The sequence below is a fragment of the Stegostoma tigrinum genome, chromosome 12 (genome assembly GCF_030684315.1).
Source record: "Stegostoma tigrinum isolate sSteTig4 chromosome 12, sSteTig4.hap1, whole genome shotgun sequence".
Classification (NCBI taxonomy): Eukaryota; Metazoa; Chordata; class Chondrichthyes; order Orectolobiformes; family Stegostomatidae; genus Stegostoma; species Stegostoma tigrinum.
The window spans coordinates 77,888,535-78,176,892 of NC_081365.1; the positions used below are offsets into that span (position 1 = coordinate 77,888,535).

The following is a 288,358-nucleotide window of genomic DNA, read 5'->3' on the forward strand; positions in this document are numbered from 1 at the left end:
CTATTGTATCGCTGAAATGGAAAATATTATCCCATAAACTTGGAGAGAGCATGTCTGTAACCAATGATCCACGCAGCTACTAACAAACTCCAATACTTCACCTGGAACCCCGATAACTGCCAGGACCGGATAGTACAGGGCAAAGACCAGACCTTTCGGTATCTCGTGCATTTCTGTCAGAAACTGAGCCCTTCCTTCAATTCACTGATCATGTGCAACATTTAAAGGTGATTTCAAGCTCTCAGGAGAGAATAAGATGCTGTGATCTTTACAATTTAGCAAATTCATTGCAATTAACAGAGGACTCAGCTGCTGCTTTCTGCTGTTTACTTTCTTTGTGGAATTGAATATTTATTACGGGATCTGACATTGAAGAATGGTCTCAGTTTTGTCGCTTTCCAAAAAGTAAGAAGTATGTGGAGACTCGGGGCAGAGCGATTGAAGGCACATAAATAGACAGGGAAAACAGAATGTTCCCGGTTACCTTGCCTCATTAAAGGATAGTAATATTAGCCTGGATTTACATGTTCTGACAGAAATTGGGGTGCTCACGGTTCAGGAATGTGAATTTCCCCCATTAATTGGAAGCAGCAACAATTCCGACATCTGCATTGGGGCATCAGAGAGGAGCTGACTGCCCGGTGAAGCCCGTTTCTCTGGTGTCTGTAACAACTGTGGGTGGGTCACACCTCAACTCAAAGGCAGTTGCACATTAATAAAACGGTTGAAGCGTCTTTTTTTCATGGCATCAATGGGACAAACTGATTAAAATTGAAACATATTTACGTGCTTTAGCCCATGATATCACAATGGCCTGAGCGTAATCCTGTGTCAACAGAGGCAATGAGTATCAGACACAGGGACTGTTGAGTGGAGTTTGTAGGAAATGTCCCAGATCTTCATGTGGCATTTACTGCAGACTTTTTTTTCAAAATGGGAACATCTTAAGTGTTCTAAATATAATTGTGTATTCACCGTCTTGGAAAGTTTGAACTACATACCCTTGGTCTGCCCAGCTCCTACCCACTTCCAAGTTGAGGAGAGATGCATCTTTTATTTTAACATCTTCCCCATGACCTCGATCCCCTGAAGCAGACTATTGCTGTCTCTGGGTCATTTGTATGAAGAACTCCCTGGACCATTTTGTACAATTCATCCTCCTTGTTCCCCATTCAATGTATTTCTGTCAGAATCAACTGGCTGAGCTAGACACAAGTCTGTGCGCACATCATTTTGTTTACCTTATTGGATGTTTTGTAAAAATAAGGACAAAATAGAATATTCTTCAATCTAGTTTACAGCAGCCTTTTCATATACACTGCCAAGATTTTAACCATTTATTTCAATTTTAAACTGCCTTATTCCAATTTGCAGTTAAAATTGAACTCACGTTCACGATTTTGGAGACAATGGCCTCATCGTATTATTGCTAGACTATTAACCCAGAGACCTCGATAACATTCTGGGGACCTAGGTTCAAATCCCCCCACAGCAGATGGTGGAATTTGAATTCAATAAATTTCTGGAATTAAGAATCTAGTGAAGACCATGAATCCGTTGTCAATTGTTGGAAAACCCCATCAGGTTCACTAATGCTCTTTAGGGAAGGAACCTGCCATCCTTAAGTGACCTGGCGGACATGGGACTCCAGACCCACAGCAATTTGGTTAACTCTGAACTGCCCTCAGGGTAATTAGAGATGGGCAATAAATGCTGCCTGGTCAGCAATGCCCTCTTCCCATTAACGAATGAAATGAAACAGAAATTCCTAACAGTGCATGCACTTTTGAAGAGGTCTTCTGCTTCAGATCAGCAACGTAAGCTACATTGGCAGTCAGTTGTAAATGTGGAAGTGAGTGTTAATTCTGTGTGTGCTGATGAGGGGTCTCTTTATGGTGTGACTGTATATGCTGTATAGGGCTATAGTGGCCCTCAAAGGAGATGACGCTCCTTTTTTGCTCTTAAAAGTGGTCATAATGGATCATTGGTCATGTGCAATATGATGCCTAATTTCTCTGAAACTGTAACCAATTCTGCTTGTATTTATTGTGTGTGAGTCCAGCTCGGGATGATTGTAGACCACATATAGATGTCCTCATGATCATGCTGGGTTCAAATGTGGCGCTTTAGTTTGGTTATATTTGAGGCAGACTGATTTAATCAGCATGGATGATTCCATTAATGCACAATTGCATTCATTGTAAACGTGCAGCATTCAGGATTTGGTGTCCCTGTGCCCTGTTTAGTGTGTCTGACTTCAGTTGTAACTCGTCGAATTTGGCAAAAATCCACTCAGCATGCATTAATCCAGAGTTGATTTCTTACGTTCACTATGGGTTTCAAAATTTCCAGAAAACACCCATTCAGTTTAATGTTTCAATCCAATATGAAGCACAATGCAGTATGACATATCCAGTGGCTCCAGAACCAGGTGTCATTCAAGGTGACAATATTCAGAATAATTCATTTCTGTTCGACCGTACTTCTTTAAGTCGCTGTGAAGTTGCCCAGGTCAGCCTGGCTATAACTATGGTGGAAATTTCATAAGCTTCACGTTCAGTTTTAACAGCTGCTGTTCAACTTACCATAGTTACACTGAGTGTTGACTGGCTAAGGTTATCATGGGTACATTCAGTGCTTACAAGTGCAAAGAAATGCAGCTACGTTCAGCGTACAGAGTCTCACTTTCACCCATCTACACTTTGACTTAATAGTGTACTATTATTTCAATGGGAGGTTTTGACCAGGTCATCTCGTTCCCACACTATAGTTTCTCACTTCCCATTACACAGCACAGACTTTCCCCTGATAAACCCCTTGACGTTTACTACCCACACCTTCAGGACTGACAATGATCTCTGCCTTCGACAGAACATGTGAGGGTAGGTCAACTGCACACAACCTTACCCACCCAACAGTTCAGGGGAAGCAGTAATCTCTGAACTGGTTGGATATGACCATAGGAATGACTATTGCCAGTCTCCAAACTGGAACCCCTACAATGTTAATGGATCAAATACCGTTGAGTTTATCATAGGAAGAGGGAACACATTTAAGCAATTAGTTTAATTTTGACTTCAGAGCAGAAGATTTGAAGTTTTAGTTTCGAAGACCCAAGAGTTCAATTCAGATGTGTAATATTTCTCTCAGCATGAGATTTGAGTCTTTGCAGTTCAGTTCAGGGAAAGCAATCGCCTCTGTAGAATTAGTTTCTAGCTTGCTGAGCATTCAAGCCAGGAGAGTTTGGAAGTGAAATCTTTAAGTTAGAACTGAGGATGTTGGGGCAATCAGTATTGTGTGAGTCTTGTGCCATCATATATGTAATGTAATCCTAAAATTTTCTCCAGAGTCCAAGAAAAATAAACTGGACAGCTTCATTTAAGTGTGAAAAACTGACGAAATAATGACATTTCTCTGGAATTGAGTCTCTGTGATGGACAATGTCAGGAAACAAGTTAAACCTTTGCTATGATGTTTGTGTTAAGATCTTTCAAACAGCTGAGATAAAGCTTTGCTTGTCTTTTCTGTGTTTCTGAAATAGACTTACATTCTGTTGTTGTAAAAGAAGCGAGAAATGAAACAAAAGAGCTTGACTTTCAGTCATTAGTAATGATGAAAAAAATTTATCGTTAATTGAAACCACCAATCTACAGATATTGTCACAATGAATTGCTCTGATTTTGCAAAGCTTGAATTAGAAAATTTTGGAGAATTTGAAACAATCTTGAATAGAACAGATTTTATCAGGTGTGTCTAGGAAGGAGTCCTGATTCAATATGTAGATAGGCCGACCAGAGGGCAGGCCATGTTGGATTTGGTATTTGGCAATATACCCGGCCAGGTGTTAGATCTCTTGGTGGGAGAATATTTCAGTGATAGTGATCATGATTCCCTGGCCTTTACTATAGTCATGGAGAGGGAGAGGAGCAGACGGCATGAGAAATTATTTAATTAGGGGAGGGGGAATTACAATGACATTAGGCAAGAACTACAGAGCACCAGTTGGGATCAGATGTTCTCAGGGAAATGCACGACCAAAATGTGGAGGTTGTTTCGGAAGCAGTTGCTGCAAGTACCATATTGCTTTGCCCCACTGAGGCGAGGAAGGGATGGTCAGGTGAAGGAATTTTAGATGACAAGTACTGTGGAACACTCAGTCAAGAGGAAGAAGGAAGCTTACTGAAGGTTGAGGAAGCAAGATTCAGACAGGGCTGTAGAGGGTTACAAGGTAGCCAGGAAGGAACTGAGGAATGAACTTAGGAGAGCAAGAAGGGGGTATGAGAAAACCTTGGTGGGTAGGATTATAGGATTAAGGTAAACCCCAAGATGTTCTATACTTAAGTGAGGAACAAGAGCATGGCCAGTGTGGAGGTAGTGCCAATCAGGGATAGTGGAGGGAACTTGTGTGTGGAGTCAGAGAGGTCCTTAATGAATACTTTGCTTCAGTATTCACCAGTGAGAGGGACCTTGAATATGGAATTCACTGCTGGCAGTGATAGTGGAGTCAGATACTTTTGAGACTTTTTAGCGACTCTTGGACAGGCACGAGGAGAATTGCAAAATATAGGGTATGCAGGGTAGATAGATCTCTGTAGGATAATAGGCTGGCACAACATTGTGGGCCAGAGGGCCCGTACTGTGCTGTGCTGTTCTATGTTCTAGCTTCAATCTGCTTTTAACACCCACACCAATCTGGGTCCACCAGCCAAGACAGCAACTGACTCCAGCAGCTAAGGTCCCACTTTGAAACCAGATTCTGGAAAGATTCTTGCATCAGTCTGAGAAGTAAATGAGTTCCCTATCTACATTACCGCATCCTGTCTAAATTCTAAGGTTCTAAGGGTGACAAGGGTCAAGAATGGACTTTGAGTAGGGGACTTCAATGTTCATCACCAAGAGTAGATCAGTAGCACCACTGCTAATCAAGCTGTCCAAGTCTAAAATGTCATAGGTCCTCGACCAGGTCTGCAGGTGGTGAGGGAACTGATAAGCAGTAAACATCAATTAGACTCTATCCTCACTTGTCTACCTGAGTAAATGAGTAAAGAGGGAGTCGGAGACTCTATTTAAGGGTCCGGGAACTACGGATCGGGGATACGGAATAGAGTCAAGGACTCTAACATTGTGAAGTGAGAGACAAAAATAGACAGGTCGGGGACGTGAGTATTGAAGACTTTAAATGAGTGGGAGACTCAAATCTGGTCAAATTCGCATTGTTTAAAGTGATTTCTAAATTAGCCTGTGAAAGATGACACTAGGGAGTATTGCGATATATTATAACGAGGCTGTCAAGGTCTTTGGAGTAGTGAAGCCTTTTGTGGAAGTCGTTAACTTACTGTTCGTTGACAGATTGTTGATTCATAAAAGTTTTCAGTCGACATTATAATGGAAACTTGTTTAAGATGAGTAATAATAAAGATAAGATGGAAGATCCAACTTCCTCACTGGTGAAACTATGTGAAAAGTATCCGGATAATCCGCATAAACTTTCTGGCGCCTTAATAACAAATTAGGGAATGAAATTTGGACAATAGGGGGATCTTGGGATGTAGATAAATGCATAAAAGTGAAAGAAGCAAGTTGAAAATGCAATTTGGTGACAAAAGGAAAAACTTTAATATCCACATGGAGAAAAACTGCTGAGAAGATAACAAATCTAAACTGGCGAGTCAGGATACGAATGCACGTCGAAGAACTTTTAGAGTATGCGATCATGAGGGAAACTTTAAATCGTGGGAAGTGTTGAAACAGCAGCATGAGGATTATGCTTTAACTAAAGCAGAACAGGAAAGATTGAGAAAGTAAATGCAAAATAAAGAATTAGGAGTGAAATGCCAGGCTGAATTACTGGACAGAAACAGAAAGGAAGTACCTCCTGACAGAGCTGGCTGGGCGATGTTGTTCCAAATTAATGACATAAACGGGTAAGACGAGGAGGACTGGAGAAGGAAGTAGGCAACTTAAAATAAAATGTTACATGCAATGCAGATTATGTGAAACAGTAGAACATGCAGATCCCCAACGAAAAAATTCTACTGTTAACCACGATCATGAGAGCATCGCATTGATATCTGTAAGAAATTCTGTTTGAAGTTCAATTTGTTAATTTGGTCTTCTCTGCCCAATTTATGTTTCTGCAGAAAGATCTAAAATATAAAGTAACATTTGGCCCAACTACAAATAAGGATGTGATTTAAAATTTTCTGGCAAACCTTACTCTAGAGACATTTACAAATTAACAAATATTGCAGAAATTCTGCCATTACTGAGTTGTAAATCTGATGAATTAGTTTAACCTCCCTGTTAGCAATGCAGAGATTTAGCTGGGTTAGAAGTGCCTCATAATACAGCGTCAAGGGGCTATTTCCAAGCAGAAGCTATTTTATAATAATACAGTCACTTGCCTTTCGTTGCCCACAGTTGGAATACTGGAGCAATACAGTCCACATTAAACATCAGAAATGCATTTATACTGTTGTCTGGCACACCACATTTTAGGTACAAGCCATAAGATAAAGAATAAAACCCACGGCTTGCACAGACTCTACCTTCTGTCGTACTAGGTCTAAAACTAAACAGAGAAACAGGAAACAGAATATGGAACAGACTGCTAGTGGACAAAAGGAAGGAAGGCAGGATTCTTTTAAAACTCACAGGGGAGGTCTGGGGAAAAAATGTCCTCGGGTACACTCATCCAGAACTATAGTTCCCGGACCTTTAAATAGAGTCTCCGACTCCCTCTTTACTCATTTAAAATTTCCCTCATCTTTCCAAGACTGATGCTTTTTCAGGCTGGACTTCGACTATTGGCAGCGAAGGGGTGGGGTCAACTGCTACTTTGAATGAGAGGAAAACCAGATGGAAGAAAAATACTGACGTCTGGCCGGCCGATTCCTCTGCACTCAATAGTGGAGGATTCAAGGCTCTTACACCGCTGTCCACAATCCGTCCGTACCGAATCCGAGTCATGGCACCATATGAAAATCTCGACGCCCGGTGGGGCCTCTCACTTCCGCAATTGGTCAATGACACTCGCAGTCGGTCTGGCTGTCTAAGACTTAACTCTTTATTTCTCAATAGCCACTGGTAACTATGTTAAAAACCTTCTCCAGGCATTCCTCCTACCTAAACAATTGGCTATCATCAAATGTGCTGCCCATGTTTCTGATGATTCTATGGTTTCTCAGGGTAACACTCGGGTTGATGAGGCTGCCGCAGTTCAAACTTTTATTGCGCCCTCTGTTAGCAAGCAGGCAATAAATTGCTTGCATTCCTCGAACATGACAGGCACGCCAGATATTGTCACTGTTCAGCGTTTACAGAGGGATGCTCCTGGCCTGAAAAACGATTATGGACGACTCATGGGTGTTCACGCTCTGCGTCAAAAGGCCTCTGGATCACTCCAGTTGGCCAAGTGTGTATACCTGATGCTTTGTTACCAATGCTTATTGACTGGTCAAGGGGTACAGTGCGTAACTGGAAAACACTCTTGTCAGGTGGTCTATTTGAGTGCAGTCTTTATGTTGTTTTTATTGAATTGTCACTTGTACATTGCTATCGGTATTGTCTTTGTTTTTGCTGATATATTTAGTAAATGGATTGAGGCCTTTCTAGCCACTGGTAACAAAGCCATGACAGTGATAAAATTAAAAAAAAACAACATTGTAAAAGTTTCTGAAAATTGGACAAAAAGAACTGAGAAGTTAGTGACTATAAGGCCAAAAGAGGATACCTTTGATAATAGCATATGCGAGGAGATGGAAGGGTTAATTAAGAACTACAGATCAGTGCGAACTTTGCGTCAGTCTTCACAGTGGAAGACATGAGTAGTATGCCAACAATTAGGGAGAGTCAGGGGGCAGAGTTGAGTATGGTAGGCATTACAAAAGAGACAGTGCTAGAAAGGCTAAAAGGTCTAAAAATTGATAAATCTCCTGGCCCCGATGGGCTACATCCTAGAGTTCTGAGGGAGGTGGCTGAGGAAATAGCGGAGGCTTTGGTTGTGATCTTTCAAAAGTCACTAGAGTCAGGGAAAGTCCCAGATGATTGGAAAATTGCTGTTGTAACCCCCTTGTTTAAGAAAAGATCAAGGCAAAAGATAGAAAATTATAGGCCGATTAGCCTAACCTCAGTAGTTGGTAAAATTCTAGAAAGCATTGTCAAAGATGAGATTTCTAAAGCCCTTGAAGTGCAGGGTCAGATTAAAACAAGTCAGCATGGATTTAGTAAGGGGAGGTCATGCCTAACAAACCTGTTAGAATTCTTTGAAGAGGTAACAAGTATGTTAGACCAGGCAAACCCGGTAGATGTTATCTATCTAGACTTCCAAAAGGCCTTTGATATGGTGCCACACGGGAGGCTGCTGAGCAAGGTGAGGGCCCATGATGTTTGAGGTGAGCTACTGGCTTGGATTGAGGATTGGCTGTCTGACAGAGGGCAGAGAGTTGGCATAAAAGGCTCTTTTTCGGAATGGCAACCGGTGACGAGTGGTATACTGCAGGGTTCAGTGTTGGGGCCGCAGCTGTTCACCTTATATATTAATGATCTGGATGAAGGGACTGTGGGCATTCTTGCGAAGTTTGCTGATGATACAAAGATAGGTGGACAGGCAGGTAGTACTGAGGAGGTGGGGAAGCTGCAGAAAGATTTAGTCAGTTTAGGAGAGTGGTCCAGGAAATGGCTGATGAAATTCAATGTGAGTAAATATGAGGTTTTGCACTTTGGAAAAAAGAATACAGGCATGGACTATTTTCTAAATGGTGAGAAAATTCACAAAGCAGAAGTACAAAGGGATCTGGGAGTGTTGGTCCAGGATTCCCTAAAGGTTAACTTGCAGGTAGAGTCCGTAATTAAGAAAGCGAATGTAATGTTGTCGTTTATCTCAAGAGGATTGGAATATAAAAGCAGTGATGTGCATCTGAGGCTTCATAAAGCTCTAATTAGGCCCCATTTAGAATACTGTGTCCAGTTTTGGGCCCCACACCTCAGGAAGGACATACTAGCCCTGGAGCGTGTCCAGTGGAGATTCACACGGATGACCCCTGGAATAGTAGGTTTAACGTATGATGAACGGCTAAGGATCCTGGGATTGTACTCATTAGAGTTTAGAAGGTTGAGGGGAGATCTAATAGAAACTTACAAGATAATGTATGGCTTAGAAGGGGTGGACGCTAGGAAGTTGTTTCCATTAGGCGAGGAGATTAGGACCCGTGGGCACAGCCTTAAGATTAGAGAGGGTAAATTTAAAACTGAAATGAGACGACATTTCTTCAGCCAGAGAGTGGTGGGCTTGTGGAATTCATTGCCGCAGAGTGCAGTGGAGGCTGGGACGTTGGATGCCTTCAAGGCAGAGATTGACAAATTCTTGATCTCAGAAGGAATCAAGGGCTATGCGGAGAGTGCAGGGAAGTGGAGTTGAAATGCCCATCAGCGATGATTTAAATGGCAGAGTGGACTTGATGGGCCGAATAGCCTTACTTCCACTCGTATGTCTTATGGTCTTATCAACAGATAAATCGGGAAAAAGAAGTAAAAAACGGGAATAGGGGATGGAAACATTAAAACTATTTAGCAAAGAAAGAGACAAGTTGAGAAAAGCATACCAAGCACCAGTTGTGACCAGGAAGGGTGCCAAAGAACAGGTTAATCAGACTACAGAAGTAGAAAAACCAGAAGAAAAGTCTTCCCTATACCCAAGTTTGGAGGGGCCGGATAGACCCCCTCCCTATGCAGACAGTGACAATGCGAGGCAATGCCCTGTAATAAGGGGAACGGTGAGCTAGAGTGAGAACTAGAATGGGAAAGGGGTGAAAAAGAGATGAATACTTTAAAGGAAAAAAGAGAGGCAGATAAAAAGATAAGGCAGGAAGAAATGGAAGCCATACAGCATGAACAGCAAGAATTAAGACAAGAAATTAATACCTTGCAAAGATTAAGGGAACAAAAAGAGTATGAGGAGTTTCTGGAAAGTAAGAGGAAGGCACGGCAGGGAAGGAGTGGAAGTGATATAAAGGCAAAAGACAAGAAACAGGCAAAAGGAGGGACCCGAGCAGGAAAAGCGAGTAAAGGACGGGATGAATTGGAGATAAAGTCAGAATCTGAATCTGAATCTGATGAGGAAACACGATGTGGCAGTTGTAGTAAAGGGAAGAAGCTCCCACAAGGGAGGGTGCTGCCATTACTTATTAAAGGGAAGAAATAGCCACAATATGCTCCTTGGGGAGCCCAGGATCTGGAAGGGTTGAGAAATGCGCTCCCCAGTTTACGTGAAGGAGCAGGGAAGTGGATCAGAGCTTTTGAAGATGAGACCACAGGACGATTGTTGGCTATGGGAGATTGAAAGGCATTGCTGGCAAGGATAGCGGGGCTCCCGAAGTTAAAAGAAATGATGGACCGAGCCGGTTTGAAAGATGTGATGGACAACCCGATGGTGGATGGCGTCGGGTTTGATCAAGTGAGACAGAGGGTATGGCAGGCCCTCAGAGACTGATATCCACCTAAATCGGACCCTCGAGCACTAAAAGGGGTCAAAATGGGAGACAATGAAAACCCAGCAGACTATTTACAGAAACAGCCGAGAACATGGAAGCAGGAGACGGAAGTAGACATACAGGGTAACAAGTTGCTGACTGCAATATTTCGAAACACTGTTGTTGATGCAATGCCCTCTCAAGTCAGGTCTAAATTGGTGGAAGTGGTGGGACTGACAACGGGCCGCCAAGCGGTCAGAGGCCACGTAGCTCATGCAGTTGAAAAGTACCGAAAAGACAAAGGAGAGACTGTCTGAGCAGCAGGAAGTGGCGCAGAGAAAACTGGCACAAATGCAGCTCAAAGAGTTCAAAAAGAAAGAAAAAGAAAATGGCAAAAAGGTACTGTCCGTGAGAACCGACTCAATGGTCAATGCAGACATGAGCCGAACGCCAGCACAAGGTGGGGGTGCCCTCACATTGCTGGGCAAGGACTGGAAAATCCCTTGCCAACAATAGAAGTCTCAGGAAGTTTTCCCACAGACACAGTACCCAGGGCAGGTGAAAATTAAACAGCAACCCAGACAGAACTGGGGTACCCAAGGACAGGGCCACATGGGGCATTGAGGGGCTTGGTTTGCCAAGGTTGGAATTATTGTATGTATTGCACTAATCATCGTCGCTTTTGTTTTTTGTTGTGCCTCACCTTTTATTAAGTCTCTTCTAGTGCGCATTACGACACGGCAACTCTTGGTTCTTCAGCCAACCCCCAGACACGTCCCCTCCTTGTTGTACCACTCTACTACCATGATCCAGCATCGGATACAGTGCAGGAGGCGTGCTCGAAAGAAGACGCCAAAGTCGCTTCTGTGGGATGCGCGGGCCGGAGACTGTGAGGGTCCGTGGGTCTTTTCCCCTGTTCTGGCTTTTGGGGGTCAGGTTTTTGGCCCAGGGGACTCCAGGATCAAGGGAAGAACCCTTTAAGCATCGGACCTCGAAATTTACTTGGCCCGTGTTGGGGTCGGCAAGATTTTCATTGGCCCACAGGAGGTCTGCACTTATTGATTTCTCCCTCTGAGTGAGACCAAAAGATCTCAAAGAGGGGAATGGTGTAAAGTAAAAAATATAGGGGCAAACGAAGGGTTAAATCTTACAGTGATCATTGGGATGATGCACCGAACTATGGAACGTTGCATGAATCAATGAAATGCTGTACCTGAATAGGATGAGGTGCCTGACCAGATCAAGGGAGTGTAGAACAATGGTAGTATAACTGGGCTAGCTATTAACGGCAGCTAAATTAGGTTGGTTAGATTAGATTCCCTACAGTGTGGAAGCAGGCCATTCGGCCCAACAAGTCCACAATGCCCCTTGAAGCATCCCACCCAGACCTATTCATCTATAATCCACACACCCCTGAACACTACGGGCAATTTAGCATGGCCAATCCACCTAGCCTGCACGCCTTTGTACTGTGGGAGGAAACCCACGCAGACACAGGGAGAATGTGCACAGACGCACAGACAGTCACCACAGGGTGGAATTGAACCCGGGTCCCTGGAGCTGTGAGGCTGCAGTACTAACCACTGAGCCACCGTGCTGCCCTTGATTAAACTATGTAACTTAGAAACAAGGACTATCATGATGTAATGGGGTCAACCCGAGGCGAAGGACCATTGTGGCAGATGTAGTAATAAATAATGTCTATCTTATAGACTAAGTTTGGAGTAGAAGAGACCATTGTGGCAGATGTGGTAATAAATAATCATTATCTTAGATTGAAGAAGAAGCAGCCACAGTGTCAGAGACAGAAAGATAACATAAACTAACAGCATTGACTTACTGCCTAAGTGTAGAAAGGTAACCCCTACTGACACCATTGGGCATGCTGGCAATTTGAGAAAGAGCATGATAACTGAAAATGTATAAAGGCCAACAAACCCCGAGGATCAGGGGCGATTGGGAAACCACTTTGTGATTGTCACAGCTTTTGTTTGCAAATTAAAGTTTAACTTCCTGAAGAATTCTCCGTGTCTACTGGTAGCTTCTCCACTACAGTATCACGTCCTGCATCTTCCGTTGACGCCGAAACATTGGTCACAGTGTCTTGCACTGTGTTGCCTCATCAATATGATTTTGGCACCCAGTGAACACAATTCCCATGACTGACTTTTGCAGTGATATAATGTACCTCAATTTTACATATTGCACAAGGATTTAAAAGCTTGTGCCCACTGTTTGAGACATAGAGAAGACAAAACATAAAGTACGATTCATTTCAAATTATCATTTTTTAAACTCAACATATTTTAACAAATACATGGAGCGGATATTTCATCCCCTTCTTTAACTCGTCTCTGATTTTGCTCTGCGTCCCAGCATAAATAAACGGATTGATGCAGGAACTCAGTAACTGAAGCATATATCCGCTTTGTTGCAGAACAAATGTGGAATTACCAAAATCAGAGCCGGTGGAATAAGTAACACTCGCAATTCGAACATAGAGAATATTTACAAAAACTAGCAGATATGAAAGAATGAAACTACCTGAGATGGCAAAGAGTAAAACAATGGATTTTTTCCGTTTCTCAACCTCTGGATCATTCTGATTCACCACATTGCTCTGGTTCCGGAGTCGACTGCGGACCCTATTTGCTGCTAGAATGTGTCTGACGGTCAGAGCATTGAGCAGTAAAATCAGGATAAATGGGAGACAAGGAGTCAAAATGGAGCGAATCCAGTCATAGGCGGTCCATGCAGGTGATGTATAATATATATCTTTTATGCTGCAGAGCCAAGGTATATTATTCACTGTGTACATAGGTTCAAATGCAAAATACATGAAGATATTTTTTACGCAACACAGTGCACACACAATTAATATAACACGCACTGCCACCTTCTCAGTGCAATATTTTATTTTCAGCTCCTGGCAAACAATGGCCATAAATCGATCAAAGGTGAAAGCAACTGTTAACCAGGCAGAGCTGTCAATGGCTGCAAAATTGAAGGAAACACGAAAACTGCATATTGGTGGGATAGATAGGAGACTGGACGGAAACTAAATCCCAACAATCCGGTTAAATATGACAGCTGTAACCATGACCAGAAGATCTGTCACTGCCATTGACACGAGGTAGGAAGTGATATATTTAGAGAGACCACATCTCCTTCGACACAGAATCACAATCACTGCCAGGTTAGCTGTGATGGAGAGAGAGAGAGAGAGAGATCAGAGGGAAAATATAAACTTTACTGTTTCTAGACTGTACAAAAAACACCCATTTCACAGGATTCTTTTGAAAAGTGTTTTTAATTTTGAAGTCACTTGAATACAGGAGATAAACTGGAGATATAGATTAGAAATGCTGGATATGGTACCAGAGGATTTGGACAATTAAAACACAGGCCCATGCTAAGGCTCTGAAGAAAATGGGTTCAAACCACTCATAATAGCTTAAAAATAATGTCACAATCAGTAATGTGATTATTTGGAGGTGGAGAATGGATTAAAACACATCAAAAATAAAATGGGCTCACACAACCACACAAACTAGGAATAGGACTAGATAATTCAGGCCAACAATCTTGATCTGTCATGTTTTACTTGATTGTCTTTTTAATTCTACACACCCATTTACTCCAATAAGCTTTGATTCCTCTCGTACACAAATATCTATTTGTATGTGCCTCAAAACACTCATTGACTTTGCTTTGAGGCAGAGCCCAAAGCATCACAACCCTCTGACATAAAATAAATCCACATCTCTTTCCTAAAAGGGAAACTTATAATTTTGGAACAGAACCACTTAGGTCTTTATCACGCACAAGAAAAAGCATCAACTCAACATTCAAGTTGTCAAGTAAGTTCAAGATTTTCTACACTTTACTCAAATCATTCCTCATGCTTCTCATTTCAGGTATCAATCTAATAAATTTCCTGAGATCTCATGTTGGTGCATTTACATGTTTCCTTAAATAATAGCACCAAAACCACATGCTGCTCTGAAGATAGGTAGGTGCAATGCCCTGTATAACTAAAACACAATATCCTTACATACACAATATCAAAAACAGATTTTCTGTGGAGGGAAAGCAGAATTAACGTTTTGAGCCCAGCTAGCCGTCTTCAAAACTGATTGCAGCTGGGTAAAGTGGCACGTACGCAGAACGCAGATAGCGAGTGGGGTGGGGAGGTATTGTCCACAGATATGATGAGGTGGAGCTCAGACAGAGAGAAAACAGTTTGGCAGAAAAGGGGATGGATGTTCAATTCCTCTCATAACAAACAATTAAATTCCATTAACTTTTGTAATTACTTGTACCTGCATATTAACTTCTTGTAACACATGCCCCAGAATATCTTGATTCTTCGGCACATCAGAATCCTACTGGTCTCTGTTTAGGTGTCTGTCTGCTTGTTCTTTCTTACTGCCATATTAAGCAACTTCAAACTATACCACATTATATTCCATCTTTCAGATTTGTGCGCACTCGTTCAACATTTCTGCATTGTTCTGCAATTTCCTTCAGTCCTCTCCAAATCATACTTTCCTCACCATCTCACTATAATCTGCAGAATTAGTCCCCCTCCCCATCTCGCCAATCTAAGTCATATGGAATAAATTGTAAGTTAAGGACCCAGCACACATTCCTGCAGGGCTCTACCCGTTACATTCTGGAAGTTAGAAACACTAAGCCCTTCAAGGATACCATGTTTTCAAACACCTAACCAATCTGGTGATTGTGAAACTGGTAAAATCTACAGTTAGGCCTTTGGGCGTAGGCTTTCAAGGTGGAATATGAGGTGCTGACACCTGCCCCAACACCTCTCCCCTCACCTCCATTAAGGCACAAAACATAGAACTTGTACATAGAACACAGAACAATACAGCACCGAGCAGGCAATTTGTCCCATGATGTGGAGCCGATCTATTATCCGACTAAGATCAAAACAAACCGTTTTGTAGAGCATCTATGGACTGTGTGTGGCAAATGACAAAACCATCCAGTTGCCAACCATTTTAACTCCCCCTCCCACTCCCAGGGTGACATGTCCATCCTGGGCCTCCTCCAGTGTCACAATGACACCACCCACAAACTGGAGGAGCAGTTCCTCATATTCTGTCTTGGTAGCCTACAGCCCCATGACCTAACCATGGATTTTACCCATTTCAAAACCTCCCCACTGGGGTCCTCATCCCATGATCAGCCCTCGCTCTCATTACTGCACCCTTCACCCGACACAATCTGTCCATCTTCAACCTTCCACCTATTCAATCTCCCACCTCAATGACTAATTCCCACCACTGCCTACCTGCACTCACCTATCACCATCCCAGCTACCTCCCCTAGCCCCATCCCTCCTCTCTCTATCTATTTCACAGATCTCATCCCCCTCCCCATTTCTGAAGAAGGATCCTGACCCAAAATATCAACTTTCCTGTTCGTCTGTCCAGCTCCACACAGTCTAGGACAGTTGGCTTGAAGTAGTGAGCATCAGAGAGAGTATCAACAAAAACACTGTGTTGGCTGAGTTAGGGATAATATCAATCCTCCACTGTAGGGAAACTTTACACGGCCTGAAATGTGCCAACATCTAAGTGCTTGTTAAAATGGTTCAGCAAATTCAATTAGGAATTATTTAATGTTTTGATTTTCTTAATTTATTAGATTGCAGTCAAAAACAAGGACATGATAGAATTTACACTGTGACAATGCTGAGAATCACCTACGGCTTTGATGGCAATAACAAAGTGGAACTTCGTTGATGCTGTAATAACTGTATAAAAGTTCACACACAAACCCTAATATAACACAACAGAACCCCAGTTACACAGAGATAACAGTGTGTGAATTCATATACAGGAAAACGGAAAATCAAACAATGGAACTATATTGCAATAATACTTATTTGATCAGTTACCCACAGTAGTAACCAATGCAACAAAAGGAACTGCACATATATCGTGATGTGTGTGGAAATTCACTCGCAGGGACATTGCAAACAACACAAAACCACTACGAGAAGTTTATGTAATTAAGTTATTGATGTCGAGCCTGTCGCAGGAAGTCTGTTAACATTTAAATGCGATAAATGTTTGTAAGTAAGATGACAATACTGTCCTGGAAAAAGACTTGAACTCATATTGTTAAAGGCAAGATGTTATAGCAGTAATACCTCAAACCATGTAACTGCGTGGAAGGGACCATATTACTAAAAGACAATGTGAATGAGTTAAAATGGGGAAAAACATACACCGGTTAAACGACACCTATTGTATCGCTGAAATGGAAAATATTATCCCATAAACTTGGAGAGAGCATGTCTGTAACCAATGATCCACGCAGCTACTAACAAACTCCAATACTTCACCTGGAACCCCGATAACTGCCAGGACCGGATAGTACAGGGCAAAGACCAGACCTTTCGGTATCTCGTGCATTTCTGTCAGAAACTGAGCCCTTCCTTCAATTCACTGATCATGTGCAACATTTGAAGGTGATTTCAGGCTCTCGGGAGAGAATAAGATGCTGTGATCTTTACAATTTAGCAAATTCATTGCAATTAACAGAGGACTCAGCGGCTGTTTTCTGCTGTTTACTTTCTTTGTGAAATTGAATATTTATTATGGGATCTGACATTGAAGTGACATATATTCAGAGACGATAGAATGGTCTCAGTTTTGTCGCTTTCCAAAAAGTAAGAAGTACGTGGAGACTCGGGCCAGAGCGATTGAAGGCACACAAATAGACAGGGAAAACGGAATGTTCCCGGTTACCTTGCCTCATTAAAGGATAGTAATATTAACCTGGATTTACATGTCCAGACAGAAGTATGGGTGTTCATGGTTAAGGAATGTGAATTTCTCCCGTTAATTGGCAGCAGCAACAATTCCAACGCCTGCATTAGGGCATCAGAGAGGAGTTGACTCCCCGCTGAAGCCCATTTCTCTCGTGTCTGTAGCAACTGTGGGCAGGTCACATCTCAAAGTTACACGTTAATAAAATGGTTGAAGGGTCTTTTTTTCATGGCATCAGTGGAACAAAATGATATAAATTGAAACATATTTACGTACTTTAGCGCGTGATATCACACGGGCCTGAGCTTTATCCTGTATCAACAGAGGCAATGAGTATCATACACAAGGACTCTTGGGTGGAGTTTCTCAGAAAAGTCCCAGATCTTCATGTGGCATTCACTGCAGATTTTTTTTCAAAACGGGAACATTTTCAATGTTCTAAATATAATTGTGTATTCACGGTCTTGGAAAGTTTGAACTACATACCCTTCGTCTGCCCAGCTCCTCCCCACTTCCAAGTTGAGGAGAGATGCATCTTTTATTTTAACATCTTCCCCATGACCTCGATCCCCTGAAGCAGACTATTGCTGTCTCTGGGTCATTTGTATGAAGAACTCTCTGGACCATTTTCTACAATTCATCCTCCTCATTCCCAGTTCAATGTATTTCTGTCGCAATCAACTGGCTGAGCTGCACCTCCTAGACACAAGCCTGTGAACATATATTGTAGTGAACCCGTCATCTTGTTTACCTTATTGGATGTTTTACAAAAATAATTTCAAAACAGAATATTCTTCAATCTAGTTTATAGCAGCCTTTTCATATACACTGCCAAGATTTTAACCATTTATTTCAATTTTAAACTGCCTTATTCCAATTTGCAGTTAAAATTGAACTCCGTTCACGATTTTGGAGACAATGGCCTCACCGTATTATTGCTGGACTATTAACCCAGAGACCTCGATAACATTCTGAATTAAGAATCTAGTGATGACCATGAATCCGTTGTCAATTGTGGGAAACCCCCATCAGGTTCACTAATGCTCTTTAGGGAAGGAACCTGCCATCCTTAAGTGATCTGGCGGACATGGGACTCCAGACCCACAGCAATTTGGTTAACTCTGAACTGCCCTCTGGGCAATTAGAGATGGGCAATAAATGCTGTCTAGTCAGCAATGCCCTCTTCCCATTAATGAATGAAATGAAACAGAAATTCCTAACAGTGCATGCACTTTTGAAGAGGTCTTCTGCTTCAGATCAGCAACGTAAGTTATGTTGGCAGGCAGTTGTAAATGTGGAAGTGAGTGTTAATTCTGTGTGTGTTGACCTGAGGGGTCTCTTTATCGTGTAACTGTATAGGATAGATAGGGCTATAGTGGCCCTCAGAGGAAATGACAGTCCCTTTTTTGCTCTTAAACGTGGTCATAATGGATCATTGGTCATGCGCAATATGATGCCTAATTTCTCTGAAACTGTAACCAATTCTGCTTGTATTTCTTGTGTGTGGGTCCAGCTAGAGATGGTTGCAGACCACGTATGACGTATTCAGTATCTCCAGAACCAGATGTCATTCAAGGTGACAATATTCAGAATAATTCATTTCTGTTCGACCGTACTTCTTTAAGTCGCTGTGAAGTTGCCCAGGTCAGCCTGGCTGTAACTATGGTGGAAATTTCATAAGCTTCACATTCAGTTTTAACAGCTGCTGTTCAACTTACCATAGTTACACTGCGTGTGAACTGGCTTAATTTATCATGGGTACATTCAGTGCTTACAAGTGCAGAAAAATGCAGCTATGTTCAGCGTACAGAGTCTCACTTTCACCCACCTACATTTTGACTGAATAGTGTCCTAATATTTCAATGGGAGGGCTTGACCAGGTCACCTCACTCCCACACTGCAGTTTCTCACTCCCCTCAACGCAGCACAGACTTTCCTTTGATAAACACCTTCTACCCACACCTTCAGGACTGACAATGATCTCTGCCTTGGACTGACCATGTGAGGGTAGCCCTGGAAGGGATGGTAAGAGGAAGGAATTTTGGATGACAAGACATGGGGAACACACAGTCAAGAGGAAGAAGGAAGCTTACTTAAGGTTGAGGAGGCAAGGATCAGACAGGGCTATAGAGGCTTACGAGGTAGCCAGGAAGGAACTGAGGAATGAACTTAGGAGAGTGAGAAGGGGGTATGAGAAAACCTTGGTGGGTAGGATTATAGGATTAAGGTAAACCCCAAGATGTTCTATACTTATGTGAGGAACAAGAGCATGGCCAGTGTGAGGGTAGTGCCAATCAGGGATAGTGGAGAGAACTTGTGTGTGGAGTCAGAGAGGTCCTTAATGAATACTTTGCTTCAGTATTCATCAGTGAGAGGGACTTGAATATGGAATTCACTGCTGGCAGTGATAGTGGAGTCAGATACTTTTGAGACTTTTTAGCGACTCTTGAACAGGCACGAGGAGGATTGCAAAATATAGGGTATGCAGGGTAGATTGATCTCAGTAGGATAATAGGTTGGCACAACATTGTGGGCCAGAGGGCCCGTACTGTGCTGTGCTGTTCTATGTTCTAGCTTCAATCTGCTTTTAACACCCACACCAATCTGGGTCAACCAGCCAAGACAGCAACTGACTCCAGCAGCTAAGGTCCCACGTTGAAACCAGATTCTGGAAAGATTCTTGCATCAGTCTGAGAAGTAAATGAGTTCCCTATCCACGTTACCGCATCCTGTCTAAATTCTAAGGTTCTAAGGGTGACAAGGGTCAAGAATGGACTTTGAGTAGGAGACTTCAATGTTCATCACCAAGAGTAGATCAGTAGCACCACTGCTAATCAAGCTGTCCAAGTCTAAAATGTCATAGGTCCTAGACCAGGTCTGCAGGTGGTGAGGGAACTAATAAGCAGGAAACATCAATTAGACTCCATCCTCACTTGTCTACCTGTCTCACTGCATCTGTCCATGACATTACTGATAAGAATGTTTACTGCAAATTCCTGTCTTCACTTTGAAGAGGCACTCCATTCTATTGTTCGACACTACCGCTATGCTAAACGGATTGATTTCAAGCAGACCAACAGCTCAAACCTGTGCATTCGTGATGTGCTGCACTGAGTTGTCAGGTACAGCAGAATTGTATTTAACCACAATCCACACTCTCATGGTAATCTAAATCCGCAATATACCACTATCGTTAAGTCATAAGTTCAAACCTGATGTAAATTATGAATCCAAGATGGCATGCCAATGTATGTCAGTTACATGTAAAATGAGATGTCAACTGAGTAAAGCTGCAACACAAGGCTACCTGCATGCCAAGCAATGTAAGCAGCATGCAATAGACAGGGCTAAGCAATCCCACAACCAAAAGAGAAGGACTAACTTCTATGGAACTGTTACATCCAGGAATGATGGTGGTGGACAATTAAACAACTAAGAAAAAGAACAGGTTCCAGAAATATTCCCATCTTCAGTGACGGTGGAGCCCAGCTCTTCATTGCAAATGACAATTTATAACCATCTTCAGCCATAATTGCGGATGGATGATCCAACTGAGCTTTCTGTGATGCCCCCAGCATCACAGATGCCAGTATTCAGCCACTTCAATTCACTCTGTGATTTCAGAAAATTGCAGAAGGCACTGTGTCATGCAAATCTATGGGCACTGACAACATTCCAATGATAGGACTGAAAGCATGTGCTCCAGAGCTAGCAGAGCCCCAGCCAACCTGCTTCAGTACAACTGCAACCTGGGCAACAGAGCACAAATAAACAGAAACTTGTTCAGGCATAACCTGTTCACAAAAAGCAGAACAAATCCAACATGCAATGTGCAATACACAATAGAATATACTTTTTATTGTGACGTCCGCTCCATTGTGGGAGTGCAGTGAAATAGTTTTGCAATTGCGGCCTTCTTATGGTGACACCTAGCTACAAAGAAACCTCTGTACAATTCTTCGATACAGCAGAGGAACAAATGTAGTTACAGAGTTGAAAATAAGTTAAAAATAGGAAAATAATAAGGGCTTAACATTACAGAGTTCTAAGATAAGTTCTAACGTAAGGATTGTGCCCTCACACCGGCCAATGACCCTCTCTGGGGCTGATTCCCATGTGCTCCTGTGGTCCACCTTCCCCACGCTGCTCCAGGCTCGCAGCCCATGTGCTTCTCCAGGACTCACTGCTCGTGGTGTTCAGTGGCTCGTGGGATGTGCCTGCAGGTTCCAGAGCACAAGCCCATACGGCGCGTCCTGTTTTCGCTGTGGAACTCGAAATGTGCTCTCTACTATCTGCTGCGGACTCACCCCACTCGCTCCGCAACACCATTCTAACTGCATTGTGAAAGCACCATTATCACATGAACTGCAGAGTAAAAGAAAGTCAAACATCACCTTCTCCACAGACAAAAGCGCTTTGGAAATGATCGCTGGTATCACATCGGGCATCTTCCGTAGACGCCCAAACTTTGGTCACAGTGTAGTGCGCTGTGTTGCCTAATCAATAGGCTTTTGGCACCCACTGAACACAATTCCCATGACTGACTTTTGCAGTGATATAATTTTCCTCAAGTTCACAAATTGTGTAATGATTTAAAATCTTGTGCCCACTGTTTGTGACACAGGGAAGAAAGAAGAAAAAACATAAATTCCAGTTCATTCCAAACGATCACTTTTTAAAGTTTAAATATTTTAACAAATTGACCAAGTGGATACTTCATCCCCTTCTTTAACTCATCTCTGATTTTGCTCTGCGTCCCGGCATAAATAAACGGATTGATGCAGGAACTCAGTAACTGAAGCATATATCCGCTTTGTTGCAGAACAAATGTGGAATTACCAAAATCAGAGCCCGTGGAATAAGTAACACTCGCAATTCGAACATAGAGAATATTTACAAAAAATAGCAGATATGAAAGAATGAAACTACCTGAGATGGCAAAGAGTAAAACAATGGATTTTTTCCGTTTCTCAACCTCTGGATCATTCTGATTCACCACATTGCTCTGGTTCCGGAGTCGACTGCGGACCCTATTTGCTGCTAGAATGTGTCTGACGGTCAGAGCATTGAGCAGTAAAATCAGGATAAATGGGAGACAAGGAGTCAAAATGGAGCGAATCCAGTCATAGGCGGTCCATGCAGGTGATGTATAATATGTATCTTTTATGCTGCAGAGCCAAGGTATATTATTCACTGTGTACATAGGTTCAAATGCAAAATACATGAAGACATTTTTTACGCAACACAGTGCACACACAATTAATACAACAAGTACTGCCACCTTCTCAGTGCAATATTTTATTTTCAGCTCCTGGCAAACAATGGCCATAAATCGATCAAAGGTGAAAGCAACTGTTAACCAGGCAGAACTGTCAATAGCTGCTATATTTAAGGCAGCACGAAAACTGCACGCTGGTGTGATAGACAGGAAACTGGATGGAAAATAAATCCCAACAATCCGATTTAAAATGACAGCTGTAACCATGACCAGAAGATCTGTCACTGCCATTGACGCTAGGTAGGAAGTGATACATTTAGAGAGACCACATCTCCTTCGACACAGGATGATAATCACTGCTGAGTTAGCTGCAATAGAAAGGGAGAGAGAATGAGGGAGAATAGAAACTTTTCTGGCTCTGGAAATGACTACACATTTTCTGAAGACGGATCTAGGCCCAAAATGTCAGCCTTCCTGCTCCTCTAATGTTGCTTGGCCTGCCTTGTTCATCCAGCTCTACACCTTGTTATCTCAGATTCTCCAGCATCTGCAGTTCCTACAATCTCTGACACATTTAATAGGTTTGTCTTTGAAATATACAGTTCTCAGAAGTGCTTTGAATTTTGAAATTATCCTAATGTTGGAGCCAAATTATCATTAAGTTGGCGATACTAGATATCGTGGTACAGGCATTGGACAAGTAGATCCTAGGATCAAACTAATGTCTGAATAATATGGATTTAAATCCTTCATGGCAGCTTAGAAATATGAAAGATAAATGCCAATTAATGTGATCCACTGGAGGACAAGAAGAGATTAAAACACATTCAAAATGAAATGAGCTGATATAACCATATGAACTAAGAACAGAATTAGGCCATTCAGACCATCAGTGTGGCTCTGTTATGGTTGATTTACTTATGCCTTTAATTCCACTGTCCCAGTTACTCCAATAAGCTTTGATTCCTCTGTCATATCTATTCATGTCAGCTTTAAAATAACCATTGACCTTGCTCTGAGGCAGAGATCCAAAGCAGTACAAATCTCTGAAAGGGGATAAAAGAATTCTCCTAACATTATGACAGAGACCCTTGACTCTGGAACAATTAAACATTCATGTTGTCAAGAAATTTCAGGATCTTCTATACTTCATGCAGGTCAATCCTTGCTCTTCTAAACAAGCCCAGTCTGACAGACCTCCGTTCTTAAGATGATCTATTCATTTCAGGTATCCACCTAATAAACCTCCTGAGATACACTTCTAATTGATTTGCATCCTTCTGTAAATAAGGAGACCAAAGTACATTTGGATCAAAGATAGGTTGGTACGATGGCCTCTATAACTAAAGCATTATGTGCTCACATATATGATATCAGAAACAGAAATTTCTGAAGAGACTCAGCAGGTCTGTTAATTTCTGTTGAAAGAAAGCTTTCATTTCATTGATGTTTCGAGTCCAATAATCCTTCTTCAAAACTGATAGTGGCTTGATAAAGTGGTTTAAATGCTGAAGACATGGTGGAGTGGTGCTAGGGGAGTGAGCAGATATGAGTTGGAGACTGCAGAAAGAGAAAGCAGCAGTCAGGCAGAAAAAGGGATGGATATTCGATGTGTTCAGTTCCTCTCAAAATAAAATATTGTATTCCATTAACCTTCTTAATCACTTGTACCTGCATACTAACATTTTGTAACTCATGTTCCATAATATATAGATTCCTCACAATTCTAGTTGTTCTCTGTTTAGGTAACTCTCTACTTTTTCATTCTTACTGCTAAATTGAACAATTTCAAATTTTCCCACATTAAACTCCAAAACCTGTCTATATTGGTCTGCAATCTCCTTATATCCTCTCTAAATCATACTTGCCTCACCATTTTACGCTAATCTGCAGATTTAGCTGTTATGCTTTTGCTCCCAGAGCTACCCTTCCCCCCATTTAAGTCATGTGATATGTATTATAAGTTCAGGCTCCAGCGAAAATAAACCTGCAGGATGGTGGCTCAGTGGTTAACAGTGATGCCTCAGTGCCAGGAACCTGGGTTCAATTCCAGCCTTGGGTGTTTGCCTGTGTGAAATTTGCTTATTCTCCCTGTGTCTGCCTATGTTTCCTCCCACAGTCCAAAGATGTGCAAGTTAGGTGGATCAGCTAAGCTAAATTGCCCATAGTATCCAGGGATGTGTAGGCTAGATGGATTAGCCATGAGAAATACAGAGTTAGAAGGATAGGGTTGGGGGGAGGTTGAATCTGGGTGGGATGCTCTTCAGAGAGTTGCTGTGTACTTACTGGGCCAAACGGCCTGTTACTGCACTGTAGGGATTCTATGACTTGTTACATCCTGTAAGTCAGAGAAGAAAAAAATGCTTTATGGATACTATGTTTTCTACCAGGTAACCAATCTTCGTTTATGTTAGTACGTTACTCCCATATTATGTGTTTCTATTTCAAGCAATAACTTTTCATTTGGCCCCTTGTCACATGCATAAGATATGCAAAACCTTATAACATCAGCAAAATAATATGGAACATATTGAAGCAGGTAAGAAGGACCCAACAATAACAGTGGAAATTAACAATTATGTTTGACTGACGATTCACACTAACTAATTTTCAATGAATTATTGTGAAATTATTGACCGCTGGATCAATTTGTACAAAATACCACCAACCAGAGGGAGGTGAATAGACAAGTATCTTGTGGGGAGCATGAGGTAGTAAATCTGATCTCTTCATATAATACTCCATTGAAGTGTTCGATGTGGATTTACACATGACAACTAACAAATTATGAGGTCACTTTCAGAGAGATAGCCTTTACAATGCAACAAACCCTCCCTGCATTGTTCAGATAAATGATCAATTTTGTTCTATAATTGATTTTTGAAGTAGGAACCTTATACATTTAGATACAAGAGATGTCACAGGTTATGGGCCTCCCCTCAGTGTGGAGACATTAGTGAAAATGAGAACAATTTTGAAACATTGCTGGGTTCTGGGAGCCAGAGGAAACCTCACATTCAACAATCTTCAATGTAGAATCAGCAGCCACAGTCAATACAGAGAGGTGACCCCACCTGTAATAGTAAGCATTAGAGAGACTGTGAACAACAACACTGTGTTCATTGAGTTAAGGACAATATCAATCCTCCACTGCAGGGAAACATTACCATTGATTGTACATCTTCCAACATTTAGGTGCTTATTAATATCCTTTAAAGTCCCAATGAAATGGTTCTGTAAATTCAGTCAGGAATTATTTAATGTTTTAATTCCTTTAATTTATTGGATTGCTGTCAAAGTAAAGAACACAACAGAACTTCACTTACTCTGTGACAGCACTGAGAACTCACCTGCAGGTATAGTGGCAATGATGGAATGGTATTTCATTTACATTGTTATGAGGGTGGCAATGGCAGAACTCAAATTCAACAAAAGAAAACCTGGAATTAAGAGTCTAATGATGAGCAATCCAATTTCCAGAAAAACCCATCTGGTTCACTAATTTCATTTAGGGAAGGAAACTGCCATCCCTACCTGGTATGGCCTTCACGTGACTCCAGACTCAGAGCAATGTGGTTGGCTCTTAACTGCCCTCTGGGCAATTGGGAATCACCAATAAATGCTGGCCTAGCAAGAGAAGGCCTTACCCCCTGAAGAAATTTTTAAAAAATATGAGAATTTATCCGCAAATCCTGGCAATAATACCGTCGAACCATAATTAAGTAATAATTGTTTGATAATTTACCCATGGTAGTAACCTATGCCACAATGGGAACTGTACATGTATCATAGAGATAGTAGGAACTGCAGATGCTGGTGAATCTGAGATACCAAGGTGTAGAGCTGGATGTACACATCAGGCCAAGCAGCTTCAGAGGAACAGGAAGGCTGATATTTCAAGCCTAAACCCTTCTTCAGAAATGGGAGAAGGGAAGGCGGGGTTCTGAAGTAAATAGAGAGAGGGGGGAGGTGGTTAGAAGATGGAGAGAGGAGAAGATCGGTGGAGAGGAGACAGACAGGTCAAAGAGGCAGGGATCTGGTGTGGGAATTTACTCACGGGAACGTTGCCAAGATCACAATACTACAACGAGAAGTTGTGTAATTAAATTAATGAAGGGGGACATGTCATAGGAAGTCTGTTAACGATTGAATGCGATACATTTTAAAAGTAATAGGACAATCTGTGATGGAAAAACAGTGAACTCACATTGATAAAGGTAAGATGTTATAGCAGTAATACAGCAAACTAGGTCAGTAGGTGGGAAGGGCCATATTGCTAAAAGACAAATTGATGAAGTTAAAATGGGAAAATAAGAAAAAAAATAAAACAGTTAAACGAAATCTATTGTATCGCTGAAAGGTGAAATAATATATATAAACTTGGAGAAAGGATATTACCTGGAACTCCAATAACTGCCAGGGCTGGATAGTAGAGGGCAAAGACCATACCTTCCGGTATCTCGTGCATTTCTGTTAGAAGCTCTGAGCCCTTTCTTCAATTCGCTGATAATGTGCAACATTTAAAGGTGATTTCAGGCTCTTGGGAGATAATTAGATGCTGTGATCTTTACAATTTAGTACATTCACCGCAATAAACAGAAGGTGCAGCTGCTGCCTGCTGCTGTTTTTTTTGTGAAATCGGATGTTTATTGTGGGATCTCACACTGAAGCGAGATATATCCAGAGACAAAAGAATAGTCTTAGTTATGTCTCTTTGTAATAAGTATTTGGAGGCTTGGGGGAAGAGAGATTGCGGGCACACAAATAGGCAGAGACAACAGAATGTTCCCGGTTACCTTGCCTCATTAAAGGATAGTAACATTGGCCTGGATTTACATGTCCGGACAGAAGTAGGGGTGTTCGCAGTTAAGGAATGTGAATTTCCCCCATTAACTGGCAGCAGCAACAATTTCAACGCCTGCAAAGGCAGCTACTTGGTAATAAATTGTTTTGTAGTGATTGGAACTGTGGCTACGAGATCCTTGATGGGGTTTCTTAACCTGGGCTAATGAGGAAACAATGGGTGACCTATGTAAACTGGAGATTTAGAATCTCCTCAGTTCTGGGGACTCACTCCAGGCTGCCTGACCACGGGCAGTGTACAAATAAACACTGGCCCTGTGATGTTATTTCATGTTTGAAGTTTTTTTTACTAAAAATGACACCATGGAACAAATTAATATACATTCAAACATACTTATATACTTTTGCACATGAAATCACACGGGCCTGAGATCTAATCTGTGCCAATGGGCAATGAGTATCAGACGTAGGGACTCTGGGGCATGGATTTGGTGGGAAAATTCCCAGATCGCCACATGACAGTCTCTGTAAAAGTTTTTTTTTGGAATTGGGAACATTTTAGGTGGTCTTAACATAAACCTGCATTCACCATTTTGGAAAGTTTGAATTATATTTTCTTCTTAAGGCCCAGTTCCTACCGCTTCCAAGTTGAGGAGAAATGTATGTTTTCTCTTAATAACTTCCTGCTGACCTTGATCCCCTGAAGCAGACTAGGGCTTTCTCAGGGTCATTTGTATCAAGAACTCTCTGGATGATTTTCTTCAATTCATCATCCTCATCCTCGGTTGAATGTATTCATGTTACAAAAAAAAACTGGCTAACTGACTATATCTCCTGAACACAAGTCTGCGAATGTGGATTATGGTGAACCCATTATATTACTTACTTTAGAAGATGTATTTCAATGTGTGAGATGTTGTATTATGATTCTTTTTACTAACTCTTTACTAACTTTACTAACTATATCATGTTTCTGTTCACTCATTTATAAAACTGTGTTTTTGTAGTACATTTTATAAACTAAACTAAACATTCCTTCTGACTCATTATTGTTTCTTTACACCTTTCAACTCTAATCGGCCCATAATACAAGCAGCGGTTAGACCTGCTTCTATATTAAAAGCTATCCCTGAATAACTGTTAATACCGGAACCTACTCACAACAATGCCATGCCCACCATGGTGTCGCCTGAATCCACTTGAAACTATAGAAAGATTATGGAAAGAAACTAAAGAAAGAAACTTCCTATCAAATCAGCGCTTCCATGAAACTGCATGAATGAATGTGTAAGAACTGTCAAAACTGTACACACAGTGGATTTATGCTGAACTAAACTAGATTACACTGAAGTCACACACACTAAACAGGGCAAGCAATTATAAATGAAATTTCATAACCCGGATGCCAGAGATCAGTTTAATATTTACTTTTATTTAGTATACATATAATTTCTCACATATTTAGATCATTAGGTCTAGTACTTTTACTAACATTACTAACTTAAAGACAAGAGGACTGATATGTCTTAATTATGCAAGCTCAGACCAGACAGACATTTTAATCCCATCAGGAGTAACAGCCAGCGTTTAGCAAGTGCTTTAACCATCTCCTGCTCCCCCAGGACAGATGTCACACAAACTTTGCGTACAATAGATACAGCAATGTAACACCAGAGTGCTAAAATTTTAATGAATGTGAGAACTGTGTATAAAAGAGTTTGCTGTAAAACTGTACTTTGGATTCCATCAACACTTTGAGCTGTGCGACTGTGGATGCTTTGTGAAGGGGCTACTTTCACCACTCACCGATCTGGATCATTATTGAAACACGATCCCAAAAATATAAGAACAAAAATGGAATATTCTTCGATCTCGTTTGCATCGTTCTTTCAAAATACATTGTCAAGTTTTTAAACATTGGCATTTTTATTCCAAATTACATTAAAATTGAAATCACATTCATGTCCAGAGAGAAATCCAGAAAAGACCATTACTTACACCAACCATGACATTATTAGTGCAGTCCTAATGGTGCATGTGGCTCTTGAGCTGGCCTTATGCCTCATATTAGCAATGAATGTCATACTGGCAGTCAGTTGGAAAGGCGGAAGTGGATGTTGATTCTACGTGCGCTGATCTGAGGCGTTTCTGTACAAGGTACAATTGATCGCGACTATAATGGCTCTCAAAGGAAATGGAGCCAGGTTTTCGCTCTTAAACGTTATGATGATGGATCGTTGGTCATGTGTAAAATGGTGCCAAATTTCTCTGAAACAATAACCAATTCTATTTGTATTCATTGTTTGCGGGTCCGGTTAGGTGCAGGTACATACCATGTGCAGAGTCCATCATGATGATGCTGGGTACAAATGTGGTCCTTTCAGTTTGTTTACATTTGAGACAGATTGGTCCAATCTACCTGAATGAGTTCACAATTAATGCACAATTAAAACATGCAACTTCAGCTTTTGGTGTCCCCGTGCTCTGTTTAGTGTGTGTGACTTCAGTGTAAACTCAGCATGAATCCACTGAGTGTGTACAGGTCCAAAGCAGAGCAGTTGTGCTCACTATGGATTTCAAAACGCATCCTAGCCAGGAGAGTTTGGAATTGGAATTTTCAGGTTTGAACTGAGGAAGTTGGAAGAATCAGTACTGTGTGAAGTTTATACCACCAGACGTGTACAGGAATCCTAAATCCAATATTGTCCATTCCAACACAGTACAGTACATTCAGCATAACCAGATCCAGATCCCATTCAATGTGGCAATATTCAGAATGATTCATTTCAGTGTGAACAGATTTGTTTAAGTGGGTGTGAATTTGCCCAGGTCAGCCTGGGCATAGCTATGTTGGAAAGATCACAAACTTCACATTTGGTTTTGATAAGTGCTGTTCAACTCACCATAGTTACACTGAGTGTGAACTAGCTTGGTTTACCATGGCTGCATTCAGTGATGACAAGTGTAGCTACGTTCAGTGCACAGAACCACACTTTCACACGCAACACCTACATTCTGATTTAGTAGTGTCCTATCGAGCATGGATTTAAATGGGTACAGGTTGTTCCAAGAGAGCTTGACCGGGTCATCCCATTCCCACGCTACAGATTCAAAGCTTTAGTTTAGAAGATCCAAGAGTTCAGTTCAGAAGAGTAATAATTATCCCAGAAAGAGAACCAACTCTTTCCAGTTCAATTCAGGGGAAGCAGTTACCTCAGTAGAAGTGGGTTCTAGTTTGTTGAGCATCCAATCCAGGAGAGTTTAGAACTGGAATTTTCAAATTTGAACTGAGGAAGTTGGAAGAATCAGTACTGTGTGAAGTTTATACCAACAGATGTGTACAGGAATCCTAAAATTGTCTCCAGATTCCAAGAAAAATAAACTGGAAAGCTTCATTTAAATACAGACTTAAAAGCTGATAAAACAATGACATTTCTCTGGAATGGAGTCTCTGTGATGGACACTGTTAGGAAACAGGTTGAACCTTTATTTTGATGATTGTGTTAAGACTTTTCTATTAGCTGAGATTCAGCATTGTTCATGTCTTCTTTGTGCTCTGAAATAAACATATATCTTGCTGTTACAAAAATCAGCTAGAAATGAAAAAACCTTATTTTTCAGAGATAAATAGCGATGAACAAAATCTCTTGTTAATTCAAATGACTCGTCAATAGGCATTATCACATGATGAGTGTATTTTGATAATGCATTTTGATAAGTTCAACTATACATTCTTAGAACCTTTGAATCAATCTATTTTTAACATTCATACCAATCTAGTTTCACTAGCCAAGATGGCAAAAGACTCTGACAGCTAAATCTCTTCTTTGCAACCTGCTTCTGGAAAGATTCTTATATTTGTTTGAGAAGTAATCTAGTTCCCTGTTTACATTGCTGCATCATCTCTAACTTCAAGAAAATGCCATAACTTCTGTATTCAGCAATCTGAACTACGATGGCTAGAAGTATTTCCTATTCACCTTATTTTATAAACATACCTTGAAGACAGCATAATAGTTGGGGAATCCAATCTTGCATATTTAGTTAAGACTATTATCACTATTGGGGTTTACTGAGTGTTTGCAGGCTTATAGCAATGGTAGGATTTTAAACTGCTTAGTGGGGGGGAGGAGTTTATTTGCACGGAAAATGAGAGCAAAGTTAAAGGAGAAGTCGGCATTGCAAGTTAGTAATGAGTCTGATTGTTACCTGATATAAAAGGAAGGAACAGAATGTGTGAACATCATATTGCATACAAGAGTAGGGAAATGTAATAATAGAACAAACGTAAAGGTTTTTTATCTGAATGTGTGAAGATTTGGAACAATATTAATGAGTCAACAGTACAAATACACGAAAATGCATTTGATTTGGTCGTGATTACTGAGCCATGAATGGAGACCAAGTTTGGAAATTGAATATGCAAGGATATCCTTCAGTGTTTCTAAAGGATAGGTCTGTGGGGAAAGGAGGTGATGTAGCTTTGTTAACAAAGGAAGGGATCATTGCTGTCAATGAGAAATGATATCAGCACTGATCAAGACATAAAATCAATCTGCACAGAAATAAGAAAAGACAAGAGAAAGAAGTTGCAAGGAGGAGCAACCGATAGGTCCCCAGAAAGTAGTCCTGCTGTGTGGCACTGCATAAATGGGGAAATGCTGGAAGCTTGTCAGAAGTTACCACCGTGACCAAAAGTGATTTCAATATGCACAAAGACTGGATTAATCAAACTTGTGAGCGTAGCCTTGAGGAAAAGTTCATTCAATGTATTAGAGGTTGTTTCTTGGAAAAATATATTGGAAAATCAATCAGGGTGGAGGCCATTCTGGATTTGGCATTGTGTAACGATGTGGGATTAATTAATGATCTCATTGGTAAAGATCCTCTTGGGTAGAGTGCCAGAATTTCTAATTCGGCTGGAGGGTGAGAAACCGAAGTTCCATGCTAGTATTCTGGAGTTCAAGTAAATTACATAGGCATGAGGATCTCTGGTTGTAGTGAACTGGGTGGAATGACTAAAAAAGGTAGGAAAATTGATAACGTTTGAGGAGATACTCAATTTCTTCCAACTAAAATATGTTCCAGAAAGGAAGAAAGATTGTATGGGGTGGGGGGGCTGCGAGCGGCTGTGGCTAAGCGTGCAAGTTAAAAGATAACATAAAGTCAAAAACTAAGACATACCATATTGCAAAGGTGAGTAGCAAGCTCAAAGATTGGGAAACTTAAATGTCAAGGAAGCTTTACTAAATAAAAATCATTAAAGTGCAAAGACTAATTATGAAAGAAAACTAACGTGAAATATAAATTTTGAGAGTAAAAATTAATTATTTTGTCAGTACATAAACTGGAAGAGAGTAGTTAATTTAAATGTTGGTCTCTTGGAGAATGAGACTAGGGAGTAAATAATGGTGAATGCAGAAATGGCAGGATAACTAAATCAATATTATGCTTTGGTTTTCATGGTAGTAAATGCCATCCCAATGGTAACAGGTAATTGTATAGGATGGGCTGAAGGGCTAAACTTGTTAATGATATTTAACAGCTGTATTACCTTGAATGAGTCCTGCAGAAACTGGCACAATCAACGTGTTTTTCTGTAGTTGTTGTTTCTGTGCCAGGCTGTTTGTTACACTGTACAATAGACAGAGTTTTGTTCCAATTCACTGTACATCAGCTCTGACCAGGATTGTGAATGGTTCCAGGAACAACCTCAACCTCCAGACCAGTTGTCGATCAAGGGGTTCCCCCATGGGCAGAAGGATGTGATGCTTATTGTTCTTTTTCTCTCTTTTTCATTCTTTTTATTCATTTAATAAATGTTCCTTTCTTTTCACATCTTTTATAATTACTCAATAAATGTTGGCATTTCTGCAAATTACTGTTGTCGAGTCTTCTCTTAACTACATTTAACCAAATCTGAAAGATTGGATGCACTCTTTGGACCAAAACAGTAATGTGGAAGTTATTGTGAAAAGGGAGGATAGTAGAACACTCATCATCACTAAGGAAAAAACACAGTGTTACTATTGAGACGGAACATAAACAAGTCCCCAAGGCCTGATGGCCTATATCTCAGCATCTTAAATGAAGTAGCAGCAGAGATAATGGATCTTTTGTGCTCCTGAGATGCTGCTTGGCCTGCTGTGTTCATCCAGCCTCACATTTTATTATCTTGGAATTCTCCAGCATCTGCAGTTCCCATTATCAGAGATAATGGATCCATTGGTTATCATATTCCAAAATTCCATGGGTGGAGGAAAGGTTGCAGCCAATTCACAAAAATGCTAATACAACACCCTTATTGAGAAAGGGAGGGAGGCAGAAAAGACCAGTTAGTTTAATATATGTAATTGGGAAATTGTTAAGATCCATTTAAGTAATTAAATTTAGAAACCCAAACAACAATCCATCAGTGTCAGATGATTTTACGAATGGTAAATCATAGTTGACCAATTTGTTAGATTCCTTTGAAGATGTAAGAAGTAATACAGATTGTGGGGATTTTGTAGATGTTGTATACCTGGTCTTCCAGAAGACATTTGATAAGGTGATGCATAAAAGCCAAAGATACAAAGTAAGATCATATAGAGTTAGGGTAATTTATTAGCTTGAAGGAAAATTGGATAACCAACAGAGATCGGGGCGCAGAATAAATGGGTCTTTTTCTGGTTGGCAAGATATAACTAGAGGGATGCCACAGTGTTCAGACTTTGAATGGAGTTGCAAGGAAGACTGGAGGGATTATATTATAAGGTGATTGGACAGGGGAAAAGAGGGTTGTGGGGTAGAGGGTCAACAATCAGCTGCCCTTTTCAAATCAAAAGAAATTACATAGCTGGAAAGGATAAGTAGCACTTCAGTCAGAATCTAGCATGGAAATTAGCATGTAGAATGTCAGTGCATTGGGAGTATAGAACATTGCTGGGATGGATCTGATTCAGAATGTACTGAGGGTGACAAAGACACACAATGGTCTCTGTGTGGGGTCCTTCAGTGTACATCACCACAAATAGATCTCTATAATCATTACTAATCAATTTGGCTAAGTCTTAAAGGACATAGCTGCTAGACTGAGTCTGCCGTCATGGTAAGGGAACTACTAAGAGGGAAAAATCAATTAGACTCCATCCTCACCTGTCCATGTGTCACCGATGCATCTGCCCATGACATTCTTGGTAAGAATAACTACTGCATAGTCATTGTGAAGATAAATCCGTGTCTTCCATTTAGACACACGCTCCATTCTGTTGTCTGCCATTACCACTATGTTAAACAGATTAATTTCAAGCAGATATAGTAACTCAAAACTACGCATTCACGACCTGCTTTACTGAGCTGTCAGCTACAGAACTGTATTTAACCACAATCCATACCCTTATTGAACTAGTTGATCTTCACTGTATCATTACCGCCAAGCCATTAGATCAACACTTATTTAATTAAGAATCCAAGATGGCATGATAAGGTATTCCAGGAATACCTAAAAATGAAATGCCAACTGCGTAAAACTACAATACATAACTACCTCCATGCAAGCACTGTAAGCAGAATGAAAGACTGGGCTAAGCAATCCCACAACCAAACAGCAGGTCCAAGTTCTGTAGACCTGTCACATCCAAGCATGATGGTGGCAGACAATTAAACAACTATCACAAAGGGAGTGTTCCACAAATATTCCCATGTTCAATGATGGGAGACCTCAGTACATCAGTGCAAATGAGCAGGCCAAAGTATTTACAAACATCTTTAGTCAGAATTGCTGAGTGGATGATCCATCTCAGCCTTCTGTGATGCCCCCAACTTCACAGATGCCAGTCTTCAGCCACTGTACATGACATCAAGAAATTGCAGAAGTGCAGAAGGCACTGTGTATTGCAAATGTGGCCCCTGATGATGTTAATACTGAAAGCATGTGCTCCAGAACAATATGTGCCCTAACCAAGCTATTTCAGCACAGCACTAATCCTGGCATCTAAGCAGAAATAAGAGAAACTTGGTCTGGCATGTCCTGTATGGCCCCTTAATACCCAATGGATATGATCTTGACACCATAGATGCAACCATCAAGAAGGCACAACAACGCCTCTTCTTCCTCAAGCAGCTTAGGAAAGTCACCATGTCCATAAGGACTCTCACCAACTTTTACAGATGCATCATGTAAAGCATTCTATCCAGGTGCATAACAGCTCGGTATGATAACTGCTATGTCCAGGACTGCAGGAAACTACAGAAATTTACGAGCACAGCCCAGACCATCACAGAAGGCAACCTGCCATCCATTGACTCCATTTACACTTATTGTTGCCGCAAAAGGCTGCCAACATGATCAATGACCTCTCCCACCCAGACAATGGTCTCTTCCAACCTCTACAGTCAGGCAGATGATGCAGAAGTTGAACACACACACAGGCCAACAGGTTCAAGAACAACTTCTACCCGCTGCTAGTAGACTGCTGATTAGACTTCTCCAACTTCAAATAATGTCGATCTTGCTAATGTTGATCTTGCTTTGTGCACCTCCTGTGCAGCTATAACCTTGTATGTCCTGCTCTGTCAAAGCACTGTATGATCTGCATGTCCCTGTTTGCAATGATCCATCTGTACTGCCCACAAAATAAAGCCTTTCACTGAACTCAGGTACATGTGACTACAATAAATCAAATTGAGACTCACTGAAAACAGAAGGATGAGAGGTGACATGATAGAGGTTTACAAAATAATCTGAGGTATAGATAGAGACTGTTTCTTAGGGTGGAGGTAGCTTTTCGAGGGGGCATAGTTTTAAAGTGAAAGGAGGTAGACATCAGGGAGATGTCAGAGGTAGGTTCTTGACTCAGAGAGTGGTAGGGCCATAGAATGCATTGCCGGAGAGGGTAGTGGAGTTGGCCTCATTTGGGGCATTTAAGCAGCTATTAGATAGGCACATGGATGATAATTTAAAGTAGCAGTGGAGGTTAGATAGAACTTAGGTTTAGGGTAAAGGTTTGGCACAACATCATGAGCCGAAGGGCGTGTACTGTGCTGTACCATTCTTTGTTCTATGGCTGACTTTTGCAGAGATACAATGTTTCTTAAGTTCACAAATTGTATAAGGATTTAAAAGCTTGTGCCCATTCTTTTCTCCATTTTACAAACAAAGAGGACAAAAAATAAAGAACAGTTTGTGTTAGATTATCCTTTTATAATCCTAATTCTAAATATTTTAACAAATAGACTGAGTGAAAACTTCATCCTTTTCCTTAACTCCTCTCTGATTTTACTCTGCGTCCCGGCATAAATAAAGGATTGATGCAGGAACTCAGTAACTGAAGCATATATCCGCTTTGTTGCAGAACAAAAGTGGAATTACCAAAATCAGAGCACGTGGAATAAGTAACACCTGCCATTTGAACATAACGATTTTCAGAAAAACTAGCAGATATGAAAGAATGAAACTACCTGAGATGGCAAAGAGTAAAACAATAGATTTTTTCCGTTTCTCAACCTCTGGATCACTCTGATTCACCACATTGCTCTGGTTCCAGAGTCGACTGCGGGCCCTATTTGCTGCTAGAATGTGTCTGACGGTCAGAGCATTGAGCAGTAAAATCAGGAAAAATGGGAGACAAGGAGTCAAAACGGAGCGAATCCAGTCATAGGCGGTCCATGCAGGTGATGTATAGCATATATCCTTTGTGCTGCAAAGCCAAGGTATATCGTTCATTATGTACATATGCTCAAATGCGAAATATACGGAGATATTTTTACGCAACACAGTGCACACATAATTAATTTAATTAGAACTGCCACGTTTTCAGTGCAATATTTTATTTTTAGCTCATGGCAAGCAATTGCCATAAATCGATCAAAGGTGAAAGCAACTGTTAACTAGGCAGAACTGTCAATGGCTGCAAAATTGAAGGCAACATAAAAACTACATAATGGTGTGATAGCTAGGAAACTAGTGAGTTTTGAGAAGATTTGTAGCTCAGGTTGAGGTTCTGGATGTGAGTTTGCTCGCTGAGCTGGAAGGTTCATTTTTAGACGTTTTGTCACCATTCTAGGTAACATCATCAGTGAGCCTCCGGTGAAGCGCTGGTGTGATGTCCCACTTTCTATTTATCTGTTTAGGTTTCCTTCGGTTGGTGACATCATTTCCTGTGTTGGTGATGTCATTTCCTGTTCTTTTTCTCAGGGGATGGTAGATAGGCTCCAAATCAATGTGTTTGTTGATGGAGTTCCCGTTGGAATGCCATGCTTCTAGGAATTCTCGTGCATGTCTCTGTTTGGCTTGTCCTAGGATAGATGTGTTGTCCCAATCAAAGTGGTGTCCTTCCTCATCTGTATGTAAGGATACTAGTGATAGTGGATCATGTCTTTTTGTGGCTAGAAAGCTAGCCACCAGGATACATGAACATCAACTAGCCACAAAAAGACATGAACCACTATCACTAGTATCCTTTCATACAGATGAGGAAGGACACCACTTTGATTGGGACAACACATCCATCCTAGGACAAGCCAAACAGAGACATGCACGAGAATTCCTAGAAGCATGGCATTCCAACCGGAATTCCATCAACAAACACATTGACTTGGAGCCTATCTACCATCCTCTGAGAAAAAGAACAGGAAATGACATCAACAATGCAGGAAATGACGTCACCAACCTAAGGAAACCTAAACAGATAAATAGAAAGCGGGACATAACACCAGTGCTTCACTGGAGACTCACTAATGATGTTACCTAGAATGGTGACAAAACATCTGAAAACGAACCTTCCAGCTCAGCGAGCAAACTCACATCCAGAGCTAGGAAACTGCTTGGAAAATAAATCTCAACAATCCAGTTTAATATTACAGCTGTAACAATGACCAGAAGATCTATCACTGACATTGACATGAAGTAGGAAGTGATACGTTTGGAGTGACTGCGTCTCCTTCGAGACAGGATTACAATCACTGCCATGTTAGCTGTAAATGAGAATAGTACAGTGACTTTGACCTCCCTACACTGTTGTTGCAGTTTGTCAAAGTAGGCTAAAGATACTATAGGATGTTTCCTTCTATCTGAAGTACTCAACATAATCTATATCATTTAATTTCTTTTTGGTCTGATAATGTTCAGTAAACAACCTCAGAGTCACTCAATGACAAAAAATGTCTCCAGTGACAAGATGTTAACTCTTTTCCTTTTTTGTCTACTCTACAGTTTCATTGTTTATGGGGCATCCTTCAAATGCTTTTGTTCAAGTCACACACTTTGATTAGTTTATCTTCATGACCCGAAGCATAGTCTGAAAGTGTACTTCTGAGCTGTTATAAATTCCTCCTTCATCAAGTTAAGGGCTTCTCTCATCTTATGTCAAGTATCAGTTCAAAAATGCTAAATCCTTTTATTAGGACAGTGTGTTTTCAGGACCCTGCAGACTCCTGGACCAGTATACACACTAATTCATTTCCTTGCACATACGAGGGAAAAGAATTCACAGTATCAGCCAAAACTGAAATGGTTCTTGGACACTTGTAACTTTTGTTAGTATGTCTAATTCCGTTGGTCCGTTTCTCTCTCTTCATGAGTTGATGCTCTCTGATGTGCCTCTCGGCCGGCTGGAGAATGCAGTCAGGTCAAGCCTGGCCAGAGCCAAGTTCTTATGCATTACTGACTACCTTCTCAAATTTTCCAAGGGCTTGGCCAATCATGGGCATCGAGTTAATTGATTTGATCACCTTGAAATACTGTTAATGGCTCTCGAGGCTTGCTGACAGGGGACGCTGTGACATGCCTGTTTTGGGGCCTGGAAGGCTAGTCTTTTGGCCGAAAATATATACCTGGTCATTTGAACTTGACTTATTGTTGTCACATATACCAAGAAACAATGAAAAGTGTTTGTTTTGTGTGCTATACAGGCAGATGGTATCATACAAAGTGCATCAGGGTACAGAATATGGTATTACAACTGCAGAGAAGGTGCAGAAAGAGAGAGATCAATGTTAACATTTGAAAGGTCCATTCAAAAGTCTGATAGCAACAAGGAAAAGCTGTTACCGAGACACTATGTCCCGTGCGTATAGTGTTGCTTGTTTGTCAAGAAGTGTTGAACTGCCCTTTCAAACTCGCTCATGAGTACTGGCACCTCTCTGGTTTTCAGTTGTCCAGGCTTGAATTTTGCAAGGACCTGTCTCCAGGTAGATTTGTCTCTGTGTGTCTGCATGACTTGGCCAAGGTATTCCCAGCATATCTTGCTTTATTTTTGCCATTTCCTGTGCCCTGTTTATTTCATTTGCTGTGTTAGTATTTCTGGTTTTCCTTTCTCTACAGTGACTTTTATTTTACTCTGGCAGTCACAGGCTGCTACAACAAAGGTGGGTTCTAAAATGATCCTGTGACTAGTGAACTGCATTGAAATAATTGATGAAGCATAACTTGTTAACAAAATTGCCTTGTTAGAATGAATTTGAGTAGTTTTATGACAGAACAATTAAATAAATTGTGTTGTATTGGAATGACATTATCAACGTAAACTTGTGCCATTTTGAATTAAAAATGCACCAGCAGCTTTTCAATGATTAACCAATAACACTATCAAAGGATTGGTTGTGTTCAGCCAAACCTAAGAAAAAAAGTTACAACCAGTCATAGAGTCATAAAGATACACAGCACGGAAACAGACCCTTTGGTCCAACTTGTCCATGCCAACTGGATATCCTATCTAAATCTAGTCCCATTTGGCCCATTTCCCCAAAACCCTTCCTATTCATTATATCCAGATGCCTTTTAAATGTTGTAATCATACCAGCCTCCACCCACTTCCTCTGGCTGCTCATTCCATACACACACCACCCTCTGCGTGAAAACGTTTCCCCTCGGGTCCCCTTTATATATTTTCCCTCTCACCTTAAACCTGTGCCCTATAGTTTTGGACTTCCCCACCCCACGGAAAAGACCTTGCTAACTTGCCCTACCCACGCCCATCTTGATTTTATAAACCTCTATAAGGACAGCCCTCAGCCTCTGACACTCTAGGGAAAACAGCCCAATAAACTCTTGAGTGAACTGTTTGATTAGCTGTAAAGAGTCAGTTGGCTTAGTGTGGCTGAAGTCACTCTTGATTTGGCAAATTCACTTATAGCCAATCTAATGTCCAAAGCTCTAAAGAGGGACCGATAAGGGCAATCTGCCCTTGTCTAAGATAAAATGCAAAATTGTGCAAAATATCAGCATGAATACATTTTAGCAGAGGTCATTTCAGCTCCTTTGACATATTTATTGAAGACGGGCAAGAAATGTGGAAGGACAAAAGAATTTCAGAGTGCCTTTGACAAATTGCAAGTTATGCTGGCAACTGAACCAATTTTAGCAGCACTGAACTGTAAGAAGCCATTTAAACTGGTTTTTGAATGCAGTGACATTGGTGTAAGTGCTGTTTCGCTACAAGAAAATGAGATGGGGATCTAGTGACCAGCTGATTTGTCTTTCACAAAACTTTCATAATTGTCAACACTTAATTGTGGGAAAGAATCTTATTTGAAATTTACTTATACCATAACTCTGAAGAGTGTGTTGTTTATGTAGACCACAACTGTTCAGGTTTTTTGAGAGATTTTGCAATCAGACAAATTTGCTCAGGATATGATGGTTATGAAAATCAATGCATGTTTAATGAGTGTACAATACATGGATGATATGCCATAGAAATAGTGTGAAAATGGAATGGTCTCTTAAAAATATTATTCATTTATCTCTTTGGTGGTGCGGATGTAGTGAAAGATTTATGATTATTATTAATTTTGGAATTTGGTTATTTTTGCAGATGGATGGAGATATATTTCTGATTAATTCTGTGATTTCCTCTTCAAAAAAAGGTTTGGAGTCATTTGGACTGTGTCCAAATAGATCAGTTACAAGAATGCATATAATTGCTGTAGAGTGCTTGGGACATTGATGGGTAACATGCTGATAATGTTGAGGTTTTGACAAGAAGAGTAAACATACATTGGCAATTCAACTTTGACATCAGAACAGAAGGTTCAAAGTTTTAATTTACAAGAACTCAGAGTTTAGTTCAGATGAGAACAATTTTTTTTTCCCTCAGCAGGAGAATCAAGCTTTTCTGGGAACCAGTCACCTTGGCTGCAGTAGATTCCAATCTGTAGAGTATCAAAGCCAGGACAGTTTAGGTAGAAGTCTTTAAGTCATTAAACCTGAGAATGTTTAGGTGATCAGAATTACGAGGATTTTGCAAGGGAACTTGGAAAGGAATTGTCTCTAGAGTCCAGGGAAAAGAAACAACTGGAAAGCACCAGTAAAGTAATAATAAGCTGAGATTGACGGCGATATTTCTCTGCAATAGTCTCTGTAATGGATAGTGATGGATCCAGATTGAAAAAATGTTTTGATGTTTGTGTTAAGGTCTTTCTAACTGTATTCTTGTATATGAATGATATTCTCATATATGATGATTTGGAGTTGGGGACCACGTGTAGGGTGTCAAAATTTGCAGATGTCACTAAGATGAGTAGCAGAGCAAAGTGTGCAGAGGGCTGTGAAACTTTGCCCACTCACTCAACATATCTATGTTTCTCTGCAAAGGTCTGGCAGATGGAATACAATGTAAATAAATGTGAACTCATGCATTTTGGTAGGAGTAATAGTAAAAGGGGTTATCACTTGAATGGTAAAAGGTTGCAGCATGCTGCCTTACAGAGGGACCTGGGTGTCCTTGACCATGAATCACAGAAGGTTGGTCTGCAGGTACAATAAGCAATTAGGAAGGCAAATGGAATTTTGTCCTTCATTGCTAAAGGGATTGAGTTTAAAAGCAGAGAGGTTATGATGCAGCTGTAGAAGATATTGGTGAGGCCACACCTGGAGTACTGTGTGCAGTTTTGGTCTCCTTACTTGAGAAAGGATGCACTGGCATTGAAGGATGTTCACTAGGTTGATTCCCAAGTTGAGGGGGTTGGTTTATGAGGAGAGACTGAGTAGATTGGGATTATATTCATTGGATTTCAGAAGATTGAGGGGGTTCTTGTAGAAACATATAAAATTATGAAGGGAATAGATAAGATAGAAGTAGAGAGGATGTTCCCACTGGCAGGTGAAGCCAGGACAAGAGGATGTAGCCTCAAGGTTAGAGGGAGCAGATTTAGGACTGAATTGAGAAGGAACTTCTTCACCCACAGGGTTGTTAATCTCTGGAAATCCTTGACATGCTGGTCGTTTTAGTAAATCCACATGATTTTTTGGAATAACTGTCTTAAACTCACTATTCAAAATATCTTTCAACCTTTTAAGAAGGCAAGTCACCCCTTCATAGAACTAAAGATAAAATCCCTCCAGTTTTCCTCCATTGTAGAATCTAAATCCCAAATATTATTACTGTTGTTGTCATTATTGTTATTATTAATGAAGGATCACTGTTGAGTAGTAATCCCATAGAATTCCAATCTTCAGCTATGTAACATAGTGGTCTGACTCTATTATTAACATTATTGACACTTTCATTTACCTTTACCTGTTTAGACAATGTTTATTGCTTGTGAAACTTTGACAAGACCAAATATATCTTCAGCAATCCCCACAACTCTATTCAATGCTCAAATGTGACCTTGAACATCCAACTGTCCAGCATTTAAATTCTCCACTCTATTCTCAGTCTGATCTCTCTTCCCTCAGCTCTCATACTGTTAATGAGGCCGGAGTGAAGTTTGAAGAAGTGTGCTGCAGCTTTCAGAGCTGTGCTTAACACCTATGTGAGCTTATCACTGCTTTCAATAACTTCATATCATAACCATCCCTTTCAGTTTCAGACGGTTGGTGCTTGTAATGGATCCTCTGCTCAATGAATCTACATTGCCTTGCATTCATCACAGTCCTTTCCCTTTTGACCTTTTTCTGCTTCCTTTTCCCAGCATTGACACTTACTGTCACCCAACCATAAACTTTGACGTCCTTTTATTCTAATCATAACGCTGCCCTTCAGTGATTCCACATCCAACACAACACAGTTATTTTTCACAATGTCCAGCAATATACACAGCCTATCAGTCACTGAAACAGACCATGTTCACATGCATCAAAACTTGGAGAACTTCCAAGCTTGGCTTTAAAGTGGCAAATATCTTTCACATCACACAAGTGCCAGGCAATGATCATTCCAAATTGCAGACCTGATAAAAAAAAATTTCCAATAACCTTTTTTGGCATGGAATTCTGATCTGAATAAACTCGTAAAGTAGTCCTTTAGAGGAAGCAGCTCATTCAAAACTATATATAATGTATTAAACCAGAGCCAGTGAATGTATAACTGATTGAATAGTAAGGGCAGTGCATTGCCAGATGCAGAACAAGAGGATTACTTCAAATACTATTAATAACCGTGACAAGGACATTATATGCAGTAGTACATAATCCACAATTAATTAAATAAAAATAAAATATTGTGAATGCTGTAAATTTGAAAGAAACACAGGAATACCAGAGGGACTCGGCAAGTCTGGCCCCATATGTGGACAGTGAGACAGAATTGACCTGAAGAATCTGAAGAAGAGTCATACTGGACTCAACAGATTAATTCTATTTCTCTTTCCACAGATGATGCCAAACCTGCTGAGTTTCTCAAATGTTTTATGTGTTTGTTCCACGTATTTAATTGCTTGGTAATGACTGATCAGGACAGCCAACAGCAATGAGGAACAGGTAGTAAATGCTTTGGAAATCATAAATTAACCATGTCATCTGAAGCTCGTGTGGAATAATCCAGAACATGGTTTGACTTTCTGTGTGATTCAAGCACTGCTGTTTATTCAGCAGACTCCTTTCGATTAACCGGTGATACAATAAACATTTCCAATTCATACCTGAATGAAAGTCTCAAGTGAGAGAATTAAATTGCACTTTCACACACACAAACACCAGCCATTGAACAAATCAGATGATATAATCTTTCTATTCCATCACTTCATGTTGCAAAATATCTTGAAGAAAATGTTGCAATCAAATCCAGCAAACTGATCCAAAGACAGGAACATCAGTGCAAATGATTTTGTGGAAAGTGGAATCACACAGTCTTACTTACAGCATTGATGTAACTGAAGGGCACTATGATATCTACTGTCAGAATATGACACCTTGTAATTACAGATTTTCAATCCACTTGGTGAGGTAAATTTGGCACCATGTGCAAACAATGATCAAGATGAATGGAAACAGGTTACGTAATGATCAAATAATGGAACAAGGTGACTGATATTGCAATTATATTTTGTTTTATTCTATCATGCAATGTGGGTGTCGCTATTACTCACCCCTGGTTGCCCTTAAATTTTGTGGCTTGCTAGAAAATTTCAGAGGGCACTTAGGATTTAACTACATTGCTGTGGGCCAGGAGTTACATATAGGTCATACTAGCGAAGGATGGTCTGTTGTAATGTGAAGCAAATATTCTATTTTGAAGATTTCTTTGTGATCCTCCAACTTTGTAGATTCTTCAACTCTGGAGTGGCAGTATGTTTAGATGGCGGATGTTTGAACATTAACAAGAGTAGTACTGGGAATTGGTCTGAGAGAACACAATGGTCATATTGGGGGAGGGGCCAGAGATTTTTGAACTGTTTTGAACTGGGGCTATCTGAGAAAAGGATTTTGGCTGATGATGCTGCTGTTTGAAAGTTTGAACCTTCATTTTTTAACCTCCCATTATCAGCTATGGGAAGTTCTTCAGAATCAACTGCAAAAGGTTGCATTGTTTAATATCGGAAAATTAATCTAGAGACAATCCTGTGTACCCGTGCAACAGTATATCTTGCAAGCTGCTTAAGTTAACGGGATAGTTTTGTTATTTATCTATTTTTAATTTTATCCCTGTTTGCTTATGTGTGAATGGGGCTGAAAACAAAGGTTATTGCTTTTAAACCCTTGACGTACATTAGATTACTGTGTTGTCTAGCTTTGCTCTACGTAAGTTAATATATTATTAGTAAATGGTAATATCTTTTGTTGAAGCTATAAACATAATGTCTAGTATCACTTATTCACAAAGTCTGGGACTGGTAATTCAAATGTCTGGTTAGGAAACATTTGGCTTCACTTTGTTGGGTCTTTGTAAGTTTTAATTTTACTACATTGTGAATATAGAGGTAAGGAGGCTGATTTTCCTTTTGCTGCCTGCCTCTGTGTTGTGGTACAACAAAAGTGATGTTCACTACTAACAGAATGCTGCTGTCAAGGCAAGAAACATTCTGCCTGCCTCACATCTGACCAATGTTGGTTATGAATTTCACTGTTGGTGTGATGACACCCACTCAAAGATTGGTTGATCATAAGGAATAGATCATCATGGACAAGGTACTAACCATACCCGAACACCCTTGCTTGAAAAACTCTAAACAGTATCCACCATTAGATGTGAGGCTGTAATTATTTGAGGAAGTAAAGAGTAGATATATACTCTGTGTCTGTTTGAACTGAACAAAACAGGTGATAGCCATTTCCTGGATCTATCCTCAGTTAAGTTACTTGGCCAATCATAGTCAACTTGACTGGCTTACATGTAAACAAAGCCTCGTAGTTAATTGTCAGTCATCATTCAACTGGTGCATTCTCCATAATCAAGAATCAACTTGCTAACTAATCAGCATGCATTTCTTGTACAGTGTAAAAAATGTTGTTACTCTTTATACTGGTATTTCTTTTGAATTGTCCTGATGAAATCAAGATGAAGGGCTTTGACAAAATGTAAATTTTCTTTTTCAACAATATTCAAGGATATTAAATCAGTGGCAGCAATTCAGAGAACGTTTCCTAGACTAATACCTGGAATGGGTGAATATCTCATAAGGACAGGTGGACGCGCTAGACATATAATCCAGGCTATGTTGCCCATATGTTTCATTGAACCTATGTGTAGATTGAAATCACCAAGGATTACTACTGCATCTTTCTGAAAAGCCGTCGTTATTTCTTCCAGTATACCCCACATGGTTACCATTAGGGACCAATAAACTACTACCACAAGTATCCCCTTCCCTTTACTATTTCACATTCCTTTCCCAAATCACAGTTTAATTCAGTCTCCAGAACCAGCTGCAAGATCCTCTCCAAGCAACTCCCCCATTCTGACTTGGAACTATTCCACCACTCCTTCAGTGTCATTAGGACAAAATCCTGAAAATCCTTCCCTAAGGGCATTATGGGTCTACCTATAGCATATGGTCTGCAGCGGTTCAGGTAGGCAGCTCAACACTCTTCTCAAAGCTGGGTGACAAAAGCTGGTTGAGCCGGCAACATCCAAGAGAGAATTAGAAAAATATGAGAATGCAGTGATACCAGTTTTGAGGCTAGAATGAGTGAGGGGAGCAGAGAAGTTGAGACAGCCTTTCTCACATTGGCATTCTCAGTGAAAAGATTAAGAGAGGGCATTAGGCCACAGGGAGGGTTTCAGGAAGAAGGAAATTGAAGGAATTTGGAGCCCAATGAAAGAGTCTGCTGACCAGGGTGAAGATCCCAGGTCAAAGAAGTGAGTGCAGAGGTAAAGGCAATGGAAGAGCTGAATGCCATACCTAATAAGAAATAAATGAAGGTAGTGGAGTACACATAGAAAGCTGAATCCTATTGCTATCAATGAGTTGTTGGAGGTTGTAATCCCTAACACCCGTTTTGTGAAAGGGTTCGGTGAAGTGGATGGAATGGAACTGGAGCAAGACAGCTTTGAGGTAGAAAAGTAAAATACTGTGGACACTACGAATCTGAAATAAAGACAGAAAATGCTGGAAGTATTCAGAAGCCCAGGCAATAACTGTAAAGAGAAAAGCAGAGTTAACATTTTGAGTCAGCGATCTTTAACAAGCACTAGCAAAAGTTGGTAATATAACCGTTTTGAGTAAGTCCGTGGTGAAGGGTGAGGAAAAGCTGTCAGGTTTGCTGATAGAGTAGAAGAGAGAGAGATTAAATGGCAAGTGGATGGTATTGGGGCAAAGAGGGTGGAAATTATAACTAAAGGAATAAAAGATGTCCCTGGAGGAGGTGTGAATGGCAGAATTGCCAGTAGGTACCAATATGTTTTATTCCATAAGCTTACAGCAAATCTGTCCCTTTGCGAGTTCTGATGGCCGATGACCTGGGGTGCTCAGTGAATTGCTATGTCTGTACTTGGTGTTGTTCCCAATGGTTTGGCTCAGGTGGACTAGGAATACTAAAGGAAAATGAAATGACAAGTAAGAATAATCCTTGATTCTGGCATAATGCACTAGTGTGGACTATGTTTGGTTTCTGAGTTGTTAAGGAATATAAAGTGTGTATAAACCAATTGTTATCTCCTGTGCTACCACTTCCAAAAATACACCAGCAGTCTGCAGCATCCAGAGATAACAATAGCTAATCCTCAAAAGGTTATCATTGCCTTTGATTGAGTCACTGTATATAACCAGCTAAGCAGTAGAAAGCTGCTCCTGAGGGACTGACTACACTGTCTAAAACTGTGACCAAGGCAGTTCTCAGGGCACATCCTTTTACAATGGAACATTACAGGGCCGCCATGGTGCTGGGGGGAGTCGGAGATGCTCTGGGCTATAGGAACTCCAAGTGGGAGAACTGCCCTTCAGGTGTGGTGATTCTCGATGAACTGAAGGGTCTGGGTGGATTGGAAAGCCTTACCTTAACAGAGGACAACTGGCCAGTCAGTGATGATACGGTTATGCACATTGTAACAGCAGAAGCACTCATATCCGGTAAGAATTTAAGCAAGTGTTTTACATTTTATTACAGTTTACATTATTTCACAGGAGCACTGCAGTGTTAGAAATGCAGCCCTGAAGGAGTGCTGAACTGTTGGAAGTGCTGCACTTTTGGAAGTGCAGTGTTTGGTAGAAGTGATGCCTGCATGGATAGATGTAAAAGATGTTATATTCCTGTACAGAGAGCATAAGAATTCTGTGTCATGCGCAGCATTTTGACCAATATTTATCAGACAGCCAGCATCACTAAACCAGGGGATCTGGCTGTTATTGGTTTGCAGTTAGTGGGAGCCAGTTGTGTGCAAATTAGCTGCTGCTGTGTTACGTACATTATTACACTTGCAAGTTGCTTCATTACCTGCAAAGAGCTTGGTAGTTTGTGATATTGCTATATAAATGCAGTTTCTGTTTGCTGGCAACCCACTGTTGATAAAATGACAGAATGCCAGCTGAACCAGCCTGATCAGACAGCAGCCAGGAAACTGTGGTTGATTCAAGTCCCTGGAGGTCCCTAACCACATTCCTCCTACAGCAGCCCCCAAACCCCAGCAGCTTTCCTCTTTGCACGCTAAAACTACTTCGCAAAACAACACATAGGAGCAGTACAGTAACAAGAAGGTCACATAAAGATTTTTTTTTGTGAACACCCGTGTGAGATTTGTAGTGTTATGACCCACAGGGTAGCGCACTTTAAATTGAGCCCGGCTACTCCCACAGTTGTATCAAATGTTAGTTTTATTTATCTGACTTTCAGACTAAGATTGATATAAAGCATGGACCAGGTTTCTGAACTAAACAAGAATTTTTTATTTATTATAAGTAATTAGATTATAGTTATGGGTAAACAGATAGAAACCATTGACATGTAACATTATTAACTCAAACTATAACCCACATAAAATCCCCCTATCTCTCTCTCTCATGCATGCCCACACGCATGCGCACACACACGCACACAGAAACATACATACAAAAACACACACACTCAACCTCACTCACTCTCACACACAAACACACACACACACACACACACACACACACAGAAATGCACACACAATCACTCAAACGCACACACACTCAAACACACACACACATTGAAACACACACACATTCAAACGCACACATACTCAAATTCATTGCCATGTAGTGCAGTGGAGGCCAGGACATTGGATGCCTTCAAGGCAGAAGTCGATAAATTCTTGATTCCACAAATAATCAAGGGCTACGCGGAGAGTGCAGGGAAGTGGAGTTGAAATGCCCATCAGCCATGATTTAAATGGCGGAGTGGACTTGATGGGCCGAATGGCCTTACTTCCACTCCTATGTCTTATGGTCTTAAGACACACACACACACACACGCACTCAAACACACGCACACACTCAAGGTAGAAAGAACTGGAAAGTCAGTTAAAGTCCGTTTAGTGATCTTTGCTTCCCTATTCCAAGTTGAGATGGCCTTTCTTCAGCCAACCAGGCTCTTGATATTCACTTGTCTTTTTCTGGAAGCTTCCTTTTTGTTTAAGAAGTACAGAGCAACTGATTCAGTTGGGAAATATCTGTGATTTATCAATTCAGCAGGCACAGCTCACAGCAACTGCTGTAGGCAAGGTCACTGGTTTTCCTCAAGTTTAAACTGTATCTTTCTTTTACTGCAGAGAGCAAGCACCTTCCACTGGGGGAAAGCAACAGCCCACACCCTGTGTTGTTCTCTCTCCCTGTGTCTGTAACTTGTTTTCAGTTTAAATCTGTTCAGTTCGCTGAGAACCAATCAACTTCACTTGTAAACAACACCTCTGCTTCTGATCATCTGCACATTGCAGAAACCCATACCCAAAAATAACACAGTTCACAATAGGTATCAAATTCATTGTTATGGAATTATGCAACCATCCTGGTAAATCTTTTATTTTAAAGCTGTTCTTTTGCCTTGCAATCTACATTTTTTAATGCACAAAAATAAAAAGACATGATTCTCATTTTAGGATCTGGCATTTATGTAAGCAATGCAAAGTGAAATACTAATTTGTATTTGGAATGTTTCTGAGCCTGCAGTGGTGGGTGTCATATATATCAATGCTTATCTGTAGCCAGTCGTACTATTGCAAGACAGAATGGACAATTTTGTGTCGGAGGATTGCTTGGGGCACAGGACCATTTTAGCTAAATTCCTGTTCACTTAGCTTCTACCAAAGAGGTTGGGCTTCAGAGTAGCCCCTGAATGGTATGCTCTTTAGCGGATGATAGGAACTCCTCATACTGCCGTGGTCTGTTATCCCCATTGTAGAGGAATATTGTGCAGAATGCGGCCGTTGACCATTAGTTGACTTGTTCTCTCTGGACTGTATTGCAGAAGAACCCCAGACTTCACAGGGAAGAAAAACTATTTCTGGGGACTCTCCGACTCAGCACCAGTTCTTGTGACTACTTGCTTTTGGTTGTATGGGTGTTCAGCAGAGGCACATTTAGTTTCATCAATGTACCATGGACTGGGATAAAGGGGAAGATGCTGGTCACTAAGGCACCTACTTCTGGCTCATTGTATGGGGTCAAATGTTGAAGGGAAGATAAAGGGTGCTGGCAGAGTAAGAAGACACCAGGGCAGCCACCAGGAAAGTGAGCAGAGATTTGCTCAATGCACTGATAGGGATCGGGGGTTAAGTATGAAGAGAATGGAAACCCAAAGGCTCATGGGGACTACTGGCTGACTGGCTTGAGAGCTGATAACAATGCGAGTACACGTGTGTGAGCTGGACCTCATGGCAAAGGAACAAGCTCCAGAGTTCTACCTTGTTCCTCCTGGCTATTTACGAGGGACTTCATCAATTGGATACCTTCACCAAACAGGGCATGTTTGATGCAGGCATGGTCTGTGCGTTGAACATTATGATTAACAGTCTTTATTTCAGCCTGAAAGAATCACAATGAAAAGTAGGGACTGCTGTTGCTTTGACTGTAAAGAACAAGGCTTTGGAACTTGCAGGTCTCGTGTGAGATGTGCAACAGAACGACAGTATACAGTTCCTGTAGCATATTTCACAGCAGATAGACAGTATCTGCAGAATCCTCTCAGGAGATGCAAAAGGTATGTCCTCACTTCTCTCAGTTTACAAGCAGTACTTACAGAATACACACAATTTGGACGATTACATCTACATTATACAGTCAATACCTGTAGCATTCTCAGTCAATATACATACATTATTGGCAGAATATTCCCAACTTTTTCACCGCAGTTCCTCCAGTTCGTGAAAACTTCCATAGTATTCCCACAACATCTGCAGGATACTCCCACAGTATCCGCGTGCACATACAAAGTATTTGCAGTATAATCCCACAGTATATACATACAGTGCACAGTGTACGTGCAAATTAACCTGCAAAATATGATCACAGTACGCAATCACACAGAACCTACAAACAACACCACAGTACACCTGCAGAAAATGTCCGCAGTAAATGCATCATCTTCAGGGTACTCCCACAGTAAAACACACAGCTTCAAATCTGTCTTCACACTGTAGGCAAACAGTAATTTCACCCCAACAATAGACAGCTTTCACAGTATCCATGCAGCGTTAGATGGAAAATCCTGTTCTTTCTCCATTTCTTTTGCAGGTTAATTCAGATGGACTAACATTGTCATGAAATCTTTGAATTTAGGAGCATGGTTGAGGTGCAAAAGTAAGACCAAGGCTGATCTTTGATCTCCACTCTAATTTCCTGTCTTTTCAATGTGTCCCTTACTTTCCTTACAGCCCAAAACGTATATCATCCTCAGCCTTGAATATACATAATATCTTGACCTCTCTTATAATTAAAAGATTCCTTCATGTTATCTTCATGTCTTATGAGTGGCTATTCATACTGAATGACTATTTAAACAAAAGTGAATTGGAGGAAAATATTGATGACCAAATTGATTAGAAAATGTTCCTGAGTTTTGCATATTTCTGAAAGTGTTTTACACAAATCACCATGTTATTTTTTGTTTGGATCATCACTGGATAGTTCTTACTGTAAGAGCCAGGAATAGTTGGCATTCCAATGGAATGTGAGATATTGTGTGTATTTGTGTTCACTCATTGACCTCCATCTGAATCCTCTTCTAGAGATCACTGACATTATTCAGATATGGTTCTGCCTACCCAGAATAGCATCTAGCAGATTAGAGCTCAATGGTGATGAGTGTTAAAACTACTGAAACACAATGCAACTGCCTTGGTGTATCTCTCATTCAGCGTGAGGCTGATCGACTGTCCGTTTTTACTGTCTTTAATCGTAGAAGTTGGCTGTCTGTGACGCAGCCAGTTCAGGAGATATGAGGAATGCAGGAATAAGTGGCCCAAGTTATCCTGGAAGAAGTGGTTATTTTTTAGCAGTACTGGAGCCTTAGTTATGGCTTACATTGTAGCCTTATCAAAATCAATAAGTCCTTTATTCACACACGCACACACATACACACTGCATATATGAAACAGTCAACAATTATCAACATGTAACTTTGTCACGCTGTTTGCTCGAAAACAAAACCCAAAGTTCATTTCTCTTTATTCTTCTCACTACTAATTTATATTTCAAATTGAAACTTTGAGTCCTGTGCATTGTTTTGAAATGTGTCAGCGTGTTTTTAACTCATCTATCTGCTATTTGATTTGTTTATTCACTCGTGGGATCTGGGCATCCAGCAAGTATTGCCCATCCCTAGTTACCCTGGAGGATGGGGTGGTGAGCTGCCTTTCTGCATCATTGTAGTCTATGTACTGTATGTCCATTTTTATCCCTGATCTCCTTTCTAGTGGTTGATACAACTGGGTGCAAAAGGCTAGTGTAAGTGATGAAAATAGACAATCTACATTATCAGTAAGACTGTTTGGCATTCAGAATACATTGTCTGACAGTGTGGCAAAGGCAGGTTTAGTCAAAGCATTCAAGAGGGAATTGGATTATTATCCAAAAGCAAAGCATGTGCAAGGTCTCAGGGAGAACATGATGGAATGCCACCAGATAAAGTGGACTTTTGATGACACAGTGGACTGAATGGCTTCCTTCAGCACTGCAACAGTTTTGTGACTGTGTGAAATAAATGTAAGTTGCTCGCATTGATGTGGCACCCCATAATGTGGCAGGATGCCCTAAGAAGCTTCACAGAGCGATTACCAGATAGATGTTGACATTGAAACAGCGGAAGCAGTATCAGGACAGGTGACCGAATACCTACTCAAAGAAGAGATAGCAAGAAATGCCAATGCAGGAGTCAGAGTCGCAGTGTGGAGCTGGAGGAACACAACAGGCCACGCAACATCAGAGGAGCAGAAAAGTTGACGTTTCAGGTTTACGTCCTTCATCAGGACTGGAGAGGGGGAAGGGAGCTGGGAAATAAATAGAAGGAGGGTGGTGCAGGGGGAAGGTAGGTGGGAGGGTCGGTGATAGATGGATGCAGGTAGGGGCAGTGGGGATCAATCAGTGGGGTGATTAGGGACGGTAGGTGGGAGGGAAGATGGACAGGTTGTGTCAGGTCAAGGAGGTGTTGATGAGAAAGAGGGTTGGACAAGAGATGAGGCTGGGTTTGAGGAGATTTTAAAACTGGTGAATTCTGTGTTAAGGCCAGTGGGCTGTGGGCTCCTACGGCAGAATATGGAGTGCTGCTCCTCCAGTTTGCGGGTGACACAATTGTAATGCTGGAGGAGGCCCAGAATGGACACGTCACCCAGAGAGTGGGAGGGGGAGTTTAAAAAGGTTAAGATTAAAAATCTGAAACATCAACTTCTCTGCTTCTCTGATGCTGCCTGACCTGCCATGCTCCTCCAATTCCAAATTGTTTTGACCTGGTCAAAGAAACAGATTCTAAGAAGCAAATTGAGGGAGAATCATAGAGTCACAGAGATATACAGCACAGAAACAGACCCTTTGGTCCAACTTATCCAGGCCGAACCAATATCTTAAATTAATCTAGTTTTATTTGCACGAGCCTCTGCATGAAAATGTTGCCCCTTCATTCCCTTTTAATTATCTTCCCTCTCACCTTAAACCTGTGTCCTTTAGTTTTTGACTCCCCTAATCTGGGGAAAGACCTCGACTATTCACCCTATCCATGATTTTATAAACTTTCATACAGTTACCCTTCAGCCTCTGACACTCCAGGGCAAATAGCCCTAGCCTATTCATCTCTTCCTATAGATCAAACCCTCTAACCCTGGCAACGACCTTTGTAGATCTTCTCTGGACGCTTTCAAGTTTAGCAACATCGTTCTTATAACAGGGAGACCAGAATTGCATTCAGTATTCCAAAAGTGGCCTAACGAACGTACTATACAGCCGCAACATGACCTCCCAACTCCTACATTCAAAGAACTGACCAATAAAAGCAAGCATGACAAATTACTTTCTCACTGTCCTATCTACCTTGACTCCACTTTCAAGAAATTATGAACCTGCGCTTCAAGGCCTCTTTGTTCAGCAACACCCTAGTGGACTTTACCATTAAGTGTGTTAGTCCTGCCTTGATTTGCCTATCCAAAATGCAGCACCTCATATTTATCTAGACATTTATCTAGTCCCTCGAGAATCTTTATTGTGAAATGTTGAGAGTGAGATGGACAGGTGGACAGGTGTATGGAGAGAGTTTCAGAGGTTAAGCGCTAAACAGCTGAAAATACAGTCTCCAGTAGTGGGGAATGGCCAGAGGAATGCAGAGATCTGTATTGTGAAGCTCAAAGATGGATAGCAAGGGCACGGAAGGATCCAAACATGCTTTTTAAAAAGACTATTCAGAAACTACCTTTCTGTTCTTGAACTTCTAGATTTCTGGTCCCTTGAGGACCTTTATCGTGAGATGGTGAAGGTCTACGTTGAGATTGTTGAGAAAATCAATAAACGACGACCAGACCCAGCAACCATCGAAGGCTGCACCCAACTCAAACCTGATAACTATGTGCTGGGATGGCACACACCTTTCAATGTGAAAGGTATGTGGAACTCGCTGCAGGTGTCACCTGCTGTTCTCTTAGCAAACAGGAGCATCTCAGCATTGGATCACAATACTGAAGTTCTTCCCTCACTGCTTCTGTTTTTTATGAAGGGTCAGGATTTGGTGCAGCCACTAAGGCCATGTGCATTGGGATGAGGTACTGGCAGCCTGACAAACTGGACAATCTTGTGCAAGTGAGCATCGAATCAGGACGAATGACGCACAACCACCCTACAGGTAACTTAAGCACACAATAATGTACAAAACTGAAGGCCAATTGACTTTTTGAACTTTTTCTACCACTCACTAAGATTAAAACTGATCTTTTACATGAAACCCTCCCACTCATCCTGTCTTCATATTCCTTTAGTTCCTCAGCATCAGTCAATTTCTCCCTTGAATATACTCAATAATTGAAAACCCCAACCTCTGAGATGCAGATATTTAAAGAATCACTTCCCATCGAGAGAAGACATTTTTCCTCAATCTTCTTCTTGCCCCTTGCATTTCTGTAATTCTAACACTCTGCTGTCTGACTTCAATTACTCCAAGTAGAGCTACTCTCTCAGCATTCTACATTTCCATCTTCTGTCCCCAGGTATTTGAAACTGTTCACTTTCGTCAAGTCTTCAACCATAATCTTTACACTGTCACTCTGATCCCCAAATTGACAGTCCATGATCTGTGTATCTGATCCATTGATTTTCTTACTAGTCTCTGCAGAGGTTTTCTCCAATTCTCCAGACACTCAATCATATTCTTGTCATCCCCTCTACGTGGTTCAACGTCATCCACACTTGTCATTGATTGCAGCACTTCTCATCTCACTTCCTCAGTTAGAATATCCAAATGATCAAGGTGGAATAGGACCTCAGTGCCAGTCTTTGGTGTAATCCAATTCTGTATTTGAATCTTACAGTGGTACTCTTCCCCATGACCTATAATAATCTTATGTACCACTCTAAGGAGATTTTCACAAATTCTAGTGCATCTCCAGACTTCTTTCCTAGGCACCCAGTCATAAGCCTTCTCTAGATCAATGACTACAATCTTGATCTTCCCAATATTTCTCCATCACTTGACTCAGAGCTTAACTTGTGTGAGTCATCTCAGTTTACCTTCAGGTCTGATTAAGAGAGGATCGGTCAAAAGTGTATGATCAATAAGCTTCACGTGATCAAGAAAGAGAGATCAAACTCGTAGTGAGTCAGTGTATATTCCTGGGAATTTGACGCAGAAGGGAAGAAATACATATTTGCTTGCTTTTTGGTTCATGGTTTGTAAGGTCTTTTTTACAGGATATATTGAGGCCCAGGATTGAGGGCCCAGTAGAAGAGCAAGAGTGACACCATAGGAAAACCGTAAGTTCAATAGTTGGTAATAGCTGCTAATTTGACAAATCTATTATTGGTTACTTTCAGATGAAATGTAAATAGGAGAAATATTTTACAGATTGTAATGGAAAATTAGAAAATGAAAAGACAAAGGAGGAGGTAGGAGTACGGATTAGTAATGGGGTTGATTGTTACCAGAAAATAAAAGGATGGGACAAAATGTCATATTGTACCAAGGAACCATTATAACGTGGGAAAATTCAATAATAGAACAAACTTAAAGACTTTGTGTCTTAATGCATGAATAGTTAGATGGACTTAATGGCATAATTCATGGTAAATGAATATGGTCAATATGAAGTTTGCGGATGATACAAAATTAGGAGACAGCATTGATAGCGAAGAAGGTTATCAAATATTAGAGGGATTTTGATCAGATAGGAATTGAACTGAGGATTGGCAAATGCAATTCAATACAGATAAGCGTGAGGTGTTGCACTTTGGAAAGTCAAACCAAGGTAAGACTTGTACAGTAAATGGTAAGGTCCTGAGGAATGTTGTGAAACATATGGACCTAGGAATACAGGTACATAGTTCATTGAAAGCAGCGTTACAGATGACAAGGTGGTGAAGAAGGCATTGAGCACATTAAGCAGATGTTCACCTGCACATCTGCCAATGTGGTATACTGTATCCATTGTACCGGTGTGGCTTCCTCTACATTGGGGAAACCAAGTGGAGGCTTGGGGACTGCTTTGCAGAACACCTCTGCTCGGTTCGCAATAAACAACTGCACCTCCCAGTCACGAACCATTTTAACTCCCCCTCCCATTCCTCAGACGACATGAAACATTATGGGCCTCCTGCAATGCCACAATGATGCCACCCAAAGGTTGCAGGAACAGCAACTCATATTCTGCTTGGGAACCCTGCAGCCCAATGGTATCAATGTGGACTTCACAAGCTTCAAAATCTCCCCTTTCCCCCACTGCATCCTAAAACCAGCCCCGTTCTTCCCCTTCCCCCACTGCATCATAAAACCAGCCCAACTCGTCCCCTCCCCCCACTGTATCCCAAAACCAGCCCAGCCTGTCTCTGCCTCCCTAACTTGTTCTTCCTCTCACCCATCACTTCCTCCCACCTCAAGCCACACCTCCATTTCCTTCCTACTAACCTCATCCCACCTCCTTGACCTGTCCATCTTCCCTGGACTGACCTATCCCCTCCCTCCCTCCCTACCTCCCCACCTATACTCTCCTCTCCACCTATCTTCTTTTCTCTCCATCTTCGGTCCGCCTCCCCCACTCTCCCTATTTATTCCAGAACCCTCTCCCCATCCCCCTCTCTGATGAAGGGTCTAGGCCCGAAACATCAGCTTTTGTGCTCCTGAGATGCTGCTTGGCCTGCTGTGTTCATCCAGCTTCACACTTTGTTATCTTGAGCATACTGGCCTTCAGTCAAGGCATTGAGTATAGGGATTGGGATGTTATGTTACAGTTGTATAAGTCATTGGTGAGGCCGCACTTGGGATATTGTGAACAGTTTGGTCATCCTGTTATAGGAAGGACATAGTTAAACTGGACAGTGTGCAAAGAAGATTTACAAGGATGTTGCCAGGACTAGTAGGCCTGAATTATAGGGAGAGGTTGGCCAGATTAGGACTTTATTCCTTGGAATGTAGGAGAATAAGGGATGACCTTACTGAAGTGTATAAAATCAGGAGGGGATGGGGAATTGAAACTAGAGCGCATAGGTTTAAGGTGAGAGGGCAAAGATTTTAGAAGGACCTGAGGGCAACTTCCCACGGAGAATATGAAATGGGCTGCCAGAAAAAGTGGTTGAGGCAGGTACAATAGCAACATTTAAAAAATATTTGGATAGGTACATGGATGGAAAGGGTTTAGAGGGATATGGATCAAATGCAGGCAGTTGAAACTAGCTAAGTGGGCACCGTAGTCAGCATGGACCAGTTTGGGCCGAAGGGCCTGCATCCATGCTGAATTACTCTATGATTGTATTTTGTAGTCATTACAGTACAAGGAGATCAAAACTGGGAATTTAGTATTTCTCTTTTCAGAGACGCAGGAGGGAAGGAATAGATGGTAGGGTATCACTATGAATAAGAGATGAAATGAGAACAGTCGTGAGAGATGATCCAGGCTTGGATGATTTAGAGTCTATTTGTACAGAGGTTAAAAAACTGTGAGTGAAACAAGACATTGTTTGGAGTTATATATAGACCCCCAACAGTAACCACTGTGTAAGCAAGGCAAGTAACAAATAATAGGAACATCTAAAAATAGTAGAGCAATATGGGTAACTTTAATCTTCATGTTGATTTAGATTAATCTAATTGGAAAGGGTAGCTACTACAAATTCATAGAGTGCATTAAGGATAGTTTCTGAAAGCAGTATGTCATGGAGCTGACCAGAGAACAGGTAATCCTGGATCTGGTAATGGATAATGAAGCAGATTTAATAAATCACCTCAGAGCAAAAGATCCTCTAGGAAGTAGTGATCATAATGTGTTAGAATTTAACATTCAGTTTGAGAGTGAGAGATTTGGGTTGAAAACAATCATGTTTAATTGAAATGAAGGAAATTACAATGAAACAAGGACAAAGTTACCTAAAGTGAACTGGGTAAGGAGATTAGTAGGAATGCATCTGTTAAATCTCCTGTTTTATTTCTGCACACAACTGAAGGTTATTCATGGAGCTACCGAGGTAAATCTCTGAGGTAAAATTTTTGAACTTTTCAAACTTCTTACTACTTTATTTTTATAATTTGACCTATGACCTATATGGTGGACTATTTATTTATTTTCTAGCTTGTAAGAATTTGATCTTAAGTACCAGTGCCTAGGTACCTTTGTGCCTAAAATTGTGCTGTAATGAGGTGACTGTAAACTTTTCATTTGAGCGCATGTGACAATAAAGCTAATTCAATTCAATTTGCCAAGTTCTGTAAATCTTTTCCAAAGTCTGATGCTAAGAATTGGGTATAACACTCCAGCAAAGGCCTATATCATGGTTTTTCTCCTTTACAAGCATTCATTCACTTTGGTTTGCTCCATTATTACTGAACCAGCTTTCTCTCTCTCTCTCTCTCTACTCGCAATAGGTTTCCTCGGATCGCTGTGCACAGCTCTGTTTGCATCCTATGCTGTGCAATGCAAGCCCATAGTGGAGTGGGGAAGGGAGATGTTAAAGGTGGTTGCTGTGGCCGAGGCTTACTGCAGGAAAACCATTCGTCACATGTCAGGTGAGAACTTTATGGCGGGGAGGAAGATTAACAAAAACTCCTGACTTGAAGACTGGATTCGGTGATGTCTACATTGTTCTTTGTTCCTTAATTTGAAGCAAGATCCCAGGATGCTTCACAGGTGGATAATTAAAGATTGACTCCAAGCCGAAGAAGGGTCACTGGACCTGAAACGTTAACTCTGCCAGACCTGAAGAGTTTCTCTAACAATTTCTGTTTTTTTTTAATATAATGACAATTTTAAATTTGACGCATGGGCAAACTAGGAACATGTGCCTGAATTAGGGGAGATTTCCAATAGTCACAGAATCATACTTCCTACTTAATTTCCGGGACACTATCAACCCTGTCCCTGGATATATCCTGTCCCAACGGCAGAACAGACCCAACAGAAGCACGGTGGTATACAGTCAGGAGGAAGTTGACCTGTAAGTCCTCAGCATTGAGCTACTACTAGCTGCAAGTCAATACTATAAATACAAAATAATTCAGTTTTCAACCGAAATGGAAAATGATAGTATCATCAAACTAATGGAGTTGGAACTGCCTCATGTTGATGGCAGAGGAGCCTGTTCATATGGATTGTTGTGATCATTTAAAATCAGGCATACTTGCATTTGTCCTGATAAGAAGTTTCAACAATATGTCTCTCTTTTCAGCAATAATCATAAAAAATTATAGTGTGGACAATGATTGTCCAACTGTCTTGTGTTTGCAAAGTGCAAAACACATTAGATTTAATTGCATGAATGGACCCTAATTGGAAGCAAGGAACAGTTTGTTTTCACAATTCCCCATAAAAGGGGCAGGTTCTGACAGTTACCCCAAATGGAAAGACTGAAAACTGACAATTCAGTTACCAGTAAGTACTTTTGCAGCATCAATACAGTATAGAGGTGGAGGAACACAGCAGGTCAGTTAGCATCAGAGGAGCAGGAAAGTCGATGTTTCAGGTCAGAACCCTTCAACAGGACCTGCTCCTCTGATGCTGCCTGACCTGCCGTGTTCTCCCAGCTCACCCCTCTGACTCCAGCAATTCCTGCTGTCTGAGTACGTTCACAGATGTGTACTAGATAAATGGGAGAGATTTCAAAACCCAACTCTCAATACGAGACCTGGATAGCTGCACAGCCTCAGTATAGAAGGTCTGACAAAGATTTACAGCTTTGACATGGTGAAGCTTAAGATCAATCCCTGGCTTCAGTGGAGGAGAAATTGAGAAAAGAAAATTTTGTCAGATGACCGACACTGTTGCTAGAGGTTTTCACCCATCAGGACAAATACAAGAATGCCAAACTTCAAACGATTGCCTTTTCCATGGGAACTCCATGGTCAATCAGAGTTAATCTGCAAACCAATCAAACTAATTTCTCCCGTCATATGGATTGTTGTGATCATTTAAAATCAGGCATACTTGCATTTGTCCTGATAAGAAGTTTCAACAACATGACTCTCTTTTCAGCAATAATCATAAAAAATTATAGTGTGGACAATGACTGTCCAACTGTCATGTGTTTGCAAAGTGCAAAACACATTAGATTTAATTGCATGAATGGACAATATTTGCTAAATTGTTGAGAGTGCGCTACGAATTATGCAATTTTAGGTTATCACTTGGGCTTCGAGTTCAGTGCACATGAGTGAACCGGAAGGTACACGGGTTAATACACAAAGCTTTTGTTTTTAGCAGACAGGAAGGACATGTGTAAACATTACATCTGTTTCAACAAAATAGCTGACAGACTCTCCGTAGTTTATTTCACAGGGCAATTGCTTGGTCAATCAGAGTCAACCTGCCTCGTTTAAATTTAAACAAAACTTGGAAGTTAACTATTAGTCATCATTTTCCCATTTCACTTTCCATGACAACACACTTGTCCATCAGAGTTCACTTACCAAACAATGAGCATTCCCTTCTCAAATGGTATAAAACGTCGTTGCCTTTAATCTTGGTATTCTTGCTAAAAGTCCTGATGAGCACAAGAAAAGTTATTTTTAAAAATGTGTTCTCTTTCCAGCAGCACCTATTTTCATTAAAAGTTCAAAAGCCATCCTGAAATTATAAGAATTGACTCAATAATTGCACTTTTTGCCTTAGAATACCAACAAAATTGGTTTTATTTTGAAACCAAATGGCAGACATATTTGGAAGAAAGAGGAATTTCACAGGAAGGGCAGAACACACCAACTTTCCCAAAGAACTATGATGCAGAGAAAAGAGATCAGGTTGGTGTGCGGTGGTTTATAATTCTGAATTAAAACTCTGCCTGCCATTCTGAAACTTTATGGGGCTGATTTTGACAGAGGGAAGGCTTACCAACCAGTTTTTCAAAATGCTTCCCATCATTTTGCTTTCTGAGATTACACACTTTGAGTACTGAGGACCACTGTGGATGCCCGCTGAAGTAGACTGACCCTGCATTGTCGTGGACCAGAATAGAGTAGGTTTTACTACAATGCAACAATATGAGAATGCAGCAAAAACAAAGTTGCTGGAAAAGCTCAGCAGGTCTGGCAGCATCTGTGGAGGAGAAAAGAGAGTTAACATTTTGGGTCCGGTGACCCTTCCTCAGAACTGATAGTGGCTGGGAAAACATCAGCTTATATGCAGAAAATAGGGAGGTGGGTGGGTTAGGGAGTAAACGATAAAATAGAGCCAACGAGAGAGAAAGACAGTTGGATAGACAAAGAAGTTGCTAACGATCAGGCTGGGAGGGTGAATAGTTGTTCACGGGGACCGTTAGTGACTAACAACAGGGAGTGTGTACTGGCAGGCTGTGGTAACAAGGCCCGGTGTACAGGGTGAGGGGTGGGACATGGGAGAGTTTAGGCCTTAAAATTATCAAACTCAATATTGAGTCCGGAGGGCTGTAGGGTCCCCAAGCGGAAAATGAGGTGTTGTTCCTCCAGCTTACGCTGGGCTTTACTGGAACACGGTAGCAAGCTGGAGACAGAGATGTTGGCGAGGGAGCAGGGTGGTGCATTGAAGTGGCAGGAAACAGGTAGTTCAGGGTCTTTTTTGCAAGCAGAACATAGATGTTGTGCGAAACAGTCGCTAAGCCTACGCTTCATTTCCGCAATGTAGAGGAGACCACATTGTGAGCAGTGAATGCAGTAGACTAGATTCATGGAAGTGCAGGTGAAGTATTGCTTCACCTGGAAGGTATGTTTGGGCCTTTGGATACTGGGGAGGGAGAAGGTAAATGCGCAGGTGTTGCATCTTCACTGGTTACAGGGGAAGGTGCTGTAGGGCTGTGGGGAGGTGTTGGGGGTGAAGCAAGTGTGGACCAGGGTGTCCCAGAGGGAACAGTTCCTGCAGCAGATGGACAAGGGAGGGGAGGGGAATATGTGTGTGGTGGTGGCATCTCGCTGGAGGTGGTGGAAATGGCATCTGATGATCTTCTGGATGTGAATGCTGGTGGGATGGTAGGTGAGGGTAAGGGGAACCCTTTCACTCTTACGGGAGGGAAGGGAAGGGGTGAGGGCAGAAGTGTGGGAGATTGGAACCAATTGAGGGCCCTGTTGACAATGGAGCTGGGGAATCCTCAGTTGAGGAAGAATGTGGACATTTCAGAAACTTCCTTGTCGAAGTTGGTCTCATCTGAACATGCAACAGAGACGGAGAAACTGAGAGAATGGGATGGTGTCTTTACAGGAAGTGGGGTGTGAGGATGTATAGTCCAGGTAGCTGTGGGAGTCAGTGGGCTTATAATGGATATTAGTGGCTAGTCTATCCCCAGAAATGGAAACAGAAACATCGAGGAAGGGAAGCGAGCAGTCAGAAATAGACCAGGTGAAAGTGATGACAGGTTGGAAATTGGAGGCAAAGTTGAAGTTTTCCAATTCCAGAAGAGACAGGGAAGCAGCACTGATGATATCATTGATGTATCGGAGAAAGAATTTTTGGTGGGGGCCAGAATAGGACTGGAACAAGGAATGTTCCATGTACCCCATGAAGAGACAGGCATAACTAGGACCCATGTGGGTACCCATGGCAACCCCTCTTATGGGAAAAAAAACGAGAGGAGTTGAAAGAGACGTTGTTGAGGGTGAGGACAAGCTCAGCCAAGCGGAGGACGGTGGTGGTGGGTGGGGATGGTTTAGCTCTTTGCTCCAGGAGGAAGCAGAGAGCCCCAAGACCCTCCTGGTGGGGAATGGATGTGTAAAGGGATTGCACATCCATGGTAAAGAGGTGGTGGCTGGAGCCGGTTAACTGGAAGCTTTGAAACTGGCGTAAGGCATCAGATGAATCATGGATGTATGTGAGTAGGGATTGGACCGGGGAGAGAAGACTGAGTCAAGGTAGGAAGAGATGAGTTCTGTGAGGCGTGAACAGGCTGAAACAAGGGGTCTACCTGGACAGTCCTGTCTGTGGATTTTTGGCAGGAGGTAGAAATGAGCTGTGTGGGGTTGGGGGATTATTACTTGGAAGTGGATGGAGGGAGATCACTGGATGAAATGAAATTTGTAACCATAGTGGATACAACGGCCTGATGTGCCATGGTGGGGTCATGGTCCAGGGGAAGGTAGGAGGAGATATCTGAGAGCTGGCGTTCAGCCTCTGCAAGGTAGAGGTCAGTACGCCAGACAATAATAGCACCACCTTTATTGGCGGGTTTAATGACAAAGTCAGGGTTAGATCTGAGTGCATGGAGTGCTGTCAGTTCGGTGGGATTTGTTGAGAGGGGCAGTAAAATTGAGGCAACTGATGTCACATTGACAGTTCTAGATGAAAAGATCGAGTGCAGGTAAAAGGCCGGACGGAGGGATCCAGGTGGAGGGACAGTGTTGGAGTTGGGCAAAGGGGCCTGTAGGGTGGGGAGAGGACTCTTGTCCAAAGAAATGGGCACAGAAGTGAAGACAGCAGAAGAACTGTTCAGCGTCATGCCGTGCCCGAAATTTGTTAAGGTGGGGTCGCAGAGGGATATAGCTGAGGCCTTTGCTGAGTACAGGGCATTCAGCATCGGAGAGCAGAAGGTTAGGAGGGATGGTGAATACCCAACAGGAGGTGTGGGGTTGGGCAAGGGGATAAAGTCAGAGGAAGAGGAGGAGAGGTAGTTTCCAGAGGGCCATGTGTATTTTTGAGTTGGTGCATTTTGTGGGCCCTGATGCATGAAATGCTTCTTCCTGGAACAAAGACCTGAATCATCCCCACCCACCACTACCCTCCTCCACTTGGCTAAGCTTGACCTCACCCTGAACAACGTCTCTTTCAATTCCTCTCATTTTCTTCAGGTAAGAGGCGTTGCCATGGGTACCCGCATGGACCCTGGTTATGCCTGTGCCTTCGTGGGGTATGTGGAACATTCCTTGTTCCAGTCCTATTCCAGCCCCCACCCTCAACTCTTTCTCCGATACATCGATGATATCATTGGTGCTGCTTCCCTGTCTCGTCGGGAATTGGAAAATTTCATCAATTTCACCTCTGATTTCCACCCTGCCCTCACCTTCTCTCATTATACTGCCATTTCACATATCTGTACATGTAGGAATCTAGCATGTATGACACTGGCAAGACCAAGATGATTTGATTTCATTTCTGTACAGTGAAAGGGTAGATTTGGTACCAATGATCTGAACTGAGTTGCTTCTTGAGCAGTGGCATAGGGGAATGGTTGGTACTATTTCTGAGTTTTGGAACCATCTAGGTTGAATGGTTTTGTGTCTGTGCACTGGGATTGTTGAGGATGCATCATTAGGTCAAGCTAGTTTGGTATCTGTGTTCTAGTAAGGATACAGTTGCTTGTCCTGTTAATGGTGCTGTGCATGGGGTCAGTTTGGAGTAGTAAGTGTGCCTTATAACAACAGAATAAAAAGAACGGTAGAGATCCCATGTATAAGTAATGCTGACACGTCAGATCCCAAAACAAATCTGTCTTCTTTAATCATGTGTTTAAGCTGGTTATCATGGTCATTAGTCAATTTAACTAAACAAGGCTGCAGATGTTCTTTAACAACTGAATTGCACATTCGTTACACAAGAAGTATAAACCTATATATAAAAAGTAGCAGTTAGAAAAATCCTAACACAAAAAGCATAACAAGGTTTCAATTTCTTATGAAACATTATCCTTTTACTCTGATCTCAACTCTTCAAGTTCTTACTGAATTGACCCCTCCCAGTTTCTTGGTCTTGGTCTATGGAGACAATTTTATAACTTGTTCTTAAGTCCTCTACCTTTCACAACTCTAATGCCTTTAAACTTTTTCAGTTCTAATAACTCGCTGATTTCTATCTGAACTGTCCTGTCTCCACCATCGATAACGTTTTGGCCACAGTGAGCGGCTCCCTTGAGCCAAAAGCTCAATTCTCTGATTGGGAGAAACTGCTGTCCCTTCTAAACTTCTGAACTGAACTCCCAAACTGAACAAATGGCATTTCATGTGTCATAAATTCAGCACCGTAAATATTTTATCCTTTAACATTGTAGGGGTTCTGCTAGCCTGAAGGAAAAATCTTTTGGAGATTAATGCAACCAGGTTACTGTTCCAAAAAATACATGTTTGAGGAAAAATACTTTCACAAAAGAGCCCTCCTCCATCTAACTATGTATAAAAATCCAAATCCCAAAAGATAATATGATGCACCTTTCATCGTATTTTATACTGACAATATCACAGAAAGAATGTGGGCATCATTGGCTGTGGCAACATTTATTGCCCATCCCTGGTTGCCATTGAGAAGGTTGTAGAGAGCTGCCTTCGTGAAGTGCTACAGTCCGTGTGCTGTAGGTTAACTCACAATGCCATTAGGGAGGAAATTCCAGGATTTTAACCGAGCGTCAGTGAAGGAACAGTGATAGATTTCCAAGTCAGAATGATGAGTGGCTTGGAAGGGAACCTGAAGGTGGTGGTGTTCCCATGTATCTGCTGCCCTTACCCTTCTGGATGGTCATGGTCATAGGTTTGGAAGGTGCTGACTAAGGAGCCTTGGTGAATTTCTAATTATAGAAACAGAATGTGCTGAAAAAATATAGCAGGTCTGACAGGATCTTTGAAGTGAGAAACAGTTAAGATTTCAAGATGCCAAAAATACACTTCTTTGGACCTGATTTGGGGCTGGGGGAATTGATAAATGAAGGCTTTTGTGCTATTGACAAAAGGGGAGATAGGGAACAACTAGAACACTTTGGTTACAGTGCATAGAGCAAAAGACAAGGGGGATGCTAGTGATGATAGAAGGGAACTATAGATGTAAAGTAGATGTTAGTGGAAGGGGCTAGCAGCTGAAAATCAATTCGTTTTATTGATAGCAATCAAGATGCTGTTGTGGTATAACTAAATTAATTAATCAAGGTCATTAATTAATGAATTTATCAAAGTAATTAATCGATGAAGGTCATGTTCTGAAGTTCTGGAAGTCAATATTATGTCATAGAAGCTGTAAAGTGCCTCAGTGGAAAATGTAGTCTTATACCTCAAGGGATAATGGGAACTGCAGATGCTGGAGAATCCAAGATAACAAAGTGTGGAGCTGGATGAACACAGCAGGCCAAGCAGCATCTCAGGAGCACAAAAGCTGATGTTTCGGGCCTAGACCCTTCATCAGAGAGGATGAAAGGTCTAGGCCCAAAACATCAGCTTTTGTGCTCCTGAGATGCTGCTTGGCCTGCTGTGTTCATCCAGCTTCACACTTTGTTATCTTGTACCTCAAGCTTGTGTTGTGTTTCATTGGGATGTTGGAGCAGGAATGTTAGTGTGAGAGCAAGGTGGATATTGAAATGATAAAACACCTGGGAGGTCAGGAACACTCCTATAGACAGAGGGGAGATGTTCCACAGAGTAGTTATCCAGACTGCCTTTGTCTCTACGATGTAAAGGAGACTGTATTATGAGCAGTGAATACAGTGGTCTAGATTGAAGGATATACAAGTGAAACATTTGCTTCAGTGTGTTTGAGCCCATAGACAGCGAAGATGGAGGAGCTGATCAGTGATAATGGGAACTGCAGATGCTGGAGAATCCAAGATAACAAAGTGTGAAGCTGGATGAACACAGCAGGCCAAGCAGCATCTCAGGAGCACAAAAGCTGATGTTTCAGGCCTAGACCCTTCATCAGAGAGCCCTCTCTGATGAAGGGTCTAGGCCCAAAAACGTCAGCTTTTGTGCTCCTGAGAAGCTGCTTGGCCTGCTGTGTTCATCCAGCTTCACACTTTGTTATCTTAGATGGAGGAGGTGAATGGATTACAGGTGGCACGGTGGCTCAGTGGTTAGTACTGCTGCTTCGTAGCACCAGGGACCTGGTTTTGATTCCACTCTCAGGGTGACTGTCTGTGTGGAGTTTGCACGTTCTCCCCATGTCTGCATGGGTTTCCTCCGGGTGCTCCGGTTTCCTCCCACAATCCAATAATGTGCAGGCTAGGTGGATCGCCCATGCTAAATTGCCCGTAGTGTTTAGGGATGTATAGATTAGCTGGATTATAGGCAGATGGGTCTGGGTGGGATGCTATGAGTGTCGGTGTGGACTTGTTGGGCTGAAGAGCTTGTTTCCACACTATAGGAATACTGTGACATATTACACCTTCAGTGTTTGCCTGGGAGAGTGCCACAGGGAGTGAGGAAGTGATCAGAGGGATTGAGGAGTGTCCCTGAGGGAATGATCCCTGAGGGAATGAGGAGAGGAGGGGAAGATGGGTTTGGTGGTATCCTGCTGGAGGCGACAGAAATGGGGGAGGATGTGGTGTGGAGACTGATGTGATGGAAAGGGAAGACAAGGGGAAACTGTCGATGCTCTGGGAGGAATGGGAAGGGACAAGGGCAGGAGTGCCGGAGATGGATCAGACATGGCTGAGGACCCTGTCAACCACAATTCTGGGGCTCGGGGGGAGGTGGGGGAGTCCTCAGTTTAGGAGGAAGGGAAGCAGCCATGTTGAAGGTGACATCATCAGAACGATAAGACAAGAGATGGAGAAACTGGGAGAATGGAATGGAATCCTGACAGGAAGCAGGTGTATTCGAGGTAACTGTGGGTTTGTAACAGATATCAGCCGATCCCCAGAAATGGAAACAGTGAAGCCAGAGAAGGAAGAGTGAGAACTGGACCAGGGAAAGTAAGATAAGGATGGAAATTAGAAGTAAAATTGATGATTTTCCAGAACCAACACCAAAGACAGCATCAGTGTATCAGAGAAAGAGATGTTGGTGGGGTCCCGAGTTGGACTGGGACAAAGAACATTCTAGATACCCTGCAAAAGACACAAATAGGAGCCATGTGGGTACCCATGGCTGCCCCTTTGACCTTGAGAAAGAGAAATGAGTTAAAGGAGAAGTTGTTCAAAGTGCGAATAATAATGGATGGGAATGGCTCAGGCCTCTGAGCAAGGAAGAAACAGTGAGGCCCAAGCCAACCTCGCATGTGGAGGGATCACACATCCAGAGAAGCCAGCTAGGACCCAGAAAACTGGAAATTGTAGAACCAATGGAAAATGCCAGATGAATCATAAATGTTAGCAGGGAAGAGACTGAGCAAAGGGGAATAGCATAGTCAAGATCAGAAGAAGAAATGAGTTCAATGGGACAGCAACCAGCTGAAATGATGGGTCTGGAGGCAGTCCTGTTTGAGGATTTTGGGAAAAGGGTAGAAGCATTCTGTGTGGGTTGGGGGCCCAAGGGGTTGTCATTATGGAAGGAGATCTCCGGAGGAGATGAGGTCAATGACAGTCTTGTAAATTACAGCCTGGTGTTCAATAGTGAGGTCATTGCCCAGCGGGAGATGGGAGGAAGCATCTGACAGTTGGCAGTCAGCTTCTGCCAGGTAGAGGGGAACTGGCAGAATGTATTTTTTTAATTTAAAAAAATAGACTTTATTCATAGAATATACAAAAAATAAACATATTTATACACCTACCCTGTCATGCTGGCTGCTCAGGGTTACCCTGGGCGTATGTACACCAACTAAAGGAAAAAGCAAGAACAAAACAAAGAAAAACCCCAGCGGTTGTCTCCCCGCACAGTCCCTGTTGCCCCCCTGACCAGTTGGGGAAGGTGCCAGCTGGGCCCAGTTACCAAATAGGGTCCCTGTCACATTGCAGCCGAGGGGTCTCATACGGTGGTCTTTCCCCACCGCACCTTGGCAGCAGCTGCCCCAAGCTTTAGCGCATGCAACTGGTAGAATGTTTAACAGCACCACCTTATCAGCAGGTTTGGTAACAAGATCAGGCTTGGAACTGAGAGAGCTTATTCCAACATTTTTCATCAGATTTCTGTATATTTCTGATTCTATTCAGTTGCTGAGTTGTTGCAGGTCAATTTGTGATGCTTGCCAATTCAAAGGCTAATTAATAAAACTAATAATTCACCTTTGGTTAGCCACAGAGATATATGACAAAGTTTCTGTTGTACTCTGTTGTTTTACCAAACCTCCTCATCATTCACAGCCTGAATAGTTTTACATGTGGAGACTTTATTTTCTATCCAGTTAGAAATTGACTGTCATTGAGGGCTTGTGGTCAGTCCCTATCTAGAAATGGAGATCAAAGTCAAAACCTGAGAGCTTTCCACAAATCCATGTGCTTCCTTTTCTATCATAGCATGTCTGTGTTCAGTTTCTGTCAGTGAGTGGATACATAGCAAACTACTAAGAACCATACAGTACAAGAACAGGCCATTCGGCCCTCCAAGCCTGCACCAACACATTTTCCCTTCCCATATTAAAACCATCTTAACTTACAGGATCCGTATATCTCTATTCCCTTCCTATTCATTTATTCGTCCAGCTCTTTCATGAATGCTACTATTGTGTTCACTTCTACCATCTTTCAAATTGGCAGGCAGTAATTAGTGGGGTGCCACAGTGTTCGGTGCTGAGACTCCAGCTATTCACAATGTATATTAATAATTTAGATGAGGGAACAAAATGTAACATCTCCAAGTTTGCAGATAATATCAAATTTGGTGGGAGGGTGAAAAGTGACATGGATATAAAAATCCTTCAGCATGATCTGGGCAGGTTGGGTGAGTGGGCAAATGAATGGCAGATGCAGTAAAATTTGGATAACTGTGAGGTTACTAATTTTGGAAGCAGGAACAAGAAGACAGATTATTACCTGAACGGCTGTAAGTTAGGAGAGGGGAGTGTGTAGCAGGACCTGGATGTCTTTCTGCACCAGTCGCCGAAGGTAAGCATTCAGGTGCAGCGGGAAGTACATTGGCCTTCATTGTGAGAGGTTTTGAGTACAGGAGCGGGGATGTGTTGTTGCACTTGTACAGGGCCATGGTGAGACCACACCTGGAATATTGTGTGCAGTTTTGTTCTCCTTTTCTGAGGAAGGATGGTCTTGCTCTTGAGGGAGTGCAGTGAATGTTTACCAGGCTGATTCCCAGGATGGTAGGTCTGACGTATGAGGAGAGATTGATGAGGTTGGGATTCTTTTTGCTGGAGTCCAGATGATTGAGGGGGGATTTCATTTATAAAATTCTGACAGGACTGGAGAGAGTAGATGCAGGGAGGATGTTCCTGATGGTGGTTGTATCCAGAATCAGTGTTCGCTGCCTGAGGTTTCAGGATAGACCATTGGGGACAGAGATGAGGAGGAGACATTTCTTCACCCAAAGAGCGGTGAGCCTGTGGAATTCATTACTACGGGAAGCAGTTGATGCCAAATCACTGAACGTGTTCAAAAGGCGACTAGATATAGCACTTGGGGCAAATGGGATCAAAGGTTATGGGAGAAAGCAGGATTAAGCTGTTGAATGGAATGGTGAGCCATGATCATGAAGAATGGCGGAGCAGGCTCAAAGGGTCGAATAGCTCCCTCCTGCTCCTATCTTCTATGTTTCTATCTCCTCTGGCAGCACGTTCCAGGCACTCAACACACTTTGTGTGAAACCACACCTCACTCATGTCTTTTAAACATCCCCCTTCTGCGGAAGGGTCTCTGGGCCCGAAACATTAACTCATATTTTTTTTATTCACAGATGCTGCCAGATCTGCTGAGTTTTTCCAGTAAGTTCTGTTTTTGTTCCTGATTTATAGTTCTTTCACTATTTTTCGGTTTTTAGGAAGTTTCTCACTGGGTTTATCCTGCCCATCAATCTCTGGAGCAGTAGGAGGCCATTCAGCCCATCAAGTCTGCTCCTCATGTTCCAAGGAGCTGGAAACTCTTTGATTGCTGTTATCTTTTGACATTAGATGCACCCACCATATGCCAAAGGAAATTAACAGTCAGTTGTGAAAAATTGCATTTGCTGGTGAGTGTAAATGAATATTGTCTGGGTACCCTGTTAAATATGATGCCCAGATATTGGAGACCAGTAGGTCCCAGCAGGTTTCAGAACTTCCTATCTATAAAATTTGATACTTTATCTGCGCTTGCAATGAAATCCCACAGGAAAACCTCACCTGTTTCCAAAGGAAATCCTTCCCACTTTTCAGGCCCATCAGGTCACTTAGCTTCAGAAGAGAAAGTTCCTTCCAGCTGTTCTACAATAGTTGTCCTGTAACCTTGAGAGTTCTATCTGTGGAATATTTATTGATCTTATTGAATGGCAGGGCAGGTTTGAGGGGCTGAATGGCCTACTCTAGCTCCCAATTCTTGTGTTTTTGTCTCTAGTTCCTAACCTCATCCACACAGGTAGCAAGCTACGCAGACCAATGGGCAAAAATTGTAGCTTCAGAATTTTCTTTCCTTGACCGACCGGCATTTGAACCCTCCTGTCCTTGAATACTAATCAAATCCCATCCATTATCTAAACTAAAGGATGGTTTTCTTCTTCAAAGTCAGAATGTCAATTTCTCTGATATCTACATCTCAAACTCCATCTCACTAACTCAGAGCTACAAAATTGTAAACACGTGATTGGATGTGACTGACTGGGATCATGTTTTGTCACAATTGGTTGGTTTGGGATCTTCTCTTAGATGTTTGCAGGTGATTCTTTGGTTACCTGTGCTCTGGGTAAGTCACATTGTCTGGTTTGGTATCCGAGAGATCTGGTAGGGTTAAGTAGGCTGACTCAGTATCTGTTGGCTTGTATTTGTGGTCTGTAATAGTACAAAGCAACGGGTTGGAATCTGTGCCCACCTCTGGTCCAGGCTTTTTGAGATAGTACCTTTACCCTGGGAGAGTTAGGGCTGAGTGCTCTGAGTTTCGAGGTTCACTGGGTTTGGTAACTTCTCAGGGATTGCCACTTCCAGATTAACGTGACTATCAAGTGCATTTCCCCTCCCCTTCCAGCATTGCAAAGGGACCATTTCTTCCTCAACACCCTGGTCCACTTCTCAGTCTCTCCCAAAACCTATCCCCCTTCTCATACCAAAGATGCTACATTCTCCCTTTCATCTCCTCTCTTTCTACTATCCATGACTTAAACATTCCTTTAATGGGAAACCACTGTGGTTAGCATATGGTACACACCACTCCAGTTCTCATTTACACTGAGAAGACTAACTGCAGGCTGGTTCTGACACGAGTAATCCTGATCTTCCAAAACAATTGCTCACTGCTGCAATCCACCCAGGCCTCCTAATTCTCAGCTTTCCATATTCAGCTGAATACCTTATGCAGGGAATCTTAGTGGTAAGATGACAACTCCCCACCCACTACCACCACCACCACCAAAAGAGAAACAATACACAGGCATATGAGAGCATGGGACTAGCCCTGGTGTCCATCAGCCAGATCCCAACTACTGATCAAATAATTCTACTGCTTTGTGGTTTGGCTACGTCAAACCAGCTGGTGGTGCGTCTAAGCATGTGCCTTCCGACCACCCCTACAATCAAGTGGGCTTCAGATGTGGGTTTTTCTGTTCATTCTCTGGATTGAGAGGTGGTAAGCTCAAGCCAAAGATACAGATATTGGGCAAGTCTGTGTCTCTAGATCAGCCTAGGCTACACAGAAGAAAAAGACAAATGGAGGGGACCCATCACAGTGAGAGCATGAATATGGGAAGTGTGGCTTATGGTTCACAAAACCAAATTTGATTTGTAATAGAACAGGGTACCCCAGCTTACTGCCAATGGTGGGAAGAATCATTGTATTCAGTCAGGCTGTGCCTGAAGCTGGACATCCCCAGTCAAAAAGTTGCTGACCTGACAATGCCTGCTGTCCTCTGTGGGTGCAAAAGACTTGTCCCTTTACTGCTCCCTTTTTGCCTTACACTATGTCCTGCCTTCCAGCCCCCTATTTCCTTTCTCTCTACTTTAGCTCTTTCCCGGCCTCTGAACTTGCCTGAAACCTGCCCCACTGAGTATTTTCTGCATTTTTTCCTGAGGTTTCCAATGTCTGTAGGTTTGCATTTTCATATAAATAGATAGAAGGGGCTGAGAGAATTAATAGTATAAATTTAAGAGTCTTAGACAAAAGAATAACGTCCACAAATTAATCCAAAGGTCTACAAGGAATGGAGTTCAGAAGGTGTGGGTGGGAGGAGAGGACATGATGCTCCAATGATAGCCTATGATGCCCTCCTCTTCGCTGGCAATGACTGGACACAACTATGTCATCACGCCATGTTTCATGGGGGTGAGTACAACTGTAGATTATCTGCATTGAGATTTGGATTCATCAGATCAGCATAGAATGTCTGAGATAGAGGATTAAGGTAGCCTTGGAGAGATAGGTTCATCAAACTTAGAAAATTCTCTTTCTGGTTCTTCTGCATATGGAAATTAAACTTTGAAAACATGAAACTGTCATTTCAGCACATTAAGCTCAGAATGTTTCAGAAAACAATTAGGATGTTTATCAGCTTTTAATGGGAGTTTTTTTTTGGCTGGTTGATGCCCAAGCTCCATCTATCTAGCATTGTGATATCGTCGTGATGCTCTCACCAAATATAAACTCTGTATTCGTGTCTCAGAAGCTCCAAGTATTCCCTAGCATCTGTACCCCTTTTGGGAGGAAGACTGCTCCAAATTTTCACCACTCCATGTGATTTCCCTCCTAATCAGTTTCACTCTGATTCTGGTTCTACTCTTCCTAAGTCCTGCATCCTCCTCCACAGGATATCATTTCATACGATTTACCCTCCAAAATCCTTTAGGTGACTTCTACATTTGGATTGGATCAGCCCTCAATTTGCTTTATGCAGGGTCAATGACACAGGTTTATTGAACCTACTTTCATGTTGTAGTCCTGGTAAATTGGTCCTGAATCTTCTTCCAAGGCCAGTTCATCCTTCCCGATTATCCAGCAGCCAGAACTGAAAACACAGCTCTGGAAATTCCAAACTCGGTATCTGGGATTTCACAATTTCTCCTGGTACCTTAATTCCTACATTCAACAAGTGTAAAGGGTGCCTAAACTTCAGACTGTCTGGAACAATGCCTCTGGACATAACATTCAGAATGAGAGGAAACCATGTAGCACTTGATGTCATCAGGGCCATTTCTAATAAATGAACATCAACATACAAGTAAGATCTATATCGTCAACTGCTCTCGCATCCTTAACCAATAATGAGATTTGCTGTTGTATATGGCACCTTCCTGTGCATTGACAGGTTGCCATATGAGCCAGTACAATAATTTAAAACTAGCTAAGTAGGAACACCTTACCTCATATCTTTATATCAACAGGTGAGAGTGGAGCCACAGGATCAATTGCTGGCTGTCTCTACGGCCTCCTTTATGGAATGACCAGTATCCCGCCAGGTTTATACAAGAATTTGGAATTCAGGGAGAGACTGGAGGAGCTTGCAGAAGAACTGTATAAAGCAGCAAATGACAGCAAATCCAAATGACCTTGAGAGGTATAAGGGGACAAAACCAGATCATTACATTGCAGATGACAGACACTGGAAATCTGAAAAGTTACTGAATGAACTACAAATAATAAATGGATAGCAGGACAGATAAAGACGATAACTAGGAATGAGCATGGTTTTGTTGCTTTAATATACTTATGAGGTACATAAATTTATCATATGTGCACAAGTGTCCTTGGGGCCTCTCTTGTTGGAACCAGATATTCAGCATTTTGGGTTTTGTTTCTAATTGGAATTTCAGATGAACCTCAAATGACATTACAGTATGATTTGATAGAAATACTAATCAAATTTCACCCTACAATGTTTCTAAAATGCCTTAGTACATATAGTGTACTAATCTAATATACATAAATGTATACGTCTGTAATGGCCATGTTCTAGTACTGCAGAAGTGTGTACTTTAAAATACATGTAGGCAGATCTTGACAGTATGCATGTACTGTGCATTTTCCTCTATTAAATATCTGAGTACATTGTAAGATGGTGAGTTATAATTCCAGTCCCTCTGTTGGTGCTCCCCATCACACCTGAACTATACTGCGTATTCCTATAAAATTGGCAGCATGTAATATTTTAAAACAAAAAAGGGCTTTACCGCAGGGCATCCCAAACTGTGGGTTGTAACATTGTCCCCAGCCAAACTTTTGGGGGCAGGTGTTCCAGACAGCAAGGGGTGCCATGGAACTCTAACCCATTGCTAAAAGCTGATGACCCTTTTAAAATCTGAATTTGTTTTGAAAGGTGGGCATAGCCTTGATGCCTGAACGCTGTGATGAAAGACCCTGTGTGGAGAAGTAGGTTAAAAAAATCTGCCAATGAAGTGAGGTAATCCATCTCAACGGACCCCAGAGTTGAAAGACCAGGCAGGGAAACACACTGACGCTTCATTGGAGGCTGCACTGATGTTGTTACCAAGCATGGTGGTGGGGCGTCTGTGAAACAAGAAACTGGCTCGGCGAGCCAACCAACCTCAACACCCACAACCCAAGCTGTAGATCTACTCCAAAACCTTAGATATGATAACTTGTTAAAACAGCTCAAGAAATAACATGCATGTGACAAAAGTACTTAATGACACCCAGGGTTACGGGGTGCATACATGATTATTTTGGACCCTGAACAAAAATACAATCAGGAGGTTTGGGGATGACACAGGCCATCTCGGAAGGACCTGCATCCTGGAGTTCTAACCCAGATTGTGGATAAGTTCTGGGTGGTAGATAGGTTAGTGCTTCACCCTTTCCAATGAGTCTCAAGTCTGCGAAGCCACTTAATTAGGGGAAAAAAACTTGCTGAAGTAGTGAGAGTGATCTGAAGTCTGCACTATCAAGGCCATGACCATGGCTACCCATGCAGATAGAATACAACGTGGGAAACTGTTTTATGCACTTTGATAGTGAGAATGGAAGCATGGACTCTCTCAGTGGGAAGCTTTGGAAATCTGAAAGCACAAAAGGAACTTGGGAGACTTAGTTCAGGATTCTCAAGGTTAACATACAGTCAGGAAGCTAGTAGGTAATGCAGAAGTTTTGGAACGAGAGGAAGTTTGTATCCTAATGGTGATTGCAAGGGTAAATGGGAATTTAGGCCCAGACAGAAAAGGCAGCCATGGGAGAAATTGATGACTTCGAGAAGGAATTTTAATTACTTTAGCATGTGGGATTTCAACAAGCTTAGCAGAAGTCAGGAGGTAGTTGCTCTGACTGTGTTATCACTCTGATGTATTGTCACCATACCAAGGTCTTAGGCTGAAGTAGATACGTTCTTTGTATCCCCGTGGAACCTAGTTACTGATAAGCTAGTTTCAATTAAACTGTAAATCACTCCCTCTGCTAGCTGCATGCTGAAGGTCATTCAAAGTAGTAATTGTTAAGGCATCTCTAAGACAGTATTCCTGTTATCTCAAGCAGTGTCTATTTTCTTTAAACAGACAATGAATGAATCAACAAAACACAAGATATGATGAGAACACCCTGCTCTGAAGTTAATGGTATAAAGGAGGTTGTTATACTCTTTATTGAGAGAGTCAAGTGCCGGTGTGGAGATCACTCACTCACTCTCCTTGGTACCAAGTAAGAAAATAAACTGCTTCAAATGGGAGCTGGAGTCTAGCCTCATTATTAGTTAAGCAGAAATAAAAATTTCTATGCCAGTGATGGTTGTTTAAGTACAAATTGAGCAAATTGGGACTGTAAGCAGGAAAGCATCCCCCCCGCCCAACCAGGGCCTTATGGCCACCATCCCAGGGTCTAGGGGCAAATGGCAGAGATAATGGATCCATTGGTTATAACATTCCAAAAAGTTCTCCGGAGCAGAAACTATTCCGGGAGATTGCAAATGTAACACTCTCAAACAGGGCACGAGGCAGATGCTGTAGAATGGACGAACCAGTTGTCACATCTCAGGAGATATAGTACAAAGTACTCTGTCATCAGAATCAATGTACAGAAGAATAAACCTAAATTACTATTTATAGTTCATCTTTTCTCTAACCAAAAAAGAGGTTCTGAGCACCGAATTGGTAAGGTTTTGTTTATTCCAGTAATCTGTTTGGGAATTCAGAACAGTGGGAATGGATGTTAGGGCCGTTGCATACTCCTCTTATAGAATGTGGGAGGTAAGGGTCACCACTAGAGTCCCCACTGACTTCATCTGCGGGAAGTGCATCCAATTCCAGCTGCTCGGAAACAGTGTTAGGGAACCGCAGCTGGAGCTCGATGAACTTCAGATCATTCGTGAGGCTGAGGAGGTAACTGAGAAGAGTTACAGGGAGGTAGTCACACCTCAGGTACAGAAAAAAGGTAGATGGGTTACAGTAAGGGGATGGAAAGGGAACAGGCAGACAGTGCAGGGATCCCCTGTGGCCATTCCCTTCAATAACAAGTATACCGTTTTGGATACTGTTGGAGAGGGGACAACTTACTGGGGTAAGCGATGGGGTACAGGTCTCTGGCTCAGAGTCTGCATTAGTCATTGGGGACTCCATAGTTAGGGGGACAGATAGGAAATTCTGTGGGAACGAGAGACGCTCACGGTTGGTGTGTTGCCTCCCAGGTGCCAGGGTCTGTGATGTTTCTGATCGTGTTTTCGGGATCCTTAAGGGGGAGGGGGAGCAGCCCCAAGTCTTGGTCCACATAGGCACCAATGACATGGGCAGGAAAAGGGATGGGGATGTAAGGCAGAAATTCAAGGAGCTAGGGTGTAAGTTTAGAGCTAAAACAAACAGAGTTGTTATCTCAGGTTTGTTACTGGTGCCACATGCTAGCGAGGCGAGGAATAGGGAGAGAGAGCAGTTGAACATGTGGCTACAGGGATGATGCTGGAGGGAGGGATTCAGATACCTGGATAATTAAAGCTCATTCTGGGATAGGTGGGACCTCTACAAACAGGATGGACCACACCTGAACCAGAGGGGTACCAATATCCTGGGGGAGGGGGGAAAATTTGTTAATGCTCTGCGGGACGGTTTAAACTAATTCAGCAGGGGGATGGGAACCTGAATTGTAGTTCCAGTGTACAGGAGGTTGAGCGTAGTGAGGTCAGGAATAAGGTTTCAAGGTCGCAGGAGTGTATTGGCAGGAAGGTGGTTTGAAGTGTATCTACTTCAACACCAGGAGCATCTGGAATAAGAACTTGCAGCATGGGTTGGCACCTGGGAATTCGCTGTTGTGGCCATTTTGGAGACATGGATAGAGCAGGGACAGGAATTGTTGTTGCAGGCTCCGGTGTTTAGATGTTTTAGTAAGATCAGGGAAGGTGATAAAAGAGGGGGAGGTGTGGCATTGTTAGTCAAGGACAGTATTACGGTGGCAGAAAGGACGTTTGATGAGGACTCGTCTGCTGATGTAGTATGGGCTGAGGTTAGAAACAGGAAAAGAGAGGTCACCCTGTTGGGAGTTTTCTATAGGCCTCCAAAAATTTCCAGAGATGTAGAGGAAAGGATTGCAAAGATGATTCTGGATAGGGGTGAAAGTAACAGGGTAGTTGTTATGGGGTTTATAACTTTCCAAATATTGACTGGAAATGCTACAGTTCGAGTACTTTAGATGGGACAGCTTTTGTCCAATGTGTGCGGGAGTGTTTCCTGACACAGTATGTAGATAGGCCAACAAGAGGCGAGGTCACATTGGATTTGGTACTGGGCAATGAACCAGGCCAGGTGTTAGATTGGGAGGTAGGTGAGCACTTTGGTGATAGTGACAACACTTCAGTTATGTTTACTTTAGTGATGGAAACGGATAGGTGTATACCACTGGGCAAGAGTTATAGCTGGGGGAAAGGTAATTATGAGGCAATTAGGCAAGATTTAGGATGCATCAGATAGGGAAGGAAACTGCAGGGGCTGGGCACAATTGAAATGTGGAGCTTGTTCAAGGAACAGCTCCTGCGTGTCCTTGATAAGTATGTACCTGTCAGGCAGGGAGAAAGTGGTCAAGTGAGGGAACTGTGGTTTACTAAAGAAGTTGAATCTCTTGTCAAGAGGAAGAAGGAGGCTTATGTAAAGATGAGGCGTGGAGGCTCAGTTAGGGCGCTTGAGAGGTACAAGTTAGGAAGGAAGGATCTAAAGAGAGATCTAAGAAGAGCCAGGAGGGGACACAAGAAGTCTTTGGCAGGTAGGATCAAGGAAAACCCTAAAGCTTTCCATAGGTATGTCAGGAATAAAAGAATGACTACAGTAAGATTAGGTCCAGTCAAGGACAGTAGTGGGAAGTTGTGCGTGGAGCCCGAAGAGATAGGAGAGGCACTAAATGAATATTTTGTCAGTATTCACAGGAAAAAGACAATGTTGTTGAGGAGAATACTGAGATACAGGCTACTAGACTAGACAGGATTGAGGTTTAAAAGGAGGAAGTGTTAGCAATTCTGGAAAGCGTGACAATGCGCGTGCCCTGGGCTGGATGGGATTTATCCAAGGATTCTCTGGAAAGCTAGGGAGGAGATTGCAGAGCCTTTGGCTTTGATCTTTATGTCGTCATTGTCTACAGGAATAGTGCCAGAAGACTGGAGGATAGCAAATGTTGTCCCCTTATTCAAGAAGGGGAGTAGAGACAACCCTGGTAATTGCAGACCAGTGAACCTTACTTCGGTTGTGGGTAAAGTGTTGGAGAGGATTATAAAAGATAGGATTTATAATCATCTGGAAAGGAATAATTTGATTAAGGATAGTCAACACGGTTTTGTGAAGGGTAGGTTATGCCTCACAAACTTTATTGAGTTATTTGAGAAGGTGACCAAACAGGTGGATGAGGGTAAAGCAATTGATGTGGTGTATATGGATTTCAGTAAAGCTATTGATAAGGTTCCCCACAGTAGGCTATTGCAGAAAATACAGAGGCATGGGATTGAGGTTGATTTAGTGGTTTGGATCAGAAATTAGCTAGCTGAAAGAAGACAGAGGGTGGTGGTTGATGGGAAATGTTCATCCAGGAGTTCAGTTACTAGTGGTGTACCGCAAGGATCTGTTTTGGGGCCACTGCTGTTTGTGATTTTTATAAATGACCTGGATGAGGGCGTAGAAGGGTGACACTGAAGTCGGTGGAGTTGTGGATAGTGTGGAAGGCTGTTGCAGGTTACAGAGTGACACAGACAAGCTGCAGAGCTCGGCTTGAGAGATGGCAAATAGAGTTCAACGCGGAAAAGTGTGAGGTGATTCACTTTGGAAGGAGTAACAGGAATACAGAGTACTGGGCTAATGGTAAGATTCTTGGTAGTGTGGATGAGCAGAGAGATCTCGGTGTCCATGTGCATAGATCCCTGAATGTTGCCACTCAGGTTGATAGGGTTGTTAAGAAAGCATACAGGGTGTTAGGTTTTATTGGTAGAGGGATTGAGTTTTGGAGTTGAGGTCATTTTGCAGCTGTACAAAACTCTGGTGCGGCCACACTTGAGTATTGCATACAGTTCTGGTTGCCACATTATGGGAAGGATGTGGAAGCATTGGAAAGGGTGCAGAGAAAATTTACCAGGATGTTGTCTGTTATGAAGGGAAAGTTTTATGAGGAAAGGCTGAGGGACTTGAGGCTGTTTTCATTAGAGAGAAGGTTAAGAGGTGACTTAATAGATGATCAGAGGATTAGATAAGGAAGGAGAGTGAGAGCCATTTTCCTCAGATGGTGATGGCTAGCATGAGGGGATATAGCTTTAAATTGAGGGGTGATAGACAGAGGACAGACGTCAGAGATAGGTTCTTTACTCAGAGAAGTAAGGGCATGGAATGCCCTGCCTGCAACAGTAGTAGACTCGCCAACTTTAAGCGTATTTGAATAGTCACTGGATAAACATATGGATGATAATGGAAAAGTGTAGGTTAGATGGCCTTCAGATTGGTTTCACAGTTTGGCGCAACATCGAGGGCCGAAGGGCCTGTACTGCACTGTAATTTTCTGTGAATTTGATCAATTCTTCCCCTGGCCTCTGATGTCTCAGATCACTCAGCATCCTCACCACAGTCACGGCTATTCTCAAGCACCAAAATAGGGTCATAATTGGGAAAAGGTTTGGGAAACTCTGCTTTAAGTGTTAAATTACAAAGACGGTTTCCATAAATTAGGCTTTGCATTCCCTTGAGTTTAGAAGAGTGGGAGTTGATGGAACTGAAGGGTCTTAAAATGCCAGAGAATTACTAGGGAGGGGATAGGGATGGAGACAGAGGGGAGTCCAGAACAAACCATCAATGAAACTAGAGGTCAGTGGTTCAGGGATGATGGCGAGAGGCACTTTATCAAAGGACAGTGAGAAACTGGAATATTTTCCATCTTTCCCCCTCCAGAAGAAAGATGTGCCTGTTGTGGGTCAGAAAAAACCCAGCTGGTTCACTTATATCCTTTTAGGGAGGGAAACTGCCGTCCTTACCTGGTCTGGCCCACATGTGGCTCCAGACCTACAGCAATGTGGTTGATTCTCAACTGTCCTCTAGACAATTCGGGGTAGGCAATCAATGCTGGCCTAATTTGAATGAATTAAAAACATTGAAGGGCGTTACAGGTCTAAGAATGCATATTGCTAATAGTGACCGACCACTAGTTTAGTCTGGTATAGTAATGTACTAGTTATGGGGAGAACTTCACTCTATGCAGATTATTTAGGTTTAGCAGAACGGTTCAGTGTTCATTCCCTCTGTTGCTGCTCATGGCTGCTGTATGCTCTTTCCCTTCAATCTCCATCACCTGAAAGTTAAGAGCAGCAGGTGTATTATTACCCTCAAGTTGTTCTCCCAAGTGGCACTCTTTCCAGTAAAGGATGTATGTCAGCCAATTTTTCAATGTCTTAGTTAAAATCTTGGAGCCCCCTTCCTGTGTAGGTGCTGTGGCTGTAGCTACACCAAATTGAAAGAGAAGGCACCACATATTATCATGAGAATTTAATGATGAGTTTTGCTAGTGATGTTCATATCTTGAGAATGAATATTAGAAGAATTATTAGCACTTCAAGCAGCAGGTTTTACAGCACTCTGTTCCTTAACTCAATAACAGTAAACATGACTCAGAAGGAGGTATTCATTTTTTATTCAAACTTATAGATTCCTTGCAAGATGTCATTTTATATCAAATACATTTTAAATAGGAAAATAATCCAAACTGTGTAGCATATAAAATTCCGTACATATTTGTAATCCTTACATATACTATTAAAATAATACTGAATAAATATTGAACATATATGCATGTAGAAAGACAGCTGATAAACTAACTGATCCATTAACAGCAGCCACACTAAGCTGATTATGATTATCCAGGGGGGTTCTTGTGTTATAAACCATTGGCAATTTTAGAAGTTTTGGCTGAAAAGTGGGCTTCCCACCATCAGACTTTGACAGGTCTGTGTTTAAACCTTTTGGATTTACAAAGCCTCTGAACTCTCTACTCTGTAACTGACCTTAGTGCTTGTAACAGCCTCTTCCCCTGGTACACTCACCATTTTCAGAGGAATTCATCTCAAGGTAGTAGCACCAGTATTCTCAGGCCAAGAGAAAGATCAGCACTGACCAGAAATAACAATGTCACTGCTGGTGGGCAATCTAGAAGATTACTTTCATCGTCTGCCTCTAAAAGCACCAATATCAAACTTTTTATTTTTAAATGAAATTATTATTGGGGAAACAAAGTGTGCTTCCTGAATAGACACAGTATCCAATGGTGCAGTTCTTGCAGAGATCCTTGTTCATTTTAGATCCTGGCAATTTCGCTTGAAGGGACTGTGTACTTTTGGCAGGGACCCAGTTTACTCAGGGGCCTGGGGTCTTACTGGGGAGAGGAAAGACTTCCTTGGCAAGTGGAGATTATGAATCGAAATATATAAACATGATCTTATTCTGTATAACTTAGACCAGCTAACTATTTTAATACTGTATCAAAAATACAAGAATGTCCTTTGAATACGTCTGGACCACTTTAAAATAGGATCACCATCTTTTAGGCCTAGTAAAGGGCACTCACAGCCCTGGGACATTATTCAGGAGGCATGATCACATACCTGGGTATGTATACCTGGCACCAAAACACACCTGAGCACAAATACCTAGCACTGAGACACACACCTGGGCATGTATACTTGGCACTGAGACATACACAAATTTGCCAACAGCTGCAGTGGATCTGCATTAGGCAGAAACTTACAGCAATTTCAGTAAAATAATTTGTTAGTTTAATGATTAAAACATATAATTGTCAAAACCTTCAAGGTAACATAGATAAAGTCATGGCAGTGGTTTGTAGAATGAGTCTCATTTCATACAGATATATATAAACTTTGCATGCAAAATGAGGTTACAATGATATGAAGTTCTCCCTAAACCATGAACTGAGTATAACCTTCAGCCCCTGTCACAATGACATCCATCCAAATTCTCATGGTCTCAGGCGATGGTGCTACCATGTAGAAGATTCGGTCTCTTGTCTTCACGCTAAAGGTAAGCAGGGGGTTGGGACTCTGAAACAAAGTTCAAAGCATGATGACTAAGTTGCCTATCATCCTGCAATGTTTCCACATTACACAGATCTATACTCAGCTCATATCTCAAAGGAATCTCACTGACCCCTTCCTTAATAGCACTGCCTGTCACTTTGATGTTCATGCTTCCTGTCAGCACATGCCTGATTGCAGCAACTAACCGACCCTGCTCTTGTTATTATCCTGTTGCTTGGTTTTCTGGCAGTGCTTCACAGTGAGAGCTTTAAATAATAGTTTTTGAAGATATTCATCAACTGTCCAGAGAGGAGCTCAGGGCACAGCAGGGTAATGACCCACCCTCCCATCTGGACAGGAGCTCAGGATGCAGTAATGACCCACCTTCCCATCTGGACAGGAGTTCAGGGCGCGGTAATGACCCACCCTCCCATCTGGACAGGAGCTCTGGGCGCGGTAATGGACCACCCTCCCACCTGGACAGGAGCTCACAGAACCACATGAATCACACCTCTGCCGAGACAGGAGCTTACAGCAGGGTCACAACCCACATCGCTGTATAAACAGGAGCTCAGAGCAGGGGCATGACCCATACTTTGTGGGCAGGAGCTCAGTACCAAGGGAATCAACAGTGCACCTGCTGCATTTTCATCACCCACCACATGGTTCAAGCTCACTAAATACACCGAGAGCAACTGAAAAATAAAGCCACCCATTTGGATTCCAAAATATGTGTTGTATTAGCTCCCTCCTGTAACAATAAAAACAATCTGGCCCCAGATGAAGTTAGAATGACAGTGTTTTAAACTCCAATAACGTCCTTCATGGTACATGTACTTCACCAGGGTGCCTATTGAAGAAACAGAAGCAGGAATAATGAAGGCAAATTAGATGCTGGCCCTTGTTTCAAATGGAATGTAGTATAAAATTAGGAAGGTTTTGCTAAAACGACTCAAGGTCCTAGTCAGACCACACCTGGAAGACTGAGAACAGTTTTGAGTTGCCGGTCTCAGGGAATCAGGCAGTCCAATGAAGGTTCACTTGGCTGGTACCAGATATGGAAGGATTACATTATGAGAAGAGGTTGAATATGTTGAGCCTGTACTCATTGGAGTTTAGAAGAATGAGAGATGACCTTATTAAGCATAAGAGATTCTTAGGGAACTTGACAAGGTAGATGTAGAAATGTTGTTTCCCCTTCGAGGAGAGTCTAGGATCAGAGTGCATAATCTCAGTTTGAGGATTTGCACATTTAAGACGGACATGAAGAGGAATTTCTTCTCTTAGAGGGGATGAATCTTTGGAACTCTTTACCACAAAGTGCTGTAGAGATTGGCACATTAAGTATATTAAAGGCCGAGACAGACAGATTTTTACTCAGAAAGGGAATCAAAAGTTATGGGGAAAGGCACAAAGGTGGAGTTGAGGATTATCAGATCAGCCATGATCTCATTGAATGGTACAGCAGACTCAATGGACTGAATGGCCTACTTCCATTCACCCACCCCCACATCTTACACAGGTTTATTCATGCTAGTCCTCTACAATGTCACAGTAAAGCAGCTGCACTCTGACCTGATGCTTTCAGCATCCTGCAGTCAATAGTCAGTACATTGTGTTACTCTCTTCCATTATACGGCATTAAAGAACCTTCAGTACATGAATTATCTTTAGTTATAAATCAGGATATGAGCTGGTAAGTAAGCAGAGCTATGAAGCCTGAAATGAAGAGGTTCTATATGTTAATGTAGAATACCGTATCAAGGTTTGCCTTGTTTGCTTCAGTTTGTCACATCTAGATTTGCACATGACCACAGACGGTTAGTTTAGAGCCTGTCACTGTATTAAAACCCTGGAGATTAAATACCTTGTGCGCACTCTTCAAATGGTCATAATAGACCTCCTCGATTGCCTGAAAGTATATCACTCCTTTTAATTTGGTTTCATGTTTATCTACAGAGAAAGAGGGAGAGGGGCTCATCAATGCTGTTAATCCTGAGACATTAACACATTAGGATTTACTTCAACAGAGAGCTCAAGGAGGTCAAATATCTCTCACTGACTCCATCACCGATCCAGCAGCTATCCTTGAAACTTTTCCAGCCCCAAAAACATCTACATACCGCACACCCTCACTCTCTACATCCCCACCCACCCCTTCACAAACCCCCTACCATCCAACTGATGCTCTCCTTTACTCCAAGTCATTACAACCTGCATCACACCATTCCCAACTTCCACCTGAACCCAGTGTTAAGACTGCCCACCATGTCCCCTCGAAAACACCACTCATACCTCCTCCACCCCCCCGCAACCATCCTGAAACATCACTCACATACACTCCCTCACCCACAGAAACATGACTCGCCACCACTACCACCCCCATGTCATATCTCCCCCTTCCCCCAGCAGAAACATCATTCACCTTACTCGTCCCCAGAAACCCTGCTCAGAACCCCGCACAGCAACATCACTGGCAACATCACTGAGACCCAGCACACAGGGGTCTTTTGGCATTGGGAGCTGTTGCTGATAAACAAAGGGAGAAGTACCAATACAAACATCAGCAAACAGGGAGTGTATCTCCAGGTCCAGGGGATGACAATAGGCCTAGACTGGATCTGGGTATCTCCACTCCCTTCCAGGTCCTGAAAAGTGGGCAGGACTAGTGCAGCAGAACAGAGCAGGATGAGCTGAACGGGCCAAGTGAGCACGACATGGCTGCATGTTCTTGTCGGACTCAGTGAACTGATTCAAAATACTGTGTTTACTTTAAATCTGCAGCTCTTATGAAGTGCTGGAGAAACTCAGCAGGTCTGACAGGGTCTGTGAACAAAGAAACAAAATTAACATTGAGTCTGAAATGCCTCTTCAGAACCCACTTCTGAAAAATTGACATTTCTGACGAGAAGTGTTAACTGTCTCTCTCTCTCTACAGAGGCTGCCGACATGCTGAATTTCTCTCACTATTTCTGCTTGTATTATAGGCCAGTAATGTGAAGTTGCTGGATTCATCCCACACAATGTGGCTGAGCCCAGCTCTGGGCAGCCCAATCAGGAACGAGGCCAAGAAAAATTGAGATCAAGATTTTCGGCAGTGACATGGAGAGATGAGAATGAGAAACTGGGCTTTGTTCTCCTCTAAGCAGAGAAGGTTATAGGGTGACTTAAAGTAGGTGCCCAAAATTTTGAAACATTTTGATTGAGTACACAACGTGAAACCGCTTCCAGTGGCAGTTAGGATCAGTGAGCAGAAGGGACACATTTAAAAGCACCTGCAAAACTACAAAAGATGACATGTGGTAATATTTCTTTCAAGTCTGTAGCTTGTTATGAAGGTTTGAATGGCCTCCGCTTTATAAAGCAGAGTTCATACAATGGTACTTGGAGCCCCTACCTGCATAATAAGACAGAGTCCGCTTGTTACGATCAAAAACAAACCAACGTTTCTTCCAGGTTTTAATTTTGCCACCCATTTTGATCAAGAAGCCTCTACATGTCTTCTCTGTGAGGGACACATGGTAGCAGGTCTCCACATTGTGCCCGGCTGCTTCGATGTGGGTTCGCAGGTCAAAATCTTCCTTTCTGACTGGGAGGTAGCGAGTCAGAGGTCGGGCCTGCAAGGACAGTCTTCGAACATCAGCCCTCAGAACATCTACACTCATTCACTGTGACTTTACAACAACTACATGCATTTGCATTGCACCTTTGCTGATGGAGAAAATCCCAAGGCTTTCTGAGGGAGCAATTGTCAAAGCAACTAAGGAGCTAATACGGCAGGTAAGGTAAAGCTTGTTGAAAGAGGCAGGATTATCTTAAAAGAGATAGAACAGGAGGTAACTCCATACCTTCGGGTCCAGCAAACTGCAGATATATTCACCAAGGGTGGAGGGATTAGAATCAGGGAAGCACAACAGACTGGGGTTAGGGAATATTAGATACCTCAGACAGTTAGTGCATAAATTGCTGCCCCACCTATGTTTTGTGTTGGTTGCCTGCTGTGTTTTTCGGATGGATCACATTCTGATGCTTGCGATAAACTCCAAGCTTATCGACCACTTACAGCACCACTGAATCCCTACAATGCAGGACCATTTGGTCCACTCAGTCTGCACCGACCCTCCGAACAGCATCCCACCCTACCCCTGGAATCCCGTATTTACCACAGTAAACCCCGCCAGCCTGTACATCCCTGAACACTACGGGGTGATTTAGCATTACTGAGCCACCTAGATTTGCACATCCTCGGACTGAGAGAGGAAACTGGAGCAGCCGGCGGAAACCCATGCAGACACGGGGAGAATATGCAAACTCTACACTGACAGTTCGACCTCAACTTATGTCATTAATATTTTAACAGCTTTTCAAAGCCTCATCCCAACTTTTTCCATCATCCCCTCCTGCCAGCACAGAACTAAAATGAAGGACCATGGGATATGTTTACCAGTAATTATACCTGGTGAGGGCAATTATACAAACCCAGGGGCTTATATTCTTTGGAATCAAAAAGGCCCAAAGGTGGTGAGATTTGAGGTTTTGATGATAATTTGCCAACCAGAGGGGAGCAGGAACCAGATCTGACTGTAGATATACAATTGGAAATATCCCAAACATTGTTGCCGTTTTCCTCAGTGTGCACATGGCAAAGTGACAAAGGAGGTGCTAAACTGCATTTAGAGATAATGATTACTAATAGTAAATAAAATGTAAAAATTAGTGAAAACTGCATTTGTGGCCAATGCCTCTAGGTGGGGCACTAAATCCATATGTGCTAAATTGGAGCAATGGCTGGTGATAACCCGAAATTATGAATAATATCTTTGTATTAATCTTTGCCTAATGCTCCATCAGGTAACCATTTCCTTCCCTCTCTTTATTGTAAGTAACATAAGAAAAATGATCTATGTTGTTATCAGTTCAGGACAGTACTGAGTGCATCAGAATGCCCCACTTGGGGGCTAAACTGTGTCAAATTGAAATCTGACATTTGGATGGCCAAGCTAATCCAGTAGGACAACTGATGGGTTCAGACTGGGCAGCTGATTTTACTTTTCATTAGGATACCATGTGAACTTAAAGCATTTGTGAAATATGCTGCTTCACAGTGCTAGGGACCCAGGTTCGATCCAACCTTCGGGTGACTACCTGTGGGGAGTCTGCACATTCTCCCTGTGTCTGCATGGGTTCCCTCCGGGTGGTCCAAAGTTTCCTCCCAGAGTCCAAAGATATGTAGATTGGGTGGACTGACTATGGGAAATTGCCCCATGGTGTCCAGGGATGTGCAGGTTAGGTGGCTTAGACATGGTAAATGCAAGGTTACAGAGACGGGGGTGGGGTGGACTTAGGTGGAATGTTCTCTGGATGGACCAAATGACCTCTGCCTGTACTGTAGGGATTCAACGGTTCTACACTGCTACTTAAGATTATCAATAATGAGGATGTCAGTAGAATTGAAGAGTGACAAATCCCCAGGACCTAATGGATTCTCTCTAAGGGAGCAAGAGGAAGTAGGTGAGCACAATTATCTAGTTCCCTAGATTTAGGAGCTGTTCCTCTGGGTTAGAAGAATGCACATATTAGTCGGCTTTCTAAGAAGGGTACAAACTAGGGAATTACAGACCAGTTAGCCTAATGTGGCGGAAATCTGTTGGGAGTCCAGAATCAAGGATGGGATAACTGAACCTGAAAATTTTCAGTTTATCAGGGAGAGTCAGTAGATTCACGACAGGTAGATCATATCTGACAAACTTCTTATAGTCTTTTTGAAGAGGCGACTAAGGTAGTAGACATGGGAATGTCTAAGCATGTTATTTATATGGAGCTCCAGAATCTATTTGGAAGTCTAGCATGTATAAAGTCACACATAAGAAACTCTTAACTAGGTAGAAGCCCATGGAATTGAAGGCACATTGCTGAAATGGTTGGTTGAGTGGTAGGCAACAGAAAGTAGGACTAATGTGTGGGCATTCAAATTGGCAAGGAGGTGACCAATTGTGTTCCACAAGGATCCGTGTTAGGGATCAATTATTTATATAATTTATTAACAATTTGGATAATTATGTAATTATTATGTGGAGGAGCTGGTGTTGGACCGGTGTGAGCAAAGTCAGGAGTTAAATGACATTAGGTTACAGTCCAACCTGATGAAGGAACTTGTGATTTAAAATAAACCTGTTGGACTATAACCTGGTGTTGTCTGACTTCCAACTTGGATAATGGCATAGAAAGCCATATGTCCAAATTTTCATATGACAACATTTGATAGCGTTGCAGACAATGTAGATGGCAGTATAAAGTTACATAGGGATGTTGATAGCCTGGGTGAATGGGCAAAACTGTGGCAGATAGACTTCCATGTAAGCAAGTGAGGGGTTAACCATTTTGGACCGTGAAAGGATAGATCAGGGTAGTTTCTAGATGGTATGAAATTAAAAAGACACTGAGTATCAGGTGAAAGATCTATAAAATTCCATGAACAAGTGCACAAAATAACAAAGCAAACTAATGGAATGCTGGCCTTTATATGAAGAGGACTGAAGTACAAGGGTGCAGATATGTTGCAGTTATACAAAACACTGGTTAGACTCCACTTGGAATACTGTGAGCAGATCTGGGCCTCACACTTTAGGAAGGATAATTGGCCTTAGAGGGGGAACAATGTAGGTTTACAAGAATGATGTCTGATTACAGGGTTGTGTGGAGAGATTATACAAATTAGGCCTATTTTCTCTAAACTTTATAAGGTTAAGGGGTGATCCGATAGAGGTCTTCAAGAAATTAACAGAAAAGACAGGGCAGATAAATTATTTCCACTAGTTGGAAATTTTAGAATTGTGGGCATGACTGTTCAAGGACAGATGTTACGAATCATTGCAACAGATAAATTAGTGGTAAATGCTTGGGACTCTTCCACAAATGGTAGTGGACACAGGACCAACTGTTAACTTTAAATCTGAGATCGATAATACTTTGTCAAGCAAAGCTATTAAGGGATATTGACTAAAGGCAAGCAAATGAAGTCAAATGAATGGGGGAGCAAACTCAAGGAGCTGAATGGGATACTCCTGTTCTGATTATGACACAATCACATTATCAGAAGCAATGGTCAAAGATGGTCAGGAATGGGCTTCTAATTGTGCTGCAATTGAGGAGAGGTTGAGGCAGAATGTCTTTTCGTTGTCAACAAATGAAACTGGTTGATGGGAGCTAACATGAAGTACAGTTGGTTCTGCTACAACGTGCGTTTCCTCAATGCTAATTGGCTTTAACGGAATTGAAGAATTTAGAAGACTTTGTCAAACGCGAACTTTCCTTACCTGTATTGGCTATAATGCAATTCTGGCCCCATTAGTTTAAATGGCACAGCAAGTGCGCAATTTTCTTATGACTCAAAATCGCACAAGAACGGAACAATCATGTTCTATCAGAACCGGCTATACTGGCAATGTTAATCCAGAGGCCAGGTTAATGCTCTGGGGACAGAGGTTCAAATCCTACCAATGCATCTAGTGGTATTTAAATGTAACTAACAAAACATGTAATTATAAAATTCATCTCTATGACGGTGACCATAAAACTATCATTCATTATCATAAAAAAATGATCTGGTTCACTAATGTCCCTGAGGGAAGGAAATCTGCCATCCTTACCTGGTCTGGACTACAATTCCTTGTGGAATTGACTGCCACTGAAAGCTGAATGCTTTCAAGGAGGAGTCGTGTAGAGTTCTTTGGACTGAGGGATCAAAAGGTATGGGGTGAAAGCAAGAATAACGTACTAAGTTGGATGATTGGCCATGATCATATTGATATAATGTGGATCAGACTCAGCAAATACAAGACAGGAGAAGGAGTAGGCCTTTCAGCCTGTCAAGCCTTATATGCCCTTTAAGATGATCATGGCTGATCATGGAGCTCCATGCCGTTTCTTTGCACCACCTCTAACAGAATTTAAATAGCCTTCAAATTTCCTAAATACCTGTGATCGCTGTTTCTCTCGCATTTTAACTTCTTTCTCGATGAGCTGTTGCCTGCGTTCTGTCTCCTCCTGTAGTCTCCTTTCCAGCTGTTCCCTACGACTCCTCTCCTCCTCCAGAGCTTGTTTCTTGGCTTCCATTTCTCGCTCCTCAAACAGAAAACATCAAGTTAACTTCAGAAGAGATTCACTCTTCCTTTGCTAGCCACATTCAGTAATTCCCTTGTCAAGGGACAGAATTTGAATAATACATTATGCGACTCACACACTAGAACCCTAAATTTCAATGCAGCTCGAATTCTGCAGCCATTCACCTTTTAAAATTCATCCACCACCTACACCAGGGCTCTAAACCCACACCGCCTCCTCCAAAGGAGCAATAATCCTCCCATGAGTAACTCTTTCAGTCCCAACAGCAAGACAATCTCGTAAGAGTCAGTGAAGGAATGCCAGAGTTTATGGCCAACGCAACTACTGAAATACACAGCTGCTAATGGCCAACTCAAGGAAGTGGAGAGATGAGAAAGAAAACAGAATCGGAAAAGTTCAGATATCTCAAAGGGTTGCTGGAACTGGAGGAAATTACATAGGAAGCGAGGGGCAAGGCCTTGGAGGGATTTGAAAATGATGAGAATTTTAAATTGGCAGCATTGCCTGGCCAAGGTCTGTTTGGAGAACAGGACTTGGGTGTAGTTCAGGCATGAGCACCAGAGTATTGGATAAGCTCAGGTTTACCAGAAACAAAAGCACTTTGCTTTGTTATAGGATATAGAAGGAAATGAAATTCATGTTTTGAAAAGCCTTCTTCCTGAGCTTATTTTAATCAAGTGTACTATATCTTGTAGGATAAGAGATTGTCAATCAATGTCATAAAGGTGCAGATGCACTTGTCATCCATGGAACAATGAATACATTGCAAACTATTTAAAAACTATACTTTCCCTTTTTATTAAAAAAGAAAATTTAACTTTGCTGGACTTTAAAACTGCTACAGCAGATCACGTGATCCACAAGTTGGCAATAGTTCTAGAAACTTCCAGCACTATAATTTCAAGGATTAACTGAGTGATATCACACTATGGACATGGTGAGATATGAGAGCTCCGATCCACAGTCACCAATTCTGAACCAGTAATAGAGACGTATCAAAACTCATTGTGCCTGCAGAGGTGCTAAAAGTTACCACCTATTTCCTCAAGTGTTCATTGGAAATTGAGTGGAGGGTTAGAAACTAACTTGTTAACTTTCCAGACTCAGCAATGAGCAACATCACATGACCAAAACACGTTTGTACATTTATCAAAATGCAAAGATGTTGAAGCTGTCTGATTCCACTAGCCAACACAGAAACAGACTCCAGGCAAACAGTGAGGCCTACCTTAAAAGATAAAACCTCCTCAAAGTGTGATTTCAGGAATGATTCCAGTATCTACCCAAAACATAAACCAGTTCTAACTCCACAAACACCACTTTGCTACCTCATCTCTATTACAAAGACGCTGCAAAGCTTGACTTCAACAATCTGGCCTTATCCAGACTGTGAATCCTGATTGCAGGAGTGCCTTCGCTGGACTGTAATTCACCTGAATGACACTTTCATTTGGATATTCATATATATAATACACTCTCCATTTCGGCCTCTTCGATGTGTGCTGGTGTGTGTGCAGTCACAAAGACTGCTCCAGGTTTGAATGTGTCACTGAATAATATTCCTGGTTTAACTCAATGGGAATTTGTTGCGTGTCACTTTACGTTGACTTCAACATCTCAAGGGCTTGGGAAACGCACTTTAGACTTTTTGAAAGGGAAGGAGGTTAAAGAAGTTCGGTCTGTCTGGATGTGCTGTCACTGTGAGACTAACTGCAGCAATTCAATGTAGCAGCCAAGAGCTTACTTTGCTTTCAATTAGCCAGGCCTTTTCTGCTTGGGCTTCCTTTAGCAGACGTTCCATTTCTTCAAGTTTGGCAACATTAAATGTACTGGCACTGCACGGAAATAGAGCAGAAGTGCATCATTATTACTTTCACATTGAAAATTAAGATATGCTGTTCAAATCTGCACTAATTTTAACTTTATTACAAAGTCAACTACTTCTCCTATATAGTTGCATAAACTCATTCATAAATTGAATGGTGGTATTTGTTTGTCAGCAAGTGTTATTGTTGGTTACTTAAGGGGTTCATGGTGGCCCAGTCAGGCCAAGGGCTACACAAGATTTCCAAGATGGCTACTCTTTGCTACTCTTAATAGATCACTGAGTCCACAGTCATCTCGCATTACATAGAACATGATTCACACATTATAGAGGTGGAACTGGGCAGCCACAAATCAGGCTGATATGTAAAGAGTTTTAAACATATAAACAGATAGGCAGGAAACATCTAATCTATTTCCACATGGAAAGCTGTAAAAGCTCGAAGCAGGAGGATATACAGGAAGATGCATCAAGCAATCAGCTGAAAGAGATAATAGGAAAGTTTAAATGTTAAACTATAAACTAAGGATTATATTGCTGAACGCAGCGATTGGCGCCGGGTGACCTGCTGAGCGCAGCGTCGCAACAATCAGCGCTGGGTGACATAATGACTGCATTATGCACAGCTCATCACTACCTCTATAACTACATCTTCAGAACCCCAAGATATAGATGATCAGGTTCAGCACAGTTGTCAGCTCAGGTACTGCAAAGAGACGGGACACCTCAATTTTGGTCGCAAGATTCTGGAGTGGGTTTAAAGATAAGGTGACTGGCAAAAGTCTGAAGTGGCACTGCTGATATACACGGAGTATGACCTGGTAGTTAACTGGTGGTAAAGACCACTTCTGTTGCTAGCAAGTTTTGAGGAGATTTGTAGCTCAGGTTGAGGTTCTGGATGTGAGTTGCTCGCTGAGCTGGAAGGTTCGTTTTCAGACGTTTCGTCACCATTCTAGGTAACATCATCAGTGAGCGCGAAGTGCTGGTGTTATGTCTCGCTTTCTATTTATCGGTTTAGGTTGCCTTCGGTTGGTGATGTCATTTCCTGTGTTGGTGATGTCATTTCCTGTTCTTTTTCTCAGGGGATGGTAGATAGGCTCCATGTCAATGTTTTTGTTGATGGAGTTCCCGTTGGAATGCCATGCTTCTAGGAATTCTCATGTGTGTCTCTGTTTGGCTTGTCCTAGGATGGATGTGTTGTCCCAATCAAAGTGGTGTCCTTCCTCATCTATATGTAAGGATACTAGTAATAGTGGATCATGTCTTTTTGTGACTAGAAAGCTAGCCACCAGGATACATGAACATCAACTAGCCACAAAACGACATGACCCACTATCACTCGTATCCTTACATACAGATGAGGAAGGACACCACTTTGATTGGGACAACACATCCATCCTAGGACAAGCCAACCAGAGACACGCATGAGAATTCCTAGAAGCATGGCATTCCAACAGGAACTCCATCAACAAAAACATTGATTTGGAGCCAATCTACCATCCCCTGAGAAAAAGAACAGGAAATGACATCACCAATGCAGAAAATGACATCACCAACCCAAGGAAACCTAAACAGATAAATAGAAAGCGGGACATAACACCAGCACTACATCGGAGGCTCACTGATGATGTTACCTAGCATGGTGACGAAATGTCTGAAAACTAACCTTCCAGCTCAGCGAGCAAACTCACATCCAGAACCACTTCTGTTGTTCTGCTGCATGGATGCTACTTTAAAACAAGGGATTGAAAATGATGTTACATTTTTAAAACGAGTTACTTTACTCAGTTTCTTTCAGTTTTACTCAGTTTCTCTACTCAGCGAGTAGTCAGGGAATAGAACGCTTTGCCTGCAATGGTAGTAGACTCGCTAACTTTAAGTACATTTCAGGCGTCATTGTACAAGCATATGGGTGTACGTGGAATAGTGTAGGTTAGATGGGCTTCAGATTGGTATGACAGGTCGGCACAACATAGAGGGCCGAAGGGCCTGTACTGTGCTGTAATGTTCTACGTTCTACTGGAAACGCATGGTCAATTCTATCCACAATGTTGCTTTATTCAAGCAGCAGGGAGGACGCTAGACACCTTGACTCCAAGAGCCAGCAGGGATGTTTTGCCCTGGGACAGGCTTTTGGTTTTGTTTTCAACCAGTGCTGATTGTGCGTAGCTTCAGGAATGTTCAGCATAGTAACAGTCTCTTGTTGTCCCTGCTTCAGAACCAATCACTTTGTGTGTGGACAACACAGCAGGAGCTTCCAGCCTGTGAATCAGAATGCACTTAAAGATTTAGCTCTTCTCATTTTGTAAGGGAGAAGTGAAAGAAAATGTAAGCATCTAGCTATTTGTGCTCCGCAAATTCCCTTCTTGAAAAAAGGATTTAAAAAATCACTTGAAAAAACACTGAAATGTTTAACCAGTGAATGCAAGCTTGAGAACCAGTTGACCATCTTGTGTCCACAAAAAAGTGAAAGGGAACAGAGAGAAAACAACAGACTAGTACCAGTACTAACTGTTTGTTCCTTTCCTACCCACAATATTTACTTCTAGTCTTTGTCTTTGTTTGTCAGTACATGTATGAGAATTTTTAAAAGGGATAGAATTTAAGCTACACAGTTATAAGTGAGCAATTCATGTTTCTTCCTTGCCTTTGGGTAAAAATAGTTTGAGTGGTTATTTTCTTGTTAATGATAAAATCCTACTGTGCATTTTCTTTTTACCTGCATTAGACACTCGGCCAAACTGAGCAATTCACTGGTTTAATCAAACGTTCACTCTTATGATAACTCTAGATGGAGGCAGTTCAGAGAAGGTTCACTAGGATGATACCTAGAATGAAGACTGACTAGGTTAGGATTATACTCACTAGAGTTCAGAAGGATGAGAGGAAATCTCAATGAAACATTGGATTCCTAGGGGGCCTGACAGGGTAAATGCTGAGAGCATATTTCCCCTCATGGGAGAGTCCGGGATCAGAGGGCATAGCCTCAGAATAAAGGGCACCAAATTAAAACTGAGATGACAAGGAATTTCTTCTCGAAGGCTTAAGAGTCTTTGGAACTCTGTGCCACAGAGAGCTGTGAGGCAGACTTATTTTGCATATTTAAAGCTGAAATTATTGGGGAATCAGGAATCAATTATGTGGAAAATGCAGGAAAGTGGATGTGAGGAATGCCATGTATTGAGTGACAAAGCAGACTCGAGGGGCCAAACAGCCTACTCCTGTTCACACTTCTTACGGTGTTAGCTGGTTTGTGCCTTCCAGAAATGGGGTTGACTCAACTGCCATCTGGAAAGGACCAACCAACGCAGTCATTTCAAGGCAAGCTAGGGAGGGCAACAAATGGCATTCCTGCCAGTAATACCCATATTCCATGAGTGAGTAAACCTGATTAGGAAGGATTCAAACAAGGAGTTCTGGAAGTGGTGGGTGTGACTTTGTGATCTCAAAGTGTGGAGCAGGATGAACACAGCAGGCCAAGCAGCATCTCAGGAGCACAAAAGCTGACGTTTCAGGCCTAGACCCTTCACCTCTATCCCTTTTAAAAATTCTCATACATGTACTGACAAACAAAGAGACAAAGACTAGAAATAAATATTGTGGGTAGGAAAGGAACAATCAGTTGGTTCTGGCACTAGTCTGTTGTTTTCTCTCTGTTCTCTTTCACTTTTTTGTGGACACAAGATGGTCAACTGGTTCTCAATCTTGCATTCACTGGTTAAACATTTCAGTGTTTTCTAAGTGATTTTTTAATCCTTTTTTCAAGAAGGGAACTTGCGGAGCACAACGAAGGGTCTAGGCCCGAAACGTCAGCTTTTGTGCTCCTAAGATGCTGCTTAGCCTGCTGTGTTCATCCAGCTCCACACGTTATCTCGGATTCTCCAGCATCTGCAGTTCCCATTATCTCTGTGACTTTGAGATCAGTTCAGCAGCACATTCAGGAAACTTATTGAATAAAGAAGAGATTGGAGATGGTGATAGTCAAGTTGCAGGAAGGGAGATACACCAAAGTACGGTTGTGTAGATGGGTGACCTCCAGGTAAGGTAGGACAGGGAGGCAGATAGTGCAGGAGTTGTTCCCATTTCAAATAAGTATGCTGTTTTGGAAAATGTAGGGGGTGATGGCCTCTTGGGTGGAACGTTGCACTGACAGCCAGGTTTCTGGTACTGAGGCTAGCTCAAGTGTAACAAGGGGTACGTCAGGTTCCAAGTGATCAATCATGATAGGGGACTCTCTAGATACAAGCACAGACAGACAATTCTACAGCCGACAGCGAGACATCAGAACGGTGTTGCGTCCCTGGAGCCAGGATCAAAGATATCTTGGTGAGTATGCAGAATATTCTCAACGGGGAGAGGGACCAGAAGGAGGTCACTGTACACATTGGAACTAATGACGTAGGAAGAGAAAAGGATGAGAGTCTGAGGACAGAATATAGGAAGTCAGACACGAATTTAAAAAATAAGCCCTCGAGGGTAATAATATCTGCATTACTCCTGGTGCCACAACTGGCGGATAGTGGGGGAAGGACCCAGGGAGATAGTGAGGAAAGATCAGTCTGAGACTGGTCCAACTGGGGGGAAAAAAGGAACAAGTCAAATAAACGGGACAGGCAGGAACAAAGCAGAGAACAAGGTGCAAGAGGCCCAACAGGTAAGTCAGATGAACTCAGGGCATGGTTGGGAATATGGGACTGGGATATCAGAGTAATTACAGAGATGTGGCTCAAGGATGGACAGCACTAGCAGCTTAATGTTCCAGGGTACAGATGCAATAGTAAGGATAGAAAGAGGGAGGGGCCAAGAGAAGAGGTGTAGAGGCATTTTTGATTAAGGATAATATTACGGCTGTACTTAGGGAGAATATTCCTGGGAATACATCCAGGGAAGTTACCTTGGTGGAACTGAGAATTAAGAAAGGGATGTTTACCTAATTGGGATTGTACTATAGACCCCCCTCAATGGTCAGCAGGAAGAAAAACAAATTTGTAAGGAGAAGTTAGTTATTTGTAAGAATGATAAGGTGGTTATGGTAGGGGATTTTAAACTTTCCAAACATAGACTGGGACTGCTGTAGTGTTAAAGGCTTGAATGGAGAGGAACTTGTTAAGTGTGTACAAAAAAATGTTCTGATCAGGTATGCAGGTATACCTACTACAGAAAATGCAAAACGACACCTGGTCTTGGGAAAAAAGGCAGGGCAGGTGACTAAAGTGTCAGTGGGAGGGCACACTGGGGCCAGCGACCATAATTCTATTAACTTTCGAATAGTGATGGAAAAGGATAGCCCAGATCTAAAAGTTAAAGTTCTAAATTGGAGGAAGGCCAATTTTGACAGTATTTGGCAAGAAATTACAAAAGTTGATTAGGGATGGATGTTTGCAGGGAAATGGATAGCTTGAAAATGAGAGGCCTTCAAAAATGAGATAACGAGAGTCCAGAGACAGTACGTTCCTGTTAGGATATACAGCAAGGCTAATAGGTGTAAGAAATGCTGGATAACTAGAGAAATTCAGGTTTTGGTCAAGTGTAAGAAGGAAGCACGTCAGGTACAGACAGCAGGAATTGAGTGATTCTCTGGAAGAGCATAAAGACAGTAGTAGTATACTTAAGAGAGAAATCAGGAAGGCAAAAAGGGGACATGAAATAGCATTGGCAAAAAGAGTTAAGGGGAATCCAAAGGGATTCTACAAATACATTAAGGACAAAATGGTAACCAGAGAGAGAATAGGGCCCCTTAAAGATCAGCAATCCCACCTATGTGTGGAACTGCAGGAGACGGGGGAGACACTAAGTAATTTTGCATCATTGCTTCCTGTGGATAAGGATACAGAAGACAGAGACGGTGGGGAAATAAATAGCTACAGCTTGAAAAATATCCATATTACAGAGTTGGTGGTGCTGGACATCTTAAAACACATAAAAGGTGGATAAATCCACAGGACCTGACCAGGTGTATCCTAGAACACTGTGGGAAGTGACGGAATTGATTGCGGGGCCCTAGGCTGTGATATTTGTATACTGGACAGCCGTAGGTAAGGTGCCGGAAGACTGGGGGTTGACTAATGTCGTGCCGCTATTTAAGAAAGGTGGTAAGGAAAAATCAGGGATCGATAGACAGGTGAGCCTGATATCGGTGGTGGGCACATTGTTGGAGAGAATTCTGAGGGACAGGATTTACATTTATTTGGAAAAGCAAGGACTGATTAGGGATAGTCAACACTGCTTTGTGTGTGGGCAATTGTATCTCACAAACCCAACTGGGCTTTTTGAAGAAGTAACAAAGAGGATTGAGGAGGGTGGAGCAGTGGATGTGATCTATATGGAATTTAGTAAGGTATTCAACAAGGTTCCTCATGGTAGACTGGTTAGTAAGGCTTGAAAGTAGAAGACAAAGGGTAGTGGAGGATGGTTGCTTTTCAGACTGGAGGACTGTGACCAGAGGTGTGCCACAAGGATCGGTGCTTGGACTACTGCTTTTCATCATTTATTTAAATGATTTGGATGTGAACATAGGAGGTATGATTAGTAAGTTTACAGATGATACCAAAATTGGGGGTGTTGTGGACAGCAAAGAAGGTTACCTCAGAGTACAATGGGATTTTGATCAGATGGGCTAATGGGCTGAGCAGTGGCAGATGAAGTTCAATTTAGAGAAATGTGAGGTGCTGCATTTTGGAAAGGCAAATCAGGGTAGGACTCACATACTAAATGGTAAGGTCCTGGGAAATGTTGCTGAACAAAGAGACATTGGAGTGCAAGGTTTATAATTTCGTGCAAGTGGAGTCACAGGTAAACAGGATAGTGAGGAAGGCATTTGGTATGTTTGCCTTCATTGGTCATTGAGTACATGAGTTTGGAGGTCATGTTGCAACTGTACAGGAAATTGGTTAGGCCACTTTTGGAATACTGTGTGCAAGTCTGGTCTCCCTACTATAGGAAGGATATTGTGAAACTTGAAAGGGTTCAGAAAAGATTTGCAAGTATGTTGCCAGGGTTGGAGATTTTGGGCTATGGGGAGAGGCTGAATAGGCTGGGGCTATTTTCCCTGGATCATTGGAAGCTGAGGGGTGACCTTACAGAAGTTTATAAAATCATGACGGGCATGGTTAGGGTACATGGACACAAGGTCTTTTCCCTGAGTGGTAGAGAAGGGCATAGGTTTAAGATGAGAGAAGAAGGACTTAAAAGGGACCTAAGGGGCAACTTTTCCATGCAGAGGTGATGTGTGTATGGAATGAGTTGCCAGAGGAAGTGGTGGAGGCTGGTACAATTGCAACATTTAAAAGGCACCTGGATGGGTATATGAACAGGAAAGGTTTAGAGGGATATGGGCTGAATGCTGGCAAATGGGACGAATTAATTTAGGATATCTGGTCGGATAAGTTGGACCGAAGGGTCTGTTTCTGTGCTGTATATCTCTATGATATAAAGAATGTAGGGGGTCGAAGATGAGTTTATTGAAGAAAAATGGTGTAAGATTTGAAAGAAAGGTGGATGATACGAAAAGAGAGAAAATCATGAAAAACATCAACAAACGTACATGTTGTATTTAATCTCGGCAACCAGTTCAATAATAAGTTAACTTTCACTGACATTCAGAGTTTACCATTTGACCATGAGACCACTTCATGCTCACAGACTGCTGCAGGGCAGAGTGAAATTAGACCCAGAATCTGCAACTGAATGTAATAAATCTAACATTCCTGTACCAGGCTGTGCTGATAGTCTGACCATCTGTGGCAAAACCAAAAGCCCTGTTGAGATGATGTGATTAAAATCAGTCTTTGACAGACTTAATTGTCTCCAATTAATAACATACATCCTTTGGTGATAAAAGCTACTATAAATGGCACTTCCAACGGTGGTAGACACCTAACTGCAGTCTTACAAAAAAATCCACCAGCAAATAAACATTCGAATTCTTTACAATGAAACGCACTAATCAAGCAGCCACATATGTTGGTAAAATACACAGGCTGTCTGTTGATTGGATCATGCGTCTAAAAGCAGGACCTTTAATTACAATGCTGAGGTTTTACAACATCTAGTAGTGAGATGGTCCACACTGGCTTTCACTTTATTTTTAGCTAAGGAGCTTTTAATGACTGAACATATGGGTATGTATGTTTTGTGAAATCGCATCCCTCCTATCAAACACTGCATTTATTGAAAAAGTCTTCCCCTTTGCAGCGACAGCGATATAACAAGTTCCTAGGATTACAATTGGATTCCATCCTTGAGTACAATCATAAGTTGATTTGTACGCACATTAGAACACAATACACTACAGTGTAAAATATCTGTTTGCGAGTACGAGTAAATCCCTGTCAGATCCTTAAAATTAACAGTAATGTGGAATCTCAGTCATAAGCACGAGTGTTCCTAAGTCAGGGATCCCTTATAGTTTTAATATGATTAGATTAGTAATGCAGGCAAATGTCCTGGGACATGATTCAAATTTAAATTTAGCTAATGATTCAGAAATTGAAAGCCAGTCTGTGTAGCAGTGTCTGATTGTTGTAAAAACCCACCTGGTTCACTAACAGAAACCATTGAAAGAAATCTGCTCTCCTTACCCAAGGTGGTCTACACATGACTCCAGTCCCACTGGGCTCTTAACTGTCCTCGGAAACAGCCAAGGAGTCCACCCAGTTCAACAGACAATTAGCGATGAGCAACAAATACCAGTGATGTCAATATCCTATAAAACAATAAATTACTCCATCCAAATGTTGCATGTTCACAGCCAGTCTGTGAGTAAGTGATAAGTGAAGCTTGTTACAAAGCTTTCTGAACATGGTTCCAAGCTAGGAAATCCCTCCTAACCTTATCATGACTGTCTAGGCTAGTGCACTAGATCTAGACTCATTACAAATGTGAACTTTTGATTAAACCAGTGAATTGCTCAGTTTGGCTGATTGTCCAATGAAATAATATTTTTCCTTAAATAAGGGGACCAAAACTGCTCACAGTACTCCAGACATGGTGTCATGAGCACCTTGTACAGTTGTAGTAAAATTTCCTACTCTTGAAATAAGGGCCAACAGTCCATTAGCCTTCCTAATTACCTGCTGCACCTGTGTGCATGCTTTCTGTATTTTGTACACAAGTGTCCCTTAGGGCAGCGGTTTTAATACCTAAAGAACATTAGTGAACCAGATAGGTTTTTACAATACTTGATAGTTATCATGGTCACCATCACGAAGACAAACTTTCGATCAGCTTTCCAGTTCTCAGTTCTGAAGAAGGTTCAGTGGACTTGAAATGTCAACTCTGCTTTCTCTCCCATATGCTGCCAAACCTGCTGAGGTTCTCCAGCAACTTCTGTTCTTGTTTATGAGGGATAGACCAGAGAATGGATTGGAATAGTCAATTCCAGAGGTCCAAAAACATGTATGATAATTCTAAGAGATGAGCTGAGGTAGGATCAGTTCTGGGTGTGGCGCATACAGTAGGTAAGCTTTCTTGAAATGCCCCAACACTCTCCTCTTCTCTGCCCAAGGTTGGTAATCAGTCTTATTGTTTCAGAGGCAGAAGAACAGTGTCACAGCAGAGGAAAGTTTTACCTTGAAATATTGTCTGGAGAACATGCTGAGACATTAGTGTCCACACTGTCAGAGCTGTCCAGACTCAGAGTGTCAAAAGTCCTATCCTTATATCCATTGTTGTAGGGAGAACGATCAACTCCAGGGCTGGTTTCATCCTGTGCCCCAAGCCTCTGTTCATCACTGGCACGGTGCTGTCGAGATCCTGAAGGAAGTGAGAACACAGTTACTTAATTCACACCATTCGAAATTACAAAGGATAGAGACAAAAACAACATCAAAAAGCCAGGTTTGAGGAGATTTAATGTGCAGAAATTTGAACAAATTGGCAATTATGGAGATGATGCAAAATCCATGGCTGGGCCCATTGTCGAATCACAACCCATGATCTAAACTTTGTCATCCAAACAATTCCATATCCAAGTCAACAATCTGCTTCCCAACTCACTTGCATTTTGTTACGACTTGCATGCGGAATCTTACCATATACCTTCTGGAAGACTTAATAAATGACATCCATCAACATTCGCTATATCAAATGACTCTTGAAAGCATATTTTAAGATCCATTCAGCATAATATACACTTTGCCATTTCACTCCTGCTCTTTAGAGCACGTTTGACCAAGTGCTCAGTCGCTCGTCCTGACAGGAACCATGTACTCACATGGTCAGAAACTCTGATACAGTGACCACCTCTCAATAACTCACCCCAACAAATCAGTCTGTCTCAAGTGTGGACATGATAACAAGTTTCCTGCTCCTGCTTTGCTGAGCTGGAATGGGCCTAGATCTCCATCCCTAATAGCAGGATGTCTGCTCAGCTGTTGGTCAAGGCCAAAATTTGGTCTCTCCACCAATGCTGCATAGCTCATGGGATGGACACATGATTGCAACGGCCACCCCAGATACTGAAATGCTTCTGAAAGGTTTATTTGCCACCAAGGATTGCCTGGAACCTGCCTGGGCCTATCACAGCTGAAGGGAAGCTGACCTTGTCCCCAAAAGCGCCATTATCTGTGCTGACACTGAGATTGTACCAGCAAGTCTGTCATGGGGGACCTATAAGCAGTCTCTTAATTGGTCAACCTGGTCTTTTCATTGACCAAGTCCCATCCATTCCAGGTCCTGCCGTCTACTCTGCAAACCTAAAACCTACCTCTGAGCCTGGCAGGTCACCTCCTGGCCTTATGTAAAATTCTGGCCAATGATTCACATCTTCAGTTGTCCTTTATTCTCAATAGGTGGATCCACCAGATGCACAAGGACCAATCGAAGCTCACCAATTAAGCAGCAGGGGCCAATCAGACAGTCCACAACAACAGGCCATTAAAAGGTAGTCCACAGAAGCAGGCTAGCAGCAACATCACTAGTAATGAGATAAAGGCCTAAGATAGTGTTCTGGGGACTTGGGATCAAATCCAACCATGGCAGCTGGTGGAATTTAAATTCAGTTCACAAAATCTGGAATTGAAAGCTAGTCTTTGTGATGATGACTATGAAAACTTCCATCAATTGTGAAAACTAATGCCCTTTAGAGAATGAAATCTGATGTTCTTATCCAGTCTGGCCTACATGTGATTCTAGTCCCACAGCAATTTGGTTTACTCTCAGCTGCCCTCTGACATGGCCCTAGCAAATCACTCAGTCCACGGGCAGTTACGGATAAGCAATCTATTCTGACCCAGATAGTAATGCTCATATTTCGCAAAAGAAAAAAGAGGGGTGACGCTCTGTCAAGAGGAATTGGCTTCAGGGTTCATGGCCCTGATGATCTGACCAACCCTTTGCAGTGTGAGAGGGTATCCCAGCACAAAGTTACACAAATCAGTAAAACTAAAACCTACCAGGTCCATATGTCCTGTTTCCACAGTTACCTCTACAGTAGAATATAAAGGAGACAGGAACATAGGATTTAGGAGCATGAATGCAATTCAGCCCTTCAAGCCTGCTCATTAAGATCATGGCTATGGTCTCAGCTCCACTTTCCTGTCCACCCCCACCAAAAGTCTATGCAACTTTAAAAAATTTGCCACCTTCCAGATGGGACTCAAACCCAAAATATCTAGCTCAAGGCCAGTGTCTTAGCCATGAAGCCTATGGGGCTTACTGCAAGCTGGGAAAAGAGTAAGGATGTGTTTGGAGCATCAGTCGGCCAGTGAAAGTCCTACATTCTTGACTCTGCTGTTGTGTATGCCACTATCTATGGAGGTGAGCGCTACTGAGAACTGCTGTAAATAGATGAAAGCTGCAAATAATTAGGCTGCAAATTCCTAGCTGGCACAGAATTCAAATATTCCAGTCAATGTGTCCCAGCTGACATCCATCTAGACCACTGTAAATACACAGGGGCTGCTTGGACACCAGACAACACATGAATTTCAACCAAGCCAGCTTGCCATCAAGGGTGATGGCCAGAATAGGTTCAGAAGAAGGAGAACTTTAAGGGGCTGGCCAATTGCAGTAAGCCACCAAAACAAAACAGCATTTTTTCCAAGCTTGCTTGCATTACACACACTTTATGCATCTTTGGAACACAGTGATACTGAAGTCCTTTTCATCCCTAAATCATGGGCTAGAGGGGCATCCAATTCCAAAACTCCCTCAGTGTGTAAACATTGGGTTTGAACTGGAAGAGATTCTAGATCACTATGGATGACTCATGCAGATATTAAACACAGAGCAAACGTAAAAAACAAAGCCAGTTTCCACAATGGCATTACAGAGTTCTCCGCTTTGTGGCAGTTTCATAAGTAAGTCATGTGGCATAAAGCCTATTTACCCTTCTTTCAAATCACTGGACTAATACACCCAGTGCTCCTCAAAAGTTGAATAAGAATTGTTTACCTGCACGATGTGAAAATAAATCACAGTTGCCCAGAGAGCCCATAACAGAACAACCCATTACAACACCAACCCATAACACAGCACCTCATCAATGAACATATTTCTAATACTGCATGCTATGACAGCACCTCATTATGGAACTTGATTGCAACAAAACAAACCCACAATGCACCATCCCATTCAAGGATCCTGCCCCTCATACAGCATCCCATTACAGCCCTCCCCTCCATACTGGCATCCCATTATTGATCCCATTCGTAATGCAGCATCTTGTTATAGAACAAACCGATGTAGGACACATTTGGCTCAGAATTAATTAATCCAGTGGAGAAGTCAGCCCTATGGTTCATGAGACTTACCTTTTCTACGAGTCCCCTTGGAATGAGAGGCTGGTCCTGGGGAGATTTGCAAAAGAAAACACAATCAAAATAACAAATTTTCTCAAATGTCGCTAATGAAAACCATTTTAAAAACTGTGTTTCCTATAATTTCATGCTGCTAAATGTACATTCTAGTAACAAAAATGGAACATAGATTCACCCATACAAACTTGCAAACCATAAATACATGTGAACATGTAAAAGTTATTTACTGACATGGTCTGTGTCTGAATTCGTTTTCGGAGTAAGATGTAACTCAAGGAGCTCATTGCCATTTATCTCAGTCATATTCACATTTAAAGTAAATGTTATATTAGGTTTTATTCCAGACAGCCACTTGGTAATACAGAACTTGAACATTGCTGAAAGAGACATATTTTGTCAAAGCTACAATACCAAGAATGCAAGAATACCAAGATAAGGAAAAACCGGCATTTATACTGTGATAGAGGACAGTGCCGAATGGTAGAGGTATTGCCATAAAGAATGTACCAGTTAATGATGACAGACAGTTAATTGCCAGGCTTTGATTAAATTTTAAATCAGGCAGGTTAACTGTGATTAGTCACAGCATTGCCCTGAGAAATTAACCAGCGAATGGTAGTCCTCTATGTTGCTGAGTTGAAACAGAGGTAGTGTAAGTACACATTCTTTCTGTCTGCAAAGGGTAAGATATTTCAACAGTTTGATCATTAGAGTCATAGGAATTGAATTAGCTGTTTCACGCTGCTATTATGTATTAGCACTACATGTGGCATTTACCATTAACAGGATACTGCCATTAAATCTAGAAGATTTTCTACCTATCAAACAAATGAGTAATACAGAATAAGAATTTCAGTGCTTGTATGATGCTAGACATGAAGGACTCAAGACCGAAAGACCGGTGGATTGAATCAAACAGCATACCCCTTCAGCTCTTCGCAACAAACAAGGATACTAACTGTGCTAAGCCAGAACATGCTTGCAAAACTTACAATACAGCATGCAACATTAGATGTGACTCTGAAAGTAGTTAACATTCACTGCATAACCCAGAGTGTGCAGAGAACCATGCTAACACCAGATTTTAGGTGTGTCAGTTGGGCTCACAGTGCGGTGTGCTTGCATGGGTTGGAAGCTACATATATCAGTACACAGAGCCCTGCTATTTACAATCAGAAAGAACATGTACACACATTCTGCCTGTTTCAACTCAACAAAATAGGTGACTGGCATTCGCTACGGCAATCAGAATGCCTGATTTAAAATTTAAATATAATATGGCACTTAACTGGCATCAATAATTGGTGCATTTGCGATAGCAATACCTCTACCAGCGTCTACTTGCCAACAAATCAGTACTCTTCTCACATGCAGCATAAATGTTAGTTTCTTCTTATTGGTATTCTTGTAAAATGTCCTTGCGTGCAAGGTGAAAATCTTTGACAAAATGTATTTTTTTCCCTAGCAAGCCTCACATTCTATTTGATTTTGTTTTTCCAAACAATTTCAAAATTGGCCAAAGTCAAGAATTGAAATGCATTTTTAAGGCCTAAGTTTCAGGGACTGATGCAGGGACAGAGAAGGAGAGAGACTCACTCGATAGTCTAATGCACTTCTATCTTCCTGCAGATTGCTGTAGCAAAAAATAATTTTGTGACTCGATGTTACTGAGAAAAGGACCCATGTCACTGAATCTTTTCACCGTGCATTCATAAGGACAATCACACAAATGTCAAATTTCAAATCAGCTCAACAATCAGCTCCAGGAAAAAAAGGCTTCTGAATGGCTGAGGAGCTGCCAAGAAGAAATGAGTGGGGAATTATAGGCTCCCCATCTCCTGGGTAATTCAGAAAAGATACAAGGATCAAACATATTCCTTTCCTCATGACAATGCCTCAGCTAAAGTAAATGTCACCCAATCAGCAATGTTTCTAATGCAGTTTAAATTGTTTAGATCATCTGAAATATTGCATTCATGTGTAATCTGAGGAGTTCAAGATAAAGAGCCTCAAAAAACTGTCACTTTTCATTGTTAGTCAAGTGCTGTACTATCAAGTGACCATTCTGAGAGAAGTACATTGAACCAACCATCAGACATGACAGAGTTTTTCAGCACAGAAACAGGCCCTTCATTCCTAGTCATCTGCACCAACCAGTCCCATTTTCTATCACTTCGCCCATATCCAATTAAACCTTTCCTATTTGTGTACCCATCCAGGTGTCTTTTAAACTGTACCAGGCTCCACCACTTCCTCTGGTAGCTCATTCCATACACGCACCACCCTCTGCATGAAAAAGGTGCCCATCGAGTCCCTTTTAAATCTCTCCTCTCTCACCTTAAACCTATGCTGTTTAGTTTTCGACACCCCTATCCTGGGAAAAGGAGCTTGGCTATTTATCCTATCCATTCCCCCCATGATCTTATAAACCTGTATAAGGTCACTCCTCAGCCTCTGGCGCTCCAGGGTAAAACATGTCCCAACGTATTCAGCTTTTTTTAATAGCTCAAATCCTTCAATGGCTGATCATGCAAACTCAGTATCCCACTCCCACTTTGTTTCCATATCCCTTGATCCCTTTAGCTGCAAAGGCCATGTCTAGCTCCCTCTTGAATATATCTAATGAACTCACCCCAACAGCTTCTTGTGGGACAGAATTCCACAGATTCACAACTCTCTAGGTGACGAAATTCCTCTTCATCTCAGTCCTGAACGGCTTACCCCTTTTTCTTAGACTGGTACGCTTTGTTCTGAAATTCCCCAACATCGGGAACATTCTTCCCGCACCTAGCCTGTCCAGTCCCATCAGGATTTTATATGTTACGATGAGATCCACCCCCTCTCATTCTAAATTCCAGCGAGTACAGGAATAGTGCCAGACAACTGGAGGATAGCAAATGTGGTTCCCCTGTTCAAGAAGGGGAGTAGAGACAAACCTGGTAATTATAGACCAGTGAGCCTTACCTCAGTTGTTGGTAAAGTGTTGGAAAAGGTTATAAGGGATAGGATTTATAATCATCTAGAAAAGAATAAATTGATTAGGGATAGTCAGCACGGTTTTGTGAAGGGTAGGTTGTGCCTCACAAACCTTATTGAGTTCTTTGAGAAGGTGACCAAACAGGTAGATGAGAGTAAACCGGTTGATGTGGTGTATATGGATTTCAGCAGGGCATTTGATAAGGTTCCCCACAGTGGGCTTTTGTACAAAATGCGGAGGAATGGAATTATGGGAGATATAGCAGTTTGGATCGGAAATTGGCTTGCTGAAAGAAGACAGAGTGTGGTAGTTGATGGGAAATGTTCATCCTGGAGACCAGTTACTAGTGGTGTACCGCAAGGGCAGTGTTGGGTCCACTGCTGTTTGTCATTTTTATAAATGACCTGGATGAGGGCATAGAAGGATGGGTTAGTAAATTTGCAGACGACACTAAGGTTGGTGGAGTTGTGGATAGTGACGAAGGATGCTGTAGGTTGCAGAGAGACATAGATAAGCTGCAGAGCTGGGCTGAGAGGTGGCAAATGCAGTTTAATGCAGACAAGTGTGAGGTGATGCACTTTGGTAGGAGTATTTGGAAGGCAAAGTACAGGGCTAATGGTAAGATTCTTAGCAGTGTAGATGAGCAGAGAGATCTCGGTGTCCATGTACTCAGATCGGTATGACAGGTCGGCAAAACATCGAGGGCCAAAGGGCCTGTACTGTGCTGTAACGTTCTATGTCCTATGTAGTACAAGCCCAGTTGTTCCAGTGTTTCTTCCTATGTCAGTCCTGCCATCCCAGGAATCAGTGTGGTGAACCTTTGCTGGACTCCCTCAATAGCAAGAATGTCCTTCCTCAGACTAAGAGACCAAACTGCACACAATACTCAAGGTGTGCCTCATCAAGGCCCTGTGTAACTGTAGCAAGACATCCTTACTCCGATACTCAAATCTTCTCGCCATGAAGGCCAGCATGCCGTTGCCTTTCCTCACTGCCTGCTGCACCTGCATGTCAACCTTCAGCAACTGTTCCATCATGACACCCAGGTCTCACCATACCTCACCTTTTCGTAAACTGCCACGATTTAGATAATAACCCGCTTTCCTGATTTTGCGCCAAAATGGGGATAACCTCACATTTATGCATATTACATTGCATTTGCCAAATATATGCCCACTCAGCCAGTCTGTCCAAGTCACTCTGCAGCCTCTTAGTATTCGTCTCACAGCACACACTGCTACCCAGCTTAATGTCATCTACAAATTTGGAGATATTGCATTCAAATCTTTTGTCCAAATCATTAATGGACATTGTGAACAGCTAGCACTGAACTCTGTGGCACGCCACTCATCACTGCCTGTCAGTCTGAAAAGGACCCATTTATTTCAACTCTATATTTCCTGTCTGCCAACCAGTTCTCTATCCATGTCAACACATTACCTCCGATACCATTAGCTTTAATTTTCCTTACTATTCTCTTGTGCCGAACCTTGTCAAAAGCCTTTTGGAAGTCCAGATACACATCTGCTGATTCAATTTTGTCTACTCTACTGGTCACATACTCAAAAAATTCCATAAGATTTGTCAAGCATGATTTCCCTTTAGTGAATCCATGCGGACTAGGACCAATTCTGTCCCTGCTTTCCAAATGCTCAGTTATTATATTCCTAATGATTGACTCCAGCATTTTCCTCATCATCCACCCCAATATCAGACCAACCAGCCTATAATTCACCATTTTCTCTCTCCCTCCATTTTTAAAGAGTGGATTTTTTTTAATATTAGCTACCCTCTAGTCCATTGGAACCCTTGTCAATATAGTGTGGAGTTGCAGGAACACAGCAGGTCAGGCATCATCAGAAGAGCAAGAAATGTCAACTTACCTGCTGCTTTGACGCTGTCTGACCAGCTGTGTTCCTCCAGCTCCACACTGTATTGACTCTGACTCCAGCATCTGCAGTTCTTACTATCTCCAATGGAACGCTTCCAGAGTCTACAGGATGCTGGAAATTTATCACCAAAGCATCCACCTTCTTCCTTTAGGGCCACTTCCTTAAGTATCTCTGAGATGCACAGCATCAGACCCGGGGGACTTATCGGGTTTTAAACCCATCAATTTCCCTCACACCATTTTCTGACTAACAAGGATTTCCTTATTAGCGATGGCAAGAGATGCTGGTCTTGCCAACAAAGCCCACATGCCATGAAGGAGTAAACATTAATAAGTAAATTGTGAAAGAGTAAGGGTGTGCCAAATTACAGCCCCAGCAATGGCAAATGCAAAGAAAAACAGGAGACAAATCAAATTTCATACCTTTTCTTGTTTTCCCTGCAGACAAGAGAAGGGTCAGATAGTTAGTCAGTTAGCACACAGTATGCACAATCAGCTGCGCAGAGAGTTTAATGAATACAACCACCACTGGCACACTGACAACATGCCTTGGTTAGACCAAGATATCTATACAAAGATTAACCGGACACAATAGGAAATAAACATCGGCTGACGATTTATCTGTAGCATTCAGTGCAGGTATTACTTAACGTTCTGAATCAAACGGCATTTCCCCAATGAGATTACGCTGTTGAAACCCAATTGTGGATGAATTATATATTGTACAGAAGAAAAGGTTTCTTGCTCCCCATTTGGTCACAAAACTCTCCACAATTGTTCCAGACTCTCTAGACATTCCAAATCAATTTCATTTACATTGCTGCAGTCAACTCTGGGATAAACATCATTGGGACATTGCTAAAAAACAAGTGGTGTACTTTGATTTCCTTTAAAATCTTTTGTTTTGAGTTAAAAATACATTAGATCAAGAGTGGTTGGGGCAGTTTAACTGGAGTCATGGTGAAATCTCAAGGACTACAGCAGGCTAGACTGGGCAGGCCAAGATCCCACATGTGGAGCAGCTATGTTAATATGGCAAATATATGTTTATATCTATTCAATCAGATTGGTAAGGTTTGTTAATGTTGCTTTTAAGGATAGTAGGGAGGTGGATGTGGCTGCAAGGGGAATAGGAACTGAATATCCAAGGATATACTTACTATCGAAAAGATAGGCATATGGGTTGAGGGGATGGGGTTGCCTTATTAGTGAGAAATGAAATTAAATCAACAGGAAGAAACAAAGTAGGGTCAGATGGTGTAGAATCTGTGTGGGTAGAATTAAGGAACCGCAAAGGTAAAAAAACCATAGTTGGAGTTGTGTACAGGCTTAACAGTAGTCAGGAGCTGGGGCGCAAGATACACCAGGAGATAGAAAAGGTGTATAAGAAAGGCAAAGTCACAGTGATCACGGGGGATTTCAATATGCAGGTGGACTAGGAAAATCATGCTGGTAGTGGCTTGCGAGAAAAGGAGTTTGTGAAATGTCTACGAGATGCTTTTTGGAGCAGCTCGTGATGGAGTTCACCATGCAACAGGCAACACTGGATTTAGTGTTGTGCAATGAGGCAGATTTGATAAGGGAGCTTAGGGTAAAGGAGGAGGCAGTGGGTCACTAGGCTTGACTTTACCTTTCTCAGCAGGGGGCAGCTGACTCTGGAGGGTTTTGGCCATTAGTGTCCCCACTGACAACAAACACAGCCTCTCCTCACTCCCTGGACACAGACATCTAGACTAACTCTGCTTCTGGAATGACAAGCCATCATCAGTTTCTGTCTGCATTTCAGAAAATATGCAGCAGCATATTGGACGTAATTTAACACCCCTGCTAAGTCAAAGGAAATACTTGTGGTATTCCACATTTCAGGTAATGTTTTGTGGGAGTTGAGGAGGTTCATGTTTTTAGGAGTCTCCAAGGTGGCAGAGTGGGCAGCAGCTACAGAGCATCTTGAGAAGCAGGGTCAGTAAATCCAGCTGGTGTGGAAGGAGCAGCACAGGTAGGAGAAGGGAGAAGGAGAGAGGAGGTCCAACTGAAAGAACAGGAGTAGGAGGCAGCCATGCAGGGGAGGATGTGCAGAGGTCATAGGGATTACTGAGGCATGGCTACTGGAAAATCAGGACTAGAAACTAAGCATTGCAGGGCACTGCATATTTTGAAAATATATGGAAAACAGGGTGGTGGAGCAATTTAAGTCATTTTAGATAATATAATGGTGGTAGTCTTCCAAATAGATGAGAGGTTTAAGCTACAAAATGATTCATCACACCGTAGACAACCAAATCATAGGCAAATTGAATAAAGACCACAGAACATTAATCATTATGGGAGTCTAACTACCTCAATATTAGTTGGATAGCTGGGGTAGGTAAGGGTGACAAGGAACTGCTTTCTAACTCAATACATAAAAAGCTCGATGAGGTAATGTTATAAAGGCTGTAAAGGTCCGAAAGGGTTAATAATGAAGAAGACCTTAAGCACCATTGTTATAAAGACTATCGACTATCAGAGCAATGTTTCCTGGAACTAACTAACTGCTTTACATGGGATAACTGCTTCCCGTTGAAACAGCCTTTTCTACTTAGACCAAAAACTGTATTTTCTCTTCCACACTACACTGGCCAGGGCCTATCCATCCCTGCACAAAAGGATGGTAGCAACCAAGCTATTCCATGGTCAAGTTCAGAATCAAGTTTAATTGCACATTTAAAATGGTGAGAAGGATTGGTCATAAAGTGGAGGAAATTCACTACTGAGTTAATGGGGGGGGGGGGGGGGGGGTGAGAAACCAGAACAGATAAAGAGAAACAGGAAAACCTCTAAGTAGTAGTGATCATAGCATGATGCACCTTAAGATGATGATACAGAAGGACATAACTATGCTGAAAATTAAGCTAATAAGATGGGAGAACTTTTTAATTTGAGGGGCGGAGAATAGATCACTTGTGAAAATCAAATAGGCATCAATATTAACAACTAATAAGTTGAACAACAATGGGAAACATTTAAGACACTGTTCTATAGAGAAGAGACAAAATAAGTTCCACTAAGAGGAAAGAACAAGCTAAACACCAGTGAAATTCAATAGACGAATACCGGCATAAAGGATCAACTGAAGATTAGAAAAGAGGTAATAACCTCTTAGATAGCAAAGCAGTGCTGGACAAGAGAGAAATCAAAGAGATGCAGAGAAGGTTAACAAAAATTAGGCAGGCAAGGAAAAACAGTGAAATTAAATTATCAAGGAACATGGAACAGCAAAATATTTTACAACACATTGATAAAGGATGACTGCGAGGAAAATATGACTATTAAGGGAGTGTCAATCTCTAAATGTTGTGACATGGGTTAACAAGACCTTTAAAAAAAAAACAAGCACTCAGCTTCATCCCTAATAGAATTGAACAGAAATTGGACAGAGTTGAAAAGTGGGAAAGTATGCTCAATCCAAAATGATGCTTAGGTTCGACCACATTTAAATATTGTGTGCAGTTCTCATCATTATTTTATCAGAAGCATACAGAGAGAGGAAATTGGAGGGTAAGTTAGCCAGTGATATAAAAGGAGATTGCAAGAGTGTTTTTTTAAATATATATCTAAAAGGTAATTGAGAGTCGAGAGTGGACACTGGGCCACTGAAAGATAGGGCTGGAGCAGTTGTAATGGGGAACAAAGAAATGCCGGAGGAACTGAATAGGTACTTTGTGTCAGTTCTTACAGCGGAAGACACCAGCAGCATAGCAGAACTTCAAGAGAGTCAGGGGACAGAGGTGAGTGCAGTGGCTATCACTAAACAGAAGGTGCTGGAGAAGCTGAGAGGCCTGACAGTGGTAAATCACCCAAACCAGAAGGATTACACCCCAGATTCTGAAGAGATTTTGGAGCAATTGGTGATCTTTCAGGGACCACTGGAGTCAGGGAGGATGCCAGACAATTGGAAAATAGCTAATATAACATCCTTCTTTACAAAGAGAGGGAGGTAGAAGGCAGGGAATTATAAATTGGCTAGCTTGACCTCAATCATTGGTAAGATTTTCGAGTCCATTATTAAGGACAAGATTGCGGAGTACTTGGAGGTGCAGCTTATAGAAGGCTGAGTCAGCATAGCTTTGTCAAGGGCAAGTCGTGCCTGGCAAATCCGTTAAAATTCTTAAGGAGATAAGGAGCAGATTTGACAAAAGAGAACCCATGGATGTGATCTTTTTGAATTTCCAGAAGGTCTTTGATAAAGTGTCACATAAAAGGCTGCCAAGTAAGCTAAGAGCCCGTGATGTTAGGGGCAAGGTACTGGCTGGCATGAATTGAGAATTGGTTGACAGAAGGCAGGCAGTGGGGATAAATGGCCCATTTTCAGGATGGCAGCCAGTGACTTGTGGAGTTCCGCAGGGTCTGTATTGGGACCGCAACAATTCACGTTATACATTAGTGATCTGGGAGAGGTAGCAGAAGGACTTGGACAGACTAGGAGAGTAGAAAAAGAAGTGACAGATGGAATATCATGTGCAAGTCTGGAACTTACTGCCTGCAAAGGTGGTAGAGGCAGAAACTCTCATAACATTTAAGAAGTATTTAGATGTGCATTTGCAATGCTGAGGCACACAAGGCCATGCACCAAGTACTGGAAAATGGGATTCAAATAGTTAGGTGGTTGCTTTCGACTAACACTTATGCGAAGGGCCAAAAGGCCTTTTTCTATGCTTTGGACCCCTATGTCTCTACGGATCTCCTCCCTGACAACACGAAGATTAACGGCTAACCAAGTAGAAAGCAAGATTTTGGTGGAGGGGATCCAAAGGAAATGCGTCCTCTTGTGAGAAAAAGCATAACTGGATGACATCAATATTAGTCACTCATCATGAAATCCAAACAGGAACGGGAAAAATTCCTTTACGTGAACGGTGAGAATGTGGAATCATTCCCACAATGAATGTATGAACAGAATGGCACAGATACATTTAACAGGCACCTAGACAAAAACATGAAGGAGGAAAAAATAGAAAGTTATGATGGCAGATTTAGAGGAGAAAGCATGGCAAGAAGGAGTGGACAGAAAAGTCAGCATGAACTGGGTAGGCCAAATGACCTTTGCAATGGGGTCTGTCAAAGAACAAACAGTCAAATATCTAACAGATGAGTGCTTCACAGCTGTAAACCAACCTGCTGACTACATCGAACACTTCCTAGTGCTGTGTTAGATGTCTAGGAGCTACAGTTTTATGACTTTTGAAAAATAAATTAAGAATTACAAAACCACCCAATCAAAAGCGTGCTATATTATTAAAACCAGAGACTGAAATTCCTCCTTATGGTATAGATTTAAGACACACTGAACAGAGAGAAAATGGCTTTTTTGTTTCTCACAGGTTTGGATCAACAACTGCTTTGATGTGCCAGTATTTTGTAAAAGAGGGGTCCAAAGCATATCACATCATCATAAATTAAAATCTAAAAAAAACATGCACCGCCACAGTGTAATGTCATGCACCCTGCCACAATGACCGGTAACGTCACGCACCCTGCCACTGCGGCCGGTAACGTCACACAGCGCCACAGCGGCCGGTAACAGCACTCACCGCCACAGTGACCGGTAACATCACACTCCGCCACAGCGACCGGTAACATCACACACCACCACAGCGACTGATAATGTCACACACCGCCACAGCGACCGGTAACATTACCTACCGCCACAGTGACTGGTAACATCATGCGCACCGCACAATGATCACTGATATCACAAACCACAGAGATCAGTAACATTGCACACTGCACAACGACCAATATCACACATGGCACCAGTTCCAGTCCTATTAGACATTGCAGTGAGATCACTAATAATCACAACCACACAGAAGCCAGAAACATCTCACATTTAGCAGTCATTGGAAAATGTTCAATATTACAATGAATGGAAAAATAATGCGTAGTACCTACCTTTGTGCCCTTGTGCCCTCCTAATATCCAAATCCTTGACAGCCGTTGTCAGGTTGTGAGGTAGAATGTTGCTGCAGCTGTTACTCTGAACCAGCGGTGAATGAGACTACAGGACAAATAGAAAAGGTGCAATATTTCACCAAAGTAACTGACTTCTCCAAAAAGCTGCATTGAGATAGGTTCTGTTCGAGGATCGCTGCAGCCCCTTTATTAACTGAAATAGAGTTGGAAACTAGATTGGTATTTCTGCATATGGTTTTGAATAAATTCAGTTGAGATATGTTGGATTCAGACCAACAAGAACATATCTATTGCTTACTCCTTTCATTATTGATTCTCACAAAACTATATGCCCATTGGACTTCACACTGCATACTCCCCTCTGTAAAAACTTCACTTGGAAACTGTAAAATGACAACACATTTGAAACATATATGACTGCAGTAATGACACAGTCAATGTAAAATGGGCAGTCTGGAGTTATACTGTAGTATGTGCTGGTCACAGGAAGGAAGTGACTAATGGATTGGAAACTGTTCAGAGAAGGTTTACTAGACCTGGGATGAGTAGATTGCCTTGTGAGGTTATGCTAGGCAAGCCAGGTCTGGACCCTCTGGAATTTAGAAGAATCAGAGGTGACTTAATTGAAACATAAAAGATCCCGAGGGGACTTGACTAAGTGGATGTTGAAAGGATATTTCATCATGTGGGCAAATTTAGAACTAGGGGTCACAGTTTTAAAATAAGACAAAGATAAGGAAATAACATTTTCTCAAAAGACTGTGTCTTTAGAATTCCCTTTCTTCATATGGCAGTAGTTGCAGAATCTTCAGATATTTTTTAAGGCAAATAGATTCTTGATTACCAAAGGGATGAAAGATTATTTTTAAATTTTTAATTCATTTGTGGGAGGAGGGTATATGAGGCATATGAGGCTAGACTATCCCTAAATGCCCACAGGACAGTTAGGAGTCAACTACATTGCATCGGAGTCACATATAGGCCAGATCTGGAAAGGATGGCAGTTTCCTTCCCTGAAGGACATTAGTGAACCATGTGGGTTTTTCCAACAATCGACAATAGGTTCATGGTCATTATTAGACTCTTAATTGCAGATTTTCTTTGAATTCAAATTCTACCAAATGGGGGGATTTGAACCAGGGCCCCCAGACCATTTCCTGGGTCTCTGAATTTGCACTCCAGCAACAATACCACGAGGCTACTGCCTTCCTCGTTATCAGCAGGTATGGAGGAATGTGGAGTTGAGGTTAAAATCAGATTAGCCATGATCTCATTTTCTGTTGGAAATGGTTCAATGGGCCAAGTTCATACGTTCATATTCAGGTGCATTCATCGGGTCAAGCCTGCGTACAACAAATTAGAAATAATCAACTATGAGGTAGCATTTCAGTGCTGGGTTTCCCAAACTCCTGCAGCAACAGGCTGCAAGGAGCTCAGGGAGGGATAAAATTTCACCCTGCCTCCTTTATGCTTGACAATTTGTCAATAACAGTGCTTTCTTTTGAGTGACCAGAGCAATCTCAGTGGAAAAGGTGTGCATTTGTCCAGCAACCTTGATGATCTTAGGCACGTCCAAAGCCTTTGCAGCCAATGGCCTAAGTCTAAGGGTTAGATATTGCCTCAGCATAGGAAGTTTATATATAGCAATATCCCAGAAATAGCAATGTAATAATGGCCAGTTCTCCCGATGGAGCTGGTGCTGCGTATTGGTCGGGACACAGAGGATCATGCAACTCCCTGATTGCCTGGCGCCTCTCCACCAGAAGGGCAGTCGGTTGACAGACTCAGGTTCCCACATTCAATTAGTGTCTGTGGACAACTGGGAGATTTCCATTTACTGCATGTGTGTATCAAAGCCAGTACTGGTCTTTGCATAATACAGCACACATACATTATACTCAGCCACACTGTCACTAGTTTGTCCACCTCTGATAATACCCAGTTCCCTAAACAAAGCTCAACCACATCTGAAAAAGAATGGGGAAAATGATTTACAGCAGGAATGCAGAATATTTCACTGTGACCATATATATCCCTCATAAAAAGGAGCGATGTTCTGAATGCTCCACTGACTGAAAACCAGTCTGCCTCTAGCTCTTACACTTCATCATAGGAGCTTTGAGTGGGTAGGACCATTTTTTGATGCGACACGCACCCTGCTCTTTTGCCATGCAGTTTCATGAAGGCTGCTTTCAGATTCACAGAACAAAAAAGGTCATTCCAGCTTGACGTCAAGCTTTTGATTAAATAAATCCTTTCATCCATCAAGCCCAGACAGAGGTCTTTTTTGGTTATGATTCTATCCCACTGTTTCATAGCCTGGGTCAAAGAGTAGAACGACTTTTAAATTGAATCCTTCTGTTCTACATGCCCAAGGCTCACATTTCACATTTCATTTTTAATGCTCCCTTCCTTAATTGTTGCCAAGTTTAGAAGCTATTTTAACTAAAAAAAGTCAACAAGGATTTTAAATAAACAGCTTTTAATCACAAGTGTTTGTCCAATTTAGGTGCTGAGGCAGCCAATTTCTTTCTCAATTTACTTGGTATCAAATGCTGCAGCTATGTTTCCATTTGCAAAACAAACTGTCTAGACCATTTCAGAGGGTAGTTAAGAATCAATCCCCTTGCTGTGGGTTTGGAATCATGTGTAGGCAGATTTCCTTCCCGAAAGGACATTAGAGAACCAAATGGATCTTTACATCAACAGGTACTTGGTCACCATTGGACTAGCATTTTTGAAATTCCAAGATTATATTTCCTGAATTGAAAATGTCATCATCTGCCACAATGGGATTCAAACCCATGTCTTCAGGATATTACCCTTAGAGGTCTGGATTACCATCCTGTAATATGCCTACTACGCCATCCCCTCCCCAGGATAATAAGCACATTGTTTTTGGACCCAAAGTTCTTATGACAGCCCGGGCAAATTACTCAAGTATCAAAAAGGAGACCCTAACATTGATGTTTGGAATACAGCAATGCGCACCAAGGTCTTTGGCAAACATTTTGTTGTTCGACTGATCAAAATCCAAGGCAATGACTTAGACGAACAGCAAAAGTCAGGATCGAAAACGACAACATTAGACACTCGAGTCAGCTCCAAGTTCCCAAACCAGTACGTCTTTCTTGGCCATATTAAGAAGTGGTAGGCCCATTGGGAACTTTTTTTAAGGGCAAACAAATGTTGATTCCAACAACTGTCCATCAAGCATATTTGTCATGCAGGTGCAGAGAAAACCAAAAAATCTAGTAAGTGAATCTGTCTATTGGACTGGCATCAACAAAGACACAGATAAACTGATATAATCGTGCGAGGCATGTTAACATTATGAATCTCAGCAGGTTAATGAGCCACTTATGTTGCACTAAATTCCCTCTGAACTGTGCTCCAAAATTTTTACAGATCTATTCCAAGTCCATTGACCAAGATTATATGCCGGTGACAGATTACAAAATTTCCTTTCAGTAGGAAGTCCATGGACAATACCAGTACCGCAGTTGCTGACATGTTAATTGCTATCTTCAGCATGTTTGCATCCCACAGCAAATCACATGAGACAATGGTTTTCAATATGTCTGCGCACCATTCCAGAATATGTACAGAATGTAGCCAGGGCAGCATATCACTCTGTCTCTGCATTATTTACAATCCAACAGTCTGGGTCAGCATACTAGGTACACAAATAAAGCAATGATTACGAAGTGTAAGGCAACTTGCCGAGCCTTCAAGATTGCCATGTTAAGCTATGAGCTACACCTCATAGCAAAGACATACCCTCACCGGCAACGCGTACGGTTGGAAGAGAAGTCTGTACAGGTTTGTTTGCCTCATACACCTCCTACCCAACCAGAGGCACACAGGTCCTCATTGGGAGAGAAAGGAAAGAATAATGTGGGAATCTGACCGAACAGTGTGAAAACAATTACCTCAGCTTCACACTGAACAGTCCATGCCAAGCTACAAGGACACAGCATCAAACTGCACAATCTAAGAACTGTGCATTTGGTCACATCATATGCCTGCCAAAACATTATCCCAATGTGTAAAGATTGTGTGTGTAAATATGTGTTTGCTATTTATGATCTGTATTCTTGTACATGCTTCTCATGGAGAAACCCTATGCCTTGAAGGGCGGATGTTGTGATATCACAAATATCGATGGTCAGACAAGCATATACCTTTAAGAGAGCTAAGTGATGACATAGGTGTGACAACATGCCAACTGATATTACTGATACAGCTCCTGTTACACTCTGTAATCCATCAGGAGAGTCAGTTAGTCAACCAGCTTGTGCGCAGACCACACCAATATCTATGGTAGAACAACTCAATACAATTCTATGAATAAATCTTCTGTTACTTGACCTGAGTAAGAACCCAGTCTCGGGGTCATGTTGCCAGAGGGAACACCATAACTTGAGAGAAGGGATCATGCTCAAGACTAGAGACTATTGATGTGATTGAGCGCACACATGGACAGTGCCCTACGTGCTAGCAGTTATTCCATTCATCGACTGACCTTAGGGGTTGAATTATGGCCCAGAGTTGAACTACTGTACTTAGATACAGCAGTCGAGCTGATTTTTTTCCTTGGCACTGTATCGCTGAGGTATAAGCCTTCTTTTTGCAGTTTTCTCCTGTCCTCCAGAGTCCGGCAGTTCTTTGAAATGAAAGACAATATACACAAGTACAAGGTAAGCAAGACACTGACCGCAAAATATCCTGTTCAGCATCACATTCTCTTCTTGAGTAAATTCCCTGCCACACATTGTTAAAGGTGACACTATGGTTATTAAAGTCTACCATTTGGTCAAGACCAGGTAGAGTTCTCTACGTGCAGTTGATAAACAGTGACTATTTCTCAGCCAATTTATTTCCTCCTAAAATTATTGTAGTAATACTATATGAAACCAGAATGGTGAGACATGTCTTGAAAGAATAAAACATAATGCCAAAAAAAGCATTAAAACCAACTGCGATATCTGAAGTCTTTGTCAAAATGTGCAATTGTAAAGAGGATACCTTCTTACAAAACATGTATCCTGGACCTATCATAGCCTTGAGATGAAGATGGGAGTTTACAGACTGTGAGATTTGAAGAGTGGCTGCTGTAATGTGGGAGATACAGGTCCAGTTTGCGCACAAGGAACCAACAAGCCTATTTTAGACGCTGCTCAGGGGATAAATTTGGACACCAGTTGAATGTCCCATCTAAAAGATGGTATATTTGACAGTGCAGCTTCTCCTCTGAACTGGACTTAAATGTCACCCTAGATTGCATGATCAATACTGGGAGTGGAACTTGAATCCTCAAATAGATGACCCCCTAGTTAGGCAGTTACACTGAAGACCAGAAGACAAGAAAGTGAAAAATTAAATGGATGCACGACTGAAGAATGTCAGAGTCCCACTGTGAACATATTTCTGCATATAAAAACCCAAGTAGTAGTTACTTTCTGTCATTGAGCCTCGAAAATGATGGGGAAATCTGCTAAAAGATGCTGCTGCCCTGTACTTGCGAATGTCAAAAATTTACAACATGTTTGTTGATGCTAGGACCATAACTGGCCCTCTCGGAATGCTATGTGGAGCCATGGACAAGCTGGGTAAGCTATTCATCAAGGTTCATTAGACAGCACCTTCTAAACCCTTAATTACTATGCTGGAAGGACAAGGGCAGCAGAGATACACGGGCACACCAATACTGCAAGTTCCCCTCCAAGCTAGTCATGTTCCTGACTTGCAAACGTACTGACACTCCTGCACTATTACTGGGTGAAAATTCTAGATTTCCCTCCCTCAAGACATCACAGGTCTACTTAGAGAAGATGGACTGTAACAGTTCATGAAGGCAGCTCACTATCACTTTCTCAAGGACAACTAGGAATGGGCAATAAATGCTGGTCACAATATCCCACAGGCCAACACAGATACAAAACACTTGCTTGTTTCCTATGCCTTGGCCCACACAATGTCAGCCGGTTGGATCTTATTCAGGAAAGGTGCTTCTTAGGGGGCGTGGAGATGGAAGATGAGCAGTAGGTGAGTTGGACAAGTCAGCGTGGAGTGGGCAAATGAGAAGCAGCATGGACCAGTTAGTCAATTGGCAAATTTGTGGAGGAGTGACATTAACAAGGTCAGGAAGCCAGAGGAGAGATTATGGTCATTTTATTGCATCCAATTCAACCAGATGTGTGCGAGAGGATCTTAGCCAGACAGGTGCCCATGACAGCCAAACTACAGACAAAATGATTCTATCCCTCCAAAAGATGATCTTTTCTGTAGTTAAGCAGGGACTGGAGCTTGGAATGAACAATGAATTAGATTTGTTGAACAGCCTGAATTGCTGTTTAATTGAAAAGACTTTCTTGAAGAATAGTCAACAGTAGACTCACCTTCAACTAACATTAAAGAAGTTTTAATCCACATTGGCAGATTTGTCCACCTAAGGGAGGATCAATATTTCAAAGAGAGAGAGAAAACAAGTAAAGGAGGAAGTGAGAAAGAGGAGTGAAGTACCAGGGTGGAGAACAGCAAATGTAAGAGGGGGACAGACAGTAAGAGCGAAGGTAGAGAGGGGAAGGGAGACAGAGAGTGTCAGAGCTAAGGCTAGAGAGAAGGAGAGAGAGAAGGAAGGGAGAGGAATGCAGACAGGCAAAGGAGAGGGCAAGGGAGAATGGATGGAGACAGAGAGAGAAAAACAAAAGAGAGAAGGGAGAGAAGGAGAGTGCAAAGGAGTGGGAAAGTGATAGGTAGACAGAAGAGTGAGACAGTGTGTGTCAGGATCAAAGGAAGGATATAGAATGAATGAAGAATCGCAGTGTATTAGAAGCCAACAGATGCAGGCTAGAGAAGCCATGTATAAATACCCCCGTAACACACACTATTTACCCTTTTCCAGTTTTACACAGTCCAAAGCATAAGGACAGCTACCAGAGTGAAAGCAGAGGGAGAGAAGTTACCTGTTTACGTCTGTGTTTTTTAGCTGGAAGAGGAGGAGGAGAAGGAAGAGTAGGAGGAAGAGCAGGAGGAGCAACAGCATCTAGACAAGGTACCACACCGTCAGACCAATGTACTGCCAGTGGTTTCTGCTCACGCCGGGTTGACAGCTGAGAAGGGGAGTCACTTCCAATGCAAGGAGGCGATGGCTTTGACAGCTAAAGCAATGGAAGCAAGTTAGAAAGACTGAGGACAGAGAAAGGCAGAGTTGGTTCAACACTCACTGTCTACAAGCACCGCATGCAAACTGATAGAGGAGACCACCCTGGGCTTCTAGGCAGGGGTGGAGGGGTGAAAACTAGTATTGCAAATCTGTACTCCAGAAATAACTAACCAGAAAATACCCTGAAGCCAGAAATGGAGAGGGGGATCCTCCACCCCCTGCATCACTTGGTGACAGATTTGGGGCTTTTTGCTTCCTGTTACCTCAGTAATAACAAATGGTGAATTCAATGGGGCAGTGATGGTGGGATCCACAGTCAGAACGTTCTGCCTGCCAACCACCATGTTGTGCTTAGCTCCCCTGGAGTGTCCACTAAGTGGGTGGAGGATGGAGTTGGGAATCCGAATGTCACACAAAATCCACAGCCCAAATGCCCCAGACCCCAAATCAGTTTCCCAGCTGATGGCAGAGTGGCCATGCCAAGGGCCTACAAGGGCAGAGTCCGAATAGATCAGGCTCATTCTCCCCCTGCGATGCCGTGTTGCAACTAATTCACATTTGGGACCTTTAGCAAAACCACACAGGCCACACTGAGATCCAGGGGTTGAGAGTAGGAGGCTGAATGGGCGCCTCAGGAATTAAAACAAGTGGTCCTGCAATGGCCTCAGGAGAACTCCTCCTTCTCTCTCAACAGTGGGGTGGCCACTGAAGTTGGTTTGAAGCTGTTCCTTTAAGTAGTACTACTCTGCACCCAGAAATATCAGGGTGGGAAGGGGGCCTTGACTTCATCAAAAGAGTTTAATCAGGAGCCAGGTTCTGAAATTGCAGCAGTGGGTCATTTGTGCATGCATGAGGGGAAGGGGTAAATCATTATTTCAGATAGACATCAGGGCCAACAGCCTGACCTACATAGTAGAGACTTTGTTAGATTATTTAAGACAGTAATGCAGCTACATTTCCTCTTTTTCCCCTCTCTCCAACCCTACCAGCCACAGATTCATGTCGGCCATTTGTTGAAACCTAGATCAAACTAACCAAGCTCCTGGTGGTGTTGCCGTGGTGTTACCTGCTGGGGCTTGGGCTCTTCGGAGACTGCCTCAGGAGCCGCAGCGACAGAATCGGGGGGAGTACCGGTCTTTGAGCTGCTATACAACTGGTTAATCTGGTTCACAGTCACATAGTCCTGGGCAGAAAGAGGCAGGAATGGAGGGAGAAAGGTCAAAAGTGGAAAGCTGAGTGGTAAATGGCAGAATTGGAGTAAAGCGCAGGGAAGTGCTGCACAGATTTGGTGGTGATCAGCAAGAAAGGACAGTAAGAGAGAGACTGAAACAAAAAGACAGAGAACAGCTGAACGGCACCATGAACAGGTATTGAGAATAGGTAACACAAGGCACTATAGCAGATGGCAGACTTGCCAGCCATTGCTTAGGTATCTGCCACATTTAGCTACTGCACCTTGTGAGGAAACACGCTACAATTGGGATCGGCCTTGGTCTGAACCCATTTCCATGGCAACTCTGCCCCCATCCCCTCCCACTTTCCTGAGGGAATATCAATATCTCTCCAGGCGAACTGTTTCTGTTCATGCCAAGGAGAGCTCTGGCCGAGTGGGAAGTGCAGGACTGGATGGGCCGGGGGGTGTTAGGGTCAGGTTCAGATCACGCCCAGTAGCTCTCTCTACAAATTTCAATAAACAGTAAAAGCGAATACAGACTAAAAGCCAATGCTGCACTTGAGTCGGTTAGAAACTGTTCCCACTTGTTAAAGAAGGCACAGATTTAAAATGACCTGCAAACAAAGCAATCCTCCTTCTGTGTGATTATACTTCATGAGTCTGAGAGAATTGATATTAGTTTTCACAGTCACCATGACTTCTGACAATGTTTGTAATTGCAGACTTGTGAACTGAATGTAAATTCCACCAGCTGCCATATTGGAATTTGAATCCATGCCCCCCATCGTTGGCCTGGGCCTCTGGGTTATAAACCCAGTAGCATCCCCATTATAGCATTGACATACCATGCTTCAGGGAGACAGTCTAAATTAGCAACGATGTCCAATAACTTTTGAACGGGCCTCGTGTGTATTTGCTAAAGAGTTCACAGGATCGGCATCACCTCCTGTGCTTGATTAAGTGGCTACTCTCAAGTTGCCCAAAGAAATTCAAATCAGCTATCCCCTTAAGAGAAAGCATAACCACTTCCAAAATTTATGGTTCTTATTCCTGAGTTCAAATGGAATTAAGAAGGAGCAATTTTATGGAAAGGCAATCAGTCAGAGGGTGGTCATTTCCTATCACATCTTTTGCCTGAATATATGATCTTAAAGCTGTCACAGCTCCAAGAAATCATGGTGTTACAGCTTGAGATGTACTGGGAAATTAAGAGAGGAGGGTGACTCCATCCTCTGTAATCCCCAGACGGTAGATGGCACAAAGAGGGAAACACCTCAAATCTTTTACCGGAGCTGTACAGGGCAATAGGGAGACCACGTCTGGCATTCTATGTATAGTTTTGTTCTCTTTATTTGAAAAAAAAAGTGATATTTCTGAGAAGGTACACAACTCGTTCCTGGGAGGAAGGACATTTCTTATGAAGAAAGATTGAACAAATTAGCCTTGTATTCCTTGGAGTTTTGCCCAATAAGGATGACTTTACTGAAACATATATGATCTTGAGAGGATTTAGTAAAGTGGATGTTTCCTCTTATGGAGAGACTAAATCTAGGGGACATTGTTTAAGAATAAATGGTGTCCCTTTTAAGACAGAGATAAAGAGAATTTTTTTCAGAGGGTTGCTTGCCTGTGGAATTGTCTTCCCCATAAGGTGGTGAAGGAATGAGTCTTTCAATTTATTCAAGGGTGAGTGGATGCATTTTTGACAGGCAGGACATTCAAGAGCTATCGTGGGCAGTCACGAAAAGTGGAGCTGGAATCACAACCAGATCATTTATGATTTAGCTCAAGGAACTGAATGGCCTACTTATATTCCTATGTTCAGACTGAAAGACTTCAACTCCAGGATAATCACTGAAACAATTGTTTAGAAGATGGGGGAATGTTACAGACACTCAGACAGCACAGAGACACTGTGGCCATATGGAAATGAACAAACTTCTGTGGATAACAGCAAGTTCAGCCGCTCAATACACATCCATACTGCAAATCTGAAGCAATAGAGGATTTAAATACATTAAGTAAACAGAACCATGCTCTATGGACCCTGGTTCAAATCCCACCACAACAGCAAGTGACCTCTGAATTCAATTAATTAAATTCAATAAAAGCTATTCTCAGCAACGGTAACACCGGCAATGACCATCGATTGTCATATAAACCCATCTGATTCACTAATGTATTTTAGGGACAGAAATCTGCTATCCTTATCTGGTCTGGCCTACATGTGACTCCAGACCTATAATAATATGGTTGAATCTTAACTGCTCTCTGAAATGGCCAAGTCTCTTAGTTGAAGGGCAATAAATGTTGGATTCGCCAACGATACCCAAATCCTACAAAAGAATAATTAAAAAAAGAAGAGACTACAGCATAGGTTTCAGCTGTTGACTTTATATAGGACAAAACTAGTCAGCTCCAAGCCAAGTGGGAAAGCTCTGAGCCAGTTTTCATAATTCTGGGAATGAAATCCAAGTTAGGTAAGGGGAGTCAGCAAATTCCTCCCTTTCTCTTCCCACCATACTCTCAGCTTATCATCTGACTCAAGCTAATGGAAAGTCTTCCCTCAGCCAGGTGGGCATCTTCACGTCTCTCCCACTCATTGTCAAGAGCAGGTCAGCAATTAGATTGCAACTGCCCCACTTCCTGGTGATGCACCTGGCACCAGGCTAGTGCACACATGGGTCTAGAAAACCTCACAAGAGGAATAAACTGGCAGGGTTTCCCATGATACCACAGCAAATGCACCTATCAAAAAGGGGCATTGCTTCACAGGGCCTTGGGCAACAGAAGCTTTCCCTATCCTACTCCCTCCTCCCCATTTCCCCAAAATCTATTTTCTTATCAATTCACTGCAAGCCCTTTCTGCACTCTCTTCAGGACCACCGGAAGAGAGTGGAAGACTGATGCTTAAAATCTCCTATTACCATCAACTGGAACTAACTCCAGCTTAAAGCTCACATGGTACCTCCTAAAAGAATAAGGTAACATCTTCTCCTTTTATTTTTGTCATTTAATTCCTTGCTCAGGTTCAAACGACTTGGTGTGATAGTAGAACAAAAACCTAAAGCCAAGAGACAGATTACCTTAAAGGAACTGGACTTCCAAGACCCCCACAAAACCATTGGAAGCTGGAGTCACAACTGACTGGTCAATCTGGCAATGGAAATGACAACTGAGTGCCCAGCTACAACGGAGTGAGGGGGGAAGCACGCTGCTGATAACAGAAATGAAAAAAGTCTAGCTTGCAAAGGATGATTTTTCACAGACAACACTAGCTGGGTTTGGCAGACAATGGAGGCTCTATTTGGCAGTAATGAGTTAGGGATAATCTTGGACATTGCAATAGCCTGTATTTCTGGCCTTCTAGCACAGTGAGTGTACGCTTCCAAGTGGATCAGTATGTATGAGGAGCTTCACTCTAAGTTCCTAGGCACAGATAGGCTCGTTGGCAATTTGAGAATAGAAATTGCTGCACTTAAACAACTAGAGTTGGATAACAGGAGTGTTTGTAACTCGATGCAGGCAGCTCGTCTCACGTGGTCTACTCTGGGGTATCTGAGCAACTCATGTGGACAAAAGGCAACATCACATTTAAAAGATCGTGTAAGTGCATAAAAAGATGCAAACGTATAATTACCTCCTTAAATGTATTCGGATTAATAGGGAGGCCTGCCCCTCCTGTACTGTCGTAATACATCTTCTCGACATTCATCAGGTTCTCTTTCTCCTACAGAGAAGAAGACAGTTTTTGATTCATTTTTAGCCAACTGAGGTAGTCTAAATTCAAGTGGTCCACCTCCATTGTGTAAGAAATGATGACCCATGCTCAAGAAGAACCTATAATCTGGGAACAGGAGGTGGCCATTCAGCCTCTCCAGCCAGTACTGCTGTTCTATCAAACCAATGTTGATATATATCTCAACTCCACTGGGTCCAATTTCCTGGTGGGCGGACCCTGTAGAGTAGTAAAGGGTTAACTCTCAAATATGTAGTCAGTCTCACTGGGAGTGGCATAAGGTCACATGACAGAAGGTGGAGAGAGATGATTCAATGCACAACCTCCTGTTAAGCTTAATCGTGTAAATGATTAGCAGGATGTTAAACCAAAAGGCAACAGCATACACTGTGGCAGTCTCTCTATATTCTGACCATGGACACAACCTCTTCTAAGATCCCTGCCATAACAATGACTACCATGGAAGGAAATCTATCCATGAGAGCTTCAATGGTCCAAATAATTTCCAGTATCTAGTTATTTGGATAGAGTTCCAGATTTTCAACCCTCTTCATGTGAAGAAGTACTTCCTAACATCACCCTTGAATGAGTTCACTCTCACATTAAGTTTTGACCCTTCCTCTGGCCTCCCCACCACAAGAAAGTTTCTCCCCAATTGCCCTACAAAATAGTTTCATCCTTTTAAGTACCATGTTTAAATCAACCCCTTACTAACTACGATAAAGACAAGTTTAGACAATCTGCTCTCCTGGTCCCCACTTGTTGAAAGATCCACTGTCATTCTGCAGGAAGGGTGTTTGGAGCCAAGCACAGCTGCTGTTTTAATCCCAGTGACTGGAAGCAAAAGCTTCATCCTGTAACTCGAGCCTCCTGTTGACTGTGACCCCCGCACACTAGGGTGCTGACGGAAGATACTATGCCCTAGCAAACAGACACCATCATTCAAATGCTAGGAATTCAATTACTGACCACCGGCATCTGAATAGAGCATTTCAGTGTAATCCCATCCAACATCACTGAGACAGCTCAAAGTCATTAGCAACGTTCAACCACACTGTGGGAACGGCCTCAATCAGCCGCTTAAGCAAGGCCCAGTGAAGTACTGACACTCATGAGAACGATTTCAGGCTGCTACAAATACTCAATTCCCAGGGGCATTCATGGTTCCTTGTTAAACTGAGAAAAAGTGAAAGGGCAAGGAGCAGAGTTTTGTGACCGCAAGATTGAAAGAGTAAGGGCCATAGCACAGGCAATTGAAGAGGTGAAAGGGCAAGGGCTGAGCACAGAAGTGAAACAGCAAGGACCATTATGCAGTGTAGGATATAGAACAACTGGTTAGCCATCTTGATCACAGAGAAGGGTTTCAAATTAACACCTACAAATTGTACACATTCGAGAAACTCCTCATCCTTACTCGCTCTACCTACCTCAGGCGACCAATTAATATTGAGATTCCCCCATATTATTTCCCAGTTATATTTTACATATTTCTCTGAATTGTTTTCATATGTCTGCCTATATCACTCTTCCACTATTAGGGAGTCTGTAGCATCATGGCCTTTTTTTGCAGTAGTGTGCAAGGGTGCTGGCTCATGCGTTTTGTTTTGCAGAGTCACATGTGTACATTAATTAGAGGGAGAAGGGTTTAGGAGGAAGGAAATGTAAGCTCAGAAAGCAAGAGAACTTGACAGTGTCAGAGGGTACCCATTTGAATAACAATATAGAGATAGACAGTCTACAACAGAATAATCACAGTAAATAGGGTGAAAGGGACAAAATTAATGGCTCCTTACTTGAATGCATGCAGTATTTGGAACAAACTAAATTAATCAATGGCATGAATACAGATTATATCATCTTGCAGCCATTAGGAGACATGCTTATAAGGATATCAAAAATGGCACTAAGGAAAGGTTGGTGGGGTGGTTTCGATAGTACAGGACGGATTAAGTATAATAGCAAGAAATGATCTTGGATCACATGACATGGAATTCATATGAATGGAAATTAGAAATAACAAGATCAAGAGGTCACTGCTAAGAGTAGTCTACAGACCACTAAGAGTAGCTGTTCTGTAGGACAGTAAATAAGTCAGACAATAATGAGTATGTGTAAAAAGGCAGCACAATAATCAGGGCTAACTTTAATCTTCACATAGATTGGGAAAGGCAGATTAGCAGATGTAGCCATGGGCAAGAATTCAAACAGTGTATTCAGCACAGTTTCTGAGAACAATATGCTGTTACTGCCAGCCCTCTCAGCTGTGGCCAAAGCCACCCGCCGGCCCTCCCGACTATGGCATCTCTTGCCTTAATGACCATTGGACTAAGGCCATTCCCTTTACTGAACATCTGACGGTGGCTAAACCCCTTCACTGACCTTTGGCTGTATTCTCTCCCCCATCCTGTTGCGACCTTAGACAACTCTGCTTGGTAGGTGCAAAGTTTTCTGATTGCCAACCAGAACACAAACTGCTCCAGTGTATTGCTCAGCTTCTTAGGGATAAGCTTGTGAAACATAAAGGATAATAGCTGTTGCTCTTGTGCTCTTTTTCTGCTATTGTGGAGGAATGAGAAGTGTCCCTCTGTCTGAACCAGGTGCTCCAGGTTCAAGTCCCAATCCCAAGATCTGATGGCAATGCAAACAAGGTGTAAATCTTCCCAAAACATACTGATGGTGGGCAGCAAAAGGAGAGATTCGTAGTCAGCTGTGTGCTTGAGATAAATCAGAGCCTCTGTCATCAATCTCCGTAGCTGTATGTTGCCACGACGACTCAGACCCTTGGGTGGGCTGGGATGCTCAGTTGGCTGGATGGCATTTGTGGATCAGATTGGTGACAACTGTAGGGGGTTCAATCCCTGTTTGGGTTGAGGTGGATTCAGGATCCGTCCTGCCCTAGATGGAGATCACAGCGTTGGGGACTCGGCACCCGGCCCGGGGTGGAGATCACAGAGCTGGGGAATCGGGACCCAGCCCAGAGTGGACATCACAGCGCTGGGGATCAGGAGCCGACCTGGGGTAGAGATCACAGCGCTGGGGATTGGGACCCGACCCGAGGTGGAGATCACAGCGCTGGGGATTGGGACACGGCCCGGGGTACAACAATTCCTCCCTGAGCCTTTTCTTGGCCAGACTGTCCAAGTTTCCATCCTTGCTCCTCTTTTGCAACTGTTCACACCTTCCCTGGACTGATCTTTCTTCCCCACAGTTTTCATCCGATCCATATGCTTATCTAATAGCTGCGTAAATGCCCCTAATGAGGCCGACTCCACTGCCCTCTCCGGCAACATATTCCACATAGGTAGGGGTGGAGGTTAGATAGGCCTTAGGTTTAGGGTAAAAGTTTGGCAAAACATCGTGGGCTGAAGGGACTGTACTGTTCTTTGTTTTATGTTCAATGATCCTCAGCTCCATTTGTAGTTGAATCATTCCTGGTCCCCCTCGCTCCAAAATTTTGCATTCATCACTCTTCTGCTCTTTCTCCTTAGCTGTGCACTCGTATTTAAACTGTTGATCAGTGAGTTCAGAGTGGACCATTCTGGCTATCGACCTGAAAGGTTAACTGGGTTTCTCTCTTTATAGATTCCACCAATTTCTGCTTATCCTGACCAACATTCCTGAGGCCACCACTTCCAGGCTGGGTTAGAAGTTCAAAACACACTGGCCAATCATCATGTAGCCCCCTAGTGTTTTTTTTTGGAGGGGTTGAAAATGACAGAATTTTCCAATATAGGATCCAGCTGTTCTGCTTGTAACACTTACTCTCTGCAACATAGCAAGTAAACTGTTCTTCTCCTTTGCAAAATGCTGACGCTCCAACTCAGCTTGTTGCACAATCTGCCCCGCCTGACTTCCGAGTGATGCGATTCTTTTCTGTCAGAGAAAAGCAGCGAGAACCAGCTTTGGTGAAATGGCAATCTGTTGGCTTATCTTTAAAAATTAGTCAGTGAATAAGTGACAACAAATTTAAAGATGCATATTTCTTTATCTCCTTCACTATTTAATGTAAAACAACAATTTTGGCATTTAATCCACACCCTTACTTGCCCTGTGAACATTAACAATCTGTCTTGTGAAATGGGTTATGGCCCAGAGTGAGCCAGGATGCTGGGTTTTCTCATTACAATGAACCTGACAGAGCCAGTTGGATTCTAGCAGGTTTTCCAGATGTTGAGAGCTGGTCCAACATTTGGGAGGTTTGTGGAACTCAAACATGACAAGACAGTAACACAGTGGCTTCTGTCACTGGATGATTAATCTATTTCTGAAGATACTAGACTCAAAACATTAACTCTGTCTTTTTCCACAGATGCTGCCAGACTTGTTGAGTTTGTCTAGCACATTATGTTTTGCTTTCAAGTAATCCAGAGGCCAGGTTAATGCTCTGGGAATATGACGTTAAATCCCACCACGACAGCTGATGGAATGTAACTCAATGAGTGAATCTGAAACAAAGAGCTAGTATTAGCAAGGGTGACCATTACAACAATCATTTATTGTAAAAATACATTTAGTTCACTAATGCCATTCTTACCTGGTCTAGCCTACACATGACTCCAGGTCCACAGCAATGCTGTTGCCTCTTAACTGCCCTCTGAATTGGCTGAGCAAGCCACTCAGTTCAAGGGCAATTAGGGTTGGGGGGGGCGAACAGGGTTGGAGTCTTGATGCCCACATCCCATAAAAAGAGTGAAGAAAATTAAATCTCACAAGTGGTCATGGTGGGCTTCAAACCCACAACTTGTGCATGTATACATGTGGGGTGCTTAATTAGTTTATTACCATAATCAGTGCACCACTGTTCCTCAGAGGGGATCCCAAAGGGACTGTAACTGAGGAAAATCTCCATTCTAGCCCTCACAAGTTGTCAACTTTTATTTGTGTTACTGTCATTCACAACCCACTTTAGCCCTTTTATGAACCTGCAATGCTACCCAATATTAAACATCCTATATTTGCCCAAACGTTCTGACAGCTCTGTTTGCACTACATTCTCCATTTATAATGAGATCTAAGTAAAAGTAGTGAAAGGGATCAATTCTGATTGACAGAACAATTTTGCAGCCCATTTGGGAAAATGAAACAGGCATGGTGTGAAATGAACTGCCATTTTGCTTTGATCCCATTGCACACCATCAGGGACAGCAATATTTTAATGCCCCCTCTGTTATGTACTAAGTGCACCTCTGACCAATGGAGACACTCCAGATTGGAAATTAAAATCACTGTGGAAAGGTGTTTCCAGGCAGCCTCGATTTGATCGGCCTGGGCAGGGACTTGCAGAGACGTGCACTCAATCCTTCAGTTCTCTTCCCAGGCCAAGGTGAAGTGTTGACAGATTTGCTAATTCTGGACCTATAGAACCATACAGCACAGAAACAGACCCTTCACAGTTCAATCAGTCTAGGCCCAACATAACCCCAAATTAAAACAGTCCCACCTGCCTTATGGGTGAGGCAGGTCCCTCCTGGCCCATACCCCTCCAAACTTTCCTATTCATGCATCTATCCAAACGTCTTTTAAACATTATAATTGTACCCACATCCACCACTTCCTCAGGAAGTTCATTCCACGTGCAAACCACCCTCTGTGTAAAAGATTTGCCTCGTATTTTTTTAAACCTGTCTCCTCTCACCTTAAAAACATGCCCCCTAGTCTTGAAATCCCCCTATTCTAGGGGGAGAAAAGCAACTACCATTAACTCTAACTATACCTCTTATATATTTATAAACTTCTATCAGATCACCTCTCAACCTCCTACAATCCAATGAAACAAGGCCAAGCCTACCTTTATTAACTCAAACCTTCTGTACCTTGCAACATGCTGGTAAATCTCTTCTGAACCCTCTCCAAATTGATAATATCCTTCCTATAACTGGGTGACCAGAACTGGACACAGTATTCCAGAAGAGGCCTCACCAATGTCGTGTATAATCTCAACGTGACATCCCAACTCCTATACTCAAAGGATTGACCAATGAAGGCAAGCTTGCTAAATGCCTTTCTTACCACCCTTTCAATGTAACGAACTTCAAAGAATTATGTACAGTACCCCTAGGATTCTCTGTTCTACAAGACTTCTTCGCATAAGGCACAGGGATCTTCTCGTGGGATTAACTGGACTCTTAAAGAGCTACCACAGGCTTGAGCAGCCTCTGCTGAGCTAAATAACTCTACAATGCCAAAATTAACTTTATCCATTGTTACTTAATTTTAGTTTCTCACTGTGAGTCTGTACGAGATGCAACTTTTTCCACTGAAATGCCTACCTCCCGCGTTGCAATGCTCTGTTGATACTCAGCCATTTCACCCAGGAGTTGTTTGGACAGATTCTCCTTCTCTTCTTCTAGCCGGCTCTCCTGTTCCAGTTGCTGAAACTCTAAATCGTCATATCGTCTTATCTCCGAATCCAACTGCTCACCATCCTGGAGAGAGATAAATCCACCAAATACTTAAAACATAACAGTAATCAATCCACTACCATGGGGATCACTCCAATACAACATGGATCAAGAGGAAGAAGAAGGCTTATGTTAGGATGAGATGTGAAGGCTCAGTTAGGGCACTTGAGGGCTACGAGGTAGCCAGGAAAGACCTAAAGAGAGAGCTCAGAAGAGCTGGGAGGAGACATGAGAAGTTGTTGGCGGACAGGATCAGGGTAAACCCTCAGGCTTTCTATAGGTATTTAAGGAATAAAAGAATGACGAAAGTAAGATTAGGCGCAATCAAGGATAGTAGTGGTCAGTTGTGTGTGGAGTCAGATGAGATAGGGGAAGCGCTGAATGAATATTTTTCAACAGTATTCACTCTAGAAAACGACAATGTTGTCGATGAGAATACTGAGATATAGGCTACTAGACTAGGTGGGATTGAGGTTCAGAAGGAAGAGGTATTAGAAATCCTTCAGAAGGTGAAGATAGATAAGTCCCCTGGGCCGGATAGGATTTATCCTCGGATCCTCTGGGAAGCCAGGGAGGTGATTGCCGAGTCTTTGGCATTGATCTTTAACTCGTCATTGTCTACAGGAATAGTGCCAGATGACTGGAGGATTGCAAATGTGGTTCCCCTGTTCAAGAAGGGGAGTAGAGACAAACCTGGTAATTATAGACCAGTGAGCCTTACCTCAGTTGTTGGTAAAGTGTTGCAAAAGGTTATAAGGGATAGGATTTATAATCATCTAGAAAAGAATAAATTGATTAGGGATAGTCAGCACGGTTTTGTGAAGGGAAGGTCGTGCCTCACAAACCTTATTGAGTTCTTTGAGAAGGTGGATGAGAGTAAACTGGTTGATGTGGTGTATATAGATTTCAGCAAGGCGTTCGATAAGGTTCCCCACAGTAGGCTATTGTACAAAATGCGGAGGAATGGAATTGTGGGAGATATAGCAGTTTGGATCGGAAAATGGCTTGCTGAAAGAAGACAGAGGGTGGTAGTTGATGGGAAATGTTCATCCTGGAGACCAGTTACTAGTGGTGTACCGCAAGAGTCGGTGTTGGGTCCACTGCTGTTTGTCATTTTTATAAATGACCTGGATGAGGGCATAGAAGGATGGGTTAGTAAATTTGCAGACAACACTAAGGTTGGTGGAGTTGTGGACAGTGACGAAGGATGCTGTAGGTTGCAGAGAGACATAGGTAAGCTGCAGAGCTGGGCTGAGAGGTGGCAAATGCAGTTTAATGCAGACAATTGTGAGGTGATGCACTTTGGTAGGAGTATTTGGAAGGCAAAGTACTGGGCTAATGGTAAGATTCTTAGCAGTGTAGATGAGCAGAGAGATCACGGTGTCCATGTACTCAGATCCTTGAAAGTTGCCACCCAGGTTGACAGGGCTGTTAAGAAGGCATACAGTGTTTTAGCTTTTATTAATAGAGGAATCGAGTTCTGGAACCAAGAGGTTATGGTGAAGCTGTACAAAACTCTGGTGTGGCCACACTTGGAGTATTGTGTACAGTTCTGGTCACCGCATTATAAGAAGGACGTGGAAGCTTTGGAAAGGGTGCAGAGGAGATTTACTAGGATGTTGCCTGGTATGGAGGGAAGGTCTTACGAGGAAAGGCTGAAGGACTTGAGGCTGTTTTCATTAGAGAGAAGAAGGTTGAGAGGTGACTTAATTGAAACATATAAAATAATCAGAGGGTTAGATAGGGTGGATAGGGAGAGCCTTTTTCCTAGGATGGTGACGGCGAGCACGAGGAGGCATAGCTTTAAATTGAGGGGTGATAGATATAGGACAGATGTCAGAGGTAGTTTCTTTACTCAGAGTAGTAAGGGAATGGAACGCTTTGCCTGCAACGGTAGTAGATTCGCCAACTTTAGGTACATTTAAGTCGTCATTGGACAAGCATATGGACGTACATGGAATAGCGTAGGTTAGATGGGCTTGAGATTGGTATGACAGGTCGGCACAACATCGAGGTCTGAAGGGCCTGTACTGTGCTGTAATGTTGTATGTTCTATGGATCACTCCTCCACTACCAGTACAGTTCTATGTGTCCCTTGCCTTTCAGAGCTGCGGGTGCAGGGCATATACAACATAGCAAATCTGCCTGACAGTCTGCCATGGGTCTGCAACATCAGTTCATTAGAAACATAAGACCGGGGTAGACCATTCAGTCCCTCAAGTTTAATCCATGGCTGATCATCTACCTTAACATTATTTCCGATGCTATCCCTTTAATCCTGGATGTTATTACCCCTGTTGAGCTTCCACAACCCTCAGGGGTAGACAATTCCAAAGAATCACCACCCTCTAAGTGAAGAGGCTCCTTCTCATCTCTGTTCTAAGTGGCATGCCTTTTATTTTGAGATTACATCCCCTGCTTCTATAATCCACAGCCAGGGGAAACATCCTTCCTGCATCCACTCTGTCTATCCTTTCAAGTAGTTGGCAAGTTTCAATGAAATCACCCCTCATTCTTCTAAATTTCTGTGAATACAGGCCCAGTTTCTTCAGCGTCTCCTCACAGGACAGTCCCACTACCCCAGAAATCAGTCTGGTGAATCACTGCTGCAGTCCTTCTTTACCATGCATATCCTTCCCAAGGCAAGGAAATCCAAACTGAAAACGATAATTGAGGGGTGGACTCACCTGTGTTCTGCACAACTCAAAAAAAACTTCTTTGCTCTTGTGCTCAAATGCTTGAGATAAAAGCTAACCTATCTTTTGCCTTCCAAATTGCTTGTTAATATTCCCAAAATACGCAACATCAGGTTTGTCAAACAGGATTTTCACTTTTTTAAAAAATCCATGTTGACTTTGTCCTAAAAGCAACTATTTTCTAAATAGGTAGTATTCGCAACCTTTAAATTATGTTTTCCATATTACTGTCAATGGATTATGGGGGACTATAGTTCCTACTTTTTTTTCTCTCCTTCCTTTCTTAATCAGTAGCTTTACATTGGCAATCTAAATTTTGAAAGATGATCAATCTCCACTATCTGTAGCCATCTCTTTTACCACACCAAAGTACAGATCTTTGCATCCTGGGGTTTTGTCAATTTTCAATGTTATTATATTCTCCAACACCACTTTTTATTAATATTAAACTTCTTTTAGCTGCACACACTCCTTAGACTCTTGGATCTTAATTATTACAGGAAGACGACTTTTGTCTTCCTCATGGAAGATTGACCTGAGGCACATTTTTGTCTTCTCTACCGTTTCTCTTTTATAAAGTTTACTCATTGGATGTGGACATCGTTGGCTAGACAGCATTTATTGCCCTTCCCTACTTGTCCTTGAGAAGGTGGTGATGGGCTGTCTTCTAAAACCATTGCAGTCCATGTGCTGTAGGAAGACCCAAAATGCCATCAGGCAGGGAATTCCAGGATTTTGAGCCACAACAGTGAAGAAACAGCAGTAATGGGAACTGCAGATGCTGGAGAATCTGAAATAACAAAGTGTGAAGCTGGATGAACACAGCAGGCCAAGCAGCATCTAAGGAGCACAAAAGCTGACGTTTCGGGCCTAGACCCTTCATCAGAAAAGGGGGATGAGGAGAGGGTTCCGAAATAAATAGGGAGAGAGGGGGAGGTGGATCGAAGATGGATAGAGGAGAAGATAGGTGGAGAGGAGAAGATGGGGGAAAGGTAGGGTGGGGATAGGTCAGTCTGGGGAGGACAGACAGGTCAAGGGGGCAGGATTACGTGAGTAGGTGAGAAATGGAGGTGCGGCTTGAGGTGGGAGGAGGACATAAGTGAGAAGAAGAACAGGTTAGGAAGGCGGGGACGAGCTGGGCTGGTTTTGGGATGCAGTGGGGGGAGGGGAGATTTTGAAGCTGGTGAAATCTACATTGATACCATTGGGCTGCAGAATTCCCAAGCGGAATATGAGTTGCTGTTCCTGCAACCTTCGGGTTGCATCATTGTGGCACTGCAGGAGGCCCAGGATGGACGTGTCATCTAAGGAATGTGAGGGGGAGTTGATATGGTTCGTGACTGGGAGGTGCAGTTGTTTATTGCGAACTGAGCATAGGTGTTCTGCAAAGCGGTCCCCAAGCCTCCACTTGGTTTCTCCAAGGTAGAGGTAGCCACAACGGGTACGGCAGATGCAGTATACCACATTGGCAGATGTGCAGGTGAACATCTGCTTGATGTGGAAAGTCAGCTAGGGGCCTGGGATGTGGGTGAGGGAGTTGGTTTGGGGGCAAGTGTAGCACATCCTGCGGTTGCAGGGGAAAGTGCCGGGTGTGGTGGGGTTGGAGGGGAGTGTGGAGCGGAGAAGGGGGTCCTGGAGAGAGTGGCCTCTCCGGAAGGCAGACAAGGGTGGGGATGGAAAAATGTCTTTGGTGGTGGGGTCAGATTGTAAATGGCGGAAGTGTCGGGAGGAGGATGCGTTGTATCTGGAGGTTGGTGGGGTGGTATGTGAGGACATGGGGGATTCTCTTTTGGCGGTTATTGCAGGGACGGGGTGTGAGGGATGAATTGCGGGAAATACAGGGGACACGGTCGAGGGCATTCTCAAACACTGCAGTGGGGAAGTTGCGGTCCTTGAAGAACAAGGACATCTGGGATGTACGGGAGCAGAATGCCTCATCCTGGGAGCAGATGCGGCGGAGGCAAAGGAATTGGGAATAGGGGATGGAAACTTTGCAGGAAGGTGGGTGGGAGGAGGTGCATTCTAGGCAGCTGTGGGAGTTGGTGGGCTTGAAATGGATATCGGTTTCTAGGTGGTTGCCTGAGATGGAGGCAGAGGGGTCCAGGTAGGTGAGGGATGTGTTGGAGATGGTCCAGGTGAACTTGATGTTGGGGTGGAAGGTGTTGGTGAAGTGAGTTTGGAGAAGATTTGTAGCTTAGGTTGAGGTTCTGGATGTAAGTTTGCTCGCTGAGCTTAAAGGTTCATTTTCAGACGTTTCGTCACCATTCTAGGTAACATCATCAGTGAGCCTCCAGTGAAGCGCTGGTGTTATGTCCTGCTTTCTGTTGGTGAAGTGGATAAGCTGTTCTAGCTCCTCTTGGGAACACAAGGCTGCGCCGATATAGTCATCAATGTAACGGAGGAAGAGGTGGGGTTTAGGGCCAGTGTAGGTACGGAAGAGGGACTTTCCACGTAACCTACAAAGAGGAGTGAATAAACAGTAATACATTTCCAAGTTGGGGTCATGACTAGCTTGGAGGAGAACTTGCAAGTGGTAATATTTCCATGCATCTGCTGCCCTTGTCCTTCTCAATGAATTGTTCGTGGGTTTGGAGAGTGCTATCTCAGGAGGTTTGATGAATTTCTGCAGTACCTCTTGTGGACAGTACACACTGCTGCTACTGACAGACATCGGTGGAGGCAGTAGACACTTGAGAATGTGATGACAACTTAGTGAGCTGCTTTGTCCTACATAATGTCAAGTGTGTTAACTGCTGTTGGGGCCACACTCACGCAGGTAAGTTGTGAATATTCCATCAAACTCCTTCCTTGTGCCTTATAGATGGTGGACAGGCTTTGGGGAGTCAGGTGATGAGCTACTTGCAGTATTCCTGAACCAATACATGCTCTGGCAGCGACTGTATTTATATGGCAAGTCCAGCTGAGTTGATCGTGGGAGATTCAGTGCTGGTGACACTATTGAACGTCAAGGGGCAATAGTCTGATTGTCTCTTATTAGAGATACTCATTGCCCGGCATTTGTGTGATGTGAATGTTATAAGCTTTAAAGTAACATTCTCCTGTTGCTGCTTGTAATTTATCTTCACTAATCTTTTTTATTACTTACAGAATCTTTTACAACCAATGTTTTAAGTTTCATTCTTTTTTAAATTGATATTCTATTCTCTCTTACTTTATCAGCTTCTTGTTTCACCTTTGTTGAATTCCAGAACTCACCTACCTTTATGAGTAACTTTATAAGCTTCTCCTTTTATCTAATACTATTTTCAACTTCCCTCATTCGCCATGACACACACACTTTTCTTGTTAGATATTCTTGCTGTGAAGAAGTTCTTTTCTTGAAAATCATACATTAATTCCTTAATTAATAATCTTTGCCTTGTTATACTTTTTTGATGTACTTTTCCAATTCACCACAGTAAACCTCCTCCTCATATCTTCATAATTGATGTTGTTTAAGATCGGTTTAAGATTGAATTATATTTAGTCTTTGGGGTGTACAAGAATGAGAGGCAACCTACTGAAATGTATAAAATTGCTCGGGGACTTGACAGGGCTTTGTTTAACATTTATTCATGGAATGTGGGCATTGTTGGCTAGGCTAGCATTTATTGTTTAGCCCTAATTGCCCAGTGGGTTGTTAAGAATCAAATACAGAGTTGCAGATCTAGAGTCACATGTAGGCCAGTCCAGGTAAACGATGCGGAGAGGTTGTTGCCCTTTTGTTTAGGGTCAGAGGGCATTATCTTAGAATAAAGGGTCACCCACTTAAAACAGAATTGAAGAGACATTTCTTCTCTCATGGGGTGGCGAATCTGAGGAATTCTTTATCACAGACGGCTGTAGAGAATGGCTTATTAAGTATATTGAAGGCTGAGATAGGCAATAAAGTGAAGTTGAGGATTATCTGATTAGCCATGATCCATTGAATGGTACAGCAGACATGGCGGGCTGAATAGCCTACTTGTGCTCCTACATCTTAAATTCTTATTAACAAATACAGAACGTATGTCATTTAGACAGATACTTACAGAAACCACAGACTACTTCTGGAGCAGAGAAAAGGGCTCATTCTAATTTTTCAGATGGGGTGCCAAACAGAATTGTTGTGTTTTTGATCACATCTAATCCTATAGAATCTTTCTAGAAAGATACGCTAAACTAACCAAAGATTTATACGGTGAATAACAATTGGAAGATTAACTCAAGTACGAAGTAATCCTCACAGGCCAAAGCCTAGAGGTACTAAGTTGAAACCTGATGGTTGATACAATTACTAGAAACACCCAACCACACTAAGACATGTCGAAGGTGTCGCCTTCTGCATGCACCAAGGAAATGTCCGGCTTTCAACCAAGTTTGTGAGGTGTGTGGTCGACAAGGCAATTGACATCGGCACTGCACCAAAGCAAAGACTAGTGCAGCTACTATCAGATAGCTGATGCTGGAGTCAGAGTCAACAGAGTGTACAGCTGGAAGAATACAGATCAGGCAGCATCAGAAGAACAAGAAAGTCAACATTTCAGGTCGGGACCCTTCATCAGTTTTGCTACTAAGAGCTGTGCACTGGCTCCAACAAATTGAGCGCAAGGACCATCTTCCAGCAGCAATAAGGACATCAGGTAACATGGCAGAGGTGTACACATGAAGTGATTAACAAACCAGAATCTGATGATCTACATGGTGAGATAAACGATAGCCTTCACTTGTTTCACACTGACAATCACACAGGAAATTTCAATGTCATCTCACTGTCTAAAGTGTTTGCAACATGTCAAATGATCCATTATCAGAAAATTAGTGAATATTCCTTATTGACCAAAATTGACAAAGGGCTAGTAGCAAAATAATACTCCCAAGAATTCTAAAAATCCTGTATCCACATACACGGAAAGCCATAGGAAAGCTCATCATGTAAAATGGTTGTACACAATGAATACAATGGTTCACAATTCCCTGTTCAGCTTCTACAGTACAGACAATCTGCCTGGACATTTATATCAGTGGACACTGCTGGACCAACAATGACAAGTTTACCTACATGTCACAACCCTGCAACAAGCACAATCTATAGAATCGGTGCTACATCAGAACCACAACAGAAATGGCAGTAGACTATTTAAGAAACATTTACAGAGCTGAATATGGAAGAATGAAACAGTTCACTTTCTGCTGAATTAGTAGAGCTAAAAGCACAACTCGCAAGATGAATGAACATCTGAAGAAGATAGAAAGTAGGATAAGCTACAAACTCTTTCTCTTCCCATTGGTTTACAAATGGACCATGACTTATGGTTCTTCACAGTTTTCCCTCAAATTGGTTTGCAGCCTCTTAGGGTTGGCACCCATGGTACTATTGAAACAACACAGCCCTGCAATATTTAGGCTTGAGAGTTCCAATGTTTTTGCAATTAATGTCCTTTGCTCTTGAATTTCCTGCAACAACTGCCTTTCTACACTTACTGGGCAGAATTAGTGGGTACAAAGAGGCAAGAGAGGAGAAAGAGAAAACAAGGAAAATGTAGGGAGATAAAAAGGAACTAGAATGAGGAAGGTAATGCAGGCACCAATGTGCACAAACTAAGGCCCCACAGTCAGTAATAGGATAATGCTCAGATACTCCAGACTTTTCTGTGGTATTAATTTAGGGCTAATTGGCCTTGGCAACAGAAAAATCCCTCTACTCTTCACTGCTAAGTTGCTAACAGACATTTTACAGAAGGCACCTTCTCTCAGTGTATAGTAAGGGTTGCTCACTCCATTCTCTTCCGGGTAGAGCTTCTCAGTACCATCCTCAACTGGTCTGGTATTTGGCGAGCAGTTTTTAGCACTGAACACCAGTCAGAGTGATGGTTCCGCAGCAAGGACTTTATCTCAGAGTAAATCCAGCAAGGTGAGGCCAAATGGCAGCCAAAACAACTAGCCAGATATTAAAGCAGTCCTTGCTAAAGCTACTGAATGGCACTGGTTGGGGGAAAACCTTCACGTTCAGGCTGCTGACAGAGACTGAAGCCAATAAGTTAAAGAAAACAATCAAAGCAGAAGCAGGCTGTGGTCATGACATTAAAAAACATGCAAACTTCAGGCTACGTTTTGTACTTTGTTCATAGCATTACTTTTGCCTCGTAGAATTAATGAGAGGACAAAGCAGCATGTGAAATTATCTACAGGAAGCATTCTGAGCGATCTATGAAAAAAATGACAGACAGCATGATGCAGATGTAATGTCACACCAACATTGCAAGACTCATGCGTCAATTCTACGCTTCCCATATAACTGCAAAAAAGTCAACACTTACAGGCAGCTTTCACATAACATGCTGTGCACCAGGAGCTTTCAAAGTACTGAATGTTATAACTTGGATTGTTTCACAGAATTAGTAAGCTGTCCTTCACTGCAATGTAAACAGGTGTAACACACAAACTCAGGAACCACCTACTGACCCTTTCCAACTGTTCCTGTAAGCATTCTCTCTTGGACTCTGGGCAGTTATCAAGCTTTTTCTTCAACTCAAAGTAAACCTCTCGCAGCCTCTCTACTCTCTCTCTCTCTGTTTTTAAATGTGTTTTCTCCTGAAAAGCAGAGCACAGAAATAACAAGGAACAGTGACTTAAAAGGAATCAGTACCCACCGTGGGTACATTGCTGATTTCCTTGCGCCCACTGGCAGTGCTGAGTATGGCTGCTCTGTAATCAGGGTCAGGGAGGGGACGGTCCTTTTCCTGAGGTTAGTAACTAAAAGGATATGTTTCATAGCAAAAGGGGGAGGCTATTCAGCCCTTTGAATTTGTTACACCTATTGGTTAGACCATGGCTGATTTGTAGCTCCATTCTACAGACATACGTTTCCTCCACATTTTTTCATAACCTCAGAGATTAGAAAAGTCAATCTGCATTACGAAATTATTTGATTTATTTTGATTTATTTATTGTCACGTGCATTTTGTCACAAAATACAGCGAAAAATGTCATAAAATATCACCATTCTTTGGCACCATCTTAAAATGCAGAAAAATAAAGAAATGAAGAAATAAAGTTCAACTTTACAGTCCTTCTTGTTAAATGCTGAGTGATGGGTCTTGAGCAGCCAGCCATGAGTCCCCTTGCTGCGCTGTATGAACAACAATTGCTACTCTCTGGCACCTCTCACCTGCAATTTTTTTTTTAACAAACAATTTCCAACAGTTCCAGGTTTCCGCTAACTTTACTCCTAAATTCTCTGGATTCCAAACTTATGTTTGCTTGTTCCAGACTCCCTCATTCAGGAACATCTTTCTTTCCCTCTCTCCTGATGATTCCTTTAATTTTCTCAAGCACTTCAGTTACATCAGCCCTTAATCTTCTATACTCCAGAAAAAGAATTCCTAACTTAGTTTCCTCCTGAGCAACATGATCCACCTTCCAAAAGCGATTAACCAGCTAAAATAACTAGCAAGTGACTGTTCCAGATGACACAAGCAAACACCAGCAAAATGCACGATAGTGCCAGACAACAGCCACCTCCAATAAGAGATAATCTAACCATGTCCCCTTGAATTCAATGGCATTACCAGCACTGAAACCCTCATTATCAAAGCCTGGGTGTTATCATTGACCAGAAACTCAACTGGACTCGGCATGGGACTAGATTAATTGTGAAAACTGGGCGGCATGGGCAAATTGGGTCAAAGGAACTGTTTCAATGTTGTAGAACTCTATGACCCTACAAAAATAGTGGCTAAAACAGCCGGTAAGAAGCTAGGAATCCTGCAGCGAGTAACTCACCTCCTGACTTCCCAGAGTCTGTGCACTATTTACAAGGAGCAAGGAATGAGTGCGATGGAACACCCCCATTTACCTGGATGAGTGTGTTCCACCTACACTCAACATGCTAGACATCAAGTAGGACAAAGCAGCTCATTCGATTAGAACCCTATCCACAAACATCCAGTCCTTTTGCCACTGTCAGTCAGTAACATCTACGAGATGCACTGCAGAAAGTCACCAAACATCCTTACATAGTACGTCCCTAGGCCACAATCACATCTACCCAGATGGACAAGAGGAGCAGATACACAGGAACAACTCCACCTGCATGATTCCTCCAAGCCACTCACTAAGATGATGTGGAACCACTCCTTCAGTGTTAGGGGGTCAAAATACTAAAATTACCTCCTTAACAGCAATGTGAGTCTACTTATAGTTCGAAGACACAGCGTTCAAGAAGGCAACTCACCACCATCTTCTCAAGGGCAACTTGAGACGGGCAGTAAATACAGCCGGAAACACCCTCTTCCCACAAGGGTATTAAAAACTACCAAAAAACAGCAGAGGGTGTATACAGTTTATTAATCCATTATCACAGGAAAGCATGATGGCAGAACAATGAGGGGGCTATAATACAAAAAACAGAAATTGTTGGAGAAACTCAGCAGGTCTGGTAGTATCTGTGGAGAGAATGCAAAGTTAACATTTTGAGTCCAGTGACCCTTCTTCAGAGCAGGATATGTTTGTTCTCGTTAGTGCAATGATAATAAAAACATGAATAAATCACTGATTATCCATGCTGCCTGTCATTCTTGTAACAGCTGTGGCTTTAACAAGAACACATGACAATTGCATAACATCCTGACCAGAGAAATAATATTTAGGGATTCCATTCTGGAGAGGGATGCCTGGTTGACTAAAGGCATAATTGGTAAAATCATAGGTGTGCTGGAGGGGACAGGATGCAAATGAGGTCACAGTCAAACAAATAGGTAGAGTTCAAATGGGGAGGCAGTTGATGACTGGGGGATTGGAGCAGATTACTGTGGCTGGGGCTGTGGGCTGGGAGCAGATTACCGTGGGCTGGGACTGTAGGCTGGTAGGAGATTACCGTGGTTGGGACTGCGGGCTGGGAGCGGATTTATCGTGGGCTGGTTACTGGAGTTCAGATGGGAAGCTTGTAGACAGGTTGGTGGATTTTAAAATTGAGGCCGTCAGGCAAAGGGCCAGTGTAGTTCACAGGTCCTGAAGAGAATGTCAGGGAAATGGGCACCAAAGTTTTGCATGAAGGTGGAAGAATGGAACCCAGCCTGTAGGGATATTTGGGTCAGGAGGTAACAAAATATTCAGACAATGGTTTCCAATACATTCAGTCTGAAGAATTTTGAGGTGTTTCTGCTTTTTAAAAAAGCTGTACAATCCAAAAAAATTGAAATGAGGAATGCAAAATGAAACATTTGGAGATAGCAAGAATTGTAGATGTTGGAGACATCCTCCTGCTCCACACTGTGCTGTGTCTGCAAGTTGAAACAGCTCCTTTGAGTCATAAAATTATTTTAAAATGCAGGCTAAATCACATATTTCTGGGAACTGGAAGTGGATGAGAACAGAAACATAGAAATCAGGAGCAAGAATAGGCCATTTGTCCCTTCAAGCTGGAATGCATCCTAAAAATCTATCCCCTGAGGTACAGTGGGTGAGGAATTTACAGTTCACACAATTGAACTGAAATCCCACTGTGGTCTCATTCATGTTGCCTCCCTGTAATCTCACCAGTCTGTTTAACCATATCCCTACCACAACTCCCCATTTCTCAGACTTTGGTCCCGTGGGTTTTTTTTCACATTTCCTGTTGCCTTCAGTTATCAAAGCATCCAATAGGGAGAGAGAAGCTACTGACTGGTAATCCCAAGGTTCGTCCAATGAGATATTGATGATCCTTGCCTTTTATTTGAGGATCGGGGGGGTCCTACCTGAATGGAATTTGACAGACTAATAGCAGCAACATGTAGGGGCTGGACAGTTGGAGCTAGGACATTGAAAATACCATCAACCATGATTGGTATCCACTAACCACAGTCCTCGTTATCTGGATTTGCCAGGCTAACCCCTGAAAATGGGCGGGCATCCACATTATCACTGATACAGCCACGAGCCAGAGAAGCCCAACCCGTACTCTGTGGATACTCATTCCTGAGCTCCAGCACTGAGTGCAGATCACCAATATGAGGACAACACAATCTCCGCTGTTACTCAATCCTCTCAAATATTGGGTAACACAGCCAAACAGGACTTTACCGCTTCAAGCAGACTGGTTAAATCATAACAATCTGCAGATGCACTCACAAACACCCTTGAGCAGGCAGAGTTGGAAGTGGGTGTTGTTGGTGGCAGGGAAAGGACAGGGAAGGCTGTAGCTTTTGCAAAAGATAGCATTCAATAAACGCGTAAACACACAACTGCAGATACAAATCGCACATATATTCAATTTCTGGGTTCCAAAACCTGGCTTTAGAATGCTCTGTACCATTTTCCTACTGCAGCCTATCCCACATGGAACAGTGTAACAAGGAGTTATTTACACAAAGAATCTGCATCTACAGAGCACTTTCCACAGTCTTAGGATGGCCTAAAACACTCTGTAGCTAATCGCATATTTTCAATGTATTGCAGTGTAGGAGAAACATCAGATCATTTGCACAAGGAAGCTCCCACAAGCTGTAATATGACAAACATAAGATAATTTTTCTATGATGATGATGGAAGGACAAATAGTGGCCAAGACACCAGGGCTGAACTGCCTGGCTCATCTCCATATAGCATCATGGATCTCTCACCATTGTAATGTGTCACCCAACAGACAGAACCTCTAACACTGTGGCACTCTCCCAGTAATTCACAGGAGGGTCAACCTAGAAACCATGTTTGTAGCTCTGGAATGGTAATTGAGCCCGTGAACATCTGTGCCCTGTAAATATCTATCCTCAGTAAACATCCTTCAAGTCAACTTACAGATTATTCCCCATTTTACTGAAAGCAACTGTCATCCGTGGTTGCACAGTTTCATGGCTAGGTTCTCAAAGATATCACTATCACTTGGAATTTAACAGCAGTGGTTGTAACTAGAAAGCTTTCATTGTGCTAGCAGATGGAAGGGGAAGATCTGTGATCGACTGGATGAATGGTTATAGAATTCCCAAAAGAAAACAGGGTGTGACTGTGATCTAAAGTCATCAAATGCACTGTCAAAAACTGAAAACAACAGGATTCCTGATAGCAAAATGGTGGTCAAGCCTGTGGAATAAAGTAGGACAATGTGGCCAGAGAGCCAGTGTAGGAATAAGACTGAGTTCCCAGTTTCTCTGAGGCAGCCTGTAATGGCTTGTGTTTCCACTGGATCTATTTCTTGGATTTTATTCGTGCCGGTACTGTCTCCTTTTGAATTCTGCCATCATCCCTTTTTGTAATTGAATCTCGCCTGCATTCTACCTTATCACAGAAATTTACCTTTTGCTCTTTTCAGGCACACCTTTCCCAGCACCCCTTTATCCATAACTGCAATTGGTTAAAAACCATTCACCTCTGACACAGGAACAGGCCGCTCAGCTCCTCAAGCTTGCTCTGCCTTTTCAATCACGGCTGATCATCTACTCAATGCTGTAACCCTTGATGTTTTTCATATCTAAAAATCTATTGATCTCTAACTTGATCACATTCAATAATTGAGTTTCTGGAGTGGACAATTCCAAAGATTCAAGATAAATTCTTCCTCAACTCAGTCCTGAATATCCTGCTCCTTGTTCTCAGTAAGTATCCCCTGGTCCAAGAACCCTCCCACCATTAGGGGAAACTTGTATCTGCTGAAAGGCCACAGAGTTGAAACATTCAACTCTGTTCTTCCCTTGAAAGATGACAAGTGTTTCCACCATTGCCTGTTTTAATTATATAAAAATTAGCATGTTTACCAACTCTAATTTCCTGATGTGAACCCCTGAGGATTTTCATTCTTCAATTTATTCCTTCCCTGGCTACTGTTGTACTTTTTTGGACAATCTACTGTAAATTGCACAGCACTGTTGGCTGGTTGACCCAACAAACAGGCCAAGCAACAAAATATCTTTCCTCTGCGCGACTCCTTGCTAATTGTTAACTGGGTTTATGGGCAGCAAATTATCTCCAAAGCTAAAACTACTCTTTTGCAGCAGAAAGTACATCACCATCAGTTTAAATCTCTCCGATGATTCGTACCTTCACCTTTTCGGATGTGACATTAGTCTCCAAGTCAGTTATCTTCTTCTGTAGCTGCTCCAAAACATCTTTCTCATACTGGGCATGCGAAATCTCAGCGTTCCTCTCCCCTTCTAACAAGGCACGCTCCATCTCCATCTGTAAAATTAACAAAGACAATGACCCTTTCCGTTGAACAACACAAGGCAACATCATTAGGTGAAAAAACATGTTTGCATCTTCCAATCCACCTTGTCATTAGAAAAAAATCTGTATACGAGAGGAAAAGAAATCCCTAAACAAATGTCATTCTTCATGGGAGACACTGACGTAGTGAGAATATCACTGGACAAATAATCCAGAGGCCCACACTAGATGCACTGAGGAAACTGACAACCGTTGTGTGTTCTCCACTTTGAGGTGGACCTATTGATTTAAGAAGCAGTGCACGGTAAATTGGGTGCTCCAGTTTCCTCCCACAGTCCAAAGACATGCAGGCTAGGTGAATCGGCAATGCTAAATTGCCCATAGTGTTCAGGGGTGTGTGGGTTATAGAGGGGATGGGTCTGGGTGGAATGCTTCAAGGGGTAGTGTGGACTTGTTGGGCCGAATGGTCTGTTTCCACACTGTAGCGAATTTTAAAAAAAACTGGGAGCGAATGAGATTTAGTGATGGACTACAGCATTGAGAAAAGGGTTTTCCAATTAATCTTCCAACATTTCATATCCGCTTCATGTTCTACCCTCTCAAAGTTCAAAACAGTCAACCTCCCCTTTTGCCTACTTTGAAACCCATTTGCCCATTCCCTCACCCCAGCAATTTCTCTCGTAATTTTATGTTTCTATTTATATTCTTCAGCATACTGCTTCCAATTACCATCCTGCTCCTGAACAATCTTTCTCCAAAGCATTAAGTTACCTAGTAACACTCAACCACCTTCCTGCTGCAATTCAGCGTATTTCCTTTTGATAACAGTCTAACTGCCTCTTGAGCTTCTTCCTTTACAATCACAACCCCTTATCTGTTTAGCAGTGGAATAATACCATGAGCAATTCCATTGAAGAAATGTCTTAGGCATTCTATGCATTGGAAAGACATAGGTCCACATTTCTGGAATTGTGGACTTGGAAAATAGCCTCCACTGTATTCAGTACCTCTTGTGAGGACTCCTCCATCTGATTGTCTAGCTCTTTGATCTTCCTGTTAATTTCTTCCACATTATTCAAGATGCACACACATTCTGCCTCCAATTGGGTAATTCTCTCTTTCACGTTCCTCTCAGCCAATTCCTTCTCTTCCTGAAAGACAAAGATCAAATTATTTGAGATAATGGGAACTGCAGATGCTGGAGATTCCAAGATAATAAAATGTGAGGCTGGATGAACACAGCAAGCCAAGCAGCATCTCAGGAGCACAAAAGCTGACGTTTCGGGCCTAGACCCTTCATCAGAGAGGGGTTGGGGGGAGGGAACTGGAATAAATAGGGAGAGAGGGGGAGGCGGACCGAAGATGGAGAGTAAAGAAGATAGGTGGAGAGAGTGTAGGTGGGGAGGTAGGGAGGGGATAGGTCAGTCCAGGGAAGACGGACAGGTCAAGGAGGTGGGATGAGGTTAGTAGGTAGCTGGGGGTGGGAGGAAGGGATGGGTGAGAGGAAGAACCGGTTAGGGAGGCAGAGACAGGTTGGACTGGTTTTGGGATGCAGTGGGTGGGGGGGAAGAGCTGGGCTGGTTGTGTGGTGCAGTGGGGGGAGGGGATGAACTGGGCTGGTTTAGGGATGCAGTAGGGGAAGGGGAGATTTTGAAACTGGTGAAGTCCACATTGATACCATATGGCTGCAGGGTTCCCAGGCGGAATATGAGTTGCTGTTCCTGCAACCTTCGGGTGGCATCATTGTGGCAGTGCAGGAGGCCCATGATGGACATGTCATCAAGAGAATGGGAGGGGGAGTGGAAATGGTTTGCGACTGGGAGGTGCAGTTGTTTGTTGCGAACTGAGCGGAGGTGTTCTGCAAAGCGGTCCCCAAGCCTCCGCTTGGAAACCAAGCGGAGGCTTGGGGACCGCTTTGCAGAACACCTCCGCTCAGTTCGCAACAAACAACTGCACCTCCCAGTCGCAAACCATTTCCACTCCCCCTCCCATTCTCTTGATGACATGTCCATCATGGGCCTCCTGCACTGCCACAATGATGCCACCCGAAGGTTGCAGGAACAGCAACTCATATTCCGCCTGGGAACCCTGCAGCCATATGGTATCAATGTGGACTTCACCAGTTTCAAAATCTCCCCTTCCCCTACTGCATCCCTAAACCAGCCCAGTTCATCCCCTCCCCCCACTGCACCACACAACCAGCCCAGCTCTTCCCCCCCACCCACTGCATCCCAAAACCAGTCCAACCTGTCTCTGCCTCCCTAACCGGTTCTTCCTCTCACCCATCCCTTCCTCCCACCCCAAGCCGCACCCCCAGATACCTACTAACCTCATCCCACCTCCTTGACCTGTCCGTCTTCCCTGAACTGACCTATCCCCTCCCTACCTCCCCACCTACACTCTCTCCACCTATCTTCTTTACTCTCCATCTTCGGTCCGCCTCCCCCTCTCTCCCTATTTATTCCAGTTCCCTCCCCCCATCCCCCTCTCTGATGAAGGGTCTAGGCCCGAAACGTCAGCTTTTGTGCTCCTGAGATGCTGCTTGGCCTGCTGTGTTCATCCAGCCTCACATTTTATGATCAAATTATTTGATTGAGTAAACATACGAATCTATCAGCTTTGAACTGAGCATCCACTAAGGAACTCAGAAACATGATGGTGCCAAAGAGTGGCATACTCTGTCCTATATAGAGGGAAAGACAATCGTTTGACCTGCACTCCTCTGACCAGGCCCAAAATCTCCCATAAAGGCCTCCAACTCCCATTCCAGAATTAGGGTAATTTTTTTTCTATTTCAACCAATCACTGACCATCTTATAAAAAGGGATAGAAGTGCAAAAATCTATTTGTTAGCCTAAAATCACTATTTATTTGAAACATGAAAAACATTCTTGCTAAATAATGATGTTAACATGACAAGGGTCTTGGGTCTCTCAAATAGTCCATTTCCCAAAAAGTTACTCTGATAGTAATGTTAAGGTTGGAGTGCAATCTGGATAAAACTATATTTTATGGCCTTGAAGAAAGGCTTTCTTACAACAATATTTCCCATGCATTAACTTTTTTTGTTTAATTCATTCACAGGATGTGTGCTAGCTGGGCCAACATTTATTGCCCATTCCTTAATGGTCTGGAAAAGGTGGTGTAAGTTGCCTTCTTGAATGTCAGTAGTCATAGTAGGGACAGTGGGACCCAAGACCCAGCAGTGAGAGGCCAGTCATGGCTCAGTTGGCAGCATTTGACCTTGGGGTACAATATACAACCTGGAAAGTGAAAAGAATCCTCAGTGAGGGTAGGAAAGCCTGACTGCCAATGCGCATAATCACCGCTGCCCTTTCCCCGCCTCAGTGTACGTTTGCACACTGGGGACAGCACTTGTCTCAAAAATATCTTTCTATCCTTAACCCCAAAGGCTTGAAGGGGTTTCTGACTGAGTGCATCAGAAAACTGCAGATCAATGTGGAATGGAACAGAGCTGAGCCAGCGTTAAATGCTAACAGAATACAGCTCCTCCCTGGCTGTGGAGGAAATCCCATTATCACTGAGATTATACAAAATGCCATAACCTACAGAAGACCCAGCAAACCCACTGGACTGCATGCTACAGTTTCCTTTTATAAGTCAATACGAATGGTTACAGTTGTCAACACAGAACCATCTGTGTAATGTCGCATTTCACCAGCCCACAGGGAAAGAGCTCCAGATGCTGTTCCCTGACCGGGTGGTATCATATTTTAGCTCGTTATAGATCTGCTACAATCCCATTCTTCCTTCCGGACCCCATATCTCTCAGAACATGGTATCATTGAACAGACAAATATCTCAGCCATCTCGTCAAAGGCTTATCTTTGCTTTTAATGATGAAGCGCAAACAATAGGAAAGGTGGGGGGGTGGGGGGGCGGTGGTTGCAGTTGCAAAATACTAAAGCAGCAGGGGAGCCTGGGGGTATCTATGCACAAATTGTTGAAGGTAGCAGACATGTTGAATGTTGAAAGCATGGTTAATCAAACAAATACCATGCTGTAGGGGCACAGAGCCCAAGAGTGAGGTGGCTACATTGTACATGAATTAAAAACAACTGGCTGTATCTCAGCTGCAGTAGTGCATCCAGTTCTAGGCCCTAGAACTTTGGAAAGGTGTGAAGCCACTGGATTCTGCTGTTTCACAGAAAAGAGTCATGAGAACAACGCTAGGCACAAGGAATTATGGTTAGGAGATAAACTGGAAAGACTGGAACTTTTCTCCTTGGAAAAGACCAAGAGATGGCTGATATTCAAAATCCTGAGGGGTCTGGACAGAGTACTGAGGAATAAACTGTTTCATTCAGGAAAGAGATTATGAATCATAGGACATGGGGTTAAGGTAACAAGATGTAGAGCTGGATGAACACAGCTGGTTAGGCAGAATCAGAGGAGCAAGAAAGCTGAGATTTCGGATCTGGATCATTCTTCAGAAGTGGGTGAGGGGAAGGGGACTCTGAAACAAATAGAGAAGAGGGGGAGGTGGATGGAAGATGGATAAAGGACCAGATAGGTGGAGAGGTGACGGACTGGTCAAGAAGGCAGGGATGGAACCCATAAAGATGAGTGTAGGTGGGGAGTTAGGATGGGCGTTGGTCAGTCAAGGGAAGATGGACAAGTCAAGGAGGTGGGGATGATGCTGGTAGGTAGGAGGTGGGGGTGGGGGTGGAGGTTGGTCAGTGAGGTGGGAGGAGCGGATAGGTGGGAGAAAAGATGGACTGGTCAAGGAGGCAGGGACAAGCTGGGCTGGTTTTGGGATGAGGTCGGGGGTGGGGAGATTTTGAAGCTTGTAAAGTCCAAATTGAAACCTGGATGCAGGATTCCCAAGCGAAATGTGAGGTGCAGTTCCTGCAGCCTTTGGGTGGCATCGCTCTAGCACGGGAATAGGCCCAGGATGGGCATGTTGTCCAAGGAGTGGGAGGGGGAGTTGAAGCGGTTCGTGACTGGGAGGTGCAATTATTTGTCACGAACTGAGCGTAGGTGTTCCATAAAGCGGTCTCCAAGACTCTTCTTGGTTTCCCCAATGTACAGGAAGCCTCATCAGAACAGAGAATACAATATACCACATTAGCAGAGGTGCAGGTGAACATCTGTTTAATGCGGAAGGTTTCCTTGGGGCCTGGGATAGGGATGAGGGAGGAGGTGTACTGGCAAGTGTATCACTTCCTAATATTGCAGGGAAAAGTGCCGGAGTGGTGGGGCGAGTGGGGAATGTGGAGCAGGCAAGGGGGTCACAGAGAGAGTGGTCCCTCCAGAAAGCAGATAAGGGTGAGGAGAGAAAAGTGCCATTGGTAATTAGGACAGATTACAGAAGTGGTGGAAGATGATGTGCTGAATCCAGAGGCTGGTGGAGTGGTACTGAGGTATGTAACGATGACAGCAGAGTGAAGGACAGGCAACTCCTCGAAATGTCGGGAAACCTGTGGATCACTTCAGAAGAAAATGGCAGGCTCAGAAGATCGGCCAGGTAGCTGAAGCTAAAACACCAAATAGTAGAAAAAGACAGAGAGAGAGGGTGGGCGGGGCGTGCCAGCGAGACAGGGGGCGGGCAGGGCGGGCGAGCAGGGCGTGGGCGTGCCTGCGAGGGAGGGAGGGGGGGGCGGGCGGGCGGGGCGTGCCTGCGAGGGAGGGAGGGGGGGGCGGGCGGGCGGGGCGTGCCTGCGAGGGAGAGGGGGGCGGGGCGCGCCGACGAGGGAGAGGGGGCGGCCAGGGCGGGGCGCGCCGACGAGGGAGAGGGGGGCGGGGGGGCGGGGCGCGCCGACGAGGGAGAGGGGGCGGGGGCGCGCCGACGAGGGAGAGGGGGGGCGGGGGGGCGGGGCGCGCCGACGAGGGAGAGGGGGGGCGGGGGGGCGGGGCGCGCCGACGAGGGAGAGGGGGGGCGGGGGGGCGGGGCGCGCCGACGAGGGAGAGGGGGGGCGGGGCGCGCCTGCGAGGGAGTGGGGGGCGGGCGGGCGGGCGGGAGAGGGGGGGCGGGCGGGCGGGCGGGAGAGGGGGGGCGGGCGGGGGGGCGGGAGGGGGGGGCGGGCGGGGGGGCGGGAGAGGGGGGCGGGCGGGCGGGGCGCGCCTGCGAGGGAGAGGGGGGCGGGCGGGCGGGGCGCGCCTGCGAGGGAGAGGGGGGCGGGCGGGCGGGCGGGGCGCGCCTGCGAGGGAGAGGGGGGCGGGCGGGCGGGCGGGGCGCGCCTGCGAGGGAGAGGGGGGCGGGCGGGCGGGCGGGGCGCGCCTGCGAGGGAGAGGGGGGCGGGCGGGCGGGCGGGGCGCGCCTGCGAGGGAGAGGGGGGCGGGCGGGCGGGCGGGGCGCGCCTGCGAGGGAGAGGGGGGCGGGCGGGCGGGCGGGGCGCGCCTGCGAGGGAGAGGGGGGCGGGCGGGCGGGCGGGGCGCGCCTGCGAGGGAGAGGGGGGCGGGCGGGCGGGCGGGGCGCGCCTGCGAGGGAGAGGGGGGCGGGCGGGCGGGCGGGGCGCGCCTGCGAGGGAGAGGGGGGCGGGCGGGCGGGCGGGGCGCGCCTGCGAGGGAGAGGGGGGCGGGCGGGCGGGCGGGGCGCGCCTGCGAGGGAGAGGGGGGCGGGCGGGCGGGCGGGGCGCGCCTGCGAGGGAGAGGGGGGCGGGCGGGCGGGCGGGGCGCGCCTGCGAGGGAGAGGGGGGCGGGCGGGCGGGCGGGGCGCGCCTGCGAGGGAGAGGGGGGCGGGCGGGCGGGCGGGGCGCGCCTGCGAGGGAGAGGCGGGCGGGCGGGCGGGGCGCGCCTGCGAGGGAGAGGCGGGCGGGCGGGCGGGGCGCGCCTGCGAGGGAGAGGGGGGCGGGCGGGCGGGGCGCGCCTGCGAGGGAGAGGGGGGCGGGCGGGCGGGGCGCGCCTGCGAGGGAGAGGGGGGCGGGCGGGCGGGGCGCGCCTGCGAGGGAGAGGGGGGCGGGCGGGCGGGGCGCGCCTGCGAGGGAGAGGGGGGCGGGCGGGCGGGGCGCGCCTGCGAGGGAGAGGGGGGCGGGCGGGCGGGGCGCGCCTGCGAGGGAGAGGGGGGCGGGCGGGCGGGGCGCGCCTGCGAGGGAGAGGGGGGCGGGCGGGCGGGGCGCGCCTGCGAGGGAGAGGGGGGCGGGCGGGCGGGGCGCGCCTGCGAGGGAGAGGGGGGCGGGCGGGCGGGGCGCGCCTGCGAGGGAGAGGGGGGCGGGCGGGCGGGGCGCGCCTGCGAGGGAGAGGGGGGCGGGCGGGCGGGCGGGGCGCGCCTGCGAGGGAGAGGCGGGCGGGGGGGCGGGGGGGGGGGCGGGGCGGGCGGGGCGCGCCTGCGAGGGAGAGGGGGGGCGGGCGGGCGGGGCGCGCCTGCGAGGGAGAGGGGGGCGGGCGGGCGGGGCGCGCCTGCGAGGGAGAGGGGGGCGGGCGGGCGGGGCGCGCCTGCGAGGGAGAGGGGGGCGGGCGGGCGGGGCGCGCCTGCGAGGGAGAGGGGGGCGGGCGGGCGGGGCGCGCCTGCGAGGGAGAGGGGGGCGGGCGGGCGGGGCGCGCCTGCGAGGGAGAGGGGGGCGGGCGGGCGGGGCGCGCCTGCGAGGGAGAGGGGGGCGGGCGGGCGGGGCGCGCCTGCGAGGGAGAGGGGGGCGGGCGGGCGGGGCGCGCCTGCGAGGGAGAGGGGGGCGGGCGGGCGGGGCGCGCCTGCGAGGGAGAGGGGGGCGGGCGGGCGGGGCGCGCCTGCGAGGGAGAGGGGGGCGGGCGGGCGGGGCGCGCCTGCGAGGGAGAGGGGGGCGGGCGGGCGGTGCGAGGGAGAGGGGGGCGGGCGGGCGGGCGGGGCGCGCCTGCGAGGGAGAGGGGGGCGGGCGGGCGGGCGGGGCGCGCCTGCGAGGGAGAGGGGGGCGGGCGGGCGGGCGGGGCGCGCCTGCGAGGGAGAGGGGGGCGGGCGGGCGGGCGGGGCGCGCCTGCGAGGGAGAGGGGGGCGGGCGGGCGGGCGGGGCGCGCCTGCGAGGGAGAGGGGGGCGGGCGGGCGGGCGGGGCGCGCCTGCGAGGGAGAGGGGGGCGGGCGGGCGGGCGGGGCGCGCCTGCGAGGGAGAGGGGGGCGGGCGGGCGGGCGGGGCGCGCCTGCGAGGGAGAGGGGGGCGGGCGGGCGGGCGGGGCGCGCCTGCGAGGGAGAGGGGGGCGGGGGCGGGCGGGCGGGGCGCGCCTGCGAGGGAGAGGGGGGGGCGGGCGGGCGGGGCGCGCCTGCGAGGGAGAGGGGGGGGGCGGGCGGGCGGGGCGCGCCTGCGAGGGAGAGGGGGGGCGGGCGGGCGGGGCGCGCCTGCGAGGGAGAGGGGGGCGGGCGGGCGGGGCGCGCCTGCGAGGGAGAGGGGGGCGGGCGGGCGGGGCGCGCCTGCGAGGGAGAGGGGGGCGGGCGGGCGGGGCGCGCCTGCGAGGGAGAGGGGGGCGGGCGGGCGGGGCGCGCCTGCGAGGGAGAGGGGGGCGGGCGGGCGGGGCGCGCCTGCGAGGGAGAGGGGGGCGGGCGGGCGGGGCGCGCCTGCGAGGGAGAGGGGGGCGGGCGGGCGGGGCGCGCCTGCGAGGGAGAGGGGGGCGGGCGGGCGGGGCGCGCCTGCGAGGGAGAGGGGGGCGGGCGGGCGGGGCGCGCCTGCGAGGGAGAGGGGGGCGGGCGGGCGGGGCGCGCCTGCGAGGGAGAGGGGGGCGGGCGGGCGGGGCGCGCCTGCGAGGGAGAGGGGGGCGGGCGGGCGGGGCGCGCCTGCGAGGGAGAGGGGGGCGGGCGGGCGGGGCGCGCCTGCGAGGGAGAGGGGGGGCGGGCGGGCGGGGCGCGCCTGCGAGGGAGAGGGGGGGCGGGCGGGCGGGGCGCGCCTGCGAGGGAGAGGGGGGGCGGGCGGGCGGGGCGCGCCTGCGAGGGAGAGGGGGGGCGGGCGGGCGGGGCGCGCCTGCGAGGGAGAGGGGGGGCGGGCGGGCGGGGCGCGCCTGCGAGGGAGAGGGGGGGCGGGCGGGCGGGGCGCGCCTGCGAGGGAGAGGGGGGGCGGGCGGGCGGGGCGCGCCTGCGAGGGAGAGGGGGGGCGGGCGGGCGGGGCGCGCCTGCGAGGGAGAGGGGGGGCGGGCGGGCGGGGCGCGCCTGCGAGGGAGAGGGGGGGCGGGCGGGCGGGGCGCGCCTGCGAGGGAGAGGGGGGCGGGCGGGCGGGGCGCGCCTGCGAGGGAGAGGGGGGGCGGGCGGGCGGGGCGCGCCTGCGAGGGAGAGGGGGGGCGGGCGGGCGGGGCGCGCCTGCGAGGGAGAGGGGGGGCGGGCGGGCGGGGCGCGCCTGCGAGGGAGAGGGGGGGCGGGCGGGCGGGGCGCGCCTGCGAGGGAGAGGGGGGCGGGCGGGCGGGGCGCGCCTGCGAGGGAGAGGGGGGCGGGCGGGCGGGGCGCGCCTGCGAGGGAGAGGGGGGCGGGCGGGCGGGGCGCGCCTGCGAGGGAGAGGGGGGCGGGCGGGCGGGGCGCGCCTGCGAGGGAGAGGGGGGCGGGCGGGCGGGGCGCGCCTGCGAGGGAGAGGGGGGCGGGCGGGCGGGGCGCGCCTGCGAGGGAGAGGGGGGCGGGCGGGCGGGGCGCGCCTGCGAGGGAGAGGGGGGCGGGCGGGCGGGGCGCGCCTGCGAGGGAGAGGGGGGCGGGCGGGCGGGGCGCGCCTGCGAGGGAGAGGGGGGCGGGCGGGCGGGGCGCGCCTGCGAGGGAGAGGGGGGCGGGCGGGCGGGGCGCGCCTGCGAGGGAGAGGGGGGCGGGCGGGCGGGGCGCGCCTGCGAGGGAGAGGGGGGGCGGGCGGGCGGGGCGCGCCTGCGAGGGAGAGGGGGGGCGGGCGGGCGGGGCGCGCCTGCGAGGGAGAGGGGGGGCGGGCGGGCGGGGCGCGCCTGCGAGGGAGAGGGGGGGCGGGCGGGCGGGGCGCGCCTGCGAGGGAGAGGGGGGGCGGGCGGGCGGGGCGCGCCTGCGAGGGAGAGGGGGGCGGGCGGGCGGGGCGCGCCTGCGAGGGAGAGGGGGGGCGGGCGGGCGGGGCGCGCCTGCGAGGGAGAGGGGGGCGGGCGGGCGGGGCGCGCCTGCGAGGGAGAGGGGGGCGGGCGGGCGGGGCGCGCCTGCGAGGGAGAGGGGGGCGGGCGGGCGGGGCGCGCCTGCGAGGGAGAGGGGGGCGGGCGGGCGGGGCGCGCCTGCGAGGGAGAGGGGGGCGGGCGGGCGGGGCGCGCCTGCGAGGGAGAGGGGGGCGGGCGGGCGGGGCGCGCCTGCGAGGGAGAGGGGGGCGGGGCGCGCCTGCGAGGGAGAGGGGGGCGGGCGGGGCGCGCCTGCGAGGGAGAGGGGGGCGGGCGGGGCATGCCAGAGATTGAGAGAGCCGGTGTGCAACAGTGAGAGTGAGAGACAGGGAGAGAGAGAGAGATAGAGAGACAGAAAGAGAGAGAGGGCATGCGAGACAGTGTGCGTGCAAGAGAGAGTGTGTGAAAGACAGCGTGCAAAAGAGATAGTGACAAATTCCCATTGTCACTGTCGATCAAACAGGACAGCAGCGAGGAGAATCTCACCATCAGTTGAGGGGGAACTCATAACCAAGCAGGGTGCCCAATGAGGATATTCATTGCCATGCAGCATCACCAAGAGGGGCACTTACTGCCAAACTGAGTGGCCAAGGGGGAAATCAATATCACACAGAGACACTGAGAAAGGAGCTCACTAACACAAGGGGACACCAAGAGAGACATTCACTAACACATGGGATGACTGGAGGGTGACACTCACTTCCACATCAAGTCACTGAGATTACTACAGAGTTCCAGGGACAGCTGGATGGGCTAACTGGAAGGATTGCTGTTTTAAATGAAACAGATGTCAGATGATTGTTTGGGTGAGTCAGCACTGAACCTCCCATTTCCCTGCTCTATATCCCATACACAGCTTTGGTCTCTGAATTTCCCATCTCCAGTGCTGTTGTCTGTCACTCAACTTTTTTACTCTTTGTTGGCATTCCTTACTGCATCTGACCCTTCAATTTTAACACAGTACAGAAGCACAATAAAGATTTCTTTATACTTCCATGGAATGAGGGTCCCTGATAGTGCAGCCATTTTTTTCCTATCCCAAATTAACCTGCACCTGAGTGGTTTCTTTGTCCATTTCGCAAGTTACTTCAGAACCAACCACATTTATGTAGCTATGAAGTTCTCCTATTCTGTACCTTTGATCATCCTGTCTCCTGTTAACAACATTCATTAGTTCAGGTCTAACAGTTTAAGTTAAACGCAGGAAACCGTACACCGACATCCAGGCCTTCATTTCTCCATATCTGAGTTTGGAAACCATTGAGACTGAGCATCCTCTCACCACTCATCCATCTAAACCACACTGTCCCATCCAACCACTGATCTGAAGACAGAACTCGACTGTCTCATGTCCAAATATGGCGAAAGTTTAAAAGATCTATTATTTTTATTACAAGAGACACCATTTGTTGACCCTCTCCAATTGCCCCTGAACTGAGTAACTCATTCAGCCATGCCAGAGGGCACTTAAGAGCCAGTCAGTTACTTTGGGTATGGAGTTACACATAAGCCAGACCAAGGCAGAAAGGATTTCCTTCTCTAAAGGAGAATAGTGAACCAGATCAATTTTCCCAACAATCAATGATAATTTTATGGTCACCATTACGAAGACTAACGTTATCATCAGATTTACTGATTGAACTCAGCAACTGCGGTAGAATTTAAACTCATGCTGCTAGAGGACTTCTGGATTACAGGACTGGTGACATTACCACTAATGTAACCTTCTCCCCTTTAATTTCAACGGTAACTCGGTAGAATGCCCATCTTGGATCCAACATCAAGGCTTAGAATCCGTGTAGGTAGAGTTAAGGAACTGCAGGGGAGTAAAAGACCTCTACAGGAGTTATGGACAGGCCTCCACACAGTAGTCAGGAGGTAGGATAGAAAATAAATCCGGAGATATCAAAACAATGTAGGAAAGACACTATTACAATAATCACAGTGGACTTCAATATGCACTGGGAAAAATTAGATTGGTACCGGATCCCAAGAAAAGGAATTCATGGAAAGATAGTTTTCTGGAGCAGCTTGTGATAGACCCCATTAGGGAATAGGTAATCCTGGATTTGATGGTATAATGACATAGACCTGATTATAGAGCTTCAGGTGAAGGAAACCCTAGGGGACAGTGACCATAATATAATATAAGTCACTCTGGAGCTTGACAGTGGACATGTTCTATTCAGATTTATAGAAGGCCTTTCAGAAGGTGCCACACAGGAAGCTGCTTAATAAGATAAGAGTGGTGTTAGGGGCAAGGTACTGACATAGATAGAGGATTGGCTGACTGACAGAGGCCGAGAGTGGGGCCAAAGTGGTCTTTTTCAGGACTGCAGCTGGTGACGAGTGAAGTTTGCAGGAGTCTGTGTTGAGACCACAACTACTCACACTATACATTAAGAATTTGTAGGAAGAAACTGTGGGTATTGTTGCCAAGTTTGCAGATGACACAAATATAATGGGGGAACAGGTAAATGTTCAGGAAGCGGAAGGACTTAGACAGGCTAGGAGAGCAGGTAAAGAAATGACAGATGGAATACAAAGTGTAGAAGTGTGAGCTATGCTATGGTAGGAAGGTTAGAGGCATAGACTATTTTCTAAATGGTTAAAAGTTTTGAAAATCTGATGCACAAAAGGGACTTGGAAGTCCTAGTTCAGGATATGTTTAAGATTAACATGCAAGCTCAGTTGGCAGCAAGGAAGGCAAATGCAATGTTGGCATTCATTTCAAGACAGCAAGAATACAAGAGTAGGGATGTACTGCTGAGGCTGTATAAGGATCTGGTCAGACTGCATTTGGAATATTGCAAGCAGTTTTGAGCCCCATATCGAAGGAAGGATGTACTGGCATTACAGGGGTTCCAGAGAAGATTCATAAGAATGCTCCCGGGAATAAAGGGCCTGTCGCATGAGGGTTGGTTGAGGACTCTGGGTCTGTTCCGCTGTATTTTAAAGGATATGGGGGTTCTCAATGAAATTTACAGAATACTGGATAGGGTGAATGTAGAGAAGATGCTTCTGTGAGTAGGACAGACTAGATCCCGTAAGGACAGCCTCAGAGTGAAGGGACAACACTTTAAAACTTTGATGAAGAGGAATTTCTTCAGCCAAAGGTTGGTGAACCTGTGGAATTCATTGCTGCAGAAGGCAGTGGGCACCATGTCGTTGAGTGCATTTAACACAGAGATAGATAGGTTATTGATTAGTAAGGGATCAAGGGCTATGGGGAGAAGGCAGGGAAATGGTGTTCGGAAACACATCAGCCATCACTGAATGGCAGTGCAGACATGATGGGACGACTCCTATATCTTATGGTCTTATCAAGACTCAAGCTCCTCTTTTCAGGCTGACACTCAAGTCGTAAAATGATAGTGTACAGCACCAGCAGAGGAACCACTTCTCAGAGAGACATTAAACTATGATCTTGTCTGCTCTCATGGGAGGATGGATGGCGTGAGGTTCTCCTGGTGTTCCATGCAATATCTAAGCTGTCAATGTCAATGACTGGCATTGTAACTCTGAATGTCACCTGGTGGAAATCAACTGTCATCCCACTGTTACACAACTTGTATTTTGCATTTCTCTCTAATGCAGGACAAGTAGATGTGAATTTGCTGTTCCTGCTTGGGAGACAGAATATTTAGAGCCACTGAAATCATGCGTCTATGGAGTGATAGTCTTGGATTATTCTAGTTAACAGCCATCTCTTGTACAATGTACCTCCCCCTGTGCCTTATGTATCTATGGTTCATGGAGATGAGAAGAGTGGTGCCAATTAACACCATTCCAATTTGAAACAACAGCTATCGATGCACCACTTCTTGATTATCCAGTATTTGACACTCTGCTGTCACTTAACACCCGTCAGATGAGATGCGCATCAGGCCAAATATGTGCTAAGTGACAGCTCGATTTGTGAACAGCTGGGCTGATTGCAGCCGTAGAGACTGAGCAGAGAATACAAATATTAAGTTACTTAAAACTCACAACTTACAAAACTAAACACATGAATTGCTGCTGAAAGAAAAAGAGACATGGCAAAGCTTGTCATCATGCATCCACTGGGGCAGAAGTTACAAGAATATTAAATCCCAAAAAGGGGGTGCCAATCAGCTGGTAAGTGGACTGTCATTGGTAGAGATGTTGTCATGGAGAATGCACCAGGGATCAGTGAACTTTCAAACTTCTGTTTAAATTCAAACCAGGCAAGTCATGATTTCAAGATAACAAAGTGTGGAGCTGGATGAACACAGCAGGCCAAGCAGTATCTTAGCAGCACGAAAGCTGACGTTTCAGGCTTAGACTTTTTCTGATGAAGGGTCTAGTTCCGAAATGTCAGCTTTCGTGCTCCTAAGATGCTGCTTGGCCTGCTATGTTCATCCAGCTCCACATTTTGTTATCTCGGATTCTCCAAGATCTGCAGTTCCCATTATCTCAGGTCATGATTTCAATCTGTGTTGGGCTGTAATACCGGGCAAATGCTGGGTAATCAGCAGTCATTCCACAGCCGACACCTTTTCTTGTGCCATTTAATTTCATATTGGCAGGTGATAGCTGGGATGCCCATACCACTGAGGTTTAGATTCATCTCTTCCTCCACGATCCCGTTATGTTTGAGAGGGCCCCAGTCACACAGCAATGGCTGTAGTCAGAACTGATTCTTTATTCTAGGGACCTGGTGAAAATCTACCTCAGAGAAAATGCCAAGCCTCATGCAGGATGGGAAAACTCACCACATTGCAGATGTTGTCCGAGACACCTGGCTCCACACTATCAGCATATGGACTTGCTCTGTCTCCAGCATTCCTCATCAGCTGGCGAGGGGCCCTTGGAGAAGACGATGATGGGGAGTCAGCTGAGTACCTCCGACAGTGCTCGGATGGACTGGAAGACATCACTTGGAAAGGCCTCCCGGAACGGAGACGGTTTAACTCAGCATAGCCATCCACTTCTGGGACACCTGGCTGTCTGGCTGATCTTTGATCAGATGGGCTGAAATCAAATGCAGAGGACGAGCTGTGATAGGGTCTCGCAAACGCCCTCATCTCTGTTTCATTGCACTCACTGGGCTCCAGTTGTGGGGACTGCACTCTGTTTGGTGACAGGGCCAGTTTCTGGAGCTCCTCTCCAATCTTCTCGATGTTGCTCACCACTGCCCCTGCTGTGCTTTCATCTGTTTTATTGTATTCTGAACAGAGGTTCAAAATTGTTTCCAGACGCTGGCGTTCCTGCAAGACCACAAGATTGCCACAGTTACTGAATCAGTCAAACAGTAGAATGAGCATTAGGACCAGGAATCCACCATTTAGCCCACACAGTCTTCTATTCCTTTCAACTAGTTCATGGTAGCACCTCAACTCCATTGACCAGCTTTTGCTCCATGTTCCATGGTGTACCTACCTAGCAAAAAGCTATCATTAGTCTGTTAGACTCACAGATGAAAGGTCGGTCACATCTTCAAATCACATGCAATTGGGTCACATTCACGTTGATAAACTGTAACTAGTGGATTGGCCCAGAAATCAGTGAAGGGCCTCAAATATTTACAGTGACTTGGATAAACTGTATGTACAGTTATATACTGTAGACAAATCTGTTAATGATACGTAAGTAGGAAAAAAAAGAGTTATGGATAGGCTAAGTGAGTAAGTAACTGGAAGATAAGAGTTTAATGCAGTAAAACATGAAGTTGTCCTTTTTGGCAGCTGGAATAGAAAAGAAGAATATTATTTCAATGGAAGAGCCTGCAGAATGCTATCAGACTAAGGGGTCCGGGTAGCCTGATACGTGAATCATGAAAAGCTAGTTTGCAGTTTGCCTTCAGGGGAGGCAATGGCCGAGGGGTATTATCACTAGAATGTTAATCCAGAGACCTATGGGGGCCTGGGTTTGAGTCCTGCCATGGTAGATGATGGAATTTGAATTCAATTTTAAATAAAAAAATCTGGAATTATGAGTCTAATGATGACCATGAAACCGTTGTCAATTGGTGGAAAAACCCATATGGGTCACTAATGTCCTTTAGAGAAGGAAATTGCCGTCCTTACCTGGTCTGGCCTACATGTCATTCCAGACAATATGGTCCCTGGGCAATTAGGGATGGGGAATAAATGCTAGCCGAACCAGTGTCACCCTAATCCCGTGGATGAATAAAAACAAAGTTGCCGCAAGTCATTGAGAAGGCAAATACAATATCAGCCTTTTTTCTAAGAGGGTTATGAAGTACAAAAGCAAGCAATCCTCCCATAACTAACTGGGCTTACCTAGATTACCACTTACATTTTTGGTCTCCTTGTTAAAGGAAAGATATTGATCAATTGGACACAGCTTAGGGAAGACTCAATAAACTGATTCCTGGGATGACGGGATTTGACAAAAAGTTAAGCAGGTTGGACCTATTCTTCTAAACTCCAATGAGTGTGAGGGGGGACTTTTTGAAAGATATAAAATCTGACAGAACTCAATAGGGTAGCTGCTGAGAGGTTGCAACCTTTCTTGGGGAATCTGGAACTACAGGACACAGTTTCAAAATTGGCCCTCTCTCTTTTAAGTCAGAGCTGAGGAGGAACATCTTCAGTCAGATGTGAGCCTTTGAAATTGAATATATTCTTGGCTGAATTAGACTAAGTTTTGATCTATCAGGGAGTCAAGAGTATGGGGAAGAGAAAAGGAGTTGAGGACACAGTTGGATCAACCATGACTTTATTGAAATGTAGAGCAGACTCAAGTGGCTAAATGGCCCAATCGTGGTACTATTTCTCATGATTTATCCATAGGAAAGGGGAAATGCCAGCAATAGGCAAACCTGACATCAGCAGTGTAAGAGAGAGATAATAAAGTGTGAGGCTGGATGAACACAGCAAGGCAAGCAGCATCTCAGGAGCACAAAAGCTGACGTTTCGGGCCTAGACCCTTCATCAGAGAGGGGGATGGGGAGAGGGAACTGGAATAAATAGGGAGAGAGGGGGAGGCGGACCGAAGATGGAGAGTAAAGAAGATAGGTGGAGAGAGTATAGGTGGGGAGGTAGGGAGGGGATAGGTCAGTCTAGGGAAGACGGACAGGTCAAGGAGGTGGGATGAGGTTAGTAGGTAGATGGGGGTGCGGCTTGGGGTGGGAGGAAGGGATGGGTGAGAGGAAGAACCGGTTAGGGAGGCAGAGACAGGTTGGACTGGTTTTGGGATGCAGTGGGTGGGTGGGGGGGAAGAGCTGGGCTGGTTGTGTGGTGCAGTGGGGGGAGGGGACGAACTGGGCTGGTTTAGGGATGCAGTAGGGGAAGGGGAGATTTTGAAACTGGTGAAGTCCACATTGATACCATATGGCTGCAGGGTTCCCAGGCGGAATATGAGTTGCTGTTCCTGCAACCTTCGGGTGGCATCATTGTGGCACTGCAGGAGGCCCATGATGGACATGTCATCTAGAGAATGGGAGGGGGAGTGGAAATGGTTTGCGACTGGGAGGTGCAGTTGTTTGTTGCGAACTGAGCGGAGGTGTTCTGCAAAGCGGTCCCCAAGCCTCCGCTTGGTTTCCCCAATGTAGAGGAAGCCACACCGGGTACAGTGGATGCAGTATACCACATTGGCAGATGTGCAGGTGAACCTCTGCTTAATGTGGAATGTCATCTTGGGGCCTGGGATAGGGGTGAGGGAGGAGGTGTGGGGGCAAGTGTAGCACTTCCCCTTCCTAAGTTTCCTACACTTACCAACGAATGGGAAGGGTCATCATGAGGAGTAGGGATGGAGGTGGGGTGTTCACCATGTGGTTTGCTGCAAATCCAGCATTGATTTTTGAGGCAAACCAGGTTCCTCGATACTGCGCTGCCTGGCAGCACCATCTGAAGCTCAGCAGGCAGCTATAGCAAATGACCAGTGTTCATGCGTGATTAAGCAATTGGTGGCAATGCTCCCGGGCTGAAAACATCCAGATCGCAGGATGCAAGAGGTGAATAATGTTCTGACGTCTCATCAGGCACCCTGGGCTCCAGAAATTAACTTGCAAAAACAAGGTTGTTCTGGGAAACCTTTATTAACCACTGATTAGTTATCTGGTTGTATCCCACTCTAGGTGTCACATTTTAGAAAGCACTGTGAAGGCCTTTGCCATGAGGATACAAAGGAGATCTGTCAGAACGGCACCAAGGTTGAGGGGCTTCATAGAGAAGCTGGAAAAGGGGTAATGCTCCTTGAATCATAAAGATTTTTAAGAGCTGTTCAAAGTTATGAAGGGCTTCCATAGGATTTCACAAACTGTTTCCATTAGCAGAGGGGTTGGTTATCAGCTGTACTAGTTTCAGATGATTGCTAATGAGACCGTAAGAATACAGAGACTGGAGTAGGCCATTCAGCCCACATGATCATTCAGTGAAGCCAGGACTCCTTTCTCCTTAAAACTCGAGATCAACCGCTGTGCTTTATGGGAGCGAGTTAACCTTTGTCCTTTGTAAATAAATCAGCTGAGTGGCTAGACTCTGATTTTAAGTTAATGTCACTGTGTCCCTAGCCCCAATCAATGCAACAAATATTTACTCTCACAATTCCTTTCAAATGTCCTCAAACCCTCGTTCAGATTATTCACTAAACTTCTATATTCCAGACGATGTGAGGCATACTTGTGTCACCTCTCCTCAGCATGTACTCCCTGGAGCTCTGGTCATTTTCTTGTGAACTGCTCTGTGCTCCTTCCACGGCTGATAAAACTTTTGGAAGATGCAGTGCCCAGAACTGTGCAAAGTGCTTCAAAAACGTTCTAAATACAAGCGGAGAAAATGTTTTTCCCCTTTACCATTCAGCCTCTCGAGTTATAAAAGGCTAACCTGCATTTCTGATTAGTTTTAGTAATCCCTGTAATATGCACTTCAATCTCCACAATTCCTAACTACTCAACATTTAACTAAACATAGAAAACAATGGGTCTAGGTCCAAAATGGAACAACTCTCATCCACCTGTTGAAATCCACATGCCAGAGTTTTCTCTAGCTGGATGAAGAGAATTTTCCTTTGTTTTGGTGCACTGTTAAGTTCTGATTATTTGGGATGCATCCTCAGAAAATCCAGTGGAATCAGTCTCAACGTAAGTTTCAAAAAGTATCTGAATACCAAGTAATAGGAAAGAATTGTCAAGAAGCAGGGGTGGGAGGGGAATGGGAGAAATGGGATAGTCCTTTCAAAGAGCCTGGAGGGATGCATGGCCTTTGTCTGCGCACGATGCCCCGACCTTTACAGCAAGCCTAGACCGAGCAATTGGCTTGCAGTGTATCTAAACCAAAACCAAGCAGCCAAATCAGAGAAACCATTGACCCTGGACATGAGCTAATGGATTCGATTTGACCAGCATGGGACAAAACTGAGCTATCTTTTATTTGTTCACAGGATATGGACGTGCTGGCTGCTGGCTAGGCCAGCAATAATTGCTGGCAGGGTAGTCATGAGTCAACCATGTTGCTGTGCGTTTCGAGTCACATGTATGCTAAGCCAATGATAAGATCCCTAAAGGTCACTGATGAACCTGATGAGCTTTTGTGATAATTGACAGTGGTTACATGGTCATTATTAGGCCAGCTTTTTATAACAGATTTTTATTGAATTCAAATTTCACCATCAGCTCTGGTGGGATTCAACTCACATCCCCAGAATATTAGCCTGGGTTCTGCAACACATAAGAAAAATGAAAATGCTGCAGAAACTCAGCAGGTTTGGAGACATTTGTCTCAAGATTACTAGTCCAGTGACGTTACCACTGTGCCACTACCTGCCCTGAACAGCAGTGTAAGTTCCGTTAACTGATTTTGTGAAAAGACCATTTCTGCTGGCATGGTTGCATTTGAGGCAGCAGGACCCAGATGTGCGTGAAGATGTCAACAGACTCCCTGTACAATCAGCATACACTTCCAGCAAGGTTCATAGCCAACCTGAAGGCTGCCTGAAAATGATATCAATACAAAGTCAGGTATATTTTTGAGGGCTAAAAGGATCAGAGGATATGGAGAGAAAGAGACAACTGGACACTAAGCTCAACAATCATCCATGATCATATTGATGGTAGAGCCAGCTTCAGAGAGGTGAATGGATGTTTCTATCCCTTGAGAAGGAATGGTTGAGTTGTCTTCTTCAACACTGCAATCCTTGAAGTGCAGGGTACCCTGTGCTACTATCTTGCGGATAGCATAAATAGAGCTGTAGACGGGACTTTAAACGTGTGTATGTACGCGTGTGTGGGTGTAAGGAGGTTCATGGAAGGACATGAAAAACGTTACAGGTAGGGAAGGCTCAAGAACAAGTAATAGCAAAGGGACGATGCTAAGTGTCAGGAATTTAACTTCAGGCATAGCAGATAAGAGGACAACTATGAGAAGGGGGCAGTCAATGCAGGTCAGAAGTTATTGTACTTAAATGAATGCAATGTATGAATCAAGTTAAATGAGCTTGTAGCACAGATTGAAATTGGCAGGGATGATGTTCTGGGTATCAGACAGATGTGGCTGCAAGGGGAACAGGGCAGCAAACTAAATATCCAACAGTACAAGTCTTATTGAAAGGACAGGTAGATGAGCAGAGGGCGAGATGCCTTGTTAGTAAGAAATGAAATTAAATTGTTATTAAGAGGCAAAATAGAGCTAGAAGGCATAGAATCTGTGTGTAGAGCTGAGGAACCACAAAGGAAGAAAGAACCCAATGGGAATTATTTACAGGCCTCGTTCTAGTAGTCAGGTCATAGGGCAGAGAATAAATCAGGATTTGCAAAAACGTGTAAGAAAGACGCTTTTATAATAACCACGGGAGACTTCAAGACAGAGTTGGACTGGGAAGATCAGATTGGTACTGGATACCAAGGAAAGGAATTTGTGACAAGTCTACAAGGTGATTTTCTACAGCAGCTAATGGTGCAGCCCACAAGGGAACTGGCAGTTCTGGATTCAGTAGTTTTAATGAGGCAGGCTTGATTAGGGAGCTTCAGGTGAAGGAACCCCACTGAGGCAGTGACCATAATATGATAGAATTCATCCTGCAGCTTGAGACAGAAAAGCTTGAATCAGATGTACCGGTATTACAGTCCAGGTAACTACAAAGATAAGGGAAGAGTTGGCCAGAGTTGATCGGAAGGAGAGCTGAGCAGGAAAGATGGTGGACCAGCAATAGCAGGAGTTTCTGGGGGTAACTGGGAGGCACAGCAGAAATTCATCTCAAGGAAGAAGAAACATACTAAAGCAAGGAATAGGCAACCATGGCTGACAAGGGACGTCAGGGACAAAATTAAAGAAAAGGTATACAATATTGTGAAAATCAGAGAAAGCCTGGAAGACTGGGAAGACTTTAAAACAACAAAGGACAACTAAAAAAGCAAGAACGGGGAGATGCTAAAATACGAGGACAGACTAGCTAATAATATAAATTAAGATTCTCAGGATGTGAGTTTGCTCGCTGAGCTGGAAGGTTCGTTTTCAGACGTTTTGTCACCATACTAGGTAACATCAACAGTGAGCTTCCGACGAAGCGCTGGTGTTATGTCCTGCTTTCTATTTATCTGGTTAGGTTTCCTTGGGTTGGTGACATCACCAACGCAGGAAATGACATCACCAACCCAAGGAAACCTAACCAGATAAATAGAAAGCGGGACATAACACCAGCGCTTCATCAGAGGCTCACTGATGATGTTACCTAGTATGTTGACGAAACTTCTGAAAACGAACCTTCCAACTCAGCAAGCAAACTCACATCCAGAACCTCAACCTGAGCTACAAATCTTCTCAAAACTCACTAAGATTCTCAGAGTTTGTTTCGACATTTAAAGTGAGAAAGAGGTGAGAGTGAACATTGCACCACTGGAAAATAAGGCTGAAGTATTAGTAATAGGGAACAGAGAAACGGTGGACGAATAGGTACTTTGCATCAACCTTCACAGTGGAAGACACCAGTCGAGTTCAAAAACTTCAACTGAGTCAGTGGGCAGAGGCGAGTGTAGATGCCATCACTAAGATGAAGGTGCTGCGGGAGCCAAAAGGTCTGGAGGTGGATAAATCACCTTGACAGATGGACTGCATCCCAGGGACTGAAGAGATAGCTGAGGAGATTGTGGAGGCATTGGATGTGATCTTTCAGGAATCACTAGAATCAGAGGGTCCCAGAGGACTGCAAAGTGGCAAATGTAACACTCCGGTTTAAGAAGGAAGGGAGGCAAAAGCTGGGAAGTTATAGGCTGGTAACCCTGACCTCAGTCAATGGTAACATCTTATAGTCTGTTATTAAGGATAAAATTGTGGTGTACTTGGAATTGTATGATTGCATAAGGCTGACCCAACACTGCTTCGTTAAGGGAAGGTCAAGCCTAATGAATCTGTTTAGTTTCTTTGAGGAGGTAATGAGAAAGTCAGATAAAGGAGAAGCAGTGGATATGATCTCATAAAATCAGAGATTTTCACAGAATCGCTATAGTGTAGAAGCAGGCCATTTGGTCCATTGAGTCCATACCAACCTTTTGAAGAGCACCTCACCCAGACCCACCCATCCCTGTAACTCTGCATTTCCTGTGGCTAACCCACCCAACCTACGCATACATTGACACAATGCATGGCTAATCCACTTACCCATCTTCAGACTCCAGGACAACACTGGAGCACCCGGAGGAAACCCATGCTGACATGGGTAGAACATGCAAACTCCACACAGACAGTCACCCGAGGGTAGAATCACACTGTGCTGTAGCAGTGCTAACCACTGAGCCACCGTGCCACACCTTACTTAGGTTTTCAGGAAGCTATTATAGGTGAATAGAGCCCATGGTGTTAGAGGCAAATGTACTGGCATGGATAGAGGACTGGCTGACTGACAGAATGAAGAAAGTGGGGATAAAGAAGCCTTTTTCAGGATGGCAGCCAGTACCTAATAGGGCCAGTGACCACAGGGGTCGCCACAACTATTCACATTATATATAAACATTCGAGTTGAAGAAACTGAGGGCATTGTTGCTCAGTCTGCAGATGACACAAAGATAGGTGGAAGGAGAGGTAGCATTGAGGAAGTGAGGAGACTGCAGAAGGACCTAGAAAGGCTAGGAGAGTGAAAAAAGAAGTGACAGATGAAATACATTGTGAGAAAGTGTGAGGTTATGCACTTTGGTAGGAAGAGGAGGCATAGACTATTCTCTTGATAGTGAAAGACTTTGGAAATCTGAAACACAAAGGCACTCAGGAGTCCTAGTTCAAGATTTGCTTAAGGTTAACATGCAGGTTCAACTGATAGTCAGGAAAGCAAATGCAGTGTTGCTGTTCATTTCATGTGGGCTTGAATACAAACAGCAGGGATGTTTGGCTGAGGCTGTATAAGGCTCTGGTCAGACCACATTTAGAATACTGAGAGTAGTTTTAGGCCCCATATCTAAGGAAAGATGCGCTGGCCTTGGAGGGTAGTCCAGAGGAAGTTTACAAGCATGGTCTGAAGAATGAAGGGCTTGTCATACAAGCAACAGTTGAGGACGCTGAGTCTGTGTTCAATAGAGTTCAGAAGAATTGGGGGGATCTCACTGAAACTTACAGAATACTGAGAGGCCCGGATAGAGTGAACGTGGAGAAGAATTTTCCACGAGTAGAAGGGAAGAGGGCACAACCTCAAAGTGAAGGTATGACCCTGTGGAACTAAGTCAAGGAGGAATTTTCTTAGTCAGAGTGTGGTGAATCTGTGGACCACACAGCCTCCACAGCCTTCTGTGGCAAAGTCATTGAGTTTATACAAGACAGAGATAGGTTCTTGATTAGTAAGGGGATCAAAGGTTATTGTGAGAGAGCAGGATAAGGGGGTTAAGGAACATATCAGCCATGATTGAATGGCAGAGCAGACTCAATGGGCTGAATGGCTTAATTCTGCTCCTTTGGTTTATGGTTTTATTAAGCAGCGGAGTTCCAATGTTTTGAGTATGTAACTTTAAAAGAATGGCAATTATAATTCTAGGCCAGGATGACATGTGACGAAATCTAACCCCTTAAACACATTGAATGTTTTGGCCTTAGCCACTTTATGTGGTAGCGAATTCCACAGGCTCATCACCCTCTGAACGAAGATATTTCTCCTCCTCTCAGTCCTAAAAGATCTATCCCATATCCTCAGACTGTGACCCCCAGTCATTTAGAATATCCTTCCTGTTTGTCTAGTCCTGTTGGAATTTCATAATTATTGTGTGTGGAATTAATGCTGGCCAAGCCAGTGGCACTCACATCTGTGAATTAATCTGTTAAAATTAAATTTAACAGGCATAAAGGCCTCAACTAAAACCACACAGCTAATGTTTTGCAAGATGTTGTCAACAGCTTATTTGACTCACCTCACATGACGACAATGGAGCTTCCAGGGGATTAAACCTCATGTTGACTGTTTCCCCTCTTGAATTAATTAAAATACTGATCAGCAGGTAGACCTCAGTGCCTTCCTTTTCACCCAGATTTCCAATCTTTTCTTCAGCAAACTAACAGCATAAAGATGCATCAATCTCAACCCTCCCTCTGGTAAACAACAGGGTGGACGGAGCTGATATTCTCACCCGACATCAGCACATCCGCTCTAACTCTTTTAAATCAATACACAGTAAAAACTCATGTGGTTAAACAGAGCCTGGAACAACTGGGCAAGTGTAACACTATATCCAAACAGACTGGCCTTGGGATCCAATGTCGGTGGTGGGGGGTGGTGCTAATGTGTAAATATAGGAGCTCAGTGAGTGTGAGCTTCCGTTCAGCCAAATTTTAAACTGATCTAACAGGAGCTTCAAGCATTCGGGTAGTGTCCAGGGCCTTTTTTTGTTTCAGGGCCTCCACCTGGTTCAGCATTATTACTACAAGTTGCTGCATCATTTGCTTTTCTGTCACTGGCGTGGTCCACATGAGGTATCACTTTTCAACAGTGGGTTCAGCAGGTTAGTTCAGGTTGGTTGGATGGACGCAGGGGCTGGGAGAATGCCCCTGCACATCAGAACTTGGACACTGTGGCACTAGGGATCGAGTAATGTGTAGAATTCTCTAGCACCACTCCCCTTTTCCGGGGTTCAGGCTACCACATGAAAGACAGGCAAGGATTATGGGCGGGAAGCAGGCACAACCTCCTTCATATACAAACATCATTTATGGGGAAACTCAGCAAGTCTGGCACCAGCTGTGGAAGAAGAGATGCTGTCAGCCCCGCTGAGTTTTGCCAACACTTTCTGTTATTATTTCAGACTTCCAGCATCCACGCTATTTTACACTTACATCCTCCCAGCAATCCCAGTAATGCTGCTTCACTCCATCGCATAGGGTGATTGACATTGGCTGGTGCAAGAAAACTAACCCTGTCCCACATAATCCCTCTGGTTCCATTGACTCCACTGTAACAGCTCTGTCCACATGAGCCTTGACCACAGCCGAGTTGAGGGTTACAGGAATCCCAGGCTATGTGAGAATTACTTTATATGACACAATCAAATAGTGTGTTTTAAATTACAAGAGCCAACATTGATTTACAATACATAGTAATGACCTGAATGCGGGAAATGAATGCACTGTGGAGAAGTTTGTGGATGACATAACAGGTGGAAGTGGCAAGGATGACACAAGGAATCTTTCTGTCTCCACAGATGCTGCCCGACCTTCTGAGTTTCTCAAGTATTCTCAGTGTTTCTTCAGATTTTCAGCATCTGCAGTATTTTGCTTTCATTCAAAGTAGGGATTGCCGAGTTAGGACAGAGATGAGGAGAAATTTCTTCTCTCAGAGCGTAGTGAATCTGTGGAATTCTTTACAGGGGAGAGCTGACAAGGCTGAGTTGTTAAGAAAATTCAAGGCTATGATAGACAGATTTTTATTCAGTAAGGGAACCTAGGGTTTTCGGGAAAATGCAGGAAAATGGAGATTAGAGCTATCAGATCAGCCATGGTCTCACTGGAATGGTGGAACAAGATTAAACAGAATGAATGACCTACTTCTGCACAAACATCCTACGGTCTCTCATATGTATCAGCACCGCTCAAATAATAGAATGCCCCACAGCAGCATTTTAAAATGTGACACCCAGCACTGCACGGAGCTGTTAGGTTAGAGAAGTAGGCCTTAAGGAGAGTCTCAAGAGAGGGAAGTGTCTTAAGAGAGGAATTCCAGAGATTGGGACCTAGTTAGTGGAAGACATGGACACCAATGGTGGAATGATGAGAATCTGGGATGGTCAATGAGTCAAAATTAGAGGAATTCTGATAACTTAGAGTGTCATGGAATTGGAGGAGAAAACAGAAATAGGGAGGGGCAAGGTCATGGAGGGATCTGAAAAGCAAGATGAGAATTATTTTGAAACAACTAAGATGTCGCTTGAGCAGGAGCTGCTGCAGATCAGACAGCAGAAGGACAGATAAGGAAACAGACTGGCTGCAAATTAAGGCAAAGGAAACAGCATCTTGGATAATCGAACTTCCAGAGAATTGTACATCAGAGAGGAGCCAGGAGTATGTGAGAATAGCCAAGTCTGGAGTTGGATGAGAATTTCAGCAGCAAATGATCTGAGACAGGACGACATCATGTAGGTGGAAATTACTGGTTTTAGTGAGGAGATTGGAAGCTCATCTTGGGGTCAGATGTGACACCAAGTCTGTGAACAGATATGTAAATAAGTGATGATTTGGAGACCATGGGGGAGTGGAGAGAGGTTGTGGTGATGAAATAGAGTCAAGTGCTGTCAATGCAGGTGATACTGTCCCTGCTGGAACTGTGGTGGTGGGGAGACAAGAATAGATCTTTGGGGGCCACCAAATATAGCAGAACAGGAGCAGGGAGAGAAGCCATGCTCTCTGATTCCGTGGCTATGATTAGATAAGGAGAATAGGAGAGTGTAGTCCCAGCCAGATGACAATGAAGGGGGATCGGAAGAGGATGATGTGGTCACTGTGTCAAAGACTGCAGATGGTCAAGAAGAATGAGGGGGGCAAGTTTACCACAGTCACATAGAAGAGGACTTGTGATTTTGATAAGAGTTGTTTTGGTACTGTGACAGGGAGAAACCTGATTGGAGGGGTTCAAACATTGAGTCTTGGGAAAGATGGGGATGGATTTGGAAGGGGATGTTACATTCAAGGACAAAAATAGAAACTGATGGAAAAGCTCATCAGATCGGGTAGCATCTGTGGAGAGAAATCAGAGTTAACGTTTTGGTTTGAGCGATCCATCCTCAGAACTGATAGTAGCTAGAAAAATGTCAGTTTATATACAGAAGAATGGAGTGAGGGGAGGGGGTCGGGGTAAATGATGGAAATGGGGCCCAAAGAGAGGGAACAGCAATTGGGCGGACAAAGAAATGGTCTGGCTAGGAGTGTGAATAGCTGTTGATGGGGACTGTTGATGTTAAATGATGGGTGGTGTACAATAACAGATGATGTGATAACAATAATGGAGGTTCTGGTGTTAGACTGGGGTGGACAAGGTTGCAAATCAGGCAACACCAGGTTGTAATCCAACAGGTTTTATTTGAAATCACAAGTTTTCAGAATGTAGCCCCTTCATCACACTTCACCTGATGAAGGGGCTGCATTCTGGAAACTTGCAATTTCCAATGAAACCTGTTGGACTACAACCTGGTGTTGTATGATTTCTGACTTGTGATCACAAGACCCAATTGTGGAGGCTGAAGTAAGGACCTTACACCACACCCCTTCCCCCAACCCTATCTTCTGCATATATCAATACAAAGTTCAATAACTTTAGGGTCTGAGTTCTCCCATGACCTTACTCCAACCCCCACAACGAGGCCTTGTTATCACAGTCTGCCATCACACACCACCAGCCACTAACAGCCCCCATTAACAGCTATTCATGCCCCTAGCCAGGTCATTATCCTCTCCTTTGTCTGTCCAACTGCTCTTACCTCTCTTTGGGGTCTATCCCCACCTATGGTTTATTCCTTACCCCCTCCCCCCCACCCTATCTTCCATATATAAATCAATATTTTTCTCGCTACCATCAGTTCTGAGGAAAAGGTCACTCAATATGTGCTGTCAGACCTGCTGAGCTTTTCCAGCAATTTCTATTTGTGTCAATTTACAGCATCCATAGTTTTCTCAGTTATATTCCAGAAATGTGCAGAGTACGAGGCTGGACATAGGAAGATAGTTTGCAAGGATGGTAACATTGAATTAATGTTTTTGAGGAGGGGTTAATGACAACAGATTTAAAAGGACAGGTACAAAACTTGGAGATCCATTAACAATTTCAGCTGACCTGACGATCAGGAGGGCAAGTAGGCTGATCAGCAGTTTAGTTCGAGGGAATGGGGTTGAGGGAGCAGGAGATGGGCCTCATGGTTGAAACAAGACAGAGAAAAGATAATGAGGTGAAAATGCTTAAAACATTGGTAATCACAGAACACCATCCTTACAGATAGAATTCCAGATTCCCACCACTCTGTGGGTGAAAAATCTTTTCCTCTCATCCCGTCTACATGTCCTATCCTTATCCTCAAGGAGAGGCGATGGCCTAGTGTTATTATCACTGGGCTATTAATTAAAGAGATCCAAACAACGTTCTGGATCCCAGGTTCGAATCCCGCCACAGCAGACAGTAGAATTTGAATTCAATAAAATACCTGGAATTAAAAATATAATGATGGCTATAAATCTATTGTTAATTGTTGGAAAAGCCCATCTGGTTCACTAATGCCCTTCAGGGGAGGAAACCTGCCATCCTTAACTGGTCTGGCCTACATGTGACTTCAGACCCACAGCAATGTTGTTGATTCTTAACTGCCCTCTGGGCAAATAGGGATGGGCAATAAATGCTGCCTGCCCAGCGATGCCCTCATCACGTGAATAAATAAAGTGTAAGAAAGTTACATTCCAAGTATTCTGCATTTATTCTTTTAAAGGATATAGTTGCCCATCCCTAGAACTCCTTGGGCTGTGTGGCTTGCTGAATAGATCGCTTCAGTGGGCAGTTTAGCGACAGTCCCATTGCTGAAGTCACATGGAGGCTAGAATAGATAAGGACAACAAATTTCCTTCCCTCAAGGACATCAGCAAACCAAAAAGGTTAGTACTATAATCGATGGTAGCTGTCATGGTTATCAGCACTAAGAATCATTTTTGTATTCTAGATTTAACACCTAAATTTAAATTCCATGAACTACTGCACTAGGATTCAAACCAGTATTCCCTGGGCATTCGCTTGGCAATGGTACCTGAACCCGCCAGATTCAAAAGCTGAGGAGTATCAAACCTCTAGCAATTCATGATTCAATTCAACGAATAACTAATAAAAATGCAAGATGTTTCTCCTTAATTATAAACACTGAAACCAGGAGCAAAAATGAGTCATTCAGCCCCTCGAACCTGCTCTGCTATGTAATACCATGGCTAATTCTCTATCTCAATGCCATATTCCCACATTTTCTCCATATTCCTTGATGCCTTTAAAATTAAAGTATCCCTTCCTTGAATATGTTCAGTACTTAGCCTTTACGAGTTCACTATCCACTGTGTTCAGAAACGTTTCCTCATCTCAGTCCAAAATGTTCTACCCCGTATTTCCACAACCCTTTCACAATTCCACACTTGCCCTTCCGGTTCTAGGGGACATACTCTGCCTGCGTCATTTCAATCAAACCCCCTCTTATCCTTCCAAACTCTAGTGAACACAGGCTCTGTTGAACATTGCTGCTATCAGCCTGTTGAACCTCCACTGCACTCCCTCTGTGGCAAGTGTATCCTTCCTTTAGTAGGGAGACCACTTGAGAAATCTCAATGCAGATACTCTCGAGTCTCACATCCTTATGACTCTTCAAATTCACTGACTGATGAGGATGCCTCCAAAGTATTGAGAATGCTCTTTTGCAAATGATTTTCCAACAAATTTGAATGTCAATTCTTTTCGAAAGCAGGGACTGTTTCTTCCAAGAAAAGACTATTTGCCAAAGCCTTTTTGAAAAAAACACATTTGACACAGAAGAGATTGACAGAGCAGGCAGAAAGGAAGAGAGAGACAGGCAGACAGAAAGGAACAGAGAGACAGGCAGATAGAGGGATAGGAGCCGTTTCCAACACCCTGTACTTTATTTCTCTTTATTCGATTCATTCAAAAACAATTAAACAAGAGAATTATTTTCCCAGCACCAATCAAGAAACATTTGCGTCACTGTGTCTGAGCAGATTCTTTCCAAATTCTCTCAGGCCCCAGAAACCCCAGCACACTGTGCTCCAGAAAGAGAGGCTGAGCAGAACAATAGATAGTCTGAGACAGGCTAGGAAAGAGAGAGGAAAAAAATCAATGGTAAGAATCAGTTTAACTGAAATGTGGTGCATTTCTTATTGTGCTCACAAGATTAATGGAAACTGTCTGTTTAATAAAAATCCACTAGTTGAAGTTACAGTCTTATAGGTGTCTAAAGTATAGAACTTCAGTATAATATAATGTTAATGATGCCCTTAAGCTAAAAAGATCAGGATAGCAGTAAAAAGTACCTTAGCAGCAGAAAATCTCACTCAGTGAGGCAGTAGACATGATATTTTTCTTAGTGAAAATACTGGGAGAAATTTTAATGCAGGATTCAGCAGCAACGCCCTTCGAGTGGTACATCAATAATTAGTCACTTCAGGACAGTCAACACGGCTTTGTGAGGGGTAGGTCATGCCTCACAAACCTTATCGAGTTTTTTGAGGATGTGACTAGAAAAGTTGATGAGGGTCGAGCTATGGATGTGGTGTATATGGACTTCAGTAAAGCATTTGATAAGGTTCCCCATGGTAGGCTCATTCAGAAGGTCAGGAGGAATGGGATACAGGGGAACTTAGCTGCTTGGATACAGAATTGGCTGGCCAACAGAAGACAGCGAGTGGTAGTAGAAGGAAAATATTCTGCCTGGAAGAGAGTGGTGAGTGGGGTTCCACAGGGCTCTGTCCTTGGGCCTCTACTGTTTGTAATTTTTATTAATGACTTGGATGAGGGGATTGAAGGATGGGTCAGCAAGTTTGCAGACGACACAAAGGTCGGAGGTGTCGTTGACAGTATAGAGGGCTGTTGTTGGCTGCAGCAGGACATTGACAGAATGCGGAGAGACAGGATGCAGAGATGGGCTGAGAGGTGGCAGATGGAGTTCAACCTGGATAAATGCGAGGTGATGCATTTTGGAAGGTCGAATTTGAAAGCTGAGTACAGGATTAAGGATAGGATTCTTGGCAGTGTGGAGGAACAGAGGGATCTTGGTGTGCAGATACATAGATCCCTTAAAATGGCCACCCAAGCGGACAGGGCTGTTAAGAAAGCATATGGTGTTGCTGCCTCAGAGCTCATGACCTTAACGTTCGGCACTGGGATCAACCGCTGCTCTCTAGAAAATGTGAACAGCTGAAGACATTGGTGTCTCCTGAACACTCACTGGAGCGGCCCATCAGCAGGTTTACCAAAGCAAAAGCCCAAGTTAATCTAAAAAGAAATGAGGATGATGGAGATCTGAAACTAAAACAGAAATTGCTGTAGAAACTCAGCAGATCTGGCAGCACCTGGGAGAAAGTGTCAAGGTTTTGGGCCCGGTGACCCTGTTTTCTTTCCACAGATGCTGCCAGATCTGGCGTGTTTCTCCGGCAATTTCTCTTTTATTTTGAGATAGTAAGAACTGACGATGCTGGAGTCCGAGATAACACAGTGTGGAGGTGGAGGAACACAGTGAGGAGGTGGAGGAACACAGTGTGGAGGTGGAGGAACACAGTGTGGAGGTGGAGGAACACAGTGTGGAGGTGGAGGAACACAGTGTGGAGGTGGAGGAACACAGTGTGGAGGTGGAGGAACACAGTGTGGAGGTGGAGGAACACAGTGTGGAGGTGGAGGAACACAGTGTGGAGGTGGAGGAACACAGCAGGCCAGGCAGCAGCGGAAAGCTGACGTTTCGGGTCGGGAAAAAATCTTTTATTTTGTTGCTCAAGTTAACCTCTGCTGGGTCTGTACACTCACCAGGCGTTCCATTTCCTGTTCCCGGAGCCTCTCCTCCTTCTGCTGTTGGTGGTAATCCAGGAGCTCCTCCTCGTTGCCCCCGATCGAGCTGATGCTGTTGGTGCGGCGGCGGAAGGCGGGGGGCGATGCTGATCGCGGGCCGGCCGCTGGCTTCCCCGCGTCGCCCTCCAGCGCGCTGCCCCAGCCCCGGAATGTCTGGTCGAGCGTCTCGGTGGGGAAGGCGCCCCCTCCATTCTGGAGCTCCTTCCTCCCGGGGCTGTCGAATGCACTGTCCGCCGCTCGGCCCTGGGGGGAATTGGGCGAAGCCAAGGCGATCCTCTGAGCCACCCTCGGGCTCCCCGAGGCGCGGTGCTCCTCGAGTCCTTCGGTGGCAATACTGGCTTGGCCGGGGTGGGAATAAAATGATTCCTTCATGGGCAGAGGGAAATACCTTGGAGCCAATTCCCTGGATTCATCAGTGGCGCCCCTTGCCTGAAGCCACTCGGCCTGCTGGATAGATGTGAAGGGAGTCAGTTGGCAGTCCCCTGCCCTGTGTAGCTTGGGCAGGGAGCGGCTGTGCGCCCCCGTGAGCCGGAGGGAAGTCCCGGAGCTCTCCCTCGCCCGGGCGCTGTACCCGAGAACCCCATCGCCAACGACCATCCTCTCCCGGCCGGGGCCGTAGGAATCGACGGGGCTGCAGGGCAGGTAGAGCCTCCGGGCCAGCCGGGGGCTCGATGGCACGCTGGCTGACTCCTTCCCACGGTCGGCGACGGCACGGAAGGGCCCGGCGCCATAACGGGCGCTTCCCGCCGATAATGTCGAGTCGTCCCACGCGGCCCGCCGGGAGAGTCCTTCCCCGTAACCCAAGCCGGGAGACCTCGATCCGTTCCACAGCTCCGGCGGCCTCCTCCTCCTCGACCCCACTCCTCCCCGGTAGGCTTCAGAGTAAACGGAGCAAACCGTCGGTGATGGGGGGCTGTGCGGGGGAGGGGGGGAACCGGCCGAGTTCACCGGCGACCGGGAAGGGAAAAACCGTTGGAAGGCGCCGCCGGACTGCCAGTCCGCCGAAGGGGGTGAATACGGCGGGTAAAGTGGCGGCATGGCGAGGCGGCTGGTGGTGGTCCTGGTCGTGATGCGCCTCGCGTCAGCCGCTAGCTCGTCCGAGGAGCTCCTGGCCTGGCCCTCGGAGCGGGTCAACGTCGTCAGGCTCAGCGCCTCGTGAGGGGCGTCGTCCTCCACGCTACCATGGCAACCGCGTTCAAATGCCAACGGTCTGGAGAGCGGGCTCCGCGTCAACGCCTGGCGATCTCTGACACTGGGACAATCTGTTACGGTAAAACAATAAGCATCGTATTAGGACAAGATTTTTGGGATGCGTTTTTTTTAGATGTCTTATTATGGGGTTGGGGTTGATGGTGTTGCTGGACCAGTGTAGCAGGTGTTTGGGTGGTACATACTATACTAACCCCAGTGAGGAGCCAAGGGAACTTTGGGAGGGTTGGCGAGGGGTCTGGTGTCTTCAAGATCGCAGCTCACGGCTTGGGGGTGGAAGGGTAGGTGCAAAATTTAACCCTTGAAATTTAAAATTGCACATACTAAACCTACACATAAAATTAAGAATGAAATAGACTTTCCCAGCTCAATACAAACAATTAAGACATAATAGTTGTTTTAAAAACGCTGACCAAGAACTGTATAATGCTTTTTCCACTCTGACCCTAGTGGAAGGCTCGAAAATGGTCACCATTGCCGTTGGCAAGCATGATTGGGATGAGGAAGATGACCGGAGAGGGATGGGTTAGTCAGTGACCTGTGACAATGAGGAATGAGTAGGCTTGGGACCCCATGTGAAGGTCCTGAGCACCTCCACCCCACTCCCAACTCCTCACTTTAGGCGCAGTAGGAACTGCAGATGCTGGAGAATCTGAGATAACACGGTGTGGAGCTGGCTGAACACAGCAGGCCGAGCAGCATCAGAGGAGCAGGAAAGCTGATGTTTCGGGCCTAGACCCTTCTTCAGAAATGGGGTGGGGGTTCTGAAATAAGTAGGAAGGGGCAAGGCGGATAGAGGAGAATATAGGTGGAGAGAAGACAGAAAGGTCAAAGATGCAGTTGGAGCCAGTACAGGGGAGTGTAGGTGGTGAGGTTGGGAGGAGATAGGTCAGTCCAGGGAGTATGGACAGGTCAAGGGGGCAGAATGAGGTTAGGGGGTAGGGCTTGAGGTAGGAGGAGAGGATAGGTAGGAGTAAGGACAGGATAGGGAGGCTGGTTTTGAGATGCGGTAAGGGGAGGAGAGATTTTGAAGCTTGCGCCAAGGCCAGGCACCAATTCTCCGACACCACCTCTTACCGCCTCCTTGATCATGACCCACCCCCGACACCAATGGATGTCCAGTCCCTATACACCTATATGCCCCATACAGATGTCCTAAAGGCCCTCTGCTTCTTCCTGTCCCGCAGGTCCAAACAGTCCTCCTCCACTGACATCTTCATCCGCCTAGCCGAACTCATCCTCACCCTCAAAAACTTCTCTTTCAATTCCTCCCACTTCCTACAGACAAAGGGGGTGGCCACGGATACCTGCATGGGCCCAGGTTTTGCCTGCCTCTTTGTAGGTTACGTAGAACAATCCCTCTTCTGTGCCTACACTGGCCCTAAACCCCACCTCTTCCTCTGTTACATTGATGACTGTATCGGTGCCGCCTTGTGTTCATCCAGTTCACCAACATCTTCCACCCCAACCTTACGTTCACCTGGACCATCTCTAATACTTCTCTCTGCTTGCTGGACCCCTCTGTCTCCATCTCTGGCAACCACCTAGAAACCTATATCCATTCAAGCCTACCAATTCCCACAGCCACCGAGAATACACCACCTCCCATCCACCGTCCTGCAAAAATGCCATCCCCTATTCCCAATTCCTTCGCTTCCACCACATCTGCTCCCAGGATGAGGCACTCCACTCCCATACATCTCAGATGTCCTCATTTTTCAAGGACCGCAACTTCCCCCTCCTCAGTCGTCAAGAACGCCCTCAACCATGTCTTCCGCATTTCCCACAACTCATCCCTCACACCCCCTCCCCACAATAACAACCAAAACAGAAACCCCTTGTCCTCAAGTACCACCCCATCAACCTCCAGATCCAACGCATCATCCTCCAATACTTCCGCCATCTACAATCTGACCCCACCACCAAAGACATTTTTCCGTCCCCACCCTTATCTGCTTTCCAGAGGGACCACTCTCTCCATGACTCCCTTGTCCGCTCCGCATTCCCCTCCAGCCTCACCACACCCGGCACTTTCCCCTGTGACCGCAGGAAGTGCTACACCTCCCCCCTCACACCCATCCCAGGCCCCAAGAAGACCGTCTACGTCAAGCAGATGTTCACCTGCACATCTGCTAACGTGGTATACTACATCCGCTGTTCCTGTGGTGGCCTCCTCTAAATCGGGGAAACGAAGCAGAGGCTTGGGGACCACTTTGCAGAACACCTACGCTCAGTTTGCACTTAACAACTGCACCTCCCAGTCGCGAACCATTTCAACTCCCCCTCACATTCCTTACATGACATGTCCATCCTGGGCCTCCTGCAGTGCCACAACGATGCTACCTGAAGTTTGCAGGAACAGCAACTCATATTCCACTTGGGAACCCTGCAGCCCAATGGTATCAATGTGGACTTCACAAGATTCAAAATCTCCCCTGCCCCTACCACATCCCAAAACCAGTCCAGCTCATCCCCACCTATCTTCCCCCCAATCCATCTTCTATCCGCCTCACCCTCTCTCCCTATTTATTTCAGAAACCCCTTCCCCTCCCCAATTTCTGAAGACGGTCTAGGCCCAAAACGTCAGCCTTCCCGTTCCTCTGATGCTGCTTGGCCTGCTGTGTTCATCCAGCTCTACTCCTCACTTTAGGAAGCCTGGTTTGAAAGAATTACTTGATCATTATTCAAAAATAAAAAATTGCCAGTTTTCAGCTGGTCAGAGACAGCCAGGGAAAAGGTGAGCCAGGTTGAGCAAATCTGATTAACCCTTTTGCAGTTCTGGCTGAAGTAATGGACAGTGTATATTTATTTCCTTTTTCATTGGATGCAGGTGTCACTGGCTAGGCTAGTATCTGTTGCCCTTTCCCAACTGTCTTTGAACTCAGTGGTTTACAACCATTTCAGTGGGCAGTTAAGACTCATTGGTGTGGGTTTAGAGCCACACATATACACCAAACTAGGTGAGGATGTCCAATTTCCTTCCTCAACGGGCATCATTGAACTAGATGGGTTTTACATCAACTGATGCTGGTTTTATGGTTGCAATCATTAATGAGCAGTTTTGAATTCCAGATTTTATTAATTTATTTCAAAGTTCACCAGCTGTCATTGTGAGGTTTGAATACATTTTCCCCAACAGGTTAGTCTGGATTTCTGATCCAGTGACATTACCATTATGCCATTGTCTCCTCCTCCCAATATCTACCGATGTTATTTATCTGGCCTTCCAAAAGCCCAATGTTCTTCTACTAAATTGTCAATCAGATTATTTGTTAAAAATAGTCAATGACCCTGTCCCCAACACACTCTGGGAAGAGGGTTCCAAAGACATACAACACTCTAAACGTGGCCTTAAATGGGGCTCCTTATTTTTACACTGTGCCCCCTTGTTCTAGTCTCTCCCACAAGGGCACACGTCCTCACAGCTTCTTGCTCAGTTGTGTCCACTGAAGGTTAATCACCTCTCATTCTTCAAAACTCCAATGGATACAGACTCAGCCTGTCCAACAAGGATGTCCAGTGGACCAGGTTCCCTGTTTTGCCCCTGCACTCCTGACAAAAAACTCTTCCAGATAATGAATCAAAATCAATTGAAATGTCTTGTTGAATCTGCACCCAGTGCGCTCCCAGATAGAACACTCTGATCTTTGCATAAAATAACTGCATCGCCCCTCTGACTGTTTTCCTAAGCCTCTTAAGTCTGTCTACTTCAGTTACTAACTGTCCAATCACAAGAAAGCAATTTTCCTTACTTTTTTTTTGTACTGAAAGCAGATTGAAAACAGGGACGTGAACCTAGTAATATCTAATTGCAAAGCCATTGCTGAACCATCGGAGCTATCTTAGCTCCTCTAAATGGCTTTAAATTGCGTACTTTTTCTGGGCATTAAGACTTCCTGTATTTCAGATTTACCACTGCAGAGAGGCTTAGGTCAAACACTGAGCGGCAAAAAGCCATTTTTAAAGGTTTAATAAACTGGCCAGATACGTTGGGGGAGTGTTGGTATTTTGGCCGAGCTATCAACAGTAAGAATAGGTCTCAGTTTCTCAAAGATAAACAGGAAAGCAAAAAGTATCACAGTGGGCAAAACTCCTTAGCTGAGCTTTTTTGAAATACTGAGTTGATGAAGAATGCTGCAGATGTGGGTAGTAAAATATTGTTGGAAGTGGGAACTAGTCTGGAATCTACTGCAAAAAGGTGGATTAAAATCTTTTGAAAATGAGAGAGAACTGGAACAGTGCATGCTCAGCTTCTTCAAACACAAAACTAAACCTACACAGGCCCCAAACCCCACCTCTTCCTCCGGTACATTGATGACTGTATCGGCGCCGCCTCTTGCTCCCCAGAGGAGCTCGAACAGTTCATCCACTTCACCAACACCTTCCACCCCAACCTTCAGTTCACCTGGGCCATCTCCAGCACATCCCTCACCTTCCTGGACCTCTCAGTCTCCATCTCAGGCAACCAGCTTGTAACTGATGTCCATTTCAAGCCCGCCAACTCCCACAGCTACCTAGAATACACCTCCTCCCACCCACCCTCCTGCAAAAATTCCATCCCCTATTCCCAATTCCTCCGCCTCCGCCGCATCTGCTCCCACGATAAGACATTCCACTCCCGCACATCCCAGATGTCCAAGTTCTTTAAGGACCGCAACTTTCCCCCCACAGTGATCGAGAACGCCCTTGACCGCGTCTCCCGTATTTCCCGCAACACAACCCTCACACCCCGCCCCCGCCACAACCGCCCCAAGAGGATTCCCCTCGTTCTCACACACCACCCTACCAACCTCCGGATACAACGCATTATCCTCCGACACTTCCGCCATTTACAATCCGACCCCACCACCCAAGACATTTTTCCATCCCCTCCCGTCAGCTTTCCGGAGAGACCACTCTCTCCGTGACTCCCTTGTTCGCTCCACACTGCCCTCCAACCCCACCACACCCGGCACCTTCCCCTGCAACCGCAGGAAATGCTACACCTGTCCCCACACCTCCTCCCTCACCCCCATCCCAGGCCCCAAGATGACATTCCACATTAAGCAGAGGTTCACCTGCACATCTGCCAATGTGGTATACTGCATCCACTGTACCCGGTGCGGCTTCCTCTACATTGGGGAAACCAAGCGGAGGCTTGGGGACCGCTTTGCAGAACACCTCCGCTCAGTTCGCAACAAACAACTGCACCTCCCAGTCGCAAACCATTTCCACTCCCCCTCCCATTCTCTAGATGACATGTCCATCATGGGCCTCCTGCAGTGCCACAATGATGCCACCCGAAGGTTGCAGGAACAGCAACTCATATTCCGCCTGGGAACCCTGCAGCCATATGGTATCAATGTGGACTTCACCAGTTTCAAAATCTCCCCTTCCCCTACTGCATCCCTAAACCAGCCCAGTTCGTCCCCTCCCCCCACTGCACCACACAACCAGCCCAGCTCTTCCCCCCCACCCACTGCATCCCAAAACCAGTCCAACCTGTCTCTGCCTCCCTAACCGGTTCTTCCTCTCACCCATCCCTTCCTCCCACCCCAAGCCGCACCCCCAGCTACCTACTAACCTCATCCCACCTCCTTGACCTGTCCGTCTTCCCTGGACCGACCTATCCCCTCCCTACCTCCCCACCTACACTCTCTCCACCTATCTTCTTTACTCTCCATCTTTGGTCCGCCTCCCCCTCTCTCCCTATTTATTCCAGTTCCCTCTCCCCATCCCCCTCTCTGAAGAAGGGTCTAGGCCCGAAATGTCAGCTTTTGTGCTCCTGAGATGCTGCTTGGCCTGCTGTGTTCATCCAGCCTCACATTTTATTAACTTGGAATTCTCCAGCATCTGCAGTTCCCATTATCACTAAGCAAACCATTCCCTTGTTTTGATGGCCAGAGCAGCCCACCACTGCCCCCTATGGGATTCGACACACATAATCATGACTGGGCCCTAATATTCATAACCTGCCACTTACCTGGAATGAAGTTGGGTGAGGAGATTAAGATCTCATTGTCGGGCTTCATGTTCTTGATTCGTCTGGCTTCTATGGGATGGTTGAAACGAAAGTAGTTTGACTGACCCAAGCATAGAATGCAACCTGCAGTAAATGAAGCCAGAAATTTTATCAAATTTTATTCTATCTAACTTTCTGTTTTGCAGCTCCTTCTCCTTGGATATTTACATTTCCTGTTTGGTGATTCATCCTGGAAAAGCATATGATGAACAATTTGAATTGAGCCTGCACCAACAGAATGCCGAGTAAGGAGCCAGCAAGTAGCCAGGACAGTTTGAAAAAAAACTTTGTATGATAAGTTAATCATTTGGATTACAAAAACAAAGTTACTGGAAAAGCTCAGCAGGTCTGGCAGCAACCGTGAAGGAAAAAAAGTTAACATTTCAGGTCAGGTGACCCTTCCTCTGAACAGTGAAACATTAAATTAAAATTAAATTTTCCAGCAACTTTGTTTTCCTAATCCAACTTATTAACTCAAAGGAAGGGTCACAAAACCACGTTCTTTCATTCATGGCTGAAGGAGTGGTTGGGCAGGAAGGAGATGAACTATTCCTTCTCGTACGGGAAGGAGAGCCAAGAAGCACATGAGGCCAGAAGCTTTACGTTTGAGCCAGGTAATTTGGGTTGATACCAGGTAGCACAGCTTCACTCGTGGATAGTGGAGTGCTGGAATGCTCCGCCCAGAGAAACAGATATTAATATGTTCAAGACTGAGATTTTTGTGAGGTATGGACTCAAAACAATATGTAACTGGGAGGGGTAAATGAAAGGAGTAAAGTGCAATACTGCACAAGAACATCCCCGATGGCTTACCAAGCCCGTACCAACACATGGCACCTTTCTAAAACAAAAACCTGCTGCCTATACATGGTCCGTAACCCTCTATTCTCCACTTATTCATTTATCTCTCAAGATACCCTTTAAATCTTGCAATTGTTTCTGCTTCTACCACCTCATCTGGCTGCGCATTCCAGGCACTTACCACTCTGTGTAAAAAAAAATTCATCTCTCATCTCCTTTAAACTTTCTCCCTTTTACCTTAAACCTAAGTCCATTAGTAATTGATATTTCTACCCTGGGGAAAAGTACTCCAACTATCCATGTCTCTGATAAATTTCTCATTTTGAAATTGAGATCTGATTTGTATAATAGTAGAACAGACTCAAGGGGCTGAGTTACCTTTTCCTTTATAACACTTGAGGGATTGAATGTCCTCCTCTAGACCTTTCTAATGGGCTCAAAGCAGTGAATGGCCTACTGTTATCTTTATTTAACAGATTCAAGGTCTAAATGGCTTCCCCCAGTTCTTAAATAACCACAAATTCAGAGTGTCCTGCTCTGGGAGCTAAATGGACTCCTCATTCCTGTGTAACAAAGGGTGAAGCTGGATGAACACAGCAGGCCAAGCAGCATCTCAGGAGCACAAAAGCTGATGTTTCGAGCCTAGGCCCTTCAACACAGAGGGGGATGGGGAGAGGGTTCTGGAATAAATAGGGAGAGAGGGGGAGGCGGACCGAAGATGGAGAGAAAAGAAGATAGGTGGAGAGGAGAGTATAGGTGGGGAGGTAGGGAGGGGATAGGTCAGTCCAGGGAAGACGGACAGGTCAAGGAGGTGGGATGAGGTTAGTAGGTAGGAAATGGAGGTGCGGCTTGGGGTGGGAGGAAGGGATGGGTGAGAGGAAGAACAGGTTAGGGAGGCAGAGACAGACTGGGCTGGTTTTGGGATGCAGTGGGGGGAAGGGGAGATTTTGAAGCTTGTGAAGTCCACATTGATACCATTGGGCTGCAGGGTTCCCAAGCGGAATATGAGTTGCTGTTCCTGCAACCTTCGGGTGGCAGCATTGTAGCATTGCAGGAGATCCATGATGGACATGTTATCTGAGGAATGGGAGGGGGAGTTAAAATGGTTCGCGACTGGGAGGTGCAGTTGTTTATTGCGAACCGAGCAGAGGTGTTCTGCAAAGTGGTCCCCAAGCCTCCGCTTGGTTTCCCCAATGTAGAGGAAGCCACACCGGGTACAATGGATACAGTATACCACATTGGCAGATGTGCAAATGAACATCTGCTTAATATGGAAAATCACCTTGGGGCCTGGGATGAGGGTGAGGGAGGAGGTGTGCGGGCAAGTGTAGCACTTCCTGCGGTTGCAGGGGAAGGTGCCGGGTGTGGTGGGGTTGGAGGGGAGTTTGGCGTGGACAAGGGAGTCACGGAGAGAGTGGTCTCTCCGGAAGGCAGACAAGGGTGGGGATGGAAAAATGGCTTGGGTGGTGGGGTCAGATTGTAGATGGTGGAAGTGTCGGAGGATGATGCATTGTATCCGGAGGTTGGTGGGTGGTATGTGAGAACAAAGGGGGGAAGGGGGCAGTTGTGGCGGGGGCAGGGTGTGAGGGATGTGTCACTTCCTCATTCCTGTGTAATAGGTTTAAAGGAGCTGAATGGTTGCTTTGTGCTCCTGTGTAGCAAGCCCAAAAGGATGAATGGCTTCTCCTGACCCTCTTGTACGGGGCTCAAGAAAATGAATGGCCTGCTCCTGTCTCCACATAACAGGCTTGACAGGCTGAATGTCCCTCCTTTCCCTGAGTAACAGACTCTAGGGGCTGAAAAGCCTCCTCCAGTCTCAATATTTTCTAAGGAGCAGGTGGACTTTGATGACTTTGGGAGTTTGTTTCTGTTGCTAGGAACTCCCTGTCCACTTTAAGACCCAGCCCCAATGTCGCTCATTTTCTCACCAGTAAACTACTCAATCCCCATAAAAATGTAGGATTAGATCAGGCTCTGTAACGATTAGCCACCATTAAAGGTGCTCATGGCAGTAGGCAAGGAGACTAGCCCTCAGAGTTAACACTTCTGGGACACAGCCAGACCTGGAATTCTTACTCAGTCCAGCTGGCGATAAGCAACAGACTGCTAAGTATGACTGGGGTTGCAGCTTGGGGCATAGTGCCTTTGAGACCCTCCCCCACCCCCTGCAACCAAAGATCCTCCTGCCATACACAGTCTCATGTACACGATTATGTTTACCTTCTTGATCCAATTAAGTCCCAGGCTGCATAGGGTCCTGTCAGACAGATCTCCCAAAATGTTGCGACGGGGAGAGCTAATTCCTGCTGTGTTGAGGCTCAGTTGCAGAATCTGTGAGAAGTGTTTCTTCCTTGTGCCCACAGCTCTGGACATCTGGAAAGCATTCAGCTTTCTTTCGACATGCCAGATGTTCACTCATGGCTTTTGTTTGCCAACATTCCTTTTGAACTCCGGGGCTTTTTTTGGGTTTGCAGTACCATCTTCCACAATCTGTACAAAGCCACTGCAATAAGGCAGGCAAATTCCTAAGACATTCCCTTCCCTACACACTTTCCCAAGCAGAATCAGAAGGGTTGGGAATCGTGGAATCCCAGTCATCACCATATTTGGTCAGAGACAAAGAAAAACATTCCAAATGTAGCCCTGGAATGATTCCCTCCTGTAACTCTCCACTCACAATGCTGACTCTGCCTCAGAAACACCAGTCCAGCATTTGCTACTGGAATGACTGTGAGCCCAATGACTCTCACTAATATTCATTGACAACGCAGGCAGTAGGTTGTGATGGGCATTGTGATAAATTGCCCCAAGATGCTGGGTGATTAGTGTTTCTCTGACATTTTCTTGGTGGAAATGGCCTCTCCTCCATACTTCCTAACAGCAATGTTCCCTATAGGCCGCGTGCCCATACAACTGCTCCAGTGTTCCGATCAATGAAGTGTCTACACTCAAGGGCCTTGAAAGCCTGTGCAGCCACTAAGAAAATTAGAGGGAATGCTACCTGCAAGTTCAAAAAATTGCTGCAATAAACTTCCGTTGGATCTTTCAATATCATATTATCCACATTCTGTTCCTTATGTTATGGGGATAACATAAGCATTGCATATCAAGTAAAGATATCCTGCTGGAAGCAAAGCCCAAATTGCCCCGAAAACCTTTCTGTTGTGTTCAAGAAGCTTCCTACTTCTGCTTTAAAAATACACCAAGACCGTTTCAACTGCCTTTTGAGAAACAGAATTCCAAAGACTCATACCCCTTTATGAGAAACAAAATGCTGCTCATTTCTGATGATGATGTCATCATCACAAAGTTAAAACTGGTACTTAATTAATTCCCAGTATTAACATCCTGAGAGTTACCACTGACCAGGAAGTCAATTAGACTTGCCACATAAACAAAATGGCTACAAGCAGCTCATAGGCTAGGTACACGACAGAATGTAATCCTGACTTTCCTTAGGCTCTCCACCAGCTACAAGGCACAAGGAAGGAGTGTGACGGAAGAGTGTGCTCCTCAGATGCGCTTGGCCTGCTGTGTTCATCCAGCCCCACACTTTGTTATCTAGGAGTGTGACAGAATATTGCCTACTTACCTCCATGAGTGCAGTTCCAACAACACTTAACACGCTTGACATCATGTAGGACAAAGCAGCCCCCTAGTTTGGCATCACATTCTCAAGCATCCGCTGCTTCCAACAACAAAACTCAGTAGCATTAATATGTACCATCTACAAAATGCACTGCAGCAATTTGCTAAAAATCCTCAGATAGCACATTCCGAACACAACCACTTCCATCTAGAAGGACAGTGACAGCAGATACATGGAATACTATCACCTGCAAATTTCCTCCAAGCCATCCACCATCCTGACTTGGAAATATCTCACTGTTCCTTCAGTATCACTGGGTCAAAATCCTGGAATTTCCTCTCTAAAGGCACGTGCATCTACCTACACCACATGAACTTTAGCAGTTCAAGAAGGTTGCTCACCACCACGTTCTCAAGGTCAACTAAGGTCAGGCAATAAATGCTGGCCCACCATGTCCCACATGTGATTAATAAGAAAAAAGCCCTTCTTAATAACATAATTGGATCAGACAATGGTGTAGTGATAATTCCACCAGACTAGCATTCCACAGGCCTAGGCTAATGCTGTGGGGATACTGGTTCAAATCCCACCACAGCAGATAGTGGAAATTAAATTGAGTTCATAAATCAGAATTGAAAACTAGTCTTAGCAATGGTGACAATAAATCTATCATCAATTGCTGTAAAGATCTGTCACATTCACAAGTGTCCTTTTGGGAAAGAAATCTGCCATCTTTACCTGGTTTGGCCTTCATGTGACTCCAGACCCTCAGCAATGTGGTTTATCTTAACTGCCTCTGAAATGGCCTGGCAAACCACTCATTTTAAGGGTGGTTAGAAATGTGTAACAAATTCTGGCATCATCACTAATAGCCATATCCTATCACAGAACAAAATAAAATAAATAAAACTAGGGTAATGATCCTACAACCTAACTCTCAATCAAAAACAACAACTTCAAAATTGTGCTGTATTCTTCCTATAGGTGGCAAATAGTTAAGACTTCTTCCCGTCTACAGTTAAGAATAGTTTGTTTTTCTCTTGTGTCATTTGCCACATGTGGTGGACCATTAGCCTGAGGTTCCAGATGGCACATTATCTAAACTTTGCCATTCTTCACCTCCCCTTATAAAACAACAACATACAAGCTACAGTGATAAGGTCTAACACATGGAGCACTCCACAAAGTGGCATCACTCAGGCAAATTGTGGGTCCACCACATACAGCAAATGACGCAAAAAAGAAACAAATTATTCTTAATTGTAGACGCGAAGAATGCTTAACATCTACTACCAGTTGAAAGGAAACATTTGCATTTGAACAGGAGGAGTGATAATTAAATCTTAAGGATTGACACTCTCCAGAAGTACAGCTTTCAGAAACCACAGTAACAAGAGGTACGAGCAAAGGTGGCACCAACTTCTCCAAAATCAACGGTGACCCATGGTTAACTCTATCCTCACTTCTCCCAACCACCCTTCTCCTGGCTGAAGGTGCCAAGTCAAAGGTAATCTTCTTTATTCATTCAAGGGATGTTTGGACCAGCATTTAATACCCATCACTGATTGCCCTCAAGAAGGAAGTGGAGAGTTTCCCCCTTGCACTACTGCATTCCTTGGGGTAAAGGAACAGCCACAATGCTGTTAGGGGAGAGAAGTCCAGGATTTTGATCCAAAGACACTGAAGGAATGGTGATATATTTCTATTTCAGGATGGTGAGTGGCTTGGAGGAGAACTTGCAGGTGGTGGTGTTCCCATGTACCTCCTGCTCATGTTGTTCCAGATGGAAGTGGTTGAGAATTTAGAAGGTGCTGTCACAGGAGCTTTGATGAATTTCTGCAGTGCATCTTATAGACAGTACCCACTGCTGTTGTTGAAAGTCAGTGGTGGAGAGTGTGAATGCCTTTGGACAGGGTGCTAATCAAGTGAGCTGCTTTGTACTAGATGATGTCAAGCTTCTTGAGTGTTATTGGAGCTGCATTCATCTAGGCAATTGGGGAGTATTCCATCGCACTCCTGACTTGTGCCTTTTAGATGGTACAAGCTTTGAGGAGTCAGGTGGTGAGTTACTCGCTACAGGATTCCTAACCTCTGATCTGCTCCTGTAGCCACTGTGTTTCTATATCGAGTCCCGTTCAGTTTCTGGTCAATGGTAACCCCCAGGATTCATTGGAAGATTCACTGAATGTGAAGGGGAGATGGTTAGATTTTCTCTCATTGTAGATGGTCAATGACTGGCATTTGTGCAACATGAGTGCTACTTACTACTTGTCAGCCTAAGTCTGAATGTAGACACAAATGGACCATTTTAAGATGTACAGGCTTAAGTAATGGAGTGTTGTAGGAATCGGTGCTGAGGCTTAAGCTAAATGCAAACTATATTTTGGACTTTGATGAAGACACCATGCATTATACCCAGGTTTGTTGATGAGACAAAGCCAAGTGGGAATGCAAGCTACAAGAATGGCACAAAGGGACTGCAAGAGCTTAAATGAGTGAACAAAGCAAAAAAAACATAGACTACCATGCAGGCGAGTTTGAGCTGATTTACATTGATGGGAAGAATGGATACATAAATTTTAAAAGGCAAGAGGCAATTAAATCTTGGGGTACCGAGGGACCTGACAGTACTTGCACATAAATCATAAAACTAACACGCAGTTATGGCAAGCAATGCAGACAGTAAATGCCGTGTTGGTTTGTATATTAATGGGATTGGACTCTCTTCACAAATGTACAGGTTGGGGGTGAGACCACACTGCAATGCTAAATACAGATCTTGTCCCCATGTCTTGGGAATGATATACATACCCTTGAAGGGATGTAATGAAGATTCACTGGACTGATTCGTGGGATGGCATGGTTGTTTTACAAGGACTGATCGAGTAGAATGAACCTATATGTTCTTGAGTTTTGAAGAATATGGGGTAGTCGTACAAAATTCTCAACTGTGACAGGGTGGACATCAAGAGGCTGTCCACTGGAACTGGGGAGTCTAGAACTGAGGGATATGGGGAGTGAACACATCAGCAGAAATGACAAATGATTTGAAAAATAAATTAGAAGGGCACTTGAAAAGCTAAACTTGCAGGTCAGTGTGACTGACTGAATTGTTCTATGGCAAATCAAGATTAACTCAATGGGCCAAAGGGGTTCCTTTGTACAGTCAATCACTATGACTATGTACATTGATATTGCATTTAGGAATGTGCAGTCTTTGGAGAGGGAGGGGACAGTAAGAAAAGATCTTGATGAAGTTGATACACCGTACAAATTCAAATCCAGAGTTAAACAAATGTAGTCCTTACCTTCGTTTGAGTCGACACAAGAACAATGAAAATGACCTTCAATTAAGTCAATGTGAAGTCAAAGATTCAATAAACACTGTTGGAAGGTGGGGAGAGAAATTCTCATTTTCTACCCTCCCCCAGTGCACTGGTCAATATATATTCCTCAAACACTTAGTACATTGCAGATGGTTAAATTAAGTTCAGTACAGTGCCCAATGCCAAATACAGGTTCCAGTCCAACTGTATCAGAGATAATGGGAACTGCAGATGCTGGAGAATTCCAAGATAATAAAATGTGAGGCTGGATGAACACAGCAGGCCAAGCAGCATCTCAGGAGCACAAAAGCTGACGTTTCGGGCCTAGACCCTTCATCAGAGAGGGGGATGGGGAGAGGGAACTGGAATAAATAGGGATAGAGGGGGAGGCGGACCGAAGATGGAGAGTAAAGATGATAGGTGGAGAGAGTATAGGTGGGGAGGTAGGGAGGGGATAGGTCAGTCCAGGGAAGACGGACAGGTCAAGGAGGTGGGATGAGGTTAGTAGGTAGATGGGGGTGCGGCTTGGGGTGGGAGGAAGGGTTGGGTGAGAGGAAGAACCGGTTAGGGAGGCAGAGACAGGTTGGACTGGTTTTGGGATGCAGTGGGTGGGGGGGAAAGAGCTGGGCTGGTTGTGTGGTGCAGTAGGGGGAGGGGACGAACTGGGCTGGTTTAGGGATGCAGTTGGGGAAGGGGAGATTTTGAAACTGGTGAAGTCCACATTGATACCATTAGGCTGCAGGGTTCCCAGGCGGAATATGAGTTGCTGTTCCTGCAACCTTCGGGTGGCATCATTGTGGCACTGCAGGAGGCCCATGATGGACATGTCCTCTAAAGAATGGGAGGGGGAGTGGAAATGGTTTGCGACTGGGAGGTGCAGTTGTTTGTTGCGAACTGAGCGGAGGTGTTCTGCAAAGCGGTCTCGAAGCCTCCGCTTGGTTTCCCCAATGTAGAGGAAGCCACACCGGGTACAGTGGATGCAGTATACCACATTGGCAGATGTGCAAGTGAACCTCTGCTTAATGTGGAATGTCATCTTGGGGCCTGGGATAGGGGTGAAGGAGGAGGTGTGGGGGCAAGTGTAGCATTTCCTGCGGTTGCAGGGGAAGGTGCCGGGTGTGGTGGGGTTGGAGGGCAGTGTGGAGCGAACAAGGGAGTCACGGAGAGAGTGGTCTCTCTGGAAAGCAAACAGGGGTGGGGATGGAAAAATGTCTTGGGTGGTGGGGTCGGATTGTAAATGGCGGAAGTGTCGGAGGATGATGCGTTGTATCCGGAGGTTGGTAGGGTGGTGTGTGAGAATGAGGGGGATCCTCTTTGGGCGGTTATGGCTGGGGCGGGGTGTGAGGGATGTGTTGCGGGAAATACGGGAGACGCGGTCAAGGGCGTTCTCGATCACTGTGGGGGGAAAACCGCCGGATACAACGCATCATCCTCCGACACTTCCGCCATTTACAATCCGACCCCACCACCCAAGACATTTTTCCATCCCCACCCCTGTCTGCTTTCCAGAGAGACCACTCTCTCCGTGACTCCCTTGTTCGCTCCACACTGCCCTCCAACCCCACCACACCCGGCACCTTCCCCTGCAACAGCAGGAAATGCTACACTTGCCCCCACACCACCTCCTTCACCCCTATCCCAGGCCCCAAGATGACATTCCACATTAAGCATAGATTCACCTGCACATCTGCCAATGTGGTATACTGCATCCACTGTACCCGGTGTAGCTTCCTCTACATTGGGGAAACCAAGCGGAGGCTTGGAGACCGCTTTGCAGAACACCTCCGCTCAGTTCGCAACAAACAACTGCACCTCCCAGTCGCAAACCATTTCCACTCCCCCTCCCATTCTTTAGATGACATGTCCATCATGGGCCTCCTGCAGTGCCACAATGATGCCACCCGAAGGTTGCAGGAACAGCAACTCATATTCCGCCTGGGAACCCTGCAGCCTAATGGTATCAATGTGGACTTCACCAGTTTCAAAATCTCCCCTTCCCCTACTGCATCCCTAAACCAGCCCAGTTCGTCCCCTCCCCCCACTGCACCACACAACCAGCCCAGCTCTTCCCCCCTACCCACTGCATCCCAAAACCAGTCCAACCTGTCTCCGCCTCCCTAACCGGTTCTTCCTCTCACCCATCCCTTCCTCCCACCCCAAGCCGCACCCCCATCTACCTACTAACCTCATCCCACCTCCTTGACCTGTCCGTCTTCCCTGGACTGACCTATCCCCTCCCTACCTCCCCACCTATACTCTCTCCACCTATCTTCTTTACTCTCCATCTTCGGTCCGCCTCCCCCTCTCTCCCTATTTATTCCAGTTCCCTCTCCCCATCCCCCTCTCTGATGAAGGGTCTAGGCCCGAAACGTCAGCTTTTGTGCTCCTGAGATGCTGCTTGGCCTGCTGTGTTCATCCAGCCTCACATTTTATTATCCAGTCCAACTGTAGATAGCCAGAACTGCAGATGCTCGAGTCAGAGATAACAAAGTGTGGAGCTGGAGGAACACAGCAGACCAGGTAGCATCAGAGGAACAGGAAAGCTGACGTTTCAGATTGAGACCCTTCTTCAGAAATGAGAAGGGGGAGGGAGGAGGATAACTTATTCAAGGTGGGCATCCTTGGAAGAGGCTTTGCAGTAGGGTTATAAATCACTGACATAGCAAGAACTACTGATGCTGGAGTCAGAGATAACAAAGTGTGGACCTGGAGGAACATAGCAGGCCAGGCAGCATTAGAGAACAGGAAAGCTGACATAGCCCAGCCTTAGCCCGTTTGATGTGCTGACTACTTTGTTAGCTACTTTTGGGAAAGGCAACCCCACAGGTAAACTCCTGGTCACCCTCCGAGAAATCCCTGCAAACAATAAGCTAAGTGTCTACAACCGAACTGTGGAGCAACCCCACAGCTGATTTGAGGACCTCTGGGCCTTTGATCATTTAACATACTGCTGCTCATGAGAGTGTGTACAAACTGGTTGCCATGTCTCCCAGGTTACACTGACCACATTTCTAAAGCGCCTTACTGGCTGTGAAGTGCTTTGGAAATGCAAATCCTTTCTTCTTCCAACAGTTTGGCCAAGTCCTCCATTTGTAAAGACGCAAGTATTTAATGCTAGTCTCCTTACATTTGTTGAGGGTGTTAGAGTTTCAGAAAAATCACCAAGTTGAGCTGGTAGATTAACATGTCTGAGATAGACTCAGAACTAGAAATGCGTACATTAAAGGAGTATACTTATCAGGGTCGGGGTGATCTGACTGATGTTTAACATATGAAGATAACATGAAATTGTGTACTTACAATGTTCTGACTAAATAGCTTTGAAATGGTCTGGGGCGATAATCTCAAAATGTCATAGTTTAGGTTAAAATTCTTGAGGTGCTTCCATTTCCCAAGAAGAATGGGTTTCTCAAACCGATTGCCAGCCATCTCCTACATTAACAGTCTGGTTTGGCCATACCCACAGAGTATTACAGCCAGTTTTTGTCACCACACTGCAGGTGCAGGGGATATTTATCAGAACAGTTCAGGGGATGATGAAATTTAGTGACAAAGTTAGTTTGATGAAGTTGGGGCTGTTTCTTTATTTAAAGAATCCCCATGATGTGGAAACAGGTCGTTCGGCCCAACAAGTTCACACCAATCCTTCGAACAGCATCCCACCCAGACTATTCCCCTCTTCTATCTCTATAACCCTGCACTTCCCATGACTAATGCACATAACTCCCATATCCCTGAACACGATGGGTAATTTAGTATGGCCAATCTACATCTTTGCACTGTGGGAGGAAAACAGAGCACCCAGCAAAAATCCACGCAGACACAGGGAGAACAACTCCACACAGACAGTTGCCCAAGGCTGGAATCAAACTTGGTCCCTGGAGCTGTGAGGCAGCAGTGCTAACCACTAAGTCACCATGTTGTCTTGGAGCAAAGGAGATTGAAAGATTTGACAGAGGGGTAAAAGATGATGACTGGTTGGGATAGGTAAGCGCAGAAAAACTATTCCCATTAACAGATGGTAGAGGACTAGGGGAAGACTTTTTAAAAAAGCTGCTCATTTACAGAATGATGGAGTCTTTGGTCAGGTCAGCATTTATTACCTATCCCTAATTCCCCAGAGGGTGGGTAAGAGTTAAACACATTGCTGTCAGTCTAGAGTCATATGTAGGCCCCACCAGATAAGAATGGCAGATTTCCCCTTCCCTAGTGGACTAAATAGTTTTCTTTTTGAAACAACAATTGACAGTGGTCACTATTAGACCAGCTTGCTACTGTTGATGTTGATTCAATTCAAATTTCACCATCTGTCATGGTGGGATTCAAATCCACATCCCCAGAACATTAACCGGGGTATCTGAAGTTACCACTAAACAATCCTCTTTCCTATAATGTCTTTGGCAAGAAATTTAGGGGAGTTTGTGAGCAAAACCTTTGCTTATGCAGCCAGAGCCAACAACCTGAAACTCAATGCCAACCAGGCTGGTGGAAGCAGAGATGATAAATCATTTTAAAAAGAAAATTGGACAAGGTTTGGAGTCCAATAACCTTGCAGGGGTAGGAGGAGAGTAGGGCAATGGGGCTGACGGGACTGTTCTACATAGAGCCGAATGAATTCGGTGGGCTGAACAGCTAAATTTTGCCATGCTAAAGTGCCCTGTAGTATCCAGGGACATGCAGGCAATGTGAGTTAGCCAAGGTTAATGTGGGGTTGCATGGATAAGCTGGGGCGGGGGAGGGGGGGGGGGGTGCTGGTTCTCAGTGGGATGCTATTCAGAGGGTCAGTGCAGAATTGATAGGCTAAATGGCCTCTTTTGTATTGTAGGGTTTCTATGATTCTATGAATTATGTAGACTTCATTTAAATTCAGGGTGAATCTTTTCCCTGGTTGGGGAGTCTCGAACCTGGGGGACAGTCTCAGAATGCAGGGTAGACCATTTAGGACCGAGATGAGGAAACATCAAAGAGTAGTGAACTTGTGAAGTTCTCAACCACAGAAGGCTATTATGGCCAAGTCAGTGAATATATTCAAAAATGAGATAGGTAGAATTTTAGATCTTAAAGGCATCAATGTAAATGGGGTGTAAGCAGGAACACAGTATTGGAACAGTGGATTGTCAATTAAATTAAAAGAAGGAGCAGGCTTGAAGGACTAAATGGCCTACTCCTGATCCTGGTTTCTATGGTTCTATTTGACTGAGGAGTGTATGGATTGCGCTGCACAAGGCATTTTCAGTTGTGTGGGCAGGTTGCACAGACTTGCCATTGGATTTCTCTGACGCAGTGCTCACAAATCTGTAACACTCAGCAACTTTAAGTGACCTTTCAGAGCAAGGTGAGGGGGTGGACTACTCTAACTGGTCATGTGCTGACCGTCCTACAAAGGGGTTAAACCTAAAGTGATGTGATTGACAAAATTCTCTGGAAAGAAACTACCCATGAGAATGGGAGAGAAAAACGAAAGATTGGGGAAAGACAGTAACCACTGCTGTAATTACACATATATGGCAGTCAATTAGCACACAGCCAGCTCCCAAAAATGCTAATGTTTCAGGTCAGTGATTACTAGACATTTGCCCTGTCAACCCAAATAGCAAGACTTATACAATTAGAAGTAGGACCTTGGGTGGTGAGAGACCTGGGAGTTCAGGTACATAATTCTTTGAAGCTTGTGTCACATGTAGACAGGGCGGTTGAGAAGACTTGCCTTCTTTGCTCAGTCCTTTCAGTATAGGGTGAGGTTGTATAGGACATTGGTGAGGCCTCTTCTGGAGTACTGGGTCCATTTCTGGTTTCCCTGTTATAGGAAGGATATTATTAAGCTGGAGAGGGTTCAGAAAAAAATTGCCAGGATATTTCCAGGAATGGAGGGTTTGTATTATGAGGAGAGGCTGGATAGGCTGGGACATTTTTTCACTGGAGCACAGTAGGTTGAGGGTTGACCTTATAGAAGTTTATAAAATCATAAGGAGCATAGATAAAGTGAATGGTAGGTATCTTTTCCCTAGGGTGGGGGATTTCAAGACGAGGAGGCATATTTTTACAGCAAGAGGAAAAAGATTTAAAAAAGACGTGGGCAACTTTTTTTTATACAGAGTATGGTTTGTATTTGGGATGAACTGCCAGAAGAAGTGGTAGATGCAAATACAGTTACAACGTTTAAGAGACTTGTAAATACGAAATGTTTGAAGGGATACAGGCCAAGCGCAGGCAGGTGGAACCAGTTTAGTTTGGGATTATGGTCAGCATGGACTGGTTGGACCAAAGGGTCTGTTTCCATGCTGTATGACTGTATCATATCCTGTGAAAATTGGACAGTCAAAGAGAATTCCATAAGTGGGGTTTACATTTTCTTTGACAGGATTTTGAAGTAAAAGGAACGTACATTCCCGTGGGAGTATTTTTTTTTCAGGACATGATTCATGTCTATAACACCAGGCAGTTAAAGGCATGTTCTACCCACAGCAGCCCATGCTGCACAGCAAACCCTGCTGGGGTCATGAGCCAGAGTTCAGGAAGTCGTGTTTCAGGCACTGAGTGAAGGATAAATATTGAAGAAGACTAGGGAGAATCCACCTCCTGGGATGGAGAAGGGCAGGAGCTGGGCAGAGAAGCAAGGGGAGACTAGATAGAATGGATGGGGGCAACCTGGATAAAGAAGGGGGGGGGGGGAAAGAGTACCTGGGTGGAGAGGAGGTCCTGGTTTTGAGGGGTGTCGGGAGCTGGGTTGGGTAGAGGGTAGACCAAAGGGGGCCTGGGTAGAGAGGGGACATGGGTCCTCAGCAGGAGGGCTCCTGGGCAGAGAGAGGGAAGAGGGTTCTTGGTGAAAAGGGGGAGAGGGCCTAGGGGGAGGGTGTCCTGGGTGTAGACAAGGAGAAGGCCTGGAAAGGGAAAGGGGTTGCTAGCTGGGGTCTGGCTGGAGTCAGGGTGGGTGGGGGCAGGGCTGTGCCTGGTTACAGAATATTACAGCCTGTGCTGAGCTGAGGAAACCGAGATTGGGGATAGTCATCTGAGACTACGCTGTGGTCCTGGTTTTACAGGTGACCATCTGCTGCAGTGAGGAGCCTTAGTTAGACCCATTAACTTGGAACCTGCAAAGATGACAGTACTTCACAGAGAGAGAGAGAGAGAGAGAGAAACAGCGAGCCCCTCCCAGTGAAACACCTTGGTGCCAGGTGGTTACATTTATGCACACCCTCTTCGGCAGTGAGGACAGACGATTCTACACCATCTCAAAGCACAGCAGTGAGAGTATGTGGCTATAAATGATCTTCAGGTCCTGACTCTGCTAGTCTGATCCCTAGCCATCGTCGAACCAAGTTACTTGGGAGCATGTTACAATCTACACCCTTTCTCCCTCTTAACTCATCCGACCTCTCCCTGGGGTCTGAAGCTGGGGCTGACCAATGTTTAAAAAGCTCTGGGAATGCTGTCCACACCTCCTTCCCGCCAGAGAGAGGTCTCCTGCTGGTTAACGTCACTCCCCAAGTGAGACAAACAAACAAGAGCAGGCAAAATACTTACACAGTGGCTCAGCAGTCTACAGCTAGGCACACTAGGTCTGAATCACCAGAATACAAGCCTGTTTGAAAGGAAGTTCACGGCCAGCAATTCAGTCTAAAACTGTGTCCGACAGTTCCCATCCTCCTTTCAGCAGGATTTGAACAGAACCACCCCTCTTTCCCCTTCCATACTCACATACACAGACAGACCACCCTCCCAATAGCAAGCAATTCTGACCGCCACAAAACTTTCAGAGGTACATTACACTCACAGCACTCAATTAAATCTGAGCCAAGCATAAGCCTGAGTGAGTGTCCTTCTAACTATCTAAAAGCACTGACCTTTATAATCCTAGCCTGCCACAGGAGTTTGGGCAGACTGTCTGCTGTACCTTGCTATTACCTCCAGGCACTTTCAGTCTGCGAAGCAAGTCTGGAACAGGCTTGCCTCCTGCTCACGTCTCTTCCTCACCGTCACTTGGGGGAGGAGCCCCTTGAAATCCTCTCCAAATTTCTCCCGCCCTCTTCTCATCTTCGTCACAGGATTTGAAAGTGAAGAATTTCCTTCCAACAAGGAAAATCAATTCCAGTGCAGAAACAGGAGAGAGAGAGAGAGAGAGAGAGAGAGAGGAGAGGGAGAGAGAGAGAAGACTGCATTGGTTGTGAACTGTCTGCTAATGGCTCTGTCCCAGAGTGAGAGACAGAAAACCACATGTTTATCTAACCCTGTCTGCTCATCTTCAAGTGAACTCTTTTACTGTACAGGAAAGAATGTAAGGAATCCAATAATTAATAGATGCCACTATCTTTAGGTATTTTGTATTTCCCAGGAGAAAATGTGGAGTTTGCAACTCCCCAGGTTTTGTCTTAACACTGCAGACTCCTTCACAAGGCCAGCCTCCATATAAGTCCCAGCCAAGCCCCTGCCCCACTAACAGAAACAGGAATTGCTGGAAAGGCTCAGTAAGTCTGTCAGGATCTGTGGACAGAAATCAGAAGTTAATGTTTCAGGTCCAGTGACCCTCAGAACTCTTCCCCTGTCCCACTGACACCGCCTCTCCTGTCAGAAATGTAAACACCCTAAGGATGGGCTCCTCTGTGTCCAACGTGTTACTCAAGTGAAGGTTGTACTCTTGGGCACAACTGGCAGTTGATTCGCTGTTTCCACCGTGCAAGAGAGCCAGACTTGATCCATCGCAGTTTCTGACCACCACTGCATTCTTTCTCTCTCTCTCTCTCTCTCACTCACTCACTCTCCCTCTCCCTCTCTCACTATCCCGCTCTCTATCTCACTCACACACACACACACACACACACACACACACACACACACAGCGCGCACCCCTCATTGTGTTCTCTGTCTCCCACAGTACCTGGCAAACCAGTGGTGGCCAGCCACTAATTGCAAGGTTCTACAGTCACTGCACATAGGGATGGCTGGCAAGTTCACAGTTATAGGGCATTCCTCATGACAGCGTCAGCAGAGCACCACTCAGTGTCCACACACATAGATCTCAGCTTCCAATGACATGTCAGGTAACTGACAAACACTTGGATGTTGGTTTGGATCCAACACAACACATTATAGCGGGATAATAAAATGTGAGGCTGGATGAACACAGCAGGCCCAGCAGCATCTCAGGAGCACAAAAGCTGACGTTTCAGGCCAGATGCTGCTGGGTCTGCTGTGTTCATCCAGCCTCACATTTTATTATCTTGGATTCTCCAGCATCTGCAGTTCCCATTATCACATTATAGCGGGAGATGGTTTGCGAGAGAGGAGGAGAGTTCACAACCTCAAAATTCAGAGTACATTGAAATGATGTACATTGAAAGTATTCTTACACAGAGGTAATGTAGGAAAACAGCAAGGTCAAATTGCACACAGGAAGCTCCTGCAAAGGGAGAGTGACACATGATCAGTTTAGTAATGTTAATTGGAAGATAAATAATAGCTGATATACTCAGAGGAGTCCCCCACCTCTTCCTCAAATTTCTGCCACAGGATATTTTACTAGAGAGGGAAGATGGGAACTCATTTTGTCTCATTCAACAAAGATCCTCAGTCAGCACCTTTCAAACTCTCAACCACTTTGATCTGGAAGCTCAGGGACAGCGGATACACGGGAACACCACCCCCTGCAGGTTCTGTTCCAACACTCACCATCCTGACTTGGAAACATATCGCCGTCCCTTCACTGTTGCTGGGTAAAAATCCCAGAACTCCCTCCCTAAGGACATTGCAGGTCAACCCATAGCACATGGACTGCAGCGGTTCAAGAAAGCAGCTCACCACCACCACCTTCTCAAGGGGGCAACTAGGGACAGGCAATAAATGCTGGCCCAGCCAGCAACGCTCACATCCTACAACTGAATATTAAAAAGAAGCTTAAGGATGAACCCTCCAACAGTGCAGCATCGAAGTATCAGACTGGATTCAAAGTTCACAGCCCCTGAACCTTCTGACCCAGAAAGTAGTGTCACTGAGTCACGCTGCTGACAGTGTAAGCCCTGACTGAATGGGTGTGGCAAGTTCCCATCCCCAAGCACATTTGCGAATTGGTGGTGCAAGCAGAGGGTGATGGTCGAAGGGTGTTTGTGTGACTGGAAACCTGTGTCCAGCAGCATACCACATGGTTAGGTTCTGGTTCCCTTATTGTTTGTGCATACACCAATAATCTAAACATGAATATAGGAGGCATTATCAATAAGTTCTCACAAGACTCAAAGACTGGTGGCATGATAAATTGCAAGGAAGAAAACATCAGGCAGCTGGATGAATAGATGGGGTGCGCAGTAGCAAATAGAACTTAATGCTCAAGAGTGTGAGGTGACGCCTTTTGAAGAGACAAACGAGGCGAGGGCGTACTCATTGAATGGTGGGACTCTAGGATATACAGAGGATCAGAGAGACCTTGTTGTGAATGTCCATATATCCTTGGAGACAGCAGGTTCTGGGGTGGAGTGATTCAGCTATGAAGACAGATTAGATAGACTGTGTTTTCCTTTCAACAGGGAAGGTTGAAGGGGAATCTAATTGAGATGTACAAATTTCTACACTACATAGATAGGGTAGTTAGGGAGAAAACTTTCCTCTTAGTAGAACAGTCAATAACCAAGGCACAAGTTTAAGGTAAGGAGCAGGAGGTTTAGAGAAATTCAAGAAGTATTTTCTCACCCAGAAGGTGAAAGGAAGGTGGAGGCAGGAACCCTCGATTTACTTGAATACTTGGAACATCATAGTATACAAGGTTATGGGCCACGTGCCTGGAAACTGGGGTTAATATAAACAGATGTTCGATGACTGATGTGGATATGATGGGCCAAAAAGACACTTTGTTCTCTGTAAAAACTCGAGGACTCTTAAACTGACACCTCTCAACACTGGCACCATTCTGGCAAAATTCATTTTTGTTTTGAATCCAATTAACCACACATTGGGCTTTTACCTTTCTCACCAGTCTATTATGTGAGACTTTATCAAAAGCCATGTAGACTGTATCAACTGTGCAGCTCGTGTTTGACCGTTCTAGTTAACCTCCTCAACAAAAAAATTCCTTCAGGTTAATTATACATCACTTTTCCTCAACAAAGCCCTCCACTCCTGCATAATCAGTGTCTTTCCTAATGTTGTTTAATACTTTGCCTCACAAATCTTCCCAGTAATTTTCCCACCACTGAGGTTAGGCTGACTGGTCTTCCATTATACTGCTCCCACGCCTTTTTAAATAACGGCACGGTTTTATCCATTGTTTAATCCTCTTCTCTAAACATTGGTGTCAGTTATTGGATGGAATAGCAGCGGTCCAATGAAACTTTGCCATAACCTCCTTGTTCTTATTCTGGGTGCCTCGATTCATAACGCTAAGGATCCCAAATGCTTATTGACACTGTCTCAACTTCTCCTGAGATCTTGTGAATTTAAATTGCCCCCCAATCCCCTTCAAATCTATCTATTCCTGGAATGCTATTAAAATGCATGAGTACAGTGTAGGTTGAGGAGTAAAGCGTTAATTCTACCTTTACTCTGAGGACATTGGTTCAGTCAATGTTTAAAGAGCTGTGATGTGGAGACGCCAGTGTTGGACAGGGGTGGACAAGGTCAGAAATCACACAACACCAAGGGTTTATTTGAAAACATAAGTTTTCAGAGCGTAGCCTGATGCCAGATCACTTGTAGCTGGTTCAGAGATAGTAGGAACTGCAGATGCTGGAGAATCCAAGATAACAAGGTGTAGAGCTGGATGAACACAGCAGGCCGAGCAGCATCAGAGGAGCAGGAAGATTGACGTTTCGGGCCTAGACCCTTCTTCTGAAGAAGGGTCTAGGCCCGAAACGTCAGCCTTCCTGCTCGGCCTGCAGCGTTCATCCAGCTCTACACCTTATTATCACTTGTAGCTGGTACCCGAGTGTGTGCAGTTCCAGAAACATCGTCCTTTGCCATTGGTTGTGTTCAGTTATGCTCACATATCTGTAGGGAACAGCATAATGAAAAGGCCAGTCAGCTAACCTCAGTGGTGGGAAAATTACTTGGAAGAATTCTGAGGCAAAAATTAAACCACATTCAGAAAGACACTGATTGAACAAGGGCAGAGAGTTTTGTTACCATATCTGGAACACTGTCAGCAGATTCGGTCTCCTATTCTAAGGAAAGATATTATTTCCTGGGAGGCAATTCAGAGAAGAATGACCCTTGGAATGGAGGGATTGTCTTTTGATCAAAGATTAAGCAGCTTGGGACTCCACTTATTGGAGTTTAGAAGAATGAAAAGTGATCTCATTGAGACATACAGGGTTCTTTAGTGGCTTGACTGAGTAAATGCTAAGAGGATGTTTCCCCTAATGGAAGAATCTAGGACCAAAGACCAGAGTCCTTCTGTATACTTAAGGCTGTGTTTGATAGATTCATGATCAGTAGAAGAATCAATGGCTATGGGAAAGGACAGGAAAGTGAACGAGGAATATCAGAAACAAAATCAGAAATTACTGGAAAGGCTCAGCAGGTCTGGCAGCATTTGTGGAGACAAATCAGAGTTGACATTTCAGGTCCAGTGACCCTTTCTCATAATTCTTTCGGCTTTTAGGAGAAATATCAGATCAGCCATGATGCTATCGAATGGTGGAGAAGACTTGAGGGGCCAAATGGCCCACTCCTTCTCCTATTTCCAATGGTCATACGTTCTTAATGAACATGATTGATGTTCGTTCAGATGGATATGGGCTATCATCCGTCAACAACCCAGACCTGCTCATACTACACAAGCTGGGAATCACCGGAATGATCTAAACTAGAGAGAGATCACACATTGAGGGAAGACCTCAGTGAATTGATCACAAAATACAGTGGCTGCATGTATTACACCAGAATGCATGTTTCTGCACAGATGATTCCTACTCATTGTGTTTTCAAAAGAAACAAGCCTGAGATTTATTGCTGCCTGCCAGACAGGCTTTAACTCTGCAGAAATCCAACCTTGAAAAAAACAGCCATGCTTTTATGTTCCCCTCTACTTCATGGCATTTTCTCTGCAGTTCCATGTGAATCCCTGCAACAACCTTTTAAAACCACTCAGGAGGAAAATGGAGTGGTTGATTTTTGATTGTTCAGTGTTCCTGCCTTCCTTCAGGGAAGTTTTGCTGCCAGAGCTCCTGGTCACTGAATGTACTCTCCATCAGACTGACAGCTAGCACATGGGAAACTAGAGCAAAAGGAGGCCATTCAGCCCCTCAAGCCAGCCCCGACATTAAAACAGATCATAGCTGACCATCAGCCTCTACTTGATTTTCCCACACCCCTAACGCTTGATGTAACTAATATCCAGGAATTCCATGTAGGTTCAGATTTTGAAGATGACAGGTAATAGAAAAAGCTAGCTAGGAATCTGTTTGACATTGAACAACACTTTTCATATTGCTGTCATCAGGGCCATTTAGAAGAATATCAAACATAAAAGGAAACATTTTGTGTCATACCGTGCTGATTAGATGGCAAGGTGGACTGAATGGTAAAGGCTTTGTAATGGCAAATTCACTTGTTAGATGATAACAAGCAGTTAACTGCCAAGAAAGATAGTAGGAACTGCCGATGCTGGACTCTGAGATAACAAGGTGTAGAGCTGGATGAACACAGCAGGCCAGGCAGCATCAGAGGAGTAGGAATGCTGAAGTTTCAGGTCTGGACCCTTTTTCTGAAGATGAGTCCAGACCCAAAACGTCAGCCTTCCTGCTCCTCTGATGCTGCCTGGTCTGCTGTGTCCATCCAGCTCTACACCTTGTTATCTCAGTTAACTGCCCAGTTTTGTTTCAATTTAAACCAGGCAAATTCACTCTGAATGGTCGGTGTAATAGTATAAAAAGTATACTGTATAAAAAAAGTTGTTCCCCCTTTCACATTGGTATTTCTTGTGAACATGCAGATGAATGCAAATTGAAAAGCTTCAATAAAATGTCTTTGCTTCAGCATTACTCTTGGTTATAGCCCATCGGTCGGGAGGTTAGTAACAACAAAAAAGGCTATAAACACTTAGTAAGCCAGACAATGTCAGTGGAGAGAAAAGAAAATAATGTTTAAGGTCAGTTATCTTCCACCTGCCTTCAGTTCTAATGGAAGTAAAAGAATTTTTAACCCAGTGATGGTCAGGGGAGTAGAATACGAATTACAGAGAAGGTCTGTGATAAACTGGAGGCCAGAAGAGATTAGTAATAAAAGATCTAATGATGCAACAGCCTAATGGTGTGACAATGGATCTCGTGAACAGAAAAAGTTTGTGCCGCCATTAAGTGAGATTTCTGTACCTACGTCATCCTTCTCTACAGTGAATAGTGTTGCAAAGTACTGGTTCAAGCCTCAGATATGTCTTCAGGTTCCACAGACACATCACCACTTTGGTCCAACTGGGCCGTATTCTTTCCCTGGTTATTCTCATCCCCAATATGTTTATAAAATGCCTTTATATTTTTTTTTAGTATTACCCATTTTTTCACGTCCCATCTTTGCTCTCCTAATTTTTTTTTAAATCAATTCCCTGTTCTTTCTTCTACCTTCAGCATCTACTATAAGCGTCCTTTTCTACCCTTAACCAATTTTGTACATCGCTTGACATCCAAGGTTCTCTGGACTTGTTGGTCCCATCCTTGACCTTGACAGGAACATATTGGCCCTACACTCTCACTATTACCCTTTTGAATGTCTCCTTCTGCTCTGATGTGGATTTTCCTGCATGTAGCTGCTCCAATTCCATGAACTTGGTCTGAGATTCCTGTCAACTTGGGTCTGAAACTCAGGTAAATTGGAGAATTCTGTGTGCTTTTAGAAATCCTTGATAGTAGGGCTTGATTTCTAACAATACTTCAGTGAGGTATCACAGCTTTATGAATTAACTGAATTCAAATCACAAAACGTCACACAGCAATTTGAACTCATATCTTCAGTTAGTAACACAGCCACTGCAGTCTATTTACAGTTTCTGGTGCCTTCAGCTATTTTTTTTAAATACCCCAAGGAATGTGGAGGAGGTACACGAATGCAACACTAGGAAGAGGTCTATTAAAACTGCGCACTGAACAGGCAGTGCAAGTTCAAAATACAAATACAGGGGTCCCCAATTTACAAACATCCAACTTATGAACATGATCACATACATGATTATAATTTTAAAGACCATTTCCTACATTTACAAACCACTGCCTTCCATTGTCCTGCATTGTATTCCAACTTGCATACAAATTGACTCGTGAATGGACTCCAGAACAGAGCCTATTCACAACCCAGGGAATGCCTCCACCGCGACACCAACAAAACTTATGCAAACAGCCTAGGTCATGTGAAGTCATGACTGACCATGGAGCTACATTGCAAAGGAACAGAATCCAGTTCAGACCATTGTACAACACATCAATCATGCACATGGATAATAAGGAAGAATATTCCAATGATGACAATTTTGCAACAATATTAAGGGGCAGCAACCAGCAGCAATACAACTAGTAAACAAACAAGCACAACTGTGAACAACATGTAATTCAGCAGATAGCGTATGATTACCACCTAAACATGTTGTCAAACCTCCAAAGTGTTACACTGAAGTCTGAAATGTTAGTCTTATTAACTCTATTGTACCTGTTTACATAATCAAATTGATAACGAGTGCCTATGCACAACCATAGGTGTCTGCTTGGGAGGAACTTTTCTCCTTACAAAAAGCAGGATGGTGTGTTATGTCTCCTGGTCAGTATGCCCATATATATCTATGTAATCAGAAGGGATGAAGGTCTCATATTCCATCCTACCTCAGATTGCTTAATGCACGATATGCTCTGAAGCAAAATGTTCTCTTGCAACCTACTGGCTTAACATTAGCCCAGACACTTACGTGGCTAAGGAATGTAATATTCATGCATAATATTTAATTGCGATAAAAATCTGTTGAATTCTTCAATGCCACAATTCTAACATTGCAGGAGATAACATGAGCATTGCAGCATCAGGTAAAAATATCAGGTGGAGGGTTATGCTCACCCTCTGGCATCTGATACCCTTCAAACTGTCTCTCTTTAATGCCTAAAAGATGTGAATGAAGCTATACTGGGACATTCCTCCATGTCCACTGATGCAAGTAAATATTGAACTTTCCAACAAACATAAGCGCCAACTCTGCTGGCAATCTCGTTTATTCTTACTAAGTGAAACTGAATGACCACTACTGCCAACTGGCTTTTACAATCAATTAATTGAATTGATCATTGAATTCAAATTTCACCAGCTCCGTGGTGGGATTTGAATCTGTGCTCCCCAGCACATTACTAGTCTAGTGCCAATGTCTCCTGCAAAGAGTACATCCATCCCAACATCTGTGATACAACTGAAGCTGCTCGCCGTATGCCCCATATGCTGTATATTTGCTGTATCAATAAGTTCACCAGGCTGACGCATGGCACGCACAGACCCACCCACACCTCATCTTTCCAAACGACAGGCAACAATGACATTGTGTAACCAAAACCACACCTACCCTGTGTTAGTTGAGTGGGTTCTTTTACTGGAAGTCCATCCATCGTGCAGCAGTTTCCACATGGGTACAGCTTGATCATCCCCTTTTGGTTTTCAATGTAGCAGTGTTCAGCTGCTACATCCTCCCCTTGTAATATAATATCCTGAGGTACAGGGGCGTCCTCAGTGCCGATTCTAGTTGTACCTGAGGATCAGACACAAACGCATTACACAAATGCAGAGTAGTAAGGGATTGGAACGCTTTGCCTGCAACGGTAGTAGATTCGCCAACTTTAAGTCGTCATTGGATAAGCATATGGACGTACATGGAATAGAGTAGGTTAGATGGGCTTGAGATCGGTATGACAGGTCAGCACAACATTGAGGGCCGAAGGGCCTGTACTGTGCTGTAATGTTCTATGTTCTATTACCTTCAGCATAGTGTGTTTGAAATGGACTGTAATCCTCATTGCCAGCACAGTAACTATATTGATGATGCTGAGGTGGTTTCTCAGCTGATGATCCCTGTGTCAAACACCATCCTGTAGACTTATTCCAACTTGCATTCCGCGACACTGTTCCCTCAGTTTACAGAAAAAAAATAGAATCAAAGTGTAGAACGGGCCCTTCGACACAGAGTCTGCACTGACAGATGATACAGAAACAGGCCATTCAGCTCAACTAGTCTGTGCTGGAGTTGTCATGAACTCGAGCCTTCTCCCAACTTACTTCATCTCATCCTACCTCACCCTATCTCGAGATGGTTCTATAACCTTTACCTTCATCTGTTCACCCAGCCATCGAGGGCCGAAGGGCCTGTACTGTGCTGTAATGTTCTATGTCTATGTCTACGTCATCCCAACTGTTCTATTGTTATGAAGTGTGATCCAAATATTAATTTGTAATAGACCAACTAGACCCATACATATGCAAATATATTGAATTTTTAAAAATTGACACTTAGCAAAGGGAAAATGCACTGGGGACAACAGCAACAATGTTGCATCTGCAACAATCAGAGGTTCAGACGGATATATCTAGTCTTCAAGCCCTTCAAAGAGAGGTCACATGGCACAGTTTGGAATTGGAAGAAAGTTAATCTTGAAGCCAGTTGGACAGGATTGTGAGGAATGTGTTTAAAGAGCAACCAACCTTTGTTCGCTCCCTCTTTCTTTGCAAACCCACTCTGCAAAGTGCAGGAACTGAAAATGCACTAGTGGCCATCTTCACCATTCACAGAGGGTTCCTGAAGTGGACTTCAGTACCTAACTCACCGTATCTAGTCAAAGGGAATTTAGCCAGTTACAACTGTCCTGGTGTGACATCCCTGTGCCATGGGTTCACATTTACAGAATAACTTTGGATATAGCTCACCATACTTTTCTCCTCAGTGTAAATTTCATTTGGCCAAAGTACCTTTAAGTTAACACTCTGCAGAGTTTTCCTTTATCTTTGTTTTTCCTCAGGCCTGTGCGTGTGTGTTTTTTTAAGACAGTTAATTATTTATATATTTGCATTGTCCAACCTGTCAATAATCTTCGCAACAGTGTTGATTCAGTTGAATTTAGTATAAAGAGTTAACTAATGAAATCTGGCTGACTTGCTTCTAATACTAAACCTGATAGATTTACATAATGTGTCCAAAACTACCATCCTGGTTAAATTAAAACTTTATCGTGACCAGTAGAGGAGTGGAACTGGGAAAGGATTCAGTGCAGCACTCCAACTTCTATCATAATATTATTTATCTCATCCATCTAGCCATGCTGTAATAAGCTCGACCAGCTCGCCATTTTTGACTGGTGAAGCTGGGACAAATTAAGATGCATGTCAAAACTCAACTACCTTGTCAACAATTTCAAAGTGAAGAAGAACTAAGGGTCACGAGTGGTTCGTTATGGGAGAACATTGTAACAATTCGCTTATACTTATAGCAGCTTTAACCTGGAGGAATGTAGTGTAGTGTCATGAGAAAGAAATGGAAGCCAAGTATTATGACAGAGGTCGCTGTTTCTTTTTCTAATCCCATTCGTTGACACGTCACAACAACTCCGGCACTTCCGCCATCTGCAATTTGACCTCACTACCCTTATCTGCTTTCCGGAGGGACCACTCTCTCCGTGACTCCTTTGTCTGCTCCACACTGCCCACCAGCCCCACCACCCCAGCACTTTTCCCTGCAACTGCGGGAAGTGCTACACCTGCCCCTACATCTACCCCCACACCCCCATCCCAGCCTCCAAGAAGACATTCCACATCAAACGTTCACCTGCCCATCTGCTAATGTGGAATACCGTATCTGCTTTTCCCGAAGTGGCCTCCTGTATATCGGGGAAACCAAGTGGAGGCTTGTGGACCACCTTGTGAAACACCTAAGCTGGGTTCGCGACATTCGACTGCGCCTCCCAATCGCGAACTATTTCAACTCCCCCTCCCACTCCTTGGACAACATGTCCATCCTGGGCCTCCTGCAGTGCCACAATGATGCCACCTAAAGGTTGCAGGAACAGCAACTCATATTCTGCTTCGGAACCCTGCAGCCCAATGGTGTCAATGTGGATTTGCAAGCTTCAAAATCTCCCCTCCCCTTACCACATCCCAAAACCAGCCCAGCTCATCCCTGCCTCCCTACCCATTCCTCCCACCTCAAGCCCCACCCCCATCTCCTACCTACTAGCCTCATCCCGCCTCCTTGACCTGTCCGTCCTCCCTGGATTGACCTATCCCCTCCCTAACTCCCAACCTACACCCACCTTTACTGGCTCCATTCCTGACCCTTCGACCTGTCTGTCTCCTCTCCATCTATCTTCTCCTTTATCAATCTTCTATCCGCCTCCCTCTCTCCCTAATTATTTCAGAATCCCCTGCCTCTCTCCCATTTCTGAAGAAGGGTCTAGACCCAAAACGTCAGCTTTCCTGCTCCTCTGATGCTGCTTGACCTGCTGTGTACACCAAGCTCTACACCTTGTTTTCTCAGATTCTCCAGCACTGGCAGTTCCCACTATCTTTAAATTTAACCAGTGTGGTGATATTGCCAAATATATAGGTCTCAGACTGAGGGCTTTTGTGCCCTTAGAAAGCCTGGGTTCAAGTCTCTCTGCTCCAGAAATCTGTAGTGACATCTTTAAACAGTTTGATTAGAAAATATCTACAGGTCTCAGATTGTATCAAGTTCCACAGTAAGAACCAGTTTCTTTATTCAACAAATACCTACTGTCTCAAAGATGCAAAAAATACTGACAAACAGTTGTGCAAATAAATATCTAACCCTTTAAAAACATTACACAATCATATAAAAAATGTAAACTCAGCAGAATGCTAACTTTAAAATACATTGGCCAAGTAATAGTTTAAGTCATGGAAAAGAAAGAGACATGATTTGTTCCAAATGGTGCCTTGATTCTGAACTTATTGTACACACTCAAAAGCTGCTAACATTGGTGAGTCTTTCTGGGGATTAGTCATTGTAAAATGCAGGGATAGAGTAAGGGGGGGGTGGGTTGTCGTGGACCTGATGGGCTGAATGGCCTGCTTCCACACTGTAGGGATTCTATGATTGCCAGCGATGTCAACAGCCCATGAAAGAATGAAGGAAGTAAAGTTTCAAATGTGATAGATCCAGCTCGCTGCAGATGTTCCAGCCGCAGCAATGCCTCAATTTAAATACAGAGCTCACTCAGACATCTGAGTAATCCATCAAAACAAGGGCTCATGCAAACTGGCTTCCCTCCCAAACTTTTGTGCTGAATACTGAATACAGTTTGTGTGTTTACCAAGCTCAAGAGAGACACAGAACGGGGGTCTGCTACAGAGCTTCATACAACCCACCCGCTCTTAACTCAGGGAACAAAAATTGACAATATAAGAGCCCCACAATACCCTCAGTTTCAGTCGGACTTATTATTTCTTACATTTAAACGTGTGAGCACCGTGCAAGGTTAAAAAGACTACAAGTATGTTTACTTTCTCAATTAACAAGTGCTTAAAACGCATCTGAACTTATTTCTCGATGAAATTAACATCAATCTATTTTCAGTTATTACCTCCTACCTTCAGTCCTGGAGTCACTGATTTAGGTCAAATCAGGATTGAGTTTGGATGCTGCACAAGTCCTCAGTGTTCTCAACTCTGCCAGTGGCTGAGGCTGACTGTCATAATGAGAGGCTCACACAGGCGTGAGAAAGAAGGGGAGACACGACTAGTTTTGCTACAATCTCTACCGGAATCTCACAGTCCAGAGCTGCCAGAGCCCACAGTTGGTCAACAGCATTTGTAAAGCCCCACCTACCTCGCGTTGTCACTCCCCTCCCTAACTCAGGGGACCTGACCTTCCCTGTAGCACACACCCAATCTACTCTGGCTGCAGTGAGATGCTTCATGACCAGAGATCCAACCCATCAGCCTGTTGAGCTTGTTTACCAGTTTCACTGATCGCCTCATCCAGGAATTGAACCAAATATCCGCCTCCAGCTGGGGCCATGTTTGGGCAGGGATTTCTTGTGAACAAATGGCATGTTGCAATAGTCCAGTGGTCACTGCCCTTGGACAGTTCACTCTCTCATGCTTTTACTGTAGACTGACCACATCTTCTGTGACTCCCCTTTCAGCTTCCACTTCATCATCGATGAAATGATCATTGGACATTAGTACACATTGATAAATCATAGGGAGAGGTGGGTGCATGTGTGTCTGGCTGTGGTTCTGCATGTGTGTGTATGTTTGTGCCTGTCTGTGCGCGCTTGCACCTGCGCCTGTTTGTATGCACCTGTGTCGGTGTGTGTGCGCCTGCGTCTGTCTGCACCTGTGCTTGTCAGTGTGCGCGCATCTGTCTGTGCACTTGCGCCTGTGCCTGTCTATGTGTGTCTGCATCCATGCCTGTGCCTGTCTGTGTGCATGTGCGTGTGCGTCTGTGCCTGTGCCTGAATGTGTGCACAAGTCTGCCTGAACCTGTCTGCGTCTGCATGCACTTGTCTGTACGGGAATGTCTGCCTGCCTGTGTCTATGAACACATCTGCTTGTGTCTGTGTATCTTCCTGTGCACACGTCTCTCCTTGTATAAGTGTATGTGTATAGACCATGGTATCATGGTAATGACACTGGCCTAAAAATCAGAGGGCTCAGGCTAAAGCTCTATGGGGGGAAACAAAAACAGAAGTTGCTGAAAAAGCACAGCAGGTCTGTCAGCATCATTGAAGAAAAATTAGTTAACGTTTCGGATCTGGTTACCCTTCCCCAAGAACACAAAGCTCTGTGGGTCCACGCATCCAAATCTCAGCTCAGCAGCTGGTGGAAATAAATTCTGATGATAATAACAGATTTTTATATGTTAAAAGGACAAACGAAGTAGGGATAGTGCAGGAAAACAGGCTAAAGTGGAAGATCAGCAACAGACTCACTGATGGGCTGAATGGCCAGCATCTGGTTCTCATGTTGGTAATAAATCTGGAATTGCAAGCTTGTCTCAGTGCATGGTGACTATGACAACATCTGTCAATTGTCAAAACCCATCTGGTTCATAAGCATCACTTAGGGAAGGAAATCTGCCGTCGTTACCTGGTCCAACCTACACGTGAGTCTAGGCCCACAGCAATGTGACTGACTCAGAAATGGCTCTAGAAAGTCACTCAGTTCAACATTAAAGATGGGCAACAAGTGGCCGATGCCCATATCCCATGAAGGAGAAAAGGAAAATAAACAAATAAATAAATGTAGTTGTATGCTTTTTATCAAGCAGATGGACCATGAATTTGAGCAGAATGCCAGTTTCTTACCCTCATTTATTGGCAGCAGTGTAATAGCAATACTCAGGCGGCCACGACCCAGACTCACTAAATGGGGTTTCTCTGACTGCATCTTCAAACCTTTCCCAATGTCAATGATGTCCAGCGGTGTGCTCTGCAAATAAACCCAAATCCAACGTCACTTCCCACACCATGCAAAGTCTGCATTTACATTGTGCCTTTCACTGCCTCGGGGACTTCCCCCGAAAGCTCTGCAGCCAGTAAAGTGCTTTTGAAGCAAAACATGCTGTTGAAGCTTTTCCTCTGGCACTCGTCAGGACATATGCAAGAATGCCAAATTTCAAACAATCACAACAGCTTACCATCACAGAAGACAAAGGGTGCTGATTGTGAATATATCAACAATGAACAACCAAAGTGCTGACAGATCAAAGAGGCAAAGAAATTAATTCCTCTGATGGGACAGTCCAGAACGTGGAGGCTGAGTGGGAGAGCATATCGGAATAATAGCATTGAGGTAGAAGATCAACCATGATCTAGCAGGATGTGAGTTTGCTCGCTGAGCTGGAAGGTTAGTTTTCAGACGTTTCATCACCATTCTAGGTAACATCATCAGTGAGCCTCCGACGAAGCGCTGGTGTTATGTCCTGCTTTTTATTTATCTGGTTAGGTTTCCTTGGGTTTAACCAGATAAATAGAAAGCGGGACATAACACCAGCACTTCGTCGGAGGCCCACTGATGATGTTACCTAGAATGGTGATGAAACGTCTGAAAACTAACCTTCCAGCTCAGCGAGCAAACTCACATCCAGAGCCTCAAACTGAGCTACAAATCTTCTCAAAACTTGCTATGATCTAGCAGAGCAGGCTTGAGGGGATGAGTATCCAACTCCTCCTCTTGTTTCATGTATTTCAAATTCAAGCATTGAAGCCCTCAACTAGAGGTGAACGGCTTCCTCAATCTCCCTGGGCCCTGATCTCTCAGCCCCGAACCCCCGCATGCAGTCACTGTGCATATGGACAGGGCATCAACCCGTGAGGTTGGACTGCAAGTGGTTTGATAGGAACCTCGTGGAAGTGAGCACTCAATTTCTGAATGTGCCCCTGGGACAACAGGTATTCAATCACACCCCTTCAACCTGAACCTAGTACACAACAATGAAAAACAACAATAACTTACATTCATCTGACAACGCTGACATTGTAAAACCTCCCATGGTGCTTCACAGGAGTGACAAGCAGATAAGATTGGACCCTGAGTCATGTATAGAGATGGTTGGAAGACAGCTTAGAGACTTATCTGCGGAAATTATTACAAACCAGCTTCTTAAAACAGGGGAGAAAGGATGACAGCATCAGCAAAGCCTAAGAGACCGAGGAAATGAGGTGAAGAACATCAGGGGATGCATGGGAGGTTTGCATTGGAGTGCTGTAGAGACCTCAGAGGGTTTATAAATTGAAGTTACAGAAGTTGTCATGAAACTGGGGGCGAGCAAGGACGTGGAGGATTAGCACTAGAAGATGAAATTTTTAAAACTGGCAAATAGGAACATCGGAGCAGGAGCAGGCCATTCAGCCCCTTAAGTCTGTTGTGTTTTCTAAATCATAACCAATATCTACTTCAATGCCATTTTCCTGCACTATCCCCATATCCTTGATGCCTTAATATCTAAAAAAAATCTATGAATCTCTGCCAATTCTGTCAATGACTGAACTTCCACAGTCCTCTGGAGTACAGCATTTCCAAGAATTCATTCCCCTTCCCAAGTAAAGAAATTCCTCTCCATCTCAGTCTCAATGGACCTGCTCTTTATTCTGAGGCTAGTTCTGAACAACGCTCACTCCAGTCAGAGGGAGACATCCTTCCTGCGGCTACTCTACAACTACTGCCCCTTGACTCCGTGAGAGCCCTGAAAGTTCTTAAAAACCACAGAACATTACTGATGAAACAAGAGGAGCAGAAACCCTCCCATTCCCATCATATCCTGAAAGATTTTGCTTTCAATCCTTTGGACCTCAGTTGCTGACTACAGCAGACTAACGATTCATGAACAAAGCCTGAGGCCCAGCTGCAGTTAGGGCCCAAACTCCCTTGCTTCGGAGCTGCAGCATTGCAGGCCTCAAAATAGGCTAAAGGCATCCCCACCACAGCCAGCCAGGAATTTCAAAACGTAAACTGCCTATTCAACCTGATTACTACAGCAACCAACTTCCATGGAAATAACTGGCCATTCAGCACTTGGTTCTATTGAAGCAACAGCAGATCCCATTCCTTCCTACTGAACCTCTCTGTCAGTAAAATGGATATTTAAGAATGAAAGACCAATTAAACTTAGTCATGTGACTCCATGGATAGATCACTCAACAGATCTGGGGAAATGTTATGGAAACATCTCTCTAACACCAACTCTCTTTGGCCTAAATCCCAGGAATGGTTCCCAATTTCCGGTCACAGTGGACTAGGTTTTCAGAAACACCCAATGTGGATTTCCCAACTCTGTCACCTAAAATATAGGATCACAGGACAGAAGGAGGCAATTCAGCCCACTGTGTTCCCAGCAGGTCTCTGTAACAGCCATGCAGCTAGTCCCCTGCCTTTCCTGTCGCCTTACAAATCTTTCTCTTCTGAATAATGATGCCATTCCCTTTTGAAAGGCAGGGTTCAGTCTGCCTCCACCATAGTCCAGACTCTTTGCAGAAAGAGAAATTTTCCTCATGTCACCATTGTTTCTTTTGCCACTCAGCTTAAATCCAGTACTCCTGCCGAGAGAGCACAGTTTCTCACTGTCTACTCCGTCCAGACCTCTGACCCACCTCTCCGCTCAACTTCAAGTCCCAATTTCTCTCACCCACCCAACAAATTGAAGTCTCTCATCATCAAAAACCATGGCTGTAAATCTGTTCTGCACCTTTTCCAAAAACTTTGCATCTTTCCCAAATGGGATCACCAGTATAGTGATTCAGAGCACTACAGCTCCAATAAGCCAGATCTCCAGGTAGTGCTTCAGCCTGGACTTATTGAGAAGGTGGACATGACGACCAGGCAGTCTGTGCCCTATGCTAGTCATCATTTTGACAGAGTCTCTCTTGCAATGACCACCGCGATCACAGCATGTGAACATACAAAGTCGGAGCAGAGAGGAAGAGAGGTGTTTTCCCTGTGGATTTGTGTGAAATGAGGACACTCTGCCTCAGAAGGCAGTGGGAGTCAGCCCCATTGAGTGGCACCAGGCCACCCCAGGGTGACACGCAATAGCAGACTCACTTGTAGCATCTCTGTCGTTGATGCCTCCTTTTCTTCTGGCGCAGTTTCGAGCTCAGACTTTCTCATCTCCTGTAAGTCGTCAAAAAGAATGAATATTTGAGGTAGAATCACAGGCGCAGGCAGCGGAACAATTTTGAAAAACAGCATTGCACACAGCAAAAGGAGACCACTCAGCCCTTCTTGCTTGTATTGCCTCTCTGTGAGAGATTCCAATCAGTCGTTCTCTTTCTCTGTAACCCTCTATCATAGGAGGCATGCAACATTCACCAGTCAGACGCAGGCACTAAACCTGTGACATGTTTGTATCTGAATTGCATTTGGGCAATTGTTGATTGCAGTTAAACCGACAGTTAGCCAAGCTTACTGATTAAAATCCAACAGGACATCATCCTGGCAGTCAGCATTTCGAAGAAACTCACAAAGCCTTTCGTATACCAACTTTATTTTCTGCAACTTAAGGACAGAATTCTGCAGCAAAGCTTTCAGTATATAACCCAGTTGAGCCAAAACAGGACATGTCAAGAGTCCCCAGGCTTTACAACCCCCTTTAACATTTTTTTCCAAACAAGGAAGGCAGACGAATTCTCTACAATATAGTTTGTTTGGACTTGATTCAGAAGCTTCCAAAATGATGCCATATGACACAAATGTACTGCAACAAAAGGACTACATATGCTTTTGGTCTCCTTATCTAAGGGATAGACTTGACTGTTCAATGGGCGCACAGTTCCTCTTGCTAAAGAGCCAGTAATTACAACTAATGCTTGCACAGAAAGCTGAACAAATAACAGGAGAGAGAAAAGTGGAGGCAGGATGACGACAAAATTTCTGAGGTTAGAACAGTCTTTTGGTGGTGAGCCAGAGGAAACTGTTTTGTATTTTACAGTCAGAATCACTTCAAGTAACACATTCACAAAATCACCACTATTTGTGACCGGAGAATAAAAATGTGCTCCATCTTCCCCAGGGATCATATGAAGCACTGTCAATATAGCATGGAGCTGGAGGAACACAGCAAGTCAGGCAGCATCAGAGGAGGAGGAGAGTGGATGTTGACACCCTTCAGCATGGCATGCTGCCATGTAACAGAATAGTTCAAGGTTAACCCAGACACTTAGGTATCTGTGAATGCAATGTCTGCTTATAATAGTTAGCTACGAGAAATGTCTATTAAATTCTTCAATATCGCAATATCCCCCATCCAGATTCCTACAGCCACACCAAGGAAAACTAAAACAAAAAATGAAACAGCCTGCAGTCCACTTTTGAGCACATTGTAGAGAATTACAGAGAGCTAGAAGCTTTGTTCACGCAAGTTGACACCAAAGTAAAAATCACTTGACAGCTGCAGAGTCTGGCTTTTGAAGGTGGAGAACTTCTATTTTCCAGAGACACAAAATCAGAGACACGTGGCTTAAAGATGCAGTAAAACAGTTTCCAAGCTGAATTATGGATAATGGAAACATTATGGATTGAACTTCCAATGACACCTTTCCAAGCTGCAGATGTTCAAAACAAAAAATGAAGTTGTATGGTACAGATCAAGTGGTAAATGATCCTGACAAAAGAGCTCCAAAATACCTTGTTTACCATTGTGTCAGGAAAGACTTGTCAATACGATTGCCTCTCATTCTTCTAAACTCTAAGGTCCAGCCTATCCAACCTTTCTTCTGTAGGTAATTCCCCAATCTTAGCTATCAGTTTGGTGAATCTCTTGACACTCTGCAATTCCCTCCATAAACCTCTCTCTCATCTTTTAAGACTCCCCTTAAAACCAACTCCTTTGAAGAATTGTCTAAGATTACAAAGAAACCTTCATCAGTTGGGTCAATGGGCTGGAGTGGCAGATGGAGTTTAATCTAGATAAATGCAAGGTATTGCATTTTGGTTAAACAAACAAGGGCAGGACTTATACAATTAGAAGGAGGGCCTTGGGTAGTGTCGCAGAACAGACAGACCTAGGGTTTCAGGTACATAATTCTTTGAAGTTTGCGTCACATGTAGACGGGGCAGTTAGAAAGGCATTTGGCACACTTGCCTTCACTGCTCAGACCTTTGGGTGCAGGAGTTTGGACGTTATGTTGAGGGTGTTCATGACATTGGTGAGGCCTCTTCTGGAGTATTGTGTCCAGTTCTGGTCTCCCTGTTATTGGAAGGATATTATTAAGCTGGAGAGGCTTCAGAAGAGATTTACCAGGATGTACTGCGAATGGAGGGTTTGGGTTATATGGATAGGTTGGGACTTTTTTCACTGGAGCATTGGAGGTCAAGCAGTGACCTTATAGAGGTTTATAAAATCATGACAGGTATAGATAAGTTGAATGGCAAGTGTCTTTTCCTTAAGGTGGGGATTTAAAGAGTGGTAAGCACATTTTTAAGGTGAGAGGAGAAAGATTGAAAGAGGAAATGAGGGGAAATTTTTTTACACAAAGAGTGGTGTGTGTATGAAATGAACTTTCAGAGGAAGTGGATACATACAATATTTAAAAGACAATTGGATAAGTGCATGAATAAGAAAGGTTTGGAGGGATATAGGCAAGCGCAGGCAGGTGGGACTAGTTTAGTTTGGGATTATGGCCAACATTGACTGGTTGGACTGAAGGGTCTGTTTCCATGCTGTATGACTCTATGACTGAGTTTTCACTGCGTGTGCCTTATTACCTTTTCCTTGGGTGTCACAAGGCTTCTTCATGCTCAGAGTCACTGTGCTACATAAATGCAGGTTGTTGTTGGTTTGAATGTCCACATGCTGCTGTCTGATCACTCTGAAGTGGAGCTTCATAAACAGTCAGGTTGTAAAACAGTTAAGGATTTCCACTCTCAAGTTTCCGAAACCGCCCTTCCAACTGGGGCCAAAGCAAAAAGCTTCAACCTTAATTGATTCTGCAGACTTTGCCTTTGATTGGCATGGAGTTAAATCATTCGGCAGGCTGCCTATAATTCAGGCAGTGCTGGCTGGGGCTCCCTGCTGAAAATCACTATGTGAAGCAAGGTCACCATCTTGGCAAGTACTACCAGAGGGACTGGCTCTGATTCCCCATGTCCTCCAGCCTCTGGAATCCTGCCACCCTGCAACTGGTCTCACTCAGAATGAGCTGCACGCCACAATAGCACACGCCTTTCATCAGGAAGCCAGCAATGCAAGGACTACACCTCAACCCCGCTCAGCCAGGCTGGAGACCTCCTAAGCCCAGAACAGTGTTGGGGAGGCTAACACATTCTGGCCAAGAGGGTAGCTCTCTACTGGAAGCTACCCTGACAGGGGCTAAAGCATCAGAATCTGACACAACGCTCCCGGAGATGCAGTCTCACAGTCCAGGGTAAGACAATTCACAAATAATGTTCCCACAACAGTCACCGCTATCAAACCGCTGGTAACTGATGAATGAAATTCACCATTCCTTTAGAATCACATCATAGACACAGAGACATTGTATCTGTCCTCATTCATGGCTATATCAATATCAAACTAATCCCACTCTCTTCCCCGTGACCATCTCTCAATCCCAAACTAATCCCTCTCCCCCGGAACTCTTCTCCATAGCCCTGTATCAATCCCAGAATAATCCCACCGCCTCACTTACTCTCATAGCCCTGTACCGAAACAATACAATTCAATATAACACAGGAACAGGTCCTTCTGCCCACCAAGCTGGTGTTGATTCCTAATCGTTATTTAGATCTGCTACTTATTGCCCACCTGTGGTATCCATCTGTTCACCTCCCGTTCACGTGTATAAGATCCGCCATAACTGTTCCACCAGCTCCAATGGCAGTGCTTTCCATACACCCACCACCTTCTGTGTGAAAAATCTTCCCCGCACTTCTCCCCTAAACTTTCCCCCTCTCACCTTTAACCTGTGCCTTCTTGTAATTGACCTTTCCACCCTGGGAGAAAGTCTCTTACTATTCCAACCTAATCATAATCTCTCCTCATAGTTCTATAACTTCTGATTGATAGGCTTAATCTATTTTCTTGAAAGGATTCTAGACTCTCCGTCTCAACCAGTCTGACTCATTCTCAGACATTATGTTCAGCAATCTCCAGGTACAGACATTTACCCCCTCCCGTCACCCTCTCAAGCAGAATGCTAAACTGGAGAACCGTTATCCGTGGCTATCCAACAGAAAGGAAATGTCTTTCACCTGCTTTCTCACCTTTGCACCATTGCAAAACCCAATGAAATCTGCTCCTCACATTGTCAGATCCAGTGGATATAGTCCCAGTATCTGGGATTAGGCTTGGAATGTTGACTTTCCTGCTCCTCGATGCTGTCTGACCAACTGTGCACTTCCAGCTCCACATTTATTGATTGTAGCTCCCAGTATCTCTGCCATCTCTTCAAAACTAGATGCATCCTCCCTCTCATTAGCCTGGTACACTCTCCATCATGTTTACAAAGGTTTGACAATTACAGGTTCAAAACCTCACACAGCATGAAATTGATCCCGCTCATCAGAGCAGGCTTACCTGTCCATTCTCTGCTTTTGTCTCCTTGCTTTGTCTGTTCAGCTCCATTGGGCCTGTGGTACTTGCTGGGTTCTATACTTTAAGCTGGGAGTTCTCCAATTCACAAGCTTCCACTCTCTGTTGACAAAGGGAGACTGAGAACACTGAGCCAGATCTAAGCAGGACAGAAACAGAGACAAAACATCATGCAGCAAAGGCAGGGGACACTGGCTTGGTGGTTCAGTAATCCAGGGAACTCCAGGCCAATGTGCCGGGGATATGGGTCTGAATCCCACCATGGCTAATAGTGAAATTGAAACTCAGTAAAAATCTGGAATGAACAGTCGCATGATTGCCAATCTTTGGGAGAAAATGCCATTTGGTTCACTAATGTCTTTTAAGGAAGGAAATCTGCCACCCTTACCTGGTCTGGCCTCCCTGTAACTCCAGACTCTCAGCAATGTGACCTCTGGGCAATTGGGGATCGTGACCTACACTGAACAGATCTTAAAAATGGCAAAGAGCAGGGTTTGCTGCTTCATTGCCCCGGGAGTGGAATTGTGGCTCAGTGGTTAGCACTGCAGCCTCATTGCACCAGGGACCTAGGTTTGATTCCACCCTTGGGTGACTGTCTGTGTGGAGTTTGCACATTCTTCCCATGTCTGTGTGAGATGCTCCTCGGAGGATCAGTGTAGACTCGATGGGCCAAATGGCCTGTTTCCATACTGTTGGGTTTCTGAGATTCTATATCCTGCCCGATCGCTTGAATATATCCAAAAGAGTCAATGAGTGAACTTGCCTCCAGGTAGTGGCTATTTCAAATCAAACTGTTCAGAGATGGTGTTGCACACCTCTGGAGCACATGGGTCTTGAACCTCGGTTTGCTGCTCAGAAGTAGGAACACTATCATTGCACCACAACAGCCCTGTCTCTAGCACTGTATATTTGTGCTAACAGCCTCCGTTTGCCAGTTTTAACCTCGTTCTCTCTACTCCACCCCAGTCAGCAGTATTGTATGTAAACCCTTCTCGGCTCCCTCTCAACTGAGTCCAGTTCTGGGCTAAAGCCATGCAGTAGCACCCAATTCAGGCTGATTGCTGAAGGACCACTGCACTGTCAGAAGCACCATTTTTCTGACAAAGCATTAAGCCACAGGCCCTTCTGCCCTAACAGGTCAACACGAATGAGTGAGTGACACTGTTTAATGTGGAGTAGCAGAGTTAACCCTGGTGCTCTGGCCAACAGTTATCCTTCAGTAAATATTATTATCGTTACTGTCAGTAAGTTTGCCGGAGGTTTCCAGCATTCCAAAGTATTGAGTTTTGGGAGTTTGAGGCGTCATGTAAATGCAAGTTCTTTCTTCAAATACCCAATAGGGAGGAGGGGTAAGAAATTGAAAGCCATTCTTCTCAGTTCGGGCCGCAAATTCCGTTGCCTAGGCACTGACTCCATCCTTCTTCCTAGAAACAGTCTGGGATGAAGCCGGTCTGTTCACAAACTTGGTGTCACACCTGACCCCAAGATGAGCTTCCAATCTCCTCACTAAAACCAGTAATTTCCACCTACATGATGTCGTCCTGTCTCAGATCATTTGCTGCTGAAATTCTCATCCAACTCCAGACTTGGTTATTCTCAAATACTCCTGGCTCCTCTCTGACTTGCAATCCTCTGGAAGCTCAATTATCCAAGATGCTGTTTCCTTTGCCTTAATTTGCAGCCAGTCTGTTTCCTTATCTGTCCTTCTGCTGTCCGATCTACACCAGCTCCTGCTCAAGCGACATCTTAGTTGTTGAAAAATAATTCTCATCTTGCTTTTCAGATCCCTCCATGGCCTTGCCCCTCCCTATTTCTGTTTTCTCCTCCAATTCCACGGCCCTCTCGAGATATCAGAACCCCTCTAACCCTTTCCTCTTGCTGCATTCCCAGTTTTAATTACACATCGTTGGTTGTCGAAGCATCAGCCTCTCCAATTCCCTGTCAACACTCTCCTACATACAGAACGTCTTTAAGCTGAGTACAGGATTAAGGATAGGATTCTTGGCAGTGTGGAGGAACAGAGGGATCTTGGTGTGCAGATACATAGATCCCTTAAAATGGCCACTCAAGTGGACAGGGTTGTTAAGAAAGCATATGGTGTTTTGGCTTTCATTAACAGGGGGATTGAGTTTAAGAGTCGTGAGATCTTGCTGCAGCTCTATAAAACTTTGGTTAGACCGCACTTGGAATACTGCGTCCAGTTCTGGTCGCCCTATTATAGGAAAGATGTGGATGCTTTGGAGAGGGTTCAGAGGAGGTTTACCAGGATGCTGCCTGGACTGGAGGGCTTATCTTATGAAGAGAGGTTGACTAAGCTCGGACTCTTTTCATTGGAGAAAAGGAGGAGGAGAGGGGACCTAATTGAGGTATACAAGATAATGAGAGGCATAGATAGAGTTGATAGCCAGAGACTATTTCCCAGGGCAGAAATGGCTAGCACGAGGGGTCATAGTTTTAAGCTGGTTGGAGGGAAGTATAAAGGGGATGTCAGAGGCGGGTTCTTTACACAGAGAGTTGTGAGAGCATGGAATGCGTTGCCAGCAGCGGTTGTGGAAGCAAGGTCATTGGGGTCATTTAAGAGACTGCTGGACATGCATATGGTCACAGAAATTTGAGGGTGCATACATGAGAATCAATGGTCGGCACAACATTGTGGGCTGAAGGGCCTGTTCTGTGCTGTACTGTTCTATGTTCTATGTTCTTTAAACAAGCTTTTATGTTCAAACCTAATACCCCAACCCCACGTCAACTACATCGTCAAACGTTGCTAAGGCTCCCGTGTAGCACATTGGAATGTTCAATTACATTAAAGACACCATGTAAGTACAGGTTGTTGTTGTGTTGAGCAAGTGAGAAGGAGAGTGGGATTAGACTGGGTGGGATGTTATAGTGTGTGGGGAGTGAGGGGGGAGAATGGGATTGGACTGGGTGGGATATTACAGTGTGTGGGGAGTGAGGGGGGAGAGTGGGATATTACAGTGTGTGGGGAGCGAGGGTGAGAGTGGGATTAGACTGGGTGGGATATTACAGTGTGTGGGGAGTGAGGGGGGAGAGTGGGATATTGCAGTGTGCGGGGAACGAGGGTGAGAGTGGGATTAGACTGGGTGGGATATTCAACCAACAGAGTGACAAATCAATCCCTCCAGGGCTCCAATCTCCTCTGGCCCTCTAAAGTGCGCTGTTTGTCTGGAGTTCAGCCCTTTTGCACATTCCTGATTTTCAAGTCCCACCATTGTCTCCTCAGCTGCCTTCATCCTGAATTCTGGAATATCCTCTCTCAACATCTCCACCCATCTCTCTCTCCCTCTCTCTCTTTCAAATTGAGCTTTGGTAGCTCCATCTTTGACTGAGCTGTCAGTCAGTCAGTGACTCAGTCAGTCATCCCAGCGCTGCCAGAGTACCTCACTCTGGGTTAACGTGATATGAAGGAGCAGCACGGTGGCTCAGTGGTTAGCACTGCTGCCTCATAGCGCCAGGGACCCAGGTTCAATTCCGCCCTCGGGTGACCATCCATGTGGTGTCTGCACATTCTCCCCATGTCTGTGTGGGTTTCCTCCCACAATCTAAAGGTTTAGATTGTCCATTGTATTACTACATTGTCCATACTGTGCAGGCTAGGTGGATTAGCCGTGGGAAAGCCGCGGGAGGGTGGGATGCTCTTGGGAGGGTCAGTGTGAATTCGATGAGCTGAATGGTCTGCTTCCACACAGTACAGATTCTATGTAAAGGCAAAACCCTGCAGAAGCCAGGAATCTGGAATAAGAGCAAAGGATTGTAGAAAGACTCGAGCAGAGTCTATGGAGACAGAATCATGAGATCAGGCCAGCAACCATTTATCAGAACTGAGAAAAGATTAGAATGTAGCAGGGGCTGAGTCTGTGAAAGGGCAGCGGGGGAGTGAAGGGAACAAAAAAGGACAGTCTGGGACAGGGTGGAGGACAAGCAGGAGGCAAGGGCAAAGGATTTTAAAATAATACAGCAAAGGGAACGGTGCCCTGAGGGGGATTGACTGGTATATAGAATCTCGCTGTTGTTGGGTTTTCCCCCGTAAGGAGGAGGTGGTGAAGTGGCTCATGGGGGATGAGCAGACTGTGATGATGGTCACCTGGTCTTGGGCCTAGGCCCTGCCAGAATTCTCAAAGACCTATCCGTCTTGGCTGCTGAACTGTTGCTATCCATCCAAGCTTTAACTCCACACTGCGTACCCAGGTCTCGTTTATCATCATGGAGGACTCCAGGCACTGTCTGGTCTCAGTACAGTCATGTCGAGCTGTTGGTTTGCTCCATCGCCTACGCTCAGCATCGATAAAGAGGTGGATGGTCCAATGAAACTCTAAGATCACGCACCAGAACGAATGAGGTCAGTTTAATGGGGTGAGACCAGAATCCCTACATACTGTTTCATACAGCACTGACCACAAAGTTACAGCGTGATGACAGATCCATTCCTGTCCCCAGTCCGCACTGGAAGGACAGAAAGACTGCGTCATATCCAGCTTCATTACTGACATCCCTTCAAAATCAGAACCAGGTTTTTGGGTTGTGTACTCTCCTAGAACTTCAAAGGCAGCTTTCGTCACACTGACAGAGCAACAACTATAACTGCGCAGTGATCAGGAACACAAGCAGAAGTTGCTGGAAAAGCTCAGCAGGTTTGGCAGCAGACATGAAGAAAATAAATCAGAGTTAATATTGTGTCTGGTGACCCTTCCTCAGAAGTCTAATCACCAGAACTGTGATTGGTTCAGTTGGTGCGATCCGTGGGAGTGATCTTGTGGAATAATACAAAAAGGTAATATGAAAGTAACAGAACGCACAACATTTCCTCACATCCGCCTCTTAAGTGACTTAAACAAAGCAAGTGTGCATGGCCCTCCGTCATATATTGGCCTGAAAGGGTTAAAACAGGATGGAGTGCTGCATGTGCCACCCATAGAGATGATGCGGCCTGGATCAGAGGAGAGAAGAATCCGATGGGAGATAGTTCTGGGTGAGCGAGAGGTCTTGGATGTCATGTTGCAGTTGTACAGGACATTGGTGAGGCCACTTTTGCAATACTGCATTCAATTCTGGTCACCCTGCTACAGGAAAGATGTTGTGAAACTTGAATAGGTTCAAAAAAGATTTATAAGAATTGGTTGTAAAGGTTTGAGCTACAGCGAGGGGCTGAATAGGCTGGAGCTATTTTCCCTGGAGTGTCAGAAACTGAAGGGAGACTTTGTAGAGGTTTATAAAATCATGAGGAACATGGATGGGGTGAATAGTCGAGGTCTTTTTTCTCCAGGGCAGGTGAGTCCAAAACTAGAGGGCATAGGTTCAAGGTTAGGGGGGAAAGATTTAAGAGGGACGTGAGGTGCAGCCCTTTCATGAAGAGGGTGGTGCATGTATGGAACGAGCTGCCAGAGGTGGTGGTGGTGGAGGCTGATACAATTACAACTTTTAAAATGTATCCAGATGGGTATGTGAACAGGAAGGGCTTAAGGGATACAGCAACCGAATTACACACAGCGTGCCGCTCCCTCAGTGCTGGCTCTCCGTCAGGAACAAGTTTAAGTCCATTGTGGTCGAGAAGATTGTTACCACTGAACCTTGACTGTCCCGAGCTTTTGTAAAGACCCATGAAATGACTTTGACTTTCTCCTCTACAACGTTCCATGCTCAAGAGCAGACAGTACTGCAACCTACTGTTAATGTGAAGATTAAACAGCAGTGTTCTGATACAATATAATGTGTCAGTGTTGTGAAGCCAAAAGACAGAACTGTCCCATCTTCCTGCAGTGAGGCAGGGTGAGGTTCACGTGGTGATGTGCAGGGTTTGAAAACTGACGCCAGATCAGGATCCATTGTCACTTACGTCACTGTGAGCTTTCAGGTCCTACAGAGAATCCCCATTACGTTTGGGAGAAAACAATTGAGAGGCAGGGAAGAGTCATAGAGCTATGCAGCACAGAAACAGACCCTTCGGTCCAACCCATCCAAGCTGACCAGATACCCTAATTTAATCTAATCCCATTTGCCAGTAATTAGCCCATAAGCCTCTAAACCCTTCCTATTCATGTATCCATCCAGAAGCCTTTTAAATGTAGTAAACGTACCAGCTTTTACCCACTTGGTAGGGGCGATCGTTCAATTTAATTTGGGATGGACAGTGCAATGAGGCAGTCTCATCATCGCAGCAGGAATTACAATGAATTGAGCTCTGGCAAACACCTCGTACTACTCCAACTAACGTCACTGTTCCCAGTGAGAACAAATAGAGTTTGACACAAGCATACTGTCTACAAATCCCCATTTTTTAATGAAGTGTTATATTTACATTGGAAGCGGATCAGGGAGGGTTCCCTCAGCTGATTCCTGGGATCAAAGGGCTTCTCCAAAGAGGAAAGGCTAGGCACGTATTCACTGCACTATCAAAGAATAAGCTGATCATATAGAAACTCACACAGTTCTGAGGGGTCTTGACAGGGTCGATGCTGGGAGTATGTTTCCCCTTTCGGGGTGAACTCTAAAACTGAGGGGCACAGGTTCAAACATAAAGTTCCCCCTGTTTAAGCCTGATATGAGGAGGAATTTCTTCTGTCCGAGGCTCATTAGTCTCAGAAATTCGCTTTCCTGAGCACCAGAGGCTGGCTCACTGAGTACATACAGGTTCGGGTGAGGCAGACTTCTGATCCAGAAGGGAGCTTGAGTTGAGTGGCAGACAGGAAAATGTAGTTGGGGAGGCGATAAAGCTACTGGGTATTGTCTCTGGCCTGTTAATCCAGAGACCCAGGTAATGTTCTGGGGATAACAAAGTGTGGAGCTGGATGAACACAGCAGGCCAAGCAGCATCTCAGGAGCACAAAAGCTGACGTTCCGCGCCTAGATCCTTCATCAGAGAGGGAGATGGGGAGAGGGTTCTGGACCCCAGTTCCCTCTCCGGTGAAGGGTCTAGGCCCGAAACGTCAACTTTTGTGGTCCCGAGATGCTGCTTGGCCTGCTGTGTTCATCCAGCTCCACACTTTGTTATCTTGGATTCTCCAGCATCTGCAGTTCCCATTATCTCTGATGTTCTGGAGACCTGGGTTCAAATCCCACTATGGCAGATAGTAGAATTTAAATTCAATAAAAAAAATCTTAAATTGAGAGTTTAATGATGTCAGTTGTCAGGGAAAGCTCATCTGGTTCACGAATGTTCTTTAGGGAATGAAACTGCCATTGTTACCTGGTCTGGCCTACATGTGACTCCAGGCCTACAGTAATGTGGTTGACTCTAAACTGCCCTCTGGGCCACTAGGGATAGACAATGAGTGCCTCTGTCCTTAGGAATGGCCCTGGCCTCCTGGTTGTTTTACCATTTCAATAACACACCATGGTCTCACACTAACATTCCTGTACTGGGCCTGCTCCAACGTTCCAATGAAACACAATGCATGCTTGAGGAACAAGATCTCATTTTCCATTTAGGCACTTTACAGCCTCCTGTGCAGAATATCAAGTTCAATGACTTCAGAGCACGATGTCTGGACTCTGTTTTTATTTTTAATTTTACATTCCCTATAGTTTGCCTCTTGTTGGCTTTGCCCTTAGCAAAGTGGACCTGATTTCTCCTTGGCACAGCTAACATTGACACCTATTTTGCACCTCAATCCCTCCTTTACCCCATTCACACTACCAGTGCCTTTGGCTCAGGGCACCCTTACCATCTGTTCCACTCACTCACTCCTCCCCTGCTTCCATCAACAGCATTAGAAAAAAAAAGGACTCATCATTTTCCTACTCTGAAGAAGAGTCGAAATGTTAATTCTGTTTCACGCTCCACAGTTGCTGCCAGACCTTCTGTGGTTCCCCAGGAATTTCTCTGTGTTTATTTCTCACAAATTCCTTCCCTCATGCCATTCACTGCCGGAACTGAGGTCTAGTATCAGGCCTGCAGGCAGCTTGCCAGGCAAGACAAAGCTCCACAAAAACAGAGTTGACAATGCGTTCTCTCCTCTCCCACTAAGTTAATCAGATCAACACCAGGAAGGAAGTGCTATGTCTCAAGCACTGCTGAATCAATGTTGATTGCATTGTACCTAAAGGCCTCCGAAAGGTGGACGGACATGAGGCGATCTGTGAATGTTCACTTTTTGTTTGGATTGGAGCGCATCCCTGCATAAGGGTACACAAATCGCTGACTTCTGTTTAATGTCTCAGTCCAAACACTGGTCAAAGTCAACAATCCCGCACAGAGGTATTTAAACAGGAGCTGATAAAGATCATACCACACAGCAAGGTGAAACTGAGCTCCAGACACAGTGTTTTTCAAGGAGGGGGTTGTGGGGGTGGGGGTTTGGTGAGGAAGGACGCCCATCAGTTACATTCTTTCGTGTCAAGAGGCACACGGCTCAAATCTATTCACTCATCATCTCGCCTGCAGTCGGCCAACGCACAGAAAGATCCCAGTCATCGGGATTTAGAAGACTCTGGCAGCCCTTTACAGAGTCCCGCCCAACCCCTCTGATCCAGGAATCCCACCACAACAACATTGCTATGCCCGCTGTGCGAAAGCTGCTTTCAATTCTCAGCCAATGGCTCAGTCCCTTTGATCTAAACCCATTTGTGATATGTTATCGCCAGCCCATTTATCTATGTCTGTGAGGGTCTGCGCAAACAGATGGAAAACTTTTGCCTGCTGTAAATAAGTCAGATTGCTGCATTCCATCCAGTCAGACAGCATCTCCTGTGCAGGTTCCAACAAGCACACTCATCCATTGAGGAGGAGATGGTCACAGATATTCAGACAACATGTATTCCATCTAATAACAGTTCCCAGGTACAGCCAGACTCTGTCACTTACCTCAGTGCAGCTGCCATCAACTCAGTCCCAAACCTATCCTCACCCTAGCCCAAACACAGGTCCGGCAATGAATTTGCAAATTTACTCAGTCAGCACCAGAAGTAGAAAACAGGGACCTCATCACAGCAATAATCAACAAATATAACCACAGCCCTGTATCAATCCCCAAACTTATCCCACTCTCTCCCCACAGCCCTGAATCAAACATCAAGCTAAGCCCACTGAACCATTCTGTCCCAATAACCCTGTATCTTCCCTGATTTAAATTCAATTTGAGTGATTGAATGAATGCTCCAACAACCCTTTCTAAATAAATTTTTGGTAATAAATCTTCAAGGGTTGGGAGGTTAGGAGGAAACAGTGGTGGACTCAAGGGAATTCAGGGGTGGGTGAGGGGCAATGTCAGGACTTTGTGGGGGGGGGGGCGAAGAATATCAGGGAAAACTTGCTGGGGGAGTTGTTGGGTCTGGAAGAAATTGGGGGATAGGGGAAAATGTAGAGAAGGAGGTAGAAGAGGCAGGTGGGTGGAGAAAAGGTTAGGGAGGGAGTTAGAGATGAAGGTGGGGATGGGGGGGTTAGGGGATGGGGGAGCAATGGAAGGTGCAGGGTTGGAGACGGGGGGGTAGGGGCAGGGGTAGGGAAGGGGATGGGGGTGGGGGTAGGGAGTGGGGGGTAGGGAGTGGGGAAGGGGTTGTGGGTGGGGTGGGGTGGGGAAAGGGGGGAAGAGGAGGGGGGGAAGAGGAGGGGGGGGAGAAGAGGGGTGGAGGGCGGAAAGAGGGGTGGGGGGGCGGAAAGAGGGGTGGGGGGGCGGAAAGAGGGGTGGGGGGGGAAGAGGTGAGGTGGGGTGGGGGGGTGGGGGGGGAAGAGGTGAGGTGGGGTGGGGGGGTGGGGGGGAAGAGTGGGGGAAGAGTGGGGGGGTGGGGTGGTGGGGAGGGGGAAATGGGGGGAGGGGAAAGTGGGGGGGGAGGGGAAAGTGGGGGGGGGAATGGGGGGGGGAATAGAAGGGAGGGGGGGAAGAGAAGGGGGGGGAAGAGAAGGGGGGGGAAGAGAAGGGAGGGGGGGGAAGAGAAGGGAGGGGAGGGAAGAGAAGGGAAGGGAGGGTGGGGGAAGAGAAGGGAAGGGAGGGTGGGGGGGGAAGGGAGGGTGGGGGGGGAAGGGTAGGGAGGGTGGGGGGGGAAGGGAAGGGAGGGTGGGGAAGGGAAGGGAAGGGAGGGTGGGGGAGGGAAGGGAAGGGAGGGTGGGGGGGGAAGGGAAGGGAGGGTGGGGGGGAAGGGGGGGGAGGGAAGGGGGAGGGGGGGGAAGAGGGGGAAGGGGGGAGGGAAGGGGGAGGGGGGGAAGGGGAAGGGGGAGGGGGGGAAGGGGGGGAGGGAGGGGGGGAGGGAGGGGGGGAAGGGGGGGAGGGAGGGGGGGAAGGGGGGGAAGGGGGGGAGGGAGGGGGGGAAGGGGGGGAAGGGGGGGAGGGAGGGGGGGAAGGGGGGGAGGGAGGGGGGAGGGAAGGGGGGAGGGAAGGGGGGGGAGGGAAGGGGGGGAGGGAAGGGGGGGAGGGGGGGAGGGAAGGGGGAGGGGGGGAGGGAGGGAAGGGAGGGGGGAAGGGAGGGGGGGAGGGAGGGAAGGGAGGGGGGGAGGGGGGGGAGGGGGGGAGGGGGGGAGGGAGGGGGGAGGGGGGGAGGGAGGGGGGAGGGAAGGGGGGAGGGGGGGAGGGAGGGGGGAGGGAAGGGGGGAGGGGGGGAGGGAGGGAGGGAGGGGGGGGAGGGAGGGAGGGAGGGGGGGGAGGGAGGGGGGGGAGGGAAGGGGGGGGAGGGGGGGAGGGAAGGGGAGGGAAGGGGGGGAGGGGGGGAGGGAAGGGGGGGAGGGAAGGGGGGGGGGGAGGGAAGGGGGGGGAGGAGGGAAGGGGGGGAGGGGGGAGGGGGGGGAGGGGGGGAGGGGGGGAGGGGGGGAGGGAAGGGGAGGGAAGGGGGGGAAAGGAAGGGGGGGAGGGGGGAAAGGAAGGGGGGGAGGGGGGGAAAGGAAGGGGGGGAGGGGGGGAAAGGAAGGGGGGAGGGGAGGGGGGAGGGGAGGGGGGAGGGGGGAGGGGAGGGGGGAGGGGAGGGGAGGGGAGGGGGGGAGGGGGGGGAGGAGGGGGAGGGGGGGAGGGGAGGGGGAGAGGGGGGAGGGGAGGGGAGGGGAGGGGGGGAGGAGGGAGGGGAGGGGGGGGGGAGGGGGGGAGGAGGGAGGGGAGGGGGGGAGGGGGGGGAAGGGGGGAGGGGAGGGGGGGGAGGGGGGGGAGGGGGGGAGGGGGGGGAGGGGGAGGGGGGGAGGGGAGGGGGGAGGGGAGGGGGGGAGGGGAAGGGGGGAGGGGAGGGGGGGAGGGGAAGGGGGGAAGGGAAGGGGGGGAAGGGAAGGGGGGGAGGGGGGGAAGGGAAGGGAAGGGGGGAGGGGGGAAGGGGGGAAGGGAAGGGGGGAGGGGGGAAGGGAAGGGGGGAGGGGGGAAGGGAAGGGGGGAAGGGAAGGGGGGAGGGGGGAAGGGAAGGGGGGAAGGGAAGGGGGAAGGGAAGGGGGGAGGGGAAGGGGGGAGGGGAAGGGGGGAGGGGAAGGGGGGAGGGGAAGGGGGGAGGGGAAGAGGGGAGGGGGGGGGGAAGGGAAGGGGGGAGGGGAGGGGGGAAGGGAAGGGGGGAGGGGAGGGGGGAAGGGAAGGGGGGAGGGGAGGGGGGGAAGGGAAGGGGGGAGGGGAGGGGGGGAAGGGAAGGGGGGAGGGGGGGAAGGGAAGGGGGGGAGGGGGGGAAGGGAAGGGGGGGAGGGGGGGAAGGGAAGGGGGGGAGGGGAGGGGGGGAAGGGAAGGAGGGGAGGGGGGGAAGGGAAGGGGGGAGGGGGGAAGGGAAGGGGGAGGGGAAGGGGGAAGGGAAGGGGGGAGGGGAAGGGGGGAGGGGAAGGGGGGAGGGGAAGGGGGGAGGGGAGGGGAAGGGGGGAGGGGAGGGGAGGGGGGGAAGGGAAGAGGGGAGGGGGGAAGGGAAGAGGGGAGGGGGGAAGGGAAGAGGGGAGGGGAGGGGAGGGGGGGAAGGGAAGAGGGGAGGGGGGAAGGGAAGAGGGGAGGGGAGGGGGGGAAGGGAAGAGGGGAGGGGGGGAAGGGAAGAGGGGGAGGGGGGAAGGGAAGGGGGGGAGGGGGGAAGGGAAGGGGGGGAGGGGGGAAGGGAAGGGGGGGAGGGGGGAAGGGAAGGGGGGGAGGGGGGAAGGGAAGGGGGGGAGGGGGGAAGGGAAGGGGGGAGGGGGGGAAGGGAAGGGGGGAGGGGGGGAAGGGAAGGGGGGAGGGGGGGAAGGGAAGGGGGGAGGGGGGGAAGGGGAGGGGGAAAGGGGAGGGGGGGAAGGGGAGGGGGGGAAGGGGAGGGGGAAAGGGGAGGGGGGAAGGGGAGGGGGGGAGGGGGGGGAGGGGGGGGAGGGGGGGGAGGGGGGGGGAGGGGGGAGAGGGGGGGGAGGGGGGGAGGGGGGGGAGGGGGAGGGGGGGAAGGGGAGGGGGGAAGGGGGGGAAGGGGAGGGGGGAAGGGGGGAGGGGGGGAAGGGAAGGGGGGAGGGGGGGAAGGGGAGGGGGCGCGGGGGAGGAGAGGGGGGCGGGGGGAGGAGAGGGGGGCGGGGGGAGGAGAGGGGGGCGGGGGGAGGAGAGGGGGGGCGGGGGGAGGAGAGGGGGGGCGGGGGGGCGGGGGAAGGAGAGGGGGGGGCGGGGGAAGGAGAGGGGGGGGCGGGGGAAGGAGAGGGGGGAGAGGGGGGAGGAGAGGGGGGGCGGGGGAAGAGAGGGGGGGGCGGGGGAAGAGAGGGGGGGCGGGGGAAGAGAGGGGGGGGCGGGGGAAGAGAGGGGGGGGCGGGGGAAGAGATGCTTGACTGAAAGCAAACCCCAAAGGATCTCGCCGCCCCGGACCCTGGAGGTGTCGGCTGAGGCCATTCACAAGACTATGGGATTCCAGTCCCACTCAGGGTCTGTCTGGCTTCAAACCAGCCCCACCAAGTACTTCTACATCCCCAACCAGATTCCCCCACTTTGTGGGAGCTTGCTGTGCACAACCCAGGTGCCACGTTCTCCACACTGGGACAGCGAGGCACTTCCAAAGCAAAATGCCTTCGTTCCGCGCTACAGGGGGACGGCGCTACTGGAATGCAGAATTTCCCTCTGTGTGAATGGACGAGCTGCGCCCCCACACCCCCCCGGCCAGTGAGTACTCGCGGCCATTCAGCCTTCTCAGTGCAAACTGTACTTACAGGGAATGCAGAGCAGATTCAGCAGTGTCCCCGGGAAGAAGTCGGAACGGCGCCTGGAGCCCGGCAGCCGCAGCGCCGCCTCGCTCTCTGTCTCCGGCCACGTAGCGCTGGAAGGCGGAGGCTGGGCGGACGGAGGGCTGCAGAGTGCGCGCACGCTCGGCCCCTGCCACTGTCACTCAGTGAGAATTACCGAAACAAGTGGGTAAATCACTACACCATCCTCTACACCGGGCTGAACTCACCAAATCAGTGTGAACATCACTAAATCAGCCTCTACACCGAGCTGAACTCACCAAATCAGTGTGAACATCACTAAATCAGCCTCTACACCGAGCTGAACTCACCAAATCAGTGTGAACATCACTAAATCAGCCTGTACACCGGGCTGAACTCACCAAATCAGTGTGAACATCACTAAATCAGCCTCTACACCGAGCTGAACTCACCAAATCAGTGTGAACATCACTAAATCAGCCTGTACACCGGGCTGAACTCACCAAATCAGTGTGAACATCACTAAATCAGCCTCTACACCGGGCTGAACTCACCAAATCAGTGTGAACATCACTAAATCAGCCTCTACACCGGGCTGAGCTCACCAAATCAGTGTGAACATCACTAAATCAGCCTCTACACCGAGCTGAACTCACCAAATCAGTGTGAACATCACTAAATCAGCCTCTACACCGAGCTGAACTCACCAAATCAGTGTGAACATCACTAAATCAGCCTCTACACCGAGCTGAACTCACCAAATCAGTGTGAACGTAACTAAATCAGCCTCTACACCGAGCTGAACTCACCAAATCAGTGTGAACATCACTAAATCAGCCTCTACACCGAGCTGAACTCACCAAATCAGTGTGAACATCACTAAATCAGCCTCTACACCGGGCTGAACTCACCAAATCAGTGTGAACATCACTAAATCAGCCTCTACACCGGGCTGAACTCACCAAATCAGTGTGAACATCACTAAATCAGCCTCTACACCGAGCTGAACTCACCAAATCAGTGTGAACATCACTAAATCAGCCTGTACACCGGGCTGAACTCACCAAATCAGTGTGAACATCACTAAATCAGCCTCTACACCGGGCTGAACTCACCAAATCAATGTGAACATCACTAAATCAGCCTCTACACCGGGCTGAGCTCACCAAATCAGTGTGAACATCACTAAATCAGCCTCTACACCGAGCTGAACTCACCAAATCAGTGTGAACATCACTAAATCAGCCTCTACACCGAGCTGAACTCACCAAATCAGTGTGAACATCACTAAATCAGCCTGTACACCGGGCTGAACTCACCAAATCAGTGTGAACATCACTAAATCAGCCTCTACACCGAGCTGAACTCACCAAATCAGTGTGAATATCACTAAATCAGCCTCTGAACCAGGGTGAAAGTCACCAAATCAGTGTGAACATCACTAAATCAGCCTGTACACCGGGCTGAACTCACCAAATCAGTGTGAACATCACTAAATCAGCCTCTACACCGAGCTGAACTCACCAAATCAGTGTGAACATCACTAAATCAGCCTCTACACTGAGCTGAACTCACCAAATCAGTGTGAATATCACTAAATCAGCCTCTGAACCAGGGTGAAAGTCACCACAGTGGAAATCACCATATCACTGTCTCAACTGGTGTAAAAGTCACTAAGTCAGTGTGAAAACCACTAAATCCCCTCTGAATCAGAGAGAATGTCACTGAAACAGGGACAATACATCAAATTAGTCCCTGGACTGGTACAAAAGTCACTGACATGGGGCAAATCAACAAATCAGCCTCTCAACTAGTGTGAATGTCACCAAATGAGTGTAGAAATTACCAAATCCACCTCTAGACGAGGGTGACAGTCACTGAGGGGGAAAATCGCCTAGCTGTGGACATACTAATAAGGACATTGCTAAATCAGCATTGAAATCACCAAAGCATCCTCTGAGCCAGTGCAAAAGGCATCAAACCAGTGTTAAAATCACTAAATCACTGATTGGTCCAGTGTAAACATCACCAAATCAGTGAGGGAATCAGCAAATCAGCCTCTACACTGGTGTGAAGATCACCAAGTGAGTGTTACCATCACTAAATCACTGTGCAAACCAGTGTGAGCACTGCCAAACCTGTGTGGAAATCACTAAATCAGCCTCTAAACCAGTGTGAAAGTCAGCAACTCAGTGTGAATATTACCAAATCACCATGAAAACCAGCATAAACATCACTAATTCAGTATAGAAATCACCAAATCAGCCTCTACACTGGTGTGAAAACCACAATTTCATTCTTCAAATACCTCAATCAACCTCTAAACTGATATGATGCAAATCACCAAATCAACATGTATCAATTTATCCTGTCTACAACTTCATCAGAACAGTTTGAAAAGAGGCAAATCAAAGTGAATCAGTGTGAAATTCACAAGCTTAGTGTAAAATTGCAAAAGTAGGTGTTAACTTCACTTAACCAGTGTGAAATTCACCAAACCAGTGTGAAAGTCAGCAAACACGTCTGAAATTTCCTCAAATCAATAGAAAGCTTGGTTTGAAAAGATTGTGTAGAATTCCCAAAATTCCCAGGCTGAAAATCACCAAATCAGTGCAAAGATCACCAAAACAAACGAAATCTAGAAATCCATGTAAAATTGACCAAATCAGTGCACTCCCAAAATCAACACAAACATACACCAAATATGCATGGAATATTCAAGTGAATGTGAGGAAGTTCAGATACTCCTTGTGCAATGCAGCAGGTCATTGGCCACCTTCCTACACTGCTAGGCCATTAGGCCCATCTAGTGCACACTGACTCTCCAATGAGCATCCCACACAGACCAACCCCAACACCCACACACACAAACCCACACCCACCCTAGCCCCGTAACCCTGTATTTCCCATGGGTAATCCACCCTAATCTGCACATCATTGGACTGTGGGAAGAAACCGGAGCACCAGGAGGAAACCCACGCAGACACAGGGAGAATGTACAAACTCCACACAGACAGTCGCCCGAGTGTGGAATTGAACCTGGTGCTTGGCGCTTTGCGGCAGGAATGCTAACCACTGGGCCACTGTGCCACCCTTACCCCTTGTTGCCCCTTTCTCCCCATTTGCAGCTCCTCCCCCCTCTCTTTGCTTCCCATCCTTGTCCCCTCACACCCTTTTTAAACTCAATTTGCACTATGGTAACCATTCCCCCCAACCTGGCCTTGCTCCCTGGACTTTGTTAGTCTTAATTCCCTCTCCCTCAAACTTCAGAGGTCCTGCATTGTCTGCTCTTAGCCCTCTTGTTTTGGTCTCACTTGCTCTAGCCTTGCTCCTCATTGCCTCTTACCTATTCCTTGCACCCTCATTTACGGGCTGCTTCTCTGTCGCATTTGATGTTGGCATCTTGGAGTGAATGATTCCAACTGCTACAGCGGAACCTGTCTCCAATTGGATGCTCCTGTGAGTGGATTGCCCTGGATATTTGCAGGCCATTTGGAGGTGGGGGATGCACCAGCTGCCCCCATACTGTTGAGCGTTATAAACATGGCTGATAATCCATTGCATGAAAAGGCTCACACTGACTAAAGTTCATCTCTTCAGATAAATGTTAATCCAGAGGCCTGCTCAGGCAGATTGGACAATATTTGAAGAAGTGCAGCTTTAATTTAACCTTCAGCTGACATCACAGAAACACATCATCTGGCCCTTGAGCTCGTTGCTGTTGGTTAAGATCCCAATGAGAGCAAGTTGACTGCTTTGTTTTCTGATGTTACCACAGTAGCAATATTCAAGAAGCTAAAGACCCGCTTCAAGATTTTCTATGGCTGTCTAAAGTGCATTATATATGTTTAAATAGAAACTACTATAGCCAGATTTGCTGTTGACACGATAATGGGTGGAAAAATATGTTGCAATAAAGAAATAAAAAACTTACACATGGGTATGAATTGGATAGGTAAATGGGTCAAAATTTGGCCAATGAGGTTTAACGTGGATAACTGTAAGGTTATCCATTTTGGTCAGAGGTGGAGAAATCTAAATGGAGAGAAACTTCAGAGTGTTTCAGAAAAGAGGGATCTGGGTGTCTTCATGCATGAATTGCAGAAAACTAGTATGCAGGTAATAAGGAAGGCAAATGGAATTTTGGCATTTCTTGCTAAAGGAATAGAGAATAAAAGTAGGGAGATGTTGCTTCAACAAGGCATTACTGAGACCACACCCAGAGTATTGCATACAATTTTGGTCCCCCTCCTTGAGGACGTAGTCATTGAGTTGGAGGTTGTTCAGAGGAGTTCACTAGATTGATTCCAGAGATGAGGGAGTTGTTTTATAAAGATTGAACAGTTTATGCCTATAGTCTCAGGTGTTTAGAACAACGAGAGGAATTCTAGTTGAGGTACATAAGATGCTAAAGGGAATTGACGAAGTAGACGGAGAAAGAATGTTTCCTCATGTGCAGCAATCAGGAATGATTATATATTAGATACTAAATTATATTACATGAGGTCATAGTTTTAGGATAAGGGGTAGTAGATTTAAAACAAAGATGAGAAATTATTTCTATCAAAGGATTGTGAATCTCAAATTCACTACCTCAGAGTGCAGTGAATTCTGGGACTTTGAGCGTATTTAAGGAGGAGATAGATCTGTAATTAGTAATGGATTGAAGATTTATGGAGAATGAGCAGTGTTAAATAAGGTAGATGAGGTTGTGGTCTTTATAACAGGGCACAGGAGCAGAGAGGTTCTGTTAGACTTGTATAAAACTGGTATTCCAGACTGAAATTGAATATTGGAAAATGTGGCAGAATTAGAGAGACAGCAGAAACTTTCAAAAGAGTAGCTCCATGAATGAGCAATTTCAGTTACCAAAATAGAATGGTGAAGTTGGTATTTGACCAAAGTGTTCAATATGATGACGTGCCTGGAAAGAGTAGATAGGGAGAAAATGTTCCCACCAGGGAAACAATCATGAACAGGAGCGCACTTTGACATAAACAAAACTGACTAAAGGAGCAATGATGACACATTGAAAAACATCTTCACCAAGGAAGTGGTCAGGGTCTGGAATGTAGTGTCGGAGGGTGTGGGGGAGGCAGGGTCACTCGAGTGGTCAGGGTTCGGAATGTTAGAATATGTGTCCACATTTCTCGGAATATTAACGGGCACGTAGATTTTCACTGGCACGTCTAAAACCTTTTTAAGACAAGATAAAAGAGTGGGCAGATAAACATGCAACAATCAGAAATTTTAAACAGTAGATGAACTTTCGGCGCAGTTACCTTTGCAATGTGAACCATTAAAAGCAATATTCAGTGATCTCTTCAAAGTTATTGAAAGGGTTAGTCAGATAACATATTCTAATTGATTCCTGATTGTAGGAAAAAGACTTGATTATGTCACTGGAAACATTTTGAAGCAATACTATTGTAGAGAAGGTGATGAGAAAGTGTGTGAAGTTGTAAATTGTAGTAGAGGTCAACTTAAGAATAAATCAGAGCCAAAGAGAATTTGACGATTCTCAAAGTGAACTTTCTACTATTAGGTTAGCAAATGTGGAGATATTGGAGAATTCAGACATGATATATTCACATCTGGAGAAAGATCAGCAGAGAGATATAGTGAGATTGCTCAGAAAACACATAGAAATTTGTAACAATCCACTTGAATGCACCACATTAACTGAACATGATGTGGATGTTGGCGATTTGGACCTGATTTTTAAAAACCCATATTAATAACCCAAAGAAATAGGTCAGAGTAACAAAGGTACTTCAATACATGTTGGAGAATCAACTGATTGAACCAAATCAGAGTTATTGACGTTTTCTTGTAGTATTGGTTCTTAAACTAGATGGTTCAATTTGATTATGTGTAACCTGTAACATCTACGTTCTGCTCGCAAAAAAGACCCTGAACTACCTGTTTCCTGCCACTTCAATGCACCTCCTTGCTCCCTGGCCAACATTTCTGTCTCTGGCTTGCTACAGTGCTCCAGTGAAGCCCAGCACAAGCTGGTGGAACAATGCCTCATTTTCCGCCTGGGGACCCTATAGCCCTCCAGACTCAATATTGAGTTCAATAATTTTAGGGCCTAAACTCCCCCTTGTCCCAGCCCCCCACCCCATGCACCGGGCCTTGTTACCACATACTCTGCCAGTACACACCCCCTGTTGGTAGTCACTAACAGTCCCCATTAACAACTATTCACCCTCTCAGCCTGATCTTTAGCAACTCCTTTGTCTGTCCAACTGTCTTTCTCTCTCTTTGGGCTCTGTCCTATCGTTTACTCCCGACCCCACCCACCTCCCTATTTTCTGCATATAAACTGATGTCTTCCCAGCCACCATCAGTTCTGAGGAAGGGTCACCGGACCTGAAACATTAACCCTTTTTTATCCTCCACGGATGCTGCCAGACCTGCTGAGCTTTTCCAACAACTTTGTTTTTGTTCCTGATTTACAGCATCCGCAGTTGTTTTGGTTCTTATTTAAAATTTATTTGTTCAAAGGATATTGACGAATCACACTGGAGCATTGGAGACTGAGGAGTGACCTGTAGAAGCTTATAAAATCATGAGAAAATTTTCACATTTGTCACACTGAATGGATTGTATCTATGTTGAGTTATGCCATTTGGATTTAAGAACGTGGATAGTCGCATTTCAATGATGAAAGAATAGAGTTATAGCTCATATGCCTAACTATGTAGTTTGCCTGGATAACATCGTTGGACACAGAAGGAACAGTTAGTAAACTTGTTTACAATCAGCTGTAATGGTGTTAAATCTGGTAAAAAGTGAAATTGTAAAAGCCAATGTAATGAGCTTAGGACATGTTTTGGGATAAGGACAGGTGTCTTCCAAAGCAAAAACATAAGCAATAATTAGCTTTCCCACCACCAAAACAAAATGGGTGATAATGAGGATCTTGGGAATGTGTGGATTTTATTAAAAGTTTGTACTTAGTTTTGGTCTAGTAGTCTTGCCTTTGACTAATATGCTGCATTATCAGTTAAGGTGGAATGGTCTACAGAATGCCAAGCAGCCCTTGACATGCTAAAAGCAATTGTAATGAATGAGCTTGTACTAACTACCCCTAACTTTAACAAACAATTCAAATTAACAGGAGAGACTAGTGACCCTGAAATTGGAGCTGTACTGTTACAAGATGACATGGCTGGAATGGAGAAGCCTATGGCTTTTCTATTTGAAGAAATTGAACAGACATCATAGAAAAACAGAGGGATCTTGGTGTAATTATTCACAGATCCCTGAAGTCGGCAGAGTATGTGAATAGGGCTGTTAGGAAGGTATATGGGACACTTGCATTCATCAGTCATGGCATAGAGTATGAAAGCAAGGAGGTAACACTGGAGTTGTATAGAACATTGGTTAGGAAACTTCTGGAACACTGTTTGCAGCTCTGGTTACCTGACCATGGGAAAGATGCAATAGCACCTGAGGAGGTTGACCAGGATGTTGCTTGGGATGGAGAAATTGAGCTGTAAGGAGAGACTAGACAGGCTTGGATTGTTTCCTTTAGAGCAGAGAGGAGTGAGGGGGGACATGATTGAGGCATGTAAGATTATGAGGGGTGTGGAAAGGATGAACACAGAGCTGCTGTTCCCCTTGGTTGAGGGGTCAGGCAAGAGAGGGAATAGTTTTAGGGTAAGGATCAGAGATTCAGAGGGGATTTGGGAAAGAAACTTTTTCACTTGCCAAATCTTGGGAATCTGGAATGTACTGCCTTGGACGTTTGTGGTGGCTGGAAACCTTACAATCTTCAACAAATATTTGGATAAACACTTGACATATCATAACATTGAAGCATACGGGACAAATGCAGGAAATTGGAATGAATGCACTTTTAATGGATAGTTATGTGTGTGCAGACTCAATGGGCTGAAGGGCCTTTTCTGCACTGTATGAATCTGTGAGTCAGTGAATCAACAAAGATACTCTGTGACTCGGAAAGCGGCGTTGGCAGTGTTAACAGCTCTTCAACACTCGATGTTTATGTTAGAAGTGGATACATTGAAACCATCGTTTTCACAGCCCCTGACAATTGCGGCATCATTCGAAAACAAGGCCCTCGGTTGTTCATATGGAGCTTAGATCCGCAGCCATGTGAAATAAACCTGTTTATATTTCTGGGAAAGAAAATATAATTGCTGATGCCTTGCCCCTGTAATGTGCTGTACTGTTTGTATTCTACGGGTCCATGATTACGAAGCGTTTAGAGGGATAGGGGCCAAATGCTGGCAAATGGGACTAGATTAATTTAGGATATCTGGTCAGCGTGGACAAGCATTGTGAACTGTTGAAATTTAAGAACGCAACTGAAAAGGCTCCTTAAGAATCTAGTGGGAGGAGGAATGAATGGATGTGAGTTTTGTGTTTTGTTTTGCCATTCAAGTGTTATTAACCTTACTGTAAAATGTATTTTGTTTAAATGGTGTTCCAAGTTGTGGCTGTACAAGAAATTGGTGAGGCCACTTTTGGAATGCTGCTTCCAATTCCTGCTTCAGGAAACTTGAAGGGGTTCAGAAAAGATTTACAAGGATATTGCCAGGGTTGGAGGGTTTGAGTTACAGGGAGAGACTGAATAGGCTGGGACTATTTTCCCTGGAGTGTTGGAGGGGGGTGACCTGTAGAGGTTTATAATATCATTGATGGGGATGGATAGGGAATATAGTAAAGTTCTTTTTCCCAGGGTAGGGGAGTCCAAAACTATGGGGCAGAAGTTTGAGGTGAGAGGGGAAAGATTTAAAAGGGGCCTGAGGGGCAACTTTTTTACACTCTTTTAAAAGGCATCTGGATGGGTACATTGGTTTTCATTGGCAGGGGAATTGAGTTTAAGAGCCATGAGGTTATGCTGCAGCTTTATAAAACCCTGGTTAGACCACATTTGGAATATTATGTTTAGTTCTGGTTACCTCATTACGGAAAGATGTCGAAGCTTTAGAGAAGAAAGGTTGAGGGAGCTAGTGAAGAAGGATGAGAGGTGACTTGATAAGAGGTTTACAGGATGATGAGAGGCACAGATAGAGTGGATAGCCAGAGACTTTATCCCAGGGTGGAAATGATTATTACAAGGGGGCATAATTTTAAGGTAACTGGTGGAAGGTATAGGGGAGACATCAGAAGTAGTTTCTTCACACAGAAAATGGTGGGCATGTGAAATGTGTTGCTGGCAGTGGAAGTGGAGTCAGATACTTTAGAGATTTTTAAGTGACTCTTGGCTAGGCACATGGGGGATAGTAACACGTGGGAAATGCAGGGTAGATTGATCTTAGTAGGATGATAGGTCGGCACAACATCGTGGGCTGAAGGTCCTGTACTGTGCTGTACTGTTTATATTCTGCGGGTCCATGTTTAGGAAGCATTTAGAGGGATAGGGGCCAAATGCTGGCAAATGGGACTAGATTAATTTAGGATATCTGGTCAGCGTGGACAAGTTGGACTGAAGGGTCTGTTCCTGCGATGTACATCTCTATGACTCTATGTTTTGAGGGTTGGGGGCATGGTAGAACCTCACTTAATTTTTAAAAATTATTTTTAATTCTGTTATTGATTTTGGCATGTAGCTGTGAACTGGGAATTGTGAGCTGAAGATGAATAGCAGACTTTGTGAAACAGCTTGTGATAAAAGTAAAAGAACAGACCAAGTCAGCTTTTGTTTGTTTGTGAAGCCAGGCCTGGAGGGTAATTGCAGGCTACATCTCGATCAAAAGGCTTCTTACAGGGACAGTGACCCCAAGGAGGGCACTGTGTATAAATAGATAGCAGAAGTTTGTGTGTTTAAACAGATAGCAGAAGTTGAGTACTAGTGAGGTCTGTACCTGGGAATTGGTTCTGACAGGTCTGGAAGAGACCGTGTATTCAAGCAGATAGCATTTGTTGAATGGTAATTGAGGCCTTGCGAAAAGACAATCCATCTATCAGGTCACAACCAGAGCTGAAGTTGTTTTTCTGAACCATGTTTTCTTTGGAAATGAACTTGATGCTGACAACACAGTATGAAGATCTAAAGCTCACAGCCTAGTCTGCCACACCAAATTCTGGAAGCCCAGAGACAAAAGCTGAGTTAGAAATATTGCAGCCTTCGCGTGGGTGAAGAAGAAGGTGAGCTGATCCATGTTTCAGGAAAAAGACTGAAGCAGTCCACATGCATGCATCATCAGAACCATTTACGTAATCCAATCAGTATTTTCATTTATTTATCCCTCAACCGTGTTTACTTGCCTGTCTTTTCTGTGAATGGGGCTGTAAACAAATGTTTTGTGTTTAAAGCAGAGACATGAATCGGTTTATCGTGTTGTTTAAGTTCGGCTGTGCAAAACCTATTGTGTATTTTGCAAATAGTGAAGATTTTCGTTTGTAATGCAAAACTGGTGCCTGGAATTAATTATTCACCAAGTCTGGGATTGATTGTTTGAAAGTCTGGTTAGGAGCCATTGGAGTAATAGTGAGGGTCTTCTATGGTTTAATTTCATTGCATTGCTAATACAGAGGTAGAAAGGTCAGTTGGGTCTGCCTCTGTGCTGTAACAGGAGTGAAATGAGGTGACTCACTCTTATAGAGAGCTGGCAAAGACATGTGAGGATGAATGGCCTCCTTCTGAGCTCCTCTGATTATGTCTGTAAAAATCACAGAATGTCTGACCATGTCCAATCCATCAAATCTGTGTAAATCACTCTGATCTGTGCACGCAAGGGATCCCCCAGACTCAGAGATCACCGATGTGGTGTGTGTCTGCATTGTGTGAGGGCATTGTGCAAATTGTCAGCTCAGGGAGCACCACACACCACACATCACTTATCAGAAGGTCCAATCCATGTGTGTAAATCCCGCGTAAGGAACACAGGTACACAGAGGCGCAGATGACACACGGAGGCCACATTGACCAATGGTTTGCATTGGAAACACATGCTCCAATTCCCTAAAGCGCTTTACAGATGATGAGGTGCTTTTCCAGCATGGTTACTATTGTAATGTAGGAAACACAGTGACCAATTTGTACACAGCAATCTCCCACTCACAGCAGTATGCTGATTATCAACTCAGCCAATCTTGAGATGTTAATCAGGGTTTAAACACTGGTCACTGGATGATGTTCTTCCAAGCAGTGCCTGGGGCTCTTATAGCATCACTGGACAGGACAGCAAGACCTCAGTTTCACACTACCCTCCGTATGCAGTACCTCCAACAGGAGTGTGCAAGCAAACACGTGCAACCACCACTGATTCGCATGTGGAAGCCAGTCATCTCATACAACAGGGTGCAGACCAGCAGATTGACATGCAAAAGACCACAGCGAACCTGTGTGAACGCTGCCAGTTCAGCAGTATCCAATTTATGAACTGCACCCCCTACCCAGTGTCTTTGCAAGCAGGGGCTCACCATTGACCATTTAGCACGGTGGTAGCATCCTTGTATCCCTGTCTGAAGACCCACACCAGTGACAGGTGGCCACTGCAAATGCAAATCTTTCCCTGACCCAGCTAAATCTTTCAGCCTGTTGGCAAATGTGTTACTGCCACTGAGGAAGTGATACTTCTCAGGTGGGCACGAACCTGAGCCCATTTCTGGAAAATTGATAACCTGCCCTTGGATTTTTAAAATGCAAACCTATAGGTCAGCTCAGAAACAATGGCTGAAAGGCTTTCAGCTCTTGAGGAGATATCATTTTGAAAACTTCCCTGATGTAACGATGACAAATTTATCAGGGCAATGGTCAAACCCTAATCTGTACAGATTTTCAGCCAATGATTGATCAGTTAGGCCTCTTCTCCGGTGTCCAGGCTGCTGCCTGAAGTGATTATAAAGCGTCATCTCCTCAGTGAAATGGGACTCCTGTCAGAGCTTCCAACCTAATGGCCAAGATGCACCTCGATTTGTGGCAGTTGCTGGTTCCTGCTCTAACCAACTGGTAGCTCCAGCTCCTCCCAAAAGCTTCCTGAAGTTGTCTTCCTGCCCTCAATTTCACTGGAGCGGGGAAGAGTGAGAGGCCCAGACGGCTGCAATGGGCAACATTCTGACAGAGCTTGGCGCCTAAGATTTGCAGAGTCTATTTTCCGTTGGCCTCCCTGTCCAAAACAAAAACAAACTCACAGTTTCAGGGTAAGGGGTTGCAAATTTGGGATTGCGACGTGCGTAAATTTCTTCACACAAGGGGTGTGAATCTTTAGGAACTTGTGATGCTGTGGATGCCTGGTTGACTATATTTAAGACTGAGCTTGAAAGACTGGTCAACACTAATGAAGTGAAGGTATCTGGCACAGAGTGAAAAGGACATCGATGTCAAGGAACAGACATATTCATATTAAATGCCTGGGTTGCCCCAGAGCACGCTGCTCTAGCCCCCAGACCCCTCAGTTCCAGTCCAACCTGGCTTCCTGAGCAGGAGATTGAATAGAGCACTCCATGTCTAAGACGGAAAGCGAATAAGCACCTTAAGGTGTACAGTAGATTTTCCAGTTTATTTCCACAAGGCTGTTGTTTTGACATCCCTTGGCAATGTTGTGATTAGGTAGCGAGCAGAAACGAATGTCTGTGTGCGTGTGAGTGTGTATTTGGGTCACACCTTTGCCATGTGAAATGTCCTGAGGCTCTCCACGGGAGTGGCATTATCTCATGAATCGATTAGAAACAGGGCACCAAGAGGCAGGAAGGAACTTTAAGGCTGGCGACTAGAAGCAAAGTGAAAGTGGGAGGTTTTGAGGAGCTTGAAGGAGAGGCAGCGAGATTTAGGGAGGGAATTTTAGAGTTTAGAGACTAGGCAACTGAATGAACAGGCACTGAAATGGGTGTGATGATAGTCTGGGAACATTCACAGCCTCTACTGGACGGCCAGATATTTCCTCTGCTGGCCCCTGGCCTGTGCTTGGTTCATATCCCTTGAAACATTTCGTATTCACGTACTTGTCTAACTGTTGTAACTGTACCTGATTCCATCACCTCCCCTAGCAGATCATTCCACACAGAAACCGCTCTTTTGTGTAAAAATAAAAATGCCCCTCACGTCTTTTTTACATCTTTCTCCACTCACCTTCAAAATATGACCCGTAGCTACCTTTTGGAAAAGATACCTTCCATTAAATAAACCTCTATAAGGTCACCTCCCAAGCTCCTGGGATCCAGTGAAACAAGCCCCAGCCTATCCAGCCTCTCCTTATAACGCAAACGCTCCATTCCCGGCAAGATCCTGGTAAATCTTTTTCTGAACCCTCTCCAGCTTAATAACACCCTTCCTATAACAGGGAGGCCAGAGCAGTACACAGTATTCCAGAAGAGGCCTCATCAACATCCTGTACAATCTCAACCTAACCTCCCAACCCTTACACTCAAATGACTGAGCACTGAAGACAAGAGTCCTAAAAATCATTGCAAGCATCTATCCTTGCCCCTTCCCCCCCTCACCTTCCCCTCCCCTCCCCTCCACCCTCCCTTCCCTTCCCTTATCCAGCACCCCCATTCCTTATTCACATGCTGCTCTTTGGAACATCATCCAGAATCACAGTGATAGCTATCACATGTACACTGACAGCTCCTGTCTCTGTGTCATCATCCCCAACCTCTCTCCACTCCCCCACAGTCTGTACATCATCAGACTGTGTATCTGAGATCTGGTACTGGAAAGGCAGAGATTTCCTCCTGAAGGAAGACTGAATCCATTGTTCTCATTCCAAACTCTGTTCCGTAACAACTGACCCCCACCCCCTCCAACTGACTGCTCTGAAGTTAAATCCATCTATCCACAATTTCAGTGTCACACTTCACTGCGAGATACCTGTCTGACCTCATATTGAAACCATTACCTGTTTCCACCTCACCCTGTCTCAGCTTATCAGCCTCATCCTTGTCTGTGTTCCCTCCAGACTCCGACAATTCCAACACACTCTCGACTGCTCTTCCAGTTTTAATGCTCCATAAGCCTGTGCCCATCCAGGTCTCTGCCGCCTGTTTTGTTTCCGTCACACAAAGCTCTTGTCCGCTCCGTGCTGTTCAATGCTCTGAATTCAACAGCTTCATAGAAGCCCTACAGTGTGGAAGCAGCATCTTCGTCCACATCATCTAATTGAAGAGCATCCCCCGTTACACTATCCCAGTGACCCTGCATTTCCCATGTCTAACCCAACCAGCCTGCACATTCCTGGACACTACAGTGCAATTTAGCATGGCCCATCCACCCTAACCTGCACACCTTTGGACTGTGAGAGGAAACCCACGCAGACACAGGGAGAAAGTGCAAACTCCACGCAGACAGTTGCCCGAGGGTGGAATCGAACCCAGGTCCCTGGCGGTTTAAGAGGCAGCAGTGCTATCCACTGAGCCACCATTCCGTCCTAAAATTAAAATTTAAAATTCTCATCCTTGCTTTCAAATCGCTGCATGGGCTTTGCTCTTTCTTACCTGTGTAACCTTCAAGACCACCATCCTCTGATATACCCACCCTCCCTAAACTCATGACCCCCCATTATCATGCGCTCCACCATCGGTGTGTACATTCAGCTGTGTATGTTCTTACCTTTCCTCTTTCTGGCATCTTTGGGACATTTTAATCCAGTAAAGGTTTTATAAATAAACATCCTTCTTGTTGTTGCTTGTACGACATTACAGTATTGCAAAATAAAGAGTATTTTAAAAAAAGCATTCCTAATCGTTGTGGCATCTGCTTTTCTGACAAAACATTGACTGGAAAGCTGGCTGCAATTCAATAACCGACTTGGAACATGTAACAGTGAATGATGCACTGGAGGACAAACAAATCTGACAACTTCTCTCACTGCCCATTAAAACATTTAATGAATCGACACAGAAAGCAACTCACCGTACATGAAAATCTAAACTTGCTTCACATTCACAGAAGACACATTCAACAATACTCCGGAAAAATATTTACTCCTGACACTGATCCAAGGGTCCTCATTGGAGGCTCCTCACACACACTGATGGGTTTGTGAATGGCTGACCTCTGGTTCCAGAGCTCACTGCCACTTACAGATCTGGGAAGGTCCATGCTGCATCAGGAATAAAATACTGGCAATGTAGGGTGGGAGTGGGGATGGGCAGTGGGGTAGGGGTGGGGGGGTTGTCGGGAAGTCCTCCTTTCTCACAAGGTACATCCAATCGTTTCTGTTCTGCTGGAAAGTGATTCCTCAGAGGGAAAAATCTATTTCAGACAGCTCTGTATAACCGACTGTCATATTGTTAAAAGTTGAAAGTGAATATTCCAAGCACAAGCAGATAAAATTAGACAGGTCAAATAACAAAAACAGACCGACTTTCCTCTCAGCTCCTCCTATGCAACCCTGAGTAACAGCTGTCCCTAATTCCGTCCTGGAATGTGGGTGCCATTGGAAAGTCCTGTAGTTTTTTTTGCCCGTTCCTAATACTTAACTTTAGATTTCAAAGTTCACCACCTGCCGTGAAGCTCTAGACTGCCAGGTCAATGTTTACAGTGCTGTTTCACCAGCTTCCCCAATCCACACCACAGTATAGACCCTGACCATCAGTGCACTGAGAATACAGACTAACAACAGAGGTGTCCTGATCTGATCAGACTTGAGATGGCATTGGCCAGTCTAATCTCTTTTGAAGCAAATTTTACTGCTTTGCACCACACCAGCCTGACAAACATTTTATCTGCAGATTTTGAATTAAAGCAGCTAAATAACAGTACTTGAGGTGAGGCATTCAGGCACATTGTTCCCTGTTCAGTGTTTTAGCCTTTAACTCTTGACTGTTAAAAACAACATTTTTTAACAACTTGTTTGGACATGTTATAACATACCTCCATGGCAGGCAGAGTTTGAACTAGGATCTGAACTAGGTAGGGATTTTACCCCTGTCCTTTGAGAACCTCATAACATGGTTGCATATAGGTACAAACTATAGTTAATTACAGAAACGTTTAGTCTATTTTTCACTGTAATCACAAAATACAATTTTTTAAAAATCCTAATTTTAAAAAGCACATTTAAAAAACATCCTATATCTTTAATTGTTAATAATCACTGTCATTTCTAATTATAAATGTATATTAAAATCATTACATCCACACCTTTTCTGTGATACATTTCTACAGCAGCCAATGGGCCTTATCAGTATAAGTTGTCACCCTCCAACTGTGGAGGTGCTACAGTCCATCGGATGGAGTGCAAATACAAGTGGTTTGGTCATTCCTGTAGTAAGTGGAGATTTCAGAGTTTTTTAACCTGAAATATGAAGCCAAAGGCAGTCACTAAGATGGATATTGGAATGGACTGAATGAGCCTAATGTTGATGCACACTGCACCTAAACTCCCTAGAAGCAATTACACAAAATAATACCCTGCCCAGAATAAGAAAGTGCACTAAATTTGTCCACGTTTGCTCCTGTCACGCAGCAGCAAGTTGTTTAATTTGATGACAGTCGTAGCAAAATCCACAAGTTCCACAAAGTCTGAGGTAATGATGTTGACACCATTGACACCAGGCTTCTGAGACTTCACCCAGTTCATTATTGTTGGCAGGTTTCTAGCAGAGAAATTAAATAGAACAGGTGAATGTTTATCATTATTGACAAACAATTAACACAATTATATCTCTGAATCATACTGTCCTTGAACTAACTTGGGTGATTCGCATCTGATTTTTCTTCGCTCCCCGCTCGGAATATTTCCTGAAGTTGCCTTAGAGCTCAGCTACATCTTGAAAATAGCCATCCTGAGAATCACAGGGAACAATAATCTTTGGATCTCAGATAGTAAAGTTGATTTGTGATTGGGGGTAGTTGCCTTTGGGATTCGAGAAGGGAGTAGTTTCAAGATTTGAGATGGGTTTTTTTTGGGATTTCAGACCATAGGGTTTTTGGGAGTCATTTGATGGACCCTGTTATTTGTAGAGTGATATTCATTTGTTACACTTTTCTTATTTCCCTTTTGTTTTTATTAACATATGGCACCACCTTGTGGACGGGCACAGAACTGACAGGCTGCATTTAAAGGTTCAATGCACTCAAACAGCAAATCTCTCTCTCAAGGCTACACTCACCAGAGGGCTCCTGCTGATTGTATTCCTTTCACATGGACACTGTCTGAATCAAGGGTACACGATTATTTTGTTTTTCAGTATGTAATGTGGGGACTTCATTATAGTGTTCAACCTGATGTTGACTCTATTAGACCCATCTGTTCCGGGCTGGACCAGACCCCTCCCTCAAATATAGTAAGGAGACAGCCTGGACCTTAACTTTTATAATTATTTAAGGGGAAGGGTAAGCTGCTGTGTTCCAGATGTTATTCAATTGGTCCATCCACTGCGCTTTAAGCAAAACACACATTATTTTTTCATCACATTTAAAATACAAACAAAAAGAAAAACTGGCATAAATTTAGCTCTGTTGAAATACTTAACAAGATAATATATGATTTAACCACTAATCATCAACTTGTTCAATGTAGGTGACATTCCATAACAACACCCTCAGGCAAAGGCAACTCAGCAGAACAGTTTTATTCTCACCTGCTGTCTTTCTCCAATCCAGGTGAAAGAAATACCAAAAAAAAACCTGCCTCTTTTATTTCTAAGAGGAAAAACTGTTTAAGACTTCACCAGCAGCATATAGAGAGAGAGGTCTGCCTATTAACTCCAGCAGACACCTAACTCAAAATCAAACTGAAAGCAAAACCCAAAGTCCCTTGGTTCTATGTCAGCCTGACTCTGCCCACTCGTGCTTCTTTTGCCTATTTTTTAAAAATCCCAGAGCTATTTACTCTGCTTGTCTGGAGCAGATGCTTTGGTACCAGGGTGACAACACCCCGCTGCGACAGAAACAGGGCGGAACACATCTCTTCAAGGTACAGTCCCATCACATGTCTGTGTTGAGTTTATCCTGCATTCCCAACTCTCCCAGTAAAAACTGAAAGAACTGCAGATGCTGCAAATCAGGAAAAGCTCAGCTGATCTTCCTTCCTCAAGGAAGGGTCACTGGACCTGAAACGTTAGCTCTGATTTTTTCCTTCACAGATGCTGCCAGACCTGCTGAGCTTTTTCAGCAACTTCTGTTTTTGTTCCAACTCTCCCAGTATTGTCCCGGTTGACTTCACACATTGAACCCCCAGAAACCCGAGGTCAGCCACATTGGCAAACATTAGCACTCCTTTTGTGTTTTGCTCTGAGCACCCTCACTGTCTGTTCCACCTGCCTCTCCCGCTTTGTCAGCTGCATTATGTCCCAGCCCCTTTCAGTTTGGGAGAACAGTCATACCGGACTCAAAAGTTAATTCCATTTCTCTCTCAACAGAAGCTGCTAGACATGCTGAGTTTCTCCAATGTCCTCTGCTTTTGACTTTGTTTCTGGTTGTCATCTCTCTTGTGCTGCAAGTTAGGCGACTCCTCAAATTCACTCACTTCATCTTTCGATTTCAAACCACTCTGTAATCTCCTCCAGTCCCCCAACCCTCCGAGATCACTGTGCTCCTCCAATCCCCAGAATTCCTCCCCCCCTCCGATTCCCGTCATTCTGCCATCAGCGGGCCCTCTCATCACCAACCTGGGGGTGCCTTAAACCCTGGAATTCCCTTTCTCAACTTCTCCGCCTCACCTTAAAAAATCAACTGCTTTCACCAACCGTTTGGTCATCTAACTGCACATCACCTCGTGAGGCACAGCGTCAGAGCTTAGTTAACCGGCCCTTTGGCACTTTTCTCTCATATCAAAAGGTGCTAGATGAATGTAACTTGTTGTTGTGGTCAGAGATTTAATCCTATGTTTGACCAGGAGTCGCCCAACTTCATTCCTCTCTGAAAAATGATGCCCCAGAGTGAAGGTTTGTAACTAAATAACAAATGGACACTAGATTCTAACTCTTTGCAAATACGGGGGAGCATGTACCCTGATTTCCACCTCTGTATGACGCCTCAGCTTGGAACACAAAATAGAGGCTATCTACCTTAATTAAGACAGTTCAGAAAAAGGATAAGGGCCCTCAGAATGGAAGCAGACTGCAAACTAACCTAGCGACGAGAGAGTCGCGTAGTCCAACGATGAGCCCGCGAATCACCGTCTTGGTCTGAGGGGTGAGGATGGCCTGGGACACGTGGAAAGTTCCCCTTTTTGCCCGCTCGTTCAGGGTGGTCTCCAGAAACTGCACCAACTTCCGTGCGTCAGTGGTGTTTGCCCAGGGCGCTGGCATCTGATTACCCGGCCACAGAAAGGAAAAGTTGTGGGCCATGGGATGGTGATAGAACACAAGCACCTGGTTTTGTTGCAAGCGAAGAGAACGAGAGAGTTAGGAAAACAGAGTCCCCGGCATCAAACTGGTCAGGACATCACTCAGCTCTAACTAAACCACACCAGAGCAGTAAAACACAATTCTCAGTCTGAATCTGGAAAACCAGTTGATAAAGGATAAGGCTAGAGTCAATTTTGCACCTAATTCAACATACTGGGCATTCAACCAACAGGCACACCTTGTTTTTCAGAACGTCAGAGAGTCATAAAGCATGAAAACAGACTCTCCAGGCTAACCAGTCCACACCAACTATGTTCCCAAACTAAACTAGTCACACTTTGTCTGCGCTTGGCCCATATTCCACCAAACTCTTCCTATTCTGAGATATCAAACACTTGTTAATAACCCTATGATTTCATAATGATTTCATAAACTGGCAATTCTGCAACATCTCTGTTATGTATAACTCTATGACTCTAAGTGATGGAGGTGGGTACAATTACAACATTTAAAAGGTATCTGGAAGGGTATATGTGTAGGAAGGGTTTAGAGGAATATGGGCCAATTACTGACAGGTGGAAGGAGATCACTTTAGGGTGTCTGGTCAGTGTGGGAGAGTTGGACCAAAGGGTATGTTTTTATGCTGTATAATTCTATGACTATTAACGTACACATCCAAACCCCTTTTAAACGTTGTAACTGTACTCACATGGAACACTTTCTCTAGCAGCTCATTCCACGTACAAACCACACTCTGTGTACAAAAAAGATTTGTCCCTCAAGTCTTTTTTAAAATCTTTCTCCTCTCACCTTAAAAATATGCTCCCTAGTTTTGAACACCCCCACTTTAGGGAAAGAACCTGATCTATGGTCCTCATGATTTTATAAACCTCTATAAAGGGGGATCCCTCAACGTCCAACGTTCCAGTGAAGAAGGTGCCAGCCTTTCCAGCCTATTTTTATATCTCAAACCCTCTACTCCTGGCAGTATCATAATAAATCTTTCCTGAACCCTCTCTAATATCCTTCCCATAACAGGGTGACCAAAACTGCATACAATACTCCAGAAGAGGCCTCACTAATGTCCTGTATAATCTCAACATGACGTCCCAACTCCTATACTCAAAGGTCTGAGCAATGAAGGCAAATGTGCTAAACACCTTAACCACCCTGTCTACATGTGGCACAGAGTTCAATGAACGATGTACCTGAACCCCTAGGTCTCTCTGTTCGACAACACTACCCAGAGCCCTGCAATTAATTGCATTAGTCCTGTCTTTGTTTGTTTTACCAGAACCCAACATCTCACATTTATCCAAATTAAACTCCATCTGCCACTCCTCAGCCCACTGACTCAATTAACCAGATGGGATGAAATAGTCTAGGTGAGGAACATATGGAATGTTTTCAGGACAATCTCTTAGGCCAGCATGTTATGGCACCAACCGGAGGGCAGGCTATACCAGACCTGGTTTTAATCAACAAAACAGGATTAATTACTAACCTCATTGTAGAAGGTCCCCCTAGTAGCAGTAACGATATTATAAATGAATTTTAAATATGGTTTAAGGGAGAGTGGGTCCAAGGCATTGAATGTAAACAAGGGTAACGGTGAGAGCATGAAAATGGAACTAGCAAAAGCTGGAGAGGCAATGGCGTAGTGGTATTATCGCTACACTGTTAATTGATGAGACCTAAACAATGCTCTGGGGAAGTGGGTTCAAATCCCACCCTGGCAGATGCTGGAATTTGAATTCAATCAAATACCTGGAATTAAGAGTCTAATGATGACCATGAATCCATTGCTGATTGTTGGGGAAAAACTCCATCTGGTTCATTAATGCCCTTTAGGGAAGGAAACTGCCATCCTTACCTGGTCTGGCCTACATGTGACTCCAGACCCATGGCAGTGTGGTTGACTTTTAGCTGCCTTCTGGACGATTAGGAATGGGCAATAAATGCTGCCTGGTCAGCAATGCTTTCGTCTCGTGAATGAATAAAAGAGAATTGGTCAATTTAGGTCAAAGGTTAGATCAGTCGAAATGCAGTGGCAAACATTCAAGGGAATATTCCAGAAAGCACAGAATAGACACATTCCAACAAATAGGGAAAATTCTAAGGGACAAATCCAACATCCGTGATTAACTAGAAATGTCAAAGACGGTGTCAAACTCAGAGAAAAGACACAGTTGTTCAAAGATAATTGCATAGAACATAAAGTACAAGGAAAGAATTACGAAAAGATTAAAAGGGAGGATAAATTAGAGTATGAAAAAATAAGTCAGCCAAAGATATTAGATCAGACGGGAAAAGTTAACAAAGTAAATGTTGGTCCTGTAGAAAATCAAGTCCAGGGAAATATTAGTGGAAGATAAAAAGACAGCAGATGAACTGAACAGAATATGCGTTGATCTTCACTAAACAGAATACAATTATCAAACTAGAAAGAGCTGTAAATTAGGAGCTGAAAGGGAGGGAGAAACAAGAAAATTATATTTTCCAGAAAAATGGTACTGAGTAAATTACTAGAACTGAGAGTTGACAAATTCCTAGTTCCTGATGGATTTTATCCTACAGTCTTAAAAGTAGTAGCTAGTGCAATGATTGGCGCATTGGTGTTAATTTTCTAAAACTCATTAGATTCAGGGAAGGTTCCTTCAGATTAGAAAATAGCTAATGGTAACTCCTTTATTCAAAAAAGGAGGGGGACAGGAAGCAGGAAACTACAGGCCAGTTCGCTTAATATCTGTCGGAGAGTATCAGTGAAAGAAGTGGTCAACCCCCATCTGATAATTAAAACCAAAGTCCCCAGAGCAGCTGGCCTCACCTAGTAATCTGTTAAAGGAAATGTGATAACTAGTATAACCTGCCTCTCACCACCAATTTGTTGTAAAGGGGAGGTCAAATGAAATAAACTACTCATGCTCATTCTATACTCAACTAGTAACAAATTAACAGAACTACTAACAAACCAAACAATTCCCATTTAACTACTAACTATTCCTGAATAAAACAAAATTCTAATGGTATGCTGTTACAATGGACAAAGGTCCCACTTACATAAACCACATTAATAAAAAGAAAACTTAAAGATTAATCTTTCAATGTTACAGCCAGGATAAGTCTTCTGAAATGTTCTTTGCCTTCTCTGCTGACCTGCTGTCAGGAATGCCTTCCTCCGTTAAATTCTTGTGTCAGGAATATTAGCTAAGAGTGCCGCAGTACCTTTATTTAGATGGCGTTTGCTCTGAGATCTTATTGATTTCTGTGAGAGCCAGTGATTTCCTCTTTCTATAGAGTTGATGGCTGTGAGACCTGTTCTGTTAACAGACGGCAGTTTGCTCTCATACAAATTTTCAAATGCCTTCTTCTTTTACACCTTTGATGACCTATTAATTTCTAACAGCAGGGCTGGTCCAAGGTTATTAACGCGATCAGATTTAAATTTAATTGGCTATTGGGCCTGGTTTAAATTAATTGGCTAAATTCAAAAACCTGTTGTCTTGGTAAAAATGTTCCTTTGCCTGGTAACAGTATGGCCTTTTGATACACTCTTTCAATTTCAAGAGCTCTCTGTACATCTGCTGCTACCTCTAGGAATTTTTTTATATCTCCAAGCCTAAAAAAAAAATCATCTTTTAAAGGAACCATGCACTCTTCCCCCTATCCTTTTACAAACAAATTCTAATGTCTTGCATTCCAATCCACAAGTACTGTACCCAACTTCGCAACAGTCAAAATGTTGGAAGCTTTTATTAAAGTCATGGTAATAGAGCATTTGGGTAACTCCAAGGTATTCAGGCAGAGCCAGCATGGTTTTGATAAAAGAAATTATATTCAACTAATTTATTGGAGTTCTTTCAAGCAGTAAATTGTGTTGTAGATAAAGAGGATCCAGCGGGTGTATCATACTTAGATTTCAAAGAAACACTTGATAAGGAGCTACATCAAATGTTATTGGAAAAAATAAAAGCTCATGGTATGCGGTAACACAAGTGAACAGACAGCAGGGCGTAGGATTAAGTGGGTCTGTTCCTACTTGGCATGATGTGACGATGTCACAGGGGTCAGGGCTGGGCTCTCAAGGCTTTATAATAAATAGAAATGACGGTGGGACTGAAGATATGGAGCTAAACTTCCTTATAATACAGAAATAGGTAGAAAAGAGAGTTGTGAAGAGGACATAAGGAGATTATACAAGTGGATACAGATAGGTTCAGTGAGTGGACAAAGTTCTGGCAGATGGAGTGCAATGTGGGAAAGTGTGAGACTGTCCATTTTGGCAGAAAGAGTAATAAGGAAGCCTATTATCTAAATAGTGAGTGGTTACAGAAATCGGAGACGCACAGGGATCTGAGTGTCCTGGTGTATGAATCACTGAAGGTTAGTGTGCAGGTACAGCAAGTAATCAGGGGAATTAACACAATATAATAAAACAAAGAACAGTCAATGCTGGAGATCTGAAACAAAAAGACAGAAAATGCTGGAGAAACTCAGCAGGTCTTGCAGCTTCTGAAGGAGGCTCACAGCACTCGAAACACTAAATTTGTTTCTCTCTCCACCGAAGCTGCCAGTTTCTCCAGCATCTGCAGTATTTTGCTTTTATTCAAGTTGTAAAGGAAATTGCCATTAGACTAGGCCTACGGCAGGTAGTGTGGGAAAAACATACTCGACCTCATCCTTACCAATCTGCCGCTGCAAACACATCTGTCAACGACAGTTTAAGTAAGAGTGACCATCGCAGTCCTTGTGGAGACAAAGTCCTGCTTTCACATTGAGAACAACCTCCATCGTGTTGTGTGGCACTATCACTGTGCAAAATGGGACAGACTTCAAACAGATCCAGCAACTGAAGACTGGACATCCATGAGGCTCTGTAGGCCATCAACAGCAGCAGAATTGTACTCCAGCACAATCTGTAACCTCATGGCCCAGTATATCCCCCACTCAACCATTACCATCAGGTCAGGGCATCAACCCTGGTTCAACGGAGAGTGCAGAAGGGCATGCCAGGAGCAGCACCAGGCCTACCTGAAGATAAGGTCTCAATCTGGTGACCTACCAAACAGGACTACTTGCACACCAAACAGCGAAAGTAGCAAGTGACAGACAGAGCTAAGCAATTTGCAACCAGTGAATGAGATTTGACCAGAGAGTGCATTACTGCCCTCTAAGGGTCAATACGAGAACCACAGCTTCTTTTGATAAATGTTACTACCTTGCATTTGAGGTTATAGAGTACAATTACCTGGTTGAAACAGACACAGATCTCAGCAACAAAATAAACAATGTGAATATCAGGAGGCCATTACTAGACTGGTAAACCAGGGTTGATCACAGGCTTGATGGTAATGGTGGAGTGGGGGATATGTCGGGCCACGAGGTTACAGATTGTGCTGGAGTACAATCCTGCACAGAACATTACCGCACAGGACAGGCCCTTCGGCCCTCGATGTTGCGCCGACCTGTGAAACCAATCTGAAGCCCATCTAACCTACACTATTCGATTATCACCCATATGTTTATCCAATGACCGTTTAAGTGCCCTTAAACTTGGTGAGTCTACTACTGTTGCAGGCAGGGCATTCCACACCCTTTCTACTGAGTAAAGAACCTACCTCTGACATCTGTCCTATACCTATCACCCCTCAATATAAAGCTATGCCCCGTCGTGCTAGCCATCACCATCCGAGGAAAAAGGCTCTTACTGTCGACCCTATCCAATCCTCTGATCATCTTGTATGTCTCTATTAAGCTGCCTTTTATGGATGCCCAGTCTTGAATTACTGGATCTGTGTGAAGTCTGTCCCATTTAGCATAGTGATAGTGCTACACAACACAATGGAGGTTATTCTCAATGTGAAGGTGAGATGTCCTCTCCACAAAGATTGTGCGACGATCACTCTTACCAATACTGTCATGGACAGATGCATCTGTAACTGGCAGATTAGTGAGGATGAGGTCCAGTATGTTCTTTCCTCTTGTTGGCTCCCTCATCACCTGCCGCAGGCCCAGCCTAGCAGCTATGTCCTTTGGGACCCGACCAGCTCGATCAGTAGAGCTGCTGCCGAGCCAATCTTGGTGGTGGACATTGAAATCCCCCACCCAGAGTACATTTTGCATCCTTACCATCCTCAGTGCTTCCTCACGTGTTGTTCAACATGGAGGAGTACTGATTCATCAGCCAAGGGAGGATGGTACGTGGTAACCAGCAGGAGGTTTCCTTTCCCATGTTTAACCTGAAGCCATGAGACTCCATGGGGTCCGGCGTCAATGTTGAGGACTCCCTGGGCAACTTCCTCTCAGCTTTGCCACTGTGTTCGGTGGGCCTGTCCTTAGTAAGACTGTAACACCAGAAGAAACAGGAGCAGGAACCCGGTTGACCCAAATCCGGCAACTACCATGTGTGATATCACAGCTGACAGATTTGACACAACACGGGTATTGGAATGGGATTTTGGAGCACTAACCTGATACTTGTGTTCCCATAAATACTGCAGCGTTATTTCCTCCACCAAGGTAGCTCGGCAGAGTTTGGACCCAAAGATGTTTCTAAGCATCTGGATAAGGTATTCGTGGTTTGAGCCCTCCATTTCGTAGTAGTGGTTGAAATCGAGGAAAACCACCTCCTTGGGGTGAGCAGTCAAGAAATTGTCAATCTCGATCAGACCGTCGTGAACCTTGCTCCCAAACAAACCATGGATGAAATAAAGTTCCTGGCTGTCCCCAGGTTTGGTGGAAACGCGGAGGTCAAAATAACGGATACCAGCCTCTAGCTGCTCCCGAAAGGTCAAGCTTTGTGTCACCGACCATCTCTTCATCATCCTCTTCCAGAAGGACCGGAAAATTCCAGCCATGTGCCTGACCACAACTGGCTGGTCCGGGCCCACTGGGGATTTTTCATCGATCCAAAAGCTAAAGGAATCATGAGATCCTGCAAAAAGAGAAGTGGAACGGGAAATGGTTAGATTATGATTCTTGAAGGACACTTCTCTCGCTCCCAATCTCGATGTTAGACTGTGAACTCGTTATTAAGCTGAGGTCCCAAAAACCTGACAGCAACATAAAGTTGGGGCAGTGACAGGGACATGTTCCACGGTGAAGGCTTTGAGGCATTGTGATGGTTGACAAGGGAAACAGAATGGGAACATGCTGACATCGCAGTTTACAAGAGCTGGAACTGACAGAAAGGTGTGGCCAAGAACTGGTGCCAGATTCCACATCGTATTTGTCCTGTGTTGACTGTGATAGTTCAGCAAACCGACCCCTGACCTTGCGAAGTCTGGGAGTGGTTAACAGTTAGTGGAGGAGATCGTTCGTCCCATCTAGAGTGTCTGCTGCATCCAGGGAGACAGAGCTCAAAAGCCCTCAAGACAGCTGGATGTGTGTGGGGCGGATGTGTGGGGGGGTCGATAGACGGGAAATACGATCCCCGACTAACCCGCAATGCCGATTCTCTGAGCTGCCCTCCTGCTGAGAATGTTCTGGAAGTTGGAGTGTTTCTGACACTGCTCTGTGCAATGTATTCCTTCGCTTGGGACTTCCGGCTCATTTCACCACCCAAAGTAAAGAGCTATCTCCAGCTACAACCTAAACTAGAAGGTGATCCCAAACTGAAAGGACGTCTGCACATGCAGCAGTATCACTGCTGTCTGCTCCGCGATCAAATTCAAAGGGAGAGTACATCCTGGTTGAAAGTCAGAATAACTTTGAAAATATGGTCCTAAATGTAAAGTAGAAAGGTTGGCATTATCATCACTAAGGATTGGTTCATTCATGTTTTATTTAATTAACAGACTTAAAGAATCATTATCATTGAATCATTCAGTGCAAATTAGGCCCTTCAGCCCATCAAGTCTGCACTGCCAAAAATATACTACTATCTACCTTCTACTATTATTACCCCAACTTCCTGCATTAGGCCCACAGCCTCAAAGGTCATGACATTCCAAGTCCTCATCCATGTCATGCATAGAAGTTGTGAGGTTCCCACCTCAGCCCCCCTCCCAGGCCGTGGACTCCAGACACTGACAGCATCGTCAGCCTGGGTTTCACTTTTATTCATTCACAAGATGAGGGCATCGCTGGCCTGGCAGCATTTATTGCCCATCCCTAATTGCCCAGAGGGCAGTTAAGAGTCAACCACATTGCTGTGGGTCCGGAGTCACGTGCAGACCAGACCAGGTAAAGATGGCAGAGATAATGGGAACTGCAGATAATGGAGAATTCCAAGATAATAAAATGTGAGGCTGGATGAACACAGCAGGCCAAGCAGCATCTCAGGAGCACAAAAGCTGACGTTTCGGGCCTAGACCCTTCATCAGAGAGGGGGATGGGGAGAGGGAACTGGAATAAATAGGGAGAGAGGGGGAGGCGGACCGAAGATGGAGAGTAAAGAAGATAGGTGGAGAGAGTATAGGTGGGGAGGTAGGGAGGGGATAGGTCAGTCCAGGGAAGACGGACAGGTCAAGTAGGTGGGATGAGGTTAGTAGGTAGATGGGGGTGCGGCTTGGGGTGGGAGGAAGGGATGGGTGAGAGGAAGAACCGGTTAGGGAGGCAGAGACAGGTTGGACTGGTTTTGGGATGCAGTGGGTAGGGGGGAAGAGCTGGGCTGGTTGTGTGGTGCGGTGGGGGGAGGGGACGAACTGGGCTGGTTTAGGGATGCAGTAGGGGAAGGGGAGATTTTGAAACTGGTGAAGTCCACATTGATACCATATGGCTGCAGGGTTCCCAGGCGGAATATGAGTTGCTGTTCCTGCAACCTTCGGGTGGCATCATTGTGGCAGTGCAGGAGGCCCATGATGGACATGTCATCTAGAGAATGGGAGGGGGAGTGGAAATGGTTTGCGACTGGGAGGTGCAGTTGTTTGTTGCGAACTGAGCGGAGGTGTTCTACAAAGCGGTCTCCAAGCCTCCGCTTGGTTTCCCCAATGTAGAGGAAGCCGCACCGGGTACAGTGGATGCAGTCTCCCACATTGGCAGATGTGCAGGTGAACCTCTGCTTGATGTGGAATGTCATCTTGGGGCCTGGGATGGGGGTGAGGGAGGAGGTGTGGGGACAAGTGTAGCATTTCCTGCGGTTGCAGGGGAAGGTGCCGGGTGTGGTGGGGTTGGAGGGCAGCGTGGAGCGAACAAGGGAGTCATGGAGAGAGTGGTCTCTCCGGAAAGTAGGCAGGGGAGGGGATGGAAAAATGTCTTGGGTGGTGGGGTCAGATTGTAAATGGCGAAAGTGTCGGAGGATGATGCGTTGTTTCTGGAGGTTGGTGGGGTGGTGTGTGAGAACGAGGGGGATCCTCTTAGGGCGGTTGTGGCGGGGGCGGGGTGTGAGGGATGTGTTGCGGGAAATACGGGAGACGCGGTCAAGGGCGTTCTCGATCACTGTGGGGGGAAAGTTGCGGTCCTTAAAGAACTTGGACATCTGGAATGTCTTATCGTGGGAGCAGATGCGACGGAGGCGGAGGAATTGGGAATAGGGGATGGAATTTTTGCAGGAGGGTGGGTGGGAGGAGGTGTATTCTAGGTAGCTGTGGGAGTCGGTGGGCTTGAAATGGACATCAGTTACAAGCTGGTTGCCTGAGATGGAGACTGAGAGGACATGTCCATCATGGGCCTCCTGCACTGCCACAATGATGCCACCCGAAGGTTGCAGGAACAGCAACTCATATTCCGCCTGGGAACCCTGCAGCCTAATGGTATCAATGTGGACTTCACCAGTTTCAAAATCTCCCCTTCCCCTACTGCATCCCTAAACCAGCCCAGTTCGTCCCCTCCCCCCGCCGCACCACACAACCAGCCCAGCTCTTGCCCCCCACCCACTGCACCCCAAAACCAGTCCAACCTGTCTCTGCCTCCCTAACCGGTTCTTCCTCTCACCCATCCCTTCCTCCCACCCCAAGCCGCACCCCCATCTACCTACTAACCTCATCCCACCTCCTTGACCTGTCCGTCTTCCCTGGACTGACCTATCCCCTCCCTACCTCCCCACCTATACTCTCTCCACCTATCTTCTTTACTCTCCATCTTCGGTCCGCCTCCCCCTCTCTCCCTATTTATTCCAGTTCCCTCTCCCCATCCCCCTCTCTGATGAAGGGTCTAGGCCCGAAACGTCAGCTTTTGTGCTCCTGAGATGCTGCTTGGCCTGCTGTGTTCATCCAGCCTCACATTTTATTATCAGGTAAAGATGGCAGTTTCCTTCCCTAAAGGGCATTAGTGAACCAGATGGGTTTTTCCGACATTTGACAATGGATTCGCGGTCATCATTTGATTTGTAATTCCAGATATTTATTTAATTCAAATTCCACCATCCGCCATGTTGGGATTCGAACCTAAGTCTCCAGAATGTTACCTGGGTCTCTGGAATAACAGCCTAGCGATAATACCACTAGGCCATCACCTCCTCCATTTCCCAGACATATCACTCTATAAGTATCCAGGCAGCTTTACATCAGCACTAAGAGATGTAGACACAGTGGAGATTGACACAGGAACTATTTGTATCAGCATAAAGGCACAGTCCAGTTGGGAACGTCTGTATAAATCAGCAGCTAAGGTCAAACCCCAGAAAGAACACAGTTCACCAAATCTGCTGTATCTGGATCTACACAAAGTGCTGCTCCCATGACACTCCAGACCTCAGCAGTTGCTCTGTCAGAGTCTGCAGCACCTTTTCTGAACAAGATCCGCTGCCGACATCCCGCGGACCAAGGCATAGAAAACGCAGCAAGTCTCTCACAGGTTCCCTGGGACCGACCCCATCTGGTGAATGGCAGGTTTTGAGCTCCTGCAGTGACAGTGGTCCTTGCACAGTGACGGGGCCCCTGTGCAGCCAACCTCCACCACAGGGGCCCGATACAAACCCTGTATTCACTTGTGGAGACGCACAAACAATGCTGTACATTCCCGAGAAATGACTGGACGGGATGGGAGGGCGGACGAATCAACTTCGCTCAACAGCTGAAGAAGCAGTTACCAAGCTCTGCTCACTTGGTGACTGAATAACTGACAGTTTGCTGTGATTACGGTAATAAACTATAATATTGCAGAAATATTACTGCACTATTACATTATAGAATCTCATACTTCAAAGGGAGTCATACAGCACAGAAACAGACCCTTTAGTCCAACCCGTCCATGTTAACCAAATATCCTAAATTAATGGTCCCATTTCCCTGCATTTGGCCCACATCCCTCTAAACCCTTCCTATTCATGTACCCCTCCAGAAGCCTTTTAAATGCTGTAATTGTACCAGCCTCCACCACTTCCTCTGGCAGCTCATTCCAAACACGCACCACCCTCTGTGTGAAAAAGTTGCACCTGAGGTCCCTTTTAAATCTTTCCCCTCCCACCTTAAACCTATGCCCCTCTAGTTTTGGACCCCCTTAGCCTGTGGAAAAAGGCTTTGTGTACATGCCCCTCATGATTTTATAAAACCCTATCTGGTCAAACCTCAGCCTCCGACACTCCAAGGGGAAACAGTCCCAGCCTGTTCAGCCTCTCCCGATAGCTCAAACCCTCCAACCCTGGCAACATCCTTGTAAATCCTTTCTGAACCCTTGCAAGTTTTCCATTTAGTATATGCACTGTGTTATTCTGACGTCTGCAAGTAGATCTGGTTGGAGAAGAGGTTGAGGTATTTGGAATCCTTCAGCAAAGACCTCAAGCAAGATTCGAAGTAAGCATGAAGGAAGACAACTTAGAGCCTGAATATTAGCCTGATAAAGTATTTGACTATCCTGAAACAAAGTGTTTAACTAGCATTCAGTGAGCCTTCTGCAGGCATCTATACCTGCATAGCTGTAGTGCTCTGGTCTGCACATTTCCCTCCAAGTCACTCACCATCCCAACTTGGTAATCTATCTCCATTCCTTCATTATCACTGGGTCAAAATCCTCAAACATCACCACCCCGCCCCCCCCACAACCCCGTCACGCCAACAGCATTGAGCATGTCTCTACAGCTCATGGACTGCAGTGTTTCAAGAAGATAGCTCATCACCACCTTCTCCTGAGCCTCGCAAGCGACAACCATATTCCGTCAATGAATAAAAAAGCTCTTTGAAGCTATCACTCTTCAGGCCGATGATAAAATTCTCACAACGCTCAGCTAAGTTTATTGACCACGATCAATAACAAAGCTTACACTTACATTGCACCTTCAGTGCAGGAAAATAAACCAAAAATGCTTCACAGGAGTATAAACAAAATTCTATGCAAGCCACTTAAGGAGACATTAGAAATGGTCGAAAACATAATCAGGTTGGTTTTAAGAGCAATGGGGAATAACAGTGAGATTTAGGGAAAGAATTATAAAGCTTGGGCCGCAGACAACTGATGGTATTGCTGTCGGTGATGAGGTAGCAGAATTGGAAGGTGACACAAGGACGATGGTGGTCTTCTTGAAGTAGGTGGGAACCTCACATCAAAGTAAGGAAAGGTTAAAGATGTCAGCGAATACTCCCACCAGCTCGTTCACGCAGGATCTGAGCGTATGGCTGGGGCTTCATCTGGGCCAGTCACTTTCTGTGGGCTTGCCCACAAGAAGGCCAATCTGAAGTTTATGGCAGTAGCCATGGCTGCAGGAGCCCTCGAGGCTGATGGGATAGGTGACATCATTCCATTGACCTTCTGTTCAATACAAGTGTAGAATGCATCGAGCTCAACGGGAAGGAATGCACTGCTGTCAGCGATTCTACTCGGCTCTGTTTTGTATCCTGTTATATGATGTTAGCCTTGCCACAGTCAACACGTGTTCATGTGGTTAGTCTGTGATTTAAGAACTGCTTCTTCCCCACTGTTATCAGACTTGTTTATTAGAGTTGATCTTTCTCTGCACCTTCTCTGTAGCTGTAACACTATATTATGCATTCTGTTCTATCACCTTGGTATACTTAGGTATGGTATGGTTGTCTGGATAGCACGCAAAACAATTCTATTCACTGTATTTCAGTACATGTGCCAGTAATAAATCAAACCAAATCAAATGAAATCAACCGTTAGAGAGGGAGGGGAGAGGAGTCTTCAGCGGATGGAGGATAGTAGGGACTCAGTAAATGGCCGACATGACACAGGGATTTGAGGGACATCCTGAAAAAACCCCACTGACTTGTGCAGACCTGCAGACTGGGTGACTGACTGAAAAGGAGAAGTTTTCTTCGGAAACACACTCATCAAACTGAGGGAACTTCATCAAAATGTGCAGAGGCACAGTTGAGGCACTGGAGGGAGCAGGAGACTCAGACTAGAGGTGTGGTCGGACTGAGAGATGATGTGGGTCAACCAGCACACAGGGTAATTGGCAAACAGAAGGCAGTACAGTCCAGGAACAGGAGCAGCACAGATTTGCTTGGTTTGTGGGGGGCAGTGGAATAGCATCAAGGCATTTTCAAAATGTACTTAGTCCAGCACGTATTGTCATTCATCTGAAATACCTCCCGACTATAATATGGGGACAATAAACAGAGACAATGGGGACAAAGTACAATTGGACCTTGTTCAGATGGGCCAATGGACTGAGGAGTGGAGGATGGAGTTGAACTTAGATAAATGTGAGGTGACACAGTTTGCAAAGGCAAATCAGAGCAAGACTTATACACTTAATGATAGGGTCCTGGGGAGTTTTGCTGAACAAAGAGAACTTGGGATACAGGTTCATAGCTCCTTGAAAGTGCGGTCACAAGTAAATGAGAGAGTGAAGAAAGCATTTGGAGCACTTGCCTTTATTGGTCAGTACATTGATTCTAGGAGTTGGGGAGGTCATGTTGCTGCTGTACAGGGCATTGGTCAGGCCACTGTTGAAATACTGTGTTCAATTCTGGTCTCCCTGCTCCACGAATGATGTTGTTAAACTTGAAAGGGTTCAGATAAGATTTACAAGGATGTTGCCAGGGTTGGAGGGTTTGAGTCATAGGGAGAACTGAAAAGGCTGGGGTTGTTTTCCCTGGAGCATCAGAGGCTGAGGGCTGACCTTAAAGAGGTTTATAAAATCATGAGGGGCCTTGATAGGGTGAATGGTCTTTTCCCCAGGGGAGGAGAGTCCAAAACTACAGTGCGTAGATTTAAGGTGAGAGGAGAAAGATTTAAAAGGGACCTAAGGGGATTAATGTGCAAGATTAAAGCGCATGGGATTAAGGGCAGTGTATTGTGCTGGGTAGGAAACTGGTTGGCAGAGAGGAAATAAAGAGTAGGAATTAATGTGTCCTTTTCAAATTGACAGGCAGTCACTAGTGGGGTGCCACAGGAATGGGTGCTGGGACCCCGGTTATTCACAATATATATTAATGACTTGGATGAACAAAATGTAACGTCTCCAAGTTTGTAGATGATACCAAGTTGGGTAGGAGCGTGAGCTGTGATGAAGAAGCAGAGATCCTTCAGCATGATCTGGGCAGGTTGGGTGAGTGGGCAAATTAATGGCAAATGCAGTAAAACTGGGATAACTGTGAGGTTACTAACTTTGGAAGCAAAAACAAGAAGACAGATTACTACCTGAATGGCTGTAAATTGGGAGAGGGGAGTGTAGCAGGACCTGGGTGCCCTTGTGCACCAGTCGCTGAAGATAAGCATGCAGGTGCAGCGGGCGGTAAAGAAAGCAAACGGTATGTTGGCCTTCATTGTGAGAAGTTTCAAGTACAGGAGCAGGAATGTGTTGTTGCACTTGTCCAGGGCCATGGTGAGACCACACCTGGAATATTGTGTGCAGTTTTGTTCTCCTTTTCTGAGGAAGGATGGTCTTGCTCTTGAGGGAGTGCAGCGAAGGTTTACCAGGCTGATTCCCAGGATGGTTGGTCTGACGTATGAGGAGAGATTGACGAGGTTGGGGTTGTTTTCATTAGAGTTCAGATGAATGAGAGTGGGGGATCTCATAGAGATTTATAAAATTCTAACAGGGCTGGACAGGGTGGATGCAGGGGTATGTTCCTGATGGTGGGTGTGTCCAGAACCAGGGGTCACAGTCTGAGAATTCAGGGTGGACCATTTAGGATGTGGATGAGGAGATATTTCTTCACCCAAAGAGCGGTGAGCCTGTGGGATTCATTACCACAGGAAGCAGTTGATGCCAAAACATTTAATGCATTCAAGAGGCAACTAGATACAGCACTTGGGGCAAATGGGATCAAAGGTTATGGGGAGAAAGCAGGATTAGGCTATTGAGTGGAATGGTCAGCCATGAAGAATGGTGGGGCAGGCTGAAAGGGCCAAATGGTCTCCTGCTGCTCCTATCTTCTATGTTTCTAGATCCCTATGTTTCACGCAGAGGGTGGTGTGTGTATGGGATATGCTGCCAGAGGAAGGGGCGGAGGCTAGTACAATTACAGCATTTAAAAGACATCTGGATGGGTACACGAATAGGAAGGGTTTAGAGGGATATGGGCCAAATGCTCGCAAATGGGACTAAATTAATTTAGGATATCTTGTTGGCATGGACGAGTTGGACTGAAGGGTCTACTTCCATGCTGTATGACTTTATGAGCCTATGAACTCACATACTGGTGAGAAAAGGTACTCATTTTTATGAAGAATCAATATGTAAATGAACTGCACAAATGAAAAATCTAATGCAGAATGGAAATGTTTTTTCTTTAATTCATTCATGGGAATGTGAGCATCGCTGCCAAGGCCTGTGTTTGCTCTTGCCATCCCTAATTGCCCTTCAGAGGGCATTTAAGTTGCTGTGGATCTAGAGTCACATGTAGGCCAGCCTAAGTGAGCCTGGGGGCTTCCTTCCCTAAAGGACAGTATATAAGGCACAACAGGAGCAGGAGGAGGCCAGTCAGCCCCTTGCTTTATCATTCAATAAGATCATGAACTGATGTGATTACTCCACATTCCTGCTCTCCCCCAATAAACATTCTCCTCTTGTTTATCAACAACCTACATACAGCTGCCTTAAGATAATTTAAACACTCTAGTTTCCACCACATTTTGGGGGACAAGAGTTCCAAATTCTCACCAGCCTCGGTGAGAAACTTTTCATCTCATCTCTGTCTTAAATGAGCAACACTTTAATTTTAAACGACTACCCTCAAGTTCTAGATTCTCCCACGAGAGGAAACATGCTTTCCACATCCAGCTGGTCAAGTCCCCTCAGGATCCTTGACGTTTCTCTCCTAAACCCTAGAGGATATAGGTGTCACTTGTCTAACCTTGCCTCATAAGGCAATCCACTCATTCCAGATATTAGTCTGGTGGAGTTTCTCTGTCTCCAATGCATTAACATCCGTCTTTAGGGAACCTGCTGTTTGTTCATAATGATTTCAGAGTCATCAAGGACTCTGGTTATAAAAAGACAGATTATAAATTTGTGAAATTTAAATTGCATCTTCAATTCCATGGCAGGATCACAGAGCTGTAGCCTGAGTCTCGAGTTTCACTGGCCCAGTGACATTACTGCTCCACCACCATCCCATTCCTGTGATGGTTGGTAAATGAGGTGTACCCAGTTAGACCCACACAGTTTAATGGGTTCTTCGATGACAGACAATCTGCAGACTCTGCTACTGTGAGGGTCGCTGGTGCTTGATGGATTAAATTGATGAGGTTTTTGGAGGTTTATGTGCTCTTCCTGACTCCGCTCAGCGGGTCCTCCCGGAGCTTCCTGATGCATCCAGTGCCTTCCCACAATCCATCTTCTCCATTTCAGCCAGCCACATGATGGGAGTACCCATCAGTCAGCAGGATTTTTGACCTCTCCTGGTGTCCTTTCAGGACATTGCTCCTAACTGCTTCAGAAACCTCAGGGGCTCTTAATCAACCACAAATGGCCCAGAAGGCCCTTGAGAAAAACTGCTAACTGGCCCAACACGGCAGGATCCCTGATAACAGGAACTGCAGATGCTGGAGAATCCAAGATAACAAAGTGTGAAGCTGGATGAACACAGCAGGCCAAGCAGCATCTCAGGAGCACAAAAGGGGTCTAGGCCCGAAACGTCAGCTTTTGTGCTCCTGAGATGCTGCTTGGCCTGCTGTGTTCATCCAGCTCCACAGTTTTGTTATCTAGGTAGGATCCCTGGCTGCCACCCTCTGAGGATGCAATTTTCAAATCCCCTCCCCCTGTCACCACTGGAAATTGAACATCCAGCCCTGTGTGTTGATGTGGGCTGTGAAGATGGATAATTAAGAAAAGGGATGATTGCATGGTACCTGTTCTATCTTTCATTGGCCCTAGTTTTCTTAGTAAATTGAGGTTGAGTGGGGACCTCATGCTTGGGTTCCTCCTGCCCGACTCTCTTCCCTTAACCCTTTGATAAAGCCATTGTATGTATGGTTTGCATTCTGACACACTGGTACTGCTCAAGCACTTCCATACTTTTCTTTTGTATTCATTCACAGGATGGGGACATCACTAGCTAGCATTTATTGCCCACCCCTAAAGAGTCAACCACATTGCTGTGGGTCTGGAGTCACATGTAGGCCAGACCAGGTGAGGATGGCAGTTTCCTTCCCTAAAGGACATAAGTGAACCAGGTGAGTTTTTCCCCAACAACGGTCATCATTAGACTCTAATTCCAAGTTTTATTTCTATTGAATTCAAATTCCACCATCTGCTACAGCGGGATTTGAACCTGGGTCCCCAGAACATTGCCTGGGTCTCTGGATTAACAGTCCAGTGATGATATCACTAGGCCATCGCCTCCCCAATTTCTCAGATATACTCTAATTGTCTAAAGGTTCTCAGCGCCTTCCCGGATGCTCCTCCTGTGCTTTGGATGGTCTTCAGCCAGTGTTTCTGTGGGAATGCTGCACTTCCCCAGTGAGGCCTGGAGGGTATCACTGAAGCGCTTCCTCTGTCCACCTGGGGCTCCCCTGCCTTTTCAGAGCTGGGAGCGGAGCACCTGCTCAGGGAGTCTCGTGTCGGTCATGCAGACGACGTGCCCAGCCCATCGCAGCCGCTCAAGGGTGGTCAGTGATGGAAACTTTCTTCCCAGGTCCTTCCAAGGAGCTGCCCGCTCCCCGCAGCAAGGTAGCAGCAGATTCCAACATTTGGAGCTGGTGCCAGGCAGACAGCCCACAGCTCCTGGAAGCACAGGGTAACTGGATGCATAATTTGTCCCGTGACCATTCAAGACACTGACTGTTCAATTTATCAGCCTTTGCATCCTCTTTCAACAAGACAAAACACAACCCCGTTCGCACCATGTCACTGTGATTGAATTAAAGCAGTCCCCACTCACTTTGTTGAATATATCACAGCAGGTGGTTAACTGCTTCAATGAGAGATAATGGGAACTGCAGATGCTGGAGAATTCCAAGATAATAAAATGTGAGGCTGGATGAACACAGCAGGCCAAGCAGCATCTCAGGAGCACAAAAGCTGACGTTTCGGGCCTAGGCCCTTCATCAGAGAGGGGGATGGGGAGAGGGAGCTGGAAAAAATAGGGAGAGAGGGGGAGGCGGACCGAAGATGGAGAGTAAAGAAGATAGATGGAGAGAGTATAGGTGGGGAGGTAGGGAGGGGATAGGTCAGTCCAGGGAAGACGGACAGGTCAAGGAGGTGGGATGAGGTTAGTAGGTAGCTGGGGGTGCGGCTTGGTGTGGGAGGAAGGGATGGGTGAGAGGAAGAACCGGTTAGGGAGGCAGAGACAGGTTGGACTGGTTTTGGGATGCAGTGGGTGGGGGGGAAGAGCTGGGCTGGTTGTGTGGTGCAGTGGGGGGAGGGGACGAACTAGGCTGGTTTAGGGATGCAGTAGGGGAAGGGGAGATTTTGAAACTGGTGAAGTCCACATTGATACCATATGGCTGCAGGGTTCCCAGGCGGAATATGAGTTGCTGTTCCTGCAACCTTCGGGTGGCATCATTGTGGCAGTGCAGGAGGCCCATGATGGACATGTCCTCTAAAGAATGGGAGGGGGAGTGGAAATGGTTTGCGACTGGGAGGTGCAGTTGTTTGTTGCGAACTGAGCGGAGGTGTTCTGCAAAGCGGTCTCCAAGCCTCCGCTTGGTTTTCCCAATGTAGAGGAAGCCACACCGGGTACAATGGATTCAGTATACCACATTGGCAGATGTGCAGGTGAACCTCTGCTTAATGTGGAATGTCATCTTGGGGCCTGCGATAGGGGTGAGGGAGGAGGTGTGGGGGCAAGTGTAGCATTTCCTGCGGTTGCAGGGGAAGGTGCCGGGTGTGGTGGGGTTGGAGGGCAGTGTGGAGCGAACAAGGGAGTCACGGAGAGAGTGGTCTCTCCGGAAAGCAGACAGGGGAGGGGATGGAAAAATGTCTTGGGTGGTGGGGTCGGATTGTAAATGGCGGAAGTGTCAGAGGATGATGCGTTGTATCCGGAGGTTGGTAGGGTGGTGTGTGAGAACGAGGGGGATCCTCTTAGGGCGGTTGTGGCGGGGGAGGGGGAACGAGGGGGATCCTCTTAGGGCGGTTGTGGCGGGGGCGGAGGAACGAGGGGGATCCTCTTAGGGCGGTTGTGGCGGGGGAGGGGGAACGAGGGGGATCCTCTTAGGGCGGTTGTGGCGGGGGCGGAGGAACGAGGGGGATCCTCTTAGGGCGGTTGTGGCGGGGGCCCCCGCCACAACCGCCCTAAGAGGATCTCCCTCGTTCTCACACACCACCCTACCAACCTCCGGATACAACGCATCATCCTCCGACACTTCCGCCATTTACAATCCGACCCCACCACCCAAGACATTTTTCCATCCCCTCCCCTGTCTGCTTTCCAGAGAGACCACTCTCTCCGTGACTCCCTTGTTCGCTCCACACTGCCCTCCAACCCCACCACACCCGGCACCTTCCCCTGCAACCGCAGGAAATGCTACACTTGCCCCCACACCTCCTCCCTCACCCCTATCGCAGGCCCCAAGATGACTTTCCACATTAAGCAGAGGTTCACCTGCACATCTGCCAATGTGGGAGACTGCATCCACTGTACCCGGTGCGGCTTCCTCTACATTGGGGAAACCAAGCGGAGGCTTGGAGACCGCTTTGCAGAACACCTCCGCTCAGTTCGCAACAAACAACTGCACCTCCCAGTCGCAAACCATTTCCACTCCCCCTCCCATTCTCTAGATGACATGTCCATCACGGGCCTCCTGCACTGCCACAATGATGCCACCCGAAGGTTGCAGGAACAGCAACTCATATTCCGCCTGGGAACCCTGCAGCCATATGGTATCAATGTGGACTTCACCAGTTTCAAAATCTCCCCTTCCCCTACTGCATCCCTAAACCAGCCTAGTTCGTCCCCTCCCCCCACTGCACCACACAACCAGCCCAGCTCTTCCCCCCCACCCACTGCATCCCAAAACCAGTCCAACCTGTCTCTGCCTCCCTAACCGGTTCTTCCTCTCACCCATCCCTTCCTCCCACACCAAGCCGCACCCCCAGCTACCTACTAACTTCATCCCACCTCCTTGACCTGTCCGTCTTCCCTGGACTGACCTATCCCCTCCCTACCTCCCCACCTATACTCTCTCCACCTATCTTCTTTACTCTCCATCTTCGGTCCGCCTCCCCCTCTCTCCCTATTTATTCCAGCTCCCTCTCCCCATCCCCCTCTCTGATGAAGGGTCTAGGCCCGAAACGTCAGCTTTTGTGCTCCTGAGATGCTGCTTGGCCTGCTGTGTTCATCCAGCCTCACATTTTATTAACTGCTTCAATGACATGACTCAACGTGGGATTGAGCTAATCTCATTCCTAATCAGCTCTGACAACAAATCTGCTGTTGCCAAATGTAGCTTCAATTTGACAGTCAGTGACCAGAGCAATTAGGAAGCATATCTGAGGGAATGGAAACATTTCTCTTGACGGGAGTAACTTTATCGCACATCACACACACAATAAAACTAATAGCTGCAATATCACCTTTAGACCTCTCATTATCGAGGCTGGGTCATTAGCTACATTCGAGGGTGAGATTGACTATATTTAATCAGTCAAGGTAATTGGGAGTTATGGGGAAAAGCCAGGAAATTGGAGTTGATTTTTATCGGACTAGCTATGATCTCACCGAATGGCCTACTCCTGCTTCTATGAGAAAAACACAGACACACAAGATCACACTGTACAGACACACACAGGGTCACACCGTAGAGACACACAAGGTTACTCAGTACAGACACACAGGGTCATGCTGTACAGAGACACAGGAAGTCAGACTGTACACAGATAGAGACACACAGGGTCACACTGTACAGAAACATAGAGGTCAGACTGTACAGAGACACACTGGGTCACAATATACAGAGACACAGGTTCACACTGTAGAGACACGCAGGGTCACACTGTGTGAAGACACATGGGGCCAGATTGTACAGAGACACACAGAACTCAAGGATCACAAATGACAGATATTGAGAAGGGTCCCATGGTACACATTTACCCAAAGTTCACACGGTAGAGAAAAAAACACTCCAAATGCAGTGACGTTGTTTGATGCGGTTGTGCAATATCAGAAAGGCCCTGAGCCTAATTGCAGAAAAGCAGGGCGTGTCCTATTGTGTTGACACTTCAGCTGCTTGTTTGGAGCGGTACCGGAGGCCGGGATCAGTGATGTGGAGCCTCAGCGAGAGATTCGAGACTGGACTGAGGCTTGGACTGCTGGAAAGGGGATCACAGTCCTGTGGGAATCCTACCCATGTGAGACCAGACTGGCAAAGGATGGCACAGGAATCGAACACCCCCATGGGATGGCCAAGGCAGTACCTCAATGCAGTGGTTGACTTGGATCAAGAATTCAGAGCAGGTGGATCTGAACGTGCAAGGCACCAAAATCACGCATTTAGTTAACACAAAACACTGACAATCACTTGTTCAGTGAACCTACAACACTCTCACTCCCATGTTCTGTAGCGAGTAACTCCCCTCCAGACTCCCCAAAGCCTGTCCATCATCTACCAGGCACAAGTCAGGAGTGTGATGGAATACTCCCCTCTTCCCTGGATGGGTGCAGCCCCAACAACACTCACAAAACTCAACACCATCCAGGACAAAGCAGCCGCTTGACTGGGACCACATCCTCAAACGTTCACTCCCTTCTCCACCAACACACTCAGTGAGAGGAAGATGTCCCCCAGCCCTTGCCTTTTGTGAGATACCCTGCACACACCTCCCCACCACCCGCCCCCCCCCCCCCCCCCCCAAGGGTGACACAGCTGTGCACACGCAGATCCCAGTCCAGGGACACCCACGTCCCAGTTGCAAACCACCCCAAGCCACTCCCACAGGGTGCATGGGTGGATCCCAGTCCAGGATTTCCCACCACCAGCTGTGAAACACCCCTCCCAGGGTGCACAGGCAGATCCAAGTCCAGGATCTACGCCTCCCACAGACTCCACACCCCCAGCGTGCAAAGGCAGATCCCAGTTCCGGATCTGTCCCCTCTCCCACAGCTGTAAAACACACCAAACCCTACCCCCATGGTGCACAGGCAGATCCCAGTCCAGGATCTATCCCACACACACTCCACACCCCAGGGTGCACAGGCAGATCCCAGCCCCGGAAAACCCCTCCTCCACGGTGCAGAGGCGGATCCCAGCCCCGTATTACCCCTCCCCCACGGTGCACAGGCGGATCCCAGCCCCGGACTCCCCTTCACCCACGGTGCAGAGGCGGATCCCAGTCCCGGATTCCCCCTCCCCCACAGTGCACAGGCGGATCTCAGTGCCGGATTCCCCCTCCCCCACGGCGCACAGGCAGATCCCAGCCCCGGATTCCCCCTCCCCCACAGTGCACAGAAGGATCTCAGTGCCGGATTCCCCCTCCCCCACGGTGCACAGGTGGATCCCAGCCCCGGATCCCCCATGGTGCACAGGCGGATCCCAGCCCCGGATTCCCCCACAGTGCACAGGCGGATCCCAGCCCCGGATTCCCCCTCCCCCACGGTGCACAGGCGGATCCCAGCCCCGTATTCCCCCTCCCCCACGGTGCACAGACGGATCCCAGCCCCGTATTCCCCCTCCCCCACGGTGCACAGACGGATCCCAGCCCCGATTCCCCCTCCCCCACGGTGCACAGACGGATCCCAGCCCCGGATTCCCCCTCCCCTACGGTGCACAGGCAGATCCCAGCCCCGGATTCCCCCTCCCCCACGGTGCACAGACGGATCCCAGCCCCGGATTTCCCCTCCCCCACGGTGCACAGGCAGATCCCAGCCCCGGATTCCTCCTCCCCCACGGTGCACAGACGGATCCCAGCCCCGGATTCCCCCTCCTCCACGGCGCATAGGCAGATCCCAGCGCCGGATCTCCCTTACCTGGCACGGCCAGATTGGCGAGAGGCAGGGCGCTGAGAGCCGGCGGGAGGTTGCCCATCCAGTCGGCATGGGGAGAGGCCGGTCCCCGGGGCTCGGGCTCCCGCGGAGTGGGAGGAGCGGGAGGCTGTGAGGCTCCGAGCTGCCGCACCGCCCGCAGCAGCCAGGCAGGCCAGCCGGCTGCAGACATCCAGCGCCCCCGGGGGGAGAAGCAGGCAGGAAACCCGAGAGGCTGAACACTCCCCACCCTCCCTCAGCTCGCACGTAATCCCTTAGTCCTGTCAGTCTGCAAACACACAGCCTCCTAAAGGATTACAGCACCTCACACCTACTCCAATACAACCATCTCCTTGCAAAATATTTCACCTGCAAGGGGGCTATTCCTGCTATGTTACCCTCACCAAGGGCAGCTACCAACTCCTCATTACCTCTGCTCATCACTTCCTCCCCCTCGCTTGGTCTTCAACCCCCTCTTCTCTCCCTTCACGCCCTTCCCTCTCCACTCCTTCCCTCTCTTCACCCTCCTTCTCTCCCTTCACGCCCTTCCCTCTCCACTCCTTCCCTCTCTTCACCCTCCTTCTCTCCCTTCACGCCCTTCCCTCTCCACTCCTTCCCTCTCTTCACCCTCCTTCTCTCCCTTCATCTCCCCTTCCCTGTCTTCAACCCCCACTTCTCTCCCTTTACCCTTTCTATCCCTTTATCTCCCCTTCCCTCTCTTCATACCCTCCTCTCCCCCTTCTCTTCCTTCACCCCCATCTTCATCTCCTCTTCCCTCCCCTCACCTCCCAACTTCTCTCTTCACCCCCATTTCTCTCACTTCATCTCCCCTTCCCTCTCTTCACCGGCTCTTCCCACCCTTCACCCATTCTCTCCCATCAACCCCCCCTTCCCCCTCTTCCACCCCCCTTCCCCCTCTTCATCTCTCCTTCCCTCGCTTTACCCTGCCTTCTCTACCTTCACACCCCCTTCTATCTCTTCATCTCCCCTTCGCTCTCTTCACCTCCCTTTCTCTCCCTTCACCCCCCCACTTCATCCCCTTTTATCACCCCCCATCTCACTTCCCATTCTCTCTTCAACCCCCTTCTCCCCCTAAATGTAAATCTTGTGCCCCCCCACCACCTTTTTTTCTGAGGCTGTTGATTAGAGCCCTGTTTTTCTTTCTCTGTGGATGCTGCCAGACCTCTTGTGTGCTTGTTTTAATACCCCCAGCACCTGGTAGGATTTTGCCTTTATTGGGCTACCATCTGCCGACATCAACCCTGAGAGGTTCCTGCTTGGCACAGTGGCCTTGAGGTTGCCGAGTGTGAGAGAGAGTGCATTCAGGACAGTATGTGTCAATTGTTGACTCAGTGACTGTACACACACAAACAGACACAGCCTGGCACTACCACTACTGTCATGAACAGACCTGGCCCTGTTTACACAATCACATGGCAGGGCGGAATCAGGGTGCTGACAGTCAGCTAGATATTCTAGTTGCTTGACCATAAGAAATAGGAGCAGAAGTAGGGTGTCCAGTTTATGGCGGCACCGTGGCTCAGTGGTTAGCACTGCTGCTTCACAGCACCAGGGGCCCAGGTTTGATTCCACCCTCAGGTGACTGTCTGTGTGGAGTTTGTATATTCTCATGTCTGTGTGGGTTTCCTCCAGTCTAAAGATGTGCAGGCTAGGTGGACTGGCCATGCTCAATTGCCTGTAGTGTTCAGGGATGTGTGGGTTAGAGGGTGATGAGTCTGGGTGGGATGCTTTGAGGGTCGGTGTGGACTTGTTGGGCCGAGGGGCTGTTTCCACACTGTTGGGATTCTATGAGTAAGCCATCTGGCCTGCTGTGCCATTCAACAAGATCGTGGCTGATCTTTTTCATGGACTCATCCCCACTTACTCTCATGCTCACTGTAACCCTTAATTCTTTTACTGCTCAAAAATCTGTCCGTCTTTGCTTTAAAAATATTCAATGAGAAAGCCTCAGCTGCTTCACTGGGCAGAGAATTCCACAGATTCGCAACCCTTTGGGTGAATAAGTTGCTCCTCAACTCAGTCCTAAATCTGCGCACCTTGTTTTGAGGCTATGCCCCGCTGGTTCTAATTTCACCCGCCAGCGGAAACAGCCTCCCCACTTCAATCTTGTCTATTCCCTTCATAACTTTATATGTTTCTCTAAGATCCTCCCTCACTTTTCTAAATTCCGGGGAGGACGGGTCATCGGGTAAAATCCAGCAGAGAGTCCAGTTTCCCCTCATTGTACACAGAATATTAGCAGAGGCAGCTCCAAAAAACAGTTTCAACTAATATCGTTACATCTTTTACCCAGGAAGCCACTTTCTCCAGTCTGCATGAGAGTTTGATGATTGCAAGGATTGGGTATGTTGGGGAGACTTGTCCCCTGGTGCAGTTCCCCTCAAAGGTTTTTCTTTAAATTAATTAATGAGATGTTGGTTGGGTAGTTCTGTCAACTAATTTCAGAACTAAGCAGTTACCAGTCAATCATATTGCGGTGGGTCTAGAGTCACGTGTAGGCCAGACCTAGGTAAGGACAACAGATTTCCTTCCTTAGATCTGACGAGCTTTTCCCTGATGGTTTCATGGTCATCATTAGACCAGATTTTTATTTAATTCAGATTTCACAATCTGCCAAGGCAGGAGTATGAACTCAGGTCTCTGGGACATTACCTGAGCCTCTGAGTTAATAGTCTAGTGATAATACCATGAGGCCATTGCCTGCCTTTGAACACTAACCCTGACACCGTATCTGAGGTGTTCAGCCGCAATGCTCTCACTAATGTAGGACAAGGAGCTAATAACATTTAAAATTTTACAGTCAGCAAACCCGGAAGTAGGAAGCGATCCTTATCAATGTTGTAAGTGTAAAGATTGGGACATGCACATTAGAAGTTCAAATATCAGAACAAAATCAATTTTGTGACTGAAGCAGTGGGTCCCTTATTATTTGTGATACTCATTAATGATGTAGATGAGAGTGTGAAAGGGATGATAAGTACATTTGCAGATGACACTAAAATTAGCCAGGTGGTTGACGATGGGGGAGGAAGGTATTAGGCTACCTGAGGATTTCATCGGATTGGCCAGAGAAGCAGATCAGTGACAGATGGAATTTAACCTGATAAGTGTGAGGCGATGTACTTTCAACTCAACTCCAGAGCCCTCAATGAATAGCAAGACATTAGGAAACATAGAGGATTTGATTTTGATTTATTATTGTCACAAGTACCTGGGTACAGTGAAAAGTTTTGTTTTGAATGCAGCACTGGCAGATCCTACCACACAAAATGCTTTCGAGTTTTAGAACAGAGCGAAGAATACAGTGTTAAGGCTGCAGAGAAGATGCACATATAGTGAGATCAACATTAAATTTAAAATTTGAGAGGTCCATTCAGAAGTCTAATAATATCAGGGAAGAGGCTGTTCTTGAATCTGTTGGTACGTGTGTTTAAGCTTTTGTATCTTCTACCTGACAGAAGAGGTTGGAAGAGATTATGACTGGAGTGGGAGGGGGCTTTGATTATGATCAGACAGATCTTGTGGTGCTTGTCCACAGATCCCTAAATGCAATAGGACAGGTTAATAGGGTAGTTAAGAAAGCATATGGGACATTTAAATTTATCAGTCAAGGTACAGATCATAAGTGCAGAAAGGTAAAATTGAAGCTGGAGTACTGTGTGCATTTCTTATCGCCACACTGTAGGAAGGATTGTGATTGCACTGGAGCAGGTACAGAGGAGATTTGCCAAGGGACGTTGCCTGGAATGGACCATTCCAGCGATGAAGAGAGGCTGGATAAGCTTGGGTTGTTTTCTTTAGAGCAGTCAAGGCTGAGGGGTTATCTGATAGAGGTGGATAAGATTATGAGGGGCATAGATAGGGTGAATTTAAATCAGCTGGTTCCCATAGGGGTCATTAACAAGGGGGCAACATTTTAAAGCAAAAGGCAGGAGGTTTAGAGGCGATTTGAGGAAATGAGTTTTTCAGCTAGGGAATGATGGATCTGGAATGCACTGTCTGGGAGGGTAGTTGAGGCAGGAAACTTCATAACTGAGTTTGTTTTCCTTAAAGCAGAGAACGATGACAGGGATCTTATTGAGATGCATAAAGTTCAAAGCTGCTTAGTCAGGGTGGATAGGGAGTAACCTTACCCCTTAGTAGAGGGGTCAATAACGAGGGGGAACAGGTTTGAGGTAAGGTGCAGGAGGCTTAGAGAAGAATTGAAGAATCATTTTTTTCACCCCAGATCTGGGTCCCTCTCAATAGTCTATTGACAATACCGCTCAGTCCTCACCTGTCCCTAAACCCCCACTCTCACTCTGTCTGTCCCTCTCACTCAGTCAGTGTCTTTCTCCCAACTCTCTTAGTTTCTTATTCTCTGTCTCTGTCCCTCACTCACTCGCTGTCTCTCCCCCTCCCTCCCTCACTCACTCGCTGTCTCTCCCCCTCCCTCCCTCACTCCCCCCCCCACCTCACCCCTCACACTCTCTCCCCCCGTCCCTCCCTCCTTCGCTCTCTCTCTCTCCCCCTCCCTCCTCACACTCTCTCTCTCCCCTTCCCTCCCTCACACACACTCTCTCTCTCTCCTCCCCCCCTCTCTCTCTCCCCCCCTCCCTATCTCTCTCTCTCTCCCCCTCCCTCCCTCTCTCCCCCCCCCACACTCTCTCCTTCTCTCCCCCCACCTCTCTCTCACTCTCTCCCCCCTCCTCCTCTTCCTCCTCTCCCCCGCCCTCTCTCCCCCTCCCCCCCATCTCTCTCCCCCTCTCCCTCCCCCCCCACTCTCCCTCCCCCATCTCTCCCCCCACTTCCCCCCCCTCACACTCTCCCTCTCTCTCCCCCTCCATCCTCACTCCCTGCCTCTCTCTCCACCTCCCTCCCTCCCTCTCCCTCTCCTTCCCTCACTCTCTCTCCCCCTCCATCCTTCACTCTCTCTTTCCCTCCCCCCTCCCTCACTCACTCTTCCCCTCCCTCCCACACACTCTCTCTCTCTCTCTTCCCCCCCACCTCTCACA

The 288,358-nt window shown here is 45.2% G+C and overlaps 4 protein-coding genes across 11 annotated transcripts in view; 2 read left to right on the top strand and 2 right to left on the bottom strand.

Moving 5' to 3' along the window:
- The first annotated feature begins 47,687 nt into the window (after positions 1-47,687).
- Positions 47,688-77,385, top strand: adprhl1 (ADP-ribosylhydrolase like 1). Of its 2 annotated transcripts, XM_048540203.2 has the most exons (8): positions 47,688-48,002; positions 54,809-54,973; positions 55,087-55,212; positions 59,434-59,574; positions 61,673-61,800; positions 73,907-74,039; positions 75,095-75,267; positions 77,216-77,385. In XM_048540203.2, the coding sequence occupies exons 1-7, from the start codon at positions 47,789-47,791 to the stop codon at positions 75,256-75,258; spliced, it is 1,071 nt and encodes a 356-aa protein (XP_048396160.1). In that variant the 5' UTR covers positions 47,688-47,788; the 3' UTR covers positions 75,259-75,267; positions 77,216-77,385. The 2 variants fall into 2 exon arrangements, with proteins under 2 accessions (XP_048396160.1, XP_048396161.1); XM_048540204.2 differs by lacking the exon at positions 75,095-75,267.
- Positions 77,386-82,780: 5,395 nt separating this feature from the next.
- On the bottom strand, positions 82,781-241,041 carry phldb2b (pleckstrin homology-like domain, family B, member 2b). 6 transcript variants are annotated; one of them, XM_059650469.1, is made up of 23 exons: positions 240,946-241,041; positions 227,886-228,002; positions 223,415-223,483; positions 220,180-220,303; positions 214,431-214,613; positions 190,163-190,285; positions 182,950-184,253; positions 165,750-166,244; positions 152,022-152,165; positions 150,895-151,026; positions 136,067-136,222; positions 133,560-133,670; positions 129,699-129,788; positions 122,242-122,382; positions 117,696-117,801; positions 112,188-112,202; positions 106,891-106,926; positions 103,708-103,891; positions 94,058-94,148; positions 92,167-92,313; positions 87,587-87,806; positions 86,057-86,142; positions 82,781-84,213 (listed from the first exon to the last, which is right to left on the bottom strand). In XM_059650469.1, the coding sequence occupies exons 2-23, from the start codon at positions 227,931-227,933 to the stop codon at positions 84,073-84,075; spliced, it is 4,146 nt and encodes a 1,381-aa protein (XP_059506452.1). In that variant the 5' UTR covers positions 227,934-228,002; positions 240,946-241,041; the 3' UTR covers positions 82,781-84,072. The 6 variants fall into 6 exon arrangements, with proteins under 6 accessions (XP_059506452.1, XP_059506450.1, XP_059506451.1 ...); XM_059650467.1 differs by having other exon boundaries at positions 82,782-84,213; positions 150,889-151,026; XM_059650468.1 differs by having other exon boundaries at positions 82,782-84,213; positions 150,889-151,026; positions 227,886-228,039; positions 240,946-241,031.
- A 14,678-nt stretch (positions 241,042-255,719) lies between these two features.
- Positions 255,720-283,848, bottom strand: plcxd2 (phosphatidylinositol-specific phospholipase C, X domain containing 2). Of its 2 annotated transcripts, none has more exons than XM_048540563.2 (4): positions 283,350-283,842; positions 266,628-267,091; positions 259,940-260,181; positions 255,720-257,460 (listed from the first exon to the last, which is right to left on the bottom strand). In XM_048540563.2, exons 1-4 carry the CDS (start codon positions 283,534-283,536, stop codon positions 257,298-257,300), a joined length of 1,056 nt encoding a protein of 351 aa, XP_048396520.1. In that variant the 5' UTR covers positions 283,537-283,842; the 3' UTR covers positions 255,720-257,297. The 2 variants fall into 2 exon arrangements, with proteins under 2 accessions (XP_048396520.1, XP_048396521.1); XM_048540564.2 differs by lacking the exon at positions 255,720-257,460 and adding an exon at positions 257,569-257,649 and having other exon boundaries at positions 283,350-283,848.
- Positions 283,849-286,383: 2,535 nt separating this feature from the next.
- Positions 286,384-288,358, top strand: part of sms (spermine synthase) — a 63,648-nt gene continuing 61,673 nt past the window's right edge. Inside the window, exon 1 of the mRNA XM_059650008.1 lies at positions 286,384-286,396. Within this exon, the coding sequence (XP_059505991.1) occupies positions 286,384-286,396 (13 nt within the window). The remainder of the gene's footprint in view (positions 286,397-288,358) is intronic.

Coding starts and splice junctions, on each gene's coding strand:
- adprhl1 (XM_048540203.2), top strand. CDS start 47,789: ATGGAACATTACAGGGCCGCCATGGTGCTGGGGGGAGTCGGAGATGCT. Junction 48,003..54,808: donor AGCAGAAGCACTCATATCCG/GTAAGAATTTAA, acceptor TTGAACTTCTAG/ATTTCTGGTCCCTTGAGGAC. Junction 59,575..61,672: donor AACCATTCGTCACATGTCAG/GTGAGAACTTTA, acceptor TTTTTGCCTTAG/AATACCAACAAAATTGGTTT.
- phldb2b (XM_059650467.1), bottom strand. CDS start 227,933: ATGGAGCTGAACAGACAAAGCAAGGAGACAAAAGCAGAGAATGGACAG. Junction 220,304..223,414: donor CAACGACAGAGATGCTACAA/GTGAGTCTGCTA, acceptor GTTTATTTGCAG/AGCACACCGCTGGACATCAT. Junction 84,214..86,056: donor ATTTGAAGAGTGCGCACAAG/GTATTTAATCTC, acceptor ACTTTGTTTCAG/AGTCCCAACCCCCTGCTTAC.
- plcxd2 (XM_048540563.2), bottom strand. CDS start 283,536: ATGTCTGCAGCCGGCTGGCCTGCCTGGCTGCTGCGGGCGGTGCGGCAG. Junction 260,182..266,627: donor TATGGGAACACAAGTATCAG/GTTAGTGCTCCA, acceptor CAACAAAACCAG/GTGCTTGTGTTCTATCACCA. Junction 257,461..259,939: donor CGCGACTCTCTCGTCGCTAG/GTTAGTTTGCAG, acceptor TTTCTCTGCTAG/AAACCTGCCAACAATAATGA.